General features: G+C 39.4%; 10 protein-coding genes across 22 annotated transcripts in view; 4 read left to right on the top strand and 6 right to left on the bottom strand.

Moving 5' to 3' along the window:
- Nucleotides 1-953: 953 nt before the first annotated feature.
- On the top strand, nt 954-22,922 carry supt5h (SPT5 homolog, DSIF elongation factor subunit). 3 transcript variants are annotated; one of them, XM_026924111.3, is made up of 30 exons: nt 954-1,125; nt 1,819-1,918; nt 4,147-4,306; nt 4,410-4,475; nt 7,037-7,048; nt 9,141-9,210; nt 9,313-9,381; nt 9,480-9,545; nt 9,651-9,681; nt 9,774-9,842; nt 10,037-10,288; nt 10,442-10,531; nt 10,615-10,685; nt 10,806-10,911; nt 10,994-11,087; nt 11,173-11,309; nt 11,637-11,792; nt 11,984-12,130; nt 12,248-12,394; nt 13,658-13,783; nt 13,947-14,031; nt 14,150-14,257; nt 16,212-16,314; nt 16,469-16,596; nt 16,681-16,786; nt 16,879-17,037; nt 17,143-17,311; nt 17,422-17,625; nt 19,694-19,789; nt 22,551-22,922. In XM_026924111.3, exons 2-30 carry the CDS (start codon nt 1,832-1,834, stop codon nt 22,689-22,691), a joined length of 3,255 nt encoding a protein of 1,084 aa, XP_026779912.1. In that variant the 5' UTR covers nt 954-1,125; nt 1,819-1,831; the 3' UTR covers nt 22,692-22,922. The 3 variants fall into 3 exon arrangements, with proteins under 3 accessions (XP_026779912.1, XP_026779911.1, XP_053095851.1); XM_026924110.3 differs by having other exon boundaries at nt 7,034-7,048; XM_053239876.1 differs by lacking the exon at nt 7,037-7,048.
- On the bottom strand, nt 22,716-26,658 carry rnaset2l (ribonuclease T2, like). The gene is made up of 10 exons (XM_026924112.3): nt 26,470-26,658; nt 26,220-26,316; nt 25,531-25,588; nt 25,316-25,383; nt 25,056-25,113; nt 24,908-24,975; nt 24,232-24,345; nt 24,080-24,128; nt 23,919-23,993; nt 22,716-23,281 (listed from the first exon to the last, which is right to left on the bottom strand). Exons 1-10 carry the CDS (start codon nt 26,477-26,479, stop codon nt 23,096-23,098), a joined length of 783 nt encoding a protein of 260 aa, XP_026779913.3. The 5' UTR covers nt 26,480-26,658; the 3' UTR covers nt 22,716-23,095.
- Nucleotides 26,659-31,203: 4,545 nt separating this feature from the next.
- On the top strand, nt 31,204-35,607 carry LOC113533081 (cytochrome c oxidase subunit 7A2, mitochondrial). Its single transcript, XM_026924926.3, has 4 exons — nt 31,204-31,361; nt 35,014-35,100; nt 35,273-35,357; nt 35,448-35,607. Exons 1-4 carry the CDS (start codon nt 31,347-31,349, stop codon nt 35,507-35,509), a joined length of 249 nt encoding a protein of 82 aa, XP_026780727.1. The 5' UTR covers nt 31,204-31,346; the 3' UTR covers nt 35,510-35,607.
- Nucleotides 35,608-39,456: 3,849 nt separating this feature from the next.
- Nucleotides 39,457-48,759, bottom strand: chp2 (calcineurin-like EF-hand protein 2). Of its 3 annotated transcripts, none has more exons than XM_053239819.1 (8): nt 48,536-48,759; nt 46,716-46,760; nt 44,554-44,626; nt 44,399-44,479; nt 43,091-43,215; nt 42,914-42,975; nt 41,421-41,543; nt 39,457-40,558 (listed from the first exon to the last, which is right to left on the bottom strand). In XM_053239819.1, exons 1-8 carry the CDS (start codon nt 48,600-48,602, stop codon nt 40,505-40,507), a joined length of 630 nt encoding a protein of 209 aa, XP_053095794.1. In that variant the 5' UTR covers nt 48,603-48,759; the 3' UTR covers nt 39,457-40,504. The 3 variants fall into 3 exon arrangements, with proteins under 3 accessions (XP_053095794.1, XP_053095795.1, XP_026780747.1); XM_053239820.1 differs by having other exon boundaries at nt 46,716-46,840; nt 48,536-48,666; XM_026924946.3 differs by lacking the exon at nt 46,716-46,760 and having other exon boundaries at nt 48,536-48,751.
- A 34,752-nt stretch (nt 48,760-83,511) lies between these two features.
- Nucleotides 83,512-88,143, bottom strand: dlc (deltaC). Its single transcript, XM_026924810.3, has 9 exons — nt 87,806-88,143; nt 87,416-87,655; nt 86,907-86,967; nt 86,539-86,796; nt 85,625-85,986; nt 85,305-85,521; nt 84,099-84,801; nt 83,883-83,997; nt 83,512-83,761 (listed from the first exon to the last, which is right to left on the bottom strand). Exons 1-9 carry the CDS (start codon nt 87,863-87,865, stop codon nt 83,756-83,758), a joined length of 2,022 nt encoding a protein of 673 aa, XP_026780611.1. The 5' UTR covers nt 87,866-88,143; the 3' UTR covers nt 83,512-83,755.
- Nucleotides 88,144-95,102: 6,959 nt separating this feature from the next.
- timm50 (translocase of inner mitochondrial membrane 50 homolog (S. cerevisiae)) lies at nt 95,103-122,943 on the bottom strand. Of its 2 annotated transcripts, XM_034310766.2 has the most exons (11): nt 122,702-122,943; nt 117,460-117,622; nt 116,666-116,697; nt 107,115-107,136; nt 104,158-104,216; nt 103,939-104,058; nt 103,170-103,274; nt 101,812-101,910; nt 97,308-97,464; nt 97,109-97,215; nt 95,103-95,946 (listed from the first exon to the last, which is right to left on the bottom strand). In XM_034310766.2, the coding sequence occupies exons 1-11, from the start codon at nt 122,900-122,902 to the stop codon at nt 95,848-95,850; spliced, it is 1,164 nt and encodes a 387-aa protein (XP_034166657.1). In that variant the 5' UTR covers nt 122,903-122,943; the 3' UTR covers nt 95,103-95,847. The 2 variants fall into 2 exon arrangements, with proteins under 2 accessions (XP_034166657.1, XP_053095776.1); XM_053239801.1 differs by lacking the exons at nt 117,460-117,622; nt 122,702-122,943 and adding an exon at nt 117,226-117,453.
- A 2,260-nt stretch (nt 122,944-125,203) lies between these two features.
- Nucleotides 125,204-133,617, top strand: tnfaip1 (tumor necrosis factor, alpha-induced protein 1 (endothelial)). The gene is made up of 7 exons (XM_026923881.3): nt 125,204-125,426; nt 128,102-128,453; nt 128,544-128,713; nt 130,900-130,983; nt 131,113-131,165; nt 131,285-131,480; nt 132,335-133,617. Exons 2-7 carry the CDS (start codon nt 128,213-128,215, stop codon nt 132,551-132,553), a joined length of 963 nt encoding a protein of 320 aa, XP_026779682.2. The 5' UTR covers nt 125,204-125,426; nt 128,102-128,212; the 3' UTR covers nt 132,554-133,617.
- A 1,458-nt stretch (nt 133,618-135,075) lies between these two features.
- sgsm2 (small G protein signaling modulator 2) lies at nt 135,076-182,737 on the top strand. Of its 3 annotated transcripts, none has more exons than XM_026923875.3 (24): nt 135,076-135,429; nt 143,276-143,351; nt 161,524-161,692; nt 165,168-165,332; nt 165,446-165,513; nt 165,676-165,824; nt 166,431-166,565; nt 168,416-168,540; nt 168,650-168,717; nt 169,832-169,995; nt 170,340-170,469; nt 171,720-171,854; nt 176,145-176,304; nt 176,407-176,471; nt 176,554-176,699; nt 176,807-176,935; nt 177,046-177,228; nt 177,838-178,215; nt 178,563-178,687; nt 178,819-178,901; nt 179,299-179,408; nt 179,507-179,603; nt 179,697-179,864; nt 180,733-182,737. In XM_026923875.3, the coding sequence occupies exons 1-24, from the start codon at nt 135,370-135,372 to the stop codon at nt 180,819-180,821; spliced, it is 3,177 nt and encodes a 1,058-aa protein (XP_026779676.3). In that variant the 5' UTR covers nt 135,076-135,369; the 3' UTR covers nt 180,822-182,737. The 3 variants fall into 3 exon arrangements, with proteins under 3 accessions (XP_026779676.3, XP_026779675.3, XP_026779677.3); XM_026923874.3 differs by having other exon boundaries at nt 135,077-135,429; nt 165,165-165,332; XM_026923876.3 differs by lacking the exon at nt 171,720-171,854 and having other exon boundaries at nt 135,080-135,429; nt 165,165-165,332.
- Nucleotides 182,738-183,719: 982 nt separating this feature from the next.
- tpst1 (tyrosylprotein sulfotransferase 1) lies at nt 183,720-225,926 on the bottom strand. 5 transcript variants are annotated; one of them, XM_026924428.3, is made up of 6 exons: nt 225,723-225,926; nt 214,067-215,076; nt 204,016-204,214; nt 188,659-188,709; nt 187,816-187,889; nt 183,722-187,518 (listed from the first exon to the last, which is right to left on the bottom strand). In XM_026924428.3, the coding sequence occupies exons 2-5, from the start codon at nt 214,894-214,896 to the stop codon at nt 187,854-187,856; spliced, it is 1,116 nt and encodes a 371-aa protein (XP_026780229.1). In that variant the 5' UTR covers nt 214,897-215,076; nt 225,723-225,926; the 3' UTR covers nt 183,722-187,518; nt 187,816-187,853. The 5 variants fall into 5 exon arrangements, with proteins under 5 accessions (XP_053095919.1, XP_026780229.1, XP_053095917.1 ...); XM_053239942.1 differs by lacking the exon at nt 225,723-225,926 and adding an exon at nt 224,256-224,752; XM_053239945.1 differs by lacking the exon at nt 225,723-225,926 and adding an exon at nt 217,732-221,691.
- A 20,173-nt stretch (nt 225,927-246,099) lies between these two features.
- The window catches only part of LOC113532712 (aldehyde dehydrogenase family 3 member A2), a 13,024-nt gene continuing 7,422 nt past the window's right edge, over nt 246,100-251,701 (bottom strand). The window contains exons 8-9 of one of the 2 annotated variants that reach the window (XM_026924249.3): nt 251,396-251,658; nt 246,100-250,040 (exon numbers count right to left, since the gene is read on the bottom strand). In XM_026924249.3, coding sequence (XP_026780050.3) covers nt 250,026-250,040; nt 251,396-251,658 — 278 coding nt within the window. In that variant the 3' untranslated portion in view covers nt 246,100-250,025. The remainder of the gene's footprint in view (nt 250,041-251,395; nt 251,659-251,701) is intronic. The other variant, XM_026924248.3, reaches the window with a different exon arrangement.

The raw sequence follows: 251,701 nt of genomic DNA, 5'->3' as shown, positions 1-251,701 counted from the left end.
GTCCAAGGAAGGACAACCAGTGAACCGGCAACAGGGTCATGGGCGCCCAAGATTCACTGATGCATGTGGGGAGCTGAGGCTAGTCCCTCTGGTCTGATCCCACAGAAGAGCTACTGTAGCACAAATTGCTGAAAAAGTTAGGCTATGATAGAAAAGTGTCAGAACACACAGTGCGTCGCATTGCTGCGTATGGGGCTGCGTAGCCGTCGACCAGTCAGAGTGCCCATGCTGACCCCTGTCCACTGCCAAAAGCGCCTACATTGGGCATCGGAACTGGACCATGGAGCAATGGAAGAAGATGGCCTGGTCTGATGAATCTCGTTTTCTTTTACATCATGTGGAAGGCCGGGTGTGTGTGCATCGTTTACCTGGGGAAGAGATGGCACCAGGATGCACTATGGGAAGAGAGCAAGCCGGCAGAGGCAGTGTGATGCTCTGGGCAATGTTCTGCTGGGAAACTTTGGGTCCTGGCATTCGTGTAGATGTCCCTTTAACACGTACCACCTACCTAAACATTGTTGCAGACCAGGTACACCCCTTCATGGCAACGGTATTCCCTAATGGAAGTGACCTCTTTCTGCAGGATAATGCGCCCTGACACACTGTAAAAATTGTCCAGGAATGGCTTGAGGAAGACGACAGAGTTCAAGGTGTTGACTTGGACTCCAAACTCCCCAGATCTCAATCCAACTGAGCATCTGTGGGATGTGCTGGACAAACAAGTCAGATCCACCGAGGCCCCACCTCGCAACCTACAGGACTTAAAGGATCTGCTGCTAATGTCTTGGTGCCAGATACCACAGCACACCTTCAGGGATCTAGTGGAGTCCATTCCTCGACGGGTCAGAGCTGTTTTTGCGGCACAGTGAGGACCTACACAATACTAGGCAGCTGGTTTTAATGGTATGGCTGATCGGTGTATGGGCGTGGTGTTTCTCCAGGACATGCGGCGGCGCTGTTCCTCTGTGAGAGCCGGAAACGGAAACGGAAGCAGAATCTGTGTGAGGAGGCTGTTCAGTGAAAACAGCCGCAGTTTTCTTAGCGCGACCGGAGCTGTTTAAAACCAATCATACTTATAATCTGCATCTTTGCTTGTTTCTTTATTAACGTTGTTTACATCCAAAGGTAAGTCTCTTGCTTTAATAATAAGTGAATGTTTTCAAATGCAGCACATAGTGTTTAAAAGTGAGCTGCTAGTGAACACTGCTACAACAGCTGGCTATTAAATCCCGCTAACGCTAACAGATAGAGTGTGTCGGTTGGTTTCAGCTTGACGAATGATAGAGAAATTATTTCTAAATTATTATTTTAAAAAATCACCATAAAGCTACAACTGCAAATAATTTGACGTGCACTATTCTTTCATGTATGTTTTATTTGAAAGATGGCGTTTCACTAGGTAGCAAATATGCTAACTAGCCACTAGATTACTGTTAGCTAACATGGCTGCTTGGCGCAACGTCTCCATTTAGCTAAATTTGTTTATTCGTGTGAACGCAAGCTAATTTATGTTGTCAAGTGTTTATTCTTCATTCCTGTCAAGTGCTTATTCTTATTCTTGTTTATTCTTCTTCTGCTAAACCCTTCTCTTTTGTCGTTAGCTAACTGCTATCCTCAAGCTCACAGAGGTGAAACAGGTTTTTAGAGCTAAGTGTTAGTCTTTAGAGTCATGACTACAGGAGTTCAGATTTATTATCTCTTACCTGGTAGTTTTTTGTTTTGCCAGTGCACTCATTTCTCTCTCCCTCCTCTCTGTCTGTCTCTCTGTCTGTCTCTCTGTCTGTCTCTCTCTGTGTGTGTGTGTGTGTGAGAGAGCAGGTGAAGCACAGTGATGTCTGACAGTGAGGACAGCGACTTCTCAGACAACCAGAGCGAGAGGAGCAGTGAGGCTGAGGAGGTCGAGGCTGAGGAGAATGAAGTAAAGGCATTAAAGTTGCTACACAGTGAAAATGGATCCTTGTCTTTTAGATTATAAGAAGCAAACGTTGAGGAAAATATGTGTGGCAGCCTGGGAAAACCCTTCATATGGTCAAATTTTCTTCTATATATACACCATATTCTGAACCTCATGTACTGAAATAACTTTCCCTTATTGCTGGTTGCACTGTATCTCAACCAGAAGTAAAATCAGAGCATTTTTTTTTTAAATTCTGCTTACTCTTTACCCGCAAAAGTGAAAAGGGAAAAAAAAAAGCATTCTCTGCATATCTCTACACTTACAGCCAGGCCTACTTATGGGAAAATCATCATTATTACTGTCAAATCTTTAAAGATTTACAAGCTTACCATGGGAAATGAGTTATCACATTGATTATCAGCATCATCCACATCAGTCTCTGTCTGAGATAAAACAGCTGAGGTAAAAGTCACTCATGGCATTTAAACGTGAGCCTTATTGTTGTCCGTTCACTTGACTTATCTTGACTTAAGATTTATTTTTAGCCTATTTCCCCCAATTTGGTCATTTGCCATGCTGTGGCATCATCAGGATATAGACCCGTGATCTCCCAGTGATGGGGCAAACGCTGTTGTCTGTTCAGAGTGTTTAAGCTGTATTCTGTGTAGGGCTGACATTGAAGAACAATGTGATATGCGGTACGATAATGCTATAAATGTGTAAAATCATAAATTATATTTATATATTTAAAAACTGAAAGTGGCATAACCAACATATGTTTCTCTGCTAATTCTCTGCTATCTGCGTCGCCCTAAAACTGAATTCAGTTATCGCAAGCCTTTGCGATATGCATACTGTGATTTTTTACATTTGCGATATTTCAATACTGTTGATATATTGTGCAGCCCTAATTCTGTGTTTTGACGAGTATGTGATGGTGCAGGAGCAACACAGACATCTTGACAGCTGATATCTGATTACAAATTGAACTGATTAGGATTTTGTATTGCTACAGCATGTAATTTTCCAAGAACATAATCAAATCAAATGAAAAGCACACTTTTAAACCTCTATAGACAGACTGTTTAAAGAAAGTTGCCTAAATAAATATATTTCCACATTATTTTGGTATATATGTATTATTGTTTTCTTAAAATAAAAACAAAATTTTGCTTAAAACCTGATTTTCCTTAGTCTTAATGGCATTTTTCCACAATATTGCCACAGTGACAGCTAGGGGATTTTCCCAGACTGCCACACACATGAGCTCCTGTACCTAGTGTGGCTACTGGTGATATAAATCGTCCCCTTTTTCTTTTTTTTTTCTTTTTCTTTTAATAAACACATGGTTCAAAGTCACAGACAGTGTTAGCCCACTGTACATTTAAACCATCCCAAACACAAACTATGCTCCTTCCAAACCCTGTATACAGATTTTAAAGCCCAGTATAATTTACAAATGTACCATAATATTTACAATATAACACCATAAAATACACTTTGTTAAAAAGCTTTTGAAACAAGCAATTTGCCAGAGTAGGTCTTTTACTTCGTATTACATAGATTATCATAAAGAATAACTATGAGAATGAGTAGAAATTTATGGACACAAATATATTCATGCATGAAATGAGTCCACCTCAAATTATTGCTGTAATTAAAATAATGTATGCAAAAGAAAAGTTCAGATTAATTAAATCTCATTCTATAGCCTTCATAGTCACCAGCTCTCAAACTAATTAAACACCTCTGGAAGAATTGTAGAGCAGTGTGTGAGAGAGCACTCTCCACCACCATCTCAAATCACCAACTGAGGGAATATCTTTTGGAAGAATGGTGTTCATCACTCCATTACAGTTTCAGAGATTTATAGAATCCATGCCAAAGGCCTAACACCTTACTGAGACGCTTTCTTTTTCTTTAATTTGATTTGTCAGATTTAACTGAATTTGAAATTTCCATACGGATGTGAAATTAAACAGTGCTGCCATATGTTCTTAACGCTAGACTTATTCAGTGTTTACAAGTAAGAAAGATGTTTATCTGTTGTGAGCTTGGTCTCTCTGTTATTGCTTGTGAGCATACAAGTTCCTTTAAAACAGTAGCCAAAGTGTAATACTGTCTACTGTATAATTTAAACATGACACTACATTACTTTAAAGATATATATTGATAATGTAATACAACTCATTAAATGATAAAAGTACGGTTTTAAGTTTTTCTTAATGAGAATGGAATATACCTTTCAGGAGGATGAAGGGCAGGGAAGTGTTGCTGGTAGTGACAAAGCTGAAGAAGAGGGGGAGGACTTAGAGGAAGATGAAGAGGAGTATGATGAAGAAGAGGAAGAGGATGATGACCGTCCTAGGAAGAAGCCTCGTCATGGAGGCTTTATCTTAGATGAAGCTGGTAAAACTTCACCAAATCTAACATCTGGTTTTGAGCACTTTTCAATATAAAGAGTCATTTGTTTTTGTCCTAATTTATGGCTGTTTTTCTGTCCTGTGATTAGATGTTGATGATGAGTATGAAGATGAAGATCAGTGGGAGGAAGGAGCTGAGGATATTTTGGAGAAAGGTGAGCTTTTCACAAAGTATCTCCTAATGATAATAATTGGTTTGTTTTTAGATAAAATAGTTTGTGTTACTGTATTAAGATTTGTAGGTGTACAGGTGCTGGTCATATAATTAGAATATCATCAAAAAGTTGATTTATTTCACTAATTCCATTCAAAAAGTGAAACTTGTATAATGTATACATTCATTCCACACAGACTGATATATTTCAAGTGTTTATTTCTTTTAATTTTGATGATTATAACTGACAACTAATGAAAACTCCAAATTCAGTATCTCAGAAAATTAGAATATTGTGAAAAGGTTCAATATTGAAGACACCCAGTGCCACACTCTAATCAGCTAATAAACTCAAAACACCTGCAAAGGCCTTTAAATGGTCTCTCCGTCTAGTTCTGTAGGATACACAATCATGGGAAAGACTGCTGACTTGACAGTTGTCCAAAAGACGACCATTGACGCCTTGCACAAGGAGGGCAAGACACAAAAGCTCATTGCAAAAGAGGCTGGCTGTTCACAGAGCTCTATGTCTAAGCACATTAATAGAGAGGCGAAGGAAAGGAAAAGATGTGGTAGAAAAAAGTGTACAAGCAATAGGGATAACTGCACCCTGGAGAGGATTGTGAAACAAAACCCATTCAAAAATGTGGGGGAGATTCACAAAGAGTGGACTGCAGCTGGAGTCAGTGCTTCAGGAACCACTACGCACAGACGTATGCAAGACATGGGTTTCAGCTGTCGCATTCCTTGTGTCAAGCCACTCTTGAACAACAGACAGCGTCAGAAGCGTCTCGCCTGGGCTAAAGACAAAAAGGACTGGACTGCTGCTGAGTGGTCCAAAGTTATGTTCTCTGATGAAAGTAAATTTTGCATTTCCTTTGGAAATCAGGGTCCCAGAGTCTGGAGGAAGAGAGGAGAGGCACAGAATCCACATTGCTTGAGGTCCAGTGTAAAGTTTCCACTGTCAGTGATGGTTTGGGGTGCCATGTCATCTGCTGGTGTTGGTCCACTGTGTTTTCTGAGGTCCAAGGTCAACGCAGCCGTATACCAGGAAGTTTTAGAGCACTTCATGCTTCCTGCTGCTGACCAACTTTATGGAGATGCAGATTTCATTTTCCAACCTTTCATTTTCCACCTGCACACAGTGCCAAAGCTACCAGTACCTGGTTTAAGGACCATGGTATCCCTGTTCTTAATTGGCCAGCAAACTCGCCTGACCTTAACCCCATAGAAAATGTATGGGGTATTGTGAAGAGGAAGATGCGATATGCCAGACCCAACAATGCAGAAGAGCTGAAGGCCACTATCAGAGCAACCTGGGCTCTCATAACACCTGAGCAGTGCCACAGACTGATCGACTCCATGCCACGCCGCATTGCTGCAGTAATTCAGGCAAAAGGAGCCCCAACTAAGTATTGAGTGCTGTACATGCTCATACTTTTCATGTTCATACTTTTCAGTTGGCCAAGATTTCTAAAAATCCTTTCTTTGTATTGGTCTTGAGTATTATTCTAATTTTCTGAGATACTGAATTTGGGGTTTTCATTAGTTGTCAGTTATAATCATCAAAATTAAAACACTTGAAATATATCAGTCTGTGTGGAATGAATGTATACATTATACAAGTTTCACTTTTTGAATGAAATTAGTGAAATAAATCAACTTTTTGATGATATTCTAATTATATGACCAGCACCTGTATATGTAAATGCTGGGATGTGTTAAATTACTTCTAGTAGTACTAGTTACTGCTAGTACTGGTGCAATTAATTGATTAGGGATAAAAAAGGCATGTTACAGACCAGTGTACAATGTTAGCAAGCAAGTTTTAACTACAGCAAATTCACTAAAGTGTTTATCTAACATGATTTAACTGGTGCTAGTTTATTTGATTGTATTCCCTGTGCTCATAATTCTTTATCTCTTGTGCATGCCTTCTTCAGTTAACGGTAAACCAACTCCAGATTTCTCTGATCTTTCTGTTTTCTTTGTCTAATTGACTTAATTCTCACAATTCCCATATTTGATCAAATTCATACCCATACTATGTGGCTCGTATAACACTTGTCATGCAGTTGTTTTGCTAATGTTCAATTTGCACACATTCTAGTTAAGGAGCATGGATGGCAAATACATGTTTTGGCTTTTCTCTCTGGTTTCTAGAAATAGTTTACATTTAACTTTATGTAGTTCTGATTATGATGAATAACTTTTAACTTTCTGAATGTTAGGAATGTTAAAAAAAGTTGGTAAGTTCACAAGGGAAACCAACTGTGATCGTTTGCCTGAAATTGCTCCTTTGGTTAAATAAATGTAGTGAATTTAGTGAACTCTCATGCTTATTGCATCAACTAACAAGGACACTGGCATGATCTCCATCTCTAAAATAAATACCATTCAGTGCCTGCTCATTATTGATGATTTTTTTTTTTCTATTTCCTTTTTTTCTTTGGTTTATTTTTGTGTATGTATCTGTGCCCTTGCCTGCAATTGCTGTATGCACATGAAATTGTATTATGGCTCATGTTCCTCCTTCTACAAATCTCCGCTGGACTCAAGCAGAGGAGGCTGAAGGTATGTGTTTCACTACTGTAATTATAAATGCATCCAGTCTGTCAACTCACATGAAGAATCTTTACTTTTTTGATACCTTTTTTACATCCAAGGTCTGTAGTTCCTCATAATTTAAGATCTAAGTTAACTCGATCAGTTGAATGTTTATTGTAAATTAGGCTTGTGCGATATAATAACATATCTATAACAGGATATAACAATAATATTGTCATCCCTAAACAATAATACGCTGAGATGTCAAGTGACACTTGTTCCAGAAATGCCAAAAATGGAGTCTTTTTCACCCCAGTAAAATGGGAGATGAGGCGCACATTAATTTGGATTGATTAATGCAGGTGTTTTGAACTCTCCAGTATTCTCCCTGAAGCCCTGCCCCCTTCTTCCAAACTCGCATGCTCTCGACTTACATGGGCGCCCTCGCTTTCTGTCACAGGAAATAGAAAATTGTTTAAGTTTATTAATCTGAAATAAAATCCATCAGTGTTGTCTAATGCTGATTTAGCTAACATTAGACAAGTATATTTAACATCAGTTAACTATATTTGTTAGGGACAGCACTGAAAAAATTTTGGCCTCTAATGGTCAAAAACAGCACTTTTGGGTTTCTGCAGAAAGAGAAATGGGGGGAAGATTTTGACCCAGAAAAATTAAATAGGCCTACAATGAACACTTTACAAACAATTTTAATGGTGATGATGATAATTTGAAAGTTATTAAAATTGCTGTTTTTATGTGTTCGTCTGAAATTGTCGATTATCGCTCAATATCTCAAGAACGAGTGGTTGAATGTTTGTAGGATTTATACGGAATTATCACTGTAACCAACAGACGAACTGGTTAGTTTTGGGAATTAACCCAAAAGGATCAAGGCCACAGCAAGGTCAAATGTCTGAATTAGTTTATTTTGAATTGCTTCCTTGACATTTGAAGTATATTTTAAGGGTAGTTCTGGCAAACAAAGTAGTAACAAGAAGGACTTGACTTGGTGGTGGTGGAGGCATCCCTGTTGCTCGAGTTGTTTTCTCCTGGTTTCCTCCTGGCCGGTCATTGCAGAGAAAAGAAAAGTTTGAGCAGCATCAACAGTGAAAATGTCAGCCAAGTACACATTAGACAGCTGATTTGTAAGACTACTTTGAAAATCCCGTTTTATTTATTTATTTATTTATATGTGTGTATGTATGTATGTATGTATGTGTGTATATGTGTGTGTATATATAAATATATAAATAAATAAATAAATAAAGATTTAATGCACATTGATGCAGAATCATCAAAAAACCCGCTATCTGGCTTTCATAATTGCCGAAGCTCCAGACTGCACAGCTGATGATGTTTACGCTTCCCCTGCTCTCCTTAAACTTGAAATGGTTGAAATGCTTTTTGTTGGTTCTGGGCGATTACATTCTTTATCACAATATTTTAAAAATTAAAAAACCAATATTGCACAAGCCTAATTTTAACCATTCCACCTTATTTTGAAATCTGTAAAGTAAGTACTAGGATGTATTGTTTTGTATTAATCAGTATAATATGAACAGATATGAAGCTTGCAGGACAAAAAGTTAATTAACATTAAGGCATATATGGTGCCCATGCAGGTGCTGCTTTAACTGCTTGCATTCATTCATCATCAGTAACTGCTTTATCCTGGTCAGGGTCATAGTGGTTTTCTAATTTGTTTACATTTTAACAAAGAGAGCATCTAAGCGTATCATGGGCTGGTGCAAAAAGTAATAACTGTGGGAGTGATCAAGATTGGTCTGAATTCCTTTGGGAGTTGGTTTGTATGGGGTTCAGGGGAAAAAAAAAACAGTTCCACACACACCTCTAGTCACTGGTCCTGACAACAGCTTGATAAATTACCTATCGTTAGTAGCAGTTAGCTAACTCAGCCATTCACTCAACACTTCCACAAGTAGAATACCAGTTAAATTAGCTTTAATACTAATGTAATTAGCTGCTGAGATGAAACCATCTAGCCAGCTTGAATAGCCAGAAGTGGCTGACAGTGGGCTGAAAGTAAGGTGGATATAGGTTCAAGGTTGAAAGCATTCTCTTTTTTCCTAATCAGTTTCTTTTTCCCTTTATCCAGTTTCTAACCTCGATCCTGTAGCTCTGGATGAGGATCATTCAGGTTCCCGCAGACTGCAGAACCTTTGGCGGTATGAGTGAGCAAATGTGCCCACACTTGTGATTTCTCCTGTCAGGAAGAGACGCCAGGCTTGTTGGATCAATTAACATTGTTTTTTTTTCCCCATCTGTAGAGATTCCAGAGAGGAAGCCCTGGGAGAGTACTATATGAGGAAATATGCCAAGTCTTCCGGAGGAGAACAGTATGTCATCTATTAATCAGTAGTTCTTTTTGAGTAGGCAGTGTTTTTTTTTTCTGGTCATATAGTGTGTTTAACACTTTTCCTTTTTTTGCTTCCAGTTTCTATGGAGGATCAGAGGATCTTTCTGATGACATCACTCAGCAACAGTTGCTCCCTGGTGTCAAGTAGGTTTTAGTTTATGGATATACCTTATCAACTGTAATGAAGTTCCAAATGTAGAATGCAGAAAACACTCTTTGTTCCATGTGACAAAATTCGCTGTATTTCAGGGATCCAAATTTGTGGACCGTCAAATGTAAGGTATGTGCAGGCTCAGATTATGCATTGAATTACGAAATTAAAAAAGGTTATTGCACTGCGTATGTCTAATTTATGTTAATATTTCTGTGTAGATCGGTGAGGAGAGAGCAACTGCCATTGCGTTGATGAGAAAATTCATTGCCTACCAGTGCACTGACACAGTAAGCTATTCATTAATACCCTGCAGTGTTTAGTGATAAATATTTATAATAAGGTTTTTTTGATGTATGTGTTACTAATCAGTTTGTGTTTATGGTGTTTGTGCACTTTCGTTGCACGTTTTTTTGTGTCTGAGTATGCTTGTTTAGAATATCATCTAATTTTACCTTCCTGTTCCCTTTCTATCTCAACACAGCCACTTCAGATTAAATCAGTAGTGGCTCCTGAGCATGTGAAGGGATATATCTATATTGAGGCATATAAGCAGACCCATGTCAAAGCTGCCATCGAAGGAGTTGGAAACCTGCGAATGGGCTACTGGAACCAGCAAATGGTGCCCATTAAGGAGATGACTGATGTCCTCAAAGTGGTGAAAGAAGTTACAAATCTTAAACCTAAATCCTGGGTCCGGCTTAAAAGAGGCTTGTACAAAGATGATATCGCGCAGGTGGGTTGCTTAAGCTCGCGATTGTGTGAATGTAGCACAGCTAGACTCTGTTTATGCTTAAAAGGAGACAGGGACTCCTCCACCACCAAGTAAACTTAGCAGAATGCTTTTTGTTTATGTTGTTTTTAGCTATTCATGAAGTTTATGTTTTAGGTTGACTATGTGGAACCAAGCCAAAATACAATATCACTGAAAATGATTCCTCGAATTGACTTGGATCGAATTAAAGCAAGGATGAGCATGGTAAGAGTTGTCATATGCTATCATAATTTGAGCAAAAGAGTTTTCTGACCTAAAGCCTATTTTATCGCTCACCATTCTCACAGAAAGACTGGTTTGCAAAGAGAAAAAAGTTCAAGAGACCACCGCAAAGACTCTTTGATGCTGAGAAGATCAGGTAAGAGAGAATGAAGTGTCTCTGTAAGAGCATTTCTTGGTTCCTGTGTTCTCAGTGATGCTGTAATGTATTTGTGTTTTTTGTTTAGTAATATAATTTACAATAACTCATTCTCTGTAGGTCACTTGGAGGGGAAGTTAGCCATGATGGTGATTTTATGATATTTGAAGGCAACCGATATAGTCGCAAAGGCTTCCTGTTTAAAAGCTTTGCCATGTCTGCTGTGGTAAGAGCCGTCTTATTCCAGCCCTGGCCATATTTACAGATGATCCAGTGATGAGCAGTTGATTTCAGTTGTTTTTCTGTAGATCACAGATGGCATTAAACCAACTCTTTCTGAACTGGAGAAGTTTGAGGATCAGCCTGAGGGCATTGACCTGGAAGTGGTGACAGAAACAACAGGTCTGAATTATGCTTTAGGAATGTGTGGGCCAGACAGAGATGATGATTTGGATTAATGTGTTAAGTTATTGATCGATCACTACAGGCAAGGAGCGAGAGCACAACCTCCAGGCTGGGGACAATGTGGAGGTGTGTGAGGGTGAGCTGATCAACCTTCAGGGAAAAATTCTCAGTGTAGATGGGAACAAGATAACAATCATGCCCAAGCATGAGGACCTGAAGGTACATGCACACAGATGGATCACAATGTCTTTAATATAACTCCTGTATATATTGCCAAGACTTGTTGACTTATGTCTTTCCCACATTTCTGAATGATTTTTTTTTCCCCTGGATAAGGCACTTTATCATTTCAGACATTACTATATAAAACTGTTACACTGAATTAATTTGTAAAAACCTTATTATTATTGTTATTAATATGTTATTAGTAATTGTTGTTGTTTTAGGACTACCCAATTTATTAACATTACTATACTTTCAACACAGTAGGAAAATCTCTAAAGTTGAAAACCTTGGCCTTATAGAGTTCATTTTTTTTGTCTTCAGGACCCTCTAGAGTTTCCAGCTCATGAGTTGAGGAAGTATTTTCGTATGGGCGACCATGTGAAGGTCATTGCCGGACGTTATGAAGGCGACACGGGTCTTATTGTTCGTGTTGAAGAAAACTTTGTCATTCTCTTCTCTGATCTCACAATGCACGAGGTGAGGTGCTTCACAACACCTTCAAGAACATCAGTCTTGGTTTAACAATGTTCCTTGCATCACATAAGATTTCAGAGACTTACCACAGTACAATCATTTTATAATGTTATTCAACACATGATCAACCAATAATAAGATTTTACCTCACTAGTGCATACTGCAATTTGATTGTCTTATTGTGTGTGTTGTAGCTTAAGGTCTTGCCTCGGGACTTACAGCTATGCTCAGAGACTGCATCTGGGGTGGATGCAGGAGGACAGCATGAATGGGGGGAGCTGGTACAGCTGGATCCACAAACTGTGGGCGTCATTGTCCGGCTGGAGAGAGAGACCTTCCAGGTAGTGGCTGTCCATACAATGAGTTCTCACATCTGGTTCAGATCACATCTGTAAGTGTGTAAAAGTATGTTTGGTGCTTTATGATTCTAATCCTGCAATATGTGGACCTTCTCCCAGGTACTTAACATGCATGGTAAGGTGCTAACGGTGCGGCACCAGGCAGTGAATAGACGAAAGGACAATCGCTTTGCTGTCGCCCTGGACTCTGAGCAGAACAACATCCATGTAAAGGACATTGTCAAAGTCATAGATGGACCACATTCAGTAAGCAAAGATCAGCTTGTGTATTTCAGTATGTCTCACTGAACTGAAGAATAGCATCCAAAATCTTTGAGGTCAAATTATTTTGTAACCTTTATTATTAGTAATAATAATAACAGTTACAATATAATCACGGTTACATAATTATCACTTTTCAGTGGTAGAAACTACTGAGCCATATTGTATGGAGCCTGAACCAAATTGTATTGGTGGTGAACTGAACAACATTTTTCAGCAGTGAACTGAAGTGTATCACATCATTTCTTGTTTAACTGTACTGTATATGTATTGAGTTGTATACTGTGTATCGAAATGTTTATCATATCGTCTGGCAGAGGGAGATTAACACCCCTAGAATTTAATTATGGTTCTTCAATATGCCAGCAGCAGACCAGAACAAGTACATACCAGTATAATGTAATGGATAACTTAAGCCACCATTTTTTTGTAGATTAAAATCCATAGGTGTTTGATTCACTTTAAAAGTCAGTCACATAATAGCTTTCAGATGTTCTTCCCACTCCCCTTTCCAGCACAGTGTGCATGAGGTCACATGGCAGAGCAGCTATGGTCATTAATCACGGGGGAGGAATAGTACCACTCTGCTTGAAAGCAAAGGCTGTAGAATAAACACTTCTGGAATTGAACTGTATTGAAAAACCAAACTGTGTGCTAAAAAACAAAATGGAGGTCTTGTGAAGCAGCTCACCTTGTGCATTCTATATAAAATTCTATATAAATGTAGGTTAGAAAAGGGCAAGAATGTTCAACAAGTAGTGAGAATTGTGTCTGGAGTTGTGCCTATATGCGCTGGTGTATGAACAAATGGCTTAAACATGGCAATGCCAGTTTAAAAGTTTCAAATCACTCGTAACCCTTGCAAAATAATAAACTAAAGAGACAGTAAACAATAGGGAAATAATAAATACAATAAATAAATGGCTTGGTAGTTTCTACCATGGAAAAGTCTTAAGGACAGAGTTGTTTATACTCTGTGGTTTCTTGGTAACATGTCAAACCACGCTCCTTGCTCACTTAATTCGATATTGAGGAAAAAAGGTGTGGAACAGGGATTTACCGCAGTTGTAAGTAATTACAGGAACTAACTTGTAACATGGGTGTTTTTTATGGCAGTTTTACAGGTTTTGCATAAAGCAATGCTTATGTTGAAATGAAAGTGTTTCCCAACTTTTAACTTGGTGGTCTACAATAGATTTAATCTGAAAAATTTGTAAGGGATTTGTTCTTGATGTTTGTGTTTGACAGGGCCGAGAGGGAGAAATTCGGCATCTCTTCCGGGGGTTTGCCTTCCTTCACTGTAAGAAGCTTGTTGAAAATGGAGGCATGTTTGTCTGTAAGACACGCCATCTTGTGCTGGCTGGGGGTTCAAAGGTTAGTATGTCAATACAGCCTGTGGAAATTTTTTTTTTCTTTTTTCTTTTTTTCTTTTTTTCTTTCCCTCCCCACCCTACTATAAGCTTTCAAATGTTGTACTGACTATTTAATGCTAAATTCATTTATAAGAGAAACGACTGTTTTTATTTTGATATTACAGCCTAGAGATGTGACCAATTTCACTGTTGGAGGTTTTGCTCCCATGAGTCCTCGAATTAGCAGTCCAATGCACCCAGGAGGAGGGGGTAAATGATGCTCTGTCCTCAGCAATGTCAAGAATAATTATAAATGAAATACTAAAACAAGTGGTGGATGTTGTGTGATTTGTTTAAATTTTCAACATTCTGTTATCTGCACCTCCAGGTCAAATGCAGAGAGGAGGTGGTGGCGGTGGAATGGGCCGTGGCCGTGGAAGACGAGATAATGACCTGATTGGACAGACAGTCCGTATATCCCAAGGACCATACAAAGGTAGGTGTGGTGATGGCTCTTGTGTGGTTTGTGTGTCTAGCACATGCAGTCCCTGTCTGCCAGTTTACAGAGAAATGCATCCAATCTAATTGGGAGGAACATCACACTGCAGCAAGACAATGACCCAAACCACACTGCCAACGATGGACTTCATCAGGGGAAAGAAATTTGGAAGGTTTTAGACTGGCCAAGTCAATCACCAGACCTTAACCCAATTGAGCATGAATTGCACCTCCTGAAGAGGAGACTGGATGGAGAAATCCCCAAACAAAAAAAAGAAGTTGCAGTACAAGCCTGGAAAAGCATCGCAAATGAAGAATGCAACAATTTGTTGATGTCAGTGCATTGGTGGCTTGATGCAGTTAGTGCAACAAGGGAGATGCACTCAAATATGAAGTGTTATTCTCTTTAAGATACTCCAATACTTTTGCTCGTCTAAAGATTGGATGGTCTGCAACCAAAGTTGCCAAGTTCTAAGTTGTTTAACACATCTCGATGTAAATATCAGGGAATGAAACCTGAATTTCTGATCTTTCGTTTCACATTCATCTTTTGATCTCAAACCCAAATGTCTTCAGTGCCTAGCGAAAACAAAAGAATTGGCCTTGCCGTTCCAATACTTTCGGAGAGTATTTATATAATATATATACTCACTGAGCACCTTATTAGGAACACCTGTACATCTATTCATTCATGCAATTATCTAATCAGTCAATCGTGTGGCAGCAGTGCAGTGCATAAAATCATGCAAATACAGGCCAGCAGCTTCAGGTTCACCTCAACCATCAGAATGGGGGAAAAAATGTGATCTCAGTGATTTCTTCGTGATTCCTGATTATTTCGTGCACAACAGTCTCTAGGGTTTACTCAGAATGGTGCAATAAAGTAAAATATCCAGCAAGTGGCAGTTTTGTGGAAAAACACTGTTGATGAGAGAGGTCAACGGAGAATGGCCAGCCTGGTTCAAGCTGACAGAAAGGCTACAGTAACTCGGATAACCACTCTGTACAATCGTGGTGAGCAGAAAAGCATCTCAGAAAGCATCAACAGCAGAACACCTCGTCAGGTTCCACTTCTGTCAGCCAAGAACAGAAAGCTGAGCCTACAGTGGGCACAGGCTCACCAAAACTGGACGGCTGAAGACTGGGAAAACATAGCCTGGGCTGATGAATCTTGATTTCTGCTGAGGCACACAGATGGTGGGGTCAGAATTTGGCACCAACAGCATGAATCCATGGACCCAACCTGCCTTATGTCAACAGTCCAGGCTGGTGGAGGTGGTGTCATGGTGGTGTAATAGAATATTTTCTTGGCACACTTTAGACCTCTTAGTACCAATCAATCACTGCTTGAATGCCACAGCCTATTTGAGTATTGTTGTTGCTGACCATGTGCATTCTTTCATAGCCACAATTTACCCATCTTCTAATGGCTACTTCCAGCAGGTTACAAAACAAGTCGTCTGAAACTGGTTTCATGAACATGACAATGAGTTTAATGTTCTTCAGTGACCTTCCCAGTCACCAGATCTGAATCCAATAGAACACCTTTGGGATGTGGTAGAACGGGAGATTCACAGCATGAAAGTGCTCCTGAAAAATCTGCAGGAATCGCATGATGTGAGCATGTCAACATGGACCAGAATCTCAAAGGAGTGTATTCAACATCTTGTGGAATCCATGCCACAAAGAATTGAGGCTGTTTTGAGCGCAAAGGGAGGCCCTGCCAAGTATTAGTATAGTGTTCCTAATAAAGTGCTCAGATAGTGTATAATGCTACACTTTTATTAGAGAAATTCCTGCGCTGAGTTACATAATTTACCAAAACTTTTGATTTTACCTTTAAACTTATTTGTTTTTGCTTTTCCTCCCTAGTGGGAACTCATCAGTCAAAAAATACAATAACTAGTCATAAATGTTTTTGATTAAAGGCTCTGGTTATTGTCCTTGTACAGGTTACATTGGGGTGGTCAAAGATGCCACAGAATCGACAGCAAGAGTAGAGCTGCACTCAACCTGTCAGACTATTTCTGTGGACCGCCAGCGTCTGACCAGTGTGTATGTTGTTTTTTTTTGTTTTTTTTTTATTTTCATCTCGGAGCTCTTGGAGGTGCAAAAAATGACTGAGGACTAGAGAACACAGACAAAAGATATTCTAATGAAATTACATGAAAATACTTTTTTAAATTGTATTTTCTCTTTTATGAATCAGTGGTGCTAAGAGACACGGAGGAATGACCTCCACTCACGGTCGGACTCCAATGTATGGTTCCCAGACACCCATGTACGGTTCAGGCTCTCGTACCCCGATGTATGGCAGCCAGACACCCCTCCATGATGGTAAGAGCAATTAAGAGGTATTACTCAAGCTTCTCCCTTTGCTGTATTTTGGGCTGTTTTTTCCAGAAGTCTGATTTCTTATAGGAAGCCGCACACCTCATTATGGCTCCCAGACCCCGCTGCATGATGGAAGCCGGACACCTGGGCAGAGTGGAGCTTGGGACCCCAACAATCCCAACACACCATCAAGGCAAGAAAGAAGGACTCGCATACATTATAAGCCAGTTTAATTTAGATTTAATGCTTCTGTTTGTCCTAGCCTTAATGTTCTTTTCTGCACAGGCCGGATGAGGATTATGAGTTCAGCTATGATGATGAGCCCTCTCCGTCTCCTCAGGGCTATGGAGGCACGCCTAATCCTCAGACCCCTGGCTATCCAGAAGTGCCCTCTCCACAAGTCAATCCCCAATACAATCCGCAGACCCCTGGAACTCCAGCAATGTGAGACGATTTCTGAACATTTATTACATTAGTACATGGTCATACTTATTCTGGCCTGATTTGATGGATTTGGAGCATAACTTGGGGTGTATAATTGTTCTGCAGGTACAATACAGACCAGTACTCTCCATATGCTGCACCGTCTCCACAGGGCTCTTACCAGCCTAGCCCCAGTCCGCAAAGTTATCACCAGGTGGCCCCAAGTCCAGTGGGTTACCAAAACACCCACTCACCGGCCAGCTACCACCCCACACCGTCACCCATGGCATACCAGGTACCATCACTTTATCTGGGTTGAGCTTTTTGTAGTCTGTTGCTTACATATAGGCTGCTTTATACAAATGAAGTGTAAATTAATATGATAGTTAACTGTATGACCTTTAGGCAAGTCCGAGCCCCAGCCCGGTAGGCTATAGCCCCATGACTCCTGGGGCTCCATCCCCAGGCGGCTACAACCCTCACACCCCTGGCTCAAACATTGACCAGACCTCCAGTGACTGGGTTACTACAGACATCTTGGTGCGTGTCAAGGACACATTTCTGGATGGAGGAGTCATCAACCAGACAGGCGTCATCCGCAGTGTGACTGTAAGCTGTCTTCTTGTCTTTTTTTTTTTTTTTTTCTTTTTTTTTCAAATGTTATTTTGATTGTTATTTTAACCCTCTTGCACTACATTTGCCTTTGAAGACTATTATTACTTTATTCAGCTAACCTTATGCAACTTTATGTGCAGGCCCTGACAGACACCTTGAGCTTGTGTTGGATTTCCTTATGAGAAAAATCATGCAAATTCATTTGAAAAACAAATAGAAAAAAGAAAAATAAAGAAACCTTACAATAACCTGGTTGCATAAGTGTTCCCCCTCCTTAACTAATACTTTGTTAAAGCACCTTTGGGTTAATACAGCACTCAATCTTTTTGGGTAAGAGACTGAGTTTTTTCCACCCTTTCTTGCAAAATATCTCCAGGTCAAATTGCGAGGGTCCCTGTCAGGATTTAGATCTGGACTCTGACTGGGCCATTCCAAAACATTGATCTTCTTTCGAAGCCCTTCCTTTGTTGACTTGGATTTGTGGATATTATCATTCTGGAAGGTGGAATTTTATTTTGTCAGGTGTGTAATGGAGGACTGTGTGTTATATGGCAAAATAGATTGGTATTTGGAGCCATCCATGAGTTTCCTCTGTTTTGACTGGAGCCCCAGTCCCAGCTGAATAGAAGCGGCCCCATAGCATGATGATGCCACCACTATGCTTCATGTTCTTTTAATGATAAGCGGTCTGGTTTTTGTACCAAACATATTTTAAAATTATGCCCAAAAAGTTATACCTTGGTCTCATCTGACTATAAAGCAATGTGCCACATGGTTTTGGATGATTTGGGCAGGCCTGGATTTTTGTGTGTGTGTGTGTGTGTGTGTGAGAGAGAGAGAGAGAGAGAGAGAGAGCGAGAGAAAGGGCTTCCGTCTAGCCACCCTACTTCATAGCCCAGACATCTGAAGAATACAAGAGACCGTTGTCACATGCAGGGAGTGAACAGTACTATTTCTGCAGCTCCTTTAATGTTCCCGTAGGTCTCCCGGTCTCCTGATAAGTTTTCGTCTTGTATTTTTGTCAATTTTGAAGAGATATCCTGTTCCTGGTAATGCTCCATTTTCTCCACTTGTTGATTGCCTTCATGGTGTTTCATGGTAACATCTAATGTTTTGAAAAAACATTTTGTATCCCTCTCCTGTTCGACACCTTTCAACAATGAGATCTCGTACATGCTTGTGAGCTCTTTGCAGACCATGGCTTCAGCAGCTGGATATAACAAAGATGTCAAAGTGCTACAGAAACAGCTTATTTTTATTCGGGGTTAAGCAGAATCATGTCCTTGATGATAAATGTGATTAGTTAATTCAGAGCACAATCACATGCCGCATTTTAAAAGGGTGTGCACACTTCTGCAACAATTTTTTTTTCTCTTTTCCCCCCTAAAACATTTCTATTTGTTTTTCACTTGAATTTTGTCGGTTCCTCTATAATGTTAAAGGTGGAAAAAGAGATGATATGAATTATGTTGGTTTCATTTTTTACAGCACAAAAACATCCACTTTTAATAGGGGTGTGTAGACTTTTTATATCCACTGTAGGTAACATAAGGTTTACCATCACAAAACTGAAAGTGCATTTTGGTCATTACTATTTGGACAGGTTCTCATTTTTGAGAGTAATAGGCACCGGTTCAGCGAGTGATAGTAATAGTAATAGTTAATGAACGAGTAACTACCATACAATTAACAGACCCCATGCTTTCTTTCAGCATGGTGAATTGCTTTTCATCCAAACCGATCTGATTTATATGAATTGCAAGATGTCTTTTACATAACCATGCAAAAAAAAAAAAAAAAAGCTTCACAATCTCCACAAAGCTTTGCTGTCTAAGCTACATTTTTAATATAGCAAAGGTTTTATGTTGTGTTTACGTAAGGGCTAAGATAAAAGTGAAGATTCTTTTTAGATTTGTGTTCAAGTGTTGAATCCTTTAATGTGTGAATATTAGAGCTGCATTATCTCATGTGACAAAGAAGAGTTTCTAAAAAAACAAAAACAAAAAGCTGTGCGTGGCAGTAGGCACTTATCTCCTGGACTTGGTTTGTGTTTTCCGAACAGGGTGGCATGTGCTCAGTCTATCTGCAGGACACAGAGAAAGTGGTCAGCATCTCGAGTGAACACCTAGAGCCTGTGACTCCGACCAAAAACAACAAGGTACAGTTGCTTTCTATTACTGATAAGCTGAGGGACAGCTGGAACAAATGTTTAGCATCTCTGTGAAAGGCAGTGGCTTGCTATATCAGGATGTGGCAGAAATCTATATATGTAGAGGAAAAAATACAGGACACTGTGGTCTTGTGGTAAAGAAAGCTTGTGTCCCAAATTGCATACTAGTATACTAAATAATATATTAAATAGTGTGCTATCTACCAGTATAAGTTCCTATAGTAGTATTTTGACAAGTGCTAACATTAATTAGCCTATCTACCATTTTCACGCTACTAGGACTCTGCTCATAAGTGCTCTGTTTATCCATTTCACTGCAGAAATGTAGCTAGTCAGCTGATAGTAAATAACTAAATGTTTATTTGTATAGCACTTTTCTGAACCTTAGTTACAAAGTGCATCACAATACGTGATACATGAACCACAAATGTACACAAAAATAATATATATGCACTACAAATCCATCATAAGTCTTACTGAATAAATGTCAATAAGTAAATAAAAAGCAAATAAAACTCCAGTGAATGAAAGTACACTTAGGACAGGTATGGTTAAGGTGTTTCTTAAAAATGCTCAGTGAATCACTGAAGGCAGACTGTTCTAAAGTGTACGGGCACGAACAGCAAATGCCGAGTCTCCCTTTCGTCTTAACTTTGTCCTTGGAATAGCAAGGAGCCTTTGTTGGAAGACCTACGAGACCTCACATCATTACATGGGGCCAACAATTCAAAAATATTTTCAGGAGTATCTCCATGTAATGCATGGTACTTGAGCACCAGCTGTTTAAACTTAATCCTATAATTCACTGGTAACCAGAGGCGAGGATTGGAACTCCCTGATGTGCTCCCTGCATTTAGTCTTCATAAGAACACAAACTGCTCTGTTCTGGTCTAACTGGAGACGAGCCAGAAATCCTTGACTAAGGGAAGCAAGACCTGATGATACAAATACATGGATCAGTTTCTGTATATCCAGAAAGGACTATACATATGTAATCTTAGCAATATTTCTTAGATGCAGAAAGCAGGTCTGAATTAGCTTCTTGGTATGCATCACAAAATTCAAAGAAGGGTCAAAAATAAAGCCTAAATTTTGGGCAAAAGGTTTCACATTTAGATGTAAAAAGGGCAAAGGCTACTTGCAGTTCCCTAGAACTACAATCAGGGCCAATAACAAGGTAAAGGCACCGAAATAAGCCGCCTTATCCCCAATAGGAACAAAGAATTTCCTATTAGATAAATAAAATAAATCAAGAGCAGTCCCAAAAATACCAACCCACTGACTAAGCCTGTTAATCAACATACCATGATCATTTGTATCAAAGGCTGCACTAAGGTCTAATAATAGCAGAATAGGCATTTCCCCTGTCAGCATGCATTAAAATCATATAATATATATAATATAATTGTGTCCAGCTGACTTAATATAATTATCCTGTCCAGCTGACTTACAGCCTTGTTAGTATTACTAGAAAACTGTGAAAGGTTTTCTGAAATATTCTGGTTTTAAAGTAGATTTCAAAAAAAGAAAATGTCAAATGCCACTCATATTGCTGTAGTAATCAATGTACATCGTCTAACTGCTTTTAAAATTCCCCTATTTGAATAGTATATACACATCAGTCTGCTGCAGCCATCCATGTTCCCCCAAAAATCAAGATTAAATCTGATGATGTAAAAAAAACAAACATCTGAGCACAATGGAAAGCAGCATCGAGACTGCACAAAACACTGACTGGACTTAAACTGGATGAAAAAATTTTAATCCATTCACTATATGGGTGTGTGCAGGGTTAAAAATTGCAAGGCAGCCATTCACTAGGACAGTAAAGTCCTTGTCATGTTGTCCACTATAATAATCTCTGAAGAGAACAGTCTCTGTGCTATGCTTTTTGGGAAAACCAGACTGGAATTTTTTCCAAAGATGCGGTTAGCCTCTATTGCATGCAATTGCTGCATAGATGAGCAGAACAATAAATAACCTAGTCTGTTTGCGCTCTTGTGACTGTTGTTTGCTTGCGTCTGTTTGACTTTGCCTGTACTGATTGAACAGCCACTCAGAAAACTCTCTCTCAGCATCCTATTTTGGCTTTAATAGGCACCAAAGATAGTGCAAACACACTGCAAAAGCTACAATGGTTTGATTTATCAGGTTTACTTAGGCCAGAGGTTCTCAGGCTTTTTGTAGTCAGGGACTCCTTCAACCATAAAATAAACTGGAGTGGAATTTATGAACATTATTCAAATGTACAATTATTTATTAAAGCTAAATAGAGCTTTCTTTTTTTTCCTAAAATTTGCACTGACAGAGCACATTAGATCCAAGTTGATATTATTTACAGACCGACTTGCCCTTTGAGTTATTGCAGTTTTGATTAAACCCATTCAATTCAACTGACCAGCCAAACAGGCTAATAACTATAAGAACTTAATAATAAATATATCTTGTGGGTTATATAATCTTTTTATATTCTTTATATAATCTCATAAATATAATCTTGTAATCTGGTGGGTTGTGATTTCCAACAACTGTAATTAAATGAAAAAAATATGGATCCTCTGACTTAGCTTCGCGGACCCCACTTTGAGAACCACTGACTTTCCTCTGCCACATTTAGGTTAGGTTGTGTAAAATGAAATCATGTCAGAACAGGGCTAAAAATAACAGCTGCTGTGTGTGTGTCAAAGCACCGAAAGAACATTTTTGCATTATGTATATTAATTGCACAATGTGTGGATGTGGCATGTAGGTGAAGGTGATTTTGGGAGAAGACAGAGAGGCCACCGGTGTCCTGCTTAGTATTGATGGAGAGGATGGCATCGTCCGAATGGAACTGGATGAGCAGCTCAAAATTCTCAATCTCCGCTTCCTTGGAAAACTGGAAGTGTGAACAAATGAACTCTATACAACTGCATCACGGTCATCAGGACATTTTTTTTATTATTATTATTATTTGTGGTTTTGTGTCCCATCATAGAGTTAAATCAAGAGGTAATTCAAATGACTTGCATTTTTTTTTTTTTTTAATTAGTCAGTGTTTTAGTGGCTATAGATCATCACTGATGTCTTGCTTTCTGGCAAATGGATTCCATGTCAATAAAAAAAACTGTGCAATTTGCAATGCTTTAGAAATTCTTTCAACATGATCCATTTACTGTGGCTACATGAACATGCTCTATTCTTACTTTTACAGTCTTAAATTGTGGCTTTGCAGCAACTGTTATAAGCGGATTACTCAGGATAGCATGAAATCCTCTTAGTCAGTACCTGAGAAAGCACTGACTAATGCTGTGTTCAGGTGCATGGTTGTTTTGGATGCTCATGGTTTATAGGGAAGTAGAAAATGGTGGTGTTTGTGGGGCAGGGGTGTCCGTAGGAAGTGTTCGTGACCCTGCTGCTCTCGAGTTCCTCTGCCATCTGGCATCCAAGAGTCACGTTCTTAGAGACGTAGATCTTTAACTGCACCCATGCCTCTCTTTCCTAAATTCAGAGAAGAGAGCTGCTTGTTTATTCCATCTCAACAGAGATGAATTATTCTTTAATAAAGCATTGAATTCTACATTCCACAGCCGTCTCAGTGCTATGAGATGGACTACAGTTATACAGGTGAGTCATTTACTGACTAACTGTAATAAATGAAGTGCTGACACGAGGAGGCGTGCAGAATGTTGTTAATTATGTGTCCTGTCCAGCTGACTTACAGCCTTGTTAATATTACTAGAAAACTGTGAAAGGTTTTCTGAAATATTCTGGTTTTAAAGTAGATGTCAAATGCCACTCATATTGCTGTAGTAATCAATGTACATCGTCTAACTGCTTTTAAAATTCCACTATTTGAATAGTATATACACATCATTCTGCTGCAGCCATCCATGCTCCCCCAAAAATCAAGATTAAATCTGATGACGTAAAAAAACAAACATCTGAGCACAATGGAAAGCAGCATCGGGACTGCACAAAACACTGACTGGACTTAAACTGGATGAAAAATTTTTTAATCCATTCACTATATGGGTGTGGGCGGGGTTAAAAATTGCAAGGCACCCATTCACAAGGTCACTAAAGTCCTTGCCATGCTGTCCACTACAATAGTCTATAATCGACGTTATTAACTCACCTTGTCATCCTTCACACACTGTAACACAAAGTTATCTCCAAGCAGTGGATCCAGTGCACCATGCAGTTCATCATACTAAAATCACAAAGTAACGCATCAGTCGAGCGGTTTTATTTTATTGCACTGAATATGAAATGTCATGAGTGCACCAGTCATTTTACCTTGTAGGAAACATTGCAGGACGGTTTAATGCCTGCATTTGCCAAAGCACTATTTAGAAGTCAAAATGAGAGTTAATATTGTAAGTCCATCTTCCCAGTGCTGTATCCAGAACCAAACTGTGCGCTGTGGTAATGTGGTACATGACACCTACTTATCAACGTCGAAGAGCTGCCGGAGCTTGAGAACTGTCTTGAAGTAGAGAAATGGAGAGCCCATATTCTCCACACAGCCTGCACATGTTCCATGTTTAAACCATTCCTCTTTCCTGCCAAAAGCCATGAGAGATTAAAACCAGTCAGTCCTTAAACGAGATAGACTCCTTTTAAGTGACTTGTAAAAATAAAACATTTCAGGATATGCTGTTTTAGGAAAATAATCAATACCAAGTTATTCCTCTTATACCACAGAAATGTGCCCTCTATTATTTTTTAAGTTATTAATGAATGGCATGTCATACTTTTTAACCATTACATTTAATGCAGTTACATTACATTTAATATATGTAACATCCACAAGACATGTTAGTTCCTTACAGACACCTTTACCATGTCAATAATTATATGCTTTTTTCTTATGCTGAATAAATTTGATTTTATCCATTAATTTTTTATTAGGCTTAGATTTATTTTGCAAAGCAATCTTTCCCGTTGCAATTTTAGAACAATAATACTTGCATAAAGTGGCGTAGTGACAAGAAACACTCAACATCTCATCACCAGTGTTGCATATTAATTCCATATGCCACAAGCGATAAGGTTATATACAGAAACATCCTGCGAGACTTTGTACACATTTCTGATGTGTTATGTTAGACCAGGCGTCTTTACCAGAATGTGAAGTTGCTCCTTGTTTTTATTAATGAAGGCCAAAGCTGAGAGAGTTCTGGCTCCAATTCCTGAAAAAAACAAAAGTTTAATAAAAGAAATTGTGTTTTTTTTAAACCAGTCTGTTCTCAAGTCTAGCGTATCTGATTACCTGAAGATGAGAATGAAATATTGGCCAACAGGGACAGCAGTTATGATCCTTCACAGGCCTTTAAGAACCACAAGAAGAAAGGCTGATGTATTTTCACAGGAACTATGTATGATGTATGTATTTGTATGATGATGTATTTTCCTACTTGCTAGTGAAATTTCTGTTACAGCCATGTTGTAAATGTGATTATTTCACTGAACAATGTTGCATAATTTAAAAAAATACATGAACTGATTGATTCTTCCTTTGTAAATATTTACCAAAGGCCATGGATGGTCCACTCCTGGATATTCTGTGGTATCCTGCAAATGTTTTTATTGTCGATGATCTGTGGAAAAGCAGTGGGCAGGGGAGAAACATGAAAATACAGACTTCATACAACTATTTTCAAGATGTCCATAAAAGTGTCACTGTTCTGTGATAAACACACATATACTTATTTGTTTTTCAATCTTCACTGCTTTATTTGACTCACCAGACAGAAGCTTCCTGGCCACTGCAGTGTGAAGAGCATGCAAGTCCAGTTACAAGAGCTGCACATGGACATTTTGCATTAAAAACTGTCTTTGAAATATACATTTAACCCATTTAATGCAAGGTGTTCAAGGCAGTTTTTAGAAATATATTAGATGTAAATCACAACTGCTTTAGTGTTACATTATCTTGACTTTTTATTACTTTTTTTCAGCAGTAATGTTTTCATTTTACTTTTACTTGATACCTGCAAACTTCAGTTAATTTTTAATATGTGATTTTTTTTCAAATTTGCATGCCATTTTTGGAGTGTGTGTATTTACGTAGCAAAACTATATCTTTATGAGACATCTTTAAGGAAATAGTGTATGTATCATTACATATGTTCAGAACAGTAGAATTAAAGGTTTTATGTTAAAATATGCTGCATAGTAAAATGTTTTACAAGTGGGCCAGAGCTTAAAAAGCTTAAATCTAGATCAATTAAGGGTTTTTTCCCCTCTGGGGGGATCCTTTAATGGTTTTATGAACCCTACAACTGTACATTTAACTTTTAAAGAGGGTTCCAAGCAGAACACCTTTACGACAATAAGATCCCTTAATTACCAAAAGAATGTATAAACATGCAAACTATAAGCAGAAAGACATTTATCTTCACTCTGCACAGTGATTTAAATAAGTGAATCTTACTGGCTTATCTCACTCGTGGACCAGTGCGCTTGATCCTGTGTGAGAACCAATCCACTCAGTAGAACGGCAGAACAAACCCAGATGATGGACATTTTATCTGAAGCAATATCAGATACATTAACACTTTAAGAAGCTCTAATGTCATGCAGAAAGAAGGTTTTACAAGTAAATAAACTGTCAAAAATTGTCTCAATATCCTGTGAATTATTTACTCCATGTTATTGTTTGAAAATCACCAATGCGTACTTACACGAGGCCATGATATTGCCACAGTGCTCACAGATCACAAATCAGCATCACACTCAGTTCCCTTTTCTACTGATCCTCACAAAGCAGAACTGCAACAAAACAAATATACATCAGTTTCCATATTTAAACGTCAATAGGGAAGTGATACACTCATTTGGAAGTTCTTGTTAAAGACTGAAAGCACAATTTACCCTAACAGTTCCTGACAATGTGATACATTCAGGGGTGTCCAAATTTTTTTTTCAAAGGGGGCCAGATTATGGGGGAGGATATTATATTATATGTATGATGATGATATATATTTATACAGTTGAGGTCAAAAGTTTTCATCCCCCTTTCAGAATCTGCAAAATGTGAGCATTTGAACCCTCTGTAATAGTTGCATATGAGTCCCTCAGTTGTCCTCAGTGTGAAAAGATGGATCTCAAAATCATACAGTCATTGTTGGAAAGGGTTCAAATACACAAAAAATGCTGGAAAACCAAAGAATTTGTGGGACCTGAAGGATTTTTCTGAAGAACAGCAGGCAGTTTAACTGTTCAGGACAAACAAGGGACTCATGAACAACTATCAGTAAACAAAAAAACACAGCTGTGGATCATTCAGGTAACAACACAGTATTAAGAATCAAGGGGATGTAAACTTTTGAACGGGGTCATTTTTATAAATTCAACTATTATTTTCTCTTGTGGACTATATGTAAACATCTTTTATGTGAAATATCTTATTCAGGTCAGCACTAAATAAACAATAATATGCATTTTGTATGATCCCTCTTATTTTGGTAAAATAATAAACATTTTGCAGATTTTGAAAGGGGGATGTAAACTTTTGACCTCAACTGTATGTATATACACACACACAGTGGATACAAAATGTCTACACACCCCTGGCAGGTTTTTGTGATGTAAAAACAAAACAAAACAGATAAATCATATCAGAACCCTCAATGTGAAATTACAATGTATAAAAATTAAGTGAAAAACAATCAGAAACAATTTAGGGAAAAATAAAAAACTTACACCAACCTGGCTGCATAATTGCGCACACCCTTTTATATTTGGGGATGTGGCTGTGTTCAAAATGAACCAATCACATTCAATCTCTTGTTCAAGAGTAATTATCATACAACTGTCATCAATGATATTATTCTAATTAACCCCAAACAAAGATCAGCTGTTTCTGCAGAATTTTCTTCACATCTTCATGGTTTCATCTGACCTCTGAAGCCATGATCTGCAAAGAGCTTACAAAACCTGTACAGGGTCCCACTGTTGAAAAATAACGATAAGGAGAGAGGTACAAAAAATTTCCAAAACATTAGATGTACCGTGGAACACCGCGAAGGCCAACATCAACAAGTGGAGAAAATGGAGCACCACAGTGACATCACGAAGAACGGCAACATTAAAGGAGCTGCAGAAATATCTGACAAGTACTGATTACTCTCTGCATGTGATAACATTCTCTCATATTCCTCACATGCCTGGGCTATGGGGTAGTGTGGCTAGACGAAAGCCCTTTCTCACAAAAAAAAAAAAACATCTAAGTTCAGCTAAATCACCCCAAACAATGTGGCAAAATGCATTAAGGTCTGATGAGACCAATTCCAAAAGGTGTGTTTGGTACAAAAAAAGCACATCACCAAAAGAACACCATACCCACGTTGAAGCACGGTGGTGGCAGCATCATGCTTTAGGGCTGATTTTCTTCAGCCAGAACTGGGGCTTTCTTCAAGGTGGAGGGAATCATGAATAGCTACAAATACCAGTTGATTTTATTGCAAGTAAGCTGACGATGAAAAGGAATTTTACCTTTCAGTATGACAATGACCCAAAGCACACATCCAAATCAACAAAGGAATGGCTTAACCAAAAGAAGATTGATGTTTGTAGCCACAGTCCAGACCTGAATCCAACTAAAAATCTGTGAAGTGACCTGAAGCGGGCTGTGCACAGGAGATGCCCTCACATTTTGATGCATCTAGAATGTTTTTGCAAGAAAGAGTGAGAAAATATTGCCAAGTCAAGATGTACCACACAGATAGACTCTTAGCCAAAAAGATCGAGTGGTGTAATAAAATCAAAAGGTGCTTCAACAATGTATTAGTTTAGCGGTGTGCACACTTGTGCAACAAGGTTTTTTCAAGTTTTTTATTTTTCCTATTTTTCCCTAAAATATTTCTGATTGTTTTCACGTAATTTTTATACGTTGTAACTTCACACTGAGGATGAAAATGTTCTGACATGATTTATCTTGATTTCATTTTTTTACATCATATTTTTACATTTGTCCAGCACATTCCACAGATGCTCCATCAGATTGAGATCTGGGGAATTGGAGTCCAAGTCAACACCCTGAACTCTTTGTCGTGTTCCTCAAACCATTCCTGGACAATTTTTGCTGTGTGTCAGGGCGCATTATCCTGCTGAAAGAGGCCACTGCCATTAGGGAACACCATTGCCATGAAGGGGTGTACTTGGTCTGCAGCAATGTTTAGGTAGGTGGTACATGTCAAAGTAACATCCACATGAATGGCAGGATCCAAGGTTTCCCAGCAGAACACTGCCCAGAGCATCATACTGCTTTCACAGGCTTGCCTTCTTCTCATAGTGCATCCTGGTGCCATCTCTTCCCCAGGTAAGCGACACACCTGGCTGTCCACATGATGTAAAGGAAAATGTGATTCATCAGACCAGGCCACCTTCTTCCATTGCTCCATGGTCCAGTTCTGATGCTCACATGCCCATTGTAGGTGCTTTCGGTGGTGGACAGGGGTCAGTCTGACTGGTCTGCACAGCCCCATGAACTGTGTGTTCTGACACCTTTCTATCATAGCCAGCATTAACTTTTTCAGCAATTTGTTCTACAGTAACTCTCCTGTGGGATCGGACTAGACAGGCTTGCCTTCGCTCCCCATGTGCATCAATGAGCCTTAGGCACCCATGACTCTGTCACTGGTTCACCGGTTGTCCTTCCTTGGACCACCTTTGGTAGGTACTAACCACTGCATATTGGGAACTCCCCACAAGACCTGCCGTTTTGGAGATGCTCTGACCCAGTCATCTAGCCATCACAATTTGGCCCTTGTCAAAGACGCTCAGATCCTTACGCTTGCACATTTTGCCTGCTTACAACACATCAACTTCGAGAACTGACTGTTCACTTGCTGCCTAATACATCCCACCCCTTGACAGGTGCCACTGTAATGCGATAATCAATGTTATTCACTTCACTTGTCAGTGGTTTTAATGTTAAGCCTGATCAGTGTACGTATACATATAGGCTCACCCAAACTGGACAGCTGAAGAAAAAAAATCACCTTATTCTAGTCTTCAACTGTCCAGTTTCTGAAATACTCAAACCAGCCCTTCTGATATCATCATCCATACCACATTTAAAGTCACAGAGATCACGCTTTTTCTTCATTCTGACGTTTGATGGGAACATTACCTGAAGCTCTTAACCTGTATCTGCATGTTTGTTTGTTTTTTTTGCATTGCACTGCAGCCACATGTTTGGCTGATTAGATAACTGCATGAATGAGAGTCATGGGAAAAAAGAAGGTACACCCTCCTTCAATTCTATGTTTTTATTTGTCAGGGTCTAAATAACTTAAAAGTAAACCAGCATTCATTCATCTTTGGTAACTACTTTATCCTGTTCAGGGTTATGGTGGATGTGGAACCAATCTGAGGAACACTGTGCATGTGGCGGCAAAACAACCTTGTTGGGCCACCAGATCATTATACACACACATTCACACGTTCATACACACCTAGAGGCAATTTAGTGTAATTAATCAAGGTGGCAGGAACCCGGAGAACCGGATGAAACCCAGGCACACATGGGGAGACCTGCAGACCTCGACACAGCCAGTAAGATAAGTTCAGGATTGAACCAGGGACTCTGGAGTAGGTCAAATTGTATCTGATAATTTCAAAATAAACTGATATTATTATCTTTGTCTTTTACATGTCTGGATGTCGTGTAACTTCTTTTGGCTAGTCAGTGAGGCAAAACTCACTTCTGGGTAAGAAAATGGATATAACTGTGTAATAATAGAATTTTGTAGCATAACTGATGCAGTGTATAAATATGATTGTCATTCTGGATATAAACAAGTCATAAGTTTGCCTTTGTTCAAGTCAGTTTGTCTATGCTCTTTTTAAAGTGTAAAGTTTTTGTCTTGGACATGTTGGAATCAATTATCTTTACTGTAAACATATCATTATAATTACATGCCTTTATCAACCTGATCAAAATGATTGGCTTGGTAAAATGCAACTCATGTTCAGCAAATTAAAAGCTATTCTGAAACTGGTCATACAATCACTTACAATGTAAATAATATAAATAACTGGTAATTAAAAATAATTTTCCAAACAGAAGTCAGAACTTTCATACTGAAGTTTATTTTTGAGGCTTCGGCTAACATTCACTTCTCTGTTTCACACCACAAAAATCACATGACTGCTGTATTTTAGTGCACTTTGCAGTTTCACTTAGCCATGGCAAAGTTGGCTTATTGCTTAACAGTAAATTCAAAGAAGTATCCAAAGTGGAATATTCATGTAAAAAGACGTTTGTTTATTTGGTGTTTTAATCCACATAGGAGAAACTATTTATTAGAACAATAATAAAAAGTACAAATAACAGCCACATCTATGACTAGGAGCATTTTCTTCTCTTTATATTTGCTCATACTTTGTAAAACATGCACACCATGTGGAGCAGAGCTTAAAGCCAGATGTAGTTTGTTCTCTCCTGTACACCATACTTGGCACCTGTTCAAGAGCTCTCTGGTTTATGTGTGCGCGTCCTTGTATGGCCCCACGCTAGACAAGCAGCAGGACGTTTCGCAGAGAACAGTCGAACATGAGACACTTGCTGGTAACTACTTTTGCATTCTTTCCACAATATCGTGTTTTTGGCTACAAGACTGTATTTATTCTGTAAACGGTTCAGGAAAACCATTTTTTAAATGGAACTCGTTCATGTAAACAATCCAATAACAGCTTGACCTCTGTACTTCTTGTATCTGTCTAAGGGGAAGTGCAACAAGATGTTGGTTTCTGTCTCCTGGACTGACAGTCTGTTTAATAATCTGTTGTAATCTTCAGGAATTTAGTCTTGTTACTTAAAAAAAACAGGCAGCAGGTATAGAGGAAATGTGTTGGCCAGAAATAACCTTTGTCAACTGATACTGAGGGAGCTGCTGTATAAGGAAGCCATGCACTGTATAAAGGTTTGCTAAAGAAAGTCTTAAATCAGACAACTTAGTGTCATCTTAATTTGCTCTCTTAAGTCAAACAAGCTTGTATATAAGCTCTCTTAATATACAAAAGATGTTTTCATAAGCTAAACATGCATCCCATGCATTCCCTGATCCGCTGGAGATTGTAGATGTTTCCTCATGTGGATCTATTCTCAAATCGCAGAAAGAGTAAAAAAAGAGGTCACTTCAGTGTCACTGACACACACTCCTGCTTAAGCCCGTGTACATGTGGAAACACACATACGTTATGGACATCGTGAACTTCTCTGTCCCACCCCTATCAGTGAACTGTGCTCTGATTGGTCTGTGAACACGTTGCACAGTCCCAATAGGCTAAAAACACATCCGACTCCATTTTCACTTGCACATTTGACCTTGGCCAGCATAACACTCACTGTAGGACTGATTAATGTGTAGTAAACAGGTGACTCACACTACACTTACTGCTGAACTCGAATGAGAACTGGTTTGTGAAATATAATGTTATCACATTTTGGTGCAAAAGCAACAGAAGCTTCACACTGTCTATAATCTTGCTAAGTTTAATATAGGGTCACTTCTTTGCATAACCTCAGAAGAGCTTATCTGGAGTTTTAAAATAATCTTTGAACATGGTTAATAACAGCATCTTGTGTGTTTTTGGGATCCATTTTAGGATCAAGACTTGTATGTAAGAACACAGCGCAAAAAAGTAACAAGGACAGTTTTTGTTGTTATGGCTCAGCACCAGCACACTGGAGGTCATATGAAACACTACGTTAAAGCACAGAACATAATGTAATGTCAGGGCATGTTTTGTTTTTGTTATTCTTTATATACACTCACCGTCCACTTTATTAGGAACACCTGTACATATGCACATTCATGCAGTTATCTAATCAGCGAATCATGTGGCAGAATCAGAATGGGGAAAAGTGTGATCTCTGTGACTTTGATTGTGGCATGGTTGTTGGTATCAGATGGGCTAGTTTGAGTATTTCAGAAACTGCTGATCTCCTGGGATTTTGACACACAGCAGTCTCCAGAGTTTACACAGAATGGTGTGGAAAACAAAAAACATTGAATGAGCCACAGCTCTGTTAGTGGAAATGCCTTGTTGATAAGAGAGGTCAGAGTAAACCAGATTGGTTCGAGCTGCCAGGAAGGTTATAGTAACTGAAATAATCACTCTTTACAACCGTGGTGAGCAGAAAAGCGTCTCAGCATGTACAAAACATCGACTTTGAGGTGGATGGGCTACAACAGCAGAAGACCACATTGGGCAGTTAGAAGATTAGAAAAAACTGATCTGGTCCTTTTCCAACTCTAGAGACTGTTGTGTGTCAAACTCCCATGAGTTCAGCAGTTTCTGAAATACTCAAACCAGCCTAAGTGGTACCAACCACCATGCCGTGGTTACACTGACTGAGATGACATTTTTCTGATGTTTGATGTGAACATTAACTGAACCTCTTGACCTGTATCTGCATGAATTTTTGCATTGCGATGCCACACACACACACACACACACACACACACATATACATATATACATATATATAGCTGTGCAGCCATGTAGCCTGACATTAACATCCCACCAGTGAGCTATTCAACAAAGCAAAGTGTGGGAGTTACTGTTTTGTCAGCTGTGTTGACCTTACAACACAAAAGGACTTTTTTCTGGAACTGGAATTGTTCACATTTAAAGAGACTTAACTGTATTTTTTTTTCCGCTAGGATTGTTTTTATTATATTTATACTTTATGCTTGATCTCCATCAGATCTAGGATCCCGTGCTCTCACCGGGATCATCAGGAGGGAAGTTCATCTGGTGCAAAACCTGTGCCAAATCAAACTTGCAGACCAATGAGCTACTGTGGAGACCCCTAACAGAAGCAGCTGAAAGAACAACATATTCATACTTTGTTATATTTATTTATATTTGCAAGCATAAATGATTTTTCTGTAAAAGAGTTTAAGTGAATATAAAAAAAGCTGTGGTTTTGTACAAGTCATGCTTTTAGCTTTTCCTGTATTTTTAAGTGAAGTGCTTCAGATAAAGAATCATTTTAAAGAATCATTTTAAAGCTTTGAAGTAGGTTTTAAAGAAAAAAATATCACGAGTATCGATATCGGATGATAGATGATACTTGAGGTTTTTATATCAGTATCACTATCAGAAAAGAAAAAGCATTATTGTGATTCTGATTTCTCCAAATGTTCTAAAGTCTAGAAAATTATAAATTTCTCTGTTTCAATCATGACACACAAAAATTACTTGAGCTCCCACTTGCGGAGAATCTTCCACCCGTTAAACGTGAGTAAATTACAAACCTGGCCAATGGTTTAAATCTAATAAAATAATAATGATATAGACATCACATGACACTGGGTATATTTCATACTGAAGGTGATGTCTATCAGCTGCACACTTCTGGCAGTCTTCACCTGTACAGGTGTTCTTTTTTTTAAGATGCTGTAAATGTTTCCTAGTAGTGAGTGGGCTATATATAAAATGATTGCTCTGAACATTGCTCTAGAACAGGATCATCAAGTGGTGACCCACAGAAGGATCCTAATACTTCCTCCAACATCTAAGTTCCAGCAACTTTAAAATTATGTTGAATCTGTACAAGGGGTTAAAGTATCAAATATGCTCTGACTATCAAGACCAACTGTAACATTTAACAACATATAAGCAATAATCTCTTGTGCTAAAGATGTGTGTGTGTGTAGTCATGCAAACAGTCAAAAATTCTATGTTAGCTTATTAGTGTTAGGCCAAGGTCTGTCCTATACAGTATTTGCTCCATGAAAGTGTAGTCTCTGGTCAAGAACGCCAGATCATTAGCCTAGCTTAAATTAAACAGAATTAAACAAATCCACAAGATGGCCATGAATTATTTCCTTTTGTATTTCTAGCTCTCCTGCTACAGGTTTGGGTCCCATAATTACAGTGAAGGGAAATCTTAATGGTACAGCCTACAAAGAGATTTTAGACAATTGTGTGACTCCAACTTTATGGCAACAGTTTGGGGAAGAACCATATATGGGTGTGATGGTTGGGTGTCCACATACTTTTGACCATACAGTGTACAATAAAATCTATATTTGCTTGGGGGAGTTTTTCCCCTAAGATCATTAGGCCCAAATGTCTCATGCTGGCTTATAACAGGACTAAAAATTGGTACTTGTCTAGTGAGGCATCTAACAGTAATTTTACCATGTTGACTGGAATATACCATACATTTAATATAAATAAAAATACTTTGTGTGAAATTTCTGCAGAGCCTTCAACGAGTGGCCACCAAGGCCTTCAGTACAACAGCCAGGCAGATGAAGAACAGGGTTCCAGAGAAGCAGAAGCTTTTCCAGGTGAGCAGCAAGTTGAAAGGAAACACACTTTCGTCAATTGATAAGCTGTACACTTGTATAGAACTCTTTCCAGTTTTGAGCTCAATCCAGTATATATGTAAATAGTGTCTATAATGTAGTGTAGGAGAGGAAACATGACTGCAACACATTTAACGAATCATGTGTTTTTCAGGAGGACAATGGTCTGCCTGTCCACATCAAAGGGGGAAGCACTGATATGCTACTCTACCGAGTAACCATGACCCTTACTATTGTTGGTAGGATAAGGAATCATTATTCAAATCTCTGAATCCAGTCTGCAGCTCTAGCGCATTATTGCTAAATCTCATCTGTCTGGTTCTGTTTAGGCACTGGATTTTCCTGTTACTGGCTTCTGGTGGCCTCGATGCCCAGACGCAAAGCTGATTAAGAAGAGGCTCTGAAAGAACTGTTCATGTGTCATATGAATTCAGTTAAAATAACTTTCATGTTGTACAGACAATTCTGATTAAAGAACATCTTGATGTATAGTGTGTATAAAATAAATGCTGACACTGTGCTTCTTTCACACACCAGTACTAGGGCCTTCACATAACACAACAGTAATGAAAAATCAAAGTCTTCATAGCAACTACTGGGCTTGTCTTGGCACTGACTTGGCTGTCACCTAGTGTTCATTTGGGAAAACATAGTTCAACTCAGTGACTCTACATGTGGGTGGATGTTGCCCATTCTTCTGGATTCAAAAGTGAAGCCAAAAGATCTCTGAGGACCTCTAGTGGCTGGCTGCAGTACAATTTTTAACCCATGCCCATGTCAGTTAATGAGACAGGTGGCTTAAATCAGTGGTAAAATTAAATCAATGAGATATCAATGGTCAACTTAAATTTTTAAAATATATCTTCCCAAATTATTTTCAGGAATAGTCTTCTGTCAATTTTACACGCTCATTTGACCATTAACATCTCCCCCAATAAAAGTGCATGGTTGATGAGGTGATTGACATTTTTTTGGACATTATAGTCAAGTTTCATGAACGCACATGCACTTTCCAGCACGGACCTAAAGCTTGACAGTTCTGTAGCAAAGCTATGTCTTGTTCTGCTGTGAACTGTTCTACCAGACCTTCAGCACAGAGTTCTTTGCAGTTTTTCAGGAATGTTGCTCATTTTGATGTCTCGGTGTACGGATATTATATCTAGCAAACCAACATGAGTGGCATAAACCCAGACAGTTGACGCTAACTAAATTTCATAACAATTGATTGTTGACTGTATAATGGTAATGTTAGTCAGTCACATCAACAGAATGAGAGGCGCATAAAAGAACACTTCGCCGTTCAGCTAGATAATTTATTACATGTGTCAGAGCTAGATGAAAATCATGGAGAGCAGCTACTTTTTCCCCTCAAAAATATGCTGTGTTGAGTGTACAGACAAGGACAAATTTGTTGGTACTCATCCACGAAAAAAGAAGAACTCACAATTTTCTCTGAAATAACTTCAAACTGAAAGTAACTGGCATCCATCACTGTTTATTCCATATTCAATAAAAATCAGACTTTGCTTTTGATTTTTGATTCAGCAGAATATTTTAAATAATAAATCAAATGAAAATGCCATGGATAAAAATGATGGGACCCTTAACCTAATATTTTGTTGCCCAACCTTTATAGTATCTGTAGCTCTCAATGAGACTTCTGCACCTGTCAACAGGTAGTTTGTCCCACTCTTCCTGAGCAAACTGCTCCAGCTGTCTCAGGTTTGCAGTGTGCCTTCTCCAGACTGCATGTTTCAGCTCATTCATTAGAGACAGAGCTTTCTGACACTAGGCAGTACGTTTCCCTCCAGAATGCCTTGATAGTCTTGAGATTTCATTGTGGCCTGAACAGATTCAAGGCACCAGTGCCAGACACAGCAAAGTAGACCCAAAACATAACTGAGCCTCCTCCATGTTTCATAGTAGCTATGTTGTTCTTTTCTTTGAAAGCTGAATTTTTTTGGCTGTGAACATAGAGCTGTTGTCACTGGGCAATAATTTAACTCTTTTCACACTTTCTTTGCTTTACTCTATGACACACCAAAGGCATGCAGGTATACATGAGACAATTGCTTTTAATTTCATCACTTTTCAGGAGGAACAAAGCATTGTTTCAATGCGCTATAAGAGTACCAACAAATTTGTCCACATCTGTAAATGCTGGTTTACTAGTATATTTTCAGTTGGTACCTTACATTCACCACTTTTACTACTCATATTACTTTGATTAAAATGACAGATAATGTCAGCTAGCTAGCAAATGATAGCTCACTCACTCATGAGTCAAAGCTCTAAAATCTCCTGACAAGAGTAAAATCAATATGCCTGCAAAAATTATACGACTACAATTTGCATTTTACATATTAATTAATAACGCTATACTTGCTACTTCGAGTTAGCCGGTGCTCATGTTGCACTTCAGGTAATATCAGCGTGCAAGCTCACATATAGTCCATAAGTAATATAGGCGGGTGAGAGACGGACCCACTGCCCACCCGGCCGTATCTACTGTGCATGCTCTGGCTCCAAGGTCTCTACTACACAGACTCAATTTTCACAAGATAATGACTCCTATTTCGACCCAGAAAAGGCTTTAATGGCTTTAATTTGCACAATGGAAGTGAATGGTGCCATGTTGTCCACTCATGTATATAGTCATTGGTTCACCCATTTAGATTCTGAAGTGAATGTGTGATGGGATAACTTTGGATTTAGATCTGTATTCAGAGCTCATTGTGCATAATGAGGATTTAATAACAGCAAAACTGTACACACTGTACTATAGCCGATTGCTTTTATAAGTGTTATTCAGAGAGTTACACAGGAATTAACAGGTGGAGTCTGCTGAAAAAACCTGTTTGCTGAAAACCCATCCATTTGCAGTTCTGACCTTGAATTTAAGCACATTTGTCTTGTGTGATATCGACTCCAGGGAGGAGCAGTATTAAGTCCAGTACCACTATCATTTTTTTCATTTTTTCAAAATTTAGCCACAATAGGTAAAGTTAAAATATGTGTTTTGGGCTGTAAATATACTCAAAAAACTACAGTGGATATTAAACAGTCTACACACTCCTGTTAAAATTGCAGATTTTTGTGATGTAAAAATTAAACCAAGATAATAAATGATAAAAGATGATAAATCATGTCAGATCTTTTTCCAACTTTAATGAGATAAAAACAACCAACAAAATTCAACTGAAAAACAAATCAAAAAGAAAAAGAAAAACCTTACAATAACCTGGTTACACACCTTTTTATAATGGGGCATGTGACTGTGCTCAGAATTAACTAATCACATTCAAACTCAGGTTCAGAGGTAATTGCTACAGGGCTGCTTCTCTTCAGCTGGGACTTAGGCTCTAGTAAGGATAGAGGGAATCATGTATGGCTCCAAATACCAATCGATTCTGGCATAAAACCTGCAAGCCTCTTTTAGACAGCTGAAGATGAAGAACATTTTCACATTCCAACATGATAACAATCCAAAGCACAAATCCAAGGATGGTTTCCGAAGAAGAAGATCAACATTTTGGAATGACCCAGTCAGAGCCCAAATCTAATTCCTATAAAAAACCTGTGAAATGACTTGAAGAGGGCTGTGCACACAAGATTTGCAAGGAAGAGTGAATAATATTGCCAACTCAAGATGTGCTAATTCGGTAGACTAAGTTGGTATTACAAGCATAAGTTGCTTTAAAAAATATTAGTTAAGGGGTGTGCACACTTATGCAACCAGGTTATTGTCAGTTTAGTCTTTTTTTTTGGTTGCTATATCACATTGAAGATGGAAAATGATCTGACATGATTTATCATGTTTTCATCTTTTTTATATTACAAGAACCTGCAATTTGAACAGGGGTGTGTAGACTTTTTTTTATCCACTGTATGTAATGCCATTTGAGGCCAATATTAAATAAATATGACAATTATTTAATTAACAGTATCATTCCTTTGAAGTCCACTTTTTTCACATGGCGGACATCGGAGACGGCATCTTAACGCTTCTCATATTGAGCTGATAATTACAGCTAGGACTACTCATGCAGCAATGTATTGCCAATATGCTAGAATCCTATTGGATGTTTATTCTGAATGCCATGTCATGCCATCTTTTCAATGCTATATTAATGTCTGTGGTTTTTATGTTACATCATATTACATTACTAAAAAAAATCAGCTATGTAGCAGCTGATATATGAAGCAGCTATGTAATCAATCTCTGAACACGAGTAACTTTACCCCCGTAAACATTTATGCAATTTTCATCAACTCTGAATATGGCCCACTGTGCTGTTTCTTCAGATTTTTATTCTGTTTCCAAATACAATACCAATCTAATGGAAGTACAAATGTATTTTTATTTTTCTTTAACAGTTATTAATACAAGTTCCAAAGCTGCATTCATAAACAAGCTTTTGAAACCAATAAATGTGGGTTGTATCCAAGGCTTTTTGTTAATGGTTATACAAAAGCCCCTTTAGATCAGTAGGATTAGTGAGGTAGGCATTAGATACAAATTCATTACACTAAAACTTGGAATAAAGAAGAATGTATACAAAAATGTACATTTAACAACATTAAGTCCAGTTTGGTATTTGTAGTGGCAGGAGTTTTATCTTTATACAAAAATCAAGGTTTACAAGGTAAATACTATTTGTGAGATCACTCTTTAGGATCAATAATCATATACACACTTGCATATGCTTTCTAAGAAGTACTGGTATACACATATTGCATACACTTATTGGTATACACATGCTTTCTGAGAATGCTTTCTTAAGCAGTTGAGAAAAAGTCCTGTAAACATAAGTTTTTCATTATGTAACTCATTTAAATTTTTTTTAACCAAATAATGAGGTAGCTTGACAAAAGCTATGTCTTCTAAACCTCTTGTTAATAAGTAACATATTTGGGGCTGGGCAACATGAAATCCTTATCAAACATGCGGTCATGTATTTAGATATTTTCATGTTGATATTTTTTTCCAGTTTTATAATGGTAGAGCTTTTGGGTCTAGACTGCACTACTCGTTTATATCAGCTTGTGGTTAACTCCAGCTGAAATTTAGTGAAAAGGAGCTACATTTACCCCAGAAACTGTGAGATGCACATAGTAGCTTGTCCAGTCTCAACAAATATAGAAAATCATGCATAGTCACAGTAAAGCCAGTCGAAATTAAATCACAGTCAGACATCAAAACTGCTTATACCAAATATTACACATTCACTTATACATACTCTTCCCAGCTCTGACAGTAGGCCTCATGAATAACTGCATTCCAGTAAATATTATAAAAAAAACATTTTCATGTCTGTGGTGGAAACAGACTATACCTCTGAACACCACACTTAATTCTCAGAGCTTCCTGACAGCTCATCATGCTTTAGCGCAGGAAGCGGATGCTCATCTTGTGGTCAATGTCGACCTTTTCTAGAGACTAATGCAAAAAAAAAAAAAAAAAAAAAAAAAAAGAGCATCAGATATTAGTCCACAACAACATCTTACATGCTAAGAAATCATTAATACTATTTACACCACAGTGCTGTTGAACGCTCAATTCTAACTGGGTAGAAGGTGTTGATTCATTTTCTATAATAGCAGGTCTGACAGTAGCTCTGGCTGGAAGGTTTATTTCTATAACCTTGTTATAATATGTTATCTTTTCTATAGTAACAACTTACACAGGGAGTTTTATGGTGGATACGGCACACAAAACAAATAAAAAAAAACCTTGTAATCATTGATATAGTGAAGTTTTCTATGAGGAGAAGTTTAACATTTATGGAAGGAGTTTTCCAGTGTCAGTGCTATGTAACTGTCCAACTTAAAGCTGTACCTTTATGATTTCTGGCACAGGAAAATCCTCAGAATGGCAGGCTTTGAGGTTTCTCAATAATATACAAGCTACATTCTTACTTATAACGTAAGTGATAACAGGCACTAACTTGTTCTATGGATGATCTGCAACTTAAAATTTAACTAAAAATTGTAATTGTTGGCAAAGTGCTGTATAGTATAAGGGGACTAAACATTTCTGAACATCCTGTTATTGGTAAATAATCAACTTCAAGGTGGTAACACACCTATAATTATTTTACTATAACAACATGCATGTAACTTCTTATTCCATACATATAGTTTTTGTGGGTCTGTGGTAACATTGTATATACAATCTCCAACATAATGTATGAAACAATGTTGTTAAAAACAGCAGCTGAAATGTCCCTGTGTTTCAAAGACTAGATATTAACCATAAAACCACTAACAGTGTATTTGTGGTGCATAATGCAATATTTTACCTTCCGAAACTCTTCAAATGATATGGCATCATCGTTGTCCAGGTCTGCCTCTTGAATAGTGCGGTCTACTATGCATTCCAGTTGTTCTTGTGTTACCTGGCTCTCCAGCATGGCCTGGAGAACCTGCCGGTGATTTTCAGATGTCAATTACTTTGAGTGCACTTTAAGTAAAAGTGAATATCTATTCAACAGTGGTGTATATACTTTAACAACTATTAGTAAACCTTAATAACTATCATTAAACTCAAATACAAGTGACATCATGATAACAGTGGGCCTCATTTATCAATTTGAGTACTAACGGAATATTTGTAAATCATTCGTACAAGCATTTACAGAAGATATTTGTTATTCATGAAAATCCCGTAATTTCAGAAAATGTTCATATCCTACTTGTGCTCCTGAGCGTGCGTACATTTACACATAAGAGGACTAACTAATGTAAATCTCATTTGGTCACCTTGAGTTAATGAAAATAAATAGATAAATAGCTTATATATTTCTATTACATACACAAATTTGGTGAATATTTGTTTATTAGTGAATAAACCCAGTAGTTTAACTAAAGAAATAAAACCCAGTAGTTTAACTAAAGAAATAAAACCCAGTAGTTTAACTAAAGAAATAAAACCCAGTAGTTTATCTAAAGAAATAAAACCCAGTAGTTTAACTAAAGAAATATTAAATATGAAAAAAGTAGAAAAAAAAAAGAAAGCGAGCAAAAATAAATCCATAAATTAAGACAAAAAAGACCAGGCATTCAATTAAGAATGTATAAAAGGAGGATGGGCTGCAATGACACAGATGACGTACAGGTTGGTTCCGTTTGTAATAGCATCTTCTTTTAATGGTGTGCAACACTTTATTAGAGCCAGCACTATGTACCGATAAGTGACCGATCTGGTATGTCTCAAGCTGCAACATGCCATATACTGCCTAGTGTGCTGCATCCTCAGTTGACTTCCTACCCACCTGCTTTTCCAACATGGCATCGTTGAGGGCACATTAGTGTGCAAGCAATTTCTAGCCGACAATCGTCAAGACACATTGCATTGATTAAAAAGGAATTAGCATTTTTGCTGCGCGACGTGCTTGGTTTCCATGATCACCTGGGTACAGAATATATTTCTCTCCTTCACCTCACTTAATGCACATCTAATAAGATTTTTCTGTAATTCTGCTCCAGATTTTGGCCTTTTCAGGGGGGTTTTATGCTGTTAAATAATATATATTTTTATTGGCATAGACGCAAGTCTTTTTTGCTGTTTGTGGACGTCACCACATGCAAATCATCTGTGCTGTGCATGCACCTGGCAATTTACAGGTGATTAGTGTTTACTAACATATGCATGTGAGTATGGAGAAAACCAACACTTGCGAAGATTTTGTAAATCGAGCAATTCGGTTTGGCTTACGGAAACATTTACACACAACTTTACTACAAGATTGATAATGAGGCCCAGTGTTCATACAGCATACTCATGTGCACTGACCTGCAAGAGTTCTTGTCTGGAAATCTTGCCATCCTTGTCCTGATCATACAACTGAAAAGCAACTACATAAGCAGAGAATTTAGAGGAGAATTTTAAGAGACACATCAGATACATCAGGACTCAATAAGCTGAAGCAGGATAACATGCTCCTTTTACCAGGAAGTGCCATAAACGTACATTTCAGTTTGTTGATTCTGCTGTTAATAGGGTCAGGCGAGTTGGGCTCTTTGGATCGGTTCTTATCGATGGGACGAAAATGTGCCAAGATCCTTACAAATGATGGGAAGTCCAGCGTTTCCTGTCTGAAAGGGACATTCATTTAGGTCCATCCCCACACATTTTATGGAGAAAAAACATACATATTTGTTAAAAAAAAAAATCAGCCTTTTAGCTAACACCTATCATTTGTAACAATTCCTGTACAAAAGATGCAGTAGAGAAAACTTCTGTAGTCATAAAGAAATAACAGTTTGGTTGAGTCCACAGGTTAATAGTTCGAGGGCACAAAACAAGTATCTCATAGCCATGAATTACTTTGTTGTGGCAATGAATTTTGTGGGCATGTACATGTCTTGCAGTTAATTATTTGGTGGGAATGGGCAACAAAATCTATTCATTTGGAGAATTTGCTTAAAGTGGCGCATGCTAGTGGTATATCCATGTCACAATCCCAGTGACAAAAAGACAGTGACAGTCTTTTTGTGTCGTTCCAAGATTAAAGTGTAATATTTCTGAACAGCTTCATGCTTAGGTTCAAAATACAACAGTTACCAAGAGTTAAGTCATGGCCACACCTATTATAAAAAATAACCACCATGTAACCTCAGCTCTGTACTTTACCCCGTGGTGCGGTTTGTTTGGGCAGGTGAGACCACAGTAATCGCATTTGGGTGCAGCCCAAACCGCAGCGAGAAAGCAATTCAACCCTGAATGGACCCAGCGGCTGGAAGTGAACCAAACATGCTGTGTATTTCGTTTTCTGGGTGACATTTGACAAACTGAGCCAAACTCAGCCAAAAAACAGGCTCTGTGTTCTCAGTGCTCGGATTATTTAGGTAATTTATTTGATCACTTGCCATATTTCTGACCATTGAATGAAAGAGTTTCACAAGTATGTTTGCAGCCTAACACGTCCCCTCAGCCAGCATTATTTTGCTTTTTGGTTTGTTTAGGTATGTGCATTCTGAAACCAAAACTAACCAAATAGCAAATAAGCCAAAAGCATCAGTTTTGTTCTGTTTGGACTAACAAATAAGAAGGTGCCCTTAATAATTAATTTGTCAGTATCTCTGTATTATCAGACTAGGATTTTAGTTACAATTGTGTACCACTTGGGTAGCTTTATGACTAATGAGACCTATAAATGAGTTGCCCAGTTGTAATATCTTTTACAAACAAACCAAAACTGTGGTGTTGTTTTTTTTACATGGCAAATATATCAGTTGCAGAAGCAATGCTTATTAAGCCATGATAAGCTGCTCTTACCCTGAAGAGAAGAAGGCCCCTATTATTCTGTCACATATGGGATTCATGGCCAGCTCCTTTATGGCTTCAAAGTCCTGTGCACTTTGAGAAAAGTAGATTAATGAGACTTTGGCCAACTAATTACTAACTAAATAAATGAATCTGAAGCATCTTACCTAAGATGACCCTTGTTGTCTTTGTCCAGAGATTGGTAACGGTCATATAGACGAACAAGGTGTGCACGAGTGACTGCAAGAAATACAGGGCACATTTCATACTGACTTCTGATGACAGGCTTCATTTAATAAGTGTACACTCAGGTGCCAGTTTATTACATACACCTTGACTGAATCTACACTTACTAGCCATTTTTCATAAAATGTACTTTGTAACAGGGATGCGAGGAAGCATTTTGCATTGAGGGTGCTGGAATTTTAAGCAGCACACATGTAGTGTGAGCTATGATGTCACACCCAAACAATAATCAAATCATTTTTCTTTCAACAGAGAATGTGTGCTGATTACAATGCTATATATATAACAGTGTGGTTAAATTACTGAATCAGAAGGTGTTTAATTACCTAAAACAGCACCGCTATCACAATAATTATAACTGTTACATAAATTATAGGTTTATATTAAGGTGCTCGCTCTAACACGTTATCATTCCTATAGTAACAGCTCCTTCAGATAATCTAAGCCTAATAATGAACAGATTTAAAAATGTGTTTAAAAATGTAAAAATTATTTAACAAAGAAAAGTGTATAATCATTGATATTTAAAAAGTTTCCAGACATAGAGGTTATTGATTATGTTATAATAGCTACATACAGTCACCTGGAGCTACTTTATTTCCTCACTCGAAGTTAATGTGACAAAAAAAAAAAAAAAAGGACATTCCATAAAAAGCGTGTTGTTCATTAATAAATTAAAAATTGTAATTGTTGGTAAATCGCTGTGGTATAAAAATACTATCTCTGACATACAAACTCAAAAACTACTCAAACTACTCAATGTAAAGTTTGTTTATTTCTTTTTGTTTATCTATACACTGATCAGCCATAACATTATGACCACCTGCCTAATATTGTGGTGGTCCCCCTTTTGCTGCCAAAACAGCCCTGACCTGTCGAGGCATGGACTCCACTAGATCCCTGAAGGTGTGCTGTGGTATCTGGCACAAAGACGTTAGCAGCAGATCCTTTAAGTCCTGTAAGTTGCGAGGTGGGGCCTCCATGGATCGGACTTCATGTCCAGCACACCGCACAGATGTTCGATTGGATTGAGATCTGGGGAATTTGGAGGCCAAGTCAACACCTTTGTCTCTCTTTGTCGTATTCTTCGAACCATTCCTGAACAATTTTTACAGTGTGGCAGGGCGCATTATCCTGCCGAAAGAGGTCACTTCCATTAGGGAATACTGTTGCAATGAAGGGGTGTACCTGGTCTGCAACAATGTTTAAGTAGGTGGTATGTGTCAAAATAGCATGAATGCCAGGACCCAAAGTTTCCCAGCAGAACATTGCCCAGAGCATCACACTGCCTCTGCCGGCTTCTTCCCATAGTGCATGCTGGTGCCATCTCTTCCCCAGGTAAACGATGCACACACACCCGGCCTTCCACATGAAGTAAAAGAAAATGTGAATTATCAGACCAGGCCACCTTCTTCCATTGCTCCGTGGTCCAGTTCTGATGCTCACCTGTCCATTGTAGGCACTTTTGGCAGTGGACAGAGGTCAGCATGGGGTCAGTGAGTGAGAGCTGGTTGCTAATATTAGATGGTATGGTTAAAATCTATATCTACCACTAGTTTGACAGCAAACTATTAGGGATGAGCAATGCATTATATCACAAGGTCTCATTGATGGCATAATAAAATCTGAAGTGTGATGTAGAGCAAAGTATGTTACACACACGCACACACAGATTTACTTAAAGGCAGATAAGCAGCAGCATTTGTGAGTCCTTTTCTTTTTTTGCTTTTAGGTGATTCAAGTCTCTAATGATCTACTGGATTCATGCTGTCTTTCTTCTGAATACTAAACATGGTCAACAGAAAAGTCGTAACTACTTTGTCCTAACCAAAAAAAAGTTCTGTTGTCTGTCCTTTTGTGCACTTTTTCACTTTGACTAGACAATGTGTGTTTACTGTATCTAATTTCTACTTACGTTTCTCCTCCTAAGGCATTTTGCAGGAAAAAAGGATAATGGAGTAAATAATCCACTTTCATTACACATGTGACTCGTGACTTTATTTCACATGCACCTTCTCAATCATGAAAAACATCAGGCCAAATGGAGATCACATCTAGAAGGTGTTTCCCTCTGATTACTCACCTGACATGACCGTCACTGATAGGCTGCATGAATCTACAGTCTGGGCTAGAAAGAAATCAGCCCCAGCTTCAGTTCTTCATACCAATCTGCACACTTTTCTTACAATCGTCAGTGGTGCTGTTGAGCTTGGTTCCACAAAAGTCCAAAATAATTGGTAGATATAATGTAGGCTTACGTTTATATTTACATATAAAGTATTTAAAAATACTTATATATTTATATAGAATTTATATACTAATACATATATTGTAACTCAATCATGGACTTAATTATTTCTTGCTATATGTACAAACTTTGAGTTTTCAGAGGAAAGTCATAACCTTTTCTGCTCTATGAGGAAATAAAATTGTTCTTCTTCTGTTTAGTTGTCCTGTTAAGCATTTAAGTTGTGCTGTTAAGCAAATTATAAAATGGCAGTAGTTTTACTCTCATACATTATTCATTACAAGTGTAATCCTTTTGAAACTTGTCACACTTTTCTCTGCATAATTTTGGCACAATATCAGTGCTAGTTTTCTTCTAACAAGAAAAGATCTAAAACATTAATAATATACTGCATGTACAGTATATGCAATAATTCAATGCAGTAAGACATTGAAGTTCTCTTTGCTTGGAATAGAACAAGGTACACAAAACAAGAAAAAGCTATAATAAATTCAAAATTATGATGAATATTAATTTCTGGAAACGCTTTACATTTTATAATAATATATACAACATACATGCAAAAGGGATACATATTCTAGTTAAGGAAAGTCTGTAGTTTTCAAAACTATATACAGAATAGACAGAATAATTACTCTTCCCTTCTAGCCCAGTTACAGCAGCCACTCCTGCAGTCAGTCGCTATACACCTGCATAGTTATAATGTATACAGCATAGATATAATGTAAGTGTACCTAAAAAAAACTGGACTATCTACAAGTGAGCAGTACACAGTGTCTTTACTTGTACACTATATGGCCAAAAGTTTGCGGACACCTGACCATAACATTCATGCAACATGCACTTGATGAACATCCCATTTCAGATTTAGTCCCAATTTGCTGTTATAATAAACTCCACTCTTCTGGGAAGGCTTTCCACTCCATTTTGGAGCGTGGCTGTGGGGATTGTGCCACAAGAGCATTAGTGAGGTCAGGTACTGATGTCTGGCGAGGAGGTCCGGAGTGCAGCCAGTGTTCCAGTTCATCCCAAAGGTGTTCAGTGGGGTTGAGGTCAGGGCTCTGTGCAGGACACTCGAGTTCTTCCACTCCAACCTTGGCGAAACATGTCTTCATGTGATAATGACAATGTGCACAGCGGCACAGTCACGCTGGAATATGTTTGGGCCTCTTAGTTCCAGTGAAGGGAAACTGTAATTCTACAGCATACAAAGACATCCTGTACAATTGTGTGCTTCCAAATTTGTGGCACCAGTTTGAGGAAGAACCACATATGGGTGTGATGGTCAGGTGTCTGCAAACTTTGGGCTATACAGTGTGCTTGGATTTAAACCACTTCCAAATGATTAAAGTGACTGCTGTATCACCTGCTCCAGTCTCTCCAGCACTTCTCTACCAACTCTCTCTCTCTCTCTCTCTCTCTCTATGTCTCTCTGCCCCTTTTCGAGCACAACAAAAGGCTCCTTGTCAGAACAAGCTTTAATAACAAAAGCTCAAGCTTTGTTAAAATATCAGAAAAAAGCATTTCCTCTTAAAATATTTCTTAAAAATGAGTTATCCTGCAGGAGGCTACAGCTCACAGATATGTAGCTTATACTACAAGCTTTAACGGGGTCAGTCAAATGCTTTATAAACAAACAAACAAACACAACTTACAACCAGTGTCTCGCATTAAATCCTCCGCGTTTGGGATTTTGGCTAGGTCAGAGTTGGTCGAGCCCATTTCATACTCCTGAATTTATCCCAGCTACACTGCTAATGAGTACTTTTTTATAACTAACCGGTTCAGTGCACAAATCACGACCACAGAACGCTAAATTACACCCGAACTGACAAGCGCTCAAGCTTGTGTTAGCGTAATGATTGACGTGGAATGTGACCAATCAGCACAGACGCTTCCAGGTTAAACGTAAGCAGTGGTCACGCCCAATCACGCTCAAACAGACTCTTATCAAAGCAATGGAGGTGCTCGAGCTCATATAAAAGCGCACGCGACGAGGTGATAGCACAATTCCGGAAAAAAAAACCCACAGTTTTAGCAGTCCCTTTGTCTCTACCCCTAAAGAGGACTTTTACAGCCCCCCCAAAAAAAGTGGAAATGACCCTAAATTAACACTGGGTGGCGCCATGACATTTTAAATACACTCTGGTTGTGTGGCCCTGCTGTAGTGCATCATTAGTGGTGTTACAGGAATGTGTTACAGTGGTGTGTTTTGTGATTTTCACCACATGATGCTGAACAGATCAACTGTGTTTAGCTCTGTGATTTCAGATGAATTTCTTAAAATGTGGCTACACCGCCTGGACTGTGTACTGTACATGCTAAGCATATGCTTTATTTTAATCACATTTATTTTAATTTCCTTTCATTGTATATTTTTATTTATAATTTTTTCTGTGCCACTACACATTTTAGTGATTGATTTTACAATTATTTTCCAAACTGTTTATTTTTAATGTAAATGTACATCTGTTTACATCTGCCTGTTTAAGAATGATTATATACCAAGTTTCACAAATTTCTTTGCACAACAATTTTAATTTTTATGTTCAAAATAAGTGCCAGAATATATTATCACTGCCACAATATATTGTGACTATTTACTAACTGGAAGTATTCTACTAACTAGAATAATTGATGCTTTGTGGTTTGTTCTGTAATTAGTTTATCATTCTGTGGTTTCTGTATTCTTTCCAATAGAAACAGATTTTTATACAGTATCTTTACTGTATAAAACATAGCACTAGGAACAGTTGATGACAAAAAATATATAAAGTTATATTTACATTTGTATTTACATATAAAAGTATTTTTATATAAATACAAATATTTATATATTTATTTAAAATTTATATAGAAAAAATATATTGTAACTCAAGCGTGGACTTAAATATTTCTTGCTATAAGTACAAACTTTGAGTTTTTAAAGAAAAGTCATAAACTGTAAAAAGCTATAATGAATTCAAAATTATGATGAAAATTAATTTCTGGTAACACTTTTGGGGAAATCCAGACTTAAAATATGAAATAATAATAATAATAATAATAATAATAATAATAATAATAATAATATACACACAAAAGGGATACATATTTCAGTTAAGGAAAATCTGTAGCTTTTATGACTATGTACAATATAGTAGAAAATATTGAAATCTGACCATGTGAATGGTTTCCCAGGCTGCTGCACAATAGTTAACATTAATAAAATTCATCATTAATAAACTATAAGTAATGTTAGCAAAGTAATAAAGTAAGTTACAACATGAATTAGTTGACATTTATTTAAATGTTAATTACATACATCTGAGTTTTTTCAATACATAACATTGTTTTTTCAATATATGTAGAATACATAAATCTACATAATTTAGCAAATAATAATAATAATAATAATAATAATAATAATTACAGCATTTTCCTAAATGTTTTTAATTTACTGACCTCTGGTCTCCAGGTGTAAATACTGTAATCTTACCAGTAGACAGCTGCAAATATGTTCATTAAAGTGTTGGCTCATATTGCTCATTGTGGACTTGTAAAAAAGGTGTTGATTATTTGCCTTATTTGGTTTATTATATATATAAAAAAATCATCAGTTAATACAAGTGTGAGTTACTTTGCTGAATGTTACTTATGGTGTATTATTGCTGAATTTATCTATTGTGTTAAATAAAGTCTCTTTACTAAATGATTACAACTATGCTGATAGCTTAAGTATGAATACTGTACCGGACAGTGCCTGTTTTTAGAGATCCAAGTGAGGGCAAAGAGCATTTGAACATTTCATTTCACGCCCACACCACTGTCGAGACAGACAGTTTGAGATTACAACATTCCACTTGGCAGCCCTACTGTTCTCAGAGATATGACAGATAGTGTTATGTTTCTTTCCAGGCCCACAGTAAAGTTTCAGTTTTCTAAAGGAGAGGTTCGTTTAGTCCTATTTCATAGTTAAATATTTTGGGTAATGGAGTAGTTAATGGAGTAGTGTTTCTTGTTTAGGCATTTAATATGCCTATAAAACAGGCACATTACAGATTCCTGATACTGAGAAATACAAGGTCTGTGACTCATAGATTTGCCATGGTGTTTAAACACAAGTTATTCTGAGAACATAACATACATCTAATTTCTAAACCCCATTAATGCTTGGTGTTTTTTAGCCCTGAATATCCATCATTTCAAAAGCACATCACTCTTGCATAGCTTATTTGATGCGGTATTTACGTCCTGCTTGCTACGTTTTTTGAATCTCTATAAGATCATATATATATGATACAAGGATTATTTGGCATTCTATTGAAAGTTAGTCTTCCTGGACTACATCCTGGATAGGACGGCAGTCCCATCCAATGGCACCACACACACACACACACACGCATTAATGTCTAGGAGCAACTTAAGAGTCCACCTACCACCATTTTGGGAGGTGAGAGGAAACTAGAGAACCTGGAGGATACCCATGATGACACGCACTCAGAAACCCAATGTAATTTTAGATTCTTTATGTTCAGTTTGACATTCTAAAACAATCAGGAACTTATTGACATAACAGCAATTGGAAAAAGAAAAGCAACAGTTTTATACAGGCACATAAATGTGATGACTTTGCAAAAGTGCATGCAATTTAATACAGTAGATACTGATTTTTAGTGTATCATGTAGGAACAAGTGATTCTGGGAAAACACACTGGAATGACACTTAATAATTGTGTGTGTGACAGTAATGGGGCTGACATCCTCAATGTTTGGGGTGAAAAAAAGTTATACATGTTCCATGTGCCTGTGTGTGTGAAACATGTCTTCATTTCAGTATAAAATAGAAGAATTGAATATTAGTATAAAAATGCACAATATGCACCCAATCAGGATAACGACTCAGTGCTCCTGAGTATTAGCAATCACTCCCGCTCTGTGTGTAATTGTGGCTCTGTATGTGTCTCTGTGAGAATATCTGTGTGTTTAGCTGCAGTTGTTCATCCTTCAACTAATACGCTCGTTTCTGGTCAGTTAATGGAAATAAATAATAAATATTCAACAGTAAAATGTGACAAATAACCCATATATTATATCCATAAGTATTATAAACTGCAACAATGGATAGATGGCTATACTGTATATTAACAAACTAGGGGGATGATAGTGACATCACACATTCATACTGTGAATAACGGCAAACAAACAAAAAAAAAGTTGAAAATGTTTTGCATTTGGATTGATGAAGCATTGGCTGGAAGTGCTCCTAAGCTGTGTCAGCGTACTGTGTACTGGATAAGTGATGCTTGTGAAACATAATTATTCCTACAGTACAATTTAAATTCATAGCATTTCAAACATTCTTGCAAAGCCCAGAGAAGAAATCCTGAGCTTCTGTTATTTGTTTCTAAACAATTTGGGCTGCCCACAATGGTCTCCTCTTGTATGTACTCTGTTTATGTGCATTGTTAGCACTGGTAACATGGCAGCACTGATCTTAAGCATTAGGCAATAGGAATTATTGGCCTTGTTTGTGGTATCAGTATGAGTGCAGAATTCCTACCTTCCAACATAAGCTGTGATAAAGTGGCAATAAATTGTAAAACACAGCTATCCTAAAGGCATAAAACAGATGTATCTGTTTTTTATCATACTTTTATTTAAGCCAAAGCTTGATTATATGAAACAAAATGTGAATAATCATTAAAAGTTCCACATCTCATTGCAAATGGACCTTCCCCTTTCACCTGTGGCATTAATAAATGTGCTCTGCCAATCTTTCAGTTTCAGGCTTCATAACAACATAAAGCTGTCTCATAGATCAAACACAGTGAAAGTAAACTTCTTGTTTCCTGTCCCTCTGTAACAATCATCTCATGAATTAAAGGAAATGCAATGGATCACCTGTTGAACACTCCTTCGCTCTTTGTTTGTCCATAATTCCTGTAAACTGTGGCCTACAAAGCAACAGCCAGAAATGAAAGTGAATTAAGAACAATATCCAGTGTGTACACTTGGAGTGACATTTTTTTTTTTCATTCGAAAAGATGTAATCAGGACAGAATTCCATAAGTACGTGCAGGCTGAGAAAATTACATCATTTCCAGTGTTGCCTTTATTACACACGTACATTCATTGTTTCTAGTCAACTATCAAACAAGCTTGTGTCACAGCTTCTAGTCAGAAGATTTTAGTAGAAATGCGGATGACCATCTTGGGTTGTAGACCAAAAGTGAAGGTTAAAGCTTTTCCTTCGAACCTTTCGGCTGCAGATGTCTCCCAGTGAGTGTCCTAATGCAGAGTCCTGCTGCAGAAAACCTCTGTCCTAAAGTCTCATTGCACAACCTGAGTTTACTGGGGGTATTCCAAGGCACTGTGACAACTATGATGACTATGTTTTAAAGCATCTGAAATATGTTGGTACTTTCGACACCCATATGTTAAGTCACATAATACTACTGAATGTTAGGGAAATTACTACTGCTAGTGGAAGATCTTCATCAACATATCAGTTGTCATGAGTACACATGATACCCAACAAAACCACATCACATTCTTTAGTACTGTTGGTGCCATGTGCTACCCTTTGCATGTGATTTTACAGTATGGTCATAGATCTTAATTTCTGCAAATTTAGAATAGAAAATCTTCTTTTGTGAAGGTTGTAAATCTGGGGAAAAGTACCACACAGGAACCACACACTGTCTCAAAACTCCATACTGATAGGAGCTGATAGGTTAAAAATATAATGCCTGTGTTCCCTTAATTACTATATTTGCTTATTTAGAGCATGGGTTTTAGAGGTGGGGGAAGACTGGAAAACCCATGCAGACACAAGGAGAACAGACAGTAACCAGCGCTCAGGACCAAACCAGGGACTCTGGAGCTGTGAGGCAGAAACTCCATCCGCTGCACCACCATGCCTTCCACACAACATGTGATGTTGTTTTGTTGTAGGCACTGATGACAGGTTGATGGAGATCCACAGTAAATTCCCTAACATTTAGCAGTTTTATTTTTAAGCAAGAGATGCTTGCTTAATCTATCATGATAACCAAAAGTTCCCCTTTAACAACACAGACAGTCCCTCAGCTGTGTATGGGACATGTAGATGCTGGGTCAGTTTGTTCTGTTTGAACGTGGAGAGTAATTTTCCCTGTGGGGTGTCCATCCCTTTGCTTCCACAAGCCATCATTAGAGAGAGTGTGGAAAGAGTGCACACAGCATGGACTGGCACAGGCCCAGACCAGAATGTACTAATCTCTAGACAGACAGCTAAGAGCTGTTCTGACCACCCAGCCTGTGGCTTCTGACGTGGGAGCCGGCATCCATGTTTAATCAAGTATCTACAGTCATGGTCACAAATATAGATCATGTGGTTTATGAATGAATCAGTGAAATACTTATGACTAGTCAGCCTCACTGATGTAGATTGAACAACCCTTAGTGTGCTTAAATCTTTTAATAGTAATGAAGTAATCAAGCATTCAAATACTTGACCATGAGATTTTGCTGAACTTTGTTATAGGGATATTCCAAAGTTTGGAACTTTCACAACTACTGCAGGTGTATCACTGAATACCAATAATACCACTGACTGTTAGGGGAATTTTACAGTGCAGCAGATTTATACGATCTCCCCAGCAAGTCAAATGTAGAAACTTTTCTTTATATCCATGTTTTTTCAACCTTGGCACCAATCGAAGGAAAACAGGCAGCAGGTATAGTGTAAGTACAGCAGGTGTTAACCTACTCTAGGGAGTGTAACCAGTGTTGAATTAAAATCAAATGTTTCATAATGATCTAAAATGACTATAATACAAAATACAAAGAAGGATTGGCATGAGTTCCTGTGACGTGGAGCCGCTGAAATGAGTTAGACTAACTTAACAAAGGTGAAAGCGTGAACAATAAGCCCAGCGTGATGCCTTGTCGACAGATGGAGGGGAGGAGAAAGTTTCTCAGGATAAAAAACAGCTCTTAATTACAGAGCGTCTGAATGGAGGATGGACGTCTCATTAGTGAGACGACAGGGACTAAGACTCTAATTGTACAAATTGCCGAAACACCATCCTTGCTGCTTCACGTCAACACATAAGGCTCCTGTGGTGGACAGTCAAAGGATCGTGCTGCCTGTGGCCACACAGAGGTCTGATCAGGCAAGGGTTGAATCAAACTGGACCAGACATGTCTTTCTTCTCCTCCCATCTGCTGTCTTCTAATGAAGACTGAAGATTCACTTTTTAACTAAACATTAAATCTACACAGTTTTATTAAACTAATTGTACTAGCATGAGAATTTTTTTTTCCAGTTGAAACTTCAGTGCAATTCTGTAAGACATTCTGGATAAAAGCATCTGCTAAATGCTGTAAATCTAAAATGTAAATGCACTTTATTTCCTCAAAAGTTTCTCTTCTGGATTTTTTTTTATTTTAGTCAGTATGACACCAGAAATCTGAACTAATAGAATCAGTTTCAAAGGTCTTAGAGTTGAGTTGAAGAGCTAAGCTCAAATGCTCTCACAGACTCTCCAGACCTTATATTGACACTGTGTATAAATATGCAGTATTTCAGAAATGTGATATAAATTATAGCATGAGCAGGGGTCCATTACATTGTTTCAGCTTTACCACAAACATTTCTGAGGCTGCTGTTGTTACAAGTATGAGAAAGGATATTGAATGGAAACAAGTTAGCATGCAAACACCTTTTTCTCCAATCTACACAGTCTTTAAAATCTCAATTAGATTAACACTGTTTAGGGCATTTAAAAGTGTACAAGGACTAAATGGCTTCACATTGCAAAATAGAAAGAAACATCACTTACCAAGCGTCTTTTAAGTTTTTTTTTTAAATTTATCATAAACTCTTATTACCACACCTTTTACTGGAAACAAAATCTTTTGTTTGACAGGAGTTTCCAGTCCATGATCCAGGTGATGCCAAAAAAAAAAACCCACGACCTCTGTCACACCTGTTCAAGAACTGCCGCACGGAAAAAAGGTATGATAAAGTGAAAATGTTATATAGACAGGTATGTAATTTACAGAAATAAATACATAAATACATCTGTGAAGGTGTACTGCAAAGCTGTTGAATTGTCAATTACAATTATTCAGAAGGTGTTGATTAATAGAAAAACAGCACGGCTCTGACAGTCATTCTGGCTATAATTCAAACCACAGATTTATATTAATGTGCTTGTTCTGTTATCGTTTCTATAGTAACAACTCATTCACAGGGAACTGTATGATGGACACACCACATAATATAAGGCTAATAATAAGCTGATTTTTGTTTATGTATATTAAGTGTTTTTATTTAACAAGGGAAAACTTACAGTTTTATAATGATATAGTGAGGTTTTCTGTAAGAAGACATTTATTTATAGACTGAGTCACAGGTGCCAGTCCTTTGTAACAATCAAGTTTTCAGCCATGAGAGAGTCTTCAAGACAGAGGAATTGGTGCTTTTTGGTATGTCTTGTCCTGACAAGGTGTGATTTATTTTGTCTTATTAACTTCAAGAGAGAAAGAAAAGAGACAGGGAATGACTGCTGCTAGAATGTAAGTAATAACAGGAACATTAACTGTAACTATAAATGGATAAAAGGTAAAATGTATCATTCATTAATAAATTTTAAATTGTAATTGTTGGAAAATTGCTCTGTTATTTGAGAAATAAACCATTTCAGGACATGCTGTAATTGGAAAATCATCTATTGATTATTTTATAACCATAAAAGCATACTCCATTGTTTTTAATTCCTTACTTATCCTTCACATGTTTAAAAATGAACTGTAGCGAGTTCATCTGTGCACTAACATGTCTTGCCTAAATGACTCTGAATTTCCATCTTGTGTTCACATATCCATCGGATTTTGAGAGTATATGCATTTTCCTTACTCTGGCCTTCTTTGTTGTATCAGTAGTTGGATAAATCATCAAAATAATAGTTTGATTTTCCAGGATGTAACTCCCGTTTGTAATGACTGCACACGGTAGTTTGGAAAGTTACACTGCATGAACCCTATTGTAAGTTCATACCATCATAAATATCTGCATTCTACGGAATAGTCATATCTTCCAACTAAAGTGTTTCCTGGTGACGTTTCCATTTAAAAAGCCAGGATTTAGTTTTTCAGGTGATTTTAGATAAGGCATGCAAGCTCATTGTTTTACAGCATTCCTTCAGAGTCTAAAAGTATTACTTAGTGTCACTCTAGCTAAAAGCCCCTGCCTGAATATAGAGGGAATTTCCAATTACTTTAAAACTTGTTCCCATCAGACATATACATGTACACTGAAGTAGACAATGACTGTAATGATTTACTGTAAGTTGTTACAAGAAACATTGTGAAAAGAGCTGAAAATATAACAACTTAGATTAAAACACCCTGACTTCCTGTTGGGTTTTGACAGTAACAAGCCTGTTATCAGAATCTTGATTCAGTTTGATAATGGCAGGGTGGAGGACTGGGGAAAACATGGAGTTCTCTGGGTTTTCCTGACAGCTAACAAACAAGTTTTCCTTTTATGAGTAAACAGAAATGTCAATACCTGATTGTCAGGTTCTTGACAATAACATTCTACATATCTTCCATATATAAAATCAGAGGTATATAGCCTTTTATGTAGCCTATGTCCAGTACTCTTAGTGGTATTTAAAATATACACAAAGCACTACCTGTACTGGAACAACGATTTTCATCGTAACACCAGTTAAATCATCTAGCATACTGACAAAGCACCTCTGCCAGCAGGAAAAAGAATACAAGCAAGTACAGTCATGCTTTCAGTTTTGCTTCTGTCCGATATAATCGGTCACCTTCCATTGTCATTGTTTTTTCAGACTTGCGGTTGCAGTTTGACCAGAACAGTACATCATTACCTCAGGCGTAAATAAGTCACTTTCTCTTTTTGAATTTCTGATAAGGTATTTGAGGTGAATTTCTCCAGGAAAATTCACATACACTCTGCACCTCACATACACTTTATACTTAAACTCCTTTTTTTAATGAGTGGTTAATGTATGATGTAATGAATCCATTTTTAAACTTAAATGGTTTAAGGTAATCAGTGTCTTTAACTGATGTGAGTAAACTTAACTCATCAGGGTTTACATCAGGTGTGGGGCTTTTCGGTCCCTTTTAGTTGATTGTCTAAAATTGTCTAATCAGTATTGTTTTAATGTATTAATTAGCAGATTGAAGAGTTATGTAACGTGTGTGTGAATGCATGTGTGCAGGTTGCCCTGAAATAGACTGGCGTCCCATCCAGAGTGTATCCTCACACTCAGTGTTCCCAAGATGGGCTCTGGATCAACTGCGACTCTGACCAGGATGATGCGCTTACTGAAGATGAACGAATGAATGAACAAATGAATGAATGAATGAATGAATGAATATGGTTGAAATACTTTCAGTAGGGTCATTTCTCAGATGTCAATAAATACATAAATATAAAGATATTCCTGCAATTCATTGGCGTCCCATTCAGGGTGTATCTCAGATTGATGAACATCCTTCAAATGAACATCCTTTTCTGTCCTACAAAAATCAAGAATCAATCAGTCTCTTTATGGCAGATCATCTCTGTCATGCAGTGGGTAAAAGGCTGAACAGTCACTTCAGTTAATAAATAAATATGGGGAAAAAAGTGGGAAAAGTGGGTGTCCTGACAACATAAGCTTTTTAGATAAGCTATGCACTTTTTTTTAAATAAATAAATAAACACTGAAAGCGTACAACCATTTCTTTGTAATTACTGATATAAAGATTAGGGTTAGATTAATGATTAAGTGTATAAAATTCACAATACATATAGGTAGATACAATCATACATTATATATTTTACATCCTGATGATGTTTCTGTTGTTTTTCTATATTAATACACTGTATTTATTTGACTTTGTATTGTCATTCTACAATTAGATCTGTAATTTTCCCATTTTCACTTTAGTCTGTAGTCTTGTGTAGTCTTGTGTACTAAGTATTGTACCACGGTCCTGGAGGCACACCGTTTCGTATATGAATATATGAATATATGAATATGATGACAATACACATGCTTGACTTGTTTCATGGCTGTGATTTTAGATACAAATGTGCTAAAGTATATAATACAGTACATTAAACTTTACTGGTACTGAAATCAATCTCAAACACCCCCCAAGTTCTCGTTACCAACATATTTTGGGATTAACTGGTTAATAACACTTGAACAGCTCCATTAAAGCTCCATAAAGGGTTACATCAATAGTAACTTCTCATTTGACTTTCCTGAAAGATTGCAACACTGGAATTACTCCCCCTCCTCCGCTTACTAGAGAAAAATATTACAAGAACATGGGAGAGAGAACAAGCCTGATGACAACTTTGGAGCAAAACTGTGTACCATATTTTGAATCTTGAAATAATTTGAAATGTCACACTATTAACATATTGCACAGTAAGTTCCCAAAGTTCCCTTGTTAATGTAATGTAAGCATGCACTGATACCTCTGATACCATGTGCCTTATCTCTGCCCAATCCTAACGCCATTTTGTCACATGTTTCTGAAATGGTGAAACATGCATATCAGATATCACACATAAACCCAATCAATGTGTACATAAGAAATTAGCTAACTAAGCTTTCCAGTCAGAAAGTACTAGCGGAGACTATAGCTGGCTAGCTAATTACAAATTCATGGTGTGACTAGTAAGCTGACTAGTACTAGTAACATAAGAAAATGTTTAGTGCTGTCATTTGAGGCTACCAGTGGAGAATTAATAGAAACAGAGAGAGAAGTGGTCAACTTTACTATGCCTTTATGTGTTAATTTAAAATACTCTAATAGAGGAAGAACAGTTGGTTTGGGCTTTAAGAGGTAGTAATTTAGAACACTGATTGGACTTATATTTGGGTATTTTATATTTCTTAGCACACAAAGAACTGAGGAAATTGCAAATCATATTCCTTACTTCACATTCACATTAGCAAGCCGCAAAGCCACAAGCAACTATTAATTTTCTATGTACAAGGTGGAGCTGCAATTTCAGTGACAGCAGCATGCAACAAAGCAATAGCATGACAAGCGACCTTCGAATTGAGATTCAACTATTAGCTCGAATGATTCCTCAGATCAGTCCTATGGTGCATGTGGTCTGATGGTTTTTCAGTTCCCCACTCATAAATTTAGTTCCTAGCTGCAATTAGTTCCCATTTACTATTTGGTTTCATCTCGTCTTATCGTGTATTATTATGCGTGTAGAGAGATCGCAAAGAAAAATCAAGCTTGAAAGGAAGTAGCAGAGATTGATGAATGTGCATTGCTAGTACAGTTACCTTCTTTTGTTAATCTGCCGATGAATGTAGCATGTACATAACATTAAATTGAAACAATTTTCACACTGATGATTTAATCTGTGTTTAACTATTTAGCTTCAGAAACTGTTTATATAGGAGCTACTACCATTTCTAACTGGAACAAATAAAAACCCCAGCTGGACAGTGCACACCCACAAGCAATAAAAGTAGTGGTCGATACACAAGAGAAAAAAATCCTCGTCATTTGCTAGTGTGAACATACGGTTAGCCAGCTGTTAAATATTGCAGATTCCTATTAATGCTGAAACCAACTTGACTGCCTTTGGTTTCAGGGAATGTAATATAATATTATTACTCACACATGATTTATACAAACAATAAAGTGTGGCAACATCTGTTTACAGAAGTCATCTATCGGCATGTTTGTGATACTGGAAATGTGCCTTTGGACAGCTGTTTTCATGTCTGAACAAGACTAGTGTCTCATTTGCTTGTGAGAGGTATCAGTTATCAGAATGTCAGTAATTATGTCTAAGTCTATCTCAGTTTAGTCTTTGGTTTATTGCATATTTACAGTCAAAGATAGGTAGGTATGATATGGCAGGTATGTCTGTAAGAAAAACAAAGCAGGACACTGTTTTACTCATTTGTACAAGAGAAACTGCGTATACTGTAATTTGATATAAAGGCATGTCTGACAGTGTTTATTTACTGCCACTTTTAGTTTCCTAAGCTGGTCCATTGAAAGATATCTGACTCTACTTTCTCTATTAAACAGTGCATGGGCTTAATCACAGGAAAAGCAGGGGTCAGTGCCTGTACGGTTGGTGGGGTGTGAGTCAAGGAGTCCTCTCTATATCAATTTATTGCTCCAGCTTCAGGACATTCCAGCAGGACACTGGACAGCTGCTGAAGCCAGTCACACAATCTGATTGGCCGGTTTAAGAGCTAACTGAGAGCTCTTCGACCTCTAACCTCTCGTAGGGATGCTAAGCTGTCAACTGTCGTCAAGAGTCAGAGGAAGCGATTTATCCCGAAAGGTCAAAGACCTTGCACACACAGCAGAGCAAGGAATTGAGAGAGAGAGAGAGAATTAGATTAAAATGGAGCTAAATGTTTAAAGGTACACTGTGAATTTAGAACAACATCATGTTGATCTAGGGAGGGTAAAGGTATCTACAAAGTAAACAAGAAGAACATGTGAATTATATTTCAAAAGAATGTGAATTTGAGAAAAATGATAGCTCCAAGCATAGAACTCAATATGACCAAATACAGACATATGTATAGTTTTGTTTTTAGCAAGAGTACATGAGTAATAACGCTTGCAGATGTTAATCACACATACGGCAACAATAGGCACAAGAAATTAGCCTGTATTTCCAGAGGTTTATCATTCTCTATTGGCCAGATGGTGAAATGTGGATGCTATGTGAATCAGAAACAGTAAGCCTCTCTGCCCTGCTTACTTCAAACAAAATCTCCTGATGAACACAACAAAGTAGATAAGCCGTAAAGAGAAAAAAGACTGCTGGAATTTACATAAAGCTTAGTCATTGCCAAATAGAGCTTTGTGGAATCATTACACAGGACCATTTTGGATAATTCTCAGGCCTTTGTGTTTAATATTGTCCCTTGAGAGATAGGGAAATTAGTGTGGGGAATTTTGCAACATGTACAAATCTCATCCCAAAGCATCCTATGATTTACATGAGTCCACCGAATGACCAAGCTACATGTGTTCCCTTTGATTCAAATGTTTGGGCACCCCTGGCCAAATTACAGATTTTTTTGAAGAAAAAATGAGTGAACACATCTGCTACAGCAACCTAGTTTAAAAAAAAAGAAACAACATGTTAATGCTAATGTTACTGCATGGATACAAATAGAAAAAAAAATGAAACAGTAATTGTGGCCTCTGAAAAAGTTTATACACCCTTCCAGCTGCAAAGCCTCAGAACCTAATTATCTCATTAGGACTCATTAGGTGAGTCATAAGGAATAACATTTCCAGAACGTATTAAATTCTCTAAGTCTTCAAACCTTGTGGTTATACTCAACAACCTTGTGTTCCTCTAAGAAGCTGACTGAGGGCCTGAAAATGAAGCTAACAAAGCAGAGGATTCCTATAAAAAAAGATGTCAAAGCACTTCCAGCTCACAATTTCCACTGTCCTGAATAAAAGAAATAAAAGTTAAGGGAACTGTGGAAATCAAGGCAAAATCTGGAAGACCAAGAAAACTGTCAGATAGAACTGCTCATATGCTCTCCCGACAGGCAAAGCAAAAACCCCATATGATACTAAGGTCATGCAGGAAGGTTTATCTTACATAGAAGTGCTGGTGCACTAACAAGAACTTGGCTTGCACAAACAAGAACTGCATGGAATAGTCAGCAGAAGGAAACCTTACCTGTAACCTTATCACAAAAGTCATCGTCTGAATTGTGAGGTTTGGGAACAAGTTGGCCACAATCACCAAAGGTATGCTTGAAAAAAAAGGAGTATCATTTGATGAAAAGTAACCATGCATTAATATTTGCTGAAAAAGTTATTTTTAAAAAATAGTTGTAAATAATGTGTATCTTCTCAATTAAACATTAACTAAATGTGTCATTTGGTCAGGGTTGACAGGAGTCCCACCATCACTGCGTTCCATCCTCTTCCTCTGACTCTGTTATTCCTGTGACGCGTTAGTGGTTGTGTGCTGCACTGATGTCATGTTGTTTCAGTGATCTCTAACATAAGTGAAAACAGTCAACCTCCCAAAAACAAAAGAGCAAGAGTATCTTTTCTCACTCACTCATTTTCCAATGACATTTAATCTCACATTAATGAGAAACTCAACTACTAATTCAGCAGTAGTAATGGAGACAGCAAACACTGGACTCAAAGTTCAAGAATGCATTGCAGCTATATGACACAGTCACGCCGAGAGGCTTAGCTTGGATAGTTAGTGATCTATGAGATGATGAGTTTGATGTTGTTAAAGGTAGAATTAGCATGCCATTGACGTTGAAGGTTTGGAAGCTGATCAGTTTGAGCAGAGTGTACAGATAAGGAAGTGAGAGAGCTGGACAGACTAAAGGATTAAAGCGTGTTTTTATGGGCTCTTTAGTTTAAGATGAAGAGAAGACTAATTCCCACTGGCACCACTATCAGCAGGTAGTCGAATGGCATTGTGGGTAATTTAGGAAACTGTGAAATAAAGAAAGTGAAAATGACCAACTTGTCAATAAATGAAGTTTAAACTAATAAAGTCATTACAGAATAAATCTTGGTCACCACTGAATATCACATGTTAATTATAAATGATCATATGCAATTAATTTATATGAAGTACAACCAATACTAATGTGTTTATTATCTACATTGTATTATTGTCATTACTTATTATGATCACAGTGCATTAATTGGTTACAGTCCTACTGATCAGAGCCCTGCATTGCCATGTCAGTTAGAAATTGTAATGCTTGTGTAAATAATAGCTGGAATGTTGAGAATGTGCTGCCGGAGCAGAGGCCAATGACACTGTTTGGCTGGCGTTGTGCCATCACTGAGTGTGTAATAAGAGATTAGAGTGCGTGCTTCTTCATCCAACACAGGAAAAACAGGATGTGTCTTGGGAAAAACCACGATTCAGTGGAACAAGGTGGAGGAAGGACTGTGTTAATTGACTTGTCAAGTCATATTTTATGTGAAGAACTAAACAGTTCTTCAAGGAACCCATTTATGTGTTAAACAGTATAGAATTCGATTAGTACATTTGATTTTCTTTAGTCAGATACAAAATAGAAAGTAAAATGAATTATAAGCAAGATGTCTTCTTTAAAGAAAATGTGTTTTATTATTTTAATGTTTCCCAAATGGCCGCACCCTTGATTTTTGTTTCCTTCCTGGCTTCCTGCATGAAGTAAGTGCGTAATTACTGAACTTAAAAGTGAAGATGAAGTAAACAGGGGAAACTACATAGCACTTCGTATGTTTGTAATCGTGATACAACAAATTCAGATAAATGTTTTTATGTCAGGAGACAACAAACTCTAATTAACCTAAACTATTTATATCATGGTAGGGCCCACATGTAATGAAAATGTCAGAAGGTTCCTCTTTAGTGGTGAAATTATTGTATGCTATAAATCTGCTTGTGTAAAATACTTTAAATTCTTAGTGTGAGTTTACAGGAAAAGTTGTCTGCCTAATTCCCTGACAAAATGTCCTACTGCCTCCCTTGAGGCAATTAATCTTTATATCACTTCTGCTGAAATTTCATTCGGAAAGTGCTGAGTAATTTTTGATAACTGCAGCTCTGATAGTAGTGCTGCTGTAATTCAAAACAGGCTTATATTAATGCACTTGTTCTGGTGTGTTATTGTTTCCATAGTAACAGCTAATTCACAGAACTTGTATGGAAGATACTCCACGAAAGCTACAGCTGATAATAAACAGATTGCAAAATGTGCTCTTGTTTAACAAAGAAAAACATACCATTGTTGAAATGGTGAAGTCTTTTGTATGTTGCTGTTTATGGAACATTACATTCATGGAAGGGGTCTTGAGTGTCAGTCAGTAACAGTCAGTAAGTTTCCCAACATGGGAAAGTCTTCAGAACAGAGGACTTTCCGGTTTCTCGGTAACACAAGTTTACAAGAGTTTTTTTGTTTGTTTGTTTTATTTACTTAAAAAGGAAGAAAAAGATAGGCTGGAGAGGATGACTTTTTATAGCTGTAACTTGTAACTATAAATGGATAAAAAGTATTACGCATCATTCTTTAGTCAAAAACCTTTTAAAAAATTTTAATCATTGGCAGATTGCTGTGGTATAAGAGGAATAAAACACGTCAGGATGTGTTGCCTTAGGAAACTTTGTGGTGGTGACATAGTTGAATTTAATTGTGATTTCAATACTGGAAAAGTACACTGATGTAAAACTGATGTACTGTTGCATTAGAGTGTTGAATTAAATCCATAACTATAAGCAGCATAAGCACTGTATGATACAGTATCAGCAAAAATAGCTCTGAAAAAAAAAAAAATCCAACCACATTACCTTTGCTTTATTGAATTTGTAAGAGACCTAATCAGGTTTGGTCAAAAGTAAAAAGGTTTATCACCTCAGCGTGAACCACCGGATATATAGCTACTATATCTGTTTGTTGTTGAGTGTGTTTTGGTGGGCGCTAGCAAAAACATGGGATTTCAGCATCCTTAGGCTAGCGAATGTACAAAGAGGGCCTAATTTATATATTAGCAGAGGCAGTTTATATGCTTTCACGCAGTGCATGAAGTGGAGCAAAGCAAACAGGAGAAACTGCATGCATGCCTTACATGCTGTCATACATCATCAGCAAAAGAATCTAAGCACTGCTTTGTTTTTCTTCTTGTGAAAAAGAGCATTTTTTTTCCACAGAGTTGCTTTGTACTCACTTGCCCAATCTGGAAAATACCATTTATGTTTTTAACTCTTTAAAAGGACTAAACAAATAAGCCAAAAAGACTGGAAGAAGCCGTAGCAATTAACCAGGTTTTTTTTTCTTTTCAGCTTTCTGAAACAGCAGCCTCAGGACTGAGAAAGGAAGTGAAGGGGCTCTACATTTGCAGATCTCTCTTTCTCCAACATTTCCCCCAAGTTTCACATAATTATCTAACTAGTAATGGATCATTACAGCAACAGACTTTGGTCTTATCATCAAGACAGTAAACAAGGACTATTTCGCTAAATTTAGTGTCATGCTTGATACTGCAGTATGTTTCACATTAGGTCACATGAGGCCCAGTGAACGTGGATGAGTAAAGATGATTCATTTCAGATGCACAGCTGTTTCTGTTTCAGTCCATGCTGTGCCCTATTTTAGTAATATCTCATTTAAAAGTGAAATGCCATGAATTACAATCCTTGTCTATTTTTTCCTCAATGTTCTCTGTACTTGCAGACTCCACACAGGGGGCAGTCGTGGCTTAATGGATAGAGAGTTGGACTTGCAACCTGAAGGTGAACCTGAAGGTTGTGGGTTTGAGTCTCGGGTCCGGCAGGGATTGTAGGTGGGGGGGTGAATGACCAGCGCTCTATTCCACCCTCAATACTACATCTGAGGTGAGACCCTTGAGCAAGGCACCGAATCCCCAACTGCTCCCTGGGCGCCACAGCAAAAAAGGCTGCCCACTGCTCCAGGTGTGTGTGTGTGTGTGTGTGTGTGTGTTCACTACTGTGTGTGTGCACTTGGATGGGTTAAATGCAGAGCACAAATTCTGTGTATGGGCCACCATACTTGGCCACAAGCCACTTCCCTTCACTTCACTTATTCTTTCTCTTAAGAGGCTCATTAAACTTTTTCTGCTTTTGTACATAAGCTCAGTGCATAATTTGAGGTTTTCTCTGCTCCGATATATTTAAGTCAGCTGATCAGAAGTTACAGTTTCATGCCGAATTATTATTATTGATTATTTTTTATGTATAGCTGATTTCATTGTGGCATGATAGTGCAGCAGACAACATGACACATCACTGCTCCAGGGATCCAAGTTTAATCCTGATCTCAGGTTACAGTCAGTGTGGAGTTTCTGTGAATGATCTCCTTGTGTCATTTTGGGTTTCCTCCAGAGTCTCCGGCTTCCTCACAAGAAATGCTGATGAGGGGATTGCTTCTAAATTTCCCCTAAGCTCTTGATCCACTGCAACCATAACGAGGATAAAGCGGTTACTACAGATGATTGAATAATTTGGTTTGGTGTAAACCAGTTTCTTTTTTGTTTGTTTGTTTTTGCTCTGTTGCTTTTTTATAGTCAGAAATGATGTCAGTCAGTCCGTGTAGCATTACTTATCTGTAATCATCACTGGCTTGCCATGGAATTGTTGTTCATTCCTCAGATTTTATATTTGTAGGATAATAACGGCAGCATTTTTTTCTTGTGTCCCTGAGTTTACTTATTCAAGCTTAGCTTTAATATAATAGATAGATAGATAGATAGATAGATAGAACTTATTTGAAGTATTTGTTTTATAAAAAAGCATTGCTTGTCTGTGAGATAATCTCAGCTGGGTAACATAATAACAATGATAATAACACTGGATTAATACTTTTCGTTAAAAAGTACCTTGGGTAATATCCTTGTGTAATCCTTATTCACACTTGCGGTTTTGGGTAGTACTGAAAAAGTGCGTGATCACGTGATGTACATGTCGGTGAAGTGTGCAGCCACTCATTAAAATCGCAAATGAACGGAACTGTATATTTGTGAATATACGGGACTATTGTGGAAGTTGTGGATCTATTTTTTATCTCATGCACAGCACCACAGTATTTAACTGAGAAATTGCAAAGTCTGTTCAGCACTTCCTGTTTAAAATAATTGTCTCATGTGAATTTCAATCTGTTACACAGCTAGCTTAACAATTTGCGCAGTAACAAGACTACAAGAGAGCAAATTTGGCTGTGCTGTCTGGGTGGGAGGGATGGCCTACGCTCTCTTCCCTGTCAATCACAGTGACACTGGCCATAACGCAGCGTGAGCAGCAGTTTGGAATAGTGCGTTTGGCTGGCTTGATGTGTCTTGGAGGAAGCACCTGTTAGCCTCCACCCTCCCCAGTTGGTAGCTGTCCTGTGATAGGGGAGAACTGGCTGGTGGGTGGGAATTGGCCAAGACTAAATTAGGGAGAAAATCAGGAAAAAATACCTATCACTTCACATGGTTAATGTTTTTCATATTAACTTCAAGAGGGAGAAAATAAATAAGGGCTGTTGCGGGAATGCGGGAATGAAATTTATAGCTGCTATGACGTAAGTGACAACAGGAACTAACTTGGTTTGTGAACATTAAATGTAACTATAAATGGTAAAAAGTGCAACGTTTCATTATTTAATTAATACGAAATGTAATCATTGGCAAATTGTTTTTGTATAAGATAAGTAAAACCCTTTGGGACAGAGTGTTACAGAAAAATAATCAACTTCACAGTGGTCAAATTTCACACCACCCTGTGTATTTTCCTATAACAGCATGTCTCAAAGCATTTTCTTCCTTTCTTCCTAAGCATGTACAATATAAGCGCAAAGCTTTTAGCTTGAAAAAAAAATTCCTGAGCATTTTAGGACGCCACAAACTTGAGAAATTATAATTTTCCTAATTAAAAATTGAAAGGCATGAGCCACATCTTCTAAACATTCTTTGATGTAGAGTGTGCATACAGCATGTGTTTTAGAGAGAATGTGTTCAGTTCAGTCATGTGCATTGTGTTTTTGTACCTTTACAAAATGTGAAACTTTGGAACATTTACATGAAAAAGCAAGAAACATCTGTGTCTCGGGTTGTACAAAGTTTGGTGCAGTACTGAGTAAGGGGGGATTTATGGTTCACTTGTGGCTATAAAACTGAACCCACTCCAATCAAGCAAACTTTTGATTGGCAAAGCAGCTTTTCTCACTTGTTCATTAAGTATGAAATAAGGCCAAGGTAGCTTTGTTTAATTTTAACTTTTGACCATTGCTTCCTCTATAAATATGACGTCTTAGCCTGGGAAACAAGAGGAAAGGCTTTGATGTTGAGAAGTTAAAAAAAGAAATTGGTGCACTGTTCAGTTTTCACAGTTACTCTCTGTTCATCCCAAGCCTCCCCTGAGTCCACCGGCTTTCCTAGTGCTGAGTGGGAGTGGGAGTGGGAGTGCAGACAACTGTCACACTTCTCCAAGTCTTTCTAGGCATAAATTTATACATCATACACTTAAGCTTGACTCACATTCAGAAAACTTCACCTCCTTTCACTGTACAAAAGATGCTTATGTTTGTATTCTTGTGGATTATTTACAGGAATTTTTGCCATGCTGATTTGAATAACACTGAGTGATTTTCGTAGGAAGAGTTACGTTAATCTGTGTGGTATTTTTTTTTCGAACAGGAAGTGCAACGCCTGACTTGTTTAGAGGTGCAGTCCTTCCAAACTACCACTAATTCTACTTCCCATTCCTTAAAATGAATACCCTTTAACATTGCCACGTCATAGTTTCTGTGCTTAGTTTCAGGCTTGCTTTTTATTTTTGGAACAAAATTGAGGCTGTGAAACATTCTGAAACTGAAATAAATTTGAACTTGAGAAACATTTTAAAGGCAGAAATTGTAAAACAAACCTGCCATTTTTAGTATTCTTCCTCTTCAACTCTACATGCTGGTTACGATTAAAGAATTTGATATTTTTAAGTAGCATGTAAAGCAGGATGCCTTTATAAAGATTGATTTGTAAGATGTTCCAAAAAGGAATATAATACCTTATGAAAATTCAGCTTGAGGTTTATCATGGCTTAGATTCACAGTGAAGTGAAGAAATAATGACAAAATTTCGTTTGTGTTAAATGAGGCCTTGTTATCCAAGATAAACATGGTCTGCAAATTAGTAACACATTAGTAAATCATTTGTGTGGAAAAAGATAAGATCAGGGTTAGGAGTGGGGTACGCATTTGCATTTTCATTCAACTGAACGAACAGCACGTTCCAACGAACATCACCCTCGCTCAGTCAGATGTATACTTTTTTCCCTTGAGATCAGGTTCCTGGCAAAGTGCTGACAAAGCTGCCAATAAAACGTCATTGAGAAACATACTGTTCTGCAGCAGTCGCTTTGATGTGAAGGCACACTTCTCTCACGACTCTCCTGAGGTGTGACTAGGAGGAAGAAGAGGATCACGGCTGTGAGAAACAGCCTTACCCCCTCGGCTCTGTCTGCTGTTCACACTTCATTTAGTCTTTCATGTTCATGGGAAACGTCTCTTCGAGACAGAAGGATACTTCCCCTCTCACCAAGTACAGCAGACTTGCCTCACTTCTGACGTTATCACTGAGGACAAATGAAAATGTGGTCGTTTCAACTTAATCTGGTACAAATGCTGATGAATTTCTTAGATTATTTCAGAGTGCATTGTGACTGTGATATCCCTTTCAATAACACATGCACTGTTTAAGCAATAAAAAATATAACTTAATGCATGTATGTGTTGTCTGACCAACTTACATTCATACAAATCATACAAAATACAATGTTTTGTTAACACTCAGACATATTTAAAATTTTTCATATGACATTTTTAAGTCAATTTGTTTTTTTTTTCCTAGACAGCATTTGTATCAATTGTTACCTTGTCTAAAAATTGTTTCATAGAACTGTCAGCTTTCCCTAGGTAAAGAGCTGATCCGTTTCTATTAAATGCTGAATGGCTGCAAATATATGTGCTTACAGAAACAGATTTCTTCCTCATTTATGAGAATTTATAAAGCTTTACAATATATCAGTTAAATGGATTTTCTGCACAATTATCTGCACATCACCTGTTTAATGGAAAATGTTATAATCTTGTACAGTAATAAATGTGCTTGTATTGAAAAAAAGACCAAAGGAATCTGAATAAGTAAACTCTTTCCTATAGTGAGTTACTGTTTCTTTTCCTCTCTCTCTATTTCTTTTCTTTTGCCAGTTACATTTATTCTATATACAATATGATTTCTGTTGATCAATTTCCATTATGGAAAATTCACATGTGGTTATGTGAGCAATATGTGATCCTGTGAAAATAAATGAATAATGTGTAAAAAAAAAAAAAAAAAATAGAATAATATCACAGGAAATATAAATAAATGTGCTATATGTGAGAAATAGCGTGATGTCTAAAAACCATGTGTGTTATTCACGTGGAGTTTGTGTATTTTTTCTGAAAGGATTGTAGAGTTGTATGGCATGGTATGATGTATGGTATGTCTATCTGTATCTGATAATCAAGACCATCATCAGTTTGAGAAAATTGTTTTATAAAAGACATAATGAAATGATCTGTAATTTATCTGAAAATACCCCCTGTTCTTGCTTTGTTAAAATACCTGTCTTCAACAGAATTTATTTCTAAAAGGGCAAAACAAAAAAAACTACCAAACACCAAACCACAAAAATTGTTGCCGCTTCCTGAAAATACAATGTGAGTATTTAGTATTTATTCTCACGTGCAGCAGATCATCTTGTGCCATTCTCTCAAGAATCATTTTTCACGGTTCAAGGTTCAAGTTTCTTTATTTGTCACATACATATTACATACATGTGATGTAATGTAGTGAAATGTTCTTCCTTCGTGTCTCGTCGTCCCACAGTGCAACAATGATTCATAATGAAAACAGAACATAATAAAATAAAATAAAAACTAGTAGACTATTATGTAAAAAACATTTAGCACCCTTTAGAGGAATGAAATGTAGAATATTATATATGTATATAGTGTACTTACATATATATATATATATATATATATATATATATATAAGTATATACATATATATATGTATGTATGTATAACATATAATTAAACATATTCTATATATATATATATATATATATATATATATATATATATATATATATATATACACATATGTACTTACTATGTATATATATATATGTAATAGAATATGTTTAAAAAAAAGGTCTCAAGGTCTCTCTCATGTGAGTAAAAGGGAGTTTTTGACTGCACTGTTTACTGGATCATATAGAACGGGACTGTCCAGTGTGAAGAACTTGCAAGAACAAATACATCCTGTGCAAATACAAGAGAGCTCACAGTCACAGCTATGCCAAGAAGTGTACATGTGCCAAGTTTCATATCTCAATCAAATATGCTTTTAAAAACTCAAACTACTTTGTTCAAAACCTTCTCTCAGTTATTTTCACAGCTAAATTTGTACCACTTATGGGAACACTTATGAAAACTTACAATCACATACATTTCACACGATCACATATTACTCATGTAATCATGAAAAACATGATCACATTTAATCTGTGGGATTTTTCTGGAAGGTCAACCTGCATTTCACCATGTTATGCCCTGAAATTAAACACATGTGATATCATGTGAATAACATATGATCACATGTAAAAAATAAAACCCCATGCCCTATATGTGAAAAGTCTACATGTGAAAAATGTGTGAAACGTAAAAGCATCTAAAATTCACATGTAAATGATGTGAACTTCCCATGTGAACTTGTGTGTGGGTTTTCTGTAGGGGAAGTAGTACTTCATATTTTGGACTTTTTAATTTGGTGCTACAAAATGTTAATTTGTGCTGCAATGTTTGTTTCTTTTCTAGCACGAGCAAAATTATTATACCGCAAGGAACTGGTTTTAGCACAGAAACACACTCAGGGATTGCGGATAGCTTCCCTGTACACAGTCTGAACCATGAGATGATCATAAATCTGTTTTTTAATTGTTGTCGAGAAGTAATAAAGTCTGGCATCATGTAACCCTTGTATTTTTTTCTCTCTCTCACTGCTATCAAGAGTCAGGAACACTTAAAGAACCTTTTGACTGTCACTCGTCGATTTAGCAACATCATTATTATAGGTTGAACTTTTGTAAAATACCCAAAGTTTCAGGACTTGGCACTGGGGTCAAGGAAATCCATCACTTCTGCATGGATCTTGTCTGGGAAAATCACCCTGCTGGGCACAATACATTCTTATCATGATTTTTCTGAGAACAAGTCCCTTCCTCTTCTCCTCTTCCTCCTTTCCCACATTGCCATAGATTGCGTTTAAGTAAAGGCAACTTATTCCACCTAGCCAGTGGCATGCTGCTTGGTTAGTAATGCACCGTTTTTAGGGGGGAGGGGGGTTTGGGGTAATGGAGGTCTACTGGGTGATACCTATGATGTCGTAAATGCGAGACGGAACAACTAAGCAATAATAAGTCTGATTCTCTGTGACTCACAGGCAGCAGTTTTGTATCGCTAATTTGACATCTATGATTAGCATCCTGTTTAGACCCACTTTGCTTATCTCTCGTTTCCTGTTTATTAATACAGTCATCAGCTAATTCAAACACACTGATCATTCCACCGCAATGCCTTGTGACTTGTGCTGCTTTGACTAAACATTTAAAGGAGCTGTTTGGACTTTTTGAGGACTCATTGAGCTCAACTCTATGTTCTGATTTAAAGCCTTAAGGCAAGACAGGAGCTTGTCATATTCATGATGACTTGATTGATTGCCATCTGTTTAATTCCCTCTTGTCATGTTTCACCAACACTGCCTTTGTAAGGGAGATGGGTGAGAGACAGGAGGTCCTGTACTGTGTGGCTCTCTCCCTCCCCCCCGCTTGGGAAAGAACAACTCTCCGGGTCTCCCCTGTCTAGCGGAGAGAGAGGAGGGGGACAGGTGTTCAGTCAGGTCTGCTAGAGTCATCTGTGTTAATGCGTTCGGTCACGCCGGCTCCCGGACCGCTCTTTCCCACGCTGCCGGGGGTCAAGAGTGGAGCAGGATACCGGATGTTGGGCTCCCACAAACCCTTATGCCAAACCATGGACCCTCAGGTAAAATCCAAAACGCTGTCTTCACACCACACTCCATCACCCACTACTAAAATGCTTCTTGCATTTCCTTTCTAATTTAATTCTAATTTAATACAAAATGTTTCAATGGAAGGGAGGAGACTAAAGGAAAATCTGACCATGTAAAAGCGTAATATCAGAAATTTGCTTACATTTAAATAATGACCTAAAAATCATTAAATCATTGAATATTCAAGACCTTGAACATTTGCGAACTTTGTTTACATTTTTATTCCATTGTCAATAAGCAAATAACTGGAAAAGTCATTGCAAACCACTTCCCAACATAAAAGAGGATCTGGTAAACACCAAAAAGTGACTGATTCCCTTCTTACGTAAACAATCTTGTATCCAGACCTTTAAAGACCAAAACATCATTTCACCATGACCTCTTTGAGCCTGACACCAGGATGTGGTAAAACATGAACGTCATCATGATCAAGCACATGTGTGTGTGTCCATATCCATGTGTTGCACACACAAAATCCCACAGACAGAGAGAGGAAAAGACAGCTCGTAACTCTTTACCTGCCATTATAACATGTTGGAGGGCATAGTGAGGCAGCAGGAAGCTCAACACGGCATTAAGGTCTGCTTGCACGCATTGATTTACAACCTCATCAATCCTAACCAAGGCCTCAGATAGATCAGCAGAAAGCAACGAGAGTAGCTGGGGAGGGGGATTCCGTTTTCCCGGCCTTCAGTTCTACAGTTCTTCTTTTTCTTTATGCGAGTGAAGAGTTAAAGCCACTGTTTTCTTAGGACTGAAGGGAATAGACAAAATGATTCCATCTGTTCCTCAAGAAAATAGTGAGAATCTACAAGAAAAACAATCTCACTAACACAATGCTCATGTTTTTTGCCTCTTTACCTGACACAAGATGTTCCCGTAAAAGAGATTCTGTTGTGGTTGCGTGATAATAAATCTTATTAGAAATATCACCCATTTAGGAAAAACAAAAGGTCCTCAAGGGTTGTTTGGATAGTTATTCTAAAATGCTTGGCAACACTTCACTATAAGCAATACAAATAAGCAATATTCTAATACTTCTCTAATGTCTTCATAATGATGAATTTAAAACAAGCAATACTTCTTAGTGCATCAGGAAACAATAAATCATATACAGAGTGGTCCAAAAGTCTAAGACTAGTGAAAATATGGTTATTTTGCATTCTGTTAATATGTTCTTAATATTTAACTATAACTATTGTTAATGTCTATTCATGTGTTACTCAGAGTCTGTTAATATACATGCATCATTATTTCCTCATGAGTTAACTATTAGTGCATGTATTAATTCATCATTAAGAAAGCAATCAGTTACGTGTGAATATATTACTTATTTTCTGGACCTCACAGTAAAATGTTATTAATGCTATTAAAATTCTTTCTAAAAATAAATAAATAAATAAATAAATAAATAAACACATGTAGAGTTTTACATAGGTGAATTTAGCAAGATGAATCCTTTATTCCCCAAGAGTATTATAATAATGGGGTCATTTGCACTTACATTAAGATTACAAGTCTCAAAGCAAACTGGCTCGTTAGGCTTTTTAGGCTTCAGAATTTCCTTGTTAACAATTGTAGGAAATTGGCAGTCTGTACAGTCTGTTATGTTTACCTTTTCCTTTAAACCTCACATGAGACAAAACACAGTGCAAAAGTTATGCATACCTCAGCTTTGTGGGAGGAAAGAAAGTGTGCCTCTGATTACAGCAAAAAGAAGGAGGGGTAACAAGAGTTTTGTTGACTTGGTGCCTCATATGGTTTTTCGGTCTGTTTTGCTACAACTCTGGCTATCGTAGCCTTCACCCTCCCCCACATCCCTTTTCCTCTCTGCACATCCCCTCCGTAAGACCACTCAGTTGGGCCTATATTTGTGTTGGTCACTTCCTAGTTGTCCCAACCTTTGACATCTGGGGTAACAGCAGCTGAGGAGCAGAGGGTGGTGTCAGATCCTGACCTCTGAAACAGTTCTACAGGATCTAAGAATCCACTTTCTAATCATAATCAACCACAACTTCTGTCTAACTGAGGCTAAAAAAACACATGTGAAATAGGGTGAGATCTGGACTGTTGCAATAAAAAAAAAAAATAAAAAAAACCTCTCTAATCTTGTGCATGCTGCATGCCATGTACAGTGTGTGTGTGTGAGGGAACATGTGTGCTGGGTTGTGGGTGGCCAGGAAAGTGCTTCCTTTCCTCAAAAAGAAAGAATGGGGTCTGAGGAGTGATGAGTGTGCCAGAATAAGGTTCACTTCCCTTCCCATGTCAGGACCTATAAATATGCTGAAAACAGGAAGCTAACAGAAAAAGAAGTGTGGGCAAACTTTAGTCCGTGTGCAACCCCGAGACGCATCACTACACAAATACGTGCTGGCAAATATCACGTCTTTTCCCACAAACAAACTTTCCACCTTTGCTTTTAGAAACACTTAAACCTGCATGTTATGAATTTCAGAGCCGTAAATGCTTCAACAAGGCTAGCAATATATTCTGAACCTTGAGCGTCTAGTGTATGTAGAACTCCGAACATAGTGCTGTGCTTAAAGATCAGGGTGTGGAGATGATAACCATCAGAAACAGAAGCAGATGAGCAAGTGGTGTTTCATTCTTCACATGCTTCTTCTTCTTCTTTTCTGCTTGTGTGTTTTTGCGAATGTATTTGTAATTACTTATGTTTAAATTCTTTTTCCGTGAATGTGTTTTAAATGTTATTAAATAGATACAGTGAAGTTTTTGTTACGTCATACCCTTTCCAGTAACTGTCAAGTTTCTGTTACTTCACTGGGTGTCAACATCAACAGTGTTTAGATGGATTTTGCTTGTGTACACTACTTTCTATCTGTATGAACTCCGAGAGAACTGAAATAAATTTAATATGGTGTTTCCGAATAGCAAGATAGCAAAGTATTCCAGGCCAAATTTAGTTGTTTCAGCACATAAGGGACAGTTCCGGCAATGACTGGTGTATTGTTAAAGTGACCCAGTCATGAGCAGCCATTTTAAAGGGTTTGAATGGTATTTGGAATCTGAGCCATAAACTGCCCAAATGCAAGCAGTGATTGTGCTGTGTTTCAATTTTAGGCTGAAAGTGGCCCAGCTATAAGGTCTGCTCTGAGATACAGTTTTATCATGGCTGCATTGTGGCTGTGTTATGGCAGTGTTTTGCCCTGACAACAGTAAATATTACAAAAAGTTTTCATATTTTAACTTGTCATTACTTTAGGTTAGGTTCAGGGTTAGGGTCTTGAATGACCTGAATGTGTATCAACCATGATTGGGTATCTAGTAGCAAGAAGGATTGATTGCAGAATGCCATGAGCGCCTGATGCTAATATGGATCACTGCATGCTTTTAAAAAGCAGCGAGAGAGTGATGGTAAAGGAGGACGTCATGGCGACTGAAGAAAATCAGCAAGATTTTCCAAGTGCTGCAATTTAACAATATTTTAATCACCCCAAATTTATTTCTGCACATGTTGGCTCTATTTTTGTCATATCTTTTATGAAAACTCTGGCCAAGGTACAAGTCCTAACCAGAGAACAGCTTGTGGAATAGCCTACTTGTACTTTCAGGTTGAGATTGTTTATGCTGAAATGTACTGCAGTGGGCATTTTTTCATATTTAGATTCATGAATATTTGATTCCTAGACTTTGCATGTTGAAACAAGCAGAAACAATTAAAAAAATTGTCAAAAGGTTCAAATACATATTTTAATTTCCGATTTTATTTTGTGGCAACAAAAAACACTAAAATAAAATTTTTAAAAAATGTGGTGTTCTCCAATTTTCATTTCAAAACTAAAAGTGAAGTAATTCAACGTACACAGGCCATGGCTCTTAATTTGCTTGGGTGTTGTAGTCTAGGTAGCGCATACATTTTGGGGGCATGGCTTTAGACTTGGCAAGGTCACAAAACAAACATGATTCACTCATAGAAACCCTATATGGCAGAGAGACGGGAATCAGACAGTGAAAACATAATAGGTCACCACTGGCACATGCACAGAGTAATTACAGCCTGTTGTAGATTTTATAATACATTTACAGTCAGTGCTGTGACACAGATTTAGAAGTGAAAGTCTAAACTTCACTGTGAGGTGTCAAGTGCTTTACTGACATTCATAGAAATGACAAATTATAGATTGCTCTATTTTGAAGCAAAAAAAAAAACCCTTCTGTAGTATGAGGAAATGTGTAACAATATAAACACCTGAAGTCACGTCATGCTGTCATGATGGCAGAATAAATGACTAACAAAATGAGCTATTATGACAAAATTTTCTATGATTTCCAGTATATTTACATTTTATTATTACATAATATAGTTACAGAACATAGGTAGCTTTTCTATGAGCATTTTGACAACAAATGAACCAAATGTAACATATAAACTAAAAGGAAGGATGAAGTAAAAGATGGAATGTGAGGTGTAATGGGTATGCAGGACTTGTTACTGTGACCTTTGCTAAAGGGATTGTGCAGAAGTGCTGCTGACTTTGGACACATAAATGATTGTTGGCAGTTTCCTTGCGTTGTCAGCTTCCCCTCTCTTGGGCCATACAGGATTGAAAGCAGACATGGTCTGATTGGAGAGGTGGAGCGTTGAGATCAGCAGTGATGAACTGATGACAGGTGTGTCTTTTATCTGCGTGGCCTTTCACTGTTCTCTTTCCTCTTTCCTTCTATCCTGTAACAGATACAGTTCTTGTGAATTAAAACAAACTGTGACTTTCCAAATGTGAAGCAAAAAAGGTAGCTTAGTATTGAGTGTAATATAATGAATATTCATAAGGTTTGGATGAAGTAATTGTCGTGCTTATGGATAAAGTACAGGGGCAATGCTGCGGCTGTGGCTTTGAACATTGCAGCAATGACAGCGTCACTCAACAGTGCTGTGAAAACATTATTGTAGTCACTTTCAAACCTGAATCTGAACTTTCCAGGTAGACATCTATGGACGAGAAACAATAAAACAGTCATATAGATAAAGTGACGTCCTAATGACCATCACGGTTATGTATATGTGTAGATAATCAACTAAACAAAAGTGAAACCATTATGGCTGTAAACCATTAACACATGACAATTTTCTTCATTTGTGTTGCAACTAAAAAGTACGTGTATGAGACAGTGAGTAAAACTATGATTAAAAACATTTCTTTTACCACAGCACTGTTGAATTCTCAAATCTGATTGGTCAGAAGGTGTTCATTATTTTTCTTTAACAGTATAGCTCTGAAAATAATGCCAGCTGTTCTATAGTAATGCTTTTGTTTTAATATTTCTAACATTATCACTTCTATAGTAACTGCTCATTCACAGGAACTAAGTTTAATCTAAGTTTAATAATAATAAACAGACAAAAATGTTATTTAACCAAATGAAGGTATGATTGTTGATATGGTGAAGATTTCTGTAAGGAGAGGTTTATTTAACATTTATAGAAGAAGTCTCAGGTGTCAGTTCTTTGTAACAGTCAGTAAGTTTTCTGCCATGAGAGAGTCTTCAGGACATTGGTGATAGCAGGAACTATGTCTCCTGGACCTTCCATAACCTTAAATGTAATTATAAACGGTTAAAAAGCACAACCTGTCACTAAAATGATATATATAAATTTTAATCCTTGCCAGATTGCTGTGGTATAAGAAGTTATTAGAAAATAATCAACTTGGGGTGGTATTTTCCAATAACAGTACGCCCCTTCATGTTTTATTCCTTCTTTTTCAAATGCAGCTGAAAAGATACTATAAAATGTCTGTAGATTTGATTCTTCTATTTGCTTTGTACTGAAATTCTCCTGTAAATTAATGCTTTTGTTTTTTGCAGAATCGTGAAGGTGTTTAAATAGATTTCTTCTCAAAGGCTCTTTTTGTGTCGCGTCCTTAAAAACAATGTAGCATCTACTTGTGCTGTCTTCCAGAAGGGTCAGAATTAGACCTTGATTTGTTTTCAAGTGGCTTTGAAAGTGGAAGGACAGCAGGGAGAGGTGACGTAGAGTTATCAGACATGAGGAAGCTGGAGAAACCTGAACTCCTTTCTCTGAGGCCCGTTCACTCTGAGTATCTCCTCACGAGGTAAACAGGACCCTAAAGATGCCCCTGCCCCAGCTGCGGGCCTTGGCTGCTCCCTGCTATGTATACATAAGCGCATCCTGTTTTTGCCTGGACAGAAAGCTCTGGAAAAACACCTTCCTGCTCCTGTATGTGCTGTCCAGCTTACTCAGGAGCAGAGAGTGATAAGGTATAATGAAAGGTTTAACAGACAGGGTGAGAGCAGGTGGAAGCCACCGGCAGGTGTGTGTAAGGTGTGTGTGTCCTTCTACACCTGGCACATGAAGACCACCCATTATGACCAAGCATGTAGTAAATTATTAAACGCTCACCTTTGTTTGAATAGGCTTAATATACACTGGCTGCAGGATTATAGGGCATAGATGACACACTCTCAGAAAAAAGCACCTTGCTCTCAAGCTTCCTTTCTTTCACCTGGAAATCTGGATAAAGTGTTCCTGTAAATTGATTTGTGTACTGAGAAATGAAAGCATAGATAATGTATCAAAATCTTTTGTGTGTCCTGAACTATTAAAACATAAAGTAAACTGATGAAAGTAAGTTATTGTGTTATGAAAACTTTTATTATTTATTTAAAACTGTTAGAGAATTATTTTCATATTTCAAGCACATACACCATTTTTCCTGGAACCATCATTAATCTCTGTAAGTTTGCTTGTCAAATGCATGACTAACACTACATAGTTTGTTAATGACTTAATCAGAAGTAAAATAACATGTAAATATTTACCATTAGCTAGAATTTGATTTGCTGCCTAGCCTATTTTATTAGTTACTGGAACCAGTGATAGTGTAGCCTGCCATTAGAAAACATGCTAAATTGGTTAAATATAGGCAGTTTATGTTAGAAAATTAGTGAAACTTGTATCAACATGCTTTTTCAAATTATATGGGTATTGCCTTCTAGGGAGGCAAAAGAGATGGCTCATTTCATATGAGTCTTTTCCAGCTCCAGCATAATGAAACATTTTACTGAGGTGTAGGGCCAGGGACGCTCGTCCTCAAGTTCAACACTGCAGTCTGGGTATCTAACACTGCATATGGATAGCTGTAGCGCTAAAGGTACTTAAGGTACGTAAATGAACTGTAATTACCTTAATAATTAAGAGTAAAGATTTAAAGGTACACCACATGCACCTTTCCAGGTTAAAGATACACATTAAAAGTACAGAAGGTGTGCTCTTGAGAGTATCAACCCAGTGACAAGGAAAGGTACAGTTTAGTGACCTTTTTTCTGAGACTGTCGTTAGGAGATGGTGCAAAGTCCAGCTTTTCCTTTTTTGGAGTTGTGCAATTCATATGCCATGTGACATAAAGAGGAAAACAGGTCAGGTTGGCTGGATATGAATGCTGGAAGAGGGTTAAAGGGGAAACTGAAAGCAAGAACTGTATGTGGAACAGGAAAGACCAGAAAAGTCTTATCTCCACATAATCTATCATGTACTCTTTGTTCCACTCTCTTTGTTTTCACTCTATGTCCAGTGTGCAGAGCAACTGTGATTGACTCTCTGTGCATAATCTCACACACACACACAGTGTGTAAACCAGCAATGCTAAGCATTAGCACAAACAGTGTATGCAATTTCATTATTAGTTCAAGAGGGCTGATTTTACTATAAGCAATTGCGGCCACTCCTCGTCCATAGTGCAACCATATCAACATAAGCAACAAGGTGAGCAGCAGGTGCGGGCTTATCTGAATGTCAGTTTTACACCAGGAGTTTTATTTGAGTAGGACAGCTGCTGAAAAAAGAGGAAGAGAAATTCAATAAGTCTAGGTATTCCCAAAAATCCAGTACTTATGAATCATAATGTAGGAAACAGATCTTGTTATCAACGCTGTTTAATGTGTGACCGGACAGAAATCTGAGGGAACTCACAGCCCTTTCATACTGCTGTGGCACGCTATGCAGTTCATATTTGGGCTCATCTGACAGTCACTGTGGTTTTATGTGGAAGCCAGTCAAAACATAAAAGTGATATACGGCATTTAAAAGTGCTTTTCTCACACCCAAGGACATATTCTTTATTATTTCTTACCCCCTCTCTTGTTTATGCTTTTGAATGGATGTAGATGATAAAGGGTGGTGGAAGAGGCAGACCTGTGTTCTGACTCAGAGGTGGCTGGTGGGTTTGATGGGGCAAACGACAGGTGCTAGGCTCCCAGGGGAGACCAATGTGGGAGGCCGTCCTCCCCCTATTTAAGCCTGAGATTCAGTTTTTCTGCAGCAGCAGGAAGAGTAGGAGGTACAGGAAGGATAAAGGCTTATGAGTGGCAGGTGAAATCAGTCCGAAAGCCATCAATAACTCAGCACGAGTGGACACAACGGTGTGTGTCGCTTCCAAAATTCCCCGATGATTCAAACGTTTAACAGCTAAAAGCTCTACGTAATTTCTGTGAAGTGGATGTGGGCTGCTCTGTGTTTGGGAATTTGCATATAAATACACAAGCAATGAGGTGATGGATTAAAGCTGTTCTTCAGAGCCTGATCAAGTATGCTGTGGAAACTCCACCTGAGGCTTTAGAGAATTTGCTATTTAGGCTTTTCATCCATTAAGCCCTGGTTGAGGCGTCTCTTTCATTTCTCAATGAATAGTCATCCAGTTGTTAGCAAAATCTGCAAGGAGTCCAATCCAAACCTGTCTTTATATTTCCTCACTATTTCAAACAACCAGAATACTTTAGGAGGTGAGTCATTTAGAGTGCTGATACAGCAGTTCTACTCATTTCAGTGCTTCACCTCCCACACTACCACAAGTCTCATTTGTTTATTGTCCCTGTTTTTTAAGATGATTCACATACGTCAGAGTAGGGAAGAGGACTGGAAGACCAATGACAAATCACTTTTTAACATCTTCCCTATAACTGAGCAAGACACAAGAGACTGATAGATTTTATGATTTATTTTAAGAAAAATATATATATTTCTTTGTGATAATAGGCATATAACATTGACATATATACAATTCTGTTCATAAATACAAATTATTTACAAATTAAATAGTAAGAACATCTCAAGGTTCTGTACAACACTGCATTGTTAAATTAAGAAGGATATGAATATAACATATAAGAAGTTGTCTATTTGGTATAAAGTGAAAAAATATAATAAAAACTCTTTAGTGACGTCTTTTTTTTAAAGACCCTGATGCAGAACTTCAACAAACCAGGAAATCTTAATAGTTATGATTCCATCTGCTGGATCAAAATGCTTCTTTTAAGTTATGGGAATGTAGGAAATAGCTTAATGATTGGACAGTGGCTGGATGAAAGCTATATTGTAAAAAAAAAAAAAAAATTAACAAACATCTCTGAACCCTGACTGCTGAGAGAAATTACTATTCTGTATATAGAAAATATACTTCTAGTTCTTCTTTTACAAGTTCTAAAGTTAAAAAAAAAAAAAAAAAAGATTCAGTGTTTCTAATAAGTACCTCTTCATTCAGGCATGATCAGATTAGGCACTTATTTGGATTGACTTTGCTTTCATTGATAGTCAAGCTCATTATAGACATTAGGTGTTGTGTAACAGATCCTGCTTACACAATATCTTAGATCATTTCGACTAGTGTTCACCTTGCCTGCAGCAGCACCAGTCTTTTGTTTGGGTTGATTACTTGTCATCAGGCAGATCCTCATTCTGCACATTCCATATTGTATTCCACGGTCAGGCTCTTGAATTGTTCAGCTACATTGACATTGCCTCAGCAGTGAGTCTTTAGCTTTGATTGACTGGATGCAAGGCCTCGTTTGGTATAAAGTGCTATCTTCTTGATTGAGATGCACTTTTTTTTTTCTTCATCATAAGGCATCTAGAGAGAAAAGGTCCTGCCTTTTTGATCAAGGATCGTTTGATTCATTTCCATTGTTCCATAGGGTTCTTTTTCTTTTTTTAAAAAAAAAAAAATATATATATGTATTGGATATAAAAAAAAAAAGTAAATTGTAGTGCAAATTATGCTCTTGCTTTGTCTGCGCAACATTGTCCACAGCAAAAAGTAGTCCTTTCATATGAGCAGCATCAATAAATATTAAATATGTCAATGTAATATATAGTCTCTTTGAACTCTCTTCAAAAAGCTTGTAAACATGTTCAGGCGAGGCCTGATGATGATTGAGGTGCTCCAGATTAGACAATACTGTTAAACCTGATGGGGGGGAGAGAGGGAGAGAGAGAGAGAGAAGCTGTTAATCTCATTCTTAAAACAGATAAGAAGCATAAGCAAAACTACACTGCTCTAAGAGATATTATTAAAGAATGATGCTTACCTCAGTAGCAAATACACGTGGTTCCATTTGTTCAGGAATGATGTATACAGGATGATACAAGTCTTCTTTAGGGAAGCTCAAAGTGGGAACTAATTTAGAGGACTCTGAGTTTTTCCTGAAGAGAAGACAAACAAAAAAAACAGGTTAGACCAAATTCAGTTTTGCCTAGTTATGCAAGCAGAGAGAGAAAAACAGAAAGAAGAAGGAGACACTTACAGGTCTAACTTATCCTTTGTATTTTTCTCATCTTTGGCCAGATTGTAGTCCAACATCTTTTGCTTGTTGTTGGCCTTGTCGTTACAAAGTGTATCCATGATGCCGGAGTTGAGCGCCGCATCCTTGTTGGACACCTTGAACGGACCACCAGGGATGAGGAAAGCTTCTTTCTCTTTGTAGCTGGCCTGAGCATTAGAGATCACCGAGTTGCGATTGTTGATGGTGTCCAGGTCGTTACGCACAGAGGAGAACATGGATTCGTTGCCACGTCTAATCTGCTTGAGGAGGATGATGGCAGCGCACAGCACCAGCGTCAGCGCGAGAAGGCCCAGGGTAAAGGAGATGGCCAGGGCTATGGGGAAACTGGGAACAACAGGAGGCTTTGTAGATGGCTGGCTGTACTCGCAGCGCAGACCCATGAATCCTGGCGGGCACTGGCACATCGGCCCGCTGAAGTGAGTGTAGCATGTGCCGCCATTTTTGCAGGGCAGGAGGCTGCACGCGTCAGCCCGCACGCTGCAGTCCTTGCCTGTGAAGCCCAACGTGCATTTGCATGTGTAGTCATTAATGCCGTCGACGCAGGTGCCCGCATTGCGGCAGGGGTTACGGGCACACTCGTCGATGTTGATTTCACAGCGCAGTCCTTTGAAGCCAGGGCGGCATCGGCACATTAGGCTGTGACCCAGATCTAGACACTGGCCTCCTTTAAAAAAGAAATAAAGGAAAGGAAAGGTTAAACATCGAAACATCACTATTTACTGTAAATCAAATCTTCCACTTAAAATGCAGCTACTTGATAGTAGATTTTTGCGGACAGAGATGGTATAGCTTATTTATAGGAAATATTAACAGCAGACATGTAATACTTAATTAGCACACATGGGAAAAGTGTGTTAAAGTTCTTTCGCAATAGGACTTCTGTGCTGTTTCATCATGGCAGGTCTATCTTCCATGCTATATCAGCATGTGAGACAAACTGGCGTCTCTCCTATCCTGTTCGAGCAGCAATCATGATGGGGCTGGCAGTCATGCTAAATGGATGCATCTCAAGCTACACACATAGTGGGCTGCCACTCAAGCAGAATATGATTACAGCTAAGAAATGCCAAAGCAGCATAATTGCTTGAATTTTTCCTGATAAGAGCTTCATAGCAACCTTGTTTAATGTGTCTGTTTTTCTGTGTTGTTAAAGGCTGCAGCACTTACCGTTGGCACAGGGGTCACTGCTGCAGCGGTCGATTTTCTTCTCGCAGTTGGAGCCCATGTAACCGGGAGGGCAGCGGCAGGAGTAACTTCCAGTCGTTGTCTCCACACAGGTTCCACCATTGAAGCATGGTCCATCTGCACAGGTCATAGCGCTCACCTCACAATTCTTTCCATAGAAGCCCTGGGGGCATGTGCATGAATAGTCGCTCACCAGATCCTACAAAGAAAAAGGGGGAGAAAAACGTAAGCGATCTGCTTTTTGAGGGCAAAAGACATAAGATCAAGATAGTTCAGTTCTAGGCTTGAATATGGGCACTTACATTACAGCTGCCGCCGTTTTTGCACGGATTGCTGCTGCACTCGTTGGTCTCGATCTCGCAGTTGGTGCCACTGAATCCAGGCTTGCAGGTGCAGGTGTAGCTTCCCTGGCCCGTGTTTGTGCATGTGGCATCATTCTTGCAGGGTTTATGATTGGTGCAGAAGTTAAGGTCTTGGTTGCAGAACAGGCCGCCCCAGCCTTCCTTGCAGTTGCACTGAAATGGCTGGTTGCAGGTTCCATGCAAGCAGCCAGGGTGCCGCTGGCACTCATCGCAGAGGGGGCCCTGCCACCCGAGGCGACACTTGCACTCACCGGGGGTCTCACAATACCCGTGCTTGTCGCTGCAGCCAGGCGAGCAGATGGCTGTTAGAAACGAGAGGCAGAGAAAAGGGGGAAATTAGAATGAGGGTTCCTCTTGCACTACAACACACAAACACACACCCCTTACCTTCCCAAGGCGCGGGTACGTCAAGTATTTGTTAAGTACTAAACTAAGCAGCTGGGAGGCAGACAAAAGAAACACATGCTGTCTTTTTCACGCAACGCAGAGCACATTACGATAAACCATCCTCCTTAGGCTTATTGTTAGAGGAGCATAAAGAGATTGGAGTTAAGATTTTTCCACTGACCCAAAGGGACCTTGAGTTAACTGACTGCAGGAGTGCATTTTTATCCCAAACTGCTCTAAGGTTATCTTAAATTGGGTGGGGAAAAATACAGTAAATAGTCAGATTAACATAAAAAAAACTGTAAGTGCTGCAATGTGAGAGGCTGCTCTACAGGATAACCCTGAGGAATAAGGGAAAGGCTGAAGCAGAGCGCGCGCGCACTTCACTTCACTTCTTTTTTTTACTTACTTAAACAGAAACTCGCTGCGCAAAGCATTAAAAAAAAAAAAAGATTAAAGACACTTACGCTCAACGCAGTATTCGCCTTTCCATCCAGATAAACAGATCCTCTGCCCGGAGGAGTCGCAGGTGAAGTGGCCGAAGGTGTCGTCCCGGGGGCGGCAGTAATCCGAGCAGCTCTCTCCGTAGTAAAACTCATCGCACATGACATGGTACGAGTAGCGCAGCTCGCTCTGCTCTCCAAGCCGCTCGTCCTGCAGCGAGTTCTCCCCAACGGTCAGGCTCCTTTTAGTAGCCAGGAGGCTGATCCGGTTGTTTTGGTTTTCTAAAAACACACCACAGAGACTGAGAAGTTATTCATCTGTTCGCTAGAATCTGGTGTTAAAGCTGAAGGGTGAATGGAGGAGGACAGAACAGAACAGGACAGGGGTTTACCTGTGGACTGGTCTGACGAGGACTCTGCATTCCACGCTTCAATGATCAACGAAAATGTTCCCTGTGAGAGAAGAACATGGAAAAACCATAAATCCCAAAAGGCTATTAAATAGATCTAATGAACTGTAATCATTAGTGATTCATATTTAATGTGTAATTCAATTGCAGTAGGATAGAACTGAAGTGGATGCAGGATGCAGAAGAAGAAAGAAATATGCATAGCCAGAGTTAGGACTGTATTATTGTTGTGTATAGGGGGGCACGCTTGCCTCGCACCTCCGGGGTTGGGGGTTCGAGTCCCGCCTCCACCCTGTGTGCATGTTCCCTCCGCGCTTCGGGGGTTTCCTCCGGGGACTCCGGTTTCCTCCCCATGTCCAAACACATGCGTTCTAGGCTGAATGGCATCTCTAAACCGGTGTGTGTGTGTGTGTGTGTGTGTATGTCCAGGGTGTCCCCCGGGAGAGGCTCCAGGCTCCCTGTGACCCTGTGCAGGATAGGCGGAAACTTACCGGCCATTTGAAACTGAAGGGCACTTTGATGGGGGCGCTGCTGGCGATGGAGCTCGGCTCGGCGCTGAAGGTGTCCGTCCGTCCCGTGCCGTATGTACACGGAGGTTCAGCCGAGATCACATCCTGCGAGTGTTTGAGACACACACGGAAGAAGATGCGGCAGTCCTGGGAGTTCTTACACACACCGCCGGGGCTGGTGAACGAGTGCACTTTCAGCTCGAACACACCGGATGAGTCGACCTGGGGTGGAGGGGGGGGACATGGGGAAAGAGGACATAGAGTAAATACACGCGCTCGTGCGGTAAATAAATGCGCTGGTGCGGTAAATAAACGCGCGCGGGTTCAAAGGCGTTCTTCAAGCACCTACACAGCCACAGAGGCACTACTCACCAGCTGGGACGCTATCAAAATAAAGATGCACGTCGATAAGATATGAGCCATTTTCCTCATGGTCTGCCAGAACAGCAGACAGGACTGGAGCAGGTATCCGATACAAGTTTCTGATGTCTGGTTTCCAAAAATACAATAAAATAAGCACTAAAAGGAAAAAATAGAAGTAAAATAAAAAATAAAGCTTAATTGGAAACTAAGAAAGCGAGGTTAACAATGCAAATAACCTGTTAACTACAGTAACCCTGACCTGGAGCTTACTATCACTAAACTAACCTATGAGCTTCGCAGTTTGTGCTCTTTGAACCTGTGTGTTTTCTGTTTAGTAGGACACAGTGCACGCGCCGCAGCTTTTAAAGCCGCCTGCACAGGGGGCGGGGCTTATGCAAATGAGCCTGTTGTTACCCTATATGAAGGACTTATATAGACCTCTGATGAAACGAGTCAGTAAACAAAAATAGAGAAAATATGAGATGTCCTGACTGGACAAGCACTAGAAAAATAAACAAAATGCAAATCCAAGTGAACTCGTATAACCTATTAAAAATATTTTCATTATATATCATTATTAATAGAGTTTCTCCTAGCTAGAGAAAGTATTAGGAATATTTTCTACTAATTTTAGACCCCACTTTTAGATTTTAGGATCACACATTTTATTTAGCAAGGATTTGGAAGTGCATAGTGAAGTGCATAGTGTGGAAGTTTTTTGTTTTTTTTTTCGCTTTAGTATTTCCCCTGTTTCTGCCGCGTGCCGGGCTTTTTCATATGGATGTTGTTGAGCTCTTTTTCCTCGGGGGAGGGCTGCAGAGGTTGTTCACACTCGCCCCTTTTAATTCAGCTCTACGTGTGTCATTGTTCGGGCGCGTGTGAGTCGTTAAACCCGCGCGCCGCTTATTGTACCCTTAAGATCCGGGGCTCCTTTTGTTCTCTGGGCTTCACTCGTGGGCCTCTGGGGGATGAAAATTACACATAATTGCTTTTGCGAATTGTGTTGTGTTGTGTGTGTGTGTGCGTGCGTGTGTGTGTGTGTGGAGGGGGACTGTACTGACCACAGCTGTATGCTAAACCAGCACCTGGTGAGACTGAGGCTGTGTCGTCACCATTTCTCCAGTAATGAACACCTTCGTCATAATTAGTCTCAGAGACCCATTAATGCGTGGCTCGGGATGTGGAAAGAAGCTCTAGTGCGGTAATTAAGCCACTCTAACCGTCTGAGGTTGACCTGAGGGTTCTCTTCAAGCAACATCATTTAAAATCAGCAAAATAATCAGCACCTAATCAGGGTGGATAGAGCCTCTCAGGCTTTCTATCTGGCTCTTGCTGTGAGGAGTGTGTGTGTGTGTGTGTGTGTGTGTGTCACCCATATGCCACGCTCACCGATCGTTGCACTCAATTACAATACACTCAATACAGGTAAACAGAAATCCAAGAGCAAGAAATCTCCAAGCCTCAGCTTGCACCAGGATCTGGGTTGAATATCTAGGTCTATAGCCTACAGATTTGGTTAATTAGATATAAAGCTAGTTTCTGGATATAATTATATATTTCAACATGTAGGAGCTAAAAGTCATTTCACGTCCAGTAACAACAGTTATGTGATGGAGAATGATCAGAGAAGGACAATAACGAGCAGCTTTCCAAACTGTTGCTCCTCTCTAGCGGCTGTCTGTTGTTATGCTAATAAGCGCAGCGCGTGCCTCCGCTGGCACGCTTCTCCTGCGTCACGAGGGGCGGGGTTTATTATTCATTGACTAACAGACAAAAAAAAAAAAACCTTTTCTGTTTGAGCTCAGAAATAAACAAGCATAGCCAATACTTATTCATAAGTATTTTATAAGAATAGAGTGACAAACTTTAAGTAGATTACGTTATCAGTTATGTGGAAGGGCTTTTTTGTTTGTTTTGATTAGATTTAAGCAATTAAAGAGTTTAGATAGAAGGCTACAGATAATGTGTCTTGTGATTTATTATAGCCATATCGAAACGAAGCTCGCGGTTCTTCCGTGTTTTGTTAATAGACATCATATGGTATTGATGCAGTTCTGCAGACGTAGATAAACGAGGGGTCACGTGACCGAGGAAAAGCTTTAATTAAGCAAATCGATGACCATCTGGTGTAATCGAAAGCGCACGCGACGCACGTCTAATGTTTGCAGACGCATATATAATGATCAAGAAAACTCCCCTGATCGATATAATGCAAGACGTCTTTCCAAGACACCATCCAGTATCAGGTGTTAAAAGTGCTCAGTTCTGTATAGACGACCCAGGAAAGCTGAACCTGCACCAGTATTAGTGTTCTCCCTGCTTGTGCATGTACACTGCTTGTTTTTTTTAATCATCCACGTGTCCAGCGGTGTAAGAACCAGCGCCTGAGGGCCAAGGCGGCGTTGTGTCTCCACAGGTGTGAGGACCAGGAGGAGGAGGAGGAGGAGGATTAGGGGAGAGCAGAATAGTCGGAAAGGCACACTCCGACTTTTGGGAAGGTGTGAAGCAGTGGCAGAAGGCACGGTGCGCCCACAAATGTGAATCTGTCGAGGTGTTAGGTGCGACACCGGGCGCTCGAGCCACGCTGGTTCCCACACACACACGCGCGCATATACACTCTCTCTCCTCCTGCACGTGCACGGGGAGCTGAGGTGTCACTCTGGCGCATGGCATTTGTTCACAGCTTTGGCCTGCAGTTTGGTCAGGAGATGTCTTGGGAAACTGTAGTTTGCAGGCTGAGCAGTTATTAAAAGACAGTTAGTCGAATGCAAAGATGTATCCAATTTTAGAGGCATCCAGTATTCCAACCTTAGAGCTTAGAACAAAATCTAGCCACAAAAGGAAATTACAATAAAATATAGAAAAATGCATGCAGCACAAGATTAACCTATGCTTAATACATGTTTACTATGTGTGTAATCTAGGCTAGCACATGTCCAACATGCTCCATCTTAAAGCTGCAAGAGTGAACTGAACACGGGGTTTTGCCATGTAGTGATTGCCGCTCATCCATTACGTATAGGCTAGCTAAATATATACAGCAAATACAACTAAATTTGGACTAACTGATCATTCGAAATCTCAAACGCACGCAAAAAGAAGTGTTTGCACGCGCGTGAACTCTGCCCGAGGACACTGCGGCACGTGGCCGTCTGTCGAGCACCGAGGCGTCAAACTAAAGCAAAAGTTCAACACCTAAACATGCGGTGAGCAGCACCATGCCTGGTGCATAAAACAATCTGGAGCATGCATGATGTGCAGAGAGAGAGAGAGAGAGAGAGAGAGAGACCGACCTCTCATGACCTTTTCACTGAGGTTGCACATTAATGCAGATACCAATAAGAAAAAAAGATTAGTCATATTGCCAGCACAGTTTAATCAGATCAAGATAGTGGATTTATGCCTCATAAATAGGACTGACCTGTATGGAGTGTACTAATATTTGCTTATGACAGATTTACAGCCATAGATGGTTGGTAAGAAAAAGCAAGTGCAGTCATGAATTTATCTAGCAAATGCTTGCTGACTCACAGTGGACTTATACACAATGTCCAATTATACACAAATGTGGAAATGTGTATAATGTTTCAGTGTATCTTTGCTCAGCTAATATAAGGTAGTGATTATCTTAATAAAATCTGAACTAAAACATACCTGGTTTTGAAGTGGAGTATACAAGAATTTGTGGGATTTCCTTATGAATTTCTTTGAAGTGGTGCATAGAATTTCCAGTTATTGGTCTATATGGCCTTTATCATTTTGTTAACATTATATTGGAAATCTGACCAGCTTTCATTGAATTTTTGTATGTACAGTAAACATTGTAAACATTGCATGATAGTGAGTTTACACTCAAAAATGATATTCAGCTCTATAGCATCAAGTAAAACTGAAAATCCACACACACATGTAAGAAGCTGATGGGAACATTTCAGAGGACAAGGCATAGTTTATATGTGTGTGTATATATAAAAATATATATATATATATATATATATATATACAGTACTGTGCAAAAGTCTTAGGCATCCTATTTCTTTAGTACTAACTTTGTTATAGATTCTTATTTTATGATTTCTACATTATTGATTCAGTACAAAAACATTTTAGATTTCCAAACATTAGTTTTCCAAAAAAAAGTTAAATGTTACAGAAAAATGTTTGTATGTCAGTAAAGAAAGCAGAATATTACATAAGAGACAGTTTTCAGACAAAAAAATATAATGAAGGCTGCTGGGTTTTGCTGCAAAAATAAGAAGCAAGTGTGACAGTCAAAGTCTCCAGAGGAACTGTGGCTGCTTCTGCAAGATGCTCCGTATAACTTACAGCTCATTTCCTTATAAAACTGCACTAATTCTACCTGAGACTACTTTTTTTTTAAAGCGAAGGATCGTCACACCAAATATTGACTTTGTTTCATTTATTACTGTTTACTGCTCTTTATAGTATTTTTGTAAATGTAGAAACGTTTAATTTCATTATTTTTGAAGGCATCTTTGCTCTACAGCATTTCTTTGCATGTGCCTAAGACTTTATATAAGTATAATTTGGCTGACACTTTAATATTTACAATAAAATATAGAAAAATGCCTGCAATAATTCCCCATGTCTTTGTGCTCTAATGCAGCCTTTAAGAGTTTGGACTTGATTGACTGTTTGTCCTCTTCTAATACGACCACAGCTGAATCTACTCTACTTGAAACAGTGTTTGAGCAAAAGCAAAACTGATCTGTCTTTAACTATCCAGTGTTTGGCATATCAATGTCAAACTTGTCATTCACTCATTCATTTTCAGTAAGCGATTCATCCTGATCAGGGGCGTGGTGGATCTGGAGCTTACCTCGGGAAACACTGGGCATGAAAATGAGCACCATGTGTGTACGTTTTCACACACACATTCACACCTGGTAAATGACAGTCACCAATCCGTATACAGGCATGTTTTTCAGAGAAAACTCAGAGGACCCACAGCGAGAACGTGAAACTCAGTACAGACAGGATCCCGAGCTCAGGATCAAACCCAGGACCCTGAAACTGTGAGGAGGCAACGCTACCTGCTGCACCACCATGCTGTCTGTCAAAAGTGTATCACTTAAAATGTGGGTGTGGGTTTTATAAATCACACCTCACGTGTTCCTTAATGCTCTATAAAGTCATCAGTGACATAGTTGTTGTGCAGATGGCAAGCTGTCTATCAGCAAGGTGTCAATGGGGTAGAAGAGCAGAGGTTACTGAGAGTGCAGGCAAATGGAATTAGTCCAGCGTTAATCACAATTTGAGATGCCAATGACCCTGCTTTAAGAAAGTCTTTGAAGTGGAGCATAATAAATTTCATTGGTAATTACATTATTTGTTAGCTGAATGTGTATATGGTGCCCTGTGGAATCTCGTGCCTAGTGTTGCCAGGATTGGGATAGGCTCCAGACTCACCATGGCCCTGATAAGGATACAGCGGTATTACGCCATTACATTATATATATATATATATATATATATATATATATATATATATATAATGACACCTGACCATCACACCCATATGTGCTTTTTGAACATCTCATTCCAGATTTAGTCCCCCTTTGCTGTTATATTAACCTCCACTCTTCTGGGAAGGCTTTCCACTAGATTTTGGAGTGTGGCTGTGGCAATTTGTGTCCATTCAGTCACAAGAGCATTAGTGAGGTTAGGCACTAATGTCTGATGTTGGGTGAGGAGGCCTGGTGTGCATTTGCCATTCCAATACATCTCAAAGGTGTTCAGTGGGGTTGAGGTCAGGGCTCTGTGCAGTCCACTTGATATCTTCCACTCCAACCTTGGCAAACCATATCTTCATAGACCTCACTTGCATAGGGTCACTGTCATGCTGGAACAGGTTTGAGCCCTTATTTTCAGTGAAGGGAAATTGTAATGCTACAGCACACAGAGATATCCTATACAACTGTATGCTTCCAACATTGTGGCAACAGTCTGGGGAAGAACCACATGTGGGTGTGATGGCCAGCTGTCCACAAACTTTTGGCCATATATATCTATATCTATGTATATATAACCTTAGTGTTACTGCACCTGATTTTTTTTTTTACTTGAATGCCAAATGACACAGGACAAATGTAAATTTATTTTCTTACATATCAGGAGAATTGTATCACCTTTCTCAAGAACCAAGCGATCTGGATAAAATCTGCAAGATAAAAAGCAACAAGCAGCCAAATAGGAATAAGCAAGAATCACAGGTTTCCCAATTTCTTCATCCACCCACTCGTTCCATGGAAGGTACTTCAATCTTCACTTCAATCTTTTTCCTTTTAAAGATATTTTAATTTACTTTGAAACTACATGGGAATAAAATCCATTCTTGTTCATCGAATCTCTGTATAATATCAGTTTAATATTTTATTTATTTACGAAACCAGTGCATAAAACCTCTTCAGTTCTGTTTCCATGTTTACTCAGCAATGTTTTCCTTTCGCCATCTCAACACCAATTGACTTAACCAACATTTATTATTATTATCAGCTCAAAAGCACCCCCTTTGACACGTTTCAAATAATTTATTGAATGCCTCATTAAATTGTCTAATGGCTTAAAAAGTCAACTAATCATGACTTCAGTATTAAAGTTCTTTCTGGATGAAGAGCCAAGTGAGACATATGGGACAGTCTAGAAATTTACAGCTCAAGATTACCTACACTTTAAAATGACTTCAAAATTATATGAGCAAAATTCTGAGATCAAGTAAAATTCAGAACACCGACCAAACGCAAACATTTATAATCTCATAATTTCATTAAATAACTAATACAAAAGTTTCCTTACTGTATTCTCTGAGATCTAAAATGCAAAGATATTAATTTATAAAATCTTAATTAGATTAAAATTTGAACATATAACTACTGACACATAGAAGGGTCCCTGGAGGACTGGTGGTTAGGCACCTGGGTTCAATTCCTGGCCAGGGAACCAATCCCAGCCAATGGGGTTGCGTTCAGAGATATAAAAAGTGTTCAGGGATATAATTACCAACACTAAAAAACTGGAAGAAACATGGACAAAAAGACATGATCAAAATGTAGAAGTGGAAAATACTTCCAAAATCCAAAAACGCAGGAGATTTCACTAGTAATCCTAACATATACTTGTAACCATTTTAATTACTTCCATAAATTAATGATGTCTTTGCACTCATTAGTACACAAAACTAGCACGTCCTCTTGAAAGTTGCATTTATCCAAGGTTGTTCAGGTCTACTGCACAAGACTCATTAAGAGCATTTAAAATTAGTGAAGTGGGGAAAAAATATCACTGATTGTAGAAAGTCAAACACATTTTGTTTATTGAAGGTCATTTAAGCAGTTCACATGAAATTTATTACACAAGCACATTAAATGTAGTGTACCATTGCAGTTATAAACAGAAATGGCACCCTGTCAATGTCATCAATAGATGTGACTTCACTTAATATGAACTACAATCTGGCGTGCTGTGACACAGATGCAGTCCTTACAGCAGCAAGAGTACACAACTCCAGGACATAACTCCTTAGGTAAATTGGGTGGCCACACCTCATCAGTGCTGCAGATATAGCACTAACCCGGGATTAGCGGTCTGAAACGAGACACACACAATCTTCTAGTGAGCACTGATTGTGTCCAATACAAGGCGTGGCCGATAACAGGTTTTTTTTCCTGCATGAGTAGAAATAATAAATGAGCTAAGGAGTGGAGAAAAATTGGTCCAGGTATATAGACCTTTGGAACGAATTTGTAGACACAAACACAACAACTGAGATCAGAGGAAGGTGTGCTGTAGGCTGCATTCAGTCCAGAAAGCCTTCACCAGCACATAGGTACTAAAAGTCTTTTTGGAGTTCCCGACTCCTCTTCCACACCATGGCGGCAAGCGTTCGGTGGAAGGAACTGGATGTTTTCCCCCCCTTAATCTCCCTCCCATGCAGCCAGGGGTATCACCTGCCCAGTGACCGTGGCTTTGCCCCTCTGACCAGTCACTGCCCAGGGTGGCCCGGAACTGCCAGCCTTCAGCGAGGACAACCTTCACTGCTGCTTGCGGGACCAGAAACGGCCTGCAATGGAACCTAAAGATAAGCCCTGCTTCTTCTGCTGAGAAATATCCGCCAGCCTCTGCTCCTCCTCCTACACACAAACACAAGTGGAATATCAAATCCTGGTCACAAAAATCGAGGGATAAAATCATATTAGGAATATTACTATCCGGATCAGAATACTAGAAAGTTAATTAACATGACTGATCTATAGCAGCAGATCTGACAAAGCACAGTGGTAACAGAGGAAATACACACTTTGGAACCTGCTGTTACAGGAAAGCAATCCATGTCAGGTAGGACCAGTAACTGGTTGCATCACCACCATGTCTTTTTCCCATAAGAGCACATCCTGTTGTGTTTTATTCCTTATGTTTATTACAATGTGTATTAAATAATGTGTATGAAAACACACAACAGCCAACATTGAAAACATCGAGATTTAAGTTGTTCTTTATTGTTCTGCTTTGTTGTCAGAATGTGATGTTAATGTACAAAGCTCAGTTCAAGTGTCAAGGTTTTTTTTTAGTAACTACTTGCTAGCTAAACCCTTTTTTTTTTCCTTTCTTTTTAAATGCCAGGCAAATAGGTTTGAGGCTTGGTCACAGAGTTCAAATATAGAGAGGGTGCACAGAATCGTCTGCACTTGTGGAGTGACTGATAGCCTTATAGCTCTGGATTACAATAACTGACATGCGCCATGTTATAAAGGTTAAAAGAGCTCTTCAGTAGCATAAAAACGACAGCGGCTCTGCGCCACTGTGATATACGGTGCCTGAGAAAGAGGCTGTGGAAGTTGGGCATTTTAGTTCTATACCCAGATACAAATGACACCTCAGGAGCTGCAGAGGACCTCAATTTGTTCAAATTTGTTTATTTGATCAGTGTGTGTACACTGCCAGCTGCCTATTCTACACATACTGGCATGGGTTGTTGTTTTCTATTTTGGACGCCATATTGGTGACTCTACAGACTTTATATTTTAACTCTACAGGCCAATCAAGAATGTTCAGTACTGCAAACTCAATGCCAGTAATTCACAAAAAGGTCCACAAAAAAAGTCTGGATTAGGAACTAAAACAGTTCCAGAAACTATGGCCTAGGATCAGCCCTGGTGGAAACATGCCTCGAGTTTCAAGGATTCTAAGCTGGTTCTTGTGGTGGAAAAATATCTAAAGCCTCAGTTGACTTGGATAGTGTGTGGGGAAAAAAAAAATATGACAAGGTTACAAGAGGAAAACTGCTCAGCGTACCAGTGCGAGCTGTGCTTGTCTCCTTTTAAAGGCCTCGATGGGGTCTTCCTCATGGGCGTAGTTTTCCAGGACAGTACGCACATCCTCCACACCACTCAGCGCAATTGCTACACAGGACAAAGAATCGTTAGGACATGGGGTGTGTGTCTGTGTGTTTTTTTTTTTCTTACAAACTCAACAGCAAACTTCACACACTTACTTTTAAGAAAGGCGGCTAAGTCGTAGAGCGTGCGGTCCTCCGAGTTGCCATCCCACTTGCGCAGTGCCATGCCGTTGAAGGGCTGCAAGCTGAAGGCCTCTCGCTTGCAGTCCACTATAATTACCTTAGAGGTGTCTCTGTTCAGACAAGACACATCCTGTGAAAAAATGAAATGTAGAGTGAGAAAAAGAGAAAGACTTATATAATATACAGTACAGTTTCTTGGCCTGTTGGTTAAAGCAATTCAAGGATTAAATGCACTGTTCACAATACATGTATATAATCACAAACAGTGCCAATAAAACAGCAGGAAAGTAAGTTATATTAAATAGTATTATTTTTATTAACTTAAAGTTTATAAAAAATAATACATCATTTAGCACAGAATAGGAGTGAAACTGAAACATTTGGTTCCAAAATATTTTTCATATCCAATCAGATACTTGTTATTGTGTTGAAACAAATTATGTCAGAGGCATACTATATCCTGGGGACATGTTCCTACTGCTTTTTAAAATACCTTGTTGAAAGTGCAGAGAGTTAAAAATCGTTTGTAAATAACTCACAGCAGATGCTGTATTTCTAAAAACGTCATTAAAACCTGCTTCAGTTTCTCAGGGTGGCATCTGTAATAAAATACAGTGGAGTCCAAAAGTCTGAGACCACACTGAAAATCTGGAAACAAAGAAAGTTTTCCCATTTTTAAAATTCTGTTGCACTATTTCTAGGTCCCTATTTACATTTAAGCAAATTTGCGATATTGACCATGTTAACTGCTTTGTACAAAAGGGCAGATTTACCGTGAATCTTATCCCTTCCACTGAAGCGTGTGTACGCGGATGGATTCAATCTACTATGAATCATCAGGTTTTACATAAACTTGTGGAGTCTGCGCCAGCTCGAGCGCATGCTTTCATTTAAGCAAAAAGGGGAAATGCCAACTACTGAGAAATTCTGAAAGCCATGTAAAAAGCTATTTTAAGATTCTACTTTACACTCATACAGAAGCCTTTTCACGTATTGTCCCAGACTTTTGGACCCCACTGTATGTGCGTCTCTTGTATGATACATTTCTTGCGGATGGACTTCTTTTCAAATCTAGATGTAGCACATGCGGTGATTTGATCACATCTCAGCATCCTGGATTTAATCAACACTACAATTATGATATTGTGGCATGTGAATATAAAGTGAGCACTATGAGATGGTGCTTGGTTTACTTCTAGGCTGTAAGTGAAGACAGAATGTAAACCAAGTGATTCATTCTATGTTCTCAGAAACTGAGTCGGTTAACCACATATCACAGAGGTGGTGTTAATTAAAACGTTGGCTAAAATAGAAGTGGATCAGTTTCATGAAATAAGCCAGATGATCAGGGTTGCCGGGTTTGTGGCTTTAAAGTCTAATCGATCTAGATTAAAAGCAGAGTCGCAGAAGGCAAAAGGTTATGGGTTGCTTAACTAATTTCAAATTTTGATGGGGTATCAAAAGCATTTATTGCAGATGACATTAAACTGATCGTTCTCGGAACAACGCTCCAAATTTGATATCTGGAAAACATGTTTACTAAAATGCTTCAAAACATTTCTGTGGTATAAACCGTACTACAGATGAACTCAGACATAATGTGTCTTGGCCATGGGGTTTGTGCAGCTCAGTGTTTTGAAAGTGTTTAGTGTTTTAGCAGTGCAGTCAGCTGTATACATAAGTCTAATTACAACAGGAATGTGGACCTGTTTCTCATTAATTCTACGTTGATTCCTTTTTCCAGCCTGCTCTCCTTCTTTCAAAGCACCTTCAATGAACCTTCAAAAAAAACAATATTACTTTAAAGTTCAGTGAAAAAGTGCTGCTGACACTACAATATCTCAGAAAAATGACAAATTTATCACGATATATAATACTGTATTGTGCGGCCCTAATGTGACCCTTCAAAAAATAAAATCCATGCCCCTGTAATGACACTGACATGGACCATATTCACACCTACGCATCTGTAAAGAAGTGCAAACTGTTAACACCCACTCATTCACCCCTGCAGTGTCTCTCTATCTCTCTCTCTCTCACACACACACACACACACATTTTCTCTGTGGCAGCTGTCTCAGTTGTGGGCCCCAGGAGCAGATGGACAGGGACGCTGTACTCTCCCTATCACTGAGGTCATCTGTATCCCCCTGAGGGGCTGAACACAGGAGCAAAGTGAGGGGGAAGAGTGAAGGAAAGCGACAGATAGATATGAGAGAGAGAGAGATAGCTAGGAGAGATGGGTAAATATTGAATGAGCCAGCCAAAAAAGGAAACCCCTGTAGACCAGTACACACACGGCACGCTTCACACTGATTTACATGTTTGCCCCTCCTGTAAAGACGCACCAGGAGCCCACAGGGAGCTGTGTGTACATGTTTGACATGGTGCATGTGCAAGTGTGTATTTAAGCTGTATTTAAGGTGATGGTGATTGGCAATGCTGTAAAATAGAGCCTGCAGAGACTTAATACCTCAGTGAGTGTTTTCTTAGCAGAGCTGTGTTAACTGGTAGCAGTGTAAGAGTATTAGGTTGCTGTATCAGACGAGCTCTAATCCCCCCAGGTGAAGTGCAAGAGGATGCGTGCCTCAAACACACACACACACGAACACACACCACGCTAAACACCTGCCAATCCAGACTCTCCATGTCCCCAGTGCAGCTCTGTGACTGGGAGCATGCCAGAGGTCAGCGTGGTGTTCACCATCCACTGGTGTCATGTCCACACATAGGCTTTGCTTTGTAAAATACTTGCAATGTTTTATGTATACCTGTAGCTAAATAACGCTGTGCCTACACTTAACCCTTAGCGTAAATTAATGACTGCTGTTTTTTTTTTTTTCCTCAGTACAGACAAATTCATAAAAATTCTTGTCTGGGGAACAATCACACATATGCATTAGTAGATTGAGATTAGGCTGAAAAACTGCAGTATTCCATCAACCTCAGGACACGAAAGAAAATACTTTAGTGCTGAAGTTTGCAAATAAAAGCACTTTTGTTTATGGTGACAATCCAAATATCACCAGGAGGTCAAAACTGTCATGCATGTATGTACCATGCAGTCATCAAATCCAGCTAAATACACACATACACAGAAACACGCTTTTTATGTCTGTTGCCTCCCGCCTTTTGCCTCTCAGTATGCCAGATGGGAGGTGAGGGAGGGGGGACATGGGGGAGGGGACGAGGAAAAAGGATGGAGTCAGTGCAGGAGGTGAATGAGGGTGCGAGTGGCCGATTATGGGACGAGGTTGCAAGGCCGGTCAGACACTAGTGAAATGTGACTGGCAAGCGCATACACGCACGCACGAACGCACACACGAACACACACACACACGATTCTATCATTCACACATGCACTTACAGGTTCCAACAAGCAAAAGCAAAAACCTGGCTCAAAACTCTGTCACAAACTTTGATGTATGTTTTCAGAACCCGCATAGCTGTATGCAAAAAAAAACACCCACATTTCATTCCACAAAATCACTTAGCAGTTTAGGGCTACATTCAAAACGGCCAGGACAGTGCACATGTTGACAGTTCACGGTTTAACCTTTGTCCTTTCAGCCTACATTTATCTGCACCACCAAAGTCAGGGTCAATGCCTTACTGTTTAGCAATAAACACTGATACAGCGGCACGTTACACCCATGAATAGTTCTTAGCCTTAGAAGAGCTGTTTTGATGGGTGTAATTAACATCGAAAGAAAGAAATGGTATCTAGACATAAGATTCGTCCATTTACCTTGCTGAGATCTTCCTAGTGTGTGAGAAATTATCTATCTAAGTATTCTTTTTTCACGTTAATCACTGTCTTGAAACAGGTCCTTTCCGTGCAGTAACACTATCTGGTCTTATACTGGCACATGGAGAACGTGGCTTCAGTCACAACGGCCTAACGAAGTAGCTGAGAGGGACAGAAGGTTAATGAGGCACAAAAAGAGGGCGAGGAGAGGACGGTAAGAAACTGCTATTGTCCTGGGCTACTGAGAGAAGGGGGAAAAAAAGAGCTGCATAGCACGAGGGAAAGAAAGGAAAAAAAAAATCAATGGAGGAGCAGAAGGGCGGCACGAGGAAGAAACATGGGGGCATTGCAGCATTATGCCACCTGGGTCACTGAGGAGAAGGGGCCCTTCAGAGGGGGGCAGGGCTGCTAACATGTGCTAAATATGCTAGTACAGTTAGAGAGCGAGAGAGAGAGAGAGAGAGACTAAAATGTAACAGCAATGTTTCAAGCTTTACTGTTTCAATGTTTAGATAGAACGAAACAAAGACAGAGTGAGGGCCGAAGACGAAAGCGCAATCGTTTATAAATAGTTGGTGAATTAGTAATTATAACATTGGCAAAAGGCTGTTACAGTCAGCTACCTTACTGGAAAAAGACAGTAGAAAATCCCCACCACACACACACACACGCACGCACACACAGTAATGGTGAACAATTCGAGGGAGCAAATTAACTTATCAACTTTACCTTGACGTGGTGGCCCTCCATGTAGCGTGTAGCATCCCGGAAGAGACGGTACATGATGAAGCCCTGTGGGTCTATGCTGTCGATCAGCGGGAACGCCGTCTGGCCAGATACACACAATTCATGGTTAACACTCAGGTGTCAGTGAATTAGGAACTCATGGCCTAAAGCAATCATTCCCAACTCTTGTACTAGTATTCATGTGCCCTGTACATTTTAGAGTTTGTCCAGCTATAACACACACACACACACACATATATATGCACACAGCAATTTAGGACAAGCCTTTTAATTCGCTAATATGTTAGATTTGATATGTTAGAGCAAGGAAAACTAAATATGCAGGAAGTACTGGACTTCCACAATTCTGAGACCTGCGAAGCAACAGAACCTGAAATCACTTTCTGGTGAACTCGTGTGAACCCAATCTTACTCAATAAGATTTCTTTAAGAATTCTTAAGAATAGAACATGACACCAAAAATGTGATTTTTTTTTTGCTGAACTTGTAGGATGAGTCAAATTCCACCTCTACAGCACATTAGCCGTAGAGCCTCTTCCTGCTAAAATACGTAAAAAGCGTCTTAATCAGTCAATTTTAATCATCTAATTTCTATACTGTCTCTGTATAATCCGGCTTCTTCATGAGAAATAAGTGACTCCGGCTGGTTTTGGAGGTGAAAGAGACAGCTTTAACAAATCACAGATGCATGCAGTCAGTTCATGGTTCATATCCAAAAAAGCTCCACAGATGCAAAGCCTCAAACATCACTTTGAGGAGAAATATCTTTTGTTGAGCTGTACTGAAGAGACTAGCAGTCTGACCTGACGTGCCCTAACAAACACAAAGAAAGATCTCTCTGACCATGAGAAGAAACAACAGACTGCAAAACAGAAGCCTAATTAGACCGTGTGTATGCCTTATTAGCATATCAATGTTGACATAATAAAGGCGTGTGCCCACTTTAAAAGACTACACAGAACCCACAACAAGTCCAGTCGCATGGTGGGTAATCGGGTAAACAACCATGATTGATAACACAGCTAGTGCAACAAAACAACAAGAACAACAAACACGAGGACAAAGCTGTGTGTATCGTCCATGTGTGTTGGGTTTACTATGGAATTACAGCAATGTTATTTTGGAAAGCTTAGGTTTTCCACACAGATAGTGAGGGAGAAATGTAAAACATAAGCTCTGCTATAATCGCTTTAAACCATCATGAATAGGGCTTAATCAAAGCGAATCATGGTATTCCACGGTTAGTGCATTGCCCTCATTGGTGCAGCCTCTTCATTCTGATATTCTTTTTATCCACTGATGGAGAACATGGTGCTGCTCCTCCTCTTCATGCTACTCACCATGCCAGTTTCTGATGTGAAGATGACAATCTCATAAAGAGGCGCTAGCTGCTGGAACAGGTAGTCGATGCCTGGCCGCTTCTTAAAACGCCAACCTGTGGCCAACTACCCACACACACACACACACACACACAAACACACACACACACACACACACATTGAAAAGTTCATGTCAGTACTACAACAGAGGTCCAGAGGATGTGTTAATAACTTTTCACTTCAAAAATCAACAAAATGTGTCATTTGGCCTGGAGTGGCCAAACCTTTGCATACAACTGTATATGATACAGTATATGTGGTATAAGAGCTTGTATGTGCAAATAAGAAATATCAGAAACAGGGTGAAATGATTGCTACTACAGTTAGCTCAGCTGGTATAAAAAGCTATCCTAACAGAATCATATTGCATTGTGTCCATGAATTTACTGCATATTTTAACCCCAACAGCACTGCAGCAGGTACAGACTAGTCAACCAGAGGTCTACTTTTACAACACTACACAGGTTTGTCTAGAGTGACAGCTGGGGATTGTGATTGCCTCATTTTTCTTTTTGATGGCTCAAAACAAACAAATACGAATTAGATCCACCCACCATGACCATGCAAAAAAAAACCCAACTGCAATAAATAGTGTGTCTACAAAATCCTGAAAAATGATAGGTAGATTATATCTATCTATAAGGAACAAAGACAAAATGGAAGACAAACGCAGCCCAGGGTGCTTTGGTCGTGTCACTGTAGATGGTTATTAAAGGGGGAAAGCACGTACCGACCATTCTGGATGAAGGAGAACATCAGTGAGCTCTAGCACCAGGGTGTATGGAGGCTGGTAATATGGCTCCTTCAGTGGGTCGGGGAGAAGCTTCGGACTTGTGGGTTCAATGATCATCTGCAGAGAACAGAATTGTACACTTGTTGTTTATAATAATTCAAATAATTGTAAGCGTATTTTGTTGGCATATAAAGGAGTCGGGACGATTTGGCTCACCTGTCTGTAATCTTTGAAATATTTGAATGTTCTCCTGAGCTGCTGGATAATGGGTCCATCTATATGAGAAGAAAATGTAGATATAAATGCAAAGACAAAAAAAGATGAAGCAGAAATGCAATCCATTCAGAAGAAAGGATCATAAATAGTGGCATGATCAGTTATGTAAGTGTTACAGAGTGATTCAGAACATGAGATCATAGCACAAATGTAAAAATAAACTAGTGCAGAGATTTAAAAAAAAAAAAAAAAAAAAAAAGTGTTGGATTAGAATAAATACATTATTAAGAGATGTGCTTAGGTCCGCTGATGTCATATCCAAACAAATCTGCTCCAGTCATTCCCCTCTTCTGTCAGTCCAGTGATCGCAAATATAAACAAATTTAAACACTGCTAAGACAGGTAAGTTTTTGTTTTGAAATGCCTTGTGTTCTGGATATTCGGATGAACAAATAAAAAGTTGGCTGCGATACACAAAATTTAAACAAGTTATTTATATAATTATCTAAACATTTAACTAGTACCGGCTCCATGTTCTCTACGCTCAGATGATTTTTTGTGATCTCCATGCGTACTTAGCAAAAGGTTTGTTTTCCTTTTCGCCATATTTCTGACCAATGAATGAAATAGTGAGTTTTAGTTTTCAGCCATGCATGCTCCTCAGCCAACAGTTTTTTGCTTTTTGGTTAGTTTAATTATAGGCATTGTGAACGAATGAACCAAAAGTATCAAAGACTCAGTAAACAGACTAATAGGTGTGAAAGCATCCTTACAGATTATTTTAAATAGGCTTGGGATAAATTTAAAGGTAGTATGAAGAACAGAGAATGCAAAGCTGCATTGAAAAGCGAGGAGAAAAAAGGAAAGAATGTTTGATCTTTGATCACAGTAACCCACAAAAACCCACTAACCATAACAAAACATCACGTTTCTAATCGTTCGTTTAAGACTTTTGTCTGCCACAAGAGGTCAAGATCAACCCAAAAGAATGGACAGTTGCAAGGACCGTTAAAGCTGATCTGAGGAGACACCGGTGAAGAAAAAAAAGTTCAGTGCAACAATTGGGTGTACTTTGAAGAGCCCCTTGTCCTAACCTTGTTTGTCAGTGTAATGGAGAGGCCTATTGTTGAGCTAGAGAGGCTCGGTGGCTCTCTGGAGGGACGTCTATTGAAATGCCGGATGGAGGGAGTGAGAGAAGGATCGATGGCTGGGCCTCTAGCCTCAACAAAAGCCTCCTTTAATCTGGCACTAGCATAGCATATGCTCCGCTATTTTGCCAAAGGCCATTATTGCTCAATTGCCTTTCTTCTCCTTTACCTTTCTTAGGAACGGGCTTGGGATTTTTTTGTTTGTTTGTTTCCCATTTTATCGTCGGATGTGTATTTAATGAAAAAAAACCCCACTAGACTCTAACGCTGCAATCACTATGTACTAGGGCACATGGCCAATCAGCCCAGTAAGGCATTCAGGGCACTGTTTATTTGTTTCTGCTTCTGATGGTAGCTTACTGGCTTTGTGTACCTGAGGACATACAAAGTTTTTAGTCGATACGCAGGACACTGTTGATGTAAACAAAACGTAAGACAAATGTTGAGGTAGCAAGGTGTGCTCAGGTTTGTGACAAAAAAGTAACACATCATCCCCAAAAAAAAAAAAAAAAAAAAAAAAACTTGGTGAATGATGTAATACCTTTCTACATCCAGCATACCAGCGGTTAGTAAGAAAAGGTTTTCATTACATTGGAACAAAACATACCACCACCTGCAAACTTGTTAGAACTCGACATTGCTCAACGTAGTGTAGCACCTTTCGATTAAGGGAAGTGGCTTGTACACACAGCACACTCACACACACATACGTATGTTCGACGGAATAATACCACTTGGCAAGGAGCCAAGGCTTTCAGAGGGACGCTTGCTTAGCTCCCCAAGGACTTCTCCACTGAGGGGCTCGGCCTGCATCCCTCCGCCAACCTGCTGCTGATGAAGGGAAGGTTAGCGTGAGGCCAGAAGGCAGCTAGGCCACATCCACACTCCCCTTAGGGACCTGGTGTTACACCGCAGTCTCTAAAGTAATTATCGGCCTTCGTTATGACATTAAACGCTTTCGTGTTAGACACTAGTGTCCGAAGCTTTGGAGGTTATAAATCAAAGTAGTGTCCGTGCGCATAGGGGAAGACTTCGGGACATGATGTTAATTAAGCGATTACTACAGCATTAGGTGAACATGGTGCGACTAGCCATCTTTTTTGAAATCGGTCTGAACAGAAAGGCACAGCTGGCTCTCCATTACCACAGCTATGTGACAACATCGCTTTCTCCATTTGCAGTCATTTCCTGCTCTGTCCTGAGTGTATCACTCGCTGCCATCTTAATTAAAACCATTAGGAATAGGACCATCCATCTGGATCTGGCAGGAAGAGACAGCTCCAGTGGAAATGGTAAAAAGTGCCCATAGTAACGGTCGCGATCTGGGCTAGAAAGTTATTAGGACAAGCAGTAGCTTTGAATAAAAGATTCAAATTTTAAAAACAAACAAAAAAAAACCTAAACAGCAAATGGAAAATTTCAGACTCAGATCTTATGTTTTCTTATGCACTTCTAAAGAAATTAAATGAGATTTCCTGCTAGTTGTTATCTTGTGCTCTGTGTAACAAACACACAAGCACATATGCTCAATCACCCTTAAGGCCTTGGTGTAACTAATTTTTTCCCAAGTCCCAGTAACTGAGTTCTTGCGCTAAGTGAGTACATATGTGAGGCACTCAGCGGGGAGACAGAGACCATATGTAAGATGCAAAGTATCTGCTTGTTTGTTATGTTCCACATAGGCAATGTTCAGTGTATTAAATGGCAAAGAACATAGCAATCCCACACACAATAACGATAGCCACATGTTTTCCTCTTTCATCTATCTGCACATTACAGGACTAGATATGGAGGAAAAGTCTGACTTACCATTATCAAACTCATCTGGTATCTGAAAGGGAAAAAAAATGAGGGAGATGGTCAGGCAAAAACATCAGATGTGTGCAACTTAAAGTAAGTAATTTAATTATGATAACCCTAAATTCTTCTATGCATATTAAAACCAGGAAAACAATACTGCAAAGCAATATTAACTTAACAAGACGACACCATCATATACATAATTCATTATTATGTACATAAACATTTTATTCACACTGTAGCGAGAAAAATTAAACAAACGTAAACAACCAACTAGGCATGAATATCGCAATAAAATAAATCAAACCCTTCATGACAGTTGATAGTGGAAAAAAATTCCCCAAAGCTAAAGATTTCCACTAGTCACTAGGTTTTAATTATTGCTTAAGTATCTTATCCCTGATCAGATGAATTAATGTTGATGCCGATTATTATTTTTAACTGGAAGCTCAAACGAAACACAGGGATTTAGAAAAGGAGCTGTCATGGTAACAAATCCATAAGCTACCTGGAAATTGCATGTGACAGTGGGTTTCTTTTTCATTCACATTCAAAGGACATGCTGGATCATGCATAAAATGCACTTTCGTTGATAAACTGTTGACCTGCTGAACAAGCTGATCCATCATACCTACTCATAAATCCACCACAAGTAGATAAGAGAAGGAAGCTACCAACAAGCGGCTAACAAATATGACGTAAAAGTCAAAAGTCAGTCAGACAGATTGCCATTTCCTGGCAGGGCACAAAAAAAGGGGGGAGTGTGGGACCCTCAAATGTTAGCCTGAAATGCTAGCCTGGAATAAACTATGGACAAAGTAATCGGTGCAAAAATCAAACATGCACCTGATGCTGGCCACAGTCCCAAATTATCCATACAGAAAGCCTGAGATAAACAAAACCTTCATTATCATTATAAGCTCCTCCTCCACTTGTATCCTTCAATTAACTGTGCAGAAAACCAGCCAATTAATCAGCACTCAGAAACACAACCAAGCTGATGAATATTCAGCTGCATCTGCCAGGACGGCCCTCGTGGGTTCCCAGCCCTCCCCTGTGTGGCACAACAGCCACGTGCTGGCTCTACAGCCATGCCTCTGGAGTGGAAGAGTAAAAAGGAAACAGCAGTGCCCCTTCTGGTCACAGGTTTGCATCTCAAGTGACATGTTTGCAAATGTTTCCTTATTCAAAAATGCTGAACCATGTCGAACCTTCTGAGTAAAAAGATTGGAGAACTTAGCACTGCAGCTGTATCGACACATTTACATGTACTGGGAAGTTTCTCTCAGTGTTGGGTCAAAAACTCACCACATTCAACACAATCACATTCTATAACACAGCAGCTATAGTAGTTAAAGTGTGTTAAACAGCAATAATTTATACCTGTTTGTACAGGTTTTTTCATAATATATGGCTAAATGAATACAAAGTATAATTTATATAATAGAGGTGGATGCACAGGTGTTGCACCTCTGCACCTCTGATGGTGCCAGTGATCCAGGTGCAGGATCATCACCGGGAGCCACCTTTCATCCGTGTTTCCTGGTAGTGGGGCAGTGGCAGAGACATCTCCCTGCCACCCCTGCAACTGGCCCTAGGATCCCTGCCTTCCACAGCCAGAAGCTGCCCTTCTCTGCCTCTTCTGCCAGCTCCTACAGTGTCTTCCTCAATGCCTACCTTGACGTTCCAATTCCGTGGATAAACCGTTGGGCAGATGTTCCTACAAAACCTCAACATCTCACCTCCACAGGGCAAACCCCCCTCCACCACGCTTCTCTGCACTTACTTGCCAGCCCTGGGTACTTCTCCCTCTTCCTTTCAAAAGCTACCTCCAGTCCCTCCTTCTAAGGGACTGTGAGCTTGGCCATTATGACGATTTTGGACACTTTGTGGCCAGAGAAAAGTGAAAAGATGCTAAGCTGTACCTTTCCTTGTTGCTGAGGTGCTACACTTAAAGGTACATTTTTGTCCTGTAGTGTTTATATTTTATCTGTAATAGTGAATACGGTATAATTGGAATTGGTGTAATTGGTCTATATTCAAATATGTTTTTTAAATAAATCATTAAGAGACAAACTAAATGCATCATATCAGGTCAAAGATACATATTAAAGGTATAAAAGATTGATAAAATTGATACAGCGTACCAATGCAGCTTTAAATAGTTCAGTTTGGAAGAAAGATTGATAAGGCAATGTAATGTACAGCCTTTACACAACCAAAGCTGATTCGGGCAAAGTCCAACAAGGATGCATCTCTGCTGCCTTCAGATTAGCCAGTATGACAGAATGGCTGGATAAACTGCACACAACTCTCCTGACACCTACTGGAGATTTATATATACACACACACACACCACACACACCACACCACACACACCACACCACACACTTTCTCCTAACTACTTTGTGTATACATCCTTCTAAGGTCGTTATATGTAGACTCAATTTCAAAATACCTTCCTGTTTAAATGATATATCAACTTCCATAGTTATCAGGTGCTAATAAACTGAAAAAGTGAAGTGAAGAATTACAAAGCACACTACATTATAATTTGGGTTAGGGTTGATGAAATAGAATCATAATGATGAAATCATAATTCTTGGGCTTAAAATTGAGATCATACATCGCTCATTTTCTCAGTTTCATTCATTTGACAAATTTTGGCTCATCTTCATTTTGAATTACTGATTAAATGGTGTATCAAAATAGCCAAAATCCTGTGCAAAATAACTCCCATTTAGTATTAAACTGTAATCATATTAGGGAGCCAAGAGTGCAGTGTGTTCAAAAGTTAAAAGAAAACCACAAATATTAATGGCTGCTTAAAGACTTAGTAAGGGCAATGTTTCTGTTCTTTTGCCAAGGGCAACTAATAAATAACTAATAAAAGCAGCATGCAGCCATCACTCACTCGCCCCATTCATTCATTTCACAGATTTCATTTGTTTACTAATTGGGAGTTGAACATATTAGATGTTTATTTAGAATAAATTTGTTCCATCTCACTTGTATGGCCAATTGGGAAGCCACTTATGGTCATAAATTATGTACAGAATTTCAAGCTGATTTTTTTTGTGCAGTCCTTGTAAGGAGTAATAAACAGTTGACTCTCACTGCTACAGACAGCTAGAAGCACAAATGTGCCACCTGCAGGTGAATTTAAGTTATGACTACTGAATTTTTGTTCAACCTCAAAACCATATACTGAAAACAGAAAACAGATCAAAGCAAACAAAACGCTTAACAAAGCAACTGACAGTTTACACAAATGTAACTAATCACTCCAATTAACAGAGCACACAGCGTAAGATTACTGGAATAATGGTGGTATAAATGTAATTACTGTACCCTGGTCTTTCATTCAACTGCTTAAAAAAAAAAAATCACAAGAGTTTTTACATTTTAGAATGTAAATTAGAATTTATTAGAATATGTGGACACCTGACCATCACACCCATATGTGGTTCTTCCCCAATCTGTTGCCACAAAGCTGGAAGCACACAATTGTACAGGATGTCTTTGTATGCTGTAGCATTACAGTCTCCCTTTACTGGAACCAAGAGGCACAAACACGTTCAAGCATGACAATGCCCCTGTTCATGAAGACTGTGAAGGTCCATGAAGACATGGTTTGCCAAGGTCAGACTGGCGTGACCTGCACAGGGCCCTGACCTCAACCTGACCCTGTTCATGAAGACTGTGAAGGTCCATGAAGACATGGGTTGCCAAGGTCGGACTGGAGTGACCTGCACAGAGCCCTGACCTCAACCCCACTGAACACCTTTGGGATGAACTGGAACGCCGACTGTGCCCCAGCCCTCCTCACCCAACATCAGTGCCTGACCTCACTAATGCCCTTGTGGCTGAATGAGCACAAATCCCCACAGCCACTCTCCAAAATCTAGTGGAAAGCCTTCCCAGAAGAGTGGAGGTCATTATAAAAGGGGGACTAAATCTGGAATGAGATGTTCAAAAAGCACATATGAGTGTAATGGTCAGGTGCCTACAAACCTTTCACCATACAGTGTATAAGTAAGCGTAAAAGATACTGTCTCACATATGATAATAAACAAAGACATTACCAGCAAGAAGACAGTTCACTAACCTTTTTTAAGGCTGTTTCTATGGTAGTGGTTATAATCAAACCAGGGTTAATCAAAGTCACTGACAAAGACATTTTGATAAAGGTGTACGGTTGAAATGTGTAATTGGTGAAATTAATGTTTGTGTGTCAACTTCCTCAATCAAAATGTGTTTTAAAGAAAGAAAGAAAGAAAGAAAGAAATGAATAAGGAAATAAATAAATAAAGGTTTTCATTTTAGAACTTTAAGAAATACATAAGTACTTGGCCTTATGAAACGCCTCTTAGAGCCTGTTGAAAAGATGCCAAGAATGTACAAAGCTTCATCAGGAATCCTGCTGATGTAATGAACACTTATCAGTGCATAATTCAATATGTGTCATTTGATAGTTTATTAATGTCTTCATTACTATCGAAAAACTTCCTACTGGTGGTGGTGTATAACCCAATATATAATTGGAGTCCATTTCCATCACGGGTCATGAATAGCTGTCTAAGTAGGAGTCCAGACCTTTGGTTCTTAAAATGGAGTCCAGCGAGCCTCAGGGGGTCCGTGATTTTTTGTTTAGTTACAGTGGTGGAAATCACAACCCACTAAGCTATTATACGTAATCATTATTGGGTTTTTATATGCGAGAAACAATATTTTATGTAACAATTTAAAAAAAAAAAAATTTCACCAAGTCTGTAACTACACAGCCAACACAATAGACCTCCCTCTGAAAGAATGCATACTTGAGGCTCTATTTCCTGATTACAACACCAGACTCCTGTGACCCGGACTCGGCTCCTGCTCCCACGCCATCACCTAGAGTCCTCCAATTAAAGCCCAGAGGTGTTCAGAGCAGCACCTTCCACCCTGGCACACTTCACATCCAGCTCCCGCCGGCTCTCAGCTGTCTGTTAGCTTTGCTCTTTCAACTCTGGCCCAAAAGGTGGACGACAGGAAAGAACATCTTTAAAGCAGGCTCCATTCCAGTTATGCAGGCCACACAAGGATAGCAGCTGGCTGAGAAGTGTGCCCTTCACACCTCCACACCAACGCGTGACACTGAACAGCCAATTAGCCATCAGTATTACAGGAAACATGCTGGGAATGGGTGAAGGACCCAAGTGTCCTTAGAATCAAAACAAAAATAGTTCACATAGTCCTTCTGTTCAATGCCAGAAAAGAGTTTAATGCTGGAAAAATAAGTAAACAGGAAAAAGGGTGCATGAACGTATAAAAATGGTGGGTTCCTGTAACAGGGGAATTACTGGAATCTGTTATTTTGACAATGCAAAAATTGCCACATAGATCTGGAAAAAGATTCTGCTGTTCTCTCAGTGTGACACCAGTCAGCTTAGTGAATCAGGTACATTTGTTAACACCCACAAGCCTGGCACACTCTTTACACGTCTGTTATCAAGTGTCAATGGTTCCCTGTCTATGAAGTGTGCCCTAACAAGTACTTCTCAGAAACAAAAGGACTTGGGACGCAAACAAAGAAGAACTGAATATATCTTCCCATCAACACACTCACAGAGTGTGGCTAGCACAGAAGAGCAGAAGACTAACACAAGACCTGGTATTTAATTTCCAGTGTCCTGTAATAAAGCTACAAACAGTATATCATGTTTTGGGATTTTTGAACCAATAGCATTATCGACATTAGACTGGATAAAACGCTAGAGCAAATCAAGACAGTCAGAGAAAGTAAATAAAATCATGGCATTATAAAGCATTTATACACCAATACACTGATGCTGGGTGCAATTTCCTGTATAGCTTAACAGATTTAAATTTTATGGCCAGTCAGAATACATATAAAATTGTATTTCTATATATAAATATGAGACCTGATCCCCACATAAGTCATCAAAAAGAAATAAAAAAAAAAACAATTTGTCTATTGGACAAATTGATGAGACGTGTCTCGTGTTTTCTGAGAGGCTTTTGGCTCACCCGCTCATCACTCATCACACTCATGAGTTCTTTTATTAAAGATTTCTACAGTGACTTCTTGGATGAATTTCTTCAAAATCTTTCCCCAGGAAATCAACAACAACAACAACAACAGTTCATTCCAAAGTGTTCACTCTAAGTGAAAACTATTCTTAGATATTTGTGTGTTAAGTTAAAACTTTAGAAATAAAGATCAGATGAAACAGCACGCTCATCCTGGGAAACGGGATTCAGTTCCTTTTTTCCCGCACATCTAATGACCCCCTAATTAGTGACACCAAAAGGTCTGGCACACTTCGAATCGGTCTCCTAAGCAGTCCCACCTGAATGAGAATTGCGTCCTGAAAACACCTCGGTGTAAAGCTAAAACAAAAAACCCTTCCCGAACACACACCTGGCTCCTGGCACATGGCACATGTCACAACAACACGGCAAAGTGTGCACTTTAAAGAGAACAATGTCATTATCCGAAGCGGGCTTTCACCTCCAGAAGTGTGAAATTTTACCCTAAAAGAGTACAGAATCACTGCATTTTAAAGTGAGGAATAATATAAGCTGTGCATCCAGGATTTTAAGAGTTTCACATTAGAGTCGACTTAATGTTAATTGTTGAGGTTTGGGGACATGGAGACATCCTGATGCATCATTAACACAGCTCCAGTTCATCAGTTTACCTCTAAGAAATTTTCTTACACAGGTTAATACGACTTAGTAATGCTAAAAGTCAGGTTAATACTGCAATACTGTAGAATTCTCAGTTCTGGTTGATTAATTTTCTATAAACATGGCTCTAAAGCAGTGCTTGCTGCAAGGTAAATCACAGCTGTGTATTAAGGACGAGTCCACATTTTCAAATATGCGCAATGTTTTAGTATAGTGTAGTTTAGTTATTTATTAAATAGTTTTCATAGTAGTAACCAATTCACAGACAATTATATGGCAGGCAGTAAATATCATGAAAAATCAGCCTAACAATGAGAAAGACTCCAGTTTTATAAGCGTTAAATGTAAATCTGCTCCTTTCATTTTTCCTCTGTGAGAGAAAGTCTTCGAGAGAGAGAGAGAAAGAGAGAGAGAGCGAGCGCGAGCAGGAGAGAGAGAGAGCTTGTTATACATGATAGCAAGGGTTAACTTATGTTGCAGATATTCCACATTAAACATGTTATTAACTATAAACTGATAAATTATGCTAAATAAATCGTTCTTTAGTAGATAAAAATGTGCAACCACTGTCAAATTGGCATGCTATAAAAATGCTATATAAAAAAATGACTGTTATACAAAAATAATAAACTAACTATTTTTCTAGAACAGCATTCCCATTGTTATGTTTTATTTTGTAACACTTGGGGGAGTAACTGTCTAAGAAAATAATTAATGAGGGTGGCGTGATGCAGCGTGATGCAAAGCACAGTTATTGCTAAGTCAAGTCTATTTATCATTTGCACAGTATGCCAGGAGATACGCACATTATAATGCTTGTGGCGAAGGTTGAGTAAGATTTATATTAGTAAGCACAATAACAAAGTATATGCTACAACATAGTGAGAAAGCGTCATCACCCTGAAGTTGATTTTCTTATAACAGCACGTCCTGAACTGTTTGTTCCCTCTTATACCACAGCAATTTGCCAGTGATTACAATTGTTTTTTTTTTAAATATAAAATTAAATCAACATCCTCTGACCAATCAGAACTGAGAATTCAGCACCGCTGTGGTATAATACCTGCCATTCCTATGTGTGTTTTTTTTTTTGGCTTAAACATATTACCTAAAATATCAGTAACAGTGAGCTCAGCCACTGTAATGATGATTATTGGAATATTTTCTGAGCTTCATAACAATAAATTTAACAGCAGTTCCTTCTGTATCACTAAGAGTCTTAAAAAACCTATTTGAATACCTCTGTTCCAGTTAAACAGTTGTAGAAAACAACGGGCCACAAAGCTATTAACGTATAAAAATCCACAGACAGGATGTAGGTTGCGCGAAACGTCTCGTACTGCCGAACCCTCAGATCTAGTGAACGAGGTGTGAACGAGCACCACAGGCCCAATTCAGCTCTGAACTCCAGTGAGATCACGCTTACGTGAGAAGTGTGCCCTTTCAAGGTGAGCCCTAAACAGACTATCCAGTTGAACAGGATCTCCCGCAGCTCCTCGAGTAGCTCTGCTCTTTGCAGCCACTTTCCCAGATCAACACCTTCATACACTGCAGAAGTCACACACCCGTGAGGAATGCTCTTTCAAGTGGACTCAGAGTGAATTAGATTTAAACTATAATTTTATAGGCAATAGTTGTTTTTTTAAATAATAATTTAATGATCATTTTTGATCTTGTTCACTAACTCTGAAAAAAAAAAAAAAAAGTTTAATGTTTTATATCAGTGAAATTCTAATATCTAGCCAATATGTTTTACACATTAACATGTCAATCAGTTACAGTCCTGTGTCGAATTTGCTCGGATGTGTGAGTAACTCGGCTAACAAGCAGCAGCTAACGTAATTTAACACAAAAGCATGACAAGTTAATTACACAAATTAATACAGATTATTAAAACCAAGTGAACTGAAACTTGCCTTCCTGGGAGAAGGATCACAGTGCACAGGTGCACTGTCATGCTGGTACACATTTGGCCCTCTTAGTTCCAGTGAAGGGAAATTGTAATGCTACAGCATACAAAGACATCCTACACAATTGTGTGCTTCCAACTTTGCACCAACAGTTGGTCAGGTGTCCACATATATACACTGTATGGCCGAAAGTAAGTCCAAATGCAAAGTCAAAAACACTGAAATTTCCCTTCTTAACATATTTGCATTGCTATGGAGTGCTCAAACTTTCAGCTGAACAATGGCATGATAATTACACGTAAGCATATAATTCTAGCACAAATGCTACTTTAAACTTAAATATGTACAACGAGGAAAATAATTTTACTGTCACACCACCATTCTGTAAGTTTTTTCCCCCCACATGACTGCAGCCATTTCAAATCCTTTTGTGAAAGCCATGACATCTAACTCATTAACATAACACAGGTCTACTGCTCAGGAGGAAGGACAGGTACGAGATCAGACACCAGCAGTCCTGGCACACTCCGCTCGTCTCCTTCACTTCCCTGAGAAGTGTGCCAAATAAATCTCACCTTCAGAAGTGCGAGGAGTGTGCTCTTTGAGAATGCTACCTACACTCATTCACACCGACCTGAGAAGTGTGCCCCAGCACCTTTGAGCTGACCACCCGCAACTTCTAACAAAGTACAGACTTACAACTGAGGTGCAAAATACAGACGGTGCGGGAGAGAGAATAGGTGAGGAAGTGTGCCGCTATCACACACTTCCTGCTGTTACCAAGGGCTTCTAATTAGCGCAACAACTCCGACATCTGTCAAAAAGCACTACACATCTAGTTCTGGATGATTTGTACATTGAAACATTGATATGTTGCAAACCATGTTGGGAAAAAGTTTGCCATTAGCAGCCAATCATACAGATTCTCACATTTTTCCACACTACATCTGTACTTACCTTATTTCCATGCTCATCTACCGAGTTGCTACCTACAAAAGCAAAGAAAATTTATTAGTCACAGACTGTAATGTCAGTTTTTATAATAGACAGCTCTTGATACAAAAGAATTTAGTAGTGATGCCACTTCATTTCAGATTAAAATACATATAATTTGTACATTGCTTTACATTTGCCAAAACACTCAACACTCAATTTACACTTTAATTTATCGAAAATATACAACAGCTCAGAATTCTTTCCCTCCTTGATAACTTAGCTAAATCTGCTTGCACATAAATAGCAAATGTTTCAAAAATTATAGTGCAGGCAAAGCAGTTTAATGCATCATCATTCATATACATCATTAGTTTAAAACACAAAAAATACATAAGCAATTTTTTACATTAAAAACCATAAGCAGTCAGAACATCCTTCATACATATATATATATATATATATATATATATATATATATATATATATATATATATATATATATATATATATATATATATATATATATATATCACACACACTCACAACCCTTAAATAAAAATAAAAAATAAAAGTAACATTACTTTTTTTTGGGTTTCGTCATCTTCATTTCAAGTCCCCCTGATGTAAATTAATCCACAGTATATCCTATTCCACATGTCAAATATTCCAAATATTCCAAATAGTCCAAATAATCCAATAAAACAAATCGACCCAAAAGTAATTCCAATAAATGCCTTCTGTTTAAAATCCAATCCAAGTCTCCTAACTGAAGATTCATCCAAGAAAAAAAGGTCCACCCCAGAGGATCAACTCACCGAAGATGTAGACCACGCCGACTGCGCCACCGAGTCCCATAAGCCCCGCCAAGCGAAGCACCACCTTCTTTGCATACGCCGTGTTCTCTTTCTGCTTCTTGTCCTCGCTTTGATCATCCTGCTGGTCAGAGCTTCCCTCCCCTATAGGAGGAGGAGGTTGACCCTGCGAGCACAAAAAAAAAAAAAAAAAAAAAAAGTTTCTATAAAGGCTACTCATGAATTGAATGGAATATTCAAGACATAGTGAAAGGGTTAGGGTGATGGTTCATCGTTTCACTCAATACCATTAAATTAAATGCACCTTTAAACACATTAGAAAACATCTACCTGGATTTCTGATACTATAATATTAAGAATCACAAGCAGCACAGGATGCTGCCACAGATACCCATATCCATAGACATATCTTTTCTATACATATCTATGGTTTCAACATGTGTGTGATTGAGGACACGATCCATTGTCATGTCCAACACATCTGTCAAATCCAGCAGAAGTTTAGATCTTACCCAATGACTCTGATCCTGATGTATGTGTCTAAATATTTAGACATGTGTCACATATTCACATATTATGTAATTACAGAGCGGCATGGTGGGTAGTGTTGCTGTCTCACAGCTGCAGAGTCGCCAGAGCTCAAGTTACTGTCAGTGTGGAGTTTTGCATTTTCTGCCTGTGTCCATGTGGGTTTTCTCCAGGTTCTCCAGTCTCCTCCCATCATCACCCCCCCCACCCCAAAAAAAAAAAAACATGCCAGTAGGTGAACCGCTGCCTCTGAATTGCCTCTAGGTATGAAAGTGTGTGAATTTGAGTGTGTCCCTGCAATAGATGTCTCTTCCAGGGTGTATTCCCGCGTCACACTCAATGTTCCTGGGATCCACTGGGATCCTCCCCATCCACTGCGACCCTGACCAGGATAAGGCGCTTACTGAAGATGAATCAATCTAATTAGTAAGTGAGTATTATGGGATACACATAGTTGAGCCCCTTGCAAATACTGAAAAGCCTCCACAATAATGTATAGTACATGATAAGAGACATACATTTATGTTATAATTTCTCATTAGGTCTGATTAGATCATGCCAGAACGGGATCCTCTTAGATTTAAAGTGGATTTCTGGATTTATTTAGAAAAAGTAGCCTTTATTTGTCACAAACTCAAATTCTTTTTTTGTATATACCAGCCTGAAGCCCTGACCTTCTGACCAGTAACCCAGAGCCTTTAACCACTGAGCCACCACTGCCCACACCATATCGCCAAAAGTCTGTGGACACCTGACCATCACACCCATATGTGGTTCTTCCCCAAACAGTTTTCACAAAGTTGAAAGCACACAATTGTGTAGGATCTCTCTCTGTAGCATTACAATTTCCCTTCACTGGAACCAAGAGGCCCAACCTGTTCCATCATGACAATGTCCCTGTGCACAAAGTGAGCTCCATGAAGACATGGTTTGCTGAGATTGGAGTGGAGGAACTCGAGTGGCCTGCACAAAGCCCTGACCTCAACCCCATGGGATAAACTGGAACGTCAAAATCTATTGGAAAGCCTTCCCAGAAGAGTGGAGGTTATTAGAACAGCAAAGGGGGACATGAGTGTGATTCTCAGGGTCCACAAAGTTTTGGCCATATAGTGTATGTGGATCAGGACCCTCTGCAGCTTTTTTGTGTTTTAATAAAAATGTAGTTAAATAAAGCAACAATAAGAAAAATCATTTTAATAATGAATGACTATGGTTTGCGTCATCTCCCTTCCGGAAATACAGCTGGCTCATTTCCATGATGACCAATTGGTGAGTAATCACAGTGTACTCGTGTTTTCAGTCACCAATGTGCTCACGCATCATGGATACGTCAATCAATCAATCAATAAATAAATAAATAGGCAGCTGACTTGTTGAAGTAATGGGGCAGAAGAAGATGCTAAAAAAAGCAAGGGAGGAGCTGTTTGTGATTTACCTGTTGACCAATTGCTGTTTGAAAGGACACTAACTGCCACAGACGCGCAAAGCAAAATCACAACCTCGGGAAAAGACTGTACGTTATATGACTGCTTTGTAGAGTAACTTGCCTGAATGAGGCAAGCTAAGAAAATATTTTTTTCCCATTAATATCCGTATCTGTGTTGTTATATTGATGTTACGCTGTTTAAAGGGCATAATGTTCTTTTGTAAGTGCTCTGAGCAAAATGTTTGCTGAGATGCCGAGCACTTATTGTGAAGCTTAACACATAAAAAATGTGCTGCTGACTCTAAAAGACACACTGAAACATCATTGCATCCCTCATTGCACCATGGTCATCACACCTACGCTACCAACCCTCGGTCTGTCTTCGCTCAGCATGAAATTTCTGATAATTTTACAGGTAATTTCCAAGGCGCATAATTTACGGGGGCATAAGAAATTCCAGATTCCCGACTAGCTAAACAATTTCTTAGGCAGTTAATTCTACAAGCATTCATAACATCTACAATATTTCAAACCTCAAGCTCACCTGCTGATCTTCTATTACACAGGACAGATTAATTAATTTTGCGAGGTTTGTGTTTCCAGATAAAGTTCAAAAAGGTCTTGTTTATATCAGTACTGGTTTTATCACTGACAAATATAGAAAGTGCGGGATAAACAAGACGGGACAATTACCTGAACAATTACATGTCGCAGCAGGTTGGATGGTGAGCTGTGAAATGAGTTTTGGTTTGCATAATTTGCAGTTGTTTGCTTTTAAGAATTTAAAACTGAAAACACCTGATAAATTATTTTATTTGAGTTGGGCCTCAAAATGGAAATTCAAGCAAAAGTACTATGATTTAATTGTACTCAAAAACATTCAGTACAGTACTTGAGTACATGGTTTACTGTGCTTTTTTGAATTTTGGAAGACATTTTGCTAAAAAGTGTTAATTTCCCATATGTATGGAAACCTACGTTTCAAAAAGTTTCCATACATATGGGAAATTAACACTTACTAGCAAAATGTCTTCCAAAATTGTTCATATTCTGACAACATACTGAAATCATTCTCAAAGCTGGATCAGGAAGCTGTCGGACTTTAACAGGAAACAGAAAACATGGCAAGCACATCACACACGACACTACTGCCAAACTTATTAACTTATCTGGAAGTGTTGTGGACCAACCGAGAAGTGCACGTCCACGAACATCCACTGACGAAGATACAAACCAACGTGGTGCTGGCTTACATACTCCCTTATGTATGGAGACATTTGGGACACCCTGTAGAATCACATGAAGTGAAGTTCCAGGTCCTGTTTCCACCCTGTCCACTTTCTGGTGTTTTACACTTTAAGCACTGTCTCTGCTAATGAGTGAGTGTTACTGCATACACCTAGTAGGGCTCCTTGCATCAATGATAAACATCCATGCTCTACCAACACCATAATGTACAATACATGACAATCTAATCACACCCAAATACCCTGATGCTCTGGAAATGCGGTATAAATCATTATGTTAAAGACCCTCTAACGTCACATGACACTGGGTAAATCCCAAAAGGCTTCGAACTCCCTATATACACAATATTGCTAAAAGTATTGGGACACCCCTCCAAATCATTGAATTCAGGTGTTCCAATCACTTCCATGGCCACAGGTGTATAAAATCAAACACCTAGGTATGCAGACTGCTTCTACAAACATTTGTGAAAGAATGGGTCGCTCTCAGGAGCTCAGTGAATTCAAGCGTGGTACCGTGATAGGTTGTCACCTGTGCAATAAGTCCATTTGTGAAATTTCCTCACTACTAAATATTCCACAGTCAACTGTTAGTGGTATTATAACAAAGTGGAAGCAATTGGGAACAACAGCAACTCAGCCACGAAGTGGTAGACCACAGTGTGCAGAAGTCGCCAACTTTCTGCAGAGTCAATAGCTACAGACCTCCAAACTTTGTGTGGCCTTCAGATTAGCTCAAGAACAGTGCGTGGAGAGCTTCATGGAGTGGGTTTCCATGGCCGAGCAGCTGCATCCAAGCCTTACATCACCAAGTGCAATGCAAAGCGTCGGATGCAGCGGTGTAAAGCACGCCGCCACTGGACTCTAGAGCAGTGGAGATGCGTTCTCTGGAGTGATGAATCACGCTTGGCAGTCCGATAGACGAGTCTGGGTTTGGTGGATGCCAGGAGAACGGAACTTGCCTGACTGCACTGTGCCAAGTGTAAAGTTTGGTGGAGGAGGAATTATGGTGTGGAGTTGTTTTTCAGGGGTTGGGCTTGGCCCCTTAGTTCCAGTGAAAGGAACTCTTAATGCTTCAGCCTACCAAGACATTTTGGACAATTTCATGCTCCCAACTTTGTGGGAATAGTTTGGGGATGGCCCCTTCCTGTTCCAACATGACTGCGCACCAGTGCACAAAGCAAGGTCCATAAAGACATGGATGAGTGAGTCTGGTGTGGATGAACTTGACCGGCCTGCACAGAGTCCTGACCTCAACCCGATAGAACACCTTTGGGATGAATTAGAGCGGAGACTGAGAGCCAGGCCTTCTCATCCAACCTCAGTGCCTGACCTCACAAATGCGCTTCTAGAAGAATGGTCAAAAATTCCCATAAACACACTCCTCAACCTTGTGGAAAGCCTTCCCAGAAGAGTTGAAGCTGTTATAGCTGCAAAGGGTGGGCCAACTCCATATTAAACCCTACGGATTAACAATGGGATGTCATTAAAGTTCATGTGCATGTAAAGGCAGACTCCCCAAAACTTTTGGCAATATAGTGTATGTGCACTACATAGGGCATAAAGTAGTGGCTCACACACTATGTAGTGCACTAAATGTCTTACACAGAGAGATTTGAAGCTTAGCCTGTTGCTCACATCAACGCCAAACTCCTCCCTAAAAGCATGACTCCATTCAAACCGATAACCGGTACACCGTTAATGATAAACCAGAAAACATTACAAAATATTATCAACTATTAAATAGTGTGCCACAATAGCATGAATAAATAGTGTGCTTAAATAGAATGCCACAATAGCATGAATAAATAGTGTGCTTAAATAGAATGCCACAATAGCATGAATAAATAGTGTGCTTAAATAGTGTGCCACAATAGCATGACTAAATAGTGTGCTTAAATAGTGTGTTTAAATAGTATGCCTGAATAGCTGGGGACACTGATTAGTGCTGTAGTATGTAAGCTCGTTCTGAGAGACTCTAGTATTGTCAGTGTGGGTGAATGTCACAGCCGGCGAATGGCGCTAATGTGAACAGCTAGCCTACCTGACTGCCCTGCTGCTGAAGTCTCTTCTGGAGGATAGCCTCAGCTAGCCCCTCTGTGGCGCCGCTCTCTTTACCTTTCCCCGGTTCAGCACAGAGTCTTCTCACTAACCCCGCCGCTGCAATAGCCGAGGCTTCCCCTCTCAGCCTGAGGAGGCCCCGGCTCACCCTGACACACATGGGATACACACACACCGCCGACATCTTGAATAGAAAGTAACCCGTCGCTCTAGCGTGAGTGGGAAAGGACAAACAAACACGATTGGTTAAATATCACGTGATTGACAGGCACGGTGACCAACCGCAGTTCTCAGTACGGCCCCGAAGGCGGGACTTCTGCTTCTATAACGGTGACCTTCTCGAGCAGATAAAAGTCGCTGTGATGGCAGCGTGTGTAAGAGTTCCCTAGAAATCTGGTATGTGATGGTGTGTGATCTCACACACAACATAGTGCTGGTGTTCCTGCACAAAAAGAGTGATTGATTTTCGCCTAATGAAACACTTTACCTTTGCTCTGTATTTTAAATATACAGTATATCAAAGTGCCCTAAATAAAATAAATAATTTAATTTAAATTATAATAATAATAATAAAAGTAATTATTATTTAAATTATAATATAATTTAAATTACTCATGCTGTCCCAGGGTTGCAGGATATCATATTATTTATCCTGGTGAAAAAGACACAGGCTGAGCTGGTTAAGCTGCTAGACCATCTTTAACTGCTACAACTGCACCATTGTACGTGAGTTATTTTAAGAAAACAACAAGAGTAGGCCAGTTAGAAAACCTCGAACCAACAAAATTGTGTGCAATGTTGCATTAGTTGCAGTAAAGGATTCAAACTAAAGCAGGGTTTCCCAGACTTTTTTCAAACAGGGCCAGTTTAGACCACACCAATGTACCCGAGGCCCGAAGTCAACAAAATATTATTTATTCAATTCAATTCAATTTTATTTGTGTAGTGCTTTTAACAATGGACATTGTCACAAAGCAGCTTTACATAAATTTATAAATTCAGGATATAAATTTGAAATTTATGAATTTATCGCTAATGAGTAATCCAGAGGTGACGGTGGCAAGAAAAAACTCCCTGAGACATCATGAGGAAGAAACCTTGAGAGGAACCAGACTCAAAAGGGAACCCATCCTCGTCTTAGTGACACCAGATAGTGCGATTATAAATAATTCCCTTCTATAACTGTTTACTACATGATCAAAAAATGCAATTGTGTAACCAGGAAATTCATTATAGTTTTCACATAAAGTCTATTTTGTTGAAGTTATCAACTGTTCACTGATGGAAACTTGAGTGCAGAACTATTCATGGCAACTGCAGTCTTAAAGTTATCAAAGCAATTGCAGTCCTAAGCCATCGTAGCAAAACTGTTCATATCAGTTAAAGTCCAAAGCCATCTTCAGGGTTTTTAAGTGATACCATCCTCAGTAATCTCATGTATCTTTAGGCTGTCCGTGTTGGGCCGTCCTCAGCAGCTCCAACCAGAAGCAGGGCATCAGGGTGGATCAGGCAGGTCTGGAGAGCAGAAGGGGTCAGAATCCCTGGCATCTTAGCATTTATGATTATTAATATCATATATTATTTATGAAAATGCATTTTATGCAAAATATGAAATATTTACAACAATATATAATATACAGTACTGTGCAAAAGTCTTAGGCACATGCAAAGAAATGCTGTAGAGCAAAGATGCCTTCAAAAAATAATGAAATTAAATGTTTATACATTAAAAAATACTATAAAGAGCAGTAAACAGTAATAAATTAAACAATATTTGGTGTGACAACCCTTTATTTAAAAAAAATAGTAGTTTCAGGTACAATTAGTGCAGTTTTATAAGGAAATGAGCTGTAAGTTTTACTGAGCATCTTTCAGAACCAGCCACAGTTCTTCTGGAGACTTTGACTTTCACACTTGCTTCTTAGTTCTGCATGTTCTCGCCTTGTCCCTGTGGGTTTCCTCTGAGTTCACAGGTTTCCTCACACTTCTAAAACATGCCAGTAGGTGGACCGGCTAATCTAAATCGACTCGGGGTGTGAATGAGAGTGTGAATGTGTATGCACATGATGCTCAGAGATGATCTGGAGTCCGGTCCCAGGTGTGTTCCCGCATTAGTGTTTCAGGGACAGGCTCTGGACGCACTTTATCCACTGTCATGTATTTTGTTGCACTGTAATTGCCACATGTCCTGAACTGATGTTCAGAAAGTGTGTATTTTGTCATTTTTAGAGTAGCGTAGAGAGCAGAGAGGTGTAGCAGACTCCTGAGAAACTATCTTCTCACCTTAATATTTATATTCATCTGAAATTCAGAAAAGACTGAGGGGCTGTAAGTATCAGATAGTGCACTGAAATGAGCAGAAAATACACTGTGGGGTCGAAAAAAAGGGTGTAACTTGATGACATGGATGGAAAGTCAGAATTAGAGCAGATTTCAGCAGCTTATACACCATCATTATATTCGCAGCACTGATCAACAGAGGGCAGCAGGAAATCACTCAACTTTCTGTGCCTTGTGGAAGTGTGATACAGAAGAAGAGAAAAACACGTCGAAGGCATTTGGGCTAAAAGCTACAGCGTCGCTGTGAAAAACTGGCTGTTTGTCGCTGACATTAAGTCATTGTATCTGGGAAATGTAATGTATATAGCTGTCGGGCTCCTCTACTGGACCTATGAGCAGAAAAGAGCGGCTTATTGATCAGCTCCGAGGTCAGGCAGTGTTCATGTCTATGCTAACTATGCTAACTATGCTAGCGACTGTTTCATAAAGTTTGCTGTATCGGTGGCTTTTCCGCGCCTCTTCATTTCCTCCTGCTACCTGCATAGTTACTGCTAACAGTGCCTTCAGACTAACTTTATCACTCTGACAAAAGCTGAAAACGTGAAATTATCTAGCTTTCTAACGCTGGAGTGCTAACCACATAGCAGAACAAGGTGTGTGTGTGTGTGTGTGTGAGACCGCTGGCCTGCTCCCTGCTAAACTTTACATTAGATTAGCTGTACATTGAGCTGTTCATAGCCAAAACTAACATAGATAAAACTTTACGTAAACTAACTAGTAGTAGACTAGTAGTAAATTAACTTATACTAAACTAACTAGTAGTAAAGAAGTAGTAAACTAACTAGTTCTAAACTAACTAGTAGTAAACTAACTAGTAATAAATTTGTAGTAAACTAGTAGTAAGCTAACCTGTAATAAATTAGTAGTAAGCTAACTTGAAGTAAACTAACTAGTAGTAAAGAAGTAGTACGCTAACTAGTTCTAAACTAACTAGTAGTAAACTAACTTGTAATAGATTAGTAGTAAGCTAACTAGTAGTAAATTAACTTGTAGTAAGCTAGTGGTAAGCTAACTAGTAGTAAATTAACTTGTAGTAAATGAGTAGTAAGATACCTAGTACTAAACTAACTAGTAGTAAATGTGTAGTAAATTAGTAGTAAGCTAACTAGTAGTAAATTAACTTGTAGTAAACTGACTTGTAGTAACTAGTAGTAAGCTAACCAGTAGTGAATTAATTTGTTGTAAACTAACTAGTAGAAAATTAGCTTGTAGTAAACTAACTAGTAGTAAACTAACTGGTAGTAAACTGGTAGTAAGCTAGTTTTAAACTAACTCAGTATCTTTATTTATAATGAATATCTCCATGTACCGTATTTGACTTTATATTTTTCTCATTTAAAAAAGGAACATCTGTCGAACCTAACACTGAATATCTTGTTTCTGTAAATGACTTTTCTTTGTCTTATTCGTTTCTTCCCAAGGGTGTGCAAACTTTTGCACTCAGCCGTAGCCAGGATGTTATTCAGCTTCAGTTTTTTGTCTTACTTTAGGTATGGGCTGAGTGCCATGTTTCTAAAATCACTAGAACAACATTATTTCAGCATAAACGAAAGATGAAGCTACTGGTAGAAGTACTGAGCTCAGGGGCTTTACTACACAGCGTCAGGATAACAAACCTCTCAGAAAACAAAAAGAAATGTGCACTTCTTTGCTCTTTTTCACATTTACACACCTGCGCTATGGGAAACGCTGCTTTGAGCCCTATTCAGACTCGATTAGTTTATCAGGGGAACGCATGTAGTAAACTTTTTATACGTCTCTTCAGTGATAAAACTCACATCCAGACAGTGATACAATTTCCACAGGAAGAGTGAGTTTCCAGTGGGTTGTATTTCTACAAACTCGGATCTTTGCATCGCATGGTCATATGATCACACTCCATTCACAACGTGGAATTAATAAATATTAATTTATAAGCCTTTAACATGAAATATTTGAGCAGCTGGCAGTCATATAACTAGCCATTATTTATAGAAAACTAAAAATTGATGATATTTTGCATATGTAAATATGTAGTAATGCTTTATACCTGTAGCTGCCATTATAATGGCTCCTTTAATCAGTCTGCAGAATCTTGTTTTTCTTAAGGATTTTATTTTCTTCTCCTGGAAATGCTTTCCCAGGTAGCGTGTGTACTTGAGATTTTACCACCCGCACCAAGTATGTGGTTGTATGCCTCGTCTAAATCATCCGTTTTTTTGTTTCGAGACCAACCACGGCAAGTAGCAGCAGTCAAACATAATTTTATTAACATAGAAGATCCGTTGTACCGTTGAGTTCGGCAAAAAACAGTATGTAATTCATCCTGTACTTTTCCCGCAGAAGAACGGAGAAAAAAACAGCGTCATGGCCTATCCAGACGTAAATAAACTCATAGAGTAAAATTACTCAAGGACCCCATTGCAATTTAATCCTGTGCAAATAGGGCTTTAGTTGGTTTTTTAGTTGGTTTGTATCACAAACTACATCCAAAACTGCATTCCTGTTTAATTAATTAGTGGGTCAGAATAGTACCGTGTTGTAATTCTTGTCTGTGGTTATTTCACATGTGCTAGAGACCGTGGATAAGCATGAAGGGCCAAAACACACGTGTGTATGTGAAAGCAAATGACAAAGTCTGCCCAAAACTTTGTTGTACATACTCAACATGCGTTCTTATTGTCCTACTGTGGCTGTTATAAACCTCAGTACTCAAGAGGGTTATAGAGTGTGTCTGAAACTTTTAAATGTTTCCAGTAATATTACACAGTCATGCTGCGTTATAAATATGCAAGGACGCACAGAATCTATTGTGTCATGCATTCACCTAGATGCGCAGGGTATGTTTCGGCCCTAAAAACACTGTAGTACTATTCTACAGTACTGTACTTTGGAAACAGCATACAGGTTATTGTGGTATTTGGATTCAGTTCTTTACAGTTTGTAAAAGCCAGTCTGACATAAACATGTTATTTCTGGTCATGAAAGTGTTCACTGTCATGCTGCACTGATCTGTGAACAGTGCATGGAAACCGTGCTAATCCACCTTACCCTGTGTTTGTAGCTATGTGAGGAAGTGCAGAAGCTCGCACTGGCAGCTTCCCCAGCGGCGTTCACCACGGCGGGAAACATCAAACCTACCGTGTGCAGGGTGGTCATCTACCTCCAGAGGGACATGTCGGGAGAGAGCTGCCTGCACCCGCTACGGCCTCAGGCCAACCCCGTCCTCTCCATCACTTCAACCGAATGTCCCAAGATTAAGAGCTGCAGCCAGCGAGGCACGGCGGGAAGCAAATATGTCCGCCTTAACGTGGGAGGAGCGCTCTACTATTCCACTGTGCAAGTGCTTACGCGACAGGACACACTGCTCAAGTCCATGTTTAGCGGCAAGATGGAGGTCTTCACCGACAAGGAAGGTGAATGCTGTAGAACGATCCATTGACTGTTTATTGATCAGATATTCATTTTTTTATGCTTTTATACAGTACGTGTTCTGTTCCTATCAGGTTGGATTTTGATAGACCGCTGTGGGAAACACTTCGGTTCGATTCTCAGTTACTTGCGGGATGGAAGTGTAACTTTGCCCAAGAGCAGGCAGGCTGTCATGGAGCTTTTCACTGAGGCAAAGTATTATCAGATCCAGGGGCTGGTGGACTTGTGTCAACGTGCGCTTCAGGTGAGGAAGCCATGTTTGTCCGGATTAGTCGAAAGGCTGATTTAAAGTTCTGTGCACAAGAATTTATGGATGTTCCGTTTTGGTGCATAGACATTCATGTCAGTCAACGTGTGCATTGGGGGCAGAGTCGCATATACCAAACCAGAATGTACAGAAAACAAAGACAAAGTCTCAGATTTCACTGCAGCAGAGGGAATGGAAAAAAGAAACAATTTACTGTATACAATAAAGGACAATTTAGTTCTTTACACTCGGATCATTTGTGATTACACTCGGATCATTTGTGGCAATATTACACTGAAATTTCCTGCACTCCTCCAAATCTTTACTCAAAGCTTTCACTAACTTCTGTTGTCACTTTTAAAGAAGGGGCATATAAGTGCTTATACAATTGTACCTCTACAAACTGCTCCATTTTGCTTGAGCGATAATTCTGGTTCGGGTCTCATTCTAACCCCAGTGTGCCAAGATTCATGTCCCTACTTAACTAGTCAGCATTTACAGGAAACGTAGTTGTAGACATTTGGAAAATGTGCACTTCTGCTCATGTGCAAGGTACACTCAACTTGTACATTGTGTCTATATAAATCAGGTTTAAAGTCAAAATATAACCAGATATCCTTATCTCCTAATAGTCAGACTTAAAGATAGAACTGCCAGATCCCAGAAGCGCTGCTGTTTTTGTTTATCATATATATACGCAGATCAGCCATAACATTATGACCACCTGCCTAATATTGTGGTGGTCCCCCTTTTGCTGCCAAAACAGCCCTGACCTGTTGAGGCATGGACTCCACTAGATCCCTGAAGGTGTGCTGTGGTATCTGGCACAAAGACGTTAGCAGCAGATCCTTTAAGTCCTGTAAGTTGCGAGGTGGGGCCTCCATGGATCGGACTTCATGGCCAGCACACCGCACAGATGTTCGATTGGATTGAGATCTGGGGAATTTGGAGGCCAAATCAACACCTTGTCATGTTCCTCGAACCATTCCTGAACAATTTTTACAGTGTGGCAGGGCGCAATATTCCATTAGGGAATACTGTTGCCATGAAGGGGTGTACCTGGTCTGCAACAATGTTTAGGTAGGTGGTACGTGTCAAAATAGCATGAATGCCAGGACCCAAAGTTTCCCAGCAGAACACTGCCCAGAGCATCACACTGCCTCTGCCGGCTTGTGTTCTTCCCATAGTGCATGCTGGTGCCATCTCTTCCCCAGGTAAACGATGCACATGCACCCGGCCTTCCTCATGAAGTAAAAGAAAATGTGAATTATCAGACCAGGCCATCTTCTTCCATTGCTTCCTGGTCCAGTTCTGATGCTCACCTGTCCATTGTAGGCACTTTTGGCAGTGGACAGAGGTCAGCATGGGCACTATGACACTATGAAAGGTCTGTGGCTACATAGCCCCATACGAAGCAAGCTGCGATGCACTGTGTGTTGTGACACCTTTCTATCATAGCCGGCTTTAACTTTTCAGCAGTTTGTGCTACAATAGCTCTTCTGTGGGATCAGACCAGACGGACTAGCCTTCACTCCCCACGCGCATCAGTGAGCCTTGGGCACCCATGACCCTGTCGCTAGTTCACTGGTTGTCCTTCCTTGGACCACTTTTGGTAGGTACTAACCACTGCATACCGGGAACACCCCACAAGACTTGCCCTTTTAAAGAAGCTCTGACTCAGTCATCTAGCCATCACAATTTGGCCATTTGGCTTACGCTTGCCCATTTTTCCTGTTTCCAACACATCAACTTTGAGAACCGACTGGTCACTTGCTGCCTAATATATCTCAACCCTTGACAGGTGCTATTGTAACGAGATAATCAATATTATTCACTTCACCTGTCAGTGGTCATAATGTTATGGCTGATCGCTGTGTATAGTTAAAGGTGGGGTTAATGATTTCTAAGTCAGTTCTTCTCAAATTCCTTGTGCATTGAGGCAGCATTAAAGAGCGAGGTTGTATTTATTCACATCTTCAGTCTCAAAACAGCAAAATTTGGCTCACTTCTGGCAAAGATTTCTGACTATATCTTGAATAAAACAGTAATAAAAGTCATAATGAGCTTAATCAGACATTAGTCATATTACAGAAATTATGGTGTCATGGTGGAATAACAGCACAAGTTGACAGTAGAAGATATAAATATCTGTCGACTTCAGAGCAAAGTTTTCTTCTTTGCAGGATAATATGCAGAAAGCTGTGTGCGTTATCCCGGTCATCACATCTCAGAAGGAAGAGGAGAGGCTGATACAGGGCTGTACAAGGGTGAGGCTCTGCTCATAACCCTTTCTAAAATGACAGAGTAATTCATCTACACTGTTAATCTTTTATTTGAACGTCCGAAAAGATGATGATACATTGCAATATTCTGTTACTGTTAATTTTCTGTTCCAGCCTGCAGTAAAGCTACTCTACAATCGAGGCAACAACAAATATTCCTACACCAGGTGAATATCATTCATCAGAAGTATTTAAGCACTTTGACTACATCTGGATTTCTTGACCACTGCTTTATTACCTACGTGCGCATTTCTCTGTTAACTCATTGACTTTTGTTTTCTGAAAGCAACTCTGATGACAACTTGCTCAAGAACATTGAACTGTTTGAGAAGTTGTCGCTGAGCTACAATGGACGTGTGCTGTTCATTAAGGATGTAATCGGCGATGAGATCTGTTGCTGGTCCTTCTACGGGCAGGGCCGCAAATTAGCAGAAGTTTGCTGCACATCCATTGTCTATGCTACTGAGAAAAAGCAGACCAAGGTAGGATCATGATTCTGCACAACTATATGATGTGAGAAATTTGCATGTCATATGACTGTCTATCATTATCTAGATTTAGAGATTTATGAATTTATATATGAGATGATTTTATTGATACTGACATTTAGCAAGCAAGTGTATGACTCCCTAGTGAAGTTCCATCAATCATTTGTTATTGTTCTGTTTTACATTATTCATTCGGCAGATTTATATTTTATTTTTATAGATTTTTATTTTTATAGATTTTTATTTTAAGTGACTTGACGCAGTGTAGTCTATGTGTATAACTATTAAAGGATATGGCAGGAGTTTTTTGTTTTATTCATTTATTTTACAAATTAATCTTAGAGATATCGCTCTAGCTATGAAAATGGATTTTGTATTTTGAAATGTTACTGGGAGTCGCATTCAATCATGCCACATTTAAATGAAGAGTGTGTATGCTGTTATGGTCTTTCCACTATCCTTACACGCAGTGCTAGCGTAGGAATTCAGTGACAAAATGGACAAATTTCCCCTCAGCTAAACACACTAGTGTTATTTCTTAAATCACATACTTATATACTATTCTAGATCATTATTGTGTACTAACGCTAACTGGTTTTCCTGTTGCAGTTAGTGTTTGCATTTTACCCTCTCATGTAGCCTTCAACCCCACTGAAAGATCTGCATGCTAGCCTTCTGGATTTTCTAGATTAGTAAATACTTTGGAATGTAAGGTCAGAGTTTTTGATTTAAGATGCAGCCCAGGTTTGAAGGATTTGTGGATTAGGAATTTCTCTAATTGCTGTATATGTCTAAACTGAAGCCAGAGCACTGCTGTGATCCTCCTGTGATTCGCTGCTTTGTCTCAGGTGGAGTTTCCCGAGGCTCGTATCTATGAAGAGACACTAAACGCTCTGCTTTATGAGACACTCCCAGTTCCTGACAACTCTCTCCTGGAGGCCACGCGCAGGCGAGCTCACTGCTGCTCACACAGCGAGGAGGATGAGAGCGTGGAGCTGAGAGAGCGAGTACGGCGCATACACATTAAGAGATACAGCACCTACGACGACAGACCACTGGGACATTAGCTGAGAACTGAAAGTCTTCTCTGCTAAAGGGCGAAAGCTTGCACAGTCTACTGAAAGCTCACGTACACACGTTTGGGACACATTGTTGAGTGTGAGCAAAAATGATGACACTATAATCAGACCACCCTGTGAGCCATGAATTAGCACATTGGGGTGTCGTGTAAGTCCGTCTAAGTCAGATACTGATAAACAAATCATTTTGACTGGTACTTATTTTGGGGGGAAATGCACACTTGCCAGTTTTCTGGTGACGTATACTTAAGTGTACTGAACAGCATGAAAGTGTGAGCTTTCGCCCACAGACGAAAATTCTGTGAAAAATATCACACTACAGACAACTCTCTTCTCTCTTCTTGACAGTATTTAACCACTGTTTTAACTCTGCCATATCACAATGATAAATCCTGACAATCTGGTCAAAAAAACTGTCATATTCCTTCTGCTCAGTTGTGTAGTGAAAAAGAACCAGCACCTTTGTAGGATGATAGTGTTTTTAACCTCCTTTAAAAATGTTTTTTAGCTTTTTTTTTTTCTTTTCTTTTCCCAAAGCTCTGTATAGACACTAGAATTGAACTGACTGATATACCACTTCTTGAATAACCAGCGTTGGTTTTTAAAAACCTAATCCTATAATGTGAACACAAATAGCAATGTTTGCTGGTGTTTTTAAAATTTTATTTATTTATCTATCTCAGAATTGTAATACTGGCAACTTTTTTTTTTCTTTGATTGAAACACGATGCAAACTAATTGAGAACATAGCAATGATGAACATAAATTTACTGCACCTTGTCTCTTTTTCTCTTCATTGATATTTTTGGATGCCTTAGTGCCACTCATGCCTTCCTGTGTATCAAGTAAACAGCTGTGAGCCTAAGGTCGAAATAAGTTCTGATATGAGATCTAATCATGTGATGGAGAAATCGGTGAAAATTGGATACAGAATGTGCTTTTGGAGTTCACTAATTATATATTTGTGATTCTTGATAAATGATGTATTTTGTTAAATCTGTAGGTTTATTTTATCAAGCCTTTCATACTCTTTATAAAAGATTTTATTTAAATGGACTATGTGTGGTTCTTTATCTTGTCAACATATGGTGAAAAAATATGTGTATTGCTGAAATTTCACAATTCTACCTACCTACTCTCGTCTTTTACATTTGGGTCAAAAACATCAAAAAACATGCCTGTTGATAAAATCTAGTAATAGAATCTGTGGCGCTCTTGTATACAATCGTTCTACACACTCATTCCCCACTTTAATAGGAACACCTGTACTCATTCATGCAATTATCCAATCCACCAATCATGTGGCAGAAACTCAGGGCATTAAATTCTGCAGATACAGATGGAGCTTCAGTTAATTCACATCAAACATCAGATTGGGGAAAACATGAGATCTCAGTGTCTTTGACCATGGCGTAGTTGGTCCCAGATGGGCTGGTTTGAGTAATTCAGGTTTTTGGTCTATAGTGTTTACATACATTAAGCGGCAGTTCTGCAAACAGAACGCCTTGTTGTTGAGAGAGGTCAGATGAGAATGGCAGAGTAGTTCAAGCTGACAGGAAAGCTATGGTAACTCAAATAACCACTCCTTACAACCATGGTGAACTGAAAAGCATTACAGAACACATAACACAATGAATATGTACAGCATTTGGCAGACACCCTTATCCAGACTTACATTTATCTCCTTTATACAACGGAGCAGTTGAGGGTTAAGGGCCTTGCTAGTGCTGGGATTTGACCTTATGATCAGAAAGTCAACATCTTAACCGAGCCCAACGTTTACCATTGAGGTGAATATGAACATTGACGTGGATGGGCTACACAGTAGAACACATCCGGTTCCACCCCTGGAGACTCAGTAGCTAAGGTTCTGGCTTACTGATCAGAAGGTTGAGGGTTGAAGCCCCAGCGCTGCCAAGCTGTTACAGCTGGGTCCTTGAGCAAGGCCCTTAAGCCTCTCTGCTCCAGGGGTGTCATATCATGGCTGACCCTGTGATCTGTCTGCCTCCAGCTTCCTAACAAGCTGCGATATGCAGAGAAAAGAATCTCACTGTGCTGTAATGTATATGTGACAAATAAAGAGCAGACCTGTCAGCCAAGACCAGGACCCTGAGGTACAGGTTCACTGCCACTGCTGTAGACTGGAAAAAGCCAAGGCAATGTTTTTCTATGAATGAACATGTGTTCCTATTAAAGTGGCCACTGAGTGTGCATTCACAATATACTGTGCTTTATAAATACTGTATATCTGGGTTATATCAAGCAACTGAGAGCAATTAATGCAAAGGAACATTTAGTTCCTAATGATTGTTATCCACTGGGTGAATAAGAGCTTGGATGCAATGGATCTTATTATTAAATTCCCCCAGATCTCCATACAGGAGGACAGAGAGAAAAGGTATCACCCGTATCACATCTTCTCTCTGTCGCTTTAACGTCATATAGCTGAGTGAGAGGCTATAAAAAGTGCGCTCAATGGATCCTGGCCACTTTAGTATTCAAACAAGACAGGGATCCAAAAATACATGGAGGAGCAGCAGAAGCCGTGAACTGATTAATGCTATTGGTCAGCGATGGCCGGGGGGCGTGTTGGTGGCGTGACGTCACCGCGGCGGTACGGAAGATGGCTCCGCGGTGCGTTAACGCGACTCCTGGATGCGTCAGCGCTCCACAGCTACAATACGCGCTTATGTGAAAAGAAAGGAAGGAAGGAGGGATAAAAACAGGAGGAAGGCGAAGCCTGTCATCTGCGCTGGGGAGAGAGCAGTTTATGCTGTGCGCTGGGTGGCAAGCAGTGCGGGGCGATGGGTTCAGCGACAGAGGAAGAATTTAAAGAGAAATTGCTATGGAACGTGAAACGAGAGGTGAGTGCTGTTTCTTTTTCAATGAGATGCTCGATAGTGATAAATATGGAAGACCAGTGCATCCGTCCAGTGCTCACGATTAGTCCTCATCCACTGTGTTTACTCCCCAGTGCATAGAGCACAGGCTCCTGAGTGCTGTGCCTTCATGTTGTGGGAAGTTTTATTATTGTTTACTGTCATGTTTATTGTTTATTGTCATGCAATGCAACAACCTGATTTCAATTCTACTGTAAGCTCCTGAATGATGTCGCTTCCAGTTTCCTGTTCACGCCCCTCCAGTTTACAGGCGGATGATTACTCGTCCTTAGAGGACAAATTAAAGCAAACTACCTAATACCATATGCACTTTTTCTTTGATTTCATTCTGATCTTGTTAGATTGCTAGCACAGCTGTTATTGTTATCCTGCTGAAGTCTGCATGCTGAACCTGTTGAATAGAGTACACAAATGGTTTGTATCCTGCACCACTGTAATACACAACCTACTGGTTTTCTTTTTTTTTTTTTTTTTTGAAGCTTATGTACACACATGAAAGCACTGTAACTCCAGAATTATACTAAATAACTGGGAGAGGTACCTTTTTTCTCAGATGTAGCACCATCTGGCATTTCCACTATCTTGTGAGTCAGTGGTGGATTTGTAACTGTATGCATGTATATAAATGATGTACAGAAATAACAATGGAGTGTAGTGCGCTTCAGACTTAAGTTGTGGATTTAATACGGATGATCTATTGCACATCAGAAATAAGAGCTACCTGTCATGTGTTTGATCTGATGCTCAGTTCTGAGTGTTGTCCGTTTCGTGCCCTTTCTGTTTGCCTTTTTGGAGGTTGTCAATCACCTCACCTCATTCAACACATGTCAAATCAGTGTGTTAGCACTGTCGCCTCGCATCACCGGGGTTGGGGGTTCGAATCCCGCCTCCGCCCTGTGTGCGCGGAGCTTGCGTGTTCTCCCCGTGCTTCAGGGGTTTCCTCCGGGTACTCCGATTTCCTCCCCCAGCCCGAAAACATGCATTGTAGGCTGATTGGCATTTCCAAATTGTCTCTAGTGTGTGAATGGAGGTGTATGAGTGTGTGCGTGATTGTGCCCTGCGATGGGTTGGCACCCCTTCCAGGGTGTCCCCTGCTTTGTGCCCCGAGTCCTTTGGGATAGGCTCCAGGCGACCCTGTGGCCCTGTGTAGGAAAAGAGGTGCAGAAAACAGATGGATGGATATTTAGGAAAGGCAGTGTTATCATTACAGGCATTCATTTATAAGGTAGAAAATTGAAGCTGCTTCACTGATAGTTACCAACGTTCCTCCATGTCATTCAAAAACTACATTTAAACAGTAAAAACTCTCTGATTAATTGGAGCAGGTGCATGTGGGGTGGCAAAGTAGAGCCCCAGTTTGATCCTGAGCTGGGGTTACTGTTTTTTGTGGCGCTTCCATGCATGTTCTTACCGTGTGGGTCTCATTCAGGTTCTCTGGTTTCCTCCTGTGACTTGAAAAACAAGCCAGTAGGTGGACTGGCTAAGATTACACCTAGGTGTGAATGAGTGTGTGAATGTGTGTGCATGGTGCCCTGCAATAGTCTGGCAGCCCATTCAGGGTGTATTCCGACCTGAAACCTGGTGTTCCCGGGGATAGGCTCCGGTCCACCACAACCCTGACCAGAATAAAGCGACTACTGAAAGTGAGTGAGATGCATGGGGATCATGATTGGAGCATAACTTTCTGAAAATGTAAAATGTGGTATGGTAACCGTTGTTGTACACTATATGGCCAAAAGTATGTGGAGACCTGACCAATTGTGCTTCCAACTTTGGCAATGATTTGAACCGATATGTGGGCTTTCCCCAAACTTTTGCCAAAGTTGGAAGCACACAGTTGTACAGGATGTATACTGTTGTATACTGTAGCATTACAATTTCCCATCACTGGAACTAAGAGGCCCGAACATGTTCCCGCATGACAATGCCCCTGTGCACAAAGCGAGGTCTATTGAGTCATGGTTTGGTTTGGAAGAACTCGAGTGGTCTGCACAGAGCCCTGACCTCAACCCCACTGAGCAGCTTTGGGATGAACTGGAACTCCAACTGACCCCAGGCCTCCTCACCCAACATCAGCGCCTGACCTCACTAATGCTCTTGTGGCTGAATGAACACAAATCCCCACAGCCACACTCCAAAATGTAGTGGCAAGCCTTCCCAGAAGAATGGAGGTTATTATAAGAGCAAAGACGAAAATGAATCTGGAATGGGATGTTCAAAAAGCACATATGAGTGTGATGGTCATGTGTCCACAAACTTTCGCCCATAGTGTAGACCATAGTCTAGTGACCATAGTGTAGAAGATATTGATAAGTAAGACAAATGCAAAACAGAGTCTGAAGAAGTGCAAAATAACTTCATAGAGCATTCAGCAGGTTTTTAGCATATGGTTTTTCTCTGAATTTTGTATAATCACACTCACAATCACATGCATTAATATTGTGCAACGGCGTGTAAGCCTTCATTTAAATCACTTCATTTAAATTGCGTGTGTGCAGATAGGTAGAGAGATAGATGTATATGTATAATTGAATCTACAGTACAGTGGGTTTGCGACTGGATGGCAGTACCTAAAATGAAAACTGTCTTCACTGGCTTATAAATCTGCACTATACTGCTAGAACAGCAGTTGAACTCAAATCCTTATTCATAAATCTATAGGAGTAGGCATGAAGAAGCAAATAGATTATTTGATGATGTAATAAATCAAAATGACAATCGAAATTCTCACTCATCCGTCTCCTCAGCTTGGATGAACACTGAAAATCTGTTCTTTTGAATGAAACTTCCAGATAAACCTAAGAGACTACACCTTTTCTTCTTTTCGATGAGACACAGACTTATGTTCTCTCTCCAATCTGTACCCTCGAGAGTGGTGCAGTGGCCGGAGTTAATGAGGAAATGAATTTTTAACGTCATCCTGTTAATGAAGTTTTAAAGACATTTTGTACATCCGTCTTGCACGGCTTTCAGCTCTTTGAGTGAGTCAAGCTATACTTGTATCAGAGATCTAGTCTTTATAATACTCATGGGATAATTGAACATTTTAAAATGATTCTCATCGGTTCTACACACCCGTTTGAATGCTTGTCCTTACGCTTACACAAACGATTATTGATTTCTTTGTCAGAGCAGAGTAACTGAGTCAGTATCCCTGAATGAAATCTAATAATTTAGGCACTATTTGTGTCTGTTCCATCAGTGAAACACGAGATCAGTATATCAAAAAAAGAAAGCATACTTTCAATCTGGAAATGTTTGGTGAATTAGGAGCATCTCTAAATGCTGGGAGTCAATCCTCCTTTCCCAGCCCTCTTTGTGTTACACCTCAGACCTCTGTCACTATCAGCTGCACTTAGCGGCCTCCTTGTTGCCTAGGAACTGAAAGCATCAGCAACGACCTCAGAAGTTTAACTGCATCAATTCACCATTTATACAGCTGCAGCTTGCAGGGATTGTGTGAGGAGGCTTTCTCCACACCAAAACAGTTGCTATTACTCTATATTCATTACTCTGCCTCGTCTGCACTTTGTGGTCATGCAGCGTTATTGAACATCATTCAGAATGATATTGACCATCATTCCATTTCAATTCAGTTTTGCTTCCATACACGTAGACTTTGTACATGTGTCTTTTTTATTGAAACTGATTTTTCCCCCGTATGATGACTGTCAGTACAACTTTAGTTTACTTTCATTCTAATTTGCTGTGCCGTCATAAAAAGGATGCTGACGGGATCTCTCCGTACTGGTCAGCGACCGTTATTCAGAAGATTCTTGTATTCATTCATTCATCTTCAGTAACTGCTTTAATCTGGGTAGGAGCCTGTCGCATTGATACTGGGCATGAGGTGGGGAAGCACCCTGGATGGGCACCATTCACACACACACACACTATGAGGGGCAATTTAGAGTAGCCAATCCACCTGCATGTTTTTGGGAGGTGGGATGAAACTGGAGAACCTGGGGAGAACATGTGAAACCCCACACAGACAGTAACCAAAGCTCAGGATTGAACCAGGGACCCTGGAGCTGTGAGGTGACAAATATACCCACTGTGCCACCCTATTTTGTATTTCCCCAATTCTAATATGAAAGTTTTTCATTAAGAATATACACACTGTCTGTCAGAAAGTTAAAAAAAAAAAAATTAAAAGATCATCTAGATTACCCAAATGTTAATTTCGTCTGTTGGTTTACTTCTGGATTTTATGCAAAGTGCATGCAGATTCATAATGTATTTCACTTATAGTACTATATGTTCTGTGTAAAACTGAATTCTATGGTGATACTCAGGCTATTACCATTAATGTTCAATGCTGTACTATTTACTACACAATAAACTACTAATGTAAAATGAATGCAAAATACTTTTTGTAGCATAAAAATATATATTTTTTAAAATGGAGACTAACTCACTTCCAGATATGAGATTTTTTATTTTTTAAATTGGCATTTCCATTATATTGTGTACTCTTCATTTTTGTTACTGCTCTTCTCTTTTATGCTCTTAATCCCCAAAATCCCAGTTTTTTTGTGACAGTAATTTTCTGCTTGTCATAAGTCTATTATAGCCTTTTAAATTCAGTCAGGGACCAAGGTTTTACGCTGTACCATGGCCGCAGTCAAGTGAAACATCTGGGATGCTACGATATGTCCATAAAACATGTACGCATCAACTGACAGGCCCCCTTTATCCTCCAGCTGTAATAATCCATGAAAAATGACTTCATTAAAGCCATTGTTCCTGCTGTCAGCCAGGCTGGAGGATATTATTTAATGCCATACTGTTCAACCCAGTTCAGTAGGAGGCTCTTCAAAGCAAATCTTCTGACTTGCATTAAACTTATATTTATGCAGTCTGTGACCCCATCTAAACCTGCTGAACCATGCAGTCAGAAATGCATAATGTAATCGGGTGTGTGTCAGCCACTCAAGTGCCAGATACCTGTTTAAAATATTTGAATAAATGAACTAGCAAGTAGTGCTGACATGATGACTGAACAAGTGAGATCCAGCAGCAATGCAAACACATAGCACAACGTCTTGTGATAAGAGTTTCCCCACAATCAGTGGAGTAATACAAATTTATAGCATTCTCCAGTATTACTTTTACTAGCTGTGGTTCTATTTCACCCTTGCTAACCACCAGGGGTGGTGAGAATTATCTGGATACCTTCTTGCGCCCATGTGCACACACACCTTAGACCTTCAGCAAAGTCACAAAATGACATAAGATGCAGTATTTGGAACAAATACCGCTGTCACGCAGCCATCTTTCCCTTTCCTCTTCTTGCCTTGTTTAAGTGTCAGATCATGTACACCCTATGGAGCTATCTTCTTAACAGCTTGTAAGCACAGTCAGAGCTTTGTCCTCCAAAGCTGGTGATAGAATCCTATAATGTCTTCTGCTTAGAGTTGATCTTCCCAATATAGCCTTATTAGCTGTCACTCACTGCATTATTAGCTCTATGAATTGCTCCTTTCCTTCTGGGGTGGGGTTCTCCCTCACCAACACTTTTCCAATTGTTCACATCCACTGCCTGTCAATAAGTGCTGCTGGTCAAGTTGCTCTCCCTCGCCATACAGTGCTCTCTTAGCCTAAGCTTGAAACACAAATACTAGGACTGAAGTCGAATTTCCCTCCATTCTCCACTCATTTTTACTGCTGGCTCAGGTTCTCTCCCAGTGTTATGTCCCCAAATTTCCCAACCTTTTGCTGTCTGACTCACTGGCGAGCCTATGGCTAAGTGTCACTAGCATGGTTGATTAGGTTTCCCTTGCTGTACTGTGCACTGTTCACTATATTAGGTGGATTGCTAACACACAGTGCTTCATTACTGTTCAGGGTGCTAGGACTGTTGACAGCAGCTGCAGCATTAGTTCCCTTGGGCTTGCTGGAACTTAGAGACTTTCAGAAGTAGAATGTCAGCCTATGGCTGGACTCCAAACATCACAGACAGAGATATGTCCTCATTTTAGCAAGAGGAGCACAGGCTATAGCTTGCTGGAGATGTAAAGCTTTTCTAATGAAAGGGGTCTGCTTAGCACTGGTGCCCATTGGTGAGAGATAGTCACCCCAAACACATCCCTTAATGTACTATCTGGGAAGCAGTGTGGTGCCAGAAGTGATGTCCTAGATCTGAGAAAGGTTTGGCAGGGCACAGGTGGTCCTTTTCACCAAGTCAATTCATTGCTGATTGCAGTTCTCCCTACTGAAGGTAGACAGCACACTGGGATTAGGATGCACTAACACACAAATGGCTTCACCATCCACTGTACACCTTTCTGCATCTACTGCTGATTCTGCCCACATTACGCAGAATTCATAAACTTGGCCAGAGATTCTTACTCATAGCCTTGAGATGGCCACGAAGGCTTTAGTTTCCACTGCTATTTTTGCTAATGGTTGGAATACCTTGGCAGCTTCCTCTCTGAGCAGATCTGCTATACCAAATGAATGGAGAGATTTGGCATCTCCAGCCAAGTCACATGTACCTGTGAGTTTGGACCCTCAGAATGAAGTGCAGACTGAGTACTGTGACCTAGTGATCCAGGAAACACTCCTGAATGCAAAAGCCCTAGTACACAGGGCTTGTAGTTGGTAGCTGTTCTGGGAATGATGTGCACCTTGTTGACTGGATGTGGTACACTGCCCCATTCCCAACATGCTAGACAGGAGCAAGTCCCTGTCTACATCACAGCACCATGGATGGCATCTCTCAGGGGGCTCATAAACGTATTACGACTTTTCTGAAAGGGGTGAGGTGCCTCTAGTCACCACGATTCCCCAAGAGCCTGGCGTTTCTTCCTTGCTTGAGTCCCTTAAGGCTCTTCCTTACAAGCCTATCCACGAATCCAAAATGAAAATGGTGTCTCTTAAAAACTGCCAATCAGCAGAAACAGTGCGAGAACTGCATGATTTGGCAGTAAGCTTGCCTTGCATGCACTGGTGGCCAGATGACTCTGGGGTGGCGCAAACCTGTATTTTCTGCCCAAGGCCATATCTCCCAATTGTGTAAATCAGTTGATTTGACCCTGCAGTGTTCTAAGGGGGAAAACCTGCAGACCGGTCCTTCTTGTTCCCATCTAACTACTGCAAAGTTGATTCTATAACTTGAGGGTGTGGCAAAAGACCACAATCAAATGATTGTGAAATGCAGACATTCAGTAAAATAAAACTGTGAAAAAGAAAACAATTCTGTAGGTTGTACGTGCTCTGAAAGTCTATATTTAAAAAAAAAATGAAAGTACAGTAAAGATCATAATTTTTTTTTTTTTTTTTTTTTACATTTTTTTACATTCTACCATTGCCACAAGCTATTCCAAAATTAGGCTGCTTTTTATCTGATGTAACTGCTGAACTGGTTACAGCTAGAATCGAGACTAAGTTATACTGTATTTCTTGCTTCTCGCCCCCAGCCACAGCTCCCACTCCAGTCACGCTCACTTGCACAGTCCAGGCAGACACCCACATCCCACCCTATCACAGTGCTGTAATTACCCTTGCTTTTGGTTCTCTTCTAAAAGCTTAAAACTTCCAGGAAGAAACTGCGATTAATTAGTGTGCCTGGCAATCTATTGACAGTAGAAAAAGACCAGAAAGTTCCATCTATGTTTGTCACAGCTTCCTACATTCCCAGGGGAACTTATCAATTAAACACTGTCTAATTATAATCACATGCTGTTACACTATCAGAGCTAATTAGCAGCTGTTAATCTCTTTTGGCACAAATGTGAGGTGGACGTTGAGCTGGACATCACCTCCACATTTGCCATAATGATGACATGTCTTTTCATGTTATTTGCAGGTGAAGCAGATTATGGAGGAGGCAGTCACCAAGAAATTTGTACATGAAGACAGCAGCCATGTCATCGCTCTGTGCAGTGAGTAGATATCTTAGATATCTCCTACATGTACTTCTCAGATAGGTATTAACACAGTTGAAAAGATCCATGGAAGCTAATATCGACGTGACTCATCCTGAAAGATGGCTTTTGATGTCATCCGGATTAGCTTTGCACAGGTTTATGAGCAAGGGTTTGAAAGGCATCATTAGGGACTGCAATCTCCTGTGAGAAGGCAGCTGACTCTAAGTGACTTGGTGGTTCCGGAGCTTTGGAAAAGAGCCAGAAGCATCCGCTGTTGATGACTGGGAACAAAAATGTATGACTCACCTCTCTCCTTCAGTGACGTAGAGGCAGGTGGATGCAAGCAGTACTACAATATATCAGTCATTACTGAATGTAGCACTGATCCCCTGTTAAGCAAGTCTGAACAAAATGTGCCAGGATATTAGATTAAAAGTAGCATGACTGCCACAGTGTGAATAGACTATACTACTCTCAGCAGCAGAAGAAGACAATCTCCGGCTGTCTATATTTATTATTATTATTATTATTATTATTATTATTAATAGTAGTAGTAGTTAGTATTATCATTATCATCATCATCATCATCACTGTTTTTTTTTGGCATAAGTATGTTTCTGCTTTACTCATATATACTGTACTTTCATTGTTTACTGAAATGTTAAGCCTTTCATGCCACCAATCTATTTTTGAAAAACAAATCCCTTGTTATTTCTCAGCTGTCCAGTTACGAACATGGTTCACTTCAAATAGCCGTCTTTGAGATCTGACTCAAAACTGTCTCTTTGCAAAAATATTGTTACTTTATTCACTGTTTCATACCGTCACACTGTCTCCTAGAATTAGCGCAAATACCAGAAATGTTCAGCCTCTAACGCATAATTTTTAGTTATCCTCCTAATGAGACAGTTGGCTAGACATACTTACATACTTATAGTCTGATAAAGTAGGCTAGCCCCAAGCTAACTAGTTAACTGAAATATAGCAAAGGCATGTAGTGCTGAATCGGACATCAACATCATTAGTACTGACTTGAAATTGATTGAATAATTTTTCATGTTTTTTTTTTTGTACTGTGGTTGTTGGCGCACTTTATGCTCTGTATGCTCTTTAATGCTAAATCCTCTATTAGTGTGTGTAATAATCGAGCATGCTACATTCTTCAGTCTGCCAAAGCAGAAATCAACAAACTCTTTAATCATTTTCTTTAAGATCGTTCTAAATGAACTGTCAGGACTGTGTAGTTCTTTAATGCACTTTTGTTTCAATACTTGCACACCACTTGCTTCACTACGCCTTCATTGCACTTGTTTTTTTGTTCAGAAGATTTGTATCAGCACTTTTTTTTCACTGGTGCTAGACTTCCTCTTCATTAACTCGGGAATACAGAGAGTCGGAGCTTGACGTTAGAGTGAGCAAAGTGTTAGCTGGTTAATAGAGCGGCTATTTAGTGTAGCCGCTCTATTAACCAGCTACACAATTCTTATATTTTGGCTCTTATATTTTCTTCAAACTGAATTTTTCAGTTTTCTGTCTCTAAAGCTAATGATTAGAGTGAAGAATTTCCTTTTATTCAGCTTTTATTCATGGAAATATTATTTCCGTGAGCAGTAACAACATATTTGTAATTGAATAGAAATTGAAATTCATTGAGTTACATTAGGAAGAATTAAAGCTCACTCTATGATCTTTTCTACTAACACATTGATGTAGTGGGCATAAAATAGGCACGTAAGACAAAATTTAGATTATAAAAATGCAAGGTAAGACTTTTGCACAGTATTGTACATCATGTCCTTCTGAGGCAGAAGATGGAGCCATATACGCAGTCGAAAGCTGTGTGTGCTTGATGGTCCTTGTTTTTTGGATGCATGAGAGAGTCGTGACAGCGAGGGTGTGCTGGGTGAGGAGCTTGCTCTCAGGCAGTGGTGGGGGGGGAGAGAACTCTGGGAGTGCTGCCAGCTACAGTCAGCACGGCTGAAACAGACAGCAGCTCTCTTTTAGTATACATCACAGCCACACAACAAGGATTCCCCCGCACAGCCTGCCTCCTCCACAGAGGAATCACGCAGATGACCCAACCCACACAGCCACACTTCCCCAACAGAGTATATTTGGAAATGCTGTGATCTTTTGGAGGAAAGCTGATGAAAGGCAAACTTGAAGCACATAATGTTGCCAGTCAGGAAGGAAGAAGAAGAGGGAGTTTGTGTAAAAGTTGAATCTGATCTTGACTGAGAAGTATGTCTGCTGTTTAGGTAGAAATGGGCAACTTTTCCGATATTTGTTTTTCTGCTTGAGTTTGGCAGCTCAAGAAACAGACTCGCACAATGACCAGATGGCTTGTGTGTGAAAAGGCACCTGTTTCCAACCTTCATTAGAGTGCTGGTCTTGCGTTGGATGTGTGAGGTTAGCGGTGGTGATGTGCCATCGCGTCTCTGGAACTTGCACTTGCTCCCCTCTAGAGAGTACACACCGTACTGCTACCTCTATGACACCGACCTATTAGCTACTTAACAGGAACCTGGTAATAGCCGCTCTCCTGGTGCCTTCACAGCAGCTGCTTGTTTGAGGACCTCACATTTACAATCTGAGACCACTAGTGAAAATGCTTCTGTTTTGCATTCTTTCCTTTTCTTTCAAAATTTTCTTTACAAATTGTATTATCAGCATTAACTTAAGTGAAAAGTAGAATCTTAGAAATATTTACATCAATTTCATAATTTCCTTGTATATGCTATATCGCCCTTTTGTTTTAATGACAGCTTGTATGTGGCATGTGGCACGGACTTCATGAGTTTATGAAAAACCTGGCAACCCAGGTTCGATCAAATCTAATCATCAAATCATGTAAGAACACATGCTTTAATGAAAGAAATAAAAATTTTGTACAAAATAATTAACATGAGTCAATTACAAATTTGATTAAATATAAATTCTAAGCTAAAAAACGGTGCAGTAGTAGTTTAGTATTCAAGATATTGAACATTTCCTTTCTTCATTTAAAATTTTCCAAGTTCGAAAACATTCTTTTTTAATTTTAAAACAATAATGATCGGTGTGGTTTCAGACTCGTGAATCCCGTTGAATGTGCACCTTGTGTATGTGAGTGTGAGAATGTAATGGCTTGATTTTCCAGCATTACAGTTTAATGATTATCTAAACCTGTGGGCTTTAGGCAGAGAACTGAAGAAGCCTCATCATGCCTGTTTATTTCTTTAATTTTCAGCAATTTAACTTTTCCAGAATTTTCACTGTTATAAAAGTGCCTCCTTATGCTTTTTTTTTCCCCCTCATGAAATCTTTTGCATTTGCATGTACGCTTCATTGCCCACAAGCAGATTATTATGAGAACATATGCAGTTTCTCAGAAAATTAACAAATAACTCGTGTTATTTGGCGTGTGGGCAAGTTCAAGGGTCAACACAAATGGGTGGGAGTGGAATGAACATTTAAATAATTAACACAGCTTTAAAAAGTGCCTGAGCTGTACAGAGACTCCAGTGCTGTGTGCCCTTTAATTTGGAGAGTGTTAATGAGTAATGTGGAAATAATTACCTAAATCCCAGTTGGCATTACTTGTTTGGTTGTGGAAAATACTAATTAATTAACAATTACTAGGCAAAATCTTATGATGATTGTCGTAAACAGTATATCTTGCATTGATCTTTTTGTCCAGCTTGTTGTGCTAGAAACTTTTGTGGCTACAGACTTTTTGGTGCACAGCAGTGGTTACAGAACATCTTGATATCTTATACTCTGTGCAAATTTAGCATTAGAGCTTTCTCTTGTCTAAAATATTGAAATAACCAGTAAACAATCTTAGGCCATATCATGTGACATCCTGTGGCTTGGCGAAAAATAAAGAAAAAGCAGGACATTCTGGGTTACATCAGCTAGCAGCTCCTCTAGAGACTACTTCAAACAGTGCTATAGACAAGTAACTAATGGTGCTTTTATGGTCTTGTGTGCTACATTTGCAGTAAGAATCACTCAGGGTTTGAAAAGAGCTTGCCAGCTTGCAAATTGAACATCTGCAACACTGTGGTAATTAGGTAGTAATGACTGAATGAATAGAGATATGAGTCACTTGTGTTTATCTAGTATTGCCGCTGCAGATTCTCACAAGGCAACAAAGATTGAACATGCAATTGAAAGTGCGGAGAGGTTATTACTGAGAAAATAAAATTTCATTGCAAGCACACATGGTGTGTAGATGTCAAAACTGCTCCTGCTTCATTCACCAATCAGCTAGTGGATGCCATGATGCTTTCTGACCGCCACACAATGTCTCTTGCACTTTTTTTTTGGATGAATTGAGGTGAAAGCCATGATTGATTACACCTCTTAATGCACTTCAGTCTCAAAGTCTAGACTTGGTTTTTAAATGGTTTAAACATGTTCGTGGATTATTGTCTTGAAGAAGAAAGCAAACCCCACACCCTTGCAGAAGATACTGAGGAACCTTGAGAAAGAAAAAAAAATGTTCCTTTTAGTGAAGTGTTATAGCTACATGTTATACAAGTTTTAGAGTTTAAACAATATTAAGCTAGTGGAAGCCCAACAGCACTTCATTTGCATCTGGAAGTTCTCAAAACACAACCCAGAGGCATCCCATCTCAGGAACGTCAGCCTGTAATTTCAGAGCCAAATTTCTGGCATATAGTCAGATGACCAAAAAGTATCAATGTGCAAATGCTATTGGAGGTGATCTGTTCGTATTTATGCAATATCCATATTGATAACGAACCTTCACCTTTTAATAGCAAGTCTAATTCCATTTATTAATTGGATAGCAAAGAAAAGCAAATCTAATTTTGGGCATCTCTTCCATCTGTTGAAATGTAGCCTTGTGGCTCGATGAGACAAGCTGTAGGTTGATGAAATGTCTAATTATTTGCACCAAACCCCACTTTGACAGGCATCATTACATTTGAAATTGAATCTAGTTGTGGAGCTAATTTAGAATGACAAGCTCGAGAAGTCACTAGAGACCCTGGAAAAGGCTCAGGTATTCCACCGCTTACTGCATCTCCATGACAACACACTGTCTCTCTCTCAGCACACATTTGGCTATGTCAAAAGCTATTACGTGCAAATACATTCAAACATACTCTCTCTCTCTCACACACATACACATGCACACACGTACACATTCACACAAACACAGGCTATCTATTTTCTCTGTTAGTGGTCTTAATTAAGGTTATTTCAGGATTTCCAGAGGCTTTGTGGCTGGCATGGAGTTTTGTGATGACTTATCCTGAACTGACAAAGTCCATCGCACTGGGTGGTGTTTCAGAGCATCCCTTTATGAGTTTTGGCATGTCTGATAGTCCGCCTCTGATCTCTCCCAGATTTGGACAGAGCAGATTCAAGAGGAGCTCTTTGAGACATCACACTGAGGCATGTCGGCTCTCCTGCAGCGTGACTCAAACACACACAGTCGATAAAGCTGAGTCGGATATGGTAGTGGGGACCATGAGAAACACCTGCACGCTCCCTGTTCCCTCTGATTTTAGCTCCAGGGGATGCACTCTGGGGGTCCCTGTGACATAGCTGCAGCAGTATGAACTCAGCTGGGCAAGAAGAAGCCATTTTTAACATGCTCTCTCTTTATTCAAGAGCCTACAGAGATGTCTACTCATTTACTTTTATGTGGGAACTGAACAGTGATTAATTGGAAAGGGGTTAATTGTGAACACAAGCTGAAATCACAGGAAGATTGACACTGCAATTGATCAAGACTTGTACATTCATTACCGGGAGAGAACGACCTCTTGAAGACTTGACAGCTGATTTTAAACATCAGTGCAGTGAAGTGACAACAGGTGACTCAGTGAAGAAGAAGAAACGGAAGGAGTGAATTTGGTGCGATTCAGAAACAAAAGAGCCATTGGCCATTTGTGCTGAGGATGAATTCTTCCTAAAATGAATGGCGCAGCTGGGATGCAGACTGAGATTATGGCTTAAGCAGAAAGAAGATGCAGATGATAAACATATCTCAAGTAGCTGAAATGTAAATTGCACAAACTGAGTCCCGGTTTGTTTTTAACTGTGAAGACTTTTATAAAGTTTTCAGTCACCCAGGATCCAGAGGCAGTTTTGGGAACACCTTGAATGGGATGCCAGTCTATTGGCACCATGCTCACACACATTCACACATTCATTTTCACCTAGGGACAATTTAGCATGGCCAATTCACTTACCTGCATGTTTTAGGAGGTGGGAGGAAACAGAACCTGGAGAAAACCCACACAGGCAGAGGACACCATGCAAAACTCCACACAGACAGTAACCCAAGCTCTGGATCAAACTGGGGACCATGGGGCTGTGAGGTCTCAGCTCTACAAGCTGCTTGTTTTATAATTTTGCCACTAATCAGACACAGTGAAGCCTCTAGGATTAATTTTGAAACATCCTGTACACTTGATTTACTACAACAAGCCCTCTGAAATTATGACAGTCGGGGTACTACTAACTTCATCATCACACTCCAACCAACTGAGATCACTGACACTCTCCAGGTCCTGGATTTTAGTGCATGACTCTCGGTGTACATCTTGTGTTTGCACCTTTTGTGTTGTCATGTATCAGAGATCAGTGTTTCATCTGTCTAAGGAGTTATCCAGAATGACTTATAGAAGTGCTTCGTACTCTCCCTCAAAAATATCGTTATGCTATTTCAATAGCCCAAGGTCTAAGAATACCATCGAGCTAAGAAAGTCTGTTAGAATAACAGGAAAGCTCCTGAGTGGTGCAACAGGAAAGTGTTCACCCTATTGTCCGGAGATCACGAGTTTGAATCCTGACAATACCACAGCTATCTGTGGCCGGGAGTCGAGAGCACAACTGGCCATGCTCCCTGGGTGGGGGGGATGTTATATTCTCTTTTCCCAGTTCAACAATAGCCAATCTCAGGTGTCTGTGAGCTCATGCATGCAGAAGAGGGCAGATAGTGCTTTCCTCCGGGTGTGTTACCCTGCCCTGATAGGAGAGAGTTAGCTAGTGAGTGGGTGGGAATTGGCAAGATCAAACTGGGGAGGTTTTTTTAAAATCAATTAAGGAAGCGGTAATTGAAGTAGAGGTAGGTCTTTAGTCTTTGTTGGAAGACAGCTAGTGACTCAGCTGTTTGGACAGCCAGGGGAAGTTCATTCAACCACTGAGTCGTGATCAGTGCACCTGTTGGAGTGGTGTGTTTTGTGTTGTGTTGGCTGGAGTATGACCAGGTACACTGTTAATTAATTACTTGACTTTCCTTTTTAACATGAGCAGTTGGCCTGCACAAACAAACAGAATCAGAATGCTAAATGAACATCTCATTGCCAGACGGTTTACATTAACTCCTATGTCGCTCAGTTTAACCTATAAAAAGCTCATCCTGCCTCTACTGAAAAGCTGTAGATTTGTAGTTCTGTTGTTTTGTTCACACAGTACACAGTAACCCAATTCACTCAGATGCTCTCAGCAGGAGCCCATCGAGCACGACTCCAGGTGCCCATCGGAAGTCCTGTATTGTCTGTAATCCCTTTCCCACGGATGCTATTTCACAGACTTCTGCTTAATTAGAGAAGATGCCCTGGCTGAATTGAGAATTGAGCACAGGGTGGAATGGAGTGTTCATAATTTTTTATTGTGAAGATGAATGGGTTGTACAGGCTTCATGGCTTTGCGCCGCACCTGTTAAATCGGAGCTTGTGTGGGTAAGGAAAAGGAGATTTATCTGTTTAATATTTTAATATTCCCTTTCCCCCTTATGATATTTATTTCAAAAACAATGTTTATCATGTTTATGTGACCCTTTAGTCAGACAGAAAAGATGGTTTTATGATATATGATGTTTTTTTTTGTTTTTTTTAACCCAATGATGTGTTTCATTACACTGTGTATATAATTGTGGTCCTATTGATACTTGCAGATGTTTTTCAGATCCAAAGCCATTTGTGATGATGAGCTTGAGCTTGCTTGGTACCCACTGGGTTGTTCCATATGATGCTATATAAGGATGGTTTCTCACCTATTAGTTGTTTTTTTTGGAATACGAACAGTATCCAGTATTTTGGTTTGGAACAGTATCACAGTCAACATAATTAAACAAAAGAAAAAGCAAAAAAAAACATTGGCCATCTGGCATGTAGGGCTGAAAACAAACTTGTAAAATGCTTTCATTCATTGGTCAGAAATAGGAAGACTGAAAAAGGTAAACCTTTGCCAAGTGTGCAGAGAAATCACAAAAATCAACTGAACACAGATAATATGGAGCTGGTGCTAAATAAATGAATAGATAATTCTTTAAATAATTAGTTTAAAACATTTTGTGTAGAAATGCCTAGAACATTTCTGCAGCACTACAGCTCTGTCATTTGGCCCAGTTTGCACCTCGCAGCTCCGTTTAGCGGCTCACATCTACAGGATGTTGTGCCTGTAACCGAAAATACACAGCATGTTTGATTTACTTCCTGCAGTTGGGTTGATTCTTGGTTGAATTATTTATTCACTGCAATCGAACCACGCTAGTGAGTTCTACCTCGCTCAAACCGTCTCAGATTGCTTGTTTAGGTCTACACCTGAGTGTGGTTGCTGTGTCCTCTCCTGGCCAAACGACAGCACCAAGGGGGAAAATGTGTCAGGATTGGATTCAAACGTACTAAATACTTCATATGTGAAATCTGGTTCTGAGAACCTCAAAAACACACTGGTCTGGGGCTCACATTAACCAAACTCTGGTGTGGTTCGCATTGTGTGTGTAAGATATCCACTCTCAGTGCTGCATGCCAAGTAATGTGATTGGTGCAACTAGTCCTGTCTCAAGTTGCGTGATGGGAAAGGGTTATTATAGTCAGCAGAGGAGACTGAACGCCCCACTGATATCTGATATATGAGGCGAAGAACGCGTTCAAACACAAATGGCCACAACTCATAAAAATTCTGAAGTGTTTTTATATTTAAGCAGCTTCTACTCAAAGGCTTCACTCGAACAATTGATCAGGGTTGAGCTAAAGTAAAGAAAAATAAACTCCGTCAGCAGTATTTGAAAGTATACGTTTCGTCATTTAGAAAGACAGGAAGAAATGATCACTATTATCATAGTACTAGTTTTCAAGGTTACCAAGGTTAGATTACCAAGGTTACTGTAATTAGCTCACCTTTGTGGTGCGAGTTCTTGCCCTGACAGCATAGTGAAAATCGCATGTCTTTTTGTATGGGCTTGGCTCCTCATTCTCAGCTGTTCCTTCACAATGACACGCGATGCATCCAAAAAGCTCTGTTTGGGTGTTCAGTACCAAAGGAAGATAGTAAAAATAAATAAATAATTAAATAAAAAATAAACGTACATTCACAAAGTGACGTAATCGAGCCACGGTTTGTAAGGAATTCTTCTATGTGGAAAAAAACCTGAGCCTATGAGTCCCCAGACAATCCCAGAATTTGTCCTGGGTGCAGACTCGAGTATTTGGGCCGAGTGTGAAAACACCCTAACAGAAAGTTGATTTGGGAACCTTTCTCTCAGCGTAGGCAGAAGATATCACAACCAACCTGATTCCCATTTGGCCCATAGTCCAACTTATGATCCTCTGTACCCTTCTCTCTTTTGCACAAGAAATTACAGCTCTGATGGACAATCAGAGAAAATCAATATTTAATCACCTCGTGAGATATCCTGGCCAAAGAGGACTAGGAAAATGAGCAGGTGCTGGCCCCTTGGTCATTGGTATCTGGACTGACATTTGTCTTTTATGTCATCTTGTCACCTTAGTTGCTTCTTTATTCATCTGCATGATTGGAAATCAGGATGCTGATAACAAGTTGACGCATTTGCATAAACAAGTGTATGTTTGTGTTCATTTATCCATCCATTCATCCATCCATAATGTAAGCTTTAAGTAACCCACCATTTTAGTTCCTTGTTAGTGAGCTTGGTTAGAGGAATGGCATGCTTTAACACACTCAGTCTCCTAGCTTCTGTCCCAGTGACGACATCATGCTGCTATTATTAAAGGTGTTGCTCTGTTGGATAAATTTCACACAGCAGAAATAGCAGGGGTGCAGTATAACTCTGCCTGACAAATTTCCACAACCCTTCATTTTAGCTGTCAGGTATTATTTGGGGTGTTGGGAAAAGTGGTTGTGGGCTGACTTTATATGACATTAAAGTACTTATCCTTCCACAGCAAAGGGATCATGATTCTTTCGTGTTTTTCTTTATGCCCTGTCAAACTGGAACTCTTCTAAAAAAAAATTCTCTTCACCATCAGCATCTCCTGAACATCTGCGGAGTACGTTGTACTATTGCAGAAAATGCAGCTCTCTGGTGAATCTGGAATTAGTTTTCTTCCGGTCTTTATGGAAAGCATGGTCATCTGTCCAAAGCGTGTTTGCAGAAAGGAGGATAATATAAATCTTTACATGAACCACTCCTAAACTTACTCTCTGCTCCCAAACCACTGCAGGGTGGGGTGTGAGAGGGATGAGTCATTAAGCTGCTCTCCCACTCTCTTCTCACGCTCCTTCTTTGTCCCCTGTCTCCTTTCCTCGGTCTTTGCGGACTTGTGACCAGCAACTTTACATTTTGTCCTGCTGATACAGAGGAAGCCAACCCTGTACGCTTACTGACTCAGTGTTACATTTACATTACGTTTACATTTACGGCATTTGGCAGACGCCCTTATCCAGAGCGACTTACAATAGTGTATAGAAGTCTATCAAAAATACATTCCGATATTGGCTCGCTAGGTCACAAACTAGGAATACCATCAGTCCAAACTCTATTGGGGAGGTAATAAACAAGCACTCAGACAATGCTTTTTTTTTGTAAGTGCTAACTTAAGTATTTTATGAAGAGGTAAGTCTTTAGACGTCGTTTGAAGCCTGCCAGTGACTCAGCTGTTCGGACATCCAGGGGAAGTTCATTCCACCACCTAGGTGCCACAACAGAGAAGAGTCTCGATGCATGCCTTCCTTGTACCCTGAGAGATGGTGGGACCAGTCGAGCAGTGCTAGAGGATCGGAGGGAGCGTGGTGCCGTGCGAGGTGTGATAAGTGCTTTGAGATAAGTGGGTGCTGGTCCGTTTTTGGCTTTGTAGGCGAGCATCAGTGTTTTAAATCTGATGCGGGCAGCTACAGGAAGCTAGTGGAGGGAGCGTAGCAATGGGGTGGTGTGGGAGAACTTAGGAAGGTTGAAAACCAGTCGTGCGGCTGCATTTTGGATCAGTTGCAGAGGACGAATGGCGCTCAGAGGCAGACCTGCCAGGAGTGAGTTGCAGTAGTCCAGTCTTGAAATGACAAAGGATTGAACAAGCACCTGTGTGGCCTGTGTGGAAAGAAATGGACGGATTCTTCTGATGTTATAAAGGAGAAATCGACATGAGCATGTCAGATTAGCAGTGTGAGAGGAGAAGGACAGGTGATTGTGTTGTGAAATGCTTTTTCCTGAGCAGCACCTGCAGGGGGTCTGAATGATAACACAGAAACCCAGTCAACCTGTGAACGCTTGTTTATGACCTCTCAATGTTCGGATCTAATTACACTGAAATTCGGAGTGTCTGACTCATCTACACTATCCTGTTAATTAAACCACAGCAGCCCCAGTGGCTGTAGTCACTCTGCCGTGTACCAGTGCTCACAGTGTGTCTAACTGTAGATCGTCCACTCACATTCAGTACTCAGCAACATTCTCATGGGCTTTGTACGCACATCAAAGCAAATATGATTTTTAAAAAAAAAATTCTATTTGTAGTGTACAAATTACAAGTAATCAAATCTGATATGTTTGTTCAGATGGGATTTGTTTGTTCTGATTTGTTTGTTCAGTAGTTTTAAGGAAAAATCAATCCTGAACAACTTACATATTAATATTTATAACTACTTTTTGATCTTCCAGTATGTAAGGTTTATTTTATGGTGACATTCTGACACCGGTTACCTAAAGAGAAAAGATGCAGCAGCGCTTTAGTCCTTAATCTCTCTCGCTTCCTCATCTGTACACTCCGCTCAAATAGATAAGGTTCCAAAGCTTCAAATTTTCATGCTAAAACCTCCTTCAACTCCATCATGCTTGTCATTTTGTAGATCTTTGCTGTAACTCCGTGCACCTGAATCGTATAACTGCATTGCATTCACATTCTTTGAGTCCAACATTTGTAATCTCTACTCCTTTTAAATGAGGTTATTCATGGATATAATGTTGAATGTCACCAGAAAATGGTGAGTAAGTAAAGAAGCTGTTGTTCTTTTTGTTTTTTTGGAGCTAACAGTAAAATCGGACTGTTATTATTTATCACATGTAACTGTGTGAACAGTGTTCCTATTTGACATCGGTGTGGCAGACAAGCGCTAACGTCTCACAGGACTAACGAAAATACAGCAGCAACCAACAAATTAACACTAGAATCATTAGGCAAATCACAAATATTTCAACATGAACATATTTAATGTGTTTCAGAGTGAACTTTTCCTTTAAGTATTGACATGGGTGTATGTGCAATGAGTAGTGCAGGGCAGGTGAAAGCTAATTAGCTAGCTACCAATATACATATATTTTACATGATGCTAATGCCCAGCTTTGGTTCTGAATGTATTCAACACAGACAACAGAGATGAAAACTGAACAGTTTTTAAATGAAAAAAAAAAAAAGACAAGCCATGTCGTCATTGCTCTAGGCTTACAGACTCTCCTAACCTGCGTTCATGCTTGTTTTTTTCCATGTTCTTGTTCTTGTTTTTGACGTCAAGAAGTGCTGCACATGGAATAACAAAAAACTCCCACATGAAATCTGATTTGGCTGGGCAGACTGAGCCACATGTTCAGAAATCCAATGTTAATTAGATTTGACCCCTACATACAAATGTGGCTAGAATCTGATTGGAAATTGTTGGGTTTTGTGTGGTTTTTTTTCTGTTTCAGACTGACAAGAGAGAAAAGCTTTTTTGTTTAAATTGGATATGCTGAAAAATCCCCAAAATTTGAGCAGCCCAGTGGAAGATAACCATCTGATATTCCATAGGTGTAGTTTTCAAAGTCCAGATTTTGACCCCTTTGAAAGTTACGAGTCATAATACAGACATTAGAAACAGAATTATAATATGTATTGATTGAAAAAATCTTTAAAAAGCAGCCCACATGACTGATGAATCAGTGGGGAACGTCCATTTCCACAGACTTACTAGGTCAGCATTTTGTGCCAAATAATAGGCTCTGAGGAGGCACGCATGGCTTAATGCTACTGCAGTGAAGATAAAGCAGACAAAAGAAATAAAGGAGTTGCAAGCCATGTGATGGGAGGACAATCCTTTCTGTTAACTCTCTTAAGTCAGGTTAGTTTACTAGTTACTAGTTTTCTAGTTCTGTATTTACAAGCAAATAAATAGTGAAATGGAGTGACTTGGTTAGCTAACGTTAGCTGGCTTTAACATTACCACTGGCTGCTGAAAGTACTCAACATTGCATAAAATGCGTGGGTGTTGTCTAAGCTTATGTCACTTACCATTCTTTAGCACAATTGCCTTCTTTTATTACAATTGGAGCTGAGCATTAGTCAGGCACCTGCCACAATTCACGGGCCCTCACTCTCTGCTTGATTGTTCTTAACATTTCTCCACCGCTTTTACCCCAACCTTCTACCTCGTGCTCTCTCTTTTCTACTCTCCTGTTTCTCCTCTCTTTCCCTCCCACACAGCATACAGCTGCCTGGTGCTTCTGTTATGCAGTTCATTACTGTCAATTACAATGACTCACATCTCCAGCTTGGCAGCACATTCACAGGTAGCTCCTCCCAACAAAGGCGCAGATGTCACACAGACACACACTCGCTCGACTCCCATCTCTGTCATGGATGATTACAAGTACTGGTTATAGCCGTGGATCACTAGATCATCACTAGACATCTATTTCTTTTAGTAAATGGTAATTTCTTTTCAATTTATAAATCATAACTTTATTCATTTAAATTAAATACACATCGAAAGCATAACCTATATTAAATTAAATTAAACATCAGAAGGAAATAGACTACTTGTAGATTGTGGACCTCTACAAGCCAAATGGTAGACGGTAGGTATTGATCTGATCTGCAACCTATGGACTGTTTTCTTTCTTTCTTTTTTTTTCTTTCTTTAATTAATTTTAAAAAATATATCCACCGTAAGTTGGTTTACACATGTAATAATACTGGGTAGGACCCAGCCTTTGCTCAGAGAACAGCCTTCATTCGTCATGGCATGGATTCCACTAGGTGTTGGAAACATGTTTTTGAGATTCTGATCCATATTGACATGATTGCATCACATAATTGCTGCAGATTTGTCAGCTGCACATTAATGCTGCGAATCATCCGTTCAGATCTGGTGACTGGGGAAGCCACTGAAGTACACTGAACTCATCGTTATTTTCCTGGAACCAGTTTGAGACTTATGCTTTGTGATATGGCACTTTGTCATCCTGGAAGTATCCATTATAAGATGGCCATAAGTTGTGGCCATAAAGGCATGTGGTCATCAACAGTACTCAGATTGGCTGTGGAATTCAAATGATTCCGTTATTAAGGGGCCCGATGTGAGCCAAGAAAACATTCCCCACACCATTACACCACCACTACCAGCCTGAACTGTAGACACAAGGCATGCTGGATCCAAGGATTCATGCTTTTGAGGCCATTCTGTGTAAACTCTAGAGACATATACATGAATATCCCAAGAGTTTCAGCAGTTTCTGAAATACTAATCTGACTGGCACCAACAACCATACCACAGTCAAAGTCATTGAGATCACATTTCTTCTGCATTCGGATGTTTGATGTGAACATCAACTAAAGCTCTTGTGCTGCTGCCACATGATTGGCTGATTGGGTAATTGCATGAATGTACAAGTATACAGGTGTTTCTAATAAAGCACACTATATGGCCAAAAGTATTTTGACACCTGGCCTTCACACTCATATGCTGGCCCTCAAACAGTTATATAAAATGACTTTGTGTGCTGTTGTATTAATATTTCCCTTCACTGGAACTAAGGGGCCCAAACATGTTCCAGCATAACAATGCCCCTCTCTGAGTGTATACTTTTCCGCATTACAAAAATTACATTGAGTCTATCAGCGAGGCAACTTCGCATGTGGGACTGGTGATTTCCAGGGTGTATTTCAAGTGTATTTGTCTATGAGCTCTAAAAGATGCAAAGCGTATAGCATTCAGTTTGTCATTCTGGCTGCTAGAGGAAGTCTGGTAAAACACTTAAGATGGCGATATGAGAGCAGCCCTACAAGTTAATATCTAATGCCCTTTTAATTATTGTTGCAGAAACTGTTCCAAAAAATAGTTCTTATTCAAGACAAATGAATTACGTTAGCTGGGGACATTACAAATCAGCAACCAGTAACCTCACAGTCAGTGACCCAAAAACAGCATCAAACCAGGAAGCCAAGAGCTGTAGTTTGGCAACACTTTTTTTGTAGTGATTCAACTTGTTTTAAGTTTAGCAAAATTTTAGCAAAATAATAATAATTTGTAAAATATGTATATCCATTAAGGCCATGCTTGAAAAGCACAGTGACTGTATTTAATCTGTCTGCCTGCTCAGTTCACTCTTTCCTGTTAGCCATTGCTATCTGTGCCTCTGCCTTAATTAGATCTGCTAATGAGCTCATAGAAAAGATTGAACTACGGAGACATTAGGTCCAGATAACTTCTTTCCTCCTCCTTGCTCAGCCTGGCTGTTCCCTCCATTTGAAGAGAATCAGGGAGCTTTCAGCTATTAGTGTGTCATTAGGACCCCTCTGTCATTTCCTAAGCAGAGCTGCAAAACTTCAGCTCTGTGATTTGTCAGGCCTAATACGGTCGATCAGCCTCAGCTCATTAAAACCCATGTGAAGTGCGAGATGCATTTAACAATACTAATTCCCTCTGATTGAGTGGAGGGTATTCAGTTGAATCTCCATAAAGCCACTATTGCAAGGGGAAATTGGCCTTCTGGCACGTTTTCAAACTTGCATATTACAGGCCGAATGTTTTAAAAGCTTTAATTATTTCATTTCATCCTCTGCAGTTTACTAATGTCTTGGATGCACCAATATCAAGAGAGCATTTTTTTTTTCTCACATTTAATACAGTTGTGTTGCATGTGTGTTTAAACATAGGTGTACATAGGTGCGCACCAGTGGGCAAATCACCAAGCATGTAAACACAGAAATGAAAGTGTTTCAATTTACACCTTGCCCATGTCACACCATGACCTATTGGGTATGCCTCATCCCTGCCTCAGTGTTACCTACAGTGCTCGTTTTATTTAAATATGCTTTTTAACAAAGCACTTAGCACTTCGATGATTCATCTGATGCATACACACAGTGGTTAGGTCTGACTGCTTGTTTATTAAAAGAGTGGTGGGGAGACAGTGGTTTCTGCAGAGGGATAAGCCTACTGAACTGTATATTCTGATGGAGAGAAGAAACATGACATTTTCTGGAGGGCTCAAATGTCATGAGAAAACAAGGGCATTGTAGGGAGCATTTGGCTGCTCTACTGGCCTCCAGATGCAGACAAGGATTCAGCATACAGGCAAGACAGATGACTATCCAAGTTCTCATGGACATCTAATGACCTTTAATCCTAAGATCCAACAAATGCATATTCGGTGACTCATCGTCTCTTTGCACCCGGGGTCAAGCAGTGGAGGCTGAAATGGGCAAATATGGCTCTGGTTAATATTTACTAGGAATGCATTGGTACTGGTCTGATACTTACTGTGCATTTTCTTGTACTTGTAAAAAAAAAAAAGAAAAAAAAAAAGCCCCAATTCCAACATATGATACCACATTATATAGCATTATGTGATGTAAGCCTAGTGTACATTGTCATGCTAATAAAAAGACGGCACAAAATGACAGTGATCTGGAGCTATTTCATGATTAACAATGGAAATCAGAGCAAAGCAGACTGCAAACTGTTCTCTGTGAGAATATCAAGAGGACCCACTACAATACAAGTAACAGGATAAAACATCTAATGGCATTTAAATAGTATCATTAATAGAGAGGGCGAGGATGGCTGACCTGAGTGTGCAGAGTGATATCAGTGAGCATGGACATTAAAATGAGTGCAAGGTGCTAATTTTTACAAGGAGTTAATTGCTAGCAGCACATGGTAGCAGCCAACATAAGCAGAGATAAATAAAATGTTCCATGATGCCCCTGATTGCTTAACTGATTAGGTTTGAGGGGGAAAAATGGTATTTATTTGGAAATTAAAGTGGAAATTCAGTCCAACAATGAAAGTTGCATGTGATTTTTTTTTTCCAGTGTGATGGTACCACTGTGTGTGGCAGAGTTACCAGATAACTGTTGTTTCGGCTGATCTAATCGTTACTTTTTGTATGTTTTTTTTCTCTTTATGTTTGGGCACTTTTCTGTGCACACATCCGTGAAAATAGGGGGCAGAGCAACTCAAAGAGGCAGCTTTAGTGTTGCATGGCCAGCAATAAAAGAGCTATTAGCATCATAAAACTGATTATGCAGTCGGCCAGCGCCTAGATTGCTCCAAGATATCAACAGCATCCATCATGTTGGAAGACAGCAACCTGACTTAATCCCACTGTCACGACAGATGCAAATTTCATGAGTGGCCTTTGAGACGCATTAACCATCATTTATTCTACTGTCACTGCTATTTAACGGGAATCTAACAAGATTACTTGTTGTCCTATTAAAAAGTGTGGCTACTCTGGATTGACACAGTGGAATTAAAATCTTTCATTAGGTTATTGGGGACTGTTTGAGGCTGAGCTGGGTTTGTTTACCCATTTCAGTAGGGACCCTGCAGGGCCAAGCAGAAGCTGTAGCACTAACATGTTCTTTTTCCTGTTTCCCCTACTAAAATATTTACCACATCTTTAGTATCAGCCTGTAAATCGTGTTGCCAATGGTAATTGTGTTTTGCATCCCGCATCATTTCTTTCTGTCTGGGGCAGCTGTCTGAAAAGCCATCTGGCCCCACACCGTCTTGAAGAAAACAAAGCTTTCGCAAAAATACATTTCTAGTCATGTTCGTTGAAAGCAGAGCTCCTTGGGATTACCTGGGGTGGGTGAATTGTAGATTGTTGCACGTGTGATCACTGCTCTGTTTAATGTGTACTCCTCTCTCTGCGTCCCTTCCCTACCTCTGTCCCAATCCATCCTGTCTTCTCTTCCACTCTCAGGTGCTATTGAGGCTTGCCTGGGCCACATGCTGAAGCGCAGAGCTGCAGGCTTCCTCCGCAGTGACAAGATTGCTGCCCTCTTCACCAAGATTGGAAAGGTGTACACCACTGCTGAAGAGGTGTGCCGCAAGGTCCAGGAGCAGCTGCAGCAGCAGGCTGACATCACCAGGTCTGAGTTTTCACATTCGAACCCTCTTCAAGGTACTTTAAAGCTGCATTACTGTGGAAGTGGGAAGTTGGAACTCAGAATTACGTCATTTTCAACCTCTGTGTGTTGAAGCTACAAAGTGGGAAAAATAAAACATGGACAGCACCTTGTTCGTCTACGTTAGTAACAGGCTAGCAACAGCTAACTGTGATGAGTGGTGTATATAGTCATTGTTATAGATTTAACAAGCTAATAGGTGTGTATGATTGAGCTAAAGCAAATGCTAGTATATAGAGCATAACTCAAATAAAGGTAAGAGGTGCTACTTTGTTTACAGTTCATGCTGTGAACAGCCAGTTGATTTGATGTCACTTGCTGATCTCGGGGTTGTTTTTTCCTAGAAGGTCGGAAATTACAACTTACGCTGTAACTTTAGTAACCTTTAGTCAAATGCAGCCTAAGTACTTCTGTGGGATCAATCTCCGGTGCATGATAAGAGTATTTGTCCGCCTTCCATTTAGCCATAATTGTTACACCCAGATAACAATCAATGTTTATCCATCCATTCTCTGTACCACTTATCCTACACAAGGTCACAGGGTAACCTGGAGCCTATCCCAGGGACTCAGGATGGCAACCCATTACAGAGCACAATTGCACACACATCCATTCACACTATGGCCAATTTAGAACCACCAATCAGACTACACTGCAAGGAAACCCCCAAAGCATTGGGAGCAGAGACAGGATTCGAACCCTCAATCCCAGAGGTTCAAGGCAAACATGCTAACCACTAAGCCACTGTGCCCCCAGCTGAAACGCTGTGCAAGAAATTGGAAAAACCACAGAGCTGTCTGGTGGGTCCCTAAACAGCCTTTGCAGCTTTCTGCTGTAAGTGAGAGATGGTTTGTGTGGATGAAACAATGCTTTACTTGGCTTCATATTTGCCCATTAATTCTCCATTAGCAGACCAACATGGCATGTGTAGCACAGAGGGCTTCTGCATAAAGGGGAGAAATCTCTAGGTGACTGTAAAGGAGTGGCACACACAGCCTTTGTCTCCTGTGTGTATCTATAACCGTGCAAAACACAGAGTTGCAGCTTGCAATCAGCAATGCTTCGACGCACAGCCTTAATGTAGTGCATCTCTTACTCCTTTCCACTCCACTGAGACCCCATTTGCTCAGTTACTCTAATTGCCATGGCAACATTACAGCATCATGATTGCAAGAACAAAGGACAAACTTGCTCATTATAGGATATCTGTGAGACAATGATTAAGGCTCTGGTTGATAGCAGAATGAAAGGTTATTACTAAGTACACCATGGACTCAAACAGATTTGTGATGGCAAGATGGTTATTGCACTCGTGGCATGCTTGAGCGTCATTGTTTTCTGAATTCACTTGTCATCTTTCTCTTACAGTGGCACTCTGAGCTGTGAAATCTAATTAGGCTGCTTCAACCGATAGGAGCCACTCGGTGGAGCCCCATCTCGCAGCGCAGACCAGATCTAATTTGGTTGATCCATTCTAGGTTTAAATTATGTTAGCTGGATTTTGCTGAGAGATAAAAGAGAGGTGGACCTTTGGCTTATAAGCAACAGTGGGAATGTGTACCGCTTGCCCTAGCAAGGGCTTCTCCTATCACAAAGATGACAAGTTAAAGGTGATGTAGGGTGCTAATCGATCTGTACTATGAACCATCATAAAAAATTGACTTGTATGTAATTCAGTTGCTGGTTGTAAATGTATTTTAGCCCTCTTATCCTGTAGGAGGACCTGATCTGACCTGAACTGTACTCAACAGTATAGCTTATGATGTCAGCTAGGATCACTCACAGCAGATGGGTTTGTTGAAAACAGAGTGCAACATGCACAAACATTGCTGAAGAGAACAATATTCAAATGTGTCCTGTAGTGTCCTTTTCATTGATTTAACTTGTCATTGAGCAGCACTAAGGTGGCAACTTGTTTGGAATAAAAACCTGATTAAGCTTAATACATCTGATTACCTAATTTCAAATTTGTAATGAGTCTGCATTTTGATATGAACCTGATTTTATCATTTGCATATGATGGACTAATCCCAAACGCTTGATTTTATATATCTGCACTTTGTTGGGGTCATCAACATATCGACATACGTGTTGAAGGACCACATTTGAGATCAGTCTTTATTCTGTTCATTAATCATGGTGGCCTGTTGCTGCCAAGGTTTTCATACCATGCATATTAATCGTCCTCTGAAATGGCACCAGTTCTTCAAGTCAGGTAAGGCGTTATTGCTCTCAGTGCAGAATCTGACTGTAAATCACAATAGTATATGCATATCTTGAGCAGCCATCTCAGGCACTGGGATTTATTTGTTTAAAATGCCCTGCACCCAGCTTGACTGGCAGGGCACAATGGGATCGATTGTAATGATGGTTTGTAGGGGATGAGGGAGAGGCAGTGGTGCAAGAAGTAGGATCGTTCATCTTTGGGCTTGCCTTAGCTGGACAGATCAATGAGTTATTGGCTCAGGTCACTGTTGAGCTTAATCATGTTGGTACCCAAAATGCCCACTGGATGTCTCTCTTCATAATTTCCTGCTTGGTGTAGTGGCTGGAAACCTGCTTTAGTCCTGTCGACTTCTACCAAGATTACTCTAACAGTGCCATCAAGACATTCTTGGTTTTCAGCGTGTCAGTAAAGGTCACGCTGTTTCCATGTCCTGATGTCTTCATTCCAAAAGTTCTTGTAGACTTGGAAATCAGACTCAGCACTGTGATATCCTTTCTGAAGCATCATTTATATGATTGCGGTTTGCTTGAAATTGGTAGTTTAAGTGTAAGAGTTAGAGGTACAGGCAGATTTACAGTAAATCGTTTGGAAGTGTGGTATCTAGCTGTCCAAGTCCTGATGTTACTCCCTCTTTTATCTAAGAAAGCAGCACTCTGAGATGATCCTCACAAGATGACACATTCCATTTATATGTATTTTATCACCACTGGGTGAATGGCTTTGCAGGTATAAGTGGCTGTGAATAAGCGTGTCGTGACTGCTGCTAGCCCTTCTTGTCTGCAGTAGACAAGCTGAACACTGTTGCTCCCCTGTGGATAGACTGTGTGAAAAGTACAGAAGATTGCATCTCAAGATAAATAATCCACCTTCAGGCTCTGTGATACTGGAGATAATGTCATTCTGGGTCCTGTGTGGCTTTACTTCTAGAAGTTTGTGCGTATGCACACACGCAGAAAATCTGATTAGTTAAGGTGAACTTGTATCTATCTATATCTATATCTCTCTCTCTCTCTCTCTCTATCTCTCTCTCTTTCTCTATAGTGCTTACAATACAGACGACAGGCTGAAGTAAACCAAAAAATAAGGGACTATGTTATGCGACCAAAGTCTTTAAACAGTGTATTATTATTTGCTTCATTGTTACTGGCTGTATATTATGGCATATTGATTAACTAGGAATTCTGTTTTCTGCCCATATCTTGCTCTCAGAAGGACCCAGAGCACAAGTGGACAGGAGCCTCTCCGCAGGCAGGGTTCCTCTGCAGGCCGAGTTCCTCAGCCTCTCTCAGCTCAGGCCATCAAGCACATCTGGGTCCGCACTGCCCTTTTTGATAAGGTCCTGGACAAAATAGTGCAATATATTGTGGATAACTCAAGGTACGATGGAGCTTACTTGTGCATACTCCTTAGTGCATTTGAATAAACTCATTTTTAATTGTTTTGAATAAAGTAGTCGAAGGAATCAGCTTGTCCTGTCTGTGTGTTTGCAGTAAGTATTATGAGAAAGAAGCCCTGATGCATGACTCTGTATTCGGCCCTATCTTGGCAGCGCTTCTGGGTGAGCCTGTTTAAATTCTCGATACCACACTGTGTTTGACAAAGTAAACCTACTGAATTCATTTTATTGTTGTATTTAGATTGGTGTATATAGTCACTTTTTTGTTTTGTGTTTTTACAAAATTGACTCCTATTTCTCCACCTTGATTTATCTTGACCGTAGTTGGGCCTTGTGCTCTGGAGTACACCAAGCTGAAGACATCAGATCACTTCTGGACAGATCCTTCAGCCAATGAACTGGTCCAGAGGCACAGGATCCATGGAGCCCATCGAGGCCAGGAAGCATCGCCCAGCCGCAGACCTGCTCTCGGGGTGAGAGAGAGCAGCATGAGGGGTGTGGATGAGCAAATAGTCATAACATAGCAAAAGTAATATCTATTTGATACTGACTGAAGTATTTATCATATGCTACAAACAAGATGCTAAAATAGATACTAGATAATAGAACCATCAGTAGGGTCACTAATATTCAGTGAAGTTCTTCTGTCATAAACTCTGGATTATGTGGCTGCTCCAGGCTGTGTAACCTGGAGGAAAATAACAGTATCTAATTAATTATGATAAAAAGGCATCTCTACTTGCTTGTCAATTGTGTGGACTGTCAATTCAGGAATCTCAGTTCTTGCACTAGCACTCAGGCATTTAAGGAGCTGTCGCTTTGGAGGGAACCCTGAAACTTTAAGCACTTATTAGCTCTCCTGCCCTGTGACATACTGTTTAAAAGCACATATTAGCTGAGAACTTGGAAATAGGGATGAGTGAAAAGAGACTTGATCTATTGAATCAGTAATTTTTCTTGATACATTGAATGTACGTGTGTTTCACAATCCCTCTCAGGGGCTGGAATGCTTTTACAATTTATGCATGATTTTTGTATTCCATTGCATATTATAATCCTCTGTCGTTGCCTGGTCTCAGATCCGTAAGCGACAGTCCAGCGGGAGCATGTCTGAGGATAAGTTTGCAGCCTCTGCGAGGGAATATGTGGAGTCTCTTCATCAGAACTCACGTGTACATCTGCTTTATGGAAAGAACAATGTGCTCGTTCAGCCGGTGAGGAACTCCACACACTGACATTTGTGTTTGAACAAAGGAAAGATTAATCATGTCATTCAGTACTTCAGAGTAGTTAATCCAGGTGGAGAAACACTGCAGGAGGGCCTTTTTAATCGCACTGCTTATCACTCAGGTTCAGTCTGCACTCATTCAGATGGCAAGAGTGCATGCGTTCAGTCAATGACTGGAGTTTCCTTCCAGGATAAAAGCACTGAATTGTTGTAAGCCTACAGGTATGCTGAAGTAATACGATCTATCAAATCATGTTATGAATGAAATGAAATGAAATGAAATGAAGAGAAACAAAAGGGCTGTATCAGTGCTGATGCAGAGCGCCAGTGAGAGACATAACTTTCTTGAGAAAGCAGCTTTTCCATTTTAATGTTGGTAGATCAGGATTTGCACTATATAAAGATATATAGATATATTTGCACTGTGTAAAGATCTTAGGACTAACGTACACAATGAGCCTAATTTGTTGGAGAGGTGTATGGGGAAATTTATTATCAAACAAGAATAAGGAGCAGGGCGTAATTTTATGATGACACGATGGAGGCTAGATATACATAAAATACATTTACTATAGTCTATAGTTTTCTTTAGAAACCAAAATAATACAGGATGTATTTTATGAATATATTAAAATTTAAGAACATTTGAGAAAAGAATGAAATAACATTCATTCTTTATCTTCAGTAACTGCTTTATCCACATCATGGGTCTGTGAATCCAGAACCTACCCAGGGAACACTGGGGAATACACCCTGGATGGGACGTTAGTCCGTCTCAGGGCACCACACACACACACACACACACACACACACACACACACACACACACACATTAACTGACCACATCTTGTATATTACCTTTTATTTAAAGTTGAGCATTTCTGTTCAGGCTGGAGTCATAGCTAAATTCTGTTGTGGCTGAAGTCATAACTAAATTCACTATAGGTCTAGAATAACGTAGAAGTGACGAACTCTACCATTAATTTCAATCTACCTTGATTGTAGTGTGGATGCAACAAAAAAGCAATGGATATAACTAGAAGTATTTTTGTTTGTACCTGCCTGCAATACTTTCTAACAAACCTAGGTGTTTCTATTTCTCAGAATATTAATAAATTTGCAAGCCTGAATGAATGAATCCTGTAAACCCAAAGTGCAGCGCTGCGTAATAACCCCACTGCATCCAACAGTTTCTCTATCCCGCAATTTTGATATCTGATCATCTGCTCCTGTAAGCATGAGAGTAAAAACTGCTTTTTGTATTCCGTGGTGGAGATGTGTAGTAAAAGAACTGATCACAGATCAGTAAGACTCATGATCTATCCTGCTGTCCAGAACTCTGCAAAGCAGTACTGAGTCTGGGAAATGGGGGCTTAGAGGTTCTCAGTAACCAGGCTTATGATTAGGTTGCAATATAGCAATTATAACTGTAAGGTCAGGTAATAACAGCAAAGTCAGCGAAATTGACTGATTTGAACAGGAAATAAGGCATGCTGGACCTGGCCAGGTCTTATGGAAATCAATAATGTAAATGACCCAGGCCTTTAGAGAATGGGAATTTTTTTTTCTTCCATGAAACATAATAGTTGCTGTTGTAGTTGTATTTTGATTCTACCATGCTGTCATTTGTTTACTAAGGAAAAGCAGAATTCATTTCATTCATTCATCTTTGACTCACTCTCTACATATTCTTTCTCTATTTGTATAACTCTATTTTATTCGAAGATTTCCCCATTCATGCATGATAAAGAGTTTTATATTGCTTTAGCCGATCCAAATGGACCATCTGATATCTGAGAACTCAAAGTAACGCACGTCTGGTTTTTTTGAGTTTAGAAGAAGGACATGGAGGTGTTGAGAGGTTACCTGTCTTTACATCAGACTGCTGACACGCTCACACTGAAATGGACGCCCAACCAGTTAATCAATGGCACTCTGGGAGACTGCGACCTGGAGAAGAGGTAGCTCAGCACGCACACACACCAGCTTCCACACTCACATTGATTTAGCAGTATAACAGTGCAGCCACATAAATCGACTCTGACACACATACTGATCCTCTGCTCACAGTATTTATTGGGACTATGCATTGACTGTACCCTTAAGACAGATTGTCTGCATCCACTGTCATCAACGGCGTAAGTCTCTCTCTTTTCATTCTTTAATACTGGCATCACTCAGTCAAGCTTAACTTTGGCTTAACTGTGCATCAAAGCAGGATGCTTATCCATTATGTAATGTAATATCATGTAAATCACATATTGTAATTGTCTGAAAACTTGTAACGGTAATGGCTTAATGTACTAGGAAGCACATTCCTTTTAAAAATTTGCTTTGTGCTTCACATGGCTACCACAGAGCATTAGAGATGAACATTTCTGATAATTCTAGATGCATTTCTTTTAACAAACCTGAGCTGTAGGAGGAGATGGCCATTGTTGCCAAACACAGGGTTTTCTCTTGTGTTAGGAAAAGTGTTAATTACTACACTGTGATTTCCCCTGAAGCAGTCTTGGGAAAAATTGTCTGAGTTAAACAGCCTATAAATATTAGAATTATGTTAGTTACAGTATCTTTATATTAGGAATCATGTTATCACTCCACAAATGAAGTTTAATCATTTTAATAATCCAATTAAATACTCAGTTCATGTAAACATCACATAAAAACCCACTCACTTGGCAGTATATTAGTAATAGTTTCACTTTTTCCTCACACAACACTGAGATAAGCTGTATGGCCAAAGGTTTGTTGACACCTGACCATCACACACATGTGGCCCCAAAATGTTGCCACAAAGTTTAAAGTACACAATTGTCGAGAATGTCTTTGTGTGCTGTAGCATTAAGTTTTCGCCTTTACTGGAACTAAGAGGCCCAGACCTGTTCCAGCATGACAATGCCCTTGCTCACAGAGCGAGCTCTCTGGTTTGTGATGGTTGGTGGTGTAAGAACTTTGAAAGGGAAACGTTTTGTTGTATGGGTCTCTTTTGAGGGATTTACAGAAGAGAACAGCAAAGAAAGTTGCCATTTAGTTGTCATTTTCCTAAGAGAGTGTTGAAATCCCTGATAATTAATTATACAGTATATTTCTGTTTCATTTTTGTGTTTGTTGTACTTTCTACTTGTGTATACTTTCTTTTGTGTGGACTAGTCTTTATTTACGCACTGTGCTGTAACTGCTGTAAACTGCTGTTCCCTTATATCAGTAAAGCTTCTATGCATTTATATGACACATGGTGTCTTCTCTCAGCCGATTGTGGTGGGACTCTGGTGTTGGTGAGTCAGGATGGGATTCAGCGGCCTCCTCTTCACTTTCCTCCTGGAGGTCACCTGCTGGCCTTCTTGTCTTGCCTGGAGACTGGCCTGCTACCCCGGGGGCAACTAGAGCCCCCACTCTGGTCCCAGAAGGGCAAGGTGATTGTCTTCATTACATTCTGCCTCAGTTTAGTTTAGAGTTTAGTTTACCTAGTGGTGCACGTGATAGCGTTCAAATTTTGCACCTAAAATCAAATGGCAAAAAAAGTCTAAAAATGTTTAGGGCCTCTCTATGCAACTTGGCACATCAAGCCCTATTGGAGTAGATAAAGCTCTTATTTGCGTTAGCCACCCACCATCAGTTCCTTTTGTTCTGCTATGCTCTAACACTTTCAGATGTGCCCTGTTGTTTTGTATAGCGTCTTGAATGAATTAAGTTTTAAGCACTGCAAGAAGAATGCTTCTTTAAGTTTAATGTGTGTGCTTGGCTATGTATCTGGTAGGGTAAAGTCTTCCCCAAGCTGCGTAAAAGAAACAGCACAGCTCGGTTGCTAGATCAGGACAGTGATGATGAGCCGGTTGCTGCAGACTACGTGTTCCGCATCGTTTACCCAGGACACCGTCACGACTCCAGTGAGTTAGCTCTGATATTGCTTTCTTTCTCCTCTCAGCCATTTATCTGTTCATCCACCCATCCATCCATCCATGCCTGGAAAGCCACTGCCACAGATTTTGGGGCCCTAGTGTTGATTTTTTTATGTTCTTATTTCCTGGATATGACAGCTGCTGTGGAGGCTGCTGAAACAAATCTGAGTTCAGATATTCCCATCAGGTGTCAGAAATAATCATGCTAAGGTGTATGTGTGTGTTTAGTAATGTAGCACTAAAGTCCTGGACTTTTATGACGTAACTTGATTTTGAATTAGTAACTATAACATAAGACTTAACTTAGTCTGGATTGATGAGACTGAGGGTCAGATGTACTCAGCTTTTAGTCCTCCACACAGTCTACTTGCTATGAGTGTCTTCATTGAATAAGAACTTCATTTATTGACAAATTTGTCACTGAAATTTCATTTCCTTGTTATTCCTGAGCTTTTTCACAGCTCTCTGATTGCCTAATTCCACTGTTTCACAGTGGCTTTTATACATTATTATGTGCTTTGCATTTAGTAGGCTATCTCAGGTGCAGTTAGAATGATGAGCTGCAGCATTAATAAATGAAGTGTTAAGTGTTGTGAGTGCATATTGTGGTCACAATCAAGTTGTGTGCTCTTGCGTACATCAGGCCCTCAGACTTTGATTAGACTCGAAGGTTTGTATTCGATTTTGCATGCACTGATATATAAAATAGGGTATGTAATTTGCTTAAATTAATTAAGCATATACAAACCACACTACTCCAGTCAACTACAGATTCAGTGAGTTCCCCTGATTAGCTAATACTACTACATTGAATCATCAGCAGTGTTAACACCACCCTTTTTTAGGACCTGACCTAGACTTGACATGAGTAGTCATGTCCAAAAGTATAGTGCACAATATCCAGTGTACACATGAAATCCTGCAATGATTATCCATTGTTATCACCAAGTTATCCAAATGATATAGCCCAGAAGGTACTGAACACCCATAATGCACTTTGATGTTTAAAGGGAGTGTGAGGGCACCATTTCAGACACAGGGTTAGATTTGATTAGTAGAGCTGATGACTTGATACTCAACGTGGACATGAGGGTAAGTGATGAGTAAAACTGGTGTGTGTGTGTGTGTGTGTGTGTGTATGTGTGTGTATGTGTGTATGTGGTTTCTGTGTGTGAGCACGTGTGGTGTGGTTTCGTGTGTGGAGGGTGCTAAACTGTGTTTTCTTATTGCCCGAGCAGTCACTATAAACTACCACCACACCACGGGCAGTCGTGCGCCCTCTCTGGACGACGATGAGGAGGAGGAAGATAGACTTCACGCAATGATCTCAATGATCTGCTCGCGGAACCTCACAGACCCTAATGTCATGAAAGGTTTTTATCACGAGTGCCACCCCCACCCCACTCACTCTCTCTCCTACTCTCTCCATCACTTGCTTTTGGCATGCCTTCTTACCTTGCTTCTGGATGCTTGCCTGATCCCCCCTCAAAGTCCTAGTCCAACAGTGCAGGTGTTAACGTGTCAGTCAGGCCAGTTGGATTTGCACTAGTCTCTACAACTTCATCACGTTGACATGTGTGTGATTGGCCAAGCCTGTGTGCATGGTAACCATGGCAACACCAACACGGAGAACAAAAGCTAGGTCAAATGACGAGGCCTGGGTTCCAAAGCTGTCCACAACAGAGCAGAGAGAGACGATGTCGCAGATGCAGTTGCTTTCTGCACACGGCTTAATGTAGTCATCATCCCTTTTTTTGAATGATTCACACATTGTCATATATTAACCGCATTTGCCATTTTGTCATGTGGTAAAACCAACAGAATGAATGTTCTTATTCTTATCAGCCTTGATAAGTCTTGGTGGTGAGCCTGGGCAGTGTGTGTGTGTGTGTGTGTGTGAGTGTGTGTGAGTGTATGATTGCATGAGTGTGTGAGCGTGTGGGAGGGAGAGAGAAATCAGTGCCACGTTTTCCCCCCTCCGATACCCCCACCCCCCTCGCTGTCGTCACTTTTTCCCTTGCACTCCTCTGTTGCTGGGGGTTATCTGCACTAAACTGTCTCGCTGGCATTAGAACTGTCATCACATGGCCACGGGGACACACTACTACACTGTAGAGCTGCACAATATAGACAAAATCAGCATATTAGCGATTATATTATATTATGTATTATATTGATCATGATGTGCTTTACAATATATTTCAACTAAACTGGTGAACCTGTGATATGCAGGATAAAAGACCATTTATTTGACATTTGAAATGGTGGTTAAAAAATGTGGAACTTAAAAAATATTGTTTTGTAAAGCTGCGCATTTACATAACGCAGGCTGCCAGGCCAATACTGTGATACCAAGTAACAAATGGTACATTGTGCAGCCCTACTACACTCCATCTCTGCTTTTTGCATCACACCCACACACAAGTATACGGAAGCACTATGCTGCCTTGCAAGAAATAAAATCCCCATCAGCATATCATTATTAAGAGAAAAGCATCTCAATACTACAAGAAAACATCATGTTACATCAAGAAAAGCATCTTGTTGACTGGTTTTGACAAACTGGGAAGTTGAAAGAATTAGTCCAATTTTACGTCGTGCTTGGTTTAAATGACGAGATTTTAATGTCACTGAGCAGTGTAGAAGGTATAGTCATTAGTATACCCACATTACAAAAGATTCTCAAATTCTAGTATTTACTGGTCGATGCTGATTATGATTGCTGGTGCCATATACAGTCAGATCCATAAATATTTGGACTTTGACAAAGTTATTGTTATTTTAGCTGTCTACCACAGTATATTGGAGTTGAAATTAAATAATGAATGTGCGCTTAAAGTGCAGATTTTCAGCTTTAATTTGAGGGTGAGCTCAGGAACACCAAAAGGCCCGGAAGACCATGGAAAACAACTGTGTTGGATGATAGAAAATTCTATCCTTGGTGAAGAAAAACTCCTTCACAACAGTTGGACAGATTAAGAACACCCTCTAGGAGGTAGGCGTATTGTGTCAAAGTCAACAATCACGATAGACTTCACCAGAGTAAATACAAAAGGGTTTACCACAAGATGTAAACCATTGGTAAGCACTGGTTCCCTTGTATTTACTGACGATGGGACTGCTGACAAACGCAGGAGGATGAATTGTGAAGTGTACAGGGCTATGTTATCTGCTTATATTCAGCTAAATGCTTCAAAACCCATTGGACGGTGCTTCACAGTGCAGATGGACAATGACCTGAATCATACCTCGAAAACAACCCAAAACCTTTTAAGGCAAAGAAGGGGAATTTTCTGCAATGGCAAACTTAATCACCTGACCTGAATCCAATTGAGCATGCATTTCACTTGCTGAAGACTAAACTGAAGGCAAAACGCCCCAAGAACAAGCAGGAACTGAAGACCGTTCACCTTATGTGAATATCTTCCAAATAAAGCTGAAAGTCTGCACTTTGAGCTCGTGTTCATTATTTAATGTAAACTCCAATATACTGTGCTAGACAGCTAAAATAATAACTTTGTCAATGTCCAAATATTTCAGGACCTGACTGTAACAATGTACAGCCTGTGTTGCAGGCAATTGCTGCGTCTCAGCTCAATTCCACACGGATCCAAAGTTTTTAATAAAAGCCTGTCTGCGTTTCGCGTAACAACATACCCAGGCTGTAATTTGTGACCATGAAGCTTGTTGATCAGCTAGAAATAAAACAATGTCTAAATGGTCTGACCAAATTTTGCATCTGTATAAACTGTAGATTTGCGAGTTCTTTGTAAAGTGCATATAGTAATGATAATCTCAGTGTGGTTTAAGCTAAGCATGAAGTAAAATTTGACTAATTCTGTCAACTGCACCATTTGTCAAAATCAATTCAACCTATGAATTTGTAACCATGTAGGCTATAGTGTAAAAACAAGTTCAGTTATGTTTTTTGTATATGCTGTATTTATCTCATAATAACGAGATGCTTTTCTCATAGTAATGACGTGTTCTTGTAATAACGAGATGTTTCCTTGTAGTAACGAGATAATGCCATGCTGATGGGGATTTTTTTTTCCACGGTAGCACTGCGTTTCCATACAAATACACACACATGTAAATGGTCTCCGGGTGGTTGCAGACTATTTATTTGGGAATGGATGCGAGTTCAGTAGGAAGAGCAGGCCAGAATAATTTTCATCCCAATTAGGGCAGGTCTGCCTCTCTCATTCCCTTTTCTCTGCACTGTTGGGCAGGCAGCAATGCTTCCAATTATTTGCTCTGTTTTCCTTTGGCACTCCTTTTGGTTGACTTGACTTGATGAATCACCTGATTTTTGGGTTCCACTTTTTCATTTGATTTCACTGCAACATGTTTGATGACTCTGCATGGGAAAACTGCACCTACCAGTATCTTTTGTTTCATTATTATTTAACCAGAATGTGCACCTCTGCTGCTTTGACCAATCTATGTCTTACCCCTTATGACTTTTCTGTTTTGTTCAGTTTGATATCATTGAGTTAATGTTTATTTCCCTCCCTCTTGTTTTCAGCCAGTTTTCTGCAATGCTGTTCACTATAATTCTTCACTAACTGCGGTCACCTTTCATTACAACAGTCTGGTCCTGTGGGGTTCTGGCGTGGTAGATATGTGAATCGTTCCGTGAACACATCACCTATTTGACCATAACGTTGGCACACTTTAAAGTCTCGTATCCCACACAAGAGACCCACCAGCAGTGAAATTCAGACATTCTGTCCTTCTGTTGTTGTTTTTTTTTTTTTTTTTTTTTTTTTTTTTTTTTTGGTCACGGCCCAACAGGAAGCTTATAGTGTTATCAGGTCACCAGCTCGGGCCTGAAGAATTAAGGTGAAGAGCATTTGCTCAGTGTGTACTGTTGAACTGTTTTGGTTCAGTTGGCTCAAGTACATTTACATTTAATGACATGAATTTTTTCTCTCTTTAGTTGTCCTTTTTTTTTGTCCTCCTCTCTACTCTGTTATTTGGTTTGATGCATCCAGCATGGTGGGAGCAGTGGCTGTATGTCCCCTCTCTTCCTCTCGTAGCTATCTGAATGCCTGGCTCTGTCCGTGCAGTGGCACGCTGTGATTGGCAGGTCTTCTGGCATGGCCACCCCCCTTGCATCGTTCATGCCTTTTATCTTTTGGTTTCTGTTCCTTCACAGATGCATGCTACCTCAGGAATCCTTTTACCTCCCTGTGTCTGTATTTTAGGATCTCAGGGATCTGAAACCAAATCTGATCATATAATAGATGAATCTCTACCCTAATTTATGTGATGGTTGAGCTGACAGGCCTGTTATAATTATATAAAAAATATTGTTATTTGTAACAGAACATGAAGATCAATAAAATTGATATCTTGTAAGGGCAAATGGGAACCTGTTGTTGTAGTGCAACATTGCTGCCACCATAATTCTTTTTTTCTAAATTAATCTAGTCAAAGATTAAAAACATGCTCAGTTTAAGCAATGCAATCAGCAGTTCTTGCCAGATCAAAAAAAAAAAAAAAAAGCAGACAGGCTTAAACTGATGATGCATTAAGAAACACAAAGGAATTGTGGAGGAGCAATCTTGTAATGAAGGTTACTAGGGTAGGATTCACATAGCTCATTCATCTTTCTCTCTCTTTTTCTCTCACTGTCTCCCCTCCCTCTCTCTTCTTAGACCATGGGGACATGATGGAGATGCAGGGTTTCGGGGGCAGTCCGTCGTCATGGCAGCAAGTCGAGAATGCCAGTCATGCGTCGTCATGCTTGTCCTGCTCTGTTGGGGGCGGTAGCTTGTCCGTAGAGCTTCCTGGAGCGTGCACCTGCATGCATGACCGGTGAGAATGCATCAGTTTATTTTTAACATACAGCCTTTTCATGGCTAACTCCTCATTTCCACCGGATGCTGATCTCTGCTGGTGTTTCCGTTCTGCGTCCAGAATCCCCCTCAAGATGCTGTGTCATAACATGAAGAGGCAGATTGTCTCTAGAGCCTTCTATGGCTGTAAGTCTGCAGCATTATATATAAAAGCACTATGTTCCAATTCATCCAATTCAGCATGCTAAAAAAAATATGATTACTTTAGGGCTGGCCTACTGTCGGCATCTGTCCACGGTGAGAACACATCTGTCAGCACTGGTCAACCACAATATCGTCCCACCAGACAAACCTTGTGAAGCATCTGGAGGCCTCAGCAAAGACGTCTGGAGCAAATACCAAAAAGACTGCAAGGTTGGTGTGGGCTAAGTAAGGCCCATTAGTGAGCATCATGGTTTTTGCCTGGAGTGTTAAGTTGTCATCTCTCCTCCTTTTACCATCATATTTCAATTGTTTCTCAGAACTACAAGGAGCTGGAGCTGTTGCGGTTGGTTTATTATGGCGGCGTGCAGCATGAGATCAGGAAAGAGGTGTGGCCATTTTTGTTGGGCCATTATAAGTTCGGCATGGGGAAAAAAGACATGGCCCAGGTAAAACAAATCCCTCAATTTTTGGGTAAAAAAAAGTTGATGAAGAAAAACTAGTGAGCTGTTTCTCTAAGCTGCTTTGGGAGCAGGTCTGACTGTGTTGCTGTCTGCAGATTGACGAGAAGATCGCAGCACGATACAAACAAGTGATGAGAGAGTGGAAGGCCTGTGAGGTGATCGTGAAGCAACGGGAGAAGGAGATGCAGTCAGCCATCTTTGCCAAACTCTCATCGGGTAGCAGCATTGACAGTCACGTCATGAAACTCATACACAGAGACTCGACTCTCAGCAATGAGGTAAGCTTCTCCCTTCTGTAAAGTAGTGCTTCAGCTGAGGAGCTATCTATTCACCTTTGACAGTTGTGGTGTGTTTTTAAAGTTAAGTACAGTGAAAAAAGTAAACGGAAAAAAGGTTAACAGATTTGGATAAAGGAACTCTGTATATACTCGAGGTGTAAGCAAGTATGAATACATTATAAAGAATGAACAGGTAACGTGATCTAAGCAGATACAAATAGGAGGTACACTATTTTTTAAGAAAGCTTGCCAGAAATGACTGGGACTGTGATCCCATATAACACAGTAAGCAAAAGTAGAGTGAGTAGGGGTTTTTACATTCACATGGGTGTGGACGAGCGCTCACATACGAGGCATGAAGGACAAACACAGACCATGTTCATTAACATGAACTTGCAGTGCTGCCTGATGCATTTACAGCATCCTTAGTAACTGCCTGGGCAGGACAGCGGTGGTTTAGTTAGGATATTAGTCTGTTCATATTAGGGGTTAATAGAACCAACTTAATTTGGATAACTGTATATATATAATAACTGTATATAACTGTAATCCTTAATATATATTAATTTCTACTTTGATATTTTCTCTCTCTCTCCCTCCTTCTTTCAGGTGTTCATGTCAGTGGATGAACCTGATGGGGTTGGTCAGGACACTCCGTGTGAGAGTGATAACACCCCCACCATGACCGCTGTGGTTAATCCGGTCGCTCTGGCTCCCGATGAGAGGTCACTAGTTGAGTTTGACTCTCCAGACTCAGGCCTCCCTTCTTCTAGGAACTACTCAGTAGCGTCAGCACACTCCCAGATTCTGTCTAGCATTGATGATGGACAGAGTATGGAGGAGGAACCAGGAGATGAGGCCACACCTAGGGGTGGACTGGGAGAGCCGAGTGGGCAAGACTCACTGAGTGAGGACAGGCTGTGCAGTCAGCTGGATAAGCTGGACACTAACAGTGAGGATGTTCCACCGTCATTCTCCTCGTATACGGTAAACTCAGCCCCCCTTATTAGGTCCAGACTATGACCAGTAAAATATACATTCAGTCATTTAAACTAGACACTGTTTAGTTTTTAATTTTAGTATTTTGTTTTTGTGTAATTATTTTCTCATTTTTTAAAAATTAATTTTAATTATTTTTAGCTTATTTACTTTGCACTTCATACTGAATATGTTATATACTAAATATTTTTATTTGTGTTATAAAAATATTGAATGGATTTATTGAGTATGTTGTCTTCTGAGCTGCATTATTATTGTTATTATTATTATTATTATTATTATTATATGGGAAACAATAGAGTCTGGTAAAGTCGGGGTTTTATAATTTCTCACAGATTGAGCTGTTGGACACTGTGGCTCTGAACCTGCACAGGATAGACAAAGATGTTGCACGCTGCGACCGCAACTACTACTACTTCACCACGAGCAACCTGGAGAAACTGCGAAACATAATGTGCAGGTGAGCCAGATCTGTGCTTTTCGCCTACTCCTGTTATACAATATGCAACCTATTTGAAGTGTATATCTGCTGAACTCTGAACTCTCCATTCTACTCAGTCTGATTGGTTTTCTCCTCTCCTGTGCTCTCAGTTACGTGTGGGAGCATCTAGAGGTGGGCTATGTGCAGGGCATGTGTGACCTCCTGGCTCCTCTGATGGTCATTTTGGATGATGGTGAGTTCATTCCTTAAACTTTGTGTTTGCTGGCTGTTGGTTTAATAGAGGGGAAAAGCTTGTGCATATTTCTTAACCCCCTTAGTGTATTTTCCTGGATATTAAACACATATCAAAGAACTCCTCTATTTGCTATTTATTATCTTTGTAGAGTTTTAAAATAATTTTCCTGATGCTGCTTGATTAACAGCCTTAAAATTGTTGAATTAAGCCTGTTCTTATCTGTCCAAATCCATGTTAAAGCCACAGGGTTAAATGCATTAAATATATAGCATAAAGAATCATTTAGTGTCCATCATTATGATGGAGACTAAATTTAGGAACAGCTGTGTCCATGAGTTGTGCTCTCTCATTCTCTCATGCTTTCTCTCTCTCTCTCTCTCTCTCTTTCTCTCAGAGTGCCTTGCCTACAGCTGTTTCACACAGTTAATGAAGAGGATGAGTCAGAATTTCCCCAATGGAGGAGCCATGGACACTCATTTTGCCAATATGAGGTCCTTGATACAGGTGATATTTCCTTTCCCCTCACAGAGGCCATCTGGATAGAGATTCATACAGTGTAAGACATGATTATTAATGAGCTGTCAATTTTGCTGCTTTTACAGATCCTTGACTCCGAGTTGTTTGAGCTGATGCACCAGAATGGCGATTACACTCACTTCTACTTTTGCTACCGCTGGTTCCTGTTGGACTTCAAGAGAGGTATGATGACATTTCCAATGCAAATGTTTATTATTATTCTGAAATGGTGAAAGCCTCTGCTCATTTCTGCCTGTTTGCATATGTGTGTGTTAGAGCTGCTCTATGAGGATGTATTTGCTGTGTGGGAGGTGATCTGGGTGGCACCCCGTATCTCCTCCCGGCATTTTGTACTGTTCATTGCGCTGGCTCTGGTGGAGGTGTACCGGGAAATCATTCGCGACAACAACATGGACTTTACAGACATTATCAAGTTCTTCAATGGTGAGGAAATTTGTTTCATTCTACTCAACTAAAGCACTTAGGGCCATATTCTCAGGGCCAAATTCCTTAAGGGACCAGATGATGCATTTATTTTACTGGACCGTTTTAAATGTGATTGGAAATATTTCTGTCTCTTATGTTCTTATATGTGTTTTTTCTTTTCTTTTTTGATTTTTTATAACCTGAAGTGACAGACTACACTTAGTGGTTACCACAATGACATATGACTACTAACAATAAGATGTGCAATCTAGTGGGCAATCAGAATTGAGAATGAATAGGCATGTGAAAAAGTAGTGGTTTGTACTAACATACAGGCCCATATTCATCAAAGTTGTGTAGAAACAAGCACATTTTTGAGTGTCAGGAATGATGTACAAACAAATTTTCATCTGACTCATGAAACAACATCAAAATAAGCAGTGATTCAAGTGCAAATGATGAATCAGCTTCAGCTATATGTAAACAAGCTCCTGTCCACCAGGCCCTTATTTACAGCACACATCAATTTACCCATCAATTAAATGTATTTGACGACATTTAATTTACACAAAACATTCCCACCATTTACGTGGGTGCTGTGATAGTGAGTCAATAAAAGGAAAGCACTCAGCAAGCTAAGGTCATCCAAGATCCAAGAAAACAATTCAGTCAAGAGGGGTAAAAAAAAACATTAGCTGAAAATAAAGATGTTCTCATTGATATCCTCAAAAATGGCACAAAATTAAATATATACCAAACATGAATTGATGAATTAGGAAACTTTTACTGGAATTAGTGTATGCTCATTTCACAATCAGAGTTCACCATACACAACTTTAATGAATAAGGTCTGTAGTAACTATATGCCTTTTATTCTGTCTAACAGAAATGGCTGAGCGGCATGATGTCCAGCACATCCTGAGGATAGCCCGAGAGCTGGTACACAAGGTGCAAACGCTCATAGAGAACAAGTGAAGCTCACTTCCTGCTTCATCACTCTATTTCTCATTACTCCTTCCCCTTATGGTCCAGTTGGCAATCCCTCTACTGAGAGATAGAGGGGGAAGGAAAGCACACTGGCTCTCAGTGACTCCCCCGGGGTAAAGCGATGAGACTGCTTGGGACCTGCAATTAGACTAAATGGCCTGAAATCGTCCTTTTTCTGTATCCTTTGCCTGTAACGGAACGCCATTGTGTTGGCTGTTGGAGTTGTCTGCATGCATGTGGGATTTGAACACACTGTGACTGGTTTTTCTTTTCTTTTCTTTTCTTGTTTTTTTTTTTTTTTTTTTTTTTGCCCGTACATGCCTCCAGTATACGCTGCATCCACTGGGTCCTTTCAGCATCCACTTTCTAAAAAATGACTTCAGCCTCAAGATTGCCACAATGTAGTTTTGTTTTACCAATGACTGTTTTTCCTCTCTGCCAAATGTACAGAAAGTATTCCGTACTTATCAGTGACTCTCAGGAGGATCCCTTCTTCTCTTTGTCTGCCTTTATTAGATATGGCACTGAACATTACAGTTGAGCACATTTTTCTGAATCCACAAAGCCTGACATTACAGTACTGAAGAAAAAGCAGAAGCTGCCTAATGTCAAACCCACTAAAGAACCAAGCCACGAAGAAGTCATTAAAGCATCGATTTGTGACCAAAAGGACTGTGCCAATTATATGACCTTGTCATAGTATTTGTCTACCTTGTATATGTCTTTGACTTTGCTGGCCTTTTTTCTCTCCTAGATCTTCGGAAACTTTTCTGATGGTTGATAAAAAAAAAGTGGCTACTTTTGCACTTTTGCACATCCCTCCCTTCCTCAATCCAAAAGAGGGAAAAGGGGTGGAGGTGTAATTCCCAGAATCCTCTCTGCTCTGGTTGAGAGTCTGCTCTGAAATGAGATTGACGTGGAGACACAAAGGCAAGCTGCTTCCACATGATGGCTGCAAAGCCATGTAAAAATGGGCGATGTGATATGTCTCAGTGTGTGCCACATCAAGAATGGTGCATGGCTTCTTTACACACTAACGAGTATGTAATTGTTCACTCATTGCAGCTTTACTGAGTGAGTCTTAAGTATGATCTTGGCCTTCTGATCAGTATAGACATTCCTGAATTTAGTAGAACATCTCTGCAGAAGACGGTCCTGCAGAAGAACGTCACTCTTATGTTTCAGCCAAAGCTCCTTCTCAGTACGCACAGCACTCTTGGTGCTCAGAACCTAAACATGTCCAGCATTGCCCCTTAATGTCTTCCCCTATCCTGAGCTACTGCTGCCTAATTCCTCCAAACACCTCCAAATCAAATCCCCTCAGATTCTTTGTACTCCTACAAAGCTTCTGTATCTGTTATCAGGTAGCAGTTCCTTAGTGACCCGCTATAGTTTCCGTGCCTCAGACCCTGCTGATCAGTTGTCTTCATTTTGTGAGTGTGTGTGTGTGTGTGTGTGTGAGGGACATGATGCATCCTATGAAAGATTACTTCCAAAAGGAGCTTGTGTACCAAAGCCTCCAGAACATCATCTTTAGTGTCATACAGTTGTGCAACCTCCATGCATAACTCAAAGACTGTTGAATGAAAATAAATCATCATCTTAATTTTTACTGTGAAACACTTAATTTATTAACATTTTCCCCATGTCCTGCTACTGTAGTGTAAATAAAAGGAGAGAGAAAGCCCTGGAGTTCTCTGAGGCCCATAAAAGCAACTGTATTTTAAACACTATTTTTTACTTTTGGTTGTAGAGGTGTGCTTCAGTGAACCCTGTATAACTGGAGAACTGTACAGTTTGAATGTGGGAAGCCTTTGTTACATGTTGACTGTTACGGTCTTTATTCATGTTGTGCCCTGGATTCTATGGATTTGAAAATTATATATTTTGTTTTGGATGCCAAACTCTGAATGCTGAAGTATGTATTTTAATGGATGTATAATTTTACCTTGAATGTATTACTAAAAAAAAGTTGTTCCTAACATATTTTGACACAGTCAAGTTTCATTTGTCAAAGTACAATTGCTTTTTCAACAGTGAAGCAGAAAATCCAGAAACAAGGGGGAATGTTTGTATATTAACAGCAGTAGCAAGAGGAGACTTGCTTCCGAAGTTTTTCAGAAGACAAACCAAACCCTGTTTCCTAAAGTCACCACTAGTGGGTGCCCCAGTCAAATAAATAGAGTCACAATCAGAGATGCATTAATGGGTAACTTGGAGATTCTGAAAATGTACCCATGTTTCCTTACAGAGATTAAATCATATGCAAGTTGGACAGTTGTTGCAAAAAATATCCAAAATATATTATTTCCATTGGATCTAATCCATGTATGTACATGATCACTTCAGTAAAAACCACTTCCACCACCAAAAGTGGAGCCTGAGGACCAGATGGTGAAAGGTACTAATGGCCATCCATGAATGGTAACGTTCATTGTCATTCCCTTTGGATGAGAAAGCTGTTCTTGTCCAATATTATTAACATTAACAATATTAACATATTATTATGAATAACATAATATTCCTGCTTTCTGTCTATATTTCAGAAAGTGAACAGCATAGAGCATTCGCATTTAGCCACCAAGTTATCTTTAATCTTTGTTCGAAAACTTTATATATAAAAGTACTACAGACTACGTATAAAGTTCTGTCAGCTCACTGTTTTTTTTGGGGCTGGTTCTCGGTCAACAAGCTCAGAATTACTGTTTTTCAGCCTAATTTCTACCAACCACATCTGTGTGTTTACCACAGACAACAGCTTTGCATATTTTAATGTACATAGAAAAGAACTAAAAACTAAAATCAGAAGACTAAGTGCAGTTAAAAATCAGTAAATGTTTAAAATATGTGACTAACAGGAATTCACAACTGTCTGAACTCAAACAAAAACTCATGATTAGATATGGGAGAACGTATTACCAAAGCTGTCCTTATGAAGTTTATCATTGTTACTTCCAACCACACATCCAAGACAGTAAAACACAGTTTAAACTAATTACTACACTTTGGGGCTTTGTGGTATCTATGCATGCTCAGGTGGAGAATAAGGAAAATAAGTAGTCCTATCTCTGGACATTTTATACAGATATAGAGCTTAACTCACAAATACCTTTGAGTGAAGAATTCATGATTGTGTTCTGTATGTGTTCTGCAGATAAGTTATTATCTGTGGTAATCACACACATGCTCCAGATGCAGTAGACAGAGATTATGTTGAAAAATTGTTGGAGTACTCTCAGACACACACTAAAGATTTTTAATTGAAAATCCATGGTATTTTCTACAGTTGGTGGGAATCAGACCCAAAATTGCAAACAATAAAACACCCTTCATAAAACCACAATTACAAGACTACAACACACACACCATTGGGAGGGCCTATGGCAACGTGGACAATCTGGAGAAAGTGCATGGTGACATTCAGGTAGCAGAAGCACAGACATTCTAGAGTGACATACCTTTAAATAAGGCACATGAGGAGGTGATGCTCCTCATACAATGGCACGTCATAGTAGGGGCTTGGCATCCATTCTGTGTATAAGCCAAGTTGATGATGTCCACCACACAGTAGGCCATCCTCTGCTTAGACAAGTGAGCCCACATAGCTGTGTCTTACCTCCATAACAAGTAAACAGTTGGTCTGGGGATTGGAGGTCTGCTAGCAGATCCAAATAGCACTGTTGAGCATGTACTGGCAACAGCAGTGAACACTCCACCAGGTCACCCTCACTGAGGGCTGCAAGGTCAGTGGACTGATTCACAAAGATGAATGATATGACCTTGAGAATGCCTGAGGCTGCTTGGCTTAAACTACATGTCACCCATAGCATATGAAAAGGGAGAGTCTTCAGGAACTGGGATCTAGAATTTGACAGAAACCACTGCCCTTTTTACGAACAAGGAAATACGTCAAATAGAACCGCTTTACCTTTTCTATAGCACATCTGTTCGAGAGGGAATGAATTTCCTGGGACAGGCATAGTACTTGGTTGAGGTCTGAGTTAAAAAGGCATTACGTGTCAAAAGGCAGGGACCCAGAAGTGGAACTGTAGTCTGTATCCCTGCAACACTGTCATCAGGACCAATGGTCTCATCATTAGCCGCATTGCCAGCTTTCCTACAGGGATATGCTCAGCAAGAATCTTAGATCCCAGCCTAGGGCCTGTCCCATGGAGGAGATGAGGGGTACTCAGACACCTACCAGAAGTCTGAGAGAGTGTGTCTCCCCCTGCCTTGGGCCTCCTGTAGGTGGTGGATCACAGAACCAGGGTGTGGCATCCTAATGGAACCTCCTATATAAGGCTGGTCCAAGAGTGACACTGGCACAGAAGTTGATTTGGACACCAGTGCATCCTCAGTGGGTCTGCACTCAGCACTTAGGCAGTGTACATCTGGGTATAGTGCATTTGTTTGATGAGACTGCCATTAATGCATTGCAAGCATCAACAGCAGGCATATGGCCAAAACTGACCTGCTCATGATTCATCATATAAGTCAGAATATATGCCACAGGGCTCGGGTACAGGTGAGCTGAAGTCCTTCTGTGCCATAACATGGCACATGTGAACAAGTGCTTTTAATGTGGGTTGCAGTACCATCCAAGTGTACTCAGGCCATAACTGTTTTCAGAGTGGCCATCACAACTAGCATAGGGTCTATTGTATTTACCTGATCCAGCAGAGACAGAATAAACCGCTCTTTAGATGTTGCTGAGAGTGGCACTGAAAGTGGTGGCTCATGTTGTAGGTCATTATCAGCCTAGAAGAAACCTCATGGCTATAGACATAGCATCCTCATCCTCCTTCAATAAGGGGCAAGAAGGATGACTGGCCACTAGAAGAGGGTTCTGTTGATGAGAAGTCTAAACCTCTTATATGGTCCCAGCTCCTTGATTACTGATTTCAGCTGAGCCATGTCTGCCACGAAGACATTGATTTGTCTAGTAATTCAGTCTGTTTTCTGGCCTTTTTGTTATGCTTGTCGGTCATTGCTGGGCCTGCGTGTTTGTGACTAGCAAGCTGTTCAGACTGAGGGGCTTGGGCCAGATTCGACTCTAAGCCAGAACTGAAATCTGCCAGCCGAATGCACCGTGCTGACATTGCCTGCGCTGAATGTTCGGCGATGCCAATGTTCAAGTCAGACACAGCGTCACTGAGATGGTCAATTCTAAAGCACAAATATTCAGACACGACATCAGTCAGAGTCTTGTAGCAGGGTTGTCTATGGCTACTATCGAGGAGACATCACCCAAGTGTAGAGAAAAAAAATAAACACTGTGTGGAGGGAATGCCCAGTCGATAACAAGAAGCTATGAATTAGTGTGCAGGCTTTGCATAGACAATGTATAATATGTTGAGAGAGAATCACTCAACAATGCTAGTAAACATCCAGTAAGCTAGATGGTGGGGAATGTGGAATACGCTAACCTCAGTTCATCCCTCATCGGGAAAAGAAATGTGCAGTATTTAACACTCACTGTAATGTCAATACAAACTACTCAGCACAGGCAAAGTCACTGACACTGCAGAGAAAAACGTTCAACTCTTTCAAGCCCATAAAATGAATATCTGCATACAAGAAGAGCGATTGACTAGCTAAATGCAGGGCAGTAATGCTAATGAGGGAAACCCAGGCTAACAGATGCTCATAATATACGAATAATGCTTGTAATATAGAAGAAAACACACTCACCAAGGCATAAAGGAATAAGTGGATGCTATCCTTTGGAGGACAGAGTAAAGAGTAAAGGAGTGATTGCTCTATGACCTTGTTGGAAGATCTTGGTATGTGTGCACACACACACAATGGGGTATCCAAGTGTTTGACAATGCCACTGGCAGATGGGTAAAATGGAACCACAGATCACCACAGTGGACTACAGTGTAGCATAATAGCACCTTGGGAGTATCATGGTAACCTCAAAGTACAGTAGTAAAACCATGGTTAACCATAGTATACCATAGTAAGCCATAATGATTTTTCATAAATGATTAGCAATGTACAAAAAAGGGTCAGACGATGCTACTGTACACTTTAGTACAAGAATTGAGCATAGTGTCTCTTGCATCCAATTTTTTCATCAATGGAAAAATTGCAAGTACATTTTCTTGCCTTCAACACTGACAATTCATTTATTACATTTCTCTGTGTACAAAAGATCATACTTGTGAATGATGGTACAAAATGCAATTCTGTATTTACCACTGCCAATGCCTCCAAACTGTGATCTTGTACACGTGTACCCGAGGAATTGCACAATACAAAGGCATGAAAATAAAACAGAACATCAAAATAGATATTGCATCTTCAAAAGCTAAGTTTCTTCCATAAATACTTCCTTTGCTAGCCACTGTATTTTCTTATAACAGAATCACAGATTTATGTAGCCAGGAAAAAAAGTCAGATGATTATCATATGACCAAAAAATAAAATCCAAAAAAATAATGGAAAGAAATTCAACATAGCAATGACATTCGTAGGCCACAATTGTTACAGTACAACATCGAAGGCCAAAAGTTCTCCATATAGTGGTCCAGGCCGATGGGCCAGAGAGGGTGTGTGGGGTGTGTGTGTTTGTATGCAGGTGAAACAGTCTGAGGGGTATGTGTGGGTGAAAGAGCACAGAGGTCCGAGTAGGGGTTGCGTGAGCACACCATGGTCCTGCTGCATCTGTTCCTGCTTTGTCCTGTAACACAGTAGGGCATAAGCAGCTGAGTAAGTATATGAGGAAACAGTAACTACACTAAAATAAACTAGTAATAAACAAAGCTGGTGACAAACTACTGCAACTAAAACCTCAGGAATACAGTCAATAAAACCTTTAAACATTTCAACTATGTATTGAATGGAAGACCTTAAGACAGTGTACTGGTCCAGACTGAAGCTTTGATTATAGAAAAAGCTCCCAAGAACCTGAAACCTAAGTTATGTCAGAGTTTTCCATGTGAATCAGTTGGCTTTGATAATGAAATGGGCCACTCACTTCTATGGATGTGTCGACTCCTTCTATTCCCTCTTCTCCTAACTGGAGTTTGGCTTCTCTGAAGACTTTTGCAGCTGTAAAAGAGAGGTGAGAAATATTTCATTGCTTAAGAAATCCAATATCTAGGTGTACTATAGATCTGACACTGTGAAGAACCCAGTTTGTAAAATGAAGTAAAGACCAAGCTGATCATCCTTTTTCTGGAAATCGGTCAATAATGGTGCAACATGCAGGTGAGTAAGCTTTAATGTATAACAGCAATGACACGTCTTAATAAAAGCATCACACCTGCCCAAATCTGCCCTTTCAGTGTGTTAACAACATGCAGTGTTTCAGTGACAAGCATGGCTCATCACCAGTCAATTTTAAGCTTATTCTAATCACATGTGAAATTACAGAACTCCACATGATCTTTTCTTGGAGCTTGACATTGTTTTACTTTTACAGATCGAGAGAGGGCAGTGTTTATCCATCAGACAGCCAGAGGGCGTCTGGCTTCCACTCCCTCTCTATGGAACTATCAGAAATCAGAAATGAGGAATCTAACCACATAATGTCAGAAGACGCATTTCCAAACAGGAAAATAAGGCAATAAAGAAGATCAAAGGACCACAGACTGTAGGATGGTCCAAGATAAGTAAGATAATCAGAATGAGTACCAACAATTTTAGAAGATGGTAAGCCCACACGAGAGAAGAGATGGAAATGAAAATCAGTACTACTGCAACAACTACGGTATTTTAAGGAAGATTAGCAAAGAAAGTTAAAAAAAAGGGGGTGGGGGGGATTTGTAGGGGAGAAAAAAACCAAATAGACTAGTGCTGTCAAAAAAAGCCACCATACCTGTGATTGTTCTTTAAGAAAGTCAGGTAGCTGAAATTCACCTTTAAATACCTAGAAAAAAACAAAGAACTGTTTTAGAGGCTGACATGCTGCAGTCACTACAACAGAGCTTTGTTCCTACATCTAGAGCAAACAACACAGTGACACTGAACCCATGATCTGACCTGGATCATTCTATTCTCTCACTGCGACAGAGCTACGACCACAGATTTTCTGTCTTTTAACATCTGTAGTCTATCAATTCGAAGCTCTACTTAGTGGTTTACCCATATAATGGCAGTTAAGATTGAAATCAAATGTAGCACAATAAGCCAATTAAATGGCCACATTTTGAAATGATCTCAGAGCAAATGCAGGATTTAAAATGTAAAATAAGCACTGTTTAACTAAAACTATTCAGAAGAGAGACATTCTCTCTCAGCCAAGGTGTTGGACTCAGCTGAACCCAATGCTCATGTCTCAGTGTGTCTGCCAAGTCATAGGATGAAAGGGAGGCAGAGAGAGGAGGGGGGTTACAGGGATGGAGCACTTGTGAATTCTGTGCACTGTTGATATCAGAGGCAGCCTCGTTACTGAGTGTTTAAGGAAAGCCCGAGGCTGCAGAATGGAACAATCTCCAATTAAGACAAGTCCAGTTCATGCCTCTCTGTGAGAGTCTGGTGAGGAAGTAGAGGAAGGTGAAAAAGAGTGGGTCTGAAGGAATATTAAGTAAGAATCAAATAATGAAATGAAAGAACCAACAACAATAACAACAGAAAACCCAGACCAAAAGTGGCAGTCAGAACAGGAAGTAACAGTGCAGGGGGGGAAATGGAAAAGGTCAAATATTGTGCTAAAACTACAACTTCACAGTACTAACACACTGCAAAATGTAGAACAAGCAGCTATTCGGAAACCTGAGGGTCTCTCACTTGTTTTACTTTCCCCCACTGATGCAGCCACCGCTGGGGCCCGTCAGCCATCAGAGCCCCACAGAGTCTAATTCTTTCAAATCAATCACACCTCTTTTCCCTGGAGAGCGAGTTTGAAAGGAAAAGACAAAAGGAAGTGGGAGTGCTGCCAATCACGTCCTTAACATAAAATGCTCATTAAACCTTTTGAAATGTAAAAAGAACAATAGTAAGTTATTCCCCTAAAATCTGAAGTTGTAAATAACAAAAACAGTAAGAAAACTTGAGATGCAACAATATCATTTTTTTAAACAGAGTACGAGTGCATGTTTTCTGGTACTCTCTAATATCAATACCGAATTTGGTAACCTGCTTATTAATAATCAATAAGAGGTGTAACGGAACCCTTTATTTAGCTCTGTTTGTTTTCCTGATTTAAAGAGTGGCCATGAAGAGCACACACGTGTGTGTTTATGTATTTAGGCTACTAGACCTGTTCTTTAAAATGTGACTAATTGATTTTAAATAAAGTGAATTGGTTAAGTACCTAATCATTAGTTACCATGGATGGAGTAGGGTTGCAGAGAAGAGCAGGCTTTTTTTCCAGTTCAGAAAAGCGCTTCTGTACAGCTTTAAATAAAGTACGCTTTTGTTTTCATTACATCGAAATCCCTCGTTGTCAATGACTCATAGTGGCTGAGCAGCAATAACAACATACGGGGTAAGCGCTGTTATTTTCACTCACCTAAGGTTTTTTTTGTAGCCATTTTTTCTTGCCTAGTTAGCGTCTACGATGTTTTATCAGGTTGCTTATACTGTAAAAAGATGCTGTAGTACCTCCTCAGGATATTTTCACAGAGCACAGTTTGCAGTCCTCTTTGCTTTGATTACCATCGTTAATTGTGAAATATGTCCAGAGCGCTGTAATTTTGTGTTGTTTGTTCATTAAAGCGATAATGCATACTAGGCTTATGTAACATAGTATCTCATGGTATCTTGTATTGGTATCAGTATGAGTTAAGGAGTATGAGTAACTCAGTGAAAACAATATAAATAACACAAAGGGGAAAATTTTATTCTATATTTAGTATGTCACCAGTAGTCTAAGTAAATTTCATTATATAGTGCAACTTGTTTTTTCTGTTCATAGAAAAACATAGAGAACCTGAGCTGAAAAAAACTCTAAACCACTTGAAGCAGTGCTGTAACTTAATATCTGTATGAGACGATAGAGAATATGACAGATAAGACACTCAGGGAGCTGGACCTAAACATTTATTTGACTCGATGCTTTTTAGTGTGTTTGAGTACATGACATATTCTTTCACAGAGGAGCTGAGCAAATTAGGCTTGCTTGGCCTAGCCTGACTACAGGAGACCAGCATTACTCAAGTTTTTAGCCCTAATTAATGAGAGGAACGTCTGGAGGTGGTAGCACCGGGTGGAGAGAGCTTCCTGGGCCAAACTGCCTCCTCCTGCTGAGAGCTGCAAGCCGGATTGGAATTTGTTTGTAATAGTTCCAACACTGATGGCAGTGCATGGTGCCATTTCATAACGCTCCAAACCTAGAGACTGAAATAGTATATCTACTCCTCCCATTTTAATTTTGGATAAAGAATGGTGACTTAAAGCTGCATCAATCACACTGATGGTTGTACATGCAGGAAGAATAACACACTCTTATCTCTGAAAAACTCCAGAGCCTAACGCCTGCCCGCATGTAACTCATCAATGTCTGAGAGGAACGCAGGGCCGAGAGCCAGGTACTGTTGTGGATAATCCATAGCCAGGTTCATTTGCTTCTCGTGAGGTTCTGTTGCTGCTGATTAGAAGCCAAAAGCTGTGGAAAAAGATATTCTGACAGCAGGGGCCCAGAATAACATCTCATATTTTCTCATCTTCTCTTGTGACACCCCCTCCCTTTCCCCACATATCACTAATGTCCCCATAAAACCTGAGATGATAATCAGGATAGACGGCTCATGTGAGTTCATTATCCTTCAGACGGACACCAATCAGCCAAAAGGAGGCAGCCAGAGGCTCACACGAAGCTGCCTGTTTATTATAAGGCTGATTAGTGTAAAGGAAAGGACAGTAAAGGACACCTCTAGGTAAAGCCACTGTTAAGATTTTAGGTAAGAGTTGAATCCAATAGCACTTATAGCACTTAAACCTTAATACCTTAACTTCATAGCTTGCACTTAATCTTAAACCTTAAATAAAAATGATTTCCATTCCAGCAGCCCTGCAGATTTTGGATCAAGTGGAAAGTGATCAGAGAAACTTGTGTGTCTGTGTGTGTGTGTGTGTGTGTGTGTGTGTGTGTGTGGTGTAAAAGTAATGTCTGCCTTCATCTGCCCATGTTTTTACCAGAAGCTCGTACAGTACTGAAAGCATCAGGGGTTTGTCTGAGGCGAGGATGTAAGTCGTCTCACCCCAGAAGCACATATGGAAAAGTGGAGAGAGACAGAGGAATATGGCAGATGCTGTTTCAGCTGTACTTTCATTCTCCACAGTAATGTTTAAATTCTTTTTTTTTTTTTTAGCCATTTATGGAACTAACTACAGCTGTCATTTGAAACAAAGGCCAAATGTTAAAAAAAAAAAATATATATATATATATATATAATAATAATAATCCATATGTAGAAACACTCTTCACTTGCACATGAATATTTTTGGGCCTAAAAAAAAAAGTGACTTCTGTTAGAGGATAATGTAGACTTACTAAGAAGAACCACTAATAACTCTTAATACTAGCTTTAATTATTTTCAGTGTCATTCTGTTTTTTTGATCAGTTTGATTTTTAAATATAGATGTCAAGATCTCTGAGGGGGTGATGATGATGATGATGATGATGATGATGATGATGAATCAGGACATTAAAATTACTGTCTGCAAACAAATAAGAGTGCAAACAACATTAAAAGTTTGTTTAAATACTTGTTCTTTATTATTATTGTTCTTAAGATGAATTTAAATGTGAAATTTTCAAGACTCTGCTTTTGAGTTCCTCAGACGTTCTCCTATTTTTGGTGCACCTAAATGGGTTGTCACTGTTCTCTTTTTTGATTGAAGTTGTTTATTCAAGCCTCATAAATCCAAGCAGTGGGTGGACAAGCTTCAACAGCCAGACCCTTCCTGTCCATATTTACAGCCACACAGCATTCACTCTTCACACAGGACTGAAATTAAATTAAACCTCAAATCAGACCTTTCATCTGCTTTTCCCCCTTATGCTAAATAAAAACAGAGGGCTTTCAAACCAATATCCAGGCTGGTACGTATACGTCTGTATTTCTGCATCATCTCATCCTGCTAAATGAGACCGAGGTTAGAGCATGCCAATCCGAGTTAAACACAAACTCATCATAATCGTCCTCAGACCAGGAACGTATTGATCCTGATATAAAATTTCTCAACATAGATCAGAGAAGCTGTAAAGCCACTTAATAGGTATTGATTGTGGCTTTGGAAAGGATTCAAGACGTTCTAATTCACAGCACATGCTGTACAGACAAATAAAGGGGAGAATGTAAGAATTATGCTCGACAACCACAAAATGATAATTACTGTAACAGTGCACTTATAACCACTGAGAGCTGAGACTGTGAGTAAGACAGAAAGTAGCTTAATTCATTCGTTTTACTGTGAAAACACATCACACTGCCATACAGTTTTAATCACACTGACGCCAATGTGCCAAATAATTCAGACTGAATTACTGCAAATATGAGATCAAACAGTTCATTCAAGGCAGCTGACGGAAAAGAAGTCATAAATGACCTCTCTGGGAAACTTTTGAACTCCTCCGGTATGTGGATGATTGAACATTTGCCCTTCACTTTCATTTAAATCATTTTCAGTATATAAAGTGTTGCAGAAAGTGAACACAGGGTTATTGATGCATAAGGCTGCACGCAGCAGTTTGCTTAGTAACCTGACGAGCTAGCTCCATGCAATACACTGAAGCTATTCTTTCACCCTTGTTTATATTGGAATTTAATATGTAAGTTGGAGCTGCTATATTTGGAGCAAGACAAAATAAATACCAAGGTGTGTCCGTACATCACAGAATGACACATGGGCTGCCTTTCCTGTAGTGTGTGTAGTTTCAGGGAACAACCCTTTCATTTCCTGTCTTGCTCAATATCTCACACACCTCATCTGATCTTTACAAGAAACTCTATAAAAAAATAAGGCATATATTACAACACTTTATGTTATAACTTAACATAAAGTAATAAATTGTAATACCTGTATTTTTATCATCATCATCATCATTATAAACACTGAGTATCAGCAAATACCGACACCCATCCAATACTGTTTTCTTTAAAAACTACTAAGCTTTAAAAAAATGTTTTGACTGAAGCACTTCACAGTTTAAAACTTTAACAGAAAAATCGCTTATATTGTAAAAGTAATAAATATACTAAAGTACACAGTATGAAGTCAACCAGTCTAGTCTCTTTATATATGAACATTTCCAGTTCCAAAAATACATTTCTTTTTCAAATCCGATTTCAGTCTTTGCCATTTGTTACAGGATCTGCTATCAGATATCAGATAGTTTTCCCTGATATCAGATCCACCATTTTTTGCTGGTATCAGGACGATACAGATACTCTGTATTGGACTGGTGCCATCTCTAATAATAATAATAATAATAATAATAACAGTTATTATTATCATCATCATTATTATTATTATTTGTCACATGTTTCAGTGGGTAGTGTCATCATTACAGGTAAGCCCATCCAATACTGGAAATAAACCTGGAGCTTTCAGCTGCCTGTCTAGTGGAAAACTGCTGTTAGAAGAGCACTGGTCATAAAAAATGCATGCCAAACTACATAACATTTATCCAGCTGTCAGATTTAATAAGCTAGTGAAAAAATATTAAATAACTCTAAAATATTCTAGATATTCTAATAGAATGATCTTCAAGATATCCTCAGTAATCATAGTACATTACTGTGTAAAATACTACTTTACAATTGAATCAGTCAGATTTTTTATGATGCCATAAAATAGTCTATAATTTCAAAAACAGTATATAATCTTGAACATGGAAAATGTCCTCTTCCATCCAAACAAAATCCTAATAATTAGAAATTAGTATTAGATATGGTACCACGACCCTCCTCAGGATAAAGCGGTTATTGATGGATGGATGGATGGATGGATAGATGGATGGGTGGGTGGGTGAATGAATGAATGAATGAATTAGAAACAGTGCACCAGTCACCAACATGCACATTCTGCTCTGCACATGACCATGATCCAGGGTGTCAGACCTCCTTAAATTTTTTTGAGCGCTGTAATATTTACTTAAAATTTTTAAATCATTTGCTGTCTGATAAGTGTGTTGCAATCACAATTAGTCAATAGTTGGCCAACACTTTGTTTACTTCTCCCTGTTGAGATGTACAACACACATGTACAACTCCTGTATAACACATTTGCACACCGTGCGTCAGTGAAAACAGAGAATTTCACCATGAGCTGAAATTCTCTGCGCTTCACGACTTTGGCAGGGAAGAATGACAACTTAAAGGCCTTGGGAAGTTTAAAGTTGTCATGATCTATCAGTTCAGCCAGGATGAGTCAGGGAGCTCGGGTCAGAGCCAGCTGAAAGTCTAAAGTCTATCAACAAAATTCTGAAATATACTTCCACTCTTTGTTCAGTCTGCTGACAGGCTCTAATTTACACAGGTCACTGACGCCACTGTGAGCGTGTGTGCGTATGCGTGTGTGCGTATGCGTATGCGCGTGTGTTAGATTGGGAGAAATATCATCTGGACACACACTATGACAGTTCAATCCTCTTGTGATTACTCACTCCTTGTTCATTATTGCGTACCTGCATCCAAACACTCTCTATTATCTACTACGTACAGTACTAATCACAATAGATAAACATGCACGATAAGGAGTTTATGACAGAGTGACTAATCTTTTCTCCTGAATACGCTACATAACGCCGTTCTGTCAAACACAGTCTCCGCTTGCGTTTTGTCCTTGAGCAGAGGAAAGAAAAATGAAGTAAATATTTGTGGTCAAAGTCAGACCTTTCAAGCTAAACAGTGCATAGCCACATCTGGTTCCAACTTATTTTGAATGTGAGGCTTGCTCATAAGGAGGAATTGATTTAGTCATAGGCCTAGTGGCATCGCAAAGAATTAGCTACATGAAAGAACACAGTGACACATCACAAGTATGAAGTACATTTTTCCTCATATGGTGGATAAACCATTAGGGTTTTTTATGGTTCAATTGAGATTTGTTTCAGAACGATGATTTTTGTGATACTTGTGTAAACAAAGCCCAGCCGCTATATTTGGATTATTGAAACCAAATGCTGTAACGTAATGCGTTAACTAGAGCAACATCACTGATTACTTCATAAGGGAAAAGGATATTTGGATATTTCACATCTATTTATCCTGTCAAGTAAATAAAATATTAGCATAAGCTAAAAAAAAAATTTAAAAAAAGATGTCCAAGATGTTAACTATCAAATAAAGCATGCCAATAAAACAAATGAAGCAATTATTCACCAATATTACACAATTTTTTTTTTGAATCATGCTACTTGATTTAAAGGGAATCTTCAAGTTAGCTAATGCTGATGTGAGCTGTGATGTGTAATGCTGACACAATTCTTCACGCAGTTCACAGACAACAGTACTCCCATATTACATAACCTCTGATGCGTCAGCGAAAAAGGACTAAAAAATATCAACCCAAATGCTAATCAAATCCATGGGTTGTTTCAGTCTGTGTAATCACCTGACATGACTGTCACTAATAGGCTGCATGAAAGAAATCAAGCCCAGCCTTGCTTCTTCATACCATTCTGTGTATTTTTCTTACGGCCAGTGGTGGTGCTGCTGCGCTTGGTTGCTAACAGCAAATGATCTGCTATGAACGGCAAAAATGAAACTTTACATATATTGAATTCTTGTTATCTTTAACAGACAGTTTAGACTTAGCCCTGCCAGCCCATTTACACCAGCTGTGCCTGACTGATATATCTTTTTATTTGGGAGAAATACTAACGGTTAATGGTAAGTGTGTGAATGCAAATTAAACTCAAGATGTTCGTGTTATTGGGGAGGTGTACTTCCCATGACAAGGTATTTAGCAAAAATGTCAACATGTCTAAATGTTAATTTACTGTTTTGTTACCAGTCAACATTAACAACCACACTACCGTTCCAGTCCACAGTACATGAAAATAAAATAAAGACTGGCTAAAAGATCTTAATCAACATTTTAGCAGGGAATGTAAGGGAAATGCTGAGGATAAAATAGGAAGAATAATGCTGGTAGAACTGAAAGTTTAAGTGCTTAGTCTCATTGATTATGAAAGAAGCATGACCTTAATACGTTTCAATACTAAGCTCAATAAATTGATATACATGGTTTTGGCCACAAGTACCTCCAGCCAAACAAACAAACAAACAAAGTCAACTTGCTTGACCTAGTAAATAACTGATAGACGAGGGACATTTGTTGGCTTTTAGCCAATTGGTTAACCTTGGTTGGACTAGTTACTCACAGTTAGTCATTCAAGCATGTCATCATTTCTCAGCATTAGGTACTTCTTTGTGTGTGTGTGTGTGTGTGTGCTGGCATGGAACATTTTCTAACACTAAGACTAATCTAGTTAGCTTCGTTTGGGGATATTCTCTAGGTAAAGTTAGGTACTAATGTTAGCTATATAGTTTTGTTTGTTGTGTGGACACATGACCATCACATCCATATGTGATTTTTGAACATCCCATTCCACACTGAGTCCCCTCTTTGCTGCTATAACCACCTCCACTCTTCTGGGAAGGCTTTCCACTAGATTTTGGAGCGTGGCTGTGAGGATTTATGCTCATTCAGCTACAAGAGCATTAGTAAGGTCAGGCACTGATGTTGGGTGAGGAGGCCTGGGGTGCAGTCTGCATTCCAGTTCATCCCAAAGGTATTCAGTGGGGTTGAGGTCAGAGATCTGTGCAGACCACTCGAGTTCTTTCTCTCCAACCTCAGCAAACCATGTCTTTACTCTTGTGGCATATTTGTGATCTACTAATGCAAGGTTTTGATTAAAAAAAAAATTTCTGATACTGAACTTCAGTAAAACTCAGTCCTGATTTCATTTATTATTCCTCAGGAAAAAGACTAGCAAACAGACTTAGCAGCTATGAAATATTAGCAATTGTTTACAGAGAATGTAGCTTGTAAACAAGTGTGTAAACAAGAGTATCAAGAGCTCAAGATATGAAAGATAGGACAAATCTTGTCAATAATGTCAACAATTTCTCATACATTTTCACAAAACATTTTAAAGTAAACATTTAAACTTAACCACATAGCTATGTCAGATAGCTAGCTAGTGGCCAGCAGGTCTATGGTTTAACTAGCTTAGTGCTAAACTAAGTGATTTCTAACCTCTAGGCTACTGTTAAGAAACCTGAAAACAAGAAATCATGAAACTTTTGTAACACAAGTGTAAAAGGTATTGCAGGAGACTGAATTAAATTCCTTTCATACTGAAACTGAGAAAATTCCATACACAAATTAATAATACTAAACTAGATCAATTAAACTTCTGAATAAATCTCAGTATACCAATTGCTATGGTAAACATTGCCATGAATCACATCCGAGTCGCAGTCTGTTCACAACATTGCATTTACAAAGAAGCAATATAAATGTTCAAAATTCTAGGAAGTCTTATGTGCACCTAGAAATACCACCTATACCAGTATAGCACCGTGTATACAATCATTTCAGATTTTCTTAACACACTATACTGTCATACTGGTATATTGTAGTACCCCTAGTCTTCATAATAAAAGAGGAAATTCAGCCTGGTGTTGAGTGTAGTAGGAGAGATCACCATCGGAGGTGGATACGTTTCCCTGTCATTGTTGTGGTAAATTCTAGATCCTTTATTTTATCTTTACATAGAAATGAGTATATAGTGTACCTTTAAATACTAATTATGGTACACTATAGCCATGTTTCCAGGTGAAAGATACATATTACAGGTACCGAAGATGCACCCTACAGGGTACTACCCCCGGACAAACAAAGGTTTTCTTAGAGTGGCTCCTAATGAAAATCTTTGCCTTGTTGGCTCTTGTCCCTGATCATATTGTGCATAATTCATCAGTATTAAAAACATAATACAGAACAAAACACATTCCATTCCAATGCAGTTGGGGGAAACATATTATTAACCAAAAATATTGTGTTATATTTCACGTCCCCCTCCCCTTACCAACAGCTATCACCGGACAAAAACACTCGGCCGAATATGATCAGAAATGCATAATGAAGAATACAGAAGAAATTTGCATTGCAGTTTCTGTTTCTCTTATCTGGTAGAAACATCCATGCAACAACACCTTAAATTTCCAATATGCCATTGTCTTCCAGTTAGGCCCTGTTACCATGGAAACCTTGCTCTTGCAGGGCCATTTGCAAGATACAGTAGAGAAAGCCCAGTGGGATGTGTATTCATTGAACAAGAAAAAGACACTGGAACACAGCATGCATGTACATGCAAGCACGTAACAAAGGCTGAATCAATTAAGCCTGTGCATTGTGTGTGTATCTGCGAGAATTCTTGCATTTTATTTAAATCACACAATGCCTCCATGCATCACCAGACATCGTACTGTTATACTAAAAGGGAATAGCAATGGTTTAAAAGTACATGAACTGGCAGAAATGCATCTTGTTTAGATCTAAGCATGCCTATAGCATAAACTGTAGACACATAGGGGGAAGAAGAGTCATGTCACATTCTGAGAGGAAAAAATAAAAAGGGAAGACAACAACTATTGCATATATTGCTTTCGCAAGGAAAATGGGGTTGTGGAACACCACTGACGCATTTTCTATTTTTCATCACTTAGCCCTTCACTCAACACACTTTCCAAAACTCTCAGCAGCCTTTCCCCTTGAGGAAAATGACCAATTATCATCATGTCACATAGAACTGTCGAGAACATCTGCATAACCTGTCAACTGCATTAAGATTATCGTTCATTCTAATTGAGATCTGAAATGAAATATGCGGTTACACTGTTGGAGTTGGATGTTGCATTGGCTCATTTGTGTGGAAACCAGATTTGAGGGCTTTAGAGTTTTTGGTTTTAGGGATTTATTGGTTTCAATTTCAACATTGTGTACAGAATATCTGGCTGAAAAGTATCATCTCCCTTCATATTGAGCAATTTAAAAAAAAAAAAAAAAAAAAAAATCCAAGATGTGACTGTGCACGTGAGCATGCATGTAACATTGTTCATGTGTGTGTCTGTAGCTGTATTATTGAAAAAAGTGTTAGTAATAGTTCTTGTAACCCATCTAAATATTATCTAACATTTCAAACAAGATATAAACAAGATACAAAGCTAATATTGGCAAGCTGAGACCTTCCTCTTTACAGTTATATATCAAACTGTGGTTCTGAGTCATAATAAATCAAACATGTTGGATTGGGTCAGATAGGGGGAAACAAAGTAGTAGCCTAATCTGTGTTCTTCTTAGAGAAATATTCCATTCTGTACACATACACTGGGGAAAAAAAGGGAATATATGGTCTGGAACGTATTACGTATAGTTAACATAAAAATATTTAGTTTCTCATCAAACTGTGATTTCATTGCTTATACTAAATTTAATTAAACAAGTTTCTAATTACCAGTTTGAGTCATGTAGAGTGAGCGTGATTAATTCATGTAACATTAACATGATCCAATTACGTTATAAAATCTTGCGAGGATGTTGGTGCTGACAGGAAGAAATAACTATAGTATTAAATTAACCTGATTAAGTCATGCGTGGCACAATAGTGACGTGGGTAACGTTGCTGCTTCACAGCGCTAGAGTACTGAGTTTGATCCCGGGTGAGAGTGCAGGGTTTGATTTTATTCAGGACTTCATCAGAAAATCTACAAAAACACGTTGCGTTAATGTTACTCAGTTCATTCACGTGGAACTGATATACACATTTGAATAAAGTAAATTCAGTGAGCTTTTTTTTCAGTGTATCGTGAGCACCAGAGGCTTCCTGTACCACACACGTTGGGAGCAGTTCCTATAGCCTTACTGCTCTGTGTGTGTGTGTGTGTGTGTGTGTGTGTGTGTGTGTGTGTGTGTGAGAGAGAGAGAGAGAGAGAGAGAGAAAGAGAGAGAGAGCCTGTGTGTGCATGTTGTACTGCATGTAGAGGAGGAGAAGAGTCATGCAGCTGTGCTTGATCTGGGGGGAAACACATATTAATACTCTGCAGATGTGTAAGGCCGGTCTTGAGCACATGCTTCACACTCAGAAGAAGGAAGAACGGCAAGGAAAAGAAGGAAGAAAGGCAGAATCTAGCTATTGTAGCACGAGAGAATTAACACTACTACAAAGTACACTGAACCCAGAGGAAATTGTGTAACACAGACACAAAGGCAAGCATCAGTGTTCATGCAATGTACATATTTTCCCGTAAAGAAACGCATACACACACACATACACGGATATAAGTGTCGACTTCTGGAATTAATCACTTCGACTCTTAGCTTTTCAAACCACTGGGAAATATGAAGGGTATGCGGTTTTAGCTAATGCCAAAGATTCCTTTCACCCACAAGACACATGTAAAAGTTTTATCATAACAACAGCACATATTTCACCTAATCAAATAACTCATGGAGCTGGTAAATCTGCCAAACTGGCAACAGTTGAATGGCTAAGAACGCAGTCTTCCCAACCTCACTAACCTCATCGAGAGGGTGGGGTGGGGGGTTTGCATTCTACAGTCTGTCCTTTTTGAGTAGCACACCCATACTAAGTGTGTAAAAAGTCAAGTCTCTGTTATTTTTCCATTTCTTACCTCATGGAAAAACTTTACACACTTGTTTTAAGCCTTTCGAGTGAATGACAGATCACTTCAAGGTGCCAAAACAGTTAGCTCCATTTTAAGCTCATTGACAAAAATGAGGCAGGAAATTGAAACACAGAATTTGCCAGACATTTCCCATAGACGATGCCCTGCCCTTTAAATCTACTTACTAGTTCGCTGCCCTGGAGCCATTTTGGCATAACTTATGGATACTTATGAGGCGTTAAACAACTTTAATTTCCCAGAGTTCTCCACAGCACACGATTTTGTCATTAACTACAGCACATCCAAACCTGCAGCAAGTGACCCTTGTTTAAAGCTGCTGACGCATAAAAAAACCACTGAGACACACTTACTGTGTGAGAGTGACCAAGCAGAGACACACTGAGGAGGACATCTCAGTCCACACCCTGCTCACACACATCACTGATAGCCATTAGACATACAGCCGTGCCACCAAATGTCAACTTTCCTCCTGCCTCCAAAGAGAATTAGTCCAAATGGCAGAAGCAGATTTTGACCTTTAACCTGGGAAGAATGACTGAGATGAGATGCGCTGAAGTGTGGTGTCCTCTTACACACTACATACTGAACTCCATATCCATATCTGCAAGCAACCCATCAGCAAACTCGTCCGTAATGGAGTTTGGCGAATGAGGAATAATGTTAACACTGAAATTGCCTACCAGTCTCTTCTCATTTCATAACAGAGTGTACTATTAGGTCTTGAAAGCACCAGTGGGCTTATGTCCAACAAGGCATCAAGAATTATTATGGATCAATAACAAGGGAAACAATAAAAATACAGCAGCTGCGCCTTCACAACCTTTTCCAAGCTGTCAAAACACTACAACTCTTTATGCCAACTTTTTAACAACTAAAGAGCATTTGAGATACTTAGAATTTTCATTATTATCAATGTCCTTGTATTTTAAACTAAACTAAACTGTATCTGCACATGAGGCTGAAGTCAGCAGTGTCTCAGTGACATAAAACCCCATCTCTAAGAGCCTGTCACCTGATACACAATGTTCAGATGTTTTTTTAAAGTACAGTACATACTGCAAATTTCAGTGCAAGTACAACCAAAAAAAAAAAAAAATCTAAGCAAAATCATGGTGCACTCTGCATTGTATGTTTATTAAGTAGGTTTTCAACTTTATGCAGATGGCGTCACAGGAGATATTTACCAACTGTTATTTATAATGTAGTCCTATGCCTAGAAATTTGATTTCTGGAATATTTAATAATAATTAAAGCTCTTCTTAATCCCGTTTCACACCAGACAGCAGTGGTGTTGTGTCCTACATGCTGTCATGTAATCAAAGTGGCCTTTAGACACTGGCAGAGCACAAAGCGGCTATTTAAAATAAAAATAAGCACAGTTTTGTGTTACATGCTCATGGTTTCTAATTAGAAACACTACAAATACAATACTGATGCTATGTTTTGTAGTGTATGCCCATAATCTGAATGGTACATGGGTGATATTTCAGTCTGTAGCCTACTGTAGCACTGTGCACTCTGGCGTCGGTTAAAATCCAAACTTCATGAACTTCTAACTGCCGCAGTGCGTAGAAGTGAAAATTTCACTGGCTTAATGAACTTTATGCGATCATAAACAGTGGTAATGCACGTTTATAATATTTACAGATATTCACACATTATATTTACAAAACAAGTGTACAGAAATGAATGCTCTGCAATGATTTTGGTGTAATTTGGGCTTCATGCTCATGAAAATGGGGGTCACAAGAGTTTTGGGCCCTTAAAATGGGGTCAGTGGCCAATAAATTTGAGAATCCCTGGTTTATTCATTTACTTAGCTGATTCTTCACACAGTATGATACATGATTTTATTTCCTAATGAGAATACAGAAAACACTGCTACTTTTCTCAGTGATTAAATTTTAGGCACTTGCATTGACAGTAAAACTTGCTGTTGAGAGTATATTCTGTGTATCTCAGGCTCAAGAGTGTGCTACAAAATGATAGGAACTTCATGTACATGTTCATAATTCAGTAGACAGCATGAGATGCTGTTAAGAGTTGAGCTCTGGAGACCTACTAGTAAAGTTCAGGCTCTTAAGTATTCACCAGGTTTAGCACGTAATATGAACTCGCCAACGTGGCCTGCACTCATCACTTTAATAGCCCTACATCACATCATTAATGATCGTGGATATACAAGAAGGACCACTTTTTCCTCAATGATGACTTGCTCATCAGTAGGTTGTGAGGTCAAATCCTGCACTGCCAAACTGCCACTGCTCGGCAAGGTCCGCAGCCTGATCAGCTTTTGGATAAGTATATGTAACTGTAATGCAAGTAAATGCAAATGCAATGCAAATGTACAGCCTCATGAACAGGAGTGAATTTTTTACTGGCATCCCATTACAATTCCACTGCCAGTCACCCGAGAGCTAGCGTTCACTGATTTGCAGGTTTTACAGTTTCTGCATTTGTAAGATTAGCAAACTAGGAATGTTATTATACTTATCTGTGCATGTTGAGTATATGAGAGTATACTTGAAACTGAACGTGCAGTGTTGTTTTATGGGTAAGCACTCACCCTTCTAGTATTGTCCAGAACATGTGGGTCAGGGCGACCATAATTGGGTGGGTTAGCATGGGGGTCGTAGCCTAGTCTGGCGAGCATTGGTGCGATGACAGGCATGTCCCTCAGTACGTCCACCGGGATTTTCCCCACCCACTTGGACAATGCCTCCACGTTGACTGGCTTGATCACCTGGTCCGTGGAGCGCTCCACCCTGTGAAACACAACAAGCTCTGGGATTAGCACTAACACTTTATCATTCCTCATAATCCAACTAGCTGCCTAATTAGCCCTAAATGCATCATAAGATACAATTAAATAATGCTCCAGACCTTCCTCCATTTACAGTGGCATGTAAAATGGTTCAAATGAACAACATTTCACTCGCTGAGATCATCTCCCCATTGCCACGTATCATATTCCACTGGCCACATAATGTTTGGATTTCATTAAGATAATGACAATGGCAGTAATGGCTCTATTAAAGACAGAGTCCCAATAACTCTCCTTAACCAACCAGTTATAGTCCACTGATCACATGCTAACGGAAAATGCAGTGAAATAGCTTAAATAATGAAATAATAACCTGCAGGTTTATAGTATAGTTGCAATTTATATGGTTCACAACAAATCCCACGTTGTGTGTAGGTACGTTATTTTTGTACGTTATGTTAAAGCTTCCAAACAGCTCGAACAAAACAACATTGTTACTATGGTTACAGTGAATCATGCATTATGTCACACCCATGCTAAATTATTGATCTCTGTGAAATGAAATATTCAGCAAGTTGGGGAGAGCTGTTGTTTATTAGAGAAAATACAATATCAGGCATACAGATAATTTCAATACTTTTAGCACTGAGAGGACATTAAACAGTTATCCAGGCTTAAGAGAGATGATCATATAGTCATGGAACATATGCAGGGTTTTTTCTCCGGAGAATATTGAAAGCGTGCTATCTTCCTCAAACTAAGTGTCTCTTGCAATTCTGGCAAAACTATTTTTGTGCTCATACACAGCAAACACTTTTCCTTTTTGTAATCGTACTGCAACAACTTTGCACACTGTTAAGACAAAAACAGAAGACAAAAACAGTTATCATTTATAGCAAAGTCATTTAGTGTGTTAGTTTTCGCAGACGTTCCTTCATTACATAAATATCAAAAATGGTCAAATATCTTAATGGCATATTAAGATATTAATAGTGAAAAAATATTTTTAAAAAACAGTGAAAAGGTTGCATCTGTGTTCCTGAATGCATTAAAAACTCTCTAATAAGTTGCCCAAACCTCTCTGAACAGCTTATGGATCCTCTTGGCTGTAATATTCTGCCATGCTTTAGCTCACCAATTTAGGATTCTTTATGTTTTTGGGTATTGTCTTGTTGCAGGATCCACATTTAATTTGAAATATTTTTTAATTCTATTTTTGCTAGATAAACAGTCAAAAAAAAAGAGGTACGTTTCCAGGGGGGGGTGCAAACTTTTACACAACTCATCAAGTTACTGCCAAAGAAGAACAAATCAAGTTTATCATCATACAGCTGGATCAAATGTTCTTATACACACAAAGACAATACAATTATTGAAAGAAAATATTTTAATAAGTTACATGGTATCAATAGTTTAATAAGTTACATGCTATCATTTGCCAAATTTATGTCCAATCACTTTTCTATATTACACTCTGGGCTATTTTGAACTATTTCATAAGTTTTTATTTTCTTTATAGTTTAACAACAGGTAAAATACAGTGACATCTTATTGTAGGATGATTTACTTTAGTTTTCTTTAATCTGAGACTTTGTGTAAACTTAACCCAGAGAAAACAGTATCCAAATCCAAATCCAACTATTGGGCTACAATATTAGTTAATTATTTTATATCTATAACTAGTAAAAAAAAAAACAAAAAAAAAAAAAAACAGCCAATTCTCAGAATCATTAAAATATAATCACATATTTATAACAAAAATATTAGTATTTTAACACATACTTTAAAAAAAACATAGTTGCCACAGTATAAATATTATAAGTTTGTCTCTTTCTTCATCTCAGTGAAATTTTTTCAGTGAATTCGGAACTTTCCATTGGCTTTGAACCGCAGGGAATGGGAAAAGTGCTTAAGAAGAATGCTATGCATTAATGCCGTCTCCCTCCCCTCTCACTTTCACTGTTTTTGGAGCAAAGACTAGTCGAGGCCACCTTTGTTATTCCCCCTGTAAAGGCAGATGGGAAACAGATTACAGCAGTCAATCCCCGTCTGTAGTCGAGGCACTGGGAATCTCCAGCAAGCCCTGACTTTCTACATCAGAGAGCTGCATGGTTGAAATGCCAAATGTCCTCCAGGACAGGAGCTCTAATATGACATGGCCAGAAGGATTTTTTTATTTTTATTTTTCCGTTCTTTTATTTCCATTGAGCCTGCTGTAAGTAGGGTAAGGCCTCTAGTGTGACTCACACTGCCATGTGTTTGCGTGTACAAGCGTATGAGTGTATAGCCCAGGAGCAAGCGTGACTGCCTGCCTCGTCACGTCTCCTTAGGCATCTTTTACACTCTCAGAGGTGCCCAGTTGAAATTGAAGAATCAGAGTGAGTGCACATCTCTTCTCCTAGACAGTCTGTTCCTCCCCCACAAACACAGTAGATTGTGGCTCAGACTATCAAAAACACTGGCTTTGCTTCCTCACATGACTTCATAACTACTTGGCCAGTTTCAGGCTCTCCCTTGCAGGGGAAGCAGCTAGTGTTTAGTTTTACTGAGTAGATCCATACTGTACACTTCTTCGAGTTAGAGACCTAGCCTTCTCCCCAGACACTGGGCAGTCCATTTACACTACAAACAAGTGGTGCTTTACGTGTTGGACTCCCAGGCCAATACAGTGCTTTACTTCAATAACCCATCTTCGTTTGAATTGCACGTCGGCGCTTACTACATGATTAATAGGCTTATTTCAGTCTTAAGACAGATGGAATTGCTTTCCCCCGCATTTTTTTAAGAAGATTGTAGCTCAAGATATTTTCCACTAATGGAAGCTGGCACTAAGTTTCACTCTAAAGTGATGCTCTTAGAAATAAAAAAAAAAAAGCGATGCGCAAGTGTGACGAAGAAGTAAAGCCGATCCAGGCAGCCTCTTGCTGATGAGTCATGCCATTCTCTCTCGAAAAAAAAATATAACATCTTCTGTCATCCGCTGTTGCCATGGCCAACTAATGGAGAGCCAGCATGGCTTCAATACACTGATGCTAATTGCCATGAATATATAAAGCTACAAAGACACCCTTTGAGGTGGCATCTGAAAGCATTTGCAATTCAAAAGCTGTCACACTGGCATTATAATGGATGGCTCATAGTTAGTCAGCAGAGAGCAAACTTGACTATGGACAGATCTGCAGATTAGACATTAGTACAGATTAGAACATCTGGAACCCCTAAATACAACAGTTTTTATTAGGGATGCATTAATAGCTTTTTTCAGTCCGAATACAAGTTTTTTGGTACTAGTTGATACCAATCCCGATACCGATCCTATTACTAGTATACTAGTATTACTAGTATTAAGCAATCAGGTGCATTAAGAAACATTTCTTTTTGTTCTGTTTATGTTGATTGGTGCCATGTGCTGCTAGCAATAAACTCCCTATGCTGAGTTTTATGTTTAAGATGTTTAAACGCAATAACGCTCGATATTGGTATTTGTATCGATATATCCCTATTTCTTATGGTTCAGCAGAACTGATAGCTCTGAGTCTCATATAGTCACATTCTCATGGGCTGGCCAAAGTAGGCATGATCAATCTTCATCTTCTCCACCCATAGCCCATGTGTACAGGAGTGCTTTTAGAAAACACAAATCCCCAAAGTGTCTGAGAACAGTGCTGGTAAAGAAAGAGGAATAATTTAACACAGATAAAGATGTCCATTTCTCTAGCAAGAGCCATAAGGCCTCTTAATATTGAGATCAATATGGAGATATAGAGAATGGAGAACAAACAAAAACACTAAAATCTGTCAGGTGTGTTAGAGCAGGAGCAAGACTAAACTGTGCAGTGCATTTCAAAGCAGCAAGCGGATTCCTAAGCTACACCAACATGAAACTACAGCACTCACCACTATCTTTTTCCAAACTTTCAATAATAAACTCAAAAAAAACCCCACTGTTCCTGATCAGCTCTACAAACAAGTTTAAAAAAACATGTGAAGTTCTTCCTCACTGAGCTCTGCTTAATGGCCTCTGCCTGGTTGTCAATTATTCATGATGAACTCTAGTGCTTTTCTACTGGGTGGTGTTTTCCTAAAGTCAGATAAGAGAGATCCCCAGCTGCATCACACTCAGTAATGGCCAGAGCTCTGCCACAAGTCACCTTAAAAATATGAACATGTAATGGATCTTAATGGTCAGGTCCTGGCTTTAGTGACTCTGGGTTTGGATTATGTGGTGCACCATAGCCAGAGACCTGGGCACTTTTCTGGCAGGTGCTGTGGGCCAAATTTAATGGATGGTTTTCTGTAAGTGCCCTCTGGGAGTCTGGGTGGGGTTCCGTGTTCATCATTAGCCATTAGAGCCCTGTAGGCCCCCCTCCCCCACCTAAAATCATATCAATGCCTCATCTGAAAATGAGCTATGGTGCCCCAGTTCCCCTGGAGGACTGTAGAATGATTGAGGCTTGAGTAGGCATGTTCTACTGACTACCTCGTAAAAAATGGAGGGCCACCTTAGGCACAGTGTGCAGTGGAGCTCTGCTGATAGACTTAGTTTGATGCAAATTATATACCAGTAGGAAACCCAGCACACGCCATGCTTTGGCCTGCCAGACTATTCCAGACCTGGCAAGCCCAAAGAGGAATAGTGAGTATTCCCACAGAAAGTTGTGGGATCTGACATGGTTCCATAGGGCTGACATTTTCACTGCTGTGTCACTCTCAACACTTTTTCTCCAAAGAATGAACGTTTATGACTACTTTCGAATGAAAATTTTCAGTGGCTGAAATTCAGAGCATCCCTAATAAATATAGTAGTAGTATACATTTTATTTCACATTTGTGAACTCAAACCATTCTCCATTTATCTTGACAGAAAGCAAAGGCACTGTGTTAGTGCATCTTTCATGTGGAAAAGTTGAGTCGAAGATGACTAATCCGAGATGGGAAGGAATGGAAGAGCTTCCAGAGGGTGTAAGTTAACATGTCAAAGCAGCTACACAACTGTCGATCATACCAGATTCATTTTGATTGGCTCATCTATGTTTTTTTTTTTTTTGGGAGGGGAAGGGGGACTGTGCTTTTTGTGTATTTTTGAGTGATAATTCAATGCAGTGAACGCCGATGGCAAAAAGCAGAGCTCCTACACAAAATGCAAGTGCTGCTATTCCTTGTTTCCTGTCAATCACTGGCAGCATTGTATTCAGTAAAACACCACTCCTCATGTTTCTTTTTTTTTTTTTTTTCCAGCAGCACTATTGACATCAGTTTGGTCATGTCATGTGTCCAGGGCAAGTTTGTGGCTTGGGACACTACATTAGGTCCCTTTTTATTAATATTTGATTGGAATCAATGTGTTGAAGAACAACATGCATATGGTCAAAGACTGGGACACCATCTGGTATCCAGAGAACTCAGAAAGCCCTCCTCATCCATTCAGCTCTATCCACAGTCCCTTTTTCTAAATATCCCTAAATTAGCACACCTACAGGACAGGTTTAGAGTGTGGAGCTGAGGGACTGTCTGGGAATGAACAAGTACAGCACTGTTTTGGGTGCCTACAATGGCTTTTAGTAGACCACCAAAGCTTCCATTCAGAAGCAGAAACCCTTAGAAACTAAAGGCCCTTGCTAATTTTACCGAGTCTTCAAGCATTAAAGCACGGAAACTCTGCCTTTGGACAAAGGGAAAATGAAAACATATATGCACCTGGTTGTATTCATAGTCAACATTAGTGTTTTGCTGGATTCACATGAATAGCTGGTGTAGTACAGAGCAAACCAGGACAAACATTCAACAAGAGCAGGTAAACTGAAAAAGGCACAGATAAAGAGAGAAGCGAGAGCTTTGAATAAAAGCTTTGGCTTTTTATTTTATTAGATCAGTACTTGTAATAGACAAACAGGAGACAGTCCAGTCAGAGTGATCAGTATAGTTGTGCTGCTTGTGTTTTAGTGAATTTTAAATTATTTCCAAAACATCATCCAAATGTCATTCTTGAATGGACAGTGAGTTTGTGACCGTAGTAAAGTTGCTCAATATTTGATAATTGGCAGACATTTTAAAAATAACAGAAAATGAACACATTGGTAAAGCTGATATATTGCCTTTACTCATCTTCTGTCTTCTAATTTCTCTACAAACTGCCCAGTTTAAATTAAAAGGAACATTAAAAGGAACTAAACTAAAAGAAATATATGTTTTATTAAAGTTTTTCCCTTTTCCTGTGTATGTTTTCTTATTTATAGACTGATAAACAATTCAGATTTACCTCTACCAGTTTATTCTGTTCTGGCATGAGGTGGATACATGAACATGTTTCATGTAGTCGAGTTGTGCTGTTAATGTATAATTAGGTTGCATGTAAACACAGGTAGTGTTTCTGCTGTTATAAGATAAAACAATTATAAATATATAGCAATTAAAATAACGTGGAAAGTCCTTGGAAGTTGATGAAGGGTAGTGTGAATTGCTTGCATATGGTGTCCTTTTGCAATTTCCTCCAGAGGATGTTACAACACTGCAGAGAAGCCACTGTTTACCCAGGCAGAAACATGAAATTCAAGGAGTAAAGTTCTCATTAAAGCATACTACCCTAATCTGTACAACTAGCACAAGATACAAAGATCAGGAACTCACATCGAGGCCAAACTATGCCACCCAAATAATATCCGAAAAAGTAACAAAGCGTGTGTAATGCTCCCTGTTACAGTTCTCAGCTGCTCACGTCTACTTCTTTGGCTTCTTCGGCTTATTAGGAAGGACAATCACACAGGTTGAAATGTTACTTGGCAACTTTCCCCTAATTCTGTCCATTTACATAAAATTATTGCAAACTTTATTTGGAAACTGCCAGTGAAATTCATTCATGCACCAATTTTGTTGTGCAAGGTAATCGATTCCACCATTAAGCGACTAATAAAAAGTAACATCATTTTTCATCAAATATGGAAAATCACTTCCAGGAACTTGAATATTCCTTCTTGGAATATGCTACTGGCATTGATACAAAAGACAAACAGTATGGAAAGCACACAACTATTCTTTTAGCCTCTGTGTTATTTCCTGCCCCTTTCCAGAAGCTCTGAGAAAGAACAACTACACAGATAACTATAACATGGGCCATTAGCATGCCAATATGGGAAGTTTAAAGCACTCTGCTGGAATTATGCCTGCTCCAGTGTCCATTTCAGAAGAGGTTTCACCGGGCCACCCAGAGTAAAATGAGAAAGAAAATTTACAGTATATGAGATAAACACAAGCAAGATCAATTTTAGAATGTGTTTCACAGAGCAATTACTTTAGCCATACTGCTAAATTACCTGACTCTGACAGTGAGCGAGATGAAAGGGAGGACTAAGTGCCTCAGGAAAAAAAACGGGAAACTGAATTCTTGAGCAGTGGCCTGAGAGAAAACAGAGAACTGCACAGCCTTTTCTGCCTGCATGCTTTTTATCAAAAACATTCTGTATTCCTTTCTACAGATGACATCCAGCCAGAAGCCAAGTTTCTGCAGAGGATCTGGAGGGACTGAAGGGTTGCTATGTAGCATGACCCTTTGTAGTTTTGATTCTTTAATGAGCTCTGGAATTAGCTTACAAACGTTCACAGATTTGTCGCCAATACTTTATTGGTAGACCTTGTAACAAGAGTTGGCCAACAGTGGCCTTTAGGTCAGCTCTGCTCTGGGCTGCCATTATTATCTGTACTGCCAAGAAATAGGAAATTTTCTCTTGATTGACCTTTGGGACTGGTTATGCTTGCTTGGGTCATGAAGCAAATTATGTAAGTACAACTTTGGTGGACTGAAAATTATCAGTCGAGCTGGAGGCTGAATAGATGGTATGTTTCTGTCTTCTGCAAGTTAGTTAAATAAATAGAAAGCAACTCTAGGACAGTTGGCAAGCTGCTAGCTAACCACCACCTGTCTATAAAAACTCCTTCATGTACAAAAACCTTCTTACACATAGGTCTTAATTTAATCCCCTAAATTGATTCAGGAAAGCTGTAATTCCATTTACAAGCAAAATAATCTGCTCTGGTGTTTCTACAAGATCCACAATTAAATGCTTAGCCACTACAAACATCACACTGCAACATGATGGAGAACTTGTCCTAATCACTATTCTTCTGGTTCTACCTATTTGCCAATGAAACAAGTCCAAATTCCCAACCCTTATCCCTGGTATGCTTGCAGATAAATCTACCTCAAATTCCCAGATTTTAAAACACGGTCTGGACTGACCATCTCAGATTTGTTTCATACTTTCTGGAAATAATGTCACTATTCCCAATAAATGGTGTGCAAAATCTCAGGCTTGTATCTGCATTAGTTTCTGAGATTGAGAGGCTTTAAAAGAGGCCTGTTGTAATTTTACTGTAAAAATGAGTGCTACAGAAAAAGTACAAATTCCCATAAGTCATTACTTTTGAACTGCTCATGCTAGAAGAATGAAGTTGTCTGGAACTTTTGTCTAGTGTAAGACTTCTAAAATAGACATGTAATAAATGTGCTACAAACTCAATATATAACAATAACTGGTGAAAAGGTTCCACACATTCCTTACATGTCCAACTGATTATGAATAAGCTTATGTTTTGAGAATTTTTTTTTTTGCACAATCCAATTTGTGACAGTCTTCAGTACAATTGAGCATTTAAAGCCTCTATATCTCAGACACTGTATATATACACATAAACTGCAGATACAAGCCTGATATTTTGCACACTATTTATTGGGAATAGTGATATTTCCATAAAGTATGAAGCACATTTGAGATTTTCAGTTGCAAGGTCTTCACTGATTTCACATGGATTGACTCTTACACTTTTTTGTTACAGTAGTAGATATTATACGTTGCATTAGCAAACACACTTAAGGTCAAAACGCTGATAAGACATTTTTGTTGATGTATTTAATAATGATTTTTGAAGATGAGCTGGCTATTGTAATATTCTCCAAATGTAAATACAAATTTTGTTTTTAAACCCTTAAAAACAGTAGGCTGTTTGCTGAAGCTTTAATGCAGCTACAAAACCACAATGTAGGGCACAAGAAAAAGCTGTCAACATCCTGCCGTAAAATATCTAAACAAGTATTAAAACAGATAAGCTTCTCATGCCTTTTTACTTTGGTAAAAATATTACCTTCAAAACTCTGCAACCTCTTCACACCTAGTTACAAAGTGTATCTTGAGATGCTATATATATATATATATATATATGTGAGTATAATACAGCTGCTTAAGCCTGCGAAAAGACGTACCACTGAGGGCCTGTATCAACATGTTTTAACAGTGTCAGGAACGTGAGTGTCGACCCAGCCCATTCATTTATCCTGTCTTACACACCCAAAAGTCTTTCACCAGTCATTAGCACTCACCACATCTTAATTCCCTTAACTCTTTTACCGCTAACAGGAAACAATCAGATATCTTGGATCTTCTAAACAGAACTGTGCTTTCATTTTTACTTCTCAATTTAGCAACTAAAGGACAGATACACGTGCGGTCCTAAATTGGGACAAAGACACCAGGCACACATTCAGAACTATTTAAAGAGACCAAGTGTTTAAATAAAAAGAACAGCAGCCGAGAATCTTTACTGAGTGAGTTAAAATGAACCAGACAAGACAAGTCACTGTCTGGAGGCCAGGAGAATTAAATGGGTGTTGGGCTCTGTTGTAGTAATCTGCCCTAGACTGTAATTACAACAAAACAATTAAGCCTAGTTACCCAATTAAAACAGTGTCTAATAACACCCTTTTATATGACTTCTGCAGAAGAGAAAGCCGTTTATACAAACCTGGATATGACTTCTGCAGAAGAGAAAGCCCCACCTCCCACACCTACTTGCAGCCACTTACTTGGAGAGCGATACACCTCCTGCTTTCCCAATGAGCTCCTCGTGATGCAGAACAGCTTCATTCCAAGGAATGTTCAGGAATTTCAGCAGCGTCCGCATCCATTTCTCCGGATGCAAGACAAGCTGCTCATAGTGCATGGGCAGGCACTTGTCGGCTGCCTCCAAACACTGAGTGTACATGGTCTCTATGGCCCGGTTCCACTTTGTGAGGCAGTCCCGGTAGCTGTTTAAGTCAAAGCCAGCGATGGTCACTTTGCGGGAGATCATGGAGTGGACAGAGGCTCTGCCGTCACGAATCATAAGGATAAATTTGGCGCGTGGGAAGATCTTCGCCAAGTACGAAAGGGACTTGAGGGCAAATGGGTCCTTGTTGCACAGGTAAGTGGCTGGCTCACCATGTTTCACAATGATCTCCAGTAGGAAGGCCTGCATGGCTGAATCTAGCACCTCATCTGTGACACCAGCTTCGTCCAGGCGCATTTTCTCACGTCCCGAGCGGCTCCACATCTGCTTCATGGCCAGGATGCGGGGGATCACGCGCGTCTCTTCACCGCAGCGGACATCCGGGTGCGCATCCAACATGGCCCTCATGAGTGTGGTGCCACTGCGAGGCACGCCTCCGATGAAGATGAGCGGCATGTCCTTGTTGTAGACGAAAGGGGCACTAATGTTCTGGCCAGTGCGCAGCGTAGCATGCAGGCTGCCCAGCAGTGGCTGGCTTCGCTCCTCGCGCTGGTGGCACTCCATTGCATGCCGACCCAGGTAAAACACTGTTACAGAGCTAATGACCAAGCAGGCCACCAGCAAGTTTTGCTTCAGTTTGCCAATCATTTTGGGGCCAGAGAAGGAGCCAGGGATGGGCCTGTGCCAGACAGGGTGGGGTTGTAGTTGGAGAAAGGGGAGGGGAAGGGTTGAAATTGACACCCGCTTTTCAGGACTCCCTGCTGAAGGACGGGCGTAGATCAGGATCTTCTCCGTGCGGCTCTCGTCGAGTTCCCAGCTCCATCGGGCCTGCAACAACAATCCAGACCAGAGCCTCATCACCAACTTTGATACAGAATTGACATTTGTTTAGGCTTATTTAAGAAAGTTGCAAGATCAAGATATCAGTTTGATATTACACACTCATCTCATCAAGTTTTTGATGTTTGGCTCTCGTTCAAGCCACAGTTTCTGCTTGTACTCCAGCACCACTTCAGAAAATCTCTGCCAGCAAGAAAGATGCTTGAGCTTAAAGTCTTTCAACTGCTGACTGCTACATAGATTTAAAGGCGGAGTGGAAAACTGCACACAATAGGCAGCACATGTAAAAATTTACCACACAGTGCTGGCTCGCACTCAATGGTTATGTCGTGAGGTTTTCTCCTGTGCTTTTCTTTGACCAAAGGGCCACACACTGCCCTGAGTAAACTCCATGCATAAACACACTTGTGGAAGTCGGGAAGGATATAGCAGCATATAGAACAGCTGGAAATCTCTATTTTCCATAAATCTAAAGTAGATAAACATATAAGCCAATTTTTACTGCCAATTTCTCATGCACAGTTTGTCTTTTTTAAATCCCTTGATTATCTTGACAAAGGATAATGAGTGGAATTAAGCTTTTTACACTTTTAAAAAATAAACATCATGCACTGACAATGCTCTCTACTTGAAAAAACCCTACACTTAAAGGATTTTAACTTAAACACCTTCCCTGTGGACATCTAAAGAAGTGAGTTTATGGTAACAAATGAAATGGAAGTCATAAATACTGCTTAAAGAGGTCCTTTGAAAGTATAATACATTAGTCTTTCCAATGAGAAAAATTATCATCTATAACAGCTGGGGCAAAATATGGATTTCTGTGACTTGATGTAACTGGAGGATAAGATTTCTTTTCTTTGTCTTCCCACTTCTTCATCACAATCTTTAGCTCTGAAATACATTATATCAGTACTCCCCTGTGGCTTTATTTCTCAGTAAAAAAAATGGAAGGCTATCCAGAAAGACTGTATTAATCAGACTGAATAATATAATATATATTCATTCAAAATCTTGATAATTTCTTACCCAGTATGTTCTAACTCTAAACAAGCGAATTGATACAGTCTGATACTAAGACGTGCCAAGACTTCTTCTGGCTGCTGTAATGCAGCCAGCAATAAATTGGGAATTTTATGGCTCCAGAAGAATCTACAAAAAAAGCTTTGTCAAAAGAATTGCTGCTACTCCACCCAGCAAGGAAAGCATTTCACGTTTCTAGAGCCCTTTTAATAAGAATAGAATATATGAAGCTTCCACCAGACAAGACATCCTTTGTCTTGTCTCCCTTCTCAGGTGGAAATAAGCTGAGCAAGAAGGACGTTCAAGAGCTAACATATGTAATGACAGATGCAAATGGATTATCATTAGGCGCCTTAATCAGATCAATATAAGCCAAGCATACCAAGAGTATGGAATAGAAAATCCCACATGACCTGACTGAGCACTTTCCTGTGCTGCACAGTGAGGAGGATGGAGAGGAAAGCAAAGAAGAACCCAAAGATTAAAGTTTCAGAATTGCACGGTTTAGCAGATTCTTAGGGTCGTCACATTTTAAAATCAACTACTAGATGAAATTTAGACGCCACCTCCATAACAAGGTCTACGGAAGTGTCACAAACCCTTTCTGAAAACAAACCGCAAAACAGCAACTGAACTTCGATAAGCGAAGGAGCTGGAATCATGTGTCATGGTCAGATGGGATCACGCCATTGGCAGATTTGCATCCAAGGAAAAAGTACTCATTATAAAATATGATAACATATGGGTGTTACTGGATGTTACAGGAAAAGGCTCTGTGCTGCAATTCTCTGCAGGGGAGTCTTCACCACATTTTAATCGTAGAGGTGTTGGTCATATTGAAACCAGTGTTTTGCAGATAAACTTCCCTACTTAAAAAAACTTCTGTTTCAAAAAATATTGTGTTAAAGTAAACTCCTACAGTGTCTCCATATGTTTAAGCTCAAAAATATGACTCAGGACATGTGCTGCTCATTTTCATGAAAGGTGCCAAGCATTCTGGAGTTGACTGTGTAATACTTGGAAAGACTCCAGCCTCGCTGCTAAAACTTACTATGTATCACTATTAGAGGCTGACAGGCTGATCTGAAAAGAATGCATCTCTAGGCTTATACTTTTTATACGAAAAGGGTGATAATGGCTTTTGAAGTGGGATAATAGCAGCAGTGATTTAAATGTTAACTCTTGTGTTCTGTAAAGGGTCAAAATAACCCATTTGATTTTTTTTTTTCCCCTCAGGGTGATCTGCAAATTGAGTTCAGTCAAGAGCATGTGAGATTGGGGGTAGGGGACAGGGCTTCCAGGCGTGGTCAGTTAATATCGGAGAGTCTAAATCCCAGTTCAAATCATTCCAGATTCACACGCTGATCGACTTATCTCCCATTTAGTTGGGGAGAAAAAGACTGCCCTTTGGGTGTAGTTTTTACTGATAACTCACACTCCAACATTAAATTGCAGTGCTCCTATGCAAAATGTATAAAGGTTGGCAAGTCTGTTAATATAATATAATATAATGTAATATAATATAATATAATATAATGTAATATAATATAATGTAATATAATATAATGTAATATAATGTAACATAATATAATATAAGATAATATAATATAATTGAAGTACCTGTCACAGGATATCGTGGCAGCGTAAAACTGTGTAGCACACAACCCTAGATGGGAGAAACTCCTATCCAAAGCTGCTGAAGAAAAAGACAGCTCATCTATATATAATTGCCAAAGAAATCCCTAATTAGTAATTAAGCCATTTGTTCCAGTTTTTTGAGAGATTATTAAAAATCTTCAGTCACACACTCACACCTATCATCACCTTTGTTCAACATTCGCCACTTTGGTCAGTACTTACAGACTGACACTGATGTTTGAGAAACAAAAGAGATCGCAGGCTTGACTGGCATCAATAAAAGCCAAGGAAATGGTGGAGTTCAGATATGAGGACATCAAGGACAATATGTACACTAAACATGATGATATGCTGGAACAACAACTAACTTACTTTTGTTTGTGATTTTACAGACATTAAGAGTTAGTGCAATCTATCAGGAACAGCCACTCTTCACACTGTTACTGACATCTTAGCGATTGTCAAAGGCCAGTAATGAAAAAATGAAAAAGCTGAGAAAAAAACAGCTGCTGTTGTCCTTCCAAAGTGAGCAAGAGGAACACAAAGAAAGATAGCAACAATGTCAGAATCTCATGCTCCTTTTGTTTTATTCCTTTTGAAGGTGTTTATTGGGTTTGGCTTGGTGTCAGATCCGGCTTTTTCCCACTAAATAACATCACCAGAGCACATCAGACACTTCGGACAGGTGAGACATAAAGCCATTCATGGACCTAGTAGATGAGATGAGAAAGCCTGGGATTGATGGAGAGAGACCATGAAGTTGAGAGATTTCTTAGCCAGCGGATATTCGTGCTGGAAGGAAAAAACAGACCCTGCATTCCAAAATCATGATTGTATAAATAACGTTGGATCAGAAACAGCAGGTCCTTGGCTGAAGTGATGACGCATTAACTGAAAAGCCCATTCTCAAACAACGCATTGGTACAAATTAATGCTAAATCCAAGCAGAGGTAAGAAGATACAGAACAAACGATTTCCAAAATAAGTCTAATGAATAACCATGAAGCAAAAATAAAGAAGGTGTTTTTTGAAGAGTTCCACTTCAGGGACATTCAAATGAAATCAACTTCAAACACTGACCCACAATCAAACATATAGGTCTACTCAGACCAAGTCCATATCCTTATGTAGATTCAATTCTATCTGAGACGAACTAACCCAGGAGGCCTTGTAACTGATTTACTACTGTGGTCAAGCAATGTTTGCTCTCACATTTCATCTTGGTGAAACTGAAATCAAGAAAGTGTTGGTATTAAATTAACAGCGCTTCTTCACTTCTGTTACGGATATCCTCCATTGGATTTGCCATTGATCTGTTTGGTAATTCTCCATGGACCTGTGCGGCAACCAGACCACATCAACACTTAATAACGAGTGCTTCGGGCCGACTTGATAGGCAACACGTGAAGGGGACTTCTGGTCTGTTTTACAAAAATGGGAGAGGAGAAAGGGGAAATGAGACTCAGCTCTAAAGTAGAGAGACCAAGAGCACAACTACTATGCCTCCTGTGAATAATTTCTGGATTTGAAGGCCAATCAGGAGGCCAGTCAAGTAGTTATCCATGACTAATTTCTGGGAAATGCAGATTCTTTGAGGTGGTCCTCTTCTCATTCTTGCAGTTTCTCAATAAGACTTGTAACCCTCGTATATTCTACTGTAACACACTGACCACATCTTTGAAGGCCTTATTGTAAGCAGCAGAGAAAAGACTTCAAGATTCTTGAATATGATTGGTCAGAAGGTGTTGATGAATTTTCTATAAGAGCAACTCTGACAGTAATTCCAGCTGTAATTTATATTGTTATAATCTTCTAATACATTGTTGTTTCTATAGTAACAGCTAATTCATAATCTAAATCTAATAATAAACATTTGTTATTTTACAAAGAAAAAACACATTGCTGATATGGTGAAGAAGTTTTCTGTAAGTAGACGTCAAAGGGAAAGTCTTCAGGACTTCTGATTTCTCTGTAGAGCAACAATCCGCATAGCAAATTTTTACAATTTTCTTATTAACTTCATGAGTGAGGAAAAAAGAAAGGTTTGTGAGAGAACGACTGTTTATAGCTGTTATAACGTGATAACAGGAACTAACTTGTCCCATGGAACTAACTTGGAACAAACTTGTTAATATTCCACAACATTAAACATGTCCCGCAACCATACATTTTTAAAAAGCATGACAAGTTATTCATTATTAATAAATTAAAAATTGTAATGGTTGGCAAATTGCTGTGGTATAAGAGCAATAAACACTTCAGGGCATGTTGTACACGAATATACTCCACTTTGGGGTGCCACCACCTCGTGTTGGATTATGTTTCTATAACAGCACACCATGTTTTGCGTTTCATTCTTTACTTATACCACTGTGTGGCAATGGCATGGCTGCCAACTCCTAAATATTATTCTCACTGCCACTTTGAAAAATGAGAGAGAAACATTAATGGTAAGAAGGAAAATTATTAAGACAATGCAACCGTTGAGTTATATCCTGAGCTATAACCTCAGAGAAATTCTAAGCTCTGACACCCCCCTCCACACAAACACACACACAACCACACACACACCACAAAATAAATCAACGCTTCTGCTGCTACCATTCTCTTGAATCATACCCCTGGTTAATGGTATCCAGGCTTTGTACAGACCATTTTAGTTTTATCAACAAAAGCAAACCATTACAAACTGTGGGTTTAGCCACATTTTATCCTTAACCTTCAGCCCAAGCACAACTATAAATACATCAGAAGTGTTACACATTGCTTCTTATCACTATGTATTATGCTCCTTTTTATACAGTCACCTCTGAAAGTATTGGAACAGCAAGGCCAGTTCTTTTGTTTTTGCTATACACTGAAAAGTTCTGGAACCAAGATTAACCTCCCCCAAAGTGATGGAAAGGCCAAAGTGTGGAGAAAGAAAAGGTCTGCTCATGATCCAAAACATGCACAACAAGCACAATGGAGGTAGTATCATGGCTTGGGCTTGCATGGCTGCTTCAGGAACCGTCTCCCTAATCTTTATTGATGATGTATCTCATGATGGGAGCAGCAGAATAATTTCAGAAGCCTACACAAACATTCTGTCTGCCAATTTACAGAGAAATGCATCCAATCTAATTGGGAGGAACTTCATCATGCAGCAAGACAATGATGCAAAACACACTACCAACACAACAAAGGACTTCATCAGGGGGGAAACATGGAAGGTTTTATGCAGACCTATGAAGAATGCAACAGTTTGCTGATGTTAGTTGGTCGCAGGCTTGATGCAGATATTGCCAGCAAGGGACAAGCAACCAAATATACTTTTGCTCACCTAAATATTTGGTGGTTTGCCATGTTCTAAGTTGTTTAACATATGTAGATGTTAATATAAGAAAATTAAAGCTGAAATTCTGATCTGTCGTCTCATATTCATCGTCTCATCTCAAATCTTCAGTGTATAGCAAAAACAACAGAATTGGCCTTGTCGTTCTGATACTTTCGGAGGGGGGCTGTACGTTATGGCTGGTCCTGAGAAACAGGTTATGATCTGTCTTAATGGTTGCTTTTACCCATTCAATGGGATTGTTGCATAGTGCATGTGATGTTCAGACATACAGCGCTGTAACGAGAGATCCCTCTACGCTGGTAACGACAGCTCTGTGACGTCCTGCTGTTCTGTTAAATACTAAATCTGAAATACTGGAATTATTTAAAATGCAACAGCATGTTCAGGATCAGCTTCATTAAAATTTATTCCAGATGTTGGCTAAAATCGTCCATTGTTGCTCAGAGAAAGGCTAGCATCTTTGTTTGATTACAGTCGAGGCATTCCATAATGCTACAATGTCAAAAACCATAAGCAATTCAGCATGACGCCATATGACTAAACTTTGGTTAGATGCATAATGTCAGAGATGCTATTTCTCCAGTCATGACACATTTATTGACATTAATTATTGTAGTATATCATGCCAATAATGTCCCTACTATATTCATTATATTCAGCACATCCTCAAAGATTAGTTACCCAAATAGTGTGTACTGAAGTACCACAGCATTGTGCCAGTAATTATATTTTTATTCATTAAAAAATGACACATCATACTTTTTATCTGTTTACAGTTAAATTTAGTGTCCACAAAACAAGTTAGTTTCTGTTATCGCTTATGTTATAGCAGCTGTAAACAGTCTTTTCCTCACCGCCTCTCTTTGAAGTCAATTATTTAAAAAAAAAAAAACAACACACATAATTATCATAATGATAAAGCACAAAGTCCTCTGTCCTGAAAACCTTCTTGTTGCAGAACACTATTACAAAGCTCTGACATCGGAGATCCCATAATTTTATAGCAATTTTCTGTAATCTTCCATAAAATATATTTATTACTATATATTTACTATATCAACAATTTTCTTTGTTTCTTTGTTTTCTTTGTTAAATATGGTTTATCATTAGATTTTGTGGCACATGTGCTACACAAGCCATAACAATTAGCTATTATTATAGAAATAAAAACATATTAGAACAAGCATATTAATATAAACCTGTGATTTGAATTTATAGCTGAAACTACCGTCAGAGCTGCTGTTACAGAAAAATTAATTACTACCTACTGATCAATGAGATTTCAGCATTCAACAGCGGTGTGGTATAATTAAAACACACATCATCTTTAATTGAACGACTGATCTGTAGTGTCACAGACGTTCCACATACACATGTACTCTTTATCAACACCGTCAACATGAGCTAATGGTTCCCGTAGGGGCTAGAAACCCATGAAACAAAACATATCAATCACCACTGCCTTCCAGAAGCCCCGTGACCTGGTCAGCACAGCCAACTTTAATGGGAAAATATTGATTGACTGGCCAGGCCAGGACAAAATGACCTTATCAGAATAAATCACCTATATATAATGATCAACCAATCCCCTAACTAGGAATTAAGATTTTAAAAAGTTAGAAAATGCTGACACTTTCAACCAGAAGACACTGAGATAAAAACATTGTATGTACAACATTACTTTTGGCCTGTACTTAGAGACTGATGTTGTAGTCTGAGATACAATAGAGACAGCAGGCTCGACTGGCAGGGAAGTGGTGGAGTTTAGATATGACGACATCAAGGACAACATGTACGGTAAACATGATGATATCTCGGAACAAACTAAATTACTTCTGTATGCTATTTACAAACATTAAAGAGTTATTGCAATCTATCAGGAACAGCCACTCTTCCTTCACACTGCTACTGACAATCTTAGCGATTGTCAAAGGCCAGTAATGAAACAATGAAAAGCTGAGAACAACACAGCTGTTGCTGTCTATAACAAAGTGAACAAGAGGAACACCAAGACAGATGGCAACAATGTCAGAATCTCACGCTCCTCTTGTTTTATTCCTGTATAATATGTTTATTGGGCTTGGCTCGATGTCAGATCTGGCTTCTTTTTTTTTTTTTATAAGTAATATGACCAGAACAACTCAAACACTTTGGACAAGTAAGACATAAAGCAATTCATGGAACTTGCAGATATGAGAAATGAAAAATGACCTAATGGAAAGAAATGATCAGGATTCAAATATCGAGACAAAACAAGCTGAATATGAAGCTGAATATGTCACGCTATGGTGGTCGGTCCAAATAGAAACAAATAGCTGACAAAATACATTTAGTCACTTAACTTTTAACAACTGTGTATGGAGCAGAGACATCGTGATACTGGCATGTGTTTGCTCACAGGTTTAAAGTCCAGATTTGTAAGCGCTATACAAACAAACGTAACCAAGTTAAAATAACAAAGCACAGATTTTTGGTGAAATTACCATCAAGTACTTGCTCAACTGTGATCTGAAAGAAATTCCTGATTCAACAAGTCAGTCAGTAAATTTAACCGGAAGACTGAAGCCTGTTACAATCCTGAATAATAAACCTCCAAACACATAATTCAAGCTTTCCCAACTGGGAGTTCTAAAAGTTTTAAATACATATATATTTTTACAAGTTACAATTTAAATAATAAAAAGATCACAAACCAAGTTCAACCATTTATTACAAAAGTAATGATTGAATTTCATGTTAGCCTACGTAAAGGCTCAGTGGGTACTAAAGACAAATAATTTACTTACAAGGGGTTCAGCTGACAAAAAGGCTGAGGAAAAAAAAACCTGATTTAATGAAATAAGAGAAAATGAGAGATTCTCCAATCCCACTTTTTCATTATCGATACAGTACAGAGATTACAGCTCTAAGAATTAGCCAATACCAATTCAATACTGACATTTTTTATTATTATCTTCTCATAAATAAATGTCATATCTGACTGATAATGATCAGTCTTATACAGTAGGACAGCACCAAACTCATACAAAGTCTAGAAACAATTTGTTCTTTTAACAAAGACAGTCCTGATATTCACATTTTTTGACTGAATGATTTACAGTTTGAGCATCAGAACGAGACACAATGTTGACTGAATATGGAGGTGGCACGACGGACGGCATAGTGTTACCATGTCTCTGGTTCAATCACGAGCTCGGGTTACTGCCTGTGTGGAGTTTCTGTGTATATTCCTGTGACTGTGTGGGTTTCTTCCAGGTTCTCTGGTTTCCTCCCACCTCCTATAAAACATGTCTGTAGGTGGATTGGCTATGATAACTTGCACCTAGCTGTGAGTGTACAGTATGCGTTAACGTGTGATGCACTGGTCTACTCCCGCATTGCGCTCAGTGCTCCTGTGCCAGGCTCTGGATCCACCATGACCCTGACTATGACAAAGTGCTTACAGAAGATGAATGAATGAAGGATTGAATGCAGGAGTCTCTAGAAAGAGGGATAATTGCCCTCAAATGAGATAAATACATCCTCAGATGCGTGAAGCAAGAAAATGTTCCAAATCCAAGGCAGAAGCTGTTCACACACACTGAACGAAAACCAGACCACAAAGGTCTATCAAAATATATATCAATTACTTCAGACTATCAAAATATAGTTATTATTTTAGACTAAAAAAAGTGATCCAGTGCATAAAGTACACTATGCAAGTCTAAAATAATAACTAATATTTTGAAAAACCTTTGTGGTCTGGTTTTCATTCAGTATGCGGACATACACGAGTCTCCAGACCGGTCCAAAATTGCACAACTGAACAAACAAAACACACAAACGAAATGAATGTACACGTTGATTTTTCAAATACAACTCCAACTAAGATAAAATCCTCTATTCTGCCTAACAGACCGGTTAAGTAGGTTATGAGTGGATTAAAGGTGTATAATACCAGTAAATCCATACTGCAGCCAGAATATAAACATGGCAGAGTTGAAATGAGTTGAGAGCAGCTACAGGAACACAGGATGTTCATATGGAAGCTATAAATGTCAGTGTAAATCAGCTTGGCACCTTGGATATCATGGAGAGGACATCTTTAAGCAAGAATTTTTAGCAGACTCCAGAGCATGATTCAACACACACACACACACAAATACAAATGCACAGCTCTGTTGATTGCTTCAAGAAAGCTGATGGAGACTGCAGTTAAAGCATTAAGTTAGAAAGCAAACTTAGAGAAATGGAAGATACTGCCAGCTCCATGCATCTATTTATAGGTAGAGTGAAATCAACTCGTGTTATTACTCCCCATGGTCTGTGGAAGGTTTGTGCTGTTTACACAACGACCAGAGATCACAACAAAGGTGATGAAGTGGTGATTTTCTGTGCAGTCTGAGTGCATCAGTCCATCTCGACAGACACACTGCCTGACAGCCTGCTGTGAAGCTCCTGCACGCGCTCGGAGCTGCAGTCCTCCTGCACATGCACACTCAATCATCTGCAGGAAACAAGCAACTAAAAACATCAACAGGAGGAAAAGCCTGGAGGTCTGGAGCCCAAGTTGCAGCCGCACCAGCACAGGGAACACGAAAGGAGCTTTCCCATCGCACCATTCGAGTCTAGGAACGAGTAATGAACTGGAACCCACCTAAAGCACAAGATGTGCCTGCAGAGCCACGGTCAGATGTTCAGGCAGCAGATCGGAGCCATAAAACGCCGCCTGTCGAGCTTTCCATCCGTTTACTTTTCCTCTAGGCGCAGGAAAAACGCGACACTGAAACCCTCTCGCCTCTCACCATAACTGTAGCACACAGCATGCGCGTCATATTGGCTGGGTTGCCAGATCTTCCAGATATATTAACAGAGTATTAACAGCCAAACATTTAAAACTATTTTAACATACAAATACGTCAACTTAAAGACAATTAACAACACATATTTGTTCATAAATTATACAGACGCGTTAAAATCTCACCAGGATAGCCAATTAAACAAAAAAGTTCATAAAATGAGGATTTACTTACAACCAGGCAACCCGAATCAGGAGGAGTCGGGCTTGCGCGATACAAAAATCTGATTGGGTCACAGAGCGCTGACCGTGTTTGTCTCCAAGTAGATGATTGGTTCAGGTATTGAGGACAGCGCTAGGCCCCGCCCTTTGTGGTTGAATTTCAGAAGGCAGGCTGACGGTGCTTCTGGTGTTAAAGCGACAGAGAGGGTAGTTTTCACAAACGTGCTGCAAAGAGAAACAGTCTGGAAAATGTACAGCATAATTAGCTGTAGTAGATGTTTCACTAAAAGCTGGTCAGTTGGAGATTAGAAAAACGTTTTTCCTGTCTTCAGTTCCCCAGTTTCAGTCAGTTTGTGTTCACTGTAGCCTCAGAGTCCTGTTCTTGTCTGATAGGAGTGGATCCTGAGGAGCGTGTTGTGCTTTCTGAGTTGCTTTTCTGCTCACCCTGGTTGTTAAGAGTGGTTATTTGAGTTGCCACAGTCTTCCTGTCAGTTTGAACCACTCTGGCCATTTTCCTCTGACCTCTCTCATGAACAAGGCATTTCTGCCTGCAGAAGTCAAGCCAAGTGGCTTTACTGTCATTTCAACCATATACAGCTAGTTAGTACACAGTGAAACGAAACAACGTTCCTCCAGGCCCCAGGTGCTACATAAAACAAAACACAGAACTACAGGAGACATGACATATGTTTACATAAAGCGCACAGTGCAAACATGAGCAGACGGCACAAGACAGTACAAAACTATCAAAACAAGACAATGGGCACGGTGAGTTACAGTGCAGTGCCGACTAGCACACAGTTCTAATGAGTAATGACATATGACATATGACAGAACTGCTGCTCACTGGATTTTTGTTTCACACCACTGTAAACTCTAGAGGCTTGTGCATGAAAATCAGCAGTTTCTGAAATACTCAAACCAGCCTGTCTGGCCCCACAACCATGCTATTTTCAAAGTTACTGAGATCACATTTTTTTCCACATTCGGATGTTTGACGTGAACATTAACTGAGGCTCTTAACCTGTATCTGCAGGAATTTATTCCATGCACTGCTGCCCCATGAGGATGGCACAAGTGTCTATTATTTGAAAAAAGAAAAAAAAAAAAAAAAAAAAAAGTTACCGCATATAGCCACCCTGCCTTAATTCCTGCATATAGTTCTTCATAAAATGAAATCACACATATTCCCACAACTTTTCTACAGTTTAAAGTAATTATCTGTTGTCTTGCCTTAATGTCAATAATTCTCATCTCCAAATGCTACACAGTGCTACACACTTTCACAAAAATATTTGTGACGCTCTCTTCAACTCAGAGGGAAACTGGAAAGTCGTCTTGCACAGAGGGCAGCGCCGTGGACAGGTCAATCTCAGCCCAAAGAAGCATCTAGGTTATATCTATGGCATTATAGCCTTCTGATTCTTAAAAATATATTGATTTTCTTCTTATAGGCCTGAGCACTTTCAAGCTAAAGTAACTTGTTGGCAAAATAAAAAGAGTAAGCAAATAAATCCTCAACAAGGCATCTCAGAAGGGCAAATCGGCCAGCCTTAACAGGACTAATGGTGCTTAATATGGAAGCTGAGTGCAAGACGAATACTAAGCTAAGACCTAGAGAAGCCATGCAACCTCAATACAGAGCATAATCTTACATTGTTTTTGGCATTCTGCAAACAAATCTAACATTTTTACTAGCATCCTTATCAGCCATCTGCATATTTAGAAATTATACTCATATAATAATAAAAGAGGGATTTAGTTCTAAAAAAACAAGCAGTATGAGGTGCAGTAACTCTTCTGTGAGAATGGTCTCTGTTAATCCTGCTTAATTTGTTAATGCAGTAAACATCTCTAGTGACTGGTTTGAGCTCTATTGTTAACACTCACTGGACCAATTTAAAATAATTTAACTAAAAATAAATGATGAAAATAACCAATTAACCAAAAACTGACCCAGTAAACCCGCACCCATTCAACCTTAACTAAATGCCTCAAATCTGGGATCTACTCTTGCCTATGTTTTTCATTTGTTTTGCCTTTAGTTTAAACTTTTTAAAAGTGATTACTATTACTTCTGCAATTATTTTTTCATCTTCAACAAACTGCACAGACAGTCAGCAGAGGCATCACAGCATATTAGCTCTGGAGGGGATACTTTCAAAAGAGGGGCTTTTCAATGAGACAAATACATACGGAAAGATAAATGATGCTTATTGTACTGGAATTCTTTAGCAGGAAAGTGGTCACATCTGTCATCTCTGCCTCAGTTCAAGGGAGCTGTTAACAGTTCTGTGGCTTGCCGAGAGCCCTGGGCACTGGCAACTGATCTCATCACTTTCATCAAAGTTCTGGGATAGCAAAGTTGGCATTTTGATCCTAACCAGAGAATCTGCTGTACTTAATCATGCTAAGCTGAGTATTATTATATAGCAAGAATCCATTCAGGGTTTCTCAGGCAGAAAATATCTCACACTCATATCTTACTTCACTCTCCCTAGGGTACAGTTTTCTATGCATTTCCTTGTCTGGGATGTCGACTATTCATATACTGAATTCTCACCACACAAAATGCGAAGCAGAGGGGTTAAGCATGGCATCTTTAACAATATGTCTCTGGAGGTTGGAGTAGAATATACCCAGACTGTACTGTAAATTGTGGGAACAGATGGGAGTCCTGGGAGAATGGGAGGAAGTCACAGCGTCCCACACCGTGTGGCCATATGGGCCAGCAGAGATGGAGTGAGATCAGGGGAAGAGAGAAAAACAAAGGAGCCCTCCTGAGTGTTCTAAAGTCATCTCTCTGTTCTAAAGACTGCTGGTTGGTGGTTACATATGGGTGACAAATTAAAGAAAACTTTACTAGTGGCTCTTGTCCCCTTAGACGGAAGGGTCACTGGAAATCAATACAAGATTATTTTGACTGATCACCTTTATTCTATGATAAAATTTTTCTATCCTGATGGGAGTGCTCTGGGTGGCAGGTGGTTGCCTTTGCCACCTCACAGCTCCAGGGTGCCTAGTGTGAACCTGAGTTTGGCTTACTGTCTGTACGGAGTTTTGCACATTCTCCCCATGTTCTCATGGGTTTCCTCCAGGTTCTCCCTCCTGGTAGGTGGATTGGCTACTCTAAACCGCCCTTACATGTGAATGAGTGTGTGAATGCTTGTGTGCATGGTGCCCTGCAATGGATTGGTGCCACATCCATGGTGGATTGAAGCCTTGCATCCAGTGTTCCCAGGATAGAATCCAGATCCACTGCAACCCTGACCAGGATAAAGCAGTTACTGAAGATGAGGCATGAGATTCACTGAATGGTTCAATGAGCATGACGTAAATCATAAGCTATGACCTTCACAGATACTAGATTTCAACCTACTAAACACTTATGAGAGATTTTGGAGGGACTTGTTCTACAGTGCCTTCATTTAAACACCAATATCTTTTGGAAGAATGGTGTTCTTCCCTAGTACAAGTCCAGAAATTTCTAGAATCAGTGCCAAAGCACATTGAAGCTGTTTTGGTGGCTCGTGTTAGCCCAACCTCTTAATAGACACTTTATGTTGGTTGTTCCTTTGTCACCTATCTGTATATGCCCTCCTCTACCCCTTCCAGCAAAGGAAAGGGACCACTGTAGGGCCATCACTGCTCAGATAATATTTGGGTGATTGAATATTCTGAATATTCAGGGAATTTTAAACACATCTAGTAAGAGGTTGGGCCAACACGAACCAGCAGAACATCTTTAATGTGTCTTAGCAAAAATTCTACAAGTCTCTGGAACCATACTGGAGGGATGAGTTGAGTAACCAAACGTGTCCAGCCAACGGCAGTGCAGCGATCATAAACTGACAGTGATGGGCTAGGGGGCAATTGACACACTATACATGTACAAATATGTGGTACTATATTGTACATATCAACAGACCACAGTCCGTAACCATATACCTACAAAGTGCAACAGTATAGTAGGTTTATCTAAGCAGTGACTGAAGGGTCATATGAATATAATGTATGTGCATATCTGGAAGCCTTGCATGTAGGAAGGAGTCACATGGGTTACTAGGGTCATAAACACATGTTGTGTTTGTTTTTTAGTGACATATGAATGAGTGAAGTCTTGATTTAATTAAATGTGTTTTCATGCCTGGGCAGAATCTTGATTGAATAAATCTGTTTACAAGAAGATGTGACGTCGAGTCAGTGTATATTCCTGCTGTCTAGATAGCACACTGCTGTTCTCATCTGTAATGGCTGATTGCACATTCATAAACTCGCTCGGAAATTTGGTCCCCAGGGGAAAAGAATATTTTTCATATGTTGTCAGACCCTGCTACTGAGCCCTCTTTTGAAAAGGAAGAGTTTGGAGAGTCTTGCTCTGCTTTTCAGTCAGTGAGCTCAGAGCACAGGATGAGTGCTCCAGCTGCTTTCTGACCCCTTCCTGTAAAATAATCGTTTATTGCTTAAAGCCTCCTCTCCAATTGCCAGATTTGCAGTGAAATGTTTCTTTCCAACTGTCCTCTTCTCCTCTCTATATGTGAGAAAATACTTCCTGAAATAGAATAATAAGCAAGTTAAAATGCTGTTCACTTTATTATTCTGTTTTCTGTCACAGCTTGTTGTGTTGGCGTGTTGGAAACCACAGTCCCTGCAGAGCCTGACTCATACTGCTTAACAAGCAATTTGGAAATCAACAGTGATGCGACTTATGTGAGAAACAATGCAGATTCTTTTCTAATTAAAACTACTCAGTGTTTCACTGAAGACCAAACTGGAGCCCTGAGTGCAGCTTGGTCATAATGAGGAAGCTGTTGGCTGGATTTTATTCATAGCCGTTGACAACAGGAGACAAGCAGGGGACTGCAGACATAGCCTGGGGAGAAAAAAGATTTCAGTTTATAGCTGAAATAACATAACAAAGTCCAGACAATAACTTTCAAGGGGACAAATGTGGTCGATATAAAACATGTAAACTCTCATCATGGGGATTTAAGGCTTTCAATGAATAATAACCCCAGGGAAGTATCAACATTTCAGAAGAGAGCACATTCAGAGACTAGCAAACTCTGCACTTTTCTTCCTCTATACTTTGGAACAAGACCAATTTGCTAATTAGTGGTGAACTTAATTTGCTATGAAGAAAAAAGATCACATTAGATCAAACATTTTCCCATCAGGATCCAATAGTTTTCAAGAGTCTACTTATTCTTGATTCAGTTATAGATCCATGACATTTTGTGTGTGTATGAATGAATTGTAACAGCACTGTTGATTGGCCAGAAGGTGTCAGAAAGTATCAATAAGTATTAATTAATTATCCAATTAATAAATTATTTAATTAATAAAAATGTAATCATTGGCAAATTGCTGTGGTATAAGAGGAATAAATCATTTCAGGACACGCTGTTATTGGAAAATAATCAACTTCGAGGTGGCATCACACCAACCAAATTATTTTCATATAATCACACATTCAGAAGTGCTTTATTTTTCCCTTGTCAAATGTATCTTAATCCTCACCATCAGAAGCCACCAGACTCTAATATGACACCTTTGGAATACTGAGAAGCACTTGTAGGATCAGTCACACCCCACTTGTTAGGCCATTAGGCTTTGTGATATCATTTATTTACTTTGATAACAGTAAACAGATATTTACTTTGTGATATCAAACCATTTAGGAAAAACACAGACTACCTCAATAATTACAAAACCAACAACAACCAACTGAAATCTGTAATGGTTTCTCTTCCATGTTTTTCAAACCGAAACTGACATTTTAAAGATCTTTTCCAAATTTTTTCTTAAATAGAAAATGAAAACCAAAAAAAAAAGCCTCTAAAATCTTATAGTGGAGAGTGCACAGGCCTATAAGAAGTGATCTGAGGAGAATGAATCTGTATTATGTTACTGTAGTAAAGCATCAGTATACACTATATGATTAATAGGATGCTATATACAGAGGGTAAGCAAACTAAACTCTACAGTTATGGTTGTATGCTGGTGACTGAAAAGTGAGAGTTTAAATCTGCTCTGCATTATTTGAATAAAAGCAAAAACAAAAGTGTCTGCCATATGAGTAAATGTAAATTATAGTTCTACATAGCCTAAAGTCCATGTAAACCAAAAGGCTTTAAACTGTATAGAGACCAGCTTTAATTATTCTTACTGAATTTGAGCTAATTAGGCAAAAGCCTTGAACCTCTACCACATATCTCTCTGTATGCTCAAGGAGACCCAGAGTCAAGATCATACATACTGACCCAGACCCAGAGTCAAAATCATACATACATACTGTATGTAACAGCAGTTTCCTTTATTAAATGCCTACTCACTTTGAGAGTAAGAACCACCCACATCTTCCAAAAATACTACATTAATGTGTGTATCAGTTATGCTTAAACAAAGAAAAGACACAAATACATGTATATGAGAGCATGGTGGCTTAGTGGTTAGCAGATTTGCCATTCAACTTCTTCTGTAGACTTGCCATGACTTTCCATGGTGGAAAACCTACTGACTGTTACGCAGCACACTGCAGAAACACTTCCTTATAGAAAACTTAATCATATCAAAAATTATACATTTTTCTTTGTTTAATAACAACCACATTTTTAAATTATGTTTATTATTCATCTTAGGTTACACTGAATGTCTGCCAAACTAGCCACTCATTTTTTTTTTTTAAATTCACAGCCAGTCCATGTGATTGATTACAGCGTAAGCATTAACTGCAGAGACTCTCATTAGTTAGAAGTGCTTATCTTTAAATAAGGACAGAATTAGAAGGTGCACTGCATGTGCTGAAGATAACTGTCAGCGTGAAAGGAAATGGCCGTATCCGCCACATGTGAAGGATAACAAATGAGCTTTCGATTTGTTTACGATTCATCCAACCTTCACGGTTGAACAAATGGCCCCTGGTAGAGTGAGTGCTACCATGTAGACACGAATACACCCATGTTTGTGAATTACTGAAGCCGAAATATGTTAACCGTTGGTACAGCGTGACTGGATAAACAAATATAGAAGGCACAAAGCGAAGGCTGTTGTTTAAACAATGGTCAATAGATCATAGCCATTCTGAATTCAGTAGCTCTCATCTAGTGCATTAGCACATAGTTTACCATACTATGGAGATCAAATACTGTATTGTTTCATTTGTCCATTGGGCCATCTCATGATGTAATCTGAACCGTGGGCTAACACATATTTTTATTGTCTGCCTCATAAAGGTTTGTTTACTTTGTTCCCTCCCACAGAGTATACAGACAGAGTATACAGTCATCTGTGCTACACTCACAGAAAAGTGTACTAAACAGCAACGTTTCCTGATGCTGGGGTGGTACACTTATCTTTTATACCTGTAATATGTATCTGGAAATATTATGGAAATATTTAAGGTATATAATGAGGACACCACTCCAGCAACAAGGAATGTACAGTTTGGTATGCTTTTTTATGAGAATGTACGGCACCAATTGCTCTGTTGTCTACCATTTGCTGAAATGACATTTTGCATGTATTAAACTGTTTATAGGGCAGCATGGTGGTGGAGCAGGTAGCATTGCTGATTCACAGCTCTCAGGTTCAATCCTTATTATTTGTACATTTGTTTCAGGTTCCTTTTCAGGTTCTCCCCAAAAAAAGGTGGTAGGTAGATTAACTGTTCCACACTGATCTTTAGTGTGATTGTGTATCTATTAACCTTTCATCCATGGTTCTAGAGTGTATTCTGTACTGTTTTGTGCCAAGACTCATTTAAAGCAAGATGAAAACACAACACGCACACATAACAACAGGTTAATGCCTGGTTCATTTGTTTTCATGAGTTCATTATGTTTTCAGGTTGTCTGTCCATCCCTTTGTCTGTCTGTCAGGTTGTATGTCCATCCCTCTGTCTGTCCGTCTATCCATGCATCCATCTAAGATTCTCGTTAGCACTATATGTAAGAATGAGTGGTTGAAAATTTGTAGGATTTATATGGAATTATCATTGTAACCAAGAGATGAACTGATTAGATTTTGGGGTTGATCCAAATAGGGTCAAGGTCACAGCAAGGTCAAATGTATGAACAGTTTTTCTTCAATAGCTTCCTTCCTGTTTGATGTATATTTTAAAGGTGTTTCGGGTATACAAATTACTAGACTTACTAGACAAATTACTAGACAAGTACTAGACTTGTTGGTGGTGGAGGTGTTGCCATCGTCAAGTTCTGCTTGTTTTTTTTTTTTAATATTAGTCAATAAAGACACTGGTCATCATCACCTTATCTTTATCATCACCTTCTGGCAGGTTCATACAGAGGTGTAAGATGTGATTAGGCTTAGACTAAAGAAGTTTAAATCAGTGAGAAATGTAAGTCTACATTCTTAACACATTCTGTTAATTCATTCAGGTTCACAGTGGGGTGAGCTTGCGCTCCCACATACCTCCACTGCCCGTCTCAGGCCGGGGAGCCATCCGGCCTGCCACAGACAACACCAGGGCGTGGTCCGAACATAGGGTGAAGGTCCGTCCCAACAGATAGTAACGGAGGGCGAGGACCACCTATTTGATGGCCAGATACTCCTTTTCTATCATGCTGTACTTAGTCTCTCGCACGGAGAGCTTGTGGCTGATGTACAGCACGGGGTGCTCCTCCCCTCCGCCACCTGGGCAACATGGCCCCTAATCGTCTGTCTGCAAAACAAAAGGTAAAAAAATGTAAAAGCAGTCCGCCACAGAGGGCAGCTTTTACCTGAGTGAAAGCCTGCTGGCACAGCTCTGTCCACTGGACCGGATCTGGCACTCCCGTTTTAGTGAGACCAGTCAGTGGGCTGGTGACATATGAATAATTAGGCACAAACCTACGATAGTAGGCAGCCAGCCCCAGAAACTCTCACCTCCTTTTTGGTCTTGGGCCTCAGGCATGCTGCAATCGCTGCTGTCTTATCAATTTGGGGATGCACCAACCCATTGCCCAAGTGGAAACCCAGCTACCGTCATCTTCCTCCCACCCAACTGCACACTTCCTTGGGTTTGCCATGAGCCCCATCTGCCACAGTGATCTCCGAACAGCCCTCAGATGCTGCATGTGCTGCTGCCAATCTTTGCTGTAGATAATAATGTCATACAGATAGGCAGCAGCATAAGCAGCGTGTGGATGCTGGATTCTGTCCATGAGTTGCTGGAATGTCACGGAAGCCCCAAACAACCCAAAAGGAAGGATCATGAATTAGTGTAACTCAAACAGAGTCGAAAAGGCCATATTTTTGACGAGATATCGGAGTCAAGGGGATCTGCCAACATCCCTTTGTCATATCCAGTGTCGAATAAAACGAGCCAAACCTGACCGATCGAGCAGTTCGTCAATGCGAGGCATTGGGTATGCGTCGAATTTAGAAACCATGTTGACTTTTCTAAAGTCCACACAAAACCTAACCGACCCGTCCACATTGGGAACCAAAACTACTGGGCCAGAAGAGTCACCGTGGGGCTTCTATTACTCCCATTTCGAGCATGGCCTTGAGCTCCGCCCGAACCATCTGTTTTTTTATGCTCGGTTTGACGATAGGGGCGGCTGCATACCTCCATCCCTGGGGGTGTCTCTATGTGGTGCTCTATGAGGTTAGTGCGACCGGGTAGAGGTGAGAACACATCAGGAAATTCCGCCTGCAACTTGCCAATGTCTATGATTTGAGAAGGAGTGGTGGCCTCCATAAGGGACCAGAGTGGATTGAGCCACCATTTTTAGACATACCTCCAGTCCTAGCTCCTCCCTCTCTGGAACGACCATCACCAAAGCCACGGAAACTGCCTCCCTCCATGGTTTGAGGTGGTTAAGGTGGTAAATCTGTCACACCCCACCTCTGTCCATTCGCCTTACCTCTTAGTCGACATCCCAGACCCGGTGTGTGACCTCAGAGGGTCCTTGCCACTTGGTGAGCACTTTATCTCCTGTCGAGTACCCCATACAGCTGGGATTGATGTTCTTGCGTCTGACGCAAATTCTCCTGCGTTATGTGACTCAAGGTGTGGAGTTTTGCTCTCAAGTCAAGAACGTACTGAATTTCGCTTTTACTGAAAGTCCCTCCTCTCAATTTTCACAAATAACGTTGAGGATGCCACAAGTCGTCATGAAAGAACTTACGAATCACATTTTTAAGCGTTTGATTAAACCATTCGACCAGCCCATCCGTCTGCGAATGGTAAATGCTGGACATTGCATAGTCCACTAGAACCAACACAAAGCATGCCTTCATGCCTTCATGCAGTTCGATCTAATGGCCCGATGAGGTCCATACCAATTCGTTTGAAGGGGACCCTCAACTAACGGAAGTGGGCACAATGGTGCTTTTGGGGTGGACAACAGATTCACCAGCTGACATTCATGACATGCTTCGCACCACCCGCGAAAATCGCCACGAATGCCCAGCCAATAGAAGCTCCCCGCTCCCTGTGTCCCCCTGATTGGGAGATGACACTGACAGCCCTGGCACCACCTCCCCAGCCAATGCTGTGCACATTCCAGACCATTTCTTATTACTGCAGGACCCATCCACAAACATTCCTCTCACTAACACTCAAAACCCCGGCTAATTTGTCCCCAGGATTAGTGGATGGGTGAGGCGAGGACTAACCGCTGCCTCCACAATGTGTTTTTGCCCCTGAAATTTAATGATAACTGGCACCAATGGATATTCATTAACGTCCCCGTGCACACAGCTCACCTTCACCAAACGTGCATTTCCCAATGCCTCACCATGAACCAAGCGTTGGTGGATTGAGGTCTGGTTACAGCCTGAATCCACCAATGTGCGGTATGTACCCCCTTGAATGCTCACCAGTATATGATACACCAGTCAGTGGCACTGAACCCACTCCACCGTCCCTGTTCCAGCACCATGAGGTCGATCACTTCTTCGGTGCTGCGCCCCTCAGCCAGTAACCACCTTCGGCAGGTGTCCCTGAGCTTCTGGGCAAAGGCAAACGGGAGGCCGAGCTCCCAGAGCGTCAGCAAGTGGAAGCGCTGACAGTGCTGATCAGGGATGCAGCCAACCCGTTGCAAAATGGCTGCAGTACCCAACCGTTTCAGGTCCAGGTACTGCAGCATGTTGGTGACCAGCAGCTGCTGGGCCACGGGTTGGACATCTCTGGTCAGCAGCGGCAAAAGGCGGGGCACCCACTGGGCAACGGGCCAGCCCCATACCTCCATGGAGTGCTCATACAGCTCCAAGAAGGCTTCAGGGTCATCTTGCGGTCCCATCTCAGCTAAGGTGAGGTGGAGCGTGGCCCCGGCAGCTGTTGGAACTGCGGCTAGAATACCTGCCTGCTGGCCCAAGCCATGGAGCACCCGCTGATCCTCCGCCTGGGCATCTAGCATGTCTTTAAAGCCCCGCTCCTGGTCGCAGCGCAGCTGGAGGAGGGCCTGATGCTGTGTCTGGTGGAGGTTGTTTTATGTTGTACAGATTCTTACTATTCAGCACTGGAAGTTGATCAGAAATAAACAATCTATTCTGTTAGATAGAGGAGTAAAAGTTGATGGGGTGAAAAAAAGCCATGAAACTTCATATCTAGATTACAAAAAGAAAGCATCAGTGAGTGTCAATGTGGCTGTGGAGTGAGAACTGAATACTGTAGCAGACTGGTAATGAAAATGCTGCAAAAATGAAGCATGAGTCATTGTAAAATTGGGGTGGTGTGACAACCACGTTCTTGGTGCTTTCAGTTTGGACACGAGCCTTGTGGATGCCATTAGACTACATGCATGGAACATCTGACTCTATTAGATAGTGCTGCAGTGTAGGTCTTTAGGAAGACAGCCTAGCTGAGGTTTACAAAGGACAGGAGTCAAATGACACAGACACGCAGGCTGTCTGCAGTGTTGTACTGCATCCAATGCTGAGACATCACAATCACACAGCTCTCCAAGAGGCACTGCAGGATAGCCATCTGAGCCACTGGCCAGCTAGGCTGAGTTGGTCTATCCAATAAGTGTGTGTATGTGTTTCATAATTTCTATTAAGCTTTTCTTGGCATTGACATTTATTTTCAGGGATCCAAAATGGGAAAAAAAATTGGAGAACCAGAGCCATCACGTTATATAATCACAACTCTTAGCATTGTAGCCACTACTAAGCAAATGTCTGACAGCATTTGTCTCTGTCATGCACTGCACTCAAACAGCTTAAATAAGGTTTGGCGTCATTGCATTCACTGACCCAGCAGATTTGGAGGCCTCTAAACACCACTAATGGACAAAATACCTGCCTTTTTAAGAAGAGCTTATAATTTCATTAACTATATCATACACCATTATAAATATTGGTAGATCAGCCATGTGAACTTTCACATATTTCACTTTTTGCTTGCCACAACAGCAGACACAGCATAATAAATCCCGGCTGCTCATAAAGTGAACAAACACAGTAATTGGCAGTGTGTGGCAATAATTTCAAGCTAATACAGCAGCTGGCTCCAAAACTGCTGTCTGAGCTTTTAAAGATATTTCTCACTCTCCCCTCTTTTCTCACTCTCCCCCTTTCCCCTCCCTGCTAAGCATGCAAGAGGGCCATTCTTTATGCAGCTGAATCCTTATCCTGCACATTCATAATCCAGCAACTGATTGAAAAGGAATGGTTTGACCCTGAGTTGACTAGTGAGAGCATCATAAAGACAACTGTGGTGTTGCTGTGTTTGCTAAGTCAGGAGGTGTCCACTGGCAACAGTGCTGTAGTTAATCCACTTTCTGAATGCTGATGGGTCATGGTGAGGGCAAGGTTTGTAGATGTAATACTAAAACACTATCATCCACCCAGACGTGCAGCTAACAATTTGCGGCTAGCAGAAAGTTTTTTAAACATTATGGTTCTTGTATCAAGCTATCTCTTTTGAGAACGAGAAAGCTTATAAACTTTCCTACAAAATCTGTATTTATAGGAACAATAGCATAAGCATTTCCCTACTGCTAGTTGTGGTTATAATTAACTTTGTGAAATAAATCATTATTAAAGTAGATAGCTTTCATAACATTGCAGGAACAATACTTTTGAAGCGTGACAGTCTAAACCTACAGTCTAAAGTTTTTCAATTTACTTTTTCAACTTTTGTAGTCAATAAATTCCAGTAACCTCCTCAGTACAGATGTACTCTACAAATATAATCCATCCATCCATCTTCCATGCTGCTTATCCTACACAGGGTAATGGGGAGCCTAGAGCCTATCACAAGGAACACTGGGCACAAGGTGGGGGACACCCTGGACAAGGGTGCCAACCCATTGCAGGGCACAATCACACAAACATTCACACACCATGAACAATTTAGAAACGCCAATCACCCTACTACAACACGTCTTTGGACTGGGGAAAAAAAAACCAAAGCACAGGGAGAAAAGGCAAACTCTGCACACACAGGATGGAGGTGGAATTCGAACTCCCAACCCCCGAGGTGCAAAGCAACCACTAAGCCACCATGCCCCCACAAATATAATCCAACTATTCAAATATTAATCTCATTATTTAAATACAGTATATACATTAATATTTTGGAGCCATAGAGCTTTTTTCCCCTGAACTTTCCACCCACAGGACACATTCAGTCCAAGTTAACTTTATTTATAGTCCTACTTGTTTTTGAGTAAATTTGGATTAAATACATTTAATTCAAGTGACCAGTAAAATAGGCTAATATTTAATAGAACTTAATCATAAATATAATACCATTCATAATAGTGGCTTTTTTAAAAAAAAAAAAAAAAAAAAAAAAAAAAAAAAACCCTTGACTATGCTTCACAGACCCCCCAGACCCCAATTTGAGAATCAAAGCTCTAGCTATAGACAAAGTACTTACAAAGTTATTGCTTAAATCTTCAACCTGGCATTTAAAACAAGTATATGATATCCAAATTTAAATAGTATGTTGAGTGGTAATCCCCTAGAGACATTTCATTCCAATCAAGCAGGAGCCACACCTGATTCCATCTGTTTAATCAGTTAACCTTAGCTTTCAATAGACTCAGGTGTGGCTTCTGCTTGGTTGGAATGAAAACCTGCACCCACACCAGCCATTTCCGGATAAGACTGGACACGCCTGATTTATAATCCTACTATCTGGTGTCACCTAGAAGAGGGTGGATTTCCCTATGAATCTGGTTCCTCTCAAGGTTTCTTCCTTATGTTTTCTCAAGGAATTTCTCTTTGATCATTAAGGATCTAGATCTATATCCAGATTTCTATAAAGCTGCTTTGTGAGAGTGTCTATTGAATTGTATTGAATAGTCATTTTCCGTTGCACACAATACTCTGAACCCTAGAGGCAGCTTAACCAGATTGTTAGCACTAATGATACAAGGCTCCTCCACAACCCCACCCTATGTGGCTAATCAGACATAACAGATTCACTCTGGAATACTATTCAACACTTTGCTATCTTCCAACCCCACTCTTCTAAAGCCCAGAGGATTAATGGCCTCAGCCACTGCCTGTGTGGCGAAATATGAGCCCAATCAAGAGTTCTGGAGACTCCATAAATGTGCAAGGTCAGAGATTCTGCAAGATGAAGAGGACAATAGTGCTGTCTACTCCAATAGCAGTGCAGTCTTTTAGTGCTTACTCTCTTCCTCCAAAGTCTAGTTCCGGGAGAAGTCACCAAGGTGAGGGGGATTCATCATGGTATGAAGAAGCCTGTCAGTGAGCTACTCTATCAGGCTCGGTTTACACTTCTCTCTATCCATATGCTCCAAGGCAAGACCCAGTAGGGTTCCTGATCTACAGTACTAAACACACTTACCAACAGGTAAGAGGCAATTCTAATGGAAGGAAATGGCCAGAGGGAATTGTTATCAGTATGTAAGACTTGTTTACTGCTTTTTCATTTGAACCAAGTGCCAGATTGCATTAATTCTGGATAGGTTTCATGTTTAACTAGTTAGATTCCACTTAATAGAAGAAAAGTACTGGGTTCTGTCTCTGCTTATGAAAAAGTTTTCATCAGATTTTCACTGAATCTTTAAGGGTTCTCATGGTCCTGCAGAGGGACAATCTCATGATACTTGTCAAGGTTGAGATGGATCCGGAGCCTGTCCCGGGAACACTGGGCTACTTCTTAACTTAATCAGGAATACAATGAATGATTACTTTATTTAGGCTAAAATTTCAGAACATTCTCAGAATTCACTGAAGTCACTGAAAATACAAAAAAAAAAAAAAAAAAAAATCACAGGAAAATGGAAATAAAAAGAAATACACAGTCCAGCAAAGTCGTGGCTCTCCTGTGGGAACTGTCTGCAGTTTCCAGAGATAGTCATTTAATGTCAGGTTGACCTCAATGAACTATGACAGAGGATGTGAAAAGTTATTTTTAAATAAATCGTGATTAGTGCAGCCATGAATCATGCTCTGAGTGTACTGCAACAACAGGCAACAAACAGCTTGATATATAAAAATATGCTGGTCTTACGGTGCAGCTTGCTGAGCTCATCCTCATGCTGGCTTAGATCTTAATAACCACCCAGTCAAAAATCTCTCATAATTGCATTTATTTTACAGTAAGTCATGTCCTATCCAAACAATGACAAGATCACTGTCCAAATGTAACACACAGAGAAGCAAGCCTAATCTTGGTGTTGTTCGGGATTAAACTTTACGGGATGGCACATTCTTCTGAATGTTTTGTGAGAGCTTTTGTTGAGTGCAAAACTGTGTTACAGTGTATCACTGCAAATACCACCACTGCAGCAGTTTTATTGGCAAATACACATTTTAAAAAGTATAAAAAGTGTTTAATAAAGCAACCATTCAGTGCACATGAGAACAAAGATAAGATTACACAATAAGAACTTGAGAACAATGAGAACAACTTTGACAGAATCAGTGGCTCACGATCCTGAATACCACAGAAAAACAAGAAGAAAGTAAACTATAGGTGTTATCTATTTAAAACATCAGGCAGCTAGTGAACGTTAGTTACCTAGCTAGACAAAAATGATCTTTACCTCCAGTTTAAATTTAGTGTACTTACCCTGCTACACTCAGATATGAGAAGCTATACAAGCTTTAGGATGACAAAATAAAGGACAAACTGAGAAATTTTTATGCTTTTGGTGCATAGTTTTACAGTATGGTTAATGATACTTTATGTTTACTGTGTTATTACAATATGGTAATAAGACATATATAAGATGTATAGTAATAACACAGTAATATATACAATGCAGTGTTACAGTAGCTGTACATTAAGGTGCTTAGATGATCTGCCTACTGTAAACATTTTCCCAGAATACCAGATGGATTAAAGTATCGGAATGTAACACATTTGCAAATGTGAAATCATTTGATAAGTGATATGGTAGAAAGACTAAAGGCAACATTTTCCCTTCTATTCCAAAATCATCAGTTTAACTGAATTCTAGTTTGTTTTGATGGATAAAGTAAATAACATTCAATTACTGAACTGGCTGTTTATCTATTTTACTGACATTTGACATTTCACTGTCCTAGAAACCTCTGTGTATGAAAAATACATTCTACTATGTGTTTTTTGAGGTTTTTAAGACACTGAAAAAGTCAAAAGTCATCAGAGCCAGTTCAAAACTCTGAACACTTTATATATGACAATATGAACACTTTATACTGTATATGAATAAAGCTCTCCAGTATAAACTATATGACTCTCCAGTATAAACTATATGTTTTGAATCTTAATGCGCAAGTCGCGCATTAAGATTAATGAGTATATACGTGCTCACAAATGTTCGACAAGATTGTTCAAACAGAGACAGGATGTAAATAAGTCCAGTGTAATCGACACTTTGCTGTTTGCAGCCACCCACAAAGCTAATCTGTTAACCAAACAAAATGCACACATGGCATCCACCCACACTGCCCGTGTATCAGTTGATATGATTGAAATGGACAGCTTTAGATAGAAACCAGAGATCAATGGTGTCTGGAAATGTCAACATGTGGGTTTGGGTCATAATTGCTCCGGCAAAAGGCTTTTAGTTATCTGCAAGTCCATGTCTCAATCTTATCTTTGATGTGGAGCCATCATAAAAAAAAATAAATGACCATTACATACCCATGGAAACGGAGACTAAATGTGGAAAAAGGTCTATGTCTGTGGTGATCAATTGATTTTTGTCAAAGCGGGACAAAATGTCAGCAGGAACCAGGATTACAAGGGGTGTAGTGTGTAAGAGAGAAGAGAGGTCCTTCAAAAGCATTCGGGTGGTCAGAGCAGTGAGAAAGAACAGACTTTGAGTCGTATAAGACCAAAAGTAGAACACAGAAGAAAGTAGGGCACATTTGTCTAGCTAGATATGGAAGCTGGAGATGGAGCTGAAATACAGCATCCCCAAAAGACTTCACTCTGCTTTGGTGTCCTGCTGTTACCTCAGATGCTTCAGAGCATGAGGGAGTAATAGACAGAAGTAGAATAATGAGATCACACACACACACACACACACTCACACACCCAGTGGCTCCTGCAGCTTTGTTATAAGGGCACAGAATACTTTAGACCAAACCCACTGCAGTATAATTGAAGCCACTTATCCTGATGTTTGAGAGGGTTAGGCACCAACAGAAATTTACATCTCACACTGGAACTTCTAATGGCATTAATGGCAGGACAGCTTAGTCATTTACTGTAATACACTATTTATGTTAATTCATGTAACATGAACTGGGGGCTAGTGCATGTTCTGTTAAGTAGCAGCAGCAAAAATAATAGACTGAATGTAATATTTTGGCTGCAAAATTGGGTTATCCACGCAGCTGTTCAAACATGTGAACAAGCCACAGCTCAGTGATGATTCAGCCCAAATGGACTTGTATTAATATCACTTTCAGGCTATATGGCTATATTCAGACAGGCAGCTCTTATCACATTTTTGCCATTTCTAATCAGCATTCTCCACCCTCTTTTGTCCGGGTCACTGTCATCTGCACCAAATATATTCAGAATCATTACTGGACATTACCATTTTGTAAAACATAATCCACAGAGAAATTACCATATTGGCAGCTATGCTGACTAGCATACTCCTGCACTGCACTAATCAGCATACAGTATATGCTAAGCAAACTTGGTTACATTCTGAACAATCGAATCAGATTTGATCACTTGACATCTTCAAATTTAAGAAATCAATCATATTTCCTCTGTGTAAACAAAGATTTCCTGGATTGTTGGAATGAAAACCTGGAGCGATATCGGGTCCTTGAGATAACATTGTACATTCACATTCTAGACTGTATTGTTCTTAAATCAGCAAATCCCAGGTGGCCCTGTTAATATCTTTTCCCTGCACTTCTTTTAAATAGATTTCACCTTCCAGCTAACAAACGTCTGGCTGACACCGGGGAGTCCTCACAGTGTAAAATTAGAGTATTGTTTGTGGGATTTTTCTTATTTTTCCCTGGTTATGTGATGATGATACATAATGTAATCACTTAAGATCAATTCAATGTGATTTTTGCTTACTCCTGATGCATACATCTGTTCTTTGTTCACTCAGAATGGACACATCTGTTTTTTGGGTCACAATGTTTTTGTCCTTGATTATGTTTTTCTCTTATGTTTTCCTCTTACTAGCCTTGGGTATTATCTATATGGTCTTGAGTGTGTCCTTTGCACGTATACATTAGTATAAAAGTCGACATTGTCCAACTTATTTTTAGAGCGCCCAGGTTGTCTTCCTGCATGAAATAAACCATCTCTTTTATTATAACCTGGCTTTTAGTCTCCTGATTCTTCACTCATCTTACTTCTGGTGAAACTGCAGTATTTCTGACCCTCTGGAAAGATTTACAGCATGTTCCTTGCCTAATTGACTGTGCCTTTTACAATTATCCTAGATGTTGTGTGCACAAAACTGTCAAAGACACTGAGCTTTTCCCCTTTGATGCATATTCAAATAGATTTTTCTCTCACCAGGGGAAAAAAAACAAAAACTCTGTCAGGAGAAGTGTGTTCAACTTGTTAAGACACTCTTGACCTCAGCACAGAGGGACAGACAGTTGAACTCTCAGTGGTTAGAACAAAGCGGTTAGAATATGAGTGGAGTGGAACAGCAACAGAGCACTCAGTGAGCACTGGAGCATGCGACAAGGGGCTCTCTGACATGCTTCATCCTCTGTTGCCTCCTGTCACTAGAGTATTTGTGATGAAACTTCAACCTCTGTACCATGAAGTGGAGCGAGCTAAGTGTGAAGTATTCAGACATGCATGAGAGGAATGGGTCCACTTTTCTGGAACGGTGGCTAGAACGGATATATTTTTGACCTCCTGTTAAGTTTTAAAAAACAACAATGTTTAAATGGAGCATAGCAAGAGCATTGGAGTAGAGAATTATCACCAAGAAATGGGAAATATTCGAGGAAAGCACTGAATTTTCCAATTGGCCAAAAAGAGAAGGCCCCACATTCATAAGATGGGTTTAGCGCATACTTAGCAAACACAGATCATGATACAGTCCCTGAAAACTTTTGTAGAAAAAGAACACTCTCTTGTTAAAGGAAACGCAGCTTTGTTGCAAAACACACTGCCGGTTTCCTAACTCTAGTGGTTAACTATAGCCTATTGTAGCTCTTGAGGTCTGGCGACTTCATTAGTTGCAGCAGGTCTCCTGGCCTCACTGTGTCGTATATTATAGATGTCTCAAGACTGAATCAGAGGAAGGAAGGCAGAGGGAAGGGGAGGTGAAGTGGAAGTAAGTTGAACATGCCGGCTGCAGCATGTCTGGATCTTGCTTTTGTAGTAGGCGTGCCAACTGCAACCCAATTTGGGGGTTTACGACAAACTCGAGCTCTTCTAAGAATAACGAACTAAGAATAATTAAGAGTTTGTGCAATAACTAATATATAAGCAGATGGGTGGGATGTGGGGAGGGGAGGATGTGGGCATTTGTCGTCTGTTACATGTTTGCAACATATAATATAATATGTTAAATGTCAGTATCTTTGGAGATGCAACTGCAATTTTGTTGTCAATGATAATGACAAGCAACCTTCTGATAAACAAGTACTGACTATCAGTCTCTGCATAGCAAGCTAGAAAGCTATGTAAAATGGAAACTTTTCTAAAAGTTGTTAGATGGTAACAATATTTTTTAAAAAACACACTACAAAACACATGACAAACACGGATTACCTTTAATATTTTGCTGATTACTTTACTGAGTACATTGTTTTACCTGGATAAGTCATAGTCTATTAATTCATAATGTAGTGCGTACATTATTCTCATTTACTGCATAATATCTGTCTCTACACCTGAGTCAATGTTATTGGTGTGTAGTGGCAGTAGAGCTGGTCATCCAACCTTAGTGTTTAATACTGGATGGCGAAAGCACTGGTTGCTAGATATACAGCTAACTAATTAGAGAAGGTTGAGACAGCTGGAAAAAATGATCTGATTTCTTATTGAAACATAAGATAAGCAGTTACATAACGCTTCTCTGAGACATGCATAATTACATGATTATTTTTGCTATGTTAAAGTCTGGTTCTCATAAGCAGCCTAAATAAGGAGTTTGTCTTTGTGTCTCCCTTATTTTGAGATATTTAATCTAATGTTAACATAAAAAAATGTTCTGGTCTAATCTTTTATTATATTTACTGCACATAGAAATCTACTTATGTTTGTTTTGTGAGATATATGAGATATATGTTTTTCTTTTTATGCTAGTAAGGACGTAAGGAATAAAACACGTGAGGGTGTGCTATTATAGGAAAATAATCAATGACGGGGTGATGTGATGTGACTAGATGCGAAGCAGAATTACTCTTACCATAAGGTTGATTTCTTTTCAATAACTGCAGGTCCTGAAGTATTTTTTTCCCCCTCAGCAATTTGCTAATGATTACAATTTTTGAATGAATTAAAGACACAACATACTTTTTATTTGTTTATATATTACAACATTAGTTGCTGTTATGATTTACATTCCCTCACCAGCATTTCTCTTTTTTTCCCTCTTGAAATTGATCATACAAAAAAAAAAAAAAAAAGAACCAGCAAAGCTCTCTGTCCTGAGGAATTTCCCATGTCAAAACAACCTATAGTTACAACTTCACCTCTGACTGTTATGAAGTGCTGACACTGGAGACTCCTTCCAAGTGATAAATAAACAGCTCCTCACAGAAAACAGCACCATATCAATGGTTATACACATTTTTTAATCCTTTTGTGTGGAAATCCACCATAAAAGTCCCTGTGTAAGTTGTTACTATAGAAACAAATGAGCATGTTAATATTAACTATTGCCAGAGTTATAGAAGATGAATCAACAGCTTCTGACCAATCAGAATCAAGCATTCAACAGAGCTGTGATATAAAACAGGATAAGATTATTTTACACAGAAGTATAATTTAATCGAATAAAACCGTTCCAAAAGCAATCCAGGCTTACTCAGATTAGGTTGCAGTTAAGTAACCAAAAGATCACATTACTGATTACATCTTCAGTTGTGTAATTTGTAATCAGTACAGGATTACACTTCCTCAGTAATTTATCCAACTGTGTTTATAGGCAGTAGGAGGAGAGAATTTGGAAGACAGAGCAGAACCACATGGGAAGCTGAGAGGAAGGGGTGTGTAGCGGAGAGAGAGACGTGTGGGCCTAGCGTGGGAGGTACAGTCACTTAGCGAGCACACACACATTCATAAATGCTATGTGTGCCAAGGTTAGCAGGGTTAATATGTAGTCATGGAAACTGCAACACTGGAGCTGTAAGACGGAGATGTGCCTCTTTTTTTTGGAAAAGGAACAAGATGAAAGGACAGATAATGGCTAGCCAGAGACAACCAACTAACCACAAAAGAAGCTTCTCTGTAGCATTCTAATCACTTAAACACAGTATGAGATTAGGAGTTATGCTTTATATACAACAGAAAAAACAGGAAGAGATTGCAAAGACAGTCTGACAAGAGCTTCTTTAGTTAACTTTAGGTAGTGCAGTGTTATGGTTCTCAAAGTGGGATCTGTGAAGCATAGCCAAGGGGTCTGCCAGTTTTTAATGTTGTCACAGTGGTGGAAATCACAACCTACCATTAATAAAGTTTAATTTATTATCGCAAATATAGTTATTAACCTGTCTGTCTGGTCATTTATATTCCGTGTATATTCAATAGCTCAAAAAAAAAAAAAAGCAATTCCAACTTGGACCTAATGTTTCTGTCAGAGGAAAGTTCAGGAATAAAAATCACAATGGCTCCAATGAATAGTCAGAATATTACTGTACATATTCCAATAATGAGAACCTCTGAAGTAATATATATGGGATATTAGTTTCTTAGTTGGTTTAATGTCTTTATGCCTCTTGTGTGCATGTGTGCGTGAGTGTGCATGTCTGCATATTTCTTGCTAATGATAAAGGTTATACTGGCACCCAGGGAAGTTACCAGTTCTGTTTTCTCCTTTGTTTTTTTTTTTCTGTCAAATCTATCAGCCATGTTATGACTGTGCACTTTGTGTGTAAAACCTCTGTATCTGAGAACTCTGCATCTATCTCTCTGATACAGCGGTATCTCTTGTTTTATCTTTTTGTTCAAGTGTACAGAACTAGATGATCAACTCTGTGTCAATCTATATCTGCGTCCTGCCTCAAAAAGCTACACTCAAGAAATAAACTACAATGCTCATTAAATAGTAACTCTGTTCATCTTGGTTCATCTTGGCTAGAAATAATGAGAAAACAGTAGTTCTGATATGCTCAGAATCATTAGATACAAGCGGATCAACGAAAAGACAACTGATGACATACAGTAAGTTTGATAAAACTAAAAAAAAGTTTAAAAAAAAAAATTCTGAAAGCGTCTGCAACATGCATCAATTCAGTGGCATTGTAGCCCCTTAAGACTGTAAGCCACACTAAGGGCTATAATCCAAAGTAAACAGACACTACAGCTCTGAGCTTGTGCTGGAATGCATGAACTCACTGAAGTACATGAGAGTAAAGCTGTACCACAGTGGGGTCATCGCCTCGGGGGTCCACTAGACGCTGTGAGTCATGGTAGAATTGCGGTCTGATGAAATACAGAATGTAATATTCATGAATCACATATGGAAAATACAGTACAGGACATCCTTAAGCAGAGTCTTATGCGTATAAAAATATTTGTATTCCCAGCGTGTGGTATACAGAATGTGGAAACCTAGATGATATTTGAGAAGAACAATGTGTATTGAATTTGAAATATTTTGACTCAGGTGTTGGATGGGGAATTAGAGTTAGTCAAAGGTCTTTCTCAGATTAAATCTAAGCCAGAAATGTAAAGGAGATTTTCATCAGTAAGAAATTCATAGCACTTCCAAAAGAGTAGTAGCAAAATTAAAGCTCTAATTCAAGAGCCAATGTGGGTGTAGTGTGCAGTTTCGCTTCATTGTGAATATTAGTTGACATAACATTTTTTTTAATAACTTACAGATTAATTCCATAATTACGAATGATTACACTTCCAAGTGGAATTGAGATTACTGCTAAAAATAGAAGAGCTCATATTATTCTGTAGTAGCATTACGCCACCTGGTGGAAGATGTTTGTCACCATTCAATAATGCCAAATCCTTCCTGAGATTCTCACTGTCTGGCTTGAGCATCAAAGCACAAAGCGGAAAGAACAAGCTCTTTGTTGCTTGCTTCACTGAACAGTGAAAAAGGCTTATCCGAAAACATTGGCAATTCAAATTCCCTGTCCAAAGCTCAGGAAATTCGGGTAATGCTGACAAGTCTGTGTTTGTCGTACCCCATCTTTACAGAGAGCACACTGTTCAAACCACACAGGGTTTGAAAACAAACAAAGACAACGTGTAATGTACATAGGAATTGTGCATTAAAAAGTTACAGTAGATTTTGGTTCAAATACTATTTGGCAGGCTTTGCTTTAGTTCAACTGCACCATCTGTAGCATCTGTCTTGAGGTGTAGATCTTTAGGTATGATGATCAGAGTCTTCAAATCACGATACCCTGTGTGTAGGAAAAAAATTAAACAGTCATTATCAATAATATTACTATCTACAAAAAGTATTTGTCCCCCGCCCCCCCCTTCCCTTTGTTTCTTTTTCATATTTTTCCTGTTACGCCTCCTTGAAATTTCTCTACCCGTCAAAACACAAGAAATTCGACACATATAAACAAAACAAGCTTTCCTTTTCATTTCCTCCTTCTGAAAAGCTACCACAGGACATCATGCTGCCTACACAGTGGTGATATCTGTGGATTTTGGTTGTGACAAACAGTGCTTTGCCTTCAGGCCAAAAAATATCATTTTGTCATATAAAAGTTTTTTCCGGTTTTGTCAGATGGCTTCGAGCAAACTCCAGGTGTGACTTAATCTTGGCGCTTCTCAGAAGTGGTCGAAGTGACTGTGAAGTGCTGAAGAGGTTGCTGATGTCTAGAATGCTCTGTAAAGAGCTCTGTAACAACGTCTGTGTTGTACCTGGCTTCTTGTTCACTTCTCTACTGATTGACTGTTCAGTTTAGTAGAATGGTCTGACATTAGTATTATCTGTGTTGTACTGTGCTTTTTTAAATTGAAACTTTTGTTACAATGGAGCTTACACTGCTAGAAATTTCAAACCAATATTTTTGTATATTTTTTCTTCAATTTGTTTCTCAAACTTAGTATCCAGGGCAGCTATGTGTCTTCACAGCAGCAGCACTGGCTGAATCAGCAGTTTTATTTGTGTCCTCAAAAAAGTGATATTTATTGTGTAATCAGGCAACTGAACACAGCCGTATTTGAAACGAACACTGTTTTACCTTAATAATGCATTTAGATGCAATTCAATACCTCACACAGTGCAGGCTGTTAAATTAAAGACAGTGAATATCAAGTATTAAGTAATTTTTAGATTTATAGATGAGTCTGAAGACATTAAAACACTTTATTTTAGCATTATGTTTGACTTTTTCAAGCAACAGAATGAGAACTAATAATTGGGGGTGAATACTTTTTAAAGGCAATTTACACTAGATCCTTGATTTAGGAATGTTAAGTAAGGTGAAAGCTTATTTCAAAGATTATTATAACTGTTAAAATAGTTTGTTGTGACTGTATTTACTGTCTGTGATACGATTGTATCAAATCATATGAAAGTATTCTAAAGTTTGTCATCAATATAGGTATACAGAGGTGCAATATCATCTGATAGGACATAGTAATGAAAGATAAAATAAGAGTAATGAGACGACAACGAGATTCTTTTATTGATTACTGATTATATGATGCCACTTCATGGTTCTTTTTACTTTTATTAATAATAAAAAAGTTAGACACTTAAAAAAGTGTCCCCTGCTGATGGAAAGAAAGGACAGCTAACCTTGAGCAGGACAACCAGTAAGGCGATGAACAGACCCAAGGCCAGCATGGTGGAGATGATGGCCCAGGCAAAGGTGAGATGGGTGCAGCTGCGCAAGCGGCTCAGCATGAAGAACCGGGCTCTGCGCAGACGGGACGCTGTTTGTGGAGGGTAGCGCGCTTTGTTCAGACTCTCCATACCTAAAGACTTGATGAGGCAAGCACGTTTGTGACTAAGCTGGTCAAATGTATGCTTGCCATGGTATCTGCCCATCCCACTGTTTCCTGAGAGAGACAGTGAGAGAGAGAGACAGAGAGAGAGAGAGAG

The sequence above is a fragment of the Pangasianodon hypophthalmus genome, chromosome 14 (assembly GCF_027358585.1).
Source record: "Pangasianodon hypophthalmus isolate fPanHyp1 chromosome 14, fPanHyp1.pri, whole genome shotgun sequence".
In the NCBI taxonomy this organism is placed as follows: Eukaryota; Metazoa; Chordata; class Actinopteri; order Siluriformes; family Pangasiidae; genus Pangasianodon; species Pangasianodon hypophthalmus.
Note: the sequence above shows the minus strand (reverse complement) of the source record. Positions and strands in the feature narration are given on the sequence as shown.

What these genes read in the sequence shown, in the direction of transcription:
- supt5h (XM_026924110.3), top strand. Translation starts at nt 1,832, where the DNA reads ATGTCTGACAGTGAGGACAGCGACTTCTCAGACAACCAGAGCGAGAGG. An exon ending in CTGATCTCACAATGCACGAG is followed by an intron (nt 11,793 to 11,983) that starts GTGAGGTGCTTC and finishes TGTGTGTTGTAG; the next exon opens with CTTAAGGTCTTGCCTCGGGA. An exon ending in AATCCCAACACACCATCAAG is followed by an intron (nt 16,787 to 16,878) that starts GCAAGAAAGAAG and finishes TTTTCTGCACAG; the next exon opens with GCCGGATGAGGATTATGAGT.
- rnaset2l (XM_026924112.3), bottom strand. An exon ending in TCCACGAGTGAGATAAGCCA is followed by an intron (nt 25,589 to 26,219) that starts GTAAGATTCACT and finishes GTCCATGTGCAG; the next exon opens with CTCTTGTAACTGGACTTGCA. An exon ending in AGGAGCAACTTCACATTCTG is followed by an intron (nt 24,346 to 24,907) that starts GTAAAGACGCCT and finishes GGCTTTTGGCAG; the next exon opens with GAAAGAGGAATGGTTTAAAC.
- LOC113533081 (XM_026924926.3), top strand. An exon ending in AGAAGCAGAAGCTTTTCCAG is followed by an intron (nt 35,101 to 35,272) that starts GTGAGCAGCAAG and finishes TGTGTTTTTCAG; the next exon opens with GAGGACAATGGTCTGCCTGT. An exon ending in CATGACCCTTACTATTGTTG is followed by an intron (nt 35,358 to 35,447) that starts GTAGGATAAGGA and finishes GGTTCTGTTTAG; the next exon opens with GCACTGGATTTTCCTGTTAC.
- chp2 (XM_053239819.1), bottom strand. Translation starts at nt 48,602, where the DNA reads ATGGGCTCGACCAACTCTGACCTAGCCAAAATCCCAAACGCGGAGGAT. An exon ending in CAGAATCAACAAACTGAAAT is followed by an intron (nt 42,976 to 43,090) that starts GTACGTTTATGG and finishes CTGCTTATGTAG; the next exon opens with TTGCTTTTCAGTTGTATGAT. An exon ending in CCAGACAAGAACTCTTGCAG is followed by an intron (nt 41,544 to 42,913) that starts GTCAGTGCACAT and finishes AATCACCGGCAG; the next exon opens with GTTCTCCAGGCCATGCTGGA.
- dlc (XM_026924810.3), bottom strand. Translation starts at nt 87,865, where the DNA reads ATGAGGAAAATGGCTCATATCTTATCGACGTGCATCTTTATTTTGATA. An exon ending in CTCGTCAGACCAGTCCACAG is followed by an intron (nt 86,797 to 86,906) that starts GTAAACCCCTGT and finishes GTGTGTTTTTAG; the next exon opens with AAAACCAAAACAACCGGATC. An exon ending in AAAACGGCGGCAGCTGTAAT is followed by an intron (nt 85,522 to 85,624) that starts GTAAGTGCCCAT and finishes TTTTCTTTGTAG; the next exon opens with GATCTGGTGAGCGACTATTC.
- timm50 (XM_034310766.2), bottom strand. Translation starts at nt 122,902, where the DNA reads ATGTCGGCGGTGTGTGTGTATCCCATGTGTGTCAGGGTGAGCCGGGGC. An exon ending in TTCAGCAGCAGGGCAGTCAG is followed by an intron (nt 117,623 to 122,701) that starts GTAGGCTAGCTG and finishes TTGTGCTCGCAG; the next exon opens with GGTCAACCTCCTCCTCCTAT. An exon ending in TCCTTCATCCAGAATGGTCG is followed by an intron (nt 103,275 to 103,938) that starts GTACGTGCTTTC and finishes GTGTGTGGGTAG; the next exon opens with TTGGCCACAGGTTGGCGTTT.
- tnfaip1 (XM_026923881.3), top strand. Translation starts at nt 128,213, where the DNA reads ATGTCGGGAGAGAGCTGCCTGCACCCGCTACGGCCTCAGGCCAACCCC. An exon ending in GGTCTTCACCGACAAGGAAG is followed by an intron (nt 128,454 to 128,543) that starts GTGAATGCTGTA and finishes TGTTCCTATCAG; the next exon opens with GTTGGATTTTGATAGACCGC. An exon ending in TGATACAGGGCTGTACAAGG is followed by an intron (nt 130,984 to 131,112) that starts GTGAGGCTCTGC and finishes TTTCTGTTCCAG; the next exon opens with CCTGCAGTAAAGCTACTCTA.
- sgsm2 (XM_026923874.3), top strand. Translation starts at nt 135,370, where the DNA reads ATGGGTTCAGCGACAGAGGAAGAATTTAAAGAGAAATTGCTATGGAAC. An exon ending in GCCGCAGACCTGCTCTCGGG is followed by an intron (nt 165,825 to 166,430) that starts GTGAGAGAGAGC and finishes GCCTGGTCTCAG; the next exon opens with ATCCGTAAGCGACAGTCCAG. An exon ending in GGAAAAAAGACATGGCCCAG is followed by an intron (nt 176,936 to 177,045) that starts GTAAAACAAATC and finishes TGCTGTCTGCAG; the next exon opens with ATTGACGAGAAGATCGCAGC.
- tpst1 (XM_053239943.1), bottom strand. An exon ending in GGAGGTGTATCGCTCTCCAA is followed by an intron (nt 204,215 to 214,066) that starts GTAAGTGGCTGC and finishes TGTGTTTCACAG; the next exon opens with GGTGGAGCGCTCCACGGACC. An exon ending in TTCTTAAAGAACAATCACAG is followed by an intron (nt 187,890 to 188,658) that starts GTATGGTGGCTT and finishes TCTCTTTTACAG; the next exon opens with CTGCAAAAGTCTTCAGAGAA.